This window comes from Zalophus californianus, chromosome 3 (genome assembly GCF_009762305.2).
Source record: "Zalophus californianus isolate mZalCal1 chromosome 3, mZalCal1.pri.v2, whole genome shotgun sequence".
Taxonomy (NCBI): Eukaryota; Metazoa; Chordata; class Mammalia; order Carnivora; family Otariidae; genus Zalophus; species Zalophus californianus.
The window spans coordinates 60,937,598-61,221,243 of NC_045597.1; the positions used below are offsets into that span (position 1 = coordinate 60,937,598).

The following is a 283,646-nucleotide window of genomic DNA, read 5'->3' on the forward strand; positions in this document are numbered from 1 at the left end:
TTCAGCCCCATGTAAATCAGGAGAAATCTATCCTCCTGGGCTTTCTGAAGATGAATGAATTCTCCTATTCATCAGGTAAGAAACACCTAAGTAGACTCAATTTCCTGGAAGAGATTTTTAAGGGCAGATAAAACTGTGGAGAGCTTCTCCCTCCCAAACCCTCAGAATGGTATCAGTGAGCAGTTATGGTCAATGATCTCATGTCTGCATTTCAGGAGAACAGTGGGAATAGCTGAATAGTCCCCTTCTCCCCCCACCCCCCACCCACCACCACATTGCTCCATGTTCCTGGTCTGAAATAAATGTCTCTTAGGATTTATAGAATTCTGTGGCTCTTTAATTCTCTGGAAATACACTTGATCAGATACAGCAGAGGTTTGAGAAAATAACATGAGAAATTGACATTACATTATAAAAATGGATTCGTGAGGGGTAAAGAACCTGAATTTAAAGATTTTTTATATAATCACGCTCTTCCAACTTTTCCTGAAGGCTTTTCTCTAATCTTTGGGAACAGAAGTCTAAACACAAAATGTCTTTAAATCCCATAATTTGAATAACGGAAGCAAACGTTAATGGTAATGTCAGCACACTTGGGTCTTTTTAACAACTTCTATTTTAGAGATGTGATAACTATTATCCAATTATGTGCCCAAAATTAGGATCAATATATCCATTTAAGACAAAAGTCACCAGAGTATTTGGTGAAGCTGAAAAGGCTCCTTCTCTGTGCCCCTATGACATGCTCCCTAAACTCTTCATTTCTCATGAGGGTCCCACCTCCAGTTGCCTACGATAGTATAGAAAAAATGTTTCCACGGATGGGGCATAGTCCCCCACCAGCCTGGTCCAGTTGAGAATCGTTGCAACCACCCCATCTGACACATTTGTCTTGTAAGTGCACGTCTGAAAGAAGCCAACCAAGCTCCCTTGGGTCAGCCCTGCCTAATCTCTAGAACAAAACCCAGAGCCTTTTGGACAGGAGCAACTCCACATGTTTGTGGCACAGTCCAAAAAAGGGCCTAATGAACAGCAATGCTTTCAGGCCAAGTCACCTCACAAGCTGGCTATGGGAAAGCTTTGGTGCCACCTGGTGGCCGCCATATCCAGGAGGGTCAAGCAGCCACCCTTGCTCCACCCAGATGAACAAGAAGGAAAGCATTTCTCTTCCATTTATTACTCTGCATTTCATTATTTTATTTCTACGAGGTATTGGGACAACTGAAGTCACAAAGACAAGACAATGCAGATAGAAGTAGAAAATCAGGGCTAAGGAAAAAAAGAGTCCATAAATGTGCCAACCATAAAGAAAAACGTAACTGCTGTGGATGACTTACCCAGGAGCCAAAGCAAAAAGGGAAACATGAATAGCTTAGTTCTCATGTGGGATTTGAAAATCTAGTGACATTGTCTTATCCTCATTTTAACTTGTTGTCTCAAGGTTATTCCTCAATGAAAAACAAGTTTTTCTTAGCACAGATTTCTAAAATCACTTTCTCAGAAGGGGATTTCCATGAAGGATTTTGTCTCAAAAGTTACTAGGTTTGGTCCAAGTTGGTAGCTTTCTTGATTGAGGGATGGAAGTTACAAGACCTAGAGGAGCAGACATGGCCACAGGCTTTAGCTGAGCCTCCCTAGACCTCTCCGGCCACACCGTGGGGAGAGGGAAACTTGGCCCTCAGCAGAAAGTCTAAAGGCTGGCTTCCTCCAGGCTCTTGAGACCCAATCTGTAGTTTGGCAAGTGGAGGGCAGGGGGTGAGGCCGACATCCTCCTGAGAAACCAGAGGCTCCTACTCACAGTTTCAGCCTGCATGCATAGAGTCTCCCCATCTACTGAGCCCCTCTGCAACCTCACCCTCGCCCTGTGGTTCCAAAGTCAACCCCATTCTCTAACCTCTCCCCGTTAAGAGAGAATTCTGACACTGAGAGGCCCTTCCAGATGAGTTATAAATCCCCTTAGCACCCCTCCCTGAGCTTCCTGAGAATCCACAGGGATTCAGGTTCCCCACACCTCCTTCTTCATTGCTCTGGGTGGAGTTGCTTATCATTCAGCAAGAATCTCCTGAGTCCCACTGTGTGTCAGGCTCGTGCTGGGTACCTAGGACTGAACGGGTTCTGAGCTGACGGCAAGTTGTTTCACTTTCCTGAGCCCCCATTTGATCATCTATAAGAGATGGACAAGAATACCTACCTTGGAGAATCATGAGGAGACATAAATTGCATCCTTTGCATGAAAGCCCCTGTGCTGCCTACCACACAGCTGGTATGGAACGAAGGCTGAGGTTCTCTTCCTTCCCTCGGGCTGCAGAGCGGCACCTGCTCTGCCTGCCAGGCTCCAGGCTCCCCACACTCCTTGGTGCAGGGAGTACAGAGAAGGGCTGGCTTCCAAGTGCTTCTTACAACACAGGTTCTACTTGTGTCTCTAGACACTACTTGTCTCTCTGGACACTACTTGTCTCTCTGGACACAATTCCACCCGACAGGAAGGTGTCTTTCCATCATCCCATGCTCAGCCTCCTGGCTCTTCTCTTTCCTCCATTTCAAGCCACTGCCGCAAAGCCAGACCCTGTGCCCTTACCACCCAACTCCCTTCCCTAACCCCCACCCAAGCCTGTGAAACCTGTTCTGCCTTCCCACCTCCTCTCTCCTTGGGGTTCCAGACTGGCTGGCCCACAGCGGACCACTGTGTGGCATCTACATGCTCCCCGCCCCTCACCGCAGTCCCAGCCACCCGGCAGTTGCTGCCTCCCAGCCCCTTGCTGCCGGACCACTCTGTGGTGGCTCACCCTGTCCACTCCACCTTCCTCGCTGCTTGGACAACCTCCATGCAACTTACAGGCCCCAACGGTCCACACCTGCTCTGACTGTCCAAATGCCCCTCCCTTGCCTGGGTCTGCCCCCCGCCTTCCAGCCAGGACCAGAACTGCCCGCCACCCTCTCAGCCTCCCTCCCTATAAGATGTGTCCAACTCCAAGGAGGGAAGACACAAGACGACACTAACAGGTAGAATAGATCGACTGCCAGGTCCTCTGCCCTTGGACGTTGTCTGCGGACTGGAAACATAACCCGGAATGACAGAGGAAGTTGATCTGTACAGCAGGGAGGGTCCTCATCCTATTTCCACTCCAAGAGTTATGTTCCACTGCCTGCAAAATGAGCCTCCTGTGCCCAATACAAGTAAATCACCCCAGACCGGTGGCTCTGGAATTCTCCTTGGCCATAAAGCTCAGCGGCAGTCTGGGCCCTAGGGTTATCACCTGAGCTGGCCATGCAGGGACCCCTTTGCTCCTCTGGTCAGTGTCCGAGCGCACAGCCCTGCCCTGGATGGCCCAGGAGGGATTCCCTGTCCAGCTGTGCGTTTGTGCCTTTGCTGGATGCAGCGAACTGGCCACGGCTACGGAGGCGGGCACCCGGGGCACCTGGCAGTATGACCCAACCACATGTGATCAGCCCCAGGATCCCTGCCTGGCTACAATCCTCCTCTGCCAAAACTGACTCTCTCACTCATTCCGTCACCAGCTTTCCTGAACCTTCAGCTGCCTGCTGCATATCCCACATGCACGGGGCCGGTTCCCAAATCAGTGTGACCTGCACCAAACAAGCACCACACTGACACACCAGGCAAGACCAGTTCCTTCCTCCCTGGGGTTCTTCAGTTCTGTTAATGGCTTCTTCTCTCTCCTCATCACTCACCCTCAAAAACCCAGATCTGAATGTCATCCCTGAGACTTCCTGGCTGTGTGACCCTCATCAAAATACTTCATTTCCCACCCTTGGTTTCTTCATTGGCAAAGTGGAGTAAATCAGAGCTGGGTGCAGGGCGATGGCCTCAGGGGCAAAATTGAAGAGGATACAGAAACAGTCAGCAAGGTTAATAATATTTTAAGAAAGGGGGCCTCCTTCATAGGGCCATTCTAAGGAACAAATGACATCAAGTGGCAAAGTCTGGCACAGCGAGAGATCATTTCCACCTTTTAAGCTAGCAAAGGTCCTTAAAATAATACTCAGTTTAAGTCATACATGGCTCTTAGCAGTCACTGGCACCACCTTTTTAGAGAGAAGTGTGACGATAGATCAAATACACCTTGTAATTCAACTTCCAGGACTCTATCCCTGGATAGATGAGAAAATTATCCAAAACAGAGGTAAAGCCTTATGTGTCTGTTTGTCGCAGTACAATTTAGAATAGTAAACCACTAGGAAACAACCTGAATACATGTATATATTGCCCTTGACCACATAAAACAGTGCAGAGAAAAACAGACTACAAGGGAGTTGGTCAAAATATAACAGCTTTTGCTTCCAGGTAGTATAATCATGGGTGGTATTTTTTTCTGTTTCATTTTCCTTTTTGCACTTGATATATTTCCTATAATAAGCATTTATTAATTATATAATTTAAAAATAAGGGTAATAAAACCAGAAGAACCCAGCCACCTTTGAATGTTCTCAATGTTCACATCAAATCTGTCCCCATTCCTGCTTCTTCATCCTCTCCAGGTTTGATGGACTTCTGTTCCTTTCCCTCCAGCCCCAGCTACACAGGTGGTGGCGGACTCATGAATAGAGCAAGGGTCTTCTAATCTTGGCTCCTTCCTTACTAGCTGTGAAACCTTGGACAAGTTCTGTGATCTTCTGTGACTCCGTTGCCTCATCTGTAAAGTGAGGGCATTCAAATACTTCACCTCTCAGGAAATTTGTCTGTATAATACAGAAATCAGCTTCATGGACCCCCCACACACCCGGGGGGTCAACAACGGTGGCAAGGTTGGCATGAGGAGCACAAGAGACCAGAGGCCCTTTCCCATTTCACCTACCATATAATCCTCCTGGACTCTGATAGGTCCCCATTCAGGGGAGGGCAGCCCTCAATTATAACTATAATGGAATTTCCCTAGCACATACAGGATGATGGCTTTAAGTCTGAATTAGTTTGATTTAAAGAAAAAGAAGTAATATTTCTGCATCCCCGATTTCGTTGCCTGAGAGCCATGCCCACTATCCAGTGTCTTTATAAACTGTGTTATCACCATCCTAGGCTATGGCCATAGCCTCCCAACTGGTTTCTGTGGTTCCAACATCTGCCCACTCCTGCCAATTTTTTTTTAAAGTGCTTTGCACATTCTCCTCTGCTCAAAACCCTGCCATGGCACCCTCTTGCCAACCAAGCAAAAGTACCCTCTCCCCAGATACACCCTCAAACTTTCACCACTCAGCTCCCATCACCTTTTCCATACTAGTGCTTACTATTCTATGCTCCAACGAAACAGGCTCTTAACTCTCCACTAAATAAATCCTGTGCTTTCCCACCCACATGCCAAAACAGGTTATTCCTCCAACTCCGCCCATCCAAACCCTACCATCCACCAAAGCCCAGCGCAAACGGTGCCTCCTTCAGGAAGCCTGTCTGGATCTCACTGTCAGAGCACAATGCCTGGTGCCATGTTGTACAAGTACTCACTTGTCCCTAACTCTGGACAAATCACAGGGTCCTCAGTCTTGCGGTTGTTTAGGCAGAAAGCTGATTACCCAGGCAAATTATTTACTAGTCTTTGGTTCAAAGCAGTACCTCAGTAAATAAGATTCAAATCAGTGAGCACGTGAGTGACATATTCACGTTTGGCACAGTTCTGCAGCAGGCCCAGCTGGTGCTCCTTTCATGACAAATACCCATGCTCGCATTCCCAAGTCAAGGCCCCTGACCCTGATCATGACTATTCAACCCTAATGTCCTGGAGGGTCGAGAAGGAGAAATTGTATGCAGCGAGGAAAACTCAAGAGGCCATGCTGAACAAATCCAGATCTACCTGAACCTCAGCCATTTACTTTGGTTTTTGTTTTCAATCCCATCTGCCTTTATGCCTCCAGACTAAAAACTCCTGACTTTTCTGTTTGTTGTATGGAATTCTCTGTTTCCCCCCTCACCTCATTTTCAATTTTAATTATTTTTTTCTGGGCCCTTCATTCTCCCCATTACGTATTTCTGAGTCACTCTATCCACACCCACATTCGGATCCAGACACACCCTGGTTTGGACCAAGAGTAAGAGCTGTTATCTGACCTCTAAAATGTTTCTTGTCTTTACAAACATTGAGGGCTAAACACTGAGGGCACTTGCTCAGAGAACCTTTTTCCAACCTAGAATTTACCCACGTTTCCCTACAGACATCCTGTGTGTACACAGTTATTTTTAAACTTTACACCCACAAAACTCTTGGCAAAAACACAAACTGAATGGATTTCAAACCCAACTGGCTTAAGCCCACATGTTTGAAGAAGAACACTGAAATGGCATGAATGCACTTACTTGCTCTCTTTAATGTTTGTCAGGTTAGAATTAGAGCCTTTCAGGGGAAGGTCGGGGGTTTAGGTATTTGACCTGTTTCTTTGCCTGGGACTGAAAATCATTTCCATCGTCACCTTCCAAGATTTCCCTCAGGGTAGACCAGGCCCTTGGAGGCTTTGTACCTTCAAAGCCACATGTATAACATAAAACAGCCCATGGGGTGCCGCTGGATGGAGCTGTGCATTGAGAATCTCATTCAGCACCACTGCTGCTCCCTGGAGCTGCGGGTCCCATTTGCTCTGCGTTGTCACCATGCCATATACTTACTGTGCAATTATTCACTTATTTCTAAACTCCAGCGGACAACTAGCAGACTCTCCAACATGAGGTTACTGGGAAACGTAGTGCAATAACCCAGCAGGGGGAGGCAAACAATGATCATGAAGAAGGGAGCCCCCAATCTCTTTCAAGGGATGTTGCTCAGAATTCTGGTCTTCCACAGAGTGCACGAGCAGCTTCAAGGCCACCTTCCTCAGAGATGGGTCAGACCTCAGAAGGGCTGACATGTCCCAGTCGATCCTGGGAGAAGAGGCAGAAGACTGCCTGCGAGCCTGCAGTCAAGAACCTCCCTGCATAAGACACGGCAGGAGCTGGTGCTGTATTTGCAGCCCCGGAGAACAAGAGAGAGGAGAAAGTGATGGAATCTGTGTGCTGGACCACAACACTGTCCTATTTCAAGTCCTTCAGTGGCTTCTCATTGCCTTTGGACTAAAAATCCACATGTCTGTCCCCGGGCCACAAAGGCCTACATGATCTGGCCCCTCATCTCTCTCAACCTTCCCTCCCATCCCCCTCCCTGCCTGGCTTACTCTCTGCCGACCCGACACACTTCTTGCGGTTCACCCAGCACTCCAAACAATCTGCACATGCAGTCTCCTCTGCCCGGGATGCTCTTTTCCCTCCACGTTGCTCCTAGATTGCCTTATTCTTTTGAGCTCAGTTTAAATGCCATCTCTTCTAAAAGGCCTTCCTTGACCATTTGTCTCTACCTGTCACCTCATTATCTACACACACATGCATTCCCTTCCCTCCATTCCTTTTATTCTCCAATCAGCCTCTGGCCTTTTTTTCTGTTAGGAATCATGGTGTTTAAGTGTCTTTTTCTGTATACTGCATTATTTTTCATTTGGTACCCTGACCAGAATACCCTCTGTGATGGCAAAGGCCACCTCAACTTACATACCATTATTCTTTGAGGACTCACATTTGGCAGGTGCTCAATAAATATTTGTTGAAAGGATAAATGAATGAATGCCTGCATGAATGATGGGCACTTGCCAGGTATTTGCATGATTTTAGTCCATAAGCCTAGAGTACATGATCTATCAGATCCCTCTGTTTCTATAGATCAAATGTTATCTCCTGAAGCACTGATCTGCTGTCCCCATGTCACCATAGGAAATTTGATCCTTGCCTTCAGTGGGGCTCCCACCCCCTGTCCAGGAATGACATAATGATGTGGGCTTATCTGGTGCTGGGAAATCAGGAGAGGGGCTAGGGCTGGTCCATGGCAGTGGCCATCATGACCACTGGAGTATGACAGGCACTTTGCCCCAGGCAGGCTCAAAGAAGACCTCATAACTGTCCATCTCACTGTCCCTAAATCCTCCTGTTACAACGTAGAGACAGAAACAAATCCGTACTTTTTAGGGGTTCATAGTCTACCAGTAGAAACAAGCCTTTAAACATACACTTGCCCTACAATAAGATAATGGCAATGACACAAGTAAGAACCATTGTGTTTCCCAGAAGGAGGACAAATAACCCTTCCCGGGGAACAAGGAAAGCTTCCTGGAGGAGGTGAATGTTTGTGTTTGGTCTGGGAGAATGAGTGAAAGCCCATGTTGCCAGATAAAGGGGTGCAGAGTAGCTTTGATATAACTGGGGAAGTTGGAGAACATGAAGGAAAGAAATGCTGGATCTAGCTCCTTGAAAAAAACAATCTTGTGAAAGGAACTGCCTCAACCTCATTGTCCAGGGATACTGGCCAAACCTACCTTGGCTGTTGATCTGATGGTCATAGACTGCAAAGGTCTCTGCTTGCTCCGGGAAAATGAATGCAGAGAGAAATAAGATGTTAATTTAGCCTTCCTTGGAGAGTCCTGTTAAAAGAGCAGGCTACTCAAAATACCACCAAAGGCACACTGTATCACAGGGAGACCAGCATAATATGCGCTCCCTTGATCATGGACATGATTATCTTGGCTGTAGGTCAAATTTATGGTGAGGGTGAGTTGTATTTTTATGTGCTGAATGTATGCCTGAGAGCAGTACATTGGGCCCTTCTGGAAACCTGCCCATTATTGTATAGGGAACTTAGAGCATCATCTTACCGGATGAAATTACTCTAGCTTTTTTACTGTTACTTTACTTTTATGAGACACTGTTGATCCTATCTATCCTTCATTTACCACTATGCCCCTGGTCAGCAAAGAAACCACCTCATCTCAAGGTACCCACTGAAAAGTACATTCCCTGTTAATAATGATAAAACAAGCAGCTGGCATTTATTGAGAATTCAATGTGCCACGCCTTGTGCTAAGGATTTTATACGCATGATCTCATTTACTCTGAGATGGATGAGGTCGCAGTTTTCACCATTTTACTCATGAGGAAACAAGCGCAGAGATGACAGGAAATTGCCCTTGATCACACAACTAGCAAATAATACATTTTCATCATTCCCTCATTCATTCATTCGGTTAAATAGATATCCTGAGTGTTGTTAAGTTGCATCACCACATGTAAAGCTGTCTGTAACATGATCTCTCCCCTGGGAAGTTTACCATATAGCAGGTAAAGGAAGACAACGCAGACAACCTAGAAGGAAGAGTGAGGTGCCTGGCAAGAGACAGGAGCGTTCTATTCTCATAAAGAAGTGACGAATCCCTCCTGTGAAAGCAAGTAACAACTCTGCTGGGTTTTGAAGGAGGGTAAAATTTTAAGAATAAAATGTGAGAAAGTCCTTCGAAGCAGAAACGTTTAAGTGGAGATTCCCCAAAACAGGAATAATTAAACCAGCATTATCCAGTATAGCATATGTTATCATTATTTTGTTAACAAACTATCAATGCATTTCATTTGCTTATTCGCGTATTTAATTGTAAGCAGAATTCACAGTATGGTTCTTCTCAGACATGACACCTGATGGTGAAAACCTGGTAGGAGGAGCACGTGGTTGTCCAGGCTAAATTCAGGTTTCAAAAGTTCTAAGCAGATTCTATTAAAATTCTAACCCTAGGACTTAATTATGATCATTAACAGACTAACTATAGAGAAAACCATCTCCTTTTAAATGGGAAGGCCCTGCTTGTATCGGGTAGAAGTAGAGTGTGCCTGGTTTAGAGTCTGACCCTGCCTTTGGAAGGTCCTCAGGAATATCCAGGTAGAACACATGAAAGGTCTGGTTCAATGAAAGTCAAATATATAAAATTTCAGGCCCATCCATAGTCAGTCAGTGCACTGAGGACCACATAGTCACTTTTGAGCTGTCTGCCACATTTGTGATTTGACAGGAAGACCAGCTTTTCCCTCTATAACCAGGGCGGGGCCTGGGAAGAGGGATGAGTCTCTGCCTTCCCTCCACCCGCCCCCCCCCCCCCCCGAGCAAAGCCAAATTCTTCCCACCACTTTGATTCTTGGAGTAGAAGAGAAGAAGGGAAGTAACTAGAGGATAAGAAGAGCAAGAAGGATGGAAGAAATGCAAGCTCCCACAGAGCTCCTCACTGCTGCGGTCTTGGGGGTCAAGGGAGGTGGGGAGGCCTCACAGGGTACCTGTGTGTTCCTAGGAGGCCCTGACTCCACCCTGTACGTCAGCACCATTAAAGCGCTCTGCACCCTCTTCCCTTCAAAGGGGAGGAGGGAGAATTTGCACCACTACAGTGCCTGTGGTGGCCATGGGAGGACAATTTCATAATTGTCCTTATTAAAACTCATCACAAATAAGGACAATCGGGCACAGAAAAGCATAATAATGTATGCAAGGTCACGTAAAAGTCAAATCTGTGACATTTTCAATTAGATCAACAGAGGTCACAAAATTTTCAAAACAAAATTCATATTAATTTGCTCTATTTGGGAAGTTGTAATGTTACCTCTGGAATTAGGAGTGGAGTAGAGAGGCCTGAGAGGATGTAGTTGAGCCCAGAGGTCATCAGAACAAATGAAGCAATGAGGATGAGGCGTCTGGAACATACAGGCAAGCAAGTCCCATGGTCCCACACACAGATTTCATTCTTGAATGAGGGCCATTTGCGCCGTCAAAGCCTGTCACAGAGTTCCCTCAAATCATCAGAGTTCATCCAGCTTTTCCCCAGCTAAGTACAATCAATTCAAGAATGTATTTGATTTTCATATAACAAATATAGGGTCTTCAAAACAACCATCCTGCCTGTCTGGATTTTTGTCTGTTCATTTAATTACACTGTCTAAAATTCCTGCAGCAGAAAGATGGCACCGTAGTTAAGACCATTCTGCTGAATTGCAAATGTCTTCCATTGCATTTGGCAGCTTCCTCCCCTACCACATATCTTTAGCAAGGCACCATAAATCAGCATGTTCTAAACAGCTGAACCAGAAATAACCGAAGAGGATGTTTGGACCAAATGGAGAGGGAGGCCAGGATGAAAGATTTAAACGCTAAGGAAAAATGCATGATGAAGGAACAAAGAGATAGGAATTAAGCAGAAGCTGTTTTTATAGTACATGAATAAAATGATATGTTTGCAAAAAGCTTGATGAAGTCATGACTGATACTAATTTGTTTGTTCTCCCCCCTCTGACTCATCCAAATTACTATCCTCAAGGTCACTGTAGCATTAGCCTAATTAGAGCCAGTGACAAAATCGATGTCTAGTGTAGAAAAGACCAGACCACATTCTACAGAGATAATGCCTGATCCCATTGCTGGCTTCCAGAGGACTCCAAATGTCCCATGGAACAGAACAGGTAGGGAAATTGCCTCCACAAGGGACAAAAGGAAGAGCTTTTACTTCCAGCCATTTCCAACCATTTGCTTTTCATTGTTATGACCGAAAAAAATTCTAAAATAGTCTAATAGGCTAAAAGAGAAAATATATGCATAGCTCCCGGAAGAGCTACCCTTTCATTCACTGAGCATCAACTACATGCCAGGCACTGGGCTAAAAGCTTTATAAGCATTCTGTTTTTAATCCTCAGAACAACCAGTATGGTAGTTTTATTTTATCTGTGAGAGGACAGAGATTCAGTGGGATTTAGTAAGCTGTCCAATGGCATACAGCTAGTTAACAGCTGGGTCAAATTTCAGACCCAGGTCTGTCTGATCCCAATGACCAGGCTCTTCATCACTACACTGTACTGCCTCCTCACCACTTGGTTAGAAGTAATTCTTAGCTGTAAACAACAGGATCCAGTCTCCTAGTTGAATCTGGAAAGAAATTTCTTAAAAGATGCCAGGCAGACCTGAGACTTTTTGGAAGGGGCAGAGCCCCAGGCTTGACTACCACACAGCCAGGAATAATGCAGCGAGGAATGATGCCACACTGCTCTGGGGAATTCTTCCCAGCAGAAATGCCACTGCTGTTCTGACCCATGACTGACACAGATCATGCCTGGGACTGGACATCAGAATCTCAGCTAAAACTGCTCCAGAAGAGCCAGAGGCCTCTGCCACCAAGCTTGCCAGGAGATCAGTCTCCCTGTGTTGCCTGCCATTACTCACTTTCCATCCATGTCTTCTGTGAGCACTTCTAACTAGGGGACTTTGAATCACATGGCCACCCCTAGGTGGCAAAAGGGAGTTTGGGAGATGTAGTCTGGAGGTGTTTTTCTTGGGAAGGTGAGACTCACAATATGGAAACTATGAAAATAAGGAGAGGGTAAACAAAAAGATTTAGGCCCACTAAATATAGCATTAAATAAGCAGTTACTGAGGAACTACTATGTGCAGAATAGGACACTAGACTCAAGGCTTTCAAGGATGAAGAAATATGGTCCAAAATCTGGTCCTTGGAAGAATGGAATCTGATAGGTTAACATGAATGACCAACCACCCAAGACAGCCACCCATGGAAGAGCCAAATGGGCAGAGAGATGTGTGCAATTTCTGCGAGCTGGGGCATCAAGATGTAATGGATGAAAAGATAGCTCCAGAGGATTTTAATTTGAAAGGCACAGAAGTCATCCACAAAGAGGAGGAATAGGTAAAGATATTGGCTCTTTCTCCACGCTAGCCTCAGGGTGTGTGGGGCAGGGAAGAATGACCACACCCCCTGTAAGGGCAGGGGATCTAAGATCTCACTTCAGTTAGACAGTGGTGGATCCAAGAGTGCAGGAACTTATTTATCATGGAGTAGTGTTTCTTTAGGGATCACTGAGCAGGGTAGTGAGGGGAGAAGGCGGCCACCAATGGGGACAGAAAACACAGGACACTATGATCATGCAAACATGGAAGAGGACAGAGGTCCAAAGGGTCCTGCATGCTGGACGGTCGCTTAAGGATGGCAAGTTTTAAGATTGCACCAGGCAGCGTTATGAATGACAAACCATAGTGCCCGCTCTGGCTTGTTTAAATAGCCAGGATCTCTGAAAGAAATTAGTTTGCTCACCAAATCGTTGGGAGCATGAAAGGGTCAGGTTTGGGTTATGCAGCCAGGAGCCAAGCCCAGACTCTAACCTGAGACAATTTCAGCAAAGACCCTCTGTTGCTGTTGCTGAGAGACAACCTCACAGCCCCCTCAACGTTTACAGTGCTGCCTCCACGGCCAGACCACTTTTCTTTCCAGAAAATGGATCCCACAAGTGCCATCTTCCTCATGTGGTCTAATATAGGATCATCTCTCTGTTGGTGCCTTTTTCACATGCCTATGTTCTAGTTTCCAGGCTGGGGAAATGAGTTCAGCCTTCCCCCTTGGGAAAGAATATTCTTCAAGGATATAGGAGGCCACATTCATAACAAATGTCCATGACAAAGGCACAGTGTGAGTTGGCCTCTTGTGTCAACTGAGGGCACAGCAACACTGGACTTGGCTTTGCCATCTCCTGACCAGGAGACAGTATCTCCTACAGCCACAGAGAAAGTTCAAGGGTCTTGGGCTCCAAATGGGGTACTTCTGGGCAACCAGACCTTGAGGAAAACTAAAAATCTGTAATACATTTACTCACCCTGAAATATAAACGTCCAAGAATGCTTATATGCTACCTTCCCAAGAATTCTGCTTTTATAATAGAAAAATAATGCTTCAAGTTAAAAAGGACAATATACTAATTGGCCAATTTTTGGTAGCAAGCAGCCAGTGGGGCAAATGTTTTCTAGGTGGCAAGAGGGGAAGCTGTGGCAAACACTTGCACTACGTGATTGGATATTGGATAGGCAATCCAAGGCCTATCTCTCATTTATTCTTATGAACAGTATTGCAGTTTTGGTGGGAGAAGGTGTTCTTTAAAACTAGTCACCACCACCAACAAATTTTCTAAAAAGGAAATCAATAAAACAATCCCATTTACAATAGGATCAAAAATAATAAAATACTTATGGACAAATTTGACCAAGGAGTTAAAAGATTTCTATACTGAAAACTATTAGATATTGATGAAAAAAATTGAAAACACAAATAAATGGAAAGATATCCATGTTCATGAATTGAAAGAAATAATATTGTTAAAATGTCCATATTTCCCAAAGCCATCTATAGATTCAATGCAATCCCTAGCAAGGTTCCAGTAGCATTTTTACAGAAGTAGAATAAACAATCCAAAAAAAAAAAAAAAGGAACCACAAAAGACCTTGAATATCCAAAGAAATCCTGAAAAAGAAGAAATGGAGGCATCACACATCTGATTTCAAATGATAAATCCATAGTAATCAAAACAGTATGTTAATGGCATAAAAAACATACCAATTGAACAGACTCAAGAGCTCAAAAATAAATCCATGCCTATATGGTCATCCAATATTTGACAAGGGAGTCATGCATACACAATGGAGAAAAGATGGTCTCTTCAATAAATGGTGCTGGGAAAAATTGGTTATTCAAGTGTAAAAGAATAAAGGTAGACCCATACCCCTATTTTAAACCACTCACAAAAATTAACTTGAAATGGATTAAAGACTTAAATATAAGGCCTGAAACCACAAAACTCCTAGAAGAAAACACAGGGAAAAGCTTCTTGACATGAGTTTTGGCAGTGATATTTTTGGCTATGACACCTAAATCATGAGCAACAAAATCAAAAATAAGCAAGCAGGACCACATCAAACTATAAAGCTTCTGCACAGCAAAAGAAATGATAACAAAATGAAAAGACAATCTTGAATGAAAGAAAATATTTGCAAATCATATATCTGGTAAGGGGTTAATATCTAAAATACATAAAGAACTTCTACAACTCAACAACAAACAAAAAATGAAACAAATAACTCAATTTAAAAATGGGCAAAAGATCTGAAAAGACATTTTTCAAAAGAAGACATTCAAATGTCCAACAGGTACATGAAAAAGTGCTCAACATTGCTAATCAAGGAAATGCAAATCAAAAATCACAATGAGATCACCTCATACCTATTAGAGTGACTATTATCAAAATGATAAATAAATACTGAACTCTTGTACCCTATTGATGGGAATGCAAATCAGTCCAACCACTATAGAAAACAGTATGGAGGTTCCTCAGAAATTAAAAATGAAACTACCAAAAGATCTAGCAATTCCACTTCTGGGCATATATTCAAAGGAAATAAAATCACTATGCCAAAGAGATATCTGAATCCCCAGGTTTATATAGCCAAGAGAAGGAAACAACCAAAGTGTCCATCAACTGATGAATGGATAAAATTACACACACACACACACACACACACACACACACACACACACACACACACACAATGGAATACTAGTCAGCCAGAAAAAAGGAAGGAAATTCTGCCATCAGCCACAACATTGATGGACCTCAAGGGTATTATGCTAAGTGAAATAAGTGAGAGAAAGAAATACTATAGGATCTCACTTATATGTGAAATCTTTTTTTAATTTTTATTTTTGAAATATTTTTTAACTTATTTTTAAATTCTTTAATTTTTTAATTTTTTTATTATTAACATATAATGTATTATTTGTTTCAGGGATACAGGTCTGTGATTCATCAGTCTTACATAAGACAGCACTCACCACAACACATACCCTCCCCAATACCCATCACCCAGTCTTCCCATCCCCCCACCCCCTCTCCTCCAGCAACCCTCAGTTTGTTTCCTGAGATTAAGTGAAATCTTAAAAACTAAAACAAAATAAACTCAGAAAAAGAGGTCAGATTTGTGGTTACCAGAGGCAGGAGGGTGAGGGGTGGGGGAGTTGGATGAAGGTCATCCAAAGGTACAAACTTCCAGTAAATACGTGCTGGGAATATAATATACATGATGACTCTAATTAAAACTGCTGTATGGCATGTGTGAAAGTTGCTAAGAGTGTAAATACCAAAAGTTCTCATCACTAGGAAAAAAAATTTTTGTAACCACATGAGGAGGTGGGTATTAACTGAACATAATGTGGTAATCATTTATAACATATTTATATTAAGTCATTATGCAGTACACCTTAAACTTATACAGAATTGTATGTCAATTATAACTCAATAAAACTGGAAGGGGGAAAAAGGACATTAATCAATTAATTAATTCTAAAATAGTCATTCCCTTTCAACCTGGGATAGTCACGTGGCCCAGTTTGGTTCAATGAGATACAAACAGAAGTCTACTAGGTGGGGTTTCTAGAGAAGTTATTACTTTGTTGATGAAAAGGGACAGACTCAACAGGCCCATTTTTTTTTAAGATTTTATTTATTCATTTGAGACACAGAGAGAGAGAGAGAGAGAGAGAGCACAAGGAGGGGGAGGGGCAGAGGGAGAGGGAGAAGCAGGCTCCCCACCGAGCCAGGAGCCTGATGTGGGGGCTCAGTCCCAGGACCCCAGGATCATGACCCAAGCCGAAGGCAGACACTTAATCATCTGAGCCACCCAGGCATCCCTTAAGTAGATTTTAGTTTTAGAGCAATTTTAAGTTCACAGCAAATTGAGCAAAAAGTACAGAGTTGCCATATACCCCCTGCCCTCATCATGAACACATGCTCCAGAGTGGTACATGTGTTACGACTGATGAAGGTACATGGATACATTGTTATCATCTGAAGTCTACAGTTTACGTTAGGGTTCATTCTCGGTGATATATACCCTATGGATTTTGGCAAACGTATAATGACATGTATTCACCATTATCGTATCACACAGCATAGTTTCACTGCCCTAAAAACCCTATGCTCTGCCTATTCATCCTTCTCACGCCTCTCTCCCCTGGCAACCACTGACCTTTTTACTCTCTATTTTGTTTCTTCCAAAATATCATAGAGCGGGATCATACAGTATATGTAGCCTTCTCAGACTGGCATCTTTCACTTGGTAATATGCATTTAAAATTCCTCCATGTCTTTTCATGGCTTGACAGCTCACTTCTTTTTAGTACTGAATAATATTCCATCATATCATCTGGATGTACTACAGTCTGTTTACCCATTCACCTGCTGAAGGGCATCCTGGTTGCTTCCAATAGCAACTATGAATAAAGCTGCCATAAAAATCTGGGCAAATAAATTTTTAACTAATTTGAGCAAATAGCAAGAAACACAAAACCTGGATCATGACCCATCACTTTTGGACTTTGCCTGTTGCCCTTCTTCCTGTCCGCAACTCGAGGGCAATGCCCAGAGGAAGGGCAATCATTTTACTACACACACTCCCAGTAGAGGCAGTCCATGCTAAAGAAAGAGCAGGAAGCTAGACAGGACCTGGGTCCACAGCTTTGTTGAGTAGCTGCATCAGCCCTGGAATGTCTATACCATACGGTTTCGCTACATGAGAAAAATAGATCCCATTTCGTTATGCTACTGTGTCAGTCAAGCTCAGTCCTAACTAGTATAGAAGTCTTCCCAATGTTCCTGAAATCACCTGGAATTGGCAGCTTATGGACAACAGGCTTGGTTCTTAAAATATTGTCAGCCGGGAAACAACTATGCAGTTTCCTTCTCCCCACCCCTCGATTTAAATTCTATCTAAATCTTGAATCTTTTACCTTTGTTTAAAATAGATTTTTCTCCTCTCAGTGAAATCTCCAAGAACAGAGGAAGTACATTGTCAGTGTTAGTGGCAGGGAGAGGGGAGGAAAACTAGACCCTTCTCCTTCTTCATTAAATACCCAGTTGGGAATGTAAAAACACCATCTGCAATTCAGTCCCCGCTGGGCAGAAGATGTGCATTCTGAGCAGAGAATCCATTTGCTTTTATGAGAGAGGTTTCTTCTTCTCCTGTGAAAGTCCTATTATAAAAACAATTAGTCTCGTTAAAGGATTCTGTTCTGCAAAAGAACTAATTCTCTGCACAGCTGCTCATCCTTAGAAATGGCCTAGCCTAAGTACTGCAGGGAGGGGGATCCCGACACTCCTGTAGAATCTGCTTCAGGAGCCAGAACCAGCTTAGCCAAGCAGGAGTCGGCCTCCGGCCAGGGTCCAACCAAGGCTCTAACCCCATCAGGGCTGCTTCGTGGTCAAGAGGCCACAGCAGCTAAATCTAAGGGGAGAAAAAGACTTGAGGCCAACTAGATTATGTTGGGGAGCAATTCTTTAAGACCTTAACACTTTAACATGTTCAGCAGCTCTTGATTTAAATGGATCCTATTTAATACCTATCATTGTGTTGAGATCTACAACTTGATTGTGGAGCTTCAATTTATGAAATATAGACATGACACAGATTATTTTTCTAATATACCAGTATTCTTTGCCAAAATCTACTCTTCCACTGGGTAGTAGACTCTCTGGGGACATTTTAGTCCCCTTCACAGCCTTTCAATCACTTTCTATTATTAACACAGTCTCATATGGGTCACTCAGCCTTAGCCTTGTCCATTTTTAAATCAGAACTTCATTTTTGACTTACATTCTTCCCTGCCACCCCATGCAAGGTTCCTGGTCCCAGAGACTTGGAGTCTGTGATGTGCTGCTAGATGTTAGACACCCTAACACCCATCTCAACTTGGAAGAAAGGGGAGAAGCACTGACTTACAGCTTTGGCTGGTCTGGGGGCATAAATAGTCCCACCAGGTAGATTTGAAGCTACCAAGGTGAGGTCACTGAACATGAAGTCATTACAAGCTGAGCAGCCCTGAATGGAATTAACAGAGGGATTTGTGTGGCCTGCATTCCCATCCCCTTTGCTGGGCCTGCTTTCTTGGTGTTGGAGTAGGAAGGAGGGCAAGAAGGCCAAAGGACATTTCTAACCTTAGCAATTGCTGGTGGTAGGACTGAGGTCACTCTCTACTTTTATTGGTCATCATCACGCATCTAATTTGTGGTTGCCAAGTCTTACAGGCAGAGGACATATCCCCAGGCAGCTCCCCACAACTATTCACAGTGGTGACGGGACCCAGTGGCCTGGTTGCCCCTAGTTGGTGACTTCACACGATCCAGTGAGCCCCTTTATCCCACTCTGCAGCTCAGCAAACCTACAGATCCCAATTTTGTCTGGCTTCCTGGGTCAGAGCACCTGGGCAGGTTCTATCTTCCATATGCCCTAGAATGGGGACATCAAGAGGGTATCAGTGGCTCCCCCCAAGCCTCCTCCCTCTGTCACATAGACCAGACCTAGTCAGCAGACACCATGGAAGAGCAGGTATCCAGCCAGAGAACAAAGGGATACCTTCCTCCCATGCACCTTCCCCACCCTCCCCCACCTGCTCCAACCACACTCAGCACCCCCAGAAAAGGTGATCTCTCACTCTCTTCTTCCAACCTTCTTCTATCCTGGGGGTTGTTGGGGGTGGTTCTTAGCAATCCCAGTGGGGAAGCTGGCTTGCCTGATGGTGGGCGGCTTTCAAGACTTAGAACATGAAGTACTTAGAGCTTTTTTCCCTTTGTGGGCTGTAGCCACAATTACAGAATAACAAAGCATGCAACAGGGAATATATTATTATTAATGTCACTTGTAACACTCTTTATAGAACACAAAAGGCTTCCATGTGCATTATCTCACTTGATCTTCACAATCAGTGGTCTTTAAACCAGAGTACACGTAACACTGGGGGGGGGTCTCCAAAGACTTTCCAAGAGGAACACTGAGCACAGATGGTTTTAAGAGAATCAGTTTTTAGCTCTCAACTTTCTCTGCCCTCTTCCAATAACTGATCTGCTGATAACTGATCTCCCTTTGGTGGAGGTGTTAGGAGGATCCCCTTTCCACCTGCCTTTCTCCTGCAAGCCTCGCACCCATCTGGAACCTTGTATTTAAGTTTTATTATAGATCACCAGGTGGATTTTAGCACAGAACTCATAAGGGTCCAAAGAACCACTTGAACTTGCAGTTATAAAATGCTTTACATTTCCATCAACTTATTTAATCAGCAAGGTTATTCAACACCTAAATCCACAAACACGAAAATTAGAATGCAGCTGAATCTAAACTCTAGCCCATTCCAGAAATAAAGGATACTCTTCTGCTATGTGTGTGTTTTAATAGCATTAAGAAATACATTGCCAATAAAATCAAATCTATTTGTTTTATCTCATTATTTATCAAAATTTGTACTATACGTTGCTTTGGTCAGTTGTGTTCTGGCCAGTAAATCTTAACAATTCAAAAGAAATGTTTGTAACCAGGCTTCTGTCACAGGAAATAAATTTTTTATATTTCAACTTACAGTCATATTTTTGCTTCAGGAGAGTACATGAGGCTCTTGGAGCAAACATTCAACTGCCCGCCCTCCAGTCATGCCTGTTCCCCCTTATGTATCATAAATAGAGTTTCTCTTCCACAACAGAGTCTCATGTTCCCAGGAAACTTTCAGCTAAGGTATAGGCATGTAATTTAGTCTGGCCAAAGAGACCTAAGGAAAGTCTGTCAGGGGGTTCTAAGAAAGATCTTCCTTTTTGGTTTAAAAAAATAAAAATAAATAAATAAACCCTTTCCCTTCTTACATTTGGATAGGGTGAGAGGATGTGAAGACTGTCATTACAGCCATCACTGAACTGCTAAACTACCCCAGAAACACCTTCCTCCAGATTTCCTGTTAGGCGAGAAGACCAAAGCCCCATTTTTAAAAATTCTTTTAAATTGTTTTTAGTCAGGAATTCTATTTTCAGCCAAAACAAATACTGATATAGCTTCTATCCTATGCTAAGGGTTTGGGATTTCAGGTATCTGGGAGCCGGCAGAGGATTTTAAGATTTTAAACAGCAGAGTGGCCTTTCGTTGACAGCCTTTTGCAGAATGGATTGGTAAAAGGAGAGAATGAAGGCAAGGGACAAGTTACAATCACTTGTCACTATAATTTCTACCTTCACATAGAGAGCTTTCATGGAAACAACGTATTCTGTCATACGGGTGCTCATTTTTTAACATTTTTATTAAAGAACAGCCCAAGCTGCTATACCAAACAAACACTACAGTCCACTGGGGAATGGTCTGGGGGAAATGGAATGGGGCATATAGGTGGGGTAGCTTCACAGCCCTTGGCATATGGCTTACCGGGTTACTCCTATCTTTGCCTTTTCCCAGGTGGTAGGAAGAGGAAAGAGAAGCCAGAGCAGACATTTTTAAGGAGAAACCCAGAAACTGCATACATTATTCCCACTCATATCCTATTGACCCAAACTCAGTCACATGGTCATGCGTAGCTGCAAAAGAGCCTGACCATTACAACTTTTTTTTTAATTTTACTATGCTAGTCACCATACGATACATCATTAGTTTTTGATGTGGTGATCCACGATCCATTGTTTTCGTTTTCGTATAACACCCAGTGCTCCATGCAGTACATGCCCTCCTTAATACCCATCACTGGGCTAACCCATCCCCCCTCCCCTCTAAAACCCTGTTTCTCAGAGTCCATAGTCTCTCATGGTTCATCTCTCCCTCCAATTCCCCCACCCTCATTTTTCCCTTCCTTCTCCTAATGTCCTCCATGCTATTTCCTTATGTTCCACAAATAAGTGAAACCATATGCTAATTGATTTTCTCTGCTTGACTTATTTCACTTAGCATCATCTCCTCCAGTCCCATCCATGCTGATGTAAAAGTTGGGTCTTCATCCTTTCTGATGGCTGAGTAATATTCCATTGTATATATGGACCACATCTTCTTGATCCATTCATCTGTTGAAGGGCATCTCTCCTCTTTCCACAGTTTGGCTATTGCGGACATTGCTGCTATGAACATTGGGGCGCATATGGCCCTTCTCACTACATCTGTGTCTTTGGGGTAAATACCCAGTAGCGACCATTACAATTTAGAGCTGGAAGCCCTCTAGTGTAGGACTGGAGCCAAAATTCACCTAGCTCAATTACTAAGAGAAGGCAGCAAAATGGATATCAAAAGACATTTTAAGACTATCCACAAGTATAGTTTAAGGTGTTTCTTGGGATTGGGCATCAGATTTCCTTAAAGTTAATCAATCTTTTAAGAAGAACAGACAATGTAAGGCTTTAAGTACTTATTTGAAGTAATTCTCACCGCATTGAATAATTACTATTATCACTAATTCAACAACATGTAGATTGACTTGACCTCTGCATGTAAAGCAGGTGTCACGAATAGAAAACAAATGTGGTTCAGGGTCAGCACCCAAAATAAGAGACAAGAAATGTGAGCAGACCCAGCATCTGATGGTGCTTTCAATCTCTACTAAACCATGACATTAAAAAAAAAAAATGCCAGTAAAAGATATAACTTAACACTAAGGAAAACAGTGTTCCCCAAATACAATGGAATTCAGAAATGGTGCCTGTGGAAGTAAAATATCCTATGGCAGGCACATCCCTCCACCAGGCGTCTGACTCACCATGCACTCACTTGTATCTGAAGTGAAAGGCCATTTACCTAAGGCTTAAAAATGAAAAAAGAATAAGAAATTTAGGCAGAAAATCCCAAAGGCAGAGACAGCTTGTGAAAGAGCTACCTTTAAGCTCTATTCTTCTAGTTGCAAGAAATCATGAGCATATCAAGGGAAAACTTTCAAAGAGCCCATGAGTTGTCTTATGTTAGCAAAATCATGCTGTGCTTCCCAGCACAAATCAGTGGTCCTCGGTGAAGCTAAAAGTCTGCTGTGTCCAGGTTTTAAGTAAAGGATCCAATTTAACAGAGGAAGCAATCCTGGTGCTATTAAATACAATTTAATATTTATTTATACCCCAAGGGAGCAGGAGCACTAAGTAATTTCCTCTCCTTGAGAGGATATATTTGTAAGAGTGTTTTGTAAATTATAAATCATTCAAATGCTATAGAGATGTATGCACACATACTACATACATATTAATGTGCATTAATGGTCCCCAGGAGCACTGAATAGTTTCCTCTACTTGAAGGGTCTCTTGGAGATATTATATATAATGGTGCTTTGTAAATGCTAAAGCCCAACACACATGTAACAAACTGGTAGTATCCTATTTGATTTTTTTTTTAATCAAGAAAGGCAGTATATCCTACATCGGGCCTCTGCACCAAGGCCTGCCCATCAGAGGCACCATGCAAGAAAGGGACAGTGAGATGTACTAATGGAAGCCAATGCCCACACATCAAGGACTCGGAGATCCTGATGAAAACCAGGATCTTTTACTACTTTGATAAATAAGTCTCTTAAATATAGCCTAACAAGCTATGATTTGTTCCTTTTTGTGCTCTGATGGGCACAAAGAAAGGATAGTAAGGCTTTCTTTACTTCTCTGTTTAATGAGGTATTACATTTACCCCCAAATTTAAGTGAACAATAAAGCATTTAGCATCTTACAGACTCCTGGAGATCAGCAGCAAATTAAATAATCCAAGATAATCATGTTTGAGTAAGCTGACTTATTGTTTCTAAGTCCAGGAGCCCCCTACCCTGCTACCAAAGCTGTGAAATGTAAGAGAAGGAAAAAAGTCTAGGAGACACATAATGAAGCGCTTAAAGCGCACTGTCACCAGACTGTCTCAGAAGTGACAGATATTGAGATGAAAAAAGGAGTATAGGTTCAAAGTATCCTTGTAAACAGTCTTTCCCACAAAAATAATTACAATGAAAATTTCCAAGTAGTCAAAAAGATCAACACCAGACAGCAGTCCATTCATGTCAAGCAATATTAAATGCAGTCTGGTTCAGGTTCAACCAAGAGTACAAACCAACCCTTGGAGTTTGCTATGATAGCCCTTGACCCTGAACTCTATCACACTTCACCGTGGCAGGCTTTAGATGTAAGGGCTCCACAAAGGCAGCTCCCTTGGGAGGCTCACTGAAGCCAGCTTGCCCCTTCACACTGCCTGACCACATGGGGCCAAATCACCAAACAAAGGGTCTGGCTCCTCAGCCTTCCTTCTGGGATCACTGAGACCCTGCCAGGCCCTCAACTTCTATATGTTTGGATCTTATCCAACTCAAACTCTTTCACACTATAACCCTGAGACTCCTAAATCCACTTCCCAGCCTGATTCGGCCTTTGAGTCACACTCAGAGCTTGTACCAGCAGTTCTAAGCAGTTCAATCCAGCCAAACGTCACCTTGGCTCGAGTGTATAATTATTGGACATGTTGTTGCATTCTGCCTTTATCTTATATAAGTTACTGGAAAGTAAGAATTTAAATGTTGATATTGGTGCCATAGGAATGATCTTCACCAATATTGATGTTGGGGACTTTTCCTTCAACACCACTGCCTCTGCTCCCCCACACACACCAGTCATTAAGGAACCTAGCTTTCGTTTAGGGGTCCTGACAGTATCCTGGGTCATTAGAAAAGGGGTGGCCACATATGGAAGTCATAATAGAATATGGATCTCAGGGCCAGAGCAGACATCACATGCACCTCACCCCAAATACTAATGGGAGGGACAATCATTACCTCTCCCTCAGCACAGGAGACATGTAAAGCTCCCTCAAAAGTCAGTGGAGACTGTACATGTATGGGGATAAAGGTGAATTCTCTGTACTTTCTGCCCAGTTTTGCTATAAATCTAAGATGCTCCAAGGAAATAAAATCAGTTGATTTTTTTAAAAAGTCACTGGAGGGTCTATAGGCATCAGCTTGGCTCATATGGCTTCCCAGTGTGCACAGTGTACCAGTCCTGGGTCATCCCTCAATGGTAGCCACCTCGTCTCTTCACATGGTTCCCTCAGTTTTGGTTCCCTCCATTTAGACTTCACAGACCCCTAAAAGTATGCCACTGATGATAGGCTGAAAAATGATCCCCAAAGATGTCCTAATCTCTGGACCCACTGAATAGGTTGGGTTACATGCAAAAGGGAATTAAGATAGCAGCTGGAGTTAAGGTTGGAAACCAAATGGACTGAATACTGGGGTGGGCCCAATGTAGTCATAATGGGCCTTAAAAGTGGAAGAAGGAGGCAGAAGAGAATCAGAGGAAAAGTTGATGGCAGAAGCAGGGTCAGAGATGTGCTATGTTACTGGCTCTGAAGATGAAGGAAGGGGACCCATGAGTCAAAAAAGGGACAAAGGAACAGCTGGAAAGAAAAACAGATTCTCTCTTAGAGCCTCCAGAGAGGAATACAGTCCCGACAACACCTTGACTTTAGCCCAGTGAGACCCATTTCAGACTTCTGAATTACAGAACTATAAGAAAACAAGTTTGTTGTTTCAAGCTGCTAAGTCTGTGGTGCTACAGCAGCAATAGGACATTAATACACCATCATTCAATCATTCCTTTGCTCCTTTGCAACCATTTCTTTCCCTTTGATAATAATCCTTCTGAGCAATGTGCATGCTTCTCACCAACTGGTTGGGAGAGGCAAGTGGGTCACAGTGAGTAATACATAAAGAGATTCTCTTGGTTCTCTAGTGATATAAAGTAGAGGCATCATTAAGTTTAATATACCTGGAAGGTTTGCCATGCCAAAACTGGTGAATGAAGATTTAATTCAAATCAGATGTCTCAATAAAATGCTTACTCACTCTAATACACAGCCAGGCTGCATATTTCATCAGGGCTTATTGATATAAAACCTTTATTACTTAAAGAAATAGATGTACACTTCTTTAAGATAACGAAAGAACCCCTCCTTCTCCTTCCCCTTTCTCTTTCCCCCTCCCTCCCTCCCTCCCTCAGTCTAAAAGCCAGCCTAATTAGGAAATACTAGAAGAATGCTCATAAGGTCAGGAACAAGACAACAAGATCATCCACTATAACATTAATTATTTATTTAGCATTGTGCTGGGGTACTAGCTAATACAACTAGTAGAAGAAAAATTGGAGGTATAAAAATTAGAATGGAGAAGATAACTATTGCAGATTATAAGATTGTTCACATGAAAAAACTAAAAGAACCAAAACTGTTATAAACAAAAATTCAGAGGTTCCAGTCCAAGATGGCAACAGAGAAAGTTCCTGAACTCACCTCCTCCCATGGACACATCAAATCTACAGCTACACATTGAACAATTTCAGCTGTAAAAAAATCCAGAAACTAGCTGAGTGACTCCTACACATTCAACGAATGAGAAAAACCCAAACTGACATGAGTAGGGAACACCGAGACACACCCTCACCATAAATCCCACTCATGGCACAACAACCTATAATTAGGAGAGAACCCACAACTCCCAGCTTTTTCCTGAGAGAAGGGTTTGGACTCACATTTAGTTCTCTAGCTTTTAAGACTTTCACCTGAGGGATGGGCCCCCCAAACACCTAACTCTAAAAGCCAACACAATTTGCATCCACAGGACCCATAGGACTGCAGCAAAAAAACAGTTAATATGTTTGAAAGAACTCGCCATGCTTATCTCACACTCCAGGGCTCAGGACAGTGACAATAGACAGAAGTGCCCATCTCTCAGTCTTTCCTGGAAATAAGACTACTTGTTTACTTTAAAAGCTGCTGCCTGAGGGTCAGGCATATATCCAGGGACAATCTGCAGTACTCCCTGGAAATTGAGGAGGCTGGCAGAAACCATCTTCATACACTCTCTCCCCAGTTCTGGACTGCTGTGTCATCGTGAAAGGAACTTGTAAACACACCTGCTGCCCTTTTGTGGCTGCTGCCCAGCAGGTGCACACCTTTATAGCCTGGCTGTGGTGACCAGTGGGACCTGAGTTTCAGATCCAACAAAATAGTAGCAAACAAACAAAGAAATACTTTTTAACCAGCTACACAATGCTCAGTGCAGAGGAAAAAGACAGGTATACCCAACCTGCCTTTCCCTAAAAGAGATCTATTTGCATACTTTAAAAGTTGCTGCCTGAAGGTCTGGCTTCCAATCAGACTGCATCTAAGTGTTAACTGAGATCCTCCTCTTGGAATACTGACAAACCCTGGAATACCCTCAACTATTGGGAGCCACTATTAACAAAGATGCAGCTTGGACAATCACAAAGTTTTGAGGTGGGGGGGAAAGGAGAGAAAAAGCCAGTTCATCTCCTACACAAGACCACTCCATCAAGATTGAGAAAGGTGATTGTTTTACATAATGCACAGAAACCTATAACGAGGGTTAAGAAAAATGAAGAAACAGAAGAATAGGTTACAAACAGAAGAAAAAATAAAACTCAAGAAACAAATCTTAATGAAATGGAGACAAGTGATTTACCTGGTAAAGAGTTCAAAATAATGATAAGAGAATGAGGTCAAGAGAACAATGAATGAACAAAGTGAAAATTTCAAGAAAGAGATAGAAAAGGTAAGCAATATCAACGGAAAATAAAGAGCTGAAGAATACAATAACTGAAGTGAAAAATTCAATGGAGAGGTTCAACAGCAGACTAGATCAAGTAGAAAAAAGAATTGGTGAACTCAAAGATAGGACAGTGGAATCCATCCAATCAGAGGAGCAAAAAGAAAAAAGAATGAAAAAGAATGAAGATATGTTAAGGGATTAGGGACACCATCAAGTGGACTAATATTCTCATTAGAGGGATTCCCAAAAGGAGGGAGTGGAAACAAAAAGGATATTTGAAGAAATAATGGCTAAATCATTCCTGAGCTAGGGAAAGAGACATCCAGATACCAGAAACTCTAAATAAGATGAAACTAAAAAGATCCACACAAGAAACATTATAATTCAATTGTCAAAAGTAAAAGACAAAGAAAGAATCTTAAAAGGTGCAAGAGAAAAAAATTTGTTACATACAACAGAGCCCCCATAAGATTATCAGCAGCAGATCTTTCAGCAGAAATTTTGCATGCCAGAAGAGAGTGGCATGATGTAGTCAAAGTGTTGAAAGAAAAACCCTACCAATCAGTAATACTTCACCCAGCAAAACTGTCCATCAGAACTGAAGGAGAGTTTTCAAGACAAGCAAAAGTTGAAGGAGTTTGTCACCACTATACCGCCTTACTAGAAATGTTAAAGGGACTTCAAGCTAATACAAAAGAATGCTGATTAGTAACAAAAAAATATATGAAAGTATAAATCTCACTGGCAAAAGTAAATATATGTTAAATTCAGAATACCCTAAGGTTGTAATGGTGGTGGGTAAATCACTTATAAATCTAGTATGAAGGATAAAAGACAAGAGTAGTTAAAATAAGTATAATTACAACAATTAGAGAATACACAAGGTAAAACAATGTAAATTGTGACATCAATAACATAAGGCATGGGGGGGAGTAAATATATAGGCTTTAGTATGTATTTGAACTTAAGTATGTATTTGAACTTAACTTAACCTTAATATGTACTATTATATGTTAAATGTAAGCTTTATGACAACCACAAAGCAAAATCCTATGATACACAAAAAAGAGAGAAGTAGTTAAACACACTGCTACAGAAAATAATAAAATCATAAAAGCAGATACAAAAGAACAGACGAAAAATGAAGAAATTATAAAATGGCCAGAAAGCAATTAACAAAATGGCAAAAGTAAGTCCATACCTATCAATTACTTTAATTGTAAAATAGGCTAAATTTTCCAACCAAAAGATACAGAGTGGCTGACTGGATTGAAAAACAAAACAAAACAAAACAAAAACAACCACCTAACCATACGCTGCCTACAAGAGACTCACTTCAGATTTAAGACCACATGTAGACTGAAAGTGAAGGGATAGAAAAAGATATTCCATGCATATAGAAACCAAAAGAAAGGGTTGGAAATACTTATATCAGACAAAATAGACTTTAAGACAGAGTGTAATAAGAGACAAAGGTCATTATACAATGATAAAGGGGTCAAAGCAACATGAGGATAACATAAGTAAATATTTAACACTCAAAAGAAGAGCACCTAAATATATAAAGCCAATAGTAACAGACAGAAGGGAGAAATAAACAGCGTGTAATAGAGGACTTCAATACCCCATTTTCAACAACAGATAAATCATCCAGACAAAGAAATTAATAAGGAAACACTGGATTTAAACTTTACTTGAGACCAGATGGACCTAACAGATGTTTATGAAACATTTCATCCAACAGCAGCAGAATATTCATTCTTCTCAAGCACACATGAAATATTCTCCAGGATAGATCGTATGTTAGGCCACAAAACAAGTCTCAATAAATTTAGGAAGACTGAAATCACATCAAGCATTTTTCCCCAACCACAATGGTATAAAACTAGAAATCAATTACAAGAAGATTGAAAAATTCACAAATTTTGGAGATTAAATAGCATGCTACTGAACAACCAATAAATCAAAGAAGTATTTGAACAGATAATTTAAAAGAATACCTTGAGACAAATGAAAATGGAAATACAACATACCAAAATTATGGAAGACTGCAAAAGCAGTTCTAAGAGGAAAGTTCATAGCAATAAATACCTACCCTAAGTTAAAAAGAAAAAGCTCAGGACACCTGGGTGGCTCAGTCAGCTAAGCATCTGCCTTCGGCTCAGGTCATGATCCCAGGGTCCTGGGATTGAGCCCTGCACTGGGGTTCCTGCTCAGCAGGGAAGCTGCTTTTCCCTCTGCCTGCTGCTCCCCCTGTTTCTGCACACTCTCTCTCTCTCTCTCTCTCTGGCAAATAAATAAAATCCTAAAAAAAAAAAAAAGAAAAAGCTCAAATAAAAAACCTAACTTTACACCTTTACACCTAACTTTACACCTAGTTACGCCTTTACAAGGACAAACTAACACCAAAGTTAGAAGGAAGGAAATGACAAAGGTCAGAACACAAATAAATGAGATACAGACTAAAAGACAAAAGAAAAAAAATTACTGAAACTAAGAGTTTATTTTTTAAAAGATAAAAAAATGAGATAAATCTTTAACTAAATTTAAAAAAAGAGAGAAGTCTCAAACTCAGAAATTATAGAGGAAACATTACAACTGATACACATATACAAAGGATAAAAAGATACATAAGAAACATGGAAAAATTATATGCCAACAATTAGGACAACCTAGAAGAAATGGATAAATTCCATTTATCCATTGTAAAGTTTACCAAGACTGTACCAGAAAGAAACAGAAAATGTAAATAGACTGATTACTAGTAAAGTGATTGAATCAGTAATCAAAAACCTCCCAAAAAATAAAAGTCCAGGACCAGATAGTTTTACTCATGAATTCTACCAAACATTTAAAGCAAAATTTTATACCAATCTTTTCCCAAACTCTTCTAAAAAATAGAAGAGGAGGAAATACTCCCAAACTCATTTTAAGAGGCCAGAGGCCCTGATTCCAAAACCAGAAAAGGACACTACAAAAAAGGAAAATTACAGATTAATATTTCTGATAAACACTGATGCAAACATCTGCAACAAAATATTAGCAAACCAAATAAAAAATACATTAAGATGATCATACATCATTATCAAGTGGGATTTATTCCAGGAATGCAAGTATGGTTCAACATCCACAAAATCAATGTGATACATCCTATTACTAGAACCATCATACGATTTTCCTTCATTTCAATAGATGTTGAAAAGGCATTAGATAAAATTCAACACTTATTCATGATAAAAACTCTGAAACTAAGTATAAAGGAATGCACCTCAATATAATAAAGTCCATAAACGGCAAGCCCACAACTAATAACAGGAAAAAGCTAAAAACATGTCCTCTAAGATCAGGAATAAGACAAGGATGCCTACTCTTACTACTTTTATTTAACATAATACTGGAAGTCTTAGCTGGAGCAATCAGGAAAGAAAAGGAAAAAAAGGCATCAGAATTGGAAGGAAAGAAGTAAAATTGTCACTATTTGCAGATGACATGATTTTATATATAGAAAATCTTAAAGACTACCAAAAAACTATTAGAGCTAATCAATGAATTCAGTAAAGTTGCAGGATAAAAAATTAACATACAAAAATCAGTGGCATTTCTATATGCTAACCACAAAGTATCTGAAAAAGAAAATCATCCCATTTATAATAACATCAAAAAGAATAAAATATTTAGGAATAAATTTAGCCAAGGAGGTGAAAGATAACTATATTTAAAACTATAAAACAATGATGAAAGAAATTTAACAAGACACAAATAAACGGAAAGGTATCCCATATTCATGGACTGGAAGAATTTTGTTAAAATGTCAGTACTACCAAAAGTCATCTATAGATTTCATGCAATATCTGTTAGGTTTCCAAATGCATTTTTTTTACAGAGGTAGAAAAAAATCATAAAATTTGCATGGAACCACAAAATAACCCAAACAGCCAAAACAATCCTGAGAAACAAGGACAAACCTGGAGGCATCACACTTCCTCATTCCGAGCTAAACTATAAAGCTACAGTAATCAAAACAGTATGCTATTGGCATAAAAGACACATACACACACACACACACACACACACACACCAATAGAAAAGAATAGAGAACGAGAAATTAACCCAAGCATATACAGTCAACTAATATTTGCCAAGGAAGCCAAGAATACTTCATGAAGAAAGGACAGTTTCTTCAATAAATGGTGCCGGGAAATTTTGGATATCCACATATAAAAGAATGATACTAGATTCCTATCTTACACCATTCAAAAAAAAAAAGACTCAAATTAGATTAAATTAAATAATTTAAGTGGTAAGATCTAAAATCATAAAACTACCAGAAGAAAACATAAGGAAAAAAAGCCACTTGATATGGCTATTGGCACTGATTTTTGGGGAATCTGAAAATTAAACTACAAGCAACAGAAGCAAAAATTAACAAGTGGGGGGCACCTGGGTGGCTCAGTTGGTTAAAGGTCTTCCTTCAGCTCAGGTCATGATCCCAGCGTTCCTGGACTGAGTCCGACATCGGGCTCCCTGTTCAGCAGGGCGTCTGTTTCTCCCTCTACCTCTCCCCATCAAATAAATAAAATCTTTATAAAAAAATAGACAAGTGGGGCCACATCACACTAAAAAGCTTCTGCATGGTAAAAGAAATGATCAACAAAAATGAAAAGACAACCTATAGAATGGAAAATAATATTTGCAAGCCATTTATCTGATAAGGGGTTAATATCCAAAGTATACAGAAAACTCCTACAACTAAATGGCAAAAAAAAAAAAAAGGACAAAAAAAGGACAACCCCCCCCCCAAATAATGCAATTTAAAAATGGGCAAAGGGCCTAAACAGATATCTGTCCAAAGAGGATATATGAGTAGCCAACAGGTACATGAAAAGATGCTCAAGATCACCAATCACCACACAAATACAAATCAAAACCACCATAAGACACCATCTCACACCTGTTAGTATGGCCATCACCAAAAAAACAAGAGGTAACAAATCCTGGTTGTGGATGTGGAGGAAAGGGAACTCTTGTGCACCATTGGTCGGATTTTAAATTTGTATAGGCACTATGGAAAACCATATTGAGGTTACTCAAAAAATTAAAGAAAACTACCATATGATCCAGCAATCCCACTTATAAGAATATAAGGGACGTAATATACAACATGATGGCTATAGTTAATGCTGCTTATGGTATATATGAATGTTAAGCAAGTAGATTCTAAGAGTTCTCATCACCAGATAATTTTTTTCTTTTTCTTTAAATCATATCTGTATGAGATAGAGGTTAACTAAACTTAACGTGATAATCATTTCATAATATATGTAAGTCAAATCATTATGCTGTATACCTTAAACTTCTGCTATAGGTCAATTATATCTCATTAAAACTGGGGGGAACCACAGTGAGATATCACCTTATTTTTTTTAAAAGATTTTATTTAGTTATTTGACAGAGAGAGACACAGCAAGAGAGGAAAACAAGCGAGAGAGGGAACACAAGCAGGGGGAGTGTCAGAGGGAGAAGCAGGCCTCCCGCCGAGCAAGGAGCCCTATGCGGGGCTGGATCCCAGGACCCTGGGATCATGACCTGCGCCAAAGGCAGACGCTTAACCAACTGAGCCACCCAGGAGTCCCTGAGATATCACCTCATACCTGTTAGAATAACTATTATCAAAAAGACAATAGATAACAAGCACTAGCAAGGATATGGAGAAATGGGAACACTTGTGCACTATTGGTGGGAATATAAACTGATGCAGCTACTATGAAAACAATTTGGTGGTTGCTCAAAAAATTAAAAATAGGTTCTGGGTTAAGATGGGAAGGTAGGAAGATCCTAAATGCACTACCTCCACAGACACACCAAATCTACACCTATTTATAAAGTAATTCCTCCTGAAGAACTAAAGACTGACTGAACAGCTCCTACACACAAAAAGACAGACTACATAGAGAGCAGTAAGAGAGTCAGAGACACAGTAATGAAAGGAACCTCCACCCCAAGGCTGTGTATTGAGGGACCATGAACAGATTAATCTGCCATGCGGCACAGAAAAAAAAACCACAGTATAAAAGAGCAAATATAGGGCGCCTGGGTGGCTCAGTCAGTTAGGCATCCAACCCTTGATTTTGGCTCCGGTCATGAGATCAAGCCCTGGGTTGGACCCCACACTCAGCAGGGAATCTGCTTGAAATTCTCTCTCCCCCTCTGCCCCTCCCTTCTCTCGTGCACTCACGCCCTCTCGTGCTCTCTTTCTCACTCTCTCTTTTTCTCTAATCATTTAATTATATATACTGCATATATACATATATATATGTATATATGCAATTAGACTATAAAAGATCCAGCCCAAGAACCCAGTCAAGTGGTGGGGGAGCTGCTTGTACTCTCCAGATGTGAGGGGTTGGTGAGTGCCATAATTTATGTTTTCCCTTCACCTTGATAACATGCACAGAAGCAGAGTCTGGGTGTCCTAGTGGGCCTACCACCTCAGTGAGACCCAGGCCCATAGCCCACACCAATCCCAGCCATCCCACTGAGGTGGCCCCAGTGTAAGGCACACCAGCACACCCCTGGTCAGCACTAAGTACAGCTCCAGCCATCTTGCCAACATGACACAGGTGCAAAGCAGCTTCCAACAACACTCCAGGCCCATACCACTTCAGCTCCAGATGACTTGTCAGGGCACCCCCAGTGCATACTGCCCCAAGACCTCCTGGCCAGCAGCCATCTTGGCTCCAGTTACCCCACCAAGGTGCCCCCTGCGTGGGGTTCCCTGGGACCTCCTTGCCTGCACCCACTCCTGCTTCAGCTGTCCATCCAGGGTGTCCTCTGTATGGAGAGCCCCAGGACCTCCTCAGTCCATACCCACTTCAGCTTCAGCAGTCCTGCTAGGCCACCCTCTGCATAGAGAGCCCAAGGATTCCCTGCCTTGTACCTACTTCAGTGTCAGCTGTCCTGCCTAGGTGCCCTCTGTGCAGACAGCTCTGGGACCACCCTGGCCCACACCCACTTCAGCTCCAGTCATCCCACCAGAGCAGCCCCAGCACACAATTCCCCAAGTCCCCCAGCCCACACCAGCCACAGCTCCAGCTCCCTAGTCAAAACAACCAGATACACACAGTTTACACAGGGGATGATTATACACAAGACCATTCCTTCCAGTTTAGGAGAAGTAGTTGTTCTGCCTAATTCATAGGAACAAACACAAAGTCAAGCAAAATGAGACAGAGGAATATACTCCAAATGAAAGAATAAGAGAAGAACTTCACAAAAAGAACTAAATGAAACAGAGATAAGCAATATGTCTGATAAAGAATTCAACATAATGTTCATAAAGATGCCTACCAGACTGTAGAGAAGTAGATGAACTCCATGAGAATTTTAACAATGAGGTAGAATATATAAAAAGGAACCAGACAAAGTTGAAGAATATAATGACTGAAATGAAAAATACACTAGAAGGAATCATAGTAGATTAGAAGCCACAGAACAGATTGGCAGTTTATAAGATAGGAAAATGGAAAGCACCCAATCTGAACAGCAAAAATAAAAGACTTTAAAAATTAGGAATAAAGATAAGGGATACCTTGAACAATATCAAATGGACATTCACATTATAGGGGGTCCCAAAAGGAGAAGAGAGAAAGAAGGGGGCAGAAAGCTTATGTGAAGAAATAATAGCTGAAAACATCACTAACTTGAGAAAGGAATCAGACATCGAAGTTCAAATAATAGAGTTCCAAACAAGATAAACCCAAGGAGGTCCACACTACAACATACAATAATTAAAATATCAAAAATTAAAGATAGAGAATTTTAAAAGCAACGAGAGAAGCAACTAGTTACATATAAGGGAAAACCCATAAGTCTATCAGCTGCTTTTAGCAAAAAAAAATGTGTGAGCTAGAAAACATTGACATGATATACTCAAAGTGCTAAAAGGAAAAAACCTACAACCAAGAACACTCTACCCAGCAAGAGCATCATTCAGAATTGAAGATAAAGAACTTCCCAAACAAAAGTTAATGGAGTTCATCACCACTAAACAGGCCTCATGAGAAAGGTTAAAAGGACTGTTTTAAGTGGAAAAGAAAGGGCCATACTTAGAAGAAAATTAAGAAAAAAATTACATGAGTAAAAGCAATATAAAGGTAGTAGAGAAATCACTTATTAAGCTAGTGTGAAAGTTAAAGACCAAAGTAGTAAAATCAATTATATATTAAAAAACGAGTTAAGCAGGGTGCTTGGGTGGCTGAGTTGATTAAGCATCTGCCTTTGACTCAGGTCCTGATCCCAGGGTCCTGGGATCAAGCGCCACATCAGGCTCCCTGCTCAGGAGGAAGCCTGCTTCTTCCTCTCCTGCTCACTCTGTTTGTGCTCTCTCTCTTTCTCTGTAAAATAAATAAATAAAAATCCTTTAAAAAAATTTTTTAAATGAGTTAAGCGACTCATAAAATAAAAGATGTAAAATATGATGGCATATACACAAAATGTGGAGTGGGAAGTAAAATGAAGTGGTTTCAGAATAATAAGTGACCATCAACTTAATATAGACTGCTATATACTTAGGATGTTATATATGAATCTCATAACCACACACATACTACCCCCAAAAAAATGTATAATAGATACACAAAAATAAAGAGAAAGCCAAGCATAACACTATGGAAAGTCAATCACAAGGAAAGAGACTAAGAACTGCTTTTGGGGGCGGAGCAAGATGGCGGAGGAGTAGGAGACCTAGATTTTGTCTGGTCTCAGGAATTCAACTGAATAGGGATCAAACCATTCTGAACACCTACGAACTCAACAGGAGATCGAACAGGAGAGTAGCAACAACTCTCTGAACAGAGAAGCGACCACTTACTGGAAGGTAGGACGTGCGGAGAAGTGAATCCGAGGCGATATTCGGGAGGATAGACGGCGGGGGAGGGGCCTCCGCCGGCCGCTTCTGGCAAGTGCTAGAGCCGCGGAGCACAACATCGGACCTTTTAAAAGTTGGCTCGGCGGAGGGACGTCGCTGCAGTGGCTAAGCGGGGGGTGGAATCCTCCCGGGACAGTGTGGTCTCAGGACCCTTGGGGTCACAGAGAGACCGGGGGTGCCTGAGTGCGGCAGAGCTCCCAGGTGTCGGGGCGGGGAAGCCGGCTGCAGATACGGAGCAGAGTCGCAGGCTCTCAGCTCGGGGTTGCCATAAACTGTGATCTGCGGCCCAGTCGGGGCACGGCTCCCCCAGCAGGGACCCAACAAGCAGCAGATCCGGGGAGACTCCCCTTCCTTCCCGGGGAGGAGCGGTGCGGGAACGCACTGCAGGGATCTGCTGGGTTTGGAGACTCCGAGCGGGGTCGGGTGCCAGAGATAGCAACGCTCGATCACAGGCCGGGTGAGCACGGAGTGCGGCCAGAGACCGGGGACACGGGAGTGACTGCTTTTCTCTGGGGGCGCACTGAGGAGTGGGGCCCCGAGTTCTCGGCTCCTCCGGGCGGAGACTGGGAGGCCGCCATTTTCGCCCTGGTCCTCCAAAGCTGTACCGAGAGCTTGCAGGGAACAAAAGCTCCTGAGAGCAAACTGGAGCAGCTTCCTTAGCCCGGACCGACAAGGGCGGGGCAATTCTGCCTCCGGCAAAGACATTTGGAAACCACAGCAACAGGCCCCTCCCCCAGAAGATCAACACAAACAGCCAGCAAGCCAAGACCAAGTTGATCGATCAAGGAGAATAGGAGAACTCCAGCGCTAGGGGAATACTGCACATAGATTCATGGCTTTTTTTTACCATGATTCATTATTTCATCAAAGTTAATTTTTGTTGACTTTTTTTTATTTTTCTTTTTCCCTTTTTCAACCAACATCTTATAAATCCCTTTTTTAAAAAAAAAAAAACATTTTTTATTTTTTTTCTCATTTTTAGAGTCATATTTTATCCCTTCATAGTAGTTATCCTTGTTTTTGGCATATATATATAAGTTGTTCTCTCTTTAAAATTTTGAGGTACAGTTTCTTCTAACAGATCAAAATATACCCTAAACCACTAGTGTATGGCTTTGTTCTAGTCTCCTGCCTGATCACATTCTCTCCCTTTTTCCTTTTTTTTTTCCTTAAATCTCCTTTCTTTTTTCAAACAACTTATCTTACCAAGTCCTTTTATAAAATCTTTTATAATTTTCATCTTTACAGTCATCTTCCATCCCTTCATTGTATCAACCCTTATTTTGTACATATATGTCTTTCTTCCTTTAAAATTTTAGGAGGCACTTTTTTCTAACAGACCAAAATACGCCCAAAATCTAGTGTGTGGCACTGATCTATGCACTAGCCTGATCATATTTGATCATATTCTGCCTTTTTTGAATTGTTTTGTTTTTGTTTTTATCTTTTTTTCTTTTTCTTTTCTTTTTCTCTTTCTTTTTTCTTTCTTTCCCTTTCTTTTCCCCTGGTTTCAGGTCTTTTCTGATTTGTATACAGTATATTTGCTGGGGACGTTGTAAACCTGTTAGCCTTTTGTTCTCTCATTCATCTATTCTCCTCTGGACAAAATGACAAGACGAAAGAAATCACCTCAGCAAAAAGAACAAGAGGTAGTACCGTCAGCCAGGGACCTACTCAATACGGACATTAGTACGATGTCGGACCTAGAGTTCAGAATCATGACTTTAAAGATACTAGCTGGGCTTGAAAAAAGCGTGGAAGTTATTAGAGAAACCCTTTCTGGAGAAATAAAAGAACTAAAATCTAACCAAATCGAAATCAAAAAGGCTATTGATGAGGTGCAATCAAAAATGGGGGCACTAAATGCTAGGATAAATGAGGCAGAAGAGAGAATCAGCGATATAGAAGACCAAATGATAGAAAATAAAGAGGCTGAGAAAAAGAGAGAGAAACAACTACAGGATCACGAAGGCAGAATTCGAGAGATAAGTGATACGATAAGACGAAAGAGACTAAGAACTAAAAACAAACAAACAAAAAACAGAATAACTATATGAACAATTAGCAAATTAGCAATAAGTACATACCTTCAATAATCACTTCAAATGTAAGTGGTCTAAATGCTCCAATCAAAAAACACAAGGTGACAGAATGGATTAAGATCGAGAGAGAGAGAGAGAGAGAGAGAGAGAGAGAGAACTACAGCAGACTCACTTCAGACTTAAAGACATACATAGAACTGAAAGTGAGAAAATGGAAAAAAATATTCCATGCATTTGGAAGTGGAAAAAAGAAAAGCCAATACTTATATCAGACAAAAAAAAGAGTTTAAAACAAAGACTATAACAAGGACATTACATAATGATAAAGGAATCAATCCAACAAGAGGATATAACAATCATAAATATCTATGCACCCAACATGGGAGCACCTAAATATATAATGCAAATATTAACAGACATAAAGGGAGAAATTGATAGTAACATTAATAGTAAGGGATTTAACACCCCACTTACATCAATGAATAGATTATCCAGACAGAAAATCAATAACAAAACTGTGTTTAAATGACACTTTAGACCAGATGGACTTAACAGATACACATAGAACATTCCAACCCAAAACAACAAAATATACATTCTTCTCAAGTGCACAGGGAACATTCTCCAGGATCTATCACATGTTAGGCTATAAAACAAGTCTCAATAAATTTAAGACAAATTATATCAAGCATATTTTTCAAATACAACAGTATGAAATTAGAAATCAATTACAAGGAAAAAAAAAACAAACTGAGGTGCCTGGCTGGCTCAGTTAAGCTTCTGCCTTTGGCTCAGGTCATGATCCCAGGGTCCTGGGATTGAGCCCCACATTGGCCTCCCTGCTTGGCGGGAAGCCTGCTTCTCCCTCTCCCACTCCCCCTGCTTGTGTTCCCTCTCTCGCTGTCTCTCTCTCTGTCAAATAAATAAATAAAATCTTAAAAAAAAAACTGGAAAACACAAACTGGTGGAGGCTAAACAACTAATAGGGTCAACAAAGAAATCAAAGGGAATTTTTTTAAAAATACATGGAGACAAATGAAAATGAAAACACAATAGTACAAAATAATTGGGACATAGCAAAAGCAGTTCTAAGAGGGAAGCTTATAGCAATACAGGCCTATTTCAAGAAACAAACTCAAACAATCCATTTTATACCTACATGAACTAGAAAAAGAACAAACAAAGCCCAAAATTAGAAAGAAATAAGATCAGAGCAGAAATAAAACAGAGACTTTAAAAAAAATAGAAAAGATCAATAAATGCAAGAGCTTGTTCTTTGAAAAGATAAAAAAAAAATTGTTAAACTTTTACCAGACTCATCATGAAAAACAGAGAAAGGACTCAAATAATATCAGAAATGAAAGAGGAAAAGCAACAAATACCACAGAAATACAAACATATGAAAAAAATGATATGCCAACAAGTTGGACAACCTAGAAGAAATGGATAAATTCCTAGAAATATACACCTTCCAAAACTGAATCAGGAAGAAATAGAAAATCTGAACAGACCAATTAGTAACAAAATGGAATCTGTAACCAAAACTCACAACAAGCAAAATTCCAGGACGGAGTCTACCAAACTTTAAAGGAAAAGTTAATACCTGTCTTCTCAAACTATTCCAAAAAAACAGAAAAGGAAGGAAAACTTCCAAATATATTCTATAAGGCAGTATTACCCTGATACCAACAACAGATAAAAACTACAGAAAAGAAAATAAAAGGCCAGTATCCCTGGTGAACATAATACAAAAATCCTCAAGAAAGTATTAGCAAAATGCATTCTACAATATATTAAAAGGATTATTCACCATGATCAAATGGGATTTATCCCAGGGAGGCAAGGATGGTTCAGTATCCACAACATCAATTGACATGATTTATCACATTAACAAAACTAAGGATAAAAATCATGATCATCTCAATAGATGCAGAAAAAGCATTTGACAAAGTACAATATCCATTCATGACAAAAACTCTCAACACAGTGGGGTTAGAGAGAATATATCTCAACATAATAAAGGCCATAAATGACAAACCCACGGGTAACATCATACTCAATGGTGAAAAACTGAGTTTTACCTTGGAGATCAGGAAAAAGACAATGCAGTCCACTCTCACCAGGTAAGAAAGAAGTAAAACTGTCACTATTTATAGATGACCTGATACTATACATAGAAAACCCTAAAGATTTCACACAAAAAAAATTAGAAATAATAAATGGGGGTGCCTTGGTGGCTCAGTCGGCTAAGTGTCTGACTTCGGCTCAGGTCATGATCTCCGGGTCCTGGGATTGAGCCTGTACAGGCTCCATCATCAGCAGGGAGTCTGTTTCTTCCTCTCCCTCTGCCCCTCCCCCCACTTGTGCACACTCTCTCACTCTAGCTCTCTCAAATAAATAAAATTTTAAAAAAAAGAAATGAATTCAGTAAAGTTGCAGAATACAAAATTAATATACAGAAGTTGGTTGTGTTTCTATACACTAATAACAAAATAGCAGAAAGAGAAATTATGATAAAAACTGCACCAAAAGGAAGAGAATACCTAGGAATAAACTCAACCAAGGAGGTAAAAGACTTTTACTCTGAACACTATAAAACAGTGATGAAAGAAATTGAAAAGGACACAAAACAAATGGGAAGCTATACCATGCTCATGGAATAGAAGAATTAAAATTTCTAAAATGTCCATACTGGGGCATCTGGGTGGCTCAGTCACTTAAGTGTCTACCTTCAGCTCAGGTCATGATCCCAGGGTCCTGGGATCGAGCCCCACATCAGGCTCTCTGCTCAACAGGGGCCTGCCTCTCCCTCTCCCTCAGTTGCTCCCCCTGCTTGTGCTCTCTCGTGCTCTGTCAAATAAATAAAATCTTTAATAAAAAAATAAAATAAAATGTCCATAATACCCACTGCAATCTACAGAGCCAATGCAATCCCTATCAAAATAACAATAGCATTTTTCACAGAACTATAATACTAAAATTTGTATGGAACCACAAAAGACCCTGAATAGTCAAAGCAATCTTGAAAAAGAGCAACAAAGCTGGAGCTAACACAATTCCAGATTTCAAGATATTTGACAAAGCTGTGGTAATCAAAACAGTACGGTTCTGGCACAAAAACATAGACACATAGATTAATGGAACCGAATAGACAGCCCAGAAATAAACCCATGCTTATATGGTGAATTAATCTATGACAAAGGAAACAAGACTATATAATGGGGAAAAGACCATCTTTTCAACAAATAATGCTTGGACAGCTACATGCAAAAGAATGAACCAGGACCACTTCTTACATCATACACAAAAATAAACTTGAAATGGGTTAAGAACCTAAATGTGAGACAAGAAACCATAAAACTCCTAGAAGACAGTCTAGGCAGTAATCTCTTGGACGTTGGCCTCAGCAACATTTTTCTAGATATGTCTTCTCAGGCAAGGGAAACATAAAGCAAAAACAAAAACAAAAAACAAGAAACTATTGGGACTACACCAAAATAAAAAACTTTTGCACAAAGGAAATCATCAATAAAATGAAAAGGCAACACACCGAATGGGAGAAGATATCTGCAAATGATATATCCAATAAGGGGTTAATAACCACCACATACAAAAAGAACTGAACACATACACACACACACACACACACACACACACACACACACACACACACAAATAATCTGTTTAAAATATGGGCAGAGGACCTGAATAGACATTTTACCAAAGGAGACATACAGATGTCCAACAGACCCACGAAAAAATGTTCAGCATCACTAGTCATCAGGTAAATGCAAATCAAAGCTACAGGAGATATCACCTTACACCTCACAGAATGGATACTATCAGAAAGATAAGAAATAAGAAGTGTTAGAAAGAACGTAGAGAAAAATGAACCCTTGTGCACTGTTGATAAGAATGTAAACTTGTGTAGCCACTGTATTGAAGTGCCTCAAAAAATTAAAAATAGAAATACCACATGATCTAGTAATTGTACTACTGGGTATTTATCGAAAGAATAGAAAAACACTAATTCAAAAAGATACATGCACCCCTATGTTTATTGTAGCATTATTTACAATAGCCAGGATGTGGAAGCGACCTGAATGTTCATCAATAGATAAATGGATAAAGAAGAGGTCCCTCTCATGCTCATTCTCCATTCTCTCTCCCCCTGTGTGCACGTGCACACACTCTCTCTCTCACACACATACACATACACACACACACACACACACACAGGAATATTACCCAGCCATAAAAATGAACGCGATCTTGTCATTTACAACATGGATGGACCTAGCATAAGAAGGTATTACGCTAAGTGAAATAAGACAGAGACAAATACTATATAATTTCATTTATATGTGGAATCTACAAAACAAATGAACACACGGGCCCCCCAAAAAAGCAGAAACAGACCCAAAACTACAGGGAACAAACTTGTGGTTGTGGGCGGTGGCGGGGGGGGGAGATGGGCAAAGAGGTGAAGGGAAGTGGGAGATACAGGCTTCCGGTTATGGAATGAGTAAGTCACAGGGATAAGAGGTAGAGCACAGGGAACATAGTCAATAGTACTGTAATTGTGTTGTATGGTGACAGATGGGAGCTACACCTGTGGTGAGCATAATGTATAGAGATGTCAAATGTTGTACATCTGAAACTAATGTAATATTGTGTGTCAACTATACTTCAATAAAAAAAATTAAAAATTGAATTACCATATGAACCAGCAGTACCATTTCTGGATATATATGAAATTACTATCTCAAAGAGGTATCTATACCCCCAAGTTTAGTATAGCATTATTTAAAACAGCCAAGACACTAAAAAAATCCTCAGCTTTCAAACGCATATAAACCAAACTCACAGAAACAAAGACTAGATTAGCGGCTGCCAAAGTGGAAGGGCAGGCAGAGGGTAGGGGGGCGATGGGTAGAGGAATAGGTAAAGGTGGTCAAAAGGTACAAATTTGCGGCACCTGCGTGGCTCAGTTGGTTAAGCATCTGCTTTCAGCTCAGGTCATAATCCCGGAGTCCTGGGATCAAGCCTCATGTCGGGCTCCCCACTCAGCAGGTAGTCTGCTTCTCCCCCCCCCCCCGCCCCCGCCAACGACTTGTGCTCTCTCAAATGAATAGATACTAAAAAAAAAAAAAAAACCTTTTAAAAAAAATAATAAAGGTACAAACTTCTATTTATAAGATAAATAATTTCCGGGGATGTAATGTAAAGCATGGTAATAATACTTAACAATACTGTAGTGTATATTAAAAATTGCTAAGAAGAGTAGATCTTAAAAGTTAATACATGAAAAAATTTTAACTATGTGAGGTGATAGATGTATTAACTGATATTATTCTGGTGATCATTTCACAATATATACATATGTCAAATCATTATGCTGTATACCTTAATGCAATGTTTTATGACAATTATAGCTCAATAAAACCAGAAAAAAAGAATTCAGTAATGTGACTGGCTATAATATTTATATGTAGGAATTTCCATACATAATGTAGATATAGTAATCAGCAATATTTATAGCCTTCATGCATAAACCAATAATTAGAAGGTAAAATGGAAGAAAAATCCTATTTCCAGCAGCAACAATAAAAAATTCCTACAAAAAAAGTTTAACTAAAAGAATTGTAAGATATAAAGAAAACTTTAAGTCATAGAAAAGACTTGAACAGATGGAAAAGCCTAATATGTTCTTGGAGAGGAAATCTCTAAATCATAAAGATACCATAAATTCTCCTGGTGTTAGTCCATAAATTTAACATGATTCCAATTAAATAGCAATAGTACTTTTTAAGTGAACAGCTAATTCTAAAATTTATATGGGAAAACATACCAACAAGAATGACCAGGAAAATAATGAGGGGAGTTCATCCCTATCAGATATTTGAACATAAGCCTACTAAATAATGTGGTATCAGTGCATAAATAACCAACAGATCAGGACACTAACCTGAAATTAACCCAAATACATAGAATTATTATATAACAACAAAAATGAATCTCAAATCGATGTGGAAAAGATAATGGTAAATTAACTGGGTAGTCATCTGGGGAAAAACGTTGGAGCCATTTATTTTATTTTACACCAAAACAAATTCTAGGTAGTTAAAGTACTTAAATGTAAAAAAAATAAAATAAAATATCATAAAAGCAGAAGAAATCACAGGAGAACTCTTTTGTAACCTCAGAACAAGGAAGGCCCAAGTATGGCCAACAACAACAACAACAAATCCAGAGCCAAAAAGAAAAAGCAGATAAATTCTATTATATAAAATTTAAGATTTTTCAAGACAAGAAAGTGAAGTCAAATGACAAGCTGCGGGAAGGGCAAGAACCATCAGCAATTCGTACCTCAAACAAAGGGCCAATTTTCCTAATAAACAAAGAACTCCTACATGTCAATAACAAAAAATCACCAGAGCAGAAGAATACAATGAAACATATGAGAAGCAGTCCAAATCACAATGAAATCAATGTTGCTTATCAGCAGACCTTAAAATTCCGGTGGGCCAACTAATCACAAGGATCTTTAAAGGTGGAAGGAGGAGGCAGAAGAGAAAGTGACAATAGAAACAGGGTCTAAAGGATACATTTGTAATAGGGGCGCCTGGGTGGCTCAGTCGTTAAGCGTCTGCCTTCAGCTCAGGTCATGATCCCAGGGTCCTGGGATCCAGCCCCGCATCGAGCCCCGCATCGAGCCCCGCATCGAGCCCCGCATCGAGCCCCGCATCGAGCCCCGCATCGGGCTCCTGCTCAGCGGGAAGCCTGCTTCTCCCTCTCCACTCCCCCTGCTTGTGTTCCCTCTCTCATTGTCTCTCTCTCTCTCTCTCTCTGTCAAATAAATAAAAAATCTTTAAAAAAAAAAAAAAGGATACATTTGTAATAAAAGAGCTACATTCATAGTAAAAGGAATACACACGAAAAACCACACTTCAAAACTACTTTTTTAAATCAGATCTGTAAAGTTTTAAGACAGACTTTGTTGGCAAGAAAGGGAGCAAAGAGGCATCACCATATCCAGCAGGCAAGGGGGTATTAGTACAACTTCTGGGAATGACAGCCTGTGAATGACATTTCATAAAGGCCACCTGTATTTAATGCTATTAAATAGTAATTCTGATTCAAAGAAGTTATCCTATAGGCATTCTTGCCTATGCATTGAAATAATGTATGCACTAAAACATTGTTTATAACAGAAAAAAAATCACAAATGAATCAAGTGTCCATTAATAGGGTAGGAGTTAAATGAATTCTGTGTGAATGAATTCCACAGTGTAATATTCTGCAGCTGTAAGAAGGAATAAGGAAGATTTTACTGGTATGGAACAATTCGTGAGATACAGTCTTAAATGAAAAAGCATGGAGCAGAATAGTGCCTATGGTAGGCTTGCATTCATTTTTTTTAAAGGGGCAAAGGGGCGCCTGAGTGGCTCAGTTGGTTAAGCATCTGACTTCAGCTCAGGCCATGATCTCAGGGTCCTGGGATAGAGCCCTGCATCGGGCTCCTTGCTCAGTGGGGAGCCTGCTTCTCCCTCTGCCCCTTGTCCCACTCATGCTCACATTCTGTCTCTCAAATAAATAAAGTCTTAAAAACTAAAATAAAAGGGGGGGAGATTATAACATACATACATGTATAGTAAAAAATTTAAAAATACAAGTATGATTTCTTATACCTATAATTGTTGGCTATCTAGAACCGAAACACTAGAGACCAGTACTATCTTCCCTCAGGAAAAATCGCGTCTCAGGAAAGCAGATCTGGGTGTTGGGGACAGGAACGGGACTGTATTTTGCATGTATTCACTTCTGTGCCGATTTTGCAACCTTATAATACCTCTTCTAAAAATACAATATAAAATTAAATACTGTGCCTAAAAAGAGAATATATCACTTGAGATTTTATTATTTTTGAGTCAAAAATCACCTGCTCTGCCTTTAGATCTCCTATGACTACTGTTAATTTTCTCACATTCAATATATTAGCAAGATTAACAAAGGAACACCTTGGATGAATGGGCAACAGCCCACACGTTAGTGTCTCAGATTTTAGTCTCATTTCAAAAAAACAGGCATCTCCCTTTTCACAGAGAAATTTCCCTTCAGCCCTCCCCACAAGTGCGTTGCCTGAAAAGCACTCCTCATTTATACGGGCACTTTGCCAGCAACCTGTGCCCTGGTCAGATACTTGGATACATTTGCAAAAGTAAGAGATCTTAACCACAGGTTGTTAATTGACATGGGTGTCTCTTTCAACAGCAATTTCCCCTCATTCATTCCCCTCACTGGGCAACTGAAGAGGCTCTGAGGGGCGCCTGGGTGGCTCAGTCATTGAGCGTCTGCCTTCGGCTCAGGTCATGATCCCAGGGTCCTGGGATCAAGCCCCGCATTGGGCTCCCTGCTCAGCGGAAAGCCTGCTTCTCCCTCTCCCACTCCCCCTGCTTGTGTTCCCTCTCTCGCTGTGTCTCTCTCTGTCAAATAAATAAAATCTTAAAAAAAAAAGAAAGAAAGAAAAGCTCCAAGCATCCTGGGGATAACGTTACTGGGGAATTAAACTGAGGAGACATTTCGTTTGGGTCTCGTGGGATGGACTTGTGTTGTTTAGCAGTTCGTTCCATGTCTAGTTAAGTCCTGGTTGCTGTTAACACTGGTGACAATGGCTTCCAGGAAGGCCCCATCAGGCACAGGGCCAGGAGTCTTATTGGCATTGGAACAGGTTTTCTTTGACACCCAACACCACAAACACTTGTGGGGTAGGGAGGAAACAAGGTTTGAAAGGGTTCCCAGCCAGAAGCTTGTCTGGGGGAAAATCCTTCCAATCCCCAGACTTGTAAATTCTCTGGAAGCAGAGACTTCCATTCACAGATGCTTTATCAAAAGAGAAGTTCTCTTATAAGGAATATACTCAATAATACAATATATATAATTATAAATATACCACACTTTTCTTTCCTATGGAATTTATATGAAATAGAATTCATTAGAATGCCTGTGTCCATAACACACACACTTACAGCAATAACACAAATACTTTGTACTTCAGCATATGAGGTCACATGTTTTATACATCCCAACCATCAATTAAAATTTAATTTGATAGGTCAACATCAATAAAACTAGAAAAAAAAACTGATCAAGCATGCTAGAGGAAAGTCTAGATTATCTTTGTTATGTATAAAAGATAATGTGATTTAGTAGATCTTACAAAATCACTGTTACAGGAGGTAGACAAAAGTATGCAACAAAAAACATGGGATAAAGTATTACAGAAAAAATGTAGGATAAAATATTATAGAGGGTGTGTCAGGTACTTAGCTCATTAAAACATTGGGTTATTTTTCTGGATTTTGTGATTTGTGTGATTTGTCCGATATTTCCGTTTTGCAATTTGTTGTAATTTCTTTCTTTAGTCTAAGTATTAATTTGCTTAACTCATTTGTTTTCAATATTTTCTATCCTTTTTCTAAAAGGGGTTCCTACAGATTATGTAAGCTTTGGGCCCCAGAAAACGTGGACTCACACCTGGTATTCACAGTCAATCTAAAATTTTAATTTGCCCATCTGCCACAGGACGGTTAGAATTATGGGACAGCTTCCGTTTTTATCCCAAAGACTCTCACAACCAGATCAGCCACGCAACCTGAATCTGCGAAAATGCTGGAAACAAAGCCCAGGTCTTTAAATCCCCCATGAACTCCCTTCTCCACTTTGGTCTCTTTGGGGTATAGGAAACAAAATAGGTTTCCCCCCCAAAATCTGCATCCGCCTCACTCTGCTAATCCTCAAGTGCTATCACTCTCCCAACATGCTCAAGGCCTCGCTGCACTTCTCATTGCAGATCTTAAAAGCGGAGAATTAATTATAAGACTTAATTCTCCCAGTGATAGAACTTCCGCAGCGTGACACACTTTGCAGTCTCTGCTTCTGAGAGGCAGCCTTCAATTCCCAGGCTGCCGTGCTGCTTTAAATTTTTTCACTATGAGAGGCTTTTCCTACCTACTGGCTATTATGCAAAATTGAATCTTTCCTAGCAGGACTTTCCACCAGTTTGTTCTATTCAGCTACTGAAGATTTGGGTTTAGCTATAACCTGAAATCTGTGAGAAGCCCTCAACGAATTTTTGGAGGTTTTTTTTTTCCCCTGTGCATTTGGGGGGGAAAAATTCTCTATACAGCCGACAGTTATGGGAATGCACCATTCAATTCTCCCTTCCAGAAAGCTGTTGTTGCAGGCAACGTAGTTGGCTGTCAGCTGCCACACCTTCAGGATGCAAAGCAGTTCAGAGGAAGCTAGACAAAGCCCTGCTCTCAGGGGCCCCCCTCCCCATCGCAGGATCCTCTACTGGGCAGTCATTGCTCTGGGGCTCCCTGTTTCCTGGCCAAGGCTTTCTCAGAGCTGCAGCAAACCCTGAAGCTCTCTTCCCCTCTCTTCTTCTTCTCCCAGGTGTCAGACCAGAATCCCAGTCCCAGGAGAGCTCCCCAACCTCCACTCCCTCTCTCCTTTATCCTTCATAGGTGCTGCCCCCAAGGAGTCTCCTGCAAATCCAATCTCATCTTAGCATCTGCTTCTCAAGGACTGATACACTACCCTAGAACACTTACATCAGTGAGTAAGAGGGAAAGAAATTAATGCCATTTTGCTTTTGCAAAGAAAGAAGGAAAATAATATTTATGGGGCATCAACTAAATATCAGATATTGTGAGGCATTTTAAAATACATTGTCTCATTTATTTATAAAGGTATCGTTATTCTCAGGTCTTAAAAAAAATCTAAGTGAAATTCTGGTTAGTAAATTCCCTGCTGAAACCCTCCGTATTTACTGTCAGCTCTGCTTAGGTTTCTAGATGAATTCTAGATTTGGAGGGATGGATACAAGTCACATACAGTATTCATTAGCCTAGGGTAAGGGGTAATAAATGCCTTACATCATAGGTTGAATGGAATGATCAATATTACCTGCAGCAGTCTTGCATGTTTCTATCATCTCTGCCCCTATCAAATATCTGCCAGTTGGCCTTTCCCTCATTGATATGCCTATCACTCTTATTCTAAGAATTCTCTGCCAAAGCTCAGACTGAATCTGAATCTGCATGAGGGAGTTTCAATCCTCAAATCAGACAGCAAAAGTCCTACCAAATGGTAAATAAAGAATATCATGAATGATTTTTAAAAATTGCTAAAACTTCCTAGACTTTTCATTTAAAAAGAATATACAGAAAAAGTCAAAAACTCTTAACAAAATCAATTGGAAGGAATGTACCTTGACATAATATAGACCATATATAACAAGCCCACAGTTGACATCACACTCAGGGGTGAAAAGCTGAAAGCATTTCCTCTAAGATCCAAAACAAGACAAGGATTCCCACTATAGCCACTTTTTAAAAACATTTTCTTAATAGTGGGAGAGAGGGGTGGGAGGAACAGAGAGAGAATCTTAAGCAGGCTCCATGACCAGGGTGGAGCCCCATGTGGGGCTGGATCTCACAACCTCAAGATCATGACCTGAGTGGAAATCAAGAGTCAGATGCTCAAATGACTGAGCTGCCCAGGTGACCCAAGATTCCCACTACTGCCACTTTAATTCAAAACAGTATTGGAAGTCCTAGCCAGAGCAATTAAGCAAGAAAAAGAAAAAAGTTAAAAAATTTGAAAGGAAGAAGTAAAATTGTCACTGTTTACAGATGATATATTACATACAGAAAACCTTATTAGGACTAATAAATTCAATAAAGTTGCAGGATTCAAAATATACAAAAAAAACCTGTTGCATTTCTATACATCAATAACGAACTATCAGAAAGAGAAATTAAGAAAATAGTCCATTTTATGATTGCATCAAAAAGAATGAAATACCCTAGGAATAAATTTAACCAAGGAGGTGAAAGACTTGTATATTGAAATCTATAAAACATTAATGAAAAAAATTGAAGAAGACACAAATAAATGGAAGATATTCTGTGTTCATGGATTACAAGAATGGTTGTCCACATGACTTAAAGCAATCTACAGATTCAATATAATCTATCAAAATCCCAATGACATTTTTAACAGAAATATAACTCACAATCTTAAAATTTGTATGGAACCATAAAATACCCTGAATAGCCAAAGCAGTCTTGAAAGAAGAACAAAGCTGATGATGACATGCTCCCTGGTTTCAAACTATATTACAAAGCTATAGAAATTAAAACAGTATGGCACTGGCATAAAAACAAATCCATCAATGGCACAGAAGAGAGAGCCCAGAAATAAACCCATGCATATATGGTCCATTAATTATCAACAGTGAAGCCAAGAATATACAAGGGGGAAAAGACAGTCTCTTTAATAAATTGTATTGGGAGAGACACAAACCAAGAAACAGACTCTTAACACAGAGAACTGATGGTTACCAGAGGGGAGGTGGTTGGAGGGGATGGGTTAAGTAGATGAAGGGGATTAAGAGAACACTTGTCATGATGCACCCAGAGAAATGTACAGAATTGTTGAATCATATTGTACAACTGAAACTAATATAACACTAGGGAATTTAAATAAAATTTAAATAAAAACTGGAATTTAAATAAACTTAAGAATAATAAATTGTGTTCAGAGAATTGGACAGCCACATGAACATAAGACTGAAACCATAAAACTCCTAGAAGAAACCACAGACAGTAAGCTTCTTGACATAGGTCTAGGCAATGATTTTTTGAATCTGACACCAAGAGCAATAAAAGCAAAAATAAGTAAGTGTACTATAAACTAAAAAGCTTCTGCCTGTGCAGAAGAAACCAACAACAAAATGAAAAGGCAACCTAGTGAATGGGAGAAAATATTAGCGAATCATCTGATAAGGGTCTAATATCAAAACATAAAGATCTCATAAAACTCAATAGAAAAAAAATCTGATTAAAAATGGGCAAACGATCTGAGGAGACATTTTCCCAAAGAAGACATCCAGATAACCAACAGGCACATGAAAAGATGCTCAACTTTAATCACCAGGGAAATGCAAATCAAAACTACCATGAGATACCACCTCACACCTGTCAGAATGGCTATTATCAAAAAGACTAGAAATATGTGTTGATGAGGATGTGGAAAAAAGGGAACTCTCATGCACTGTTGGCAGAATGCAAATCGATGCAGCCACTATGCAAAACAGTATGGAGTTTCCTCAAAAAATTAAAAAATGGGGGGAGGAGCAAGATGGCAGAGAAGTAGGAGACCTGGATTTCATCTGGTCCCAGGAATTCAGCTGGATAGGAATCAAACCATTCTGAACACCTACGAACTCAACAGGAGATCAAAGAAAAGAATAGCAACAACTCTCTGAACAGAAAAGCGACCACTTTCTGGAAGGTAGGACCTGCGGAGAAGGGAATCCAAGGTGATATTCGGGAAGATAGACGGCAGGGGAGGGGGCCTCCATCAGCCACTTCTGGCAAGTGATAGAGCAGCGGGGCACAAAATCAGAACTTTTAGAAGTCTGCTCCACAGAGGGACATCGCTCCAGCAGCTAAGCAGCGGGGGGGGGGGGGGGGGCGGCGCGGAACACTTGCGGGGACAGTGTAGTCTCAGGACCCTCGGGGTCACAGAAAGACCAGCGGTGCCTGAGTGCAGCAGAGCTCCCAGGTATCAGAGCGGGGAAGCCAGATGCAGAGACAGAGATGAGGCGCGGGCTCTCAGTTTGGGGTTGCCATAAACCGTGATCCACGGCACAGTCAGGCCACTGCTCCTCCAGCAGGGACCCAACAAGCAGCAGAGCCGGGGAGACTCCCCTTCCTCCCCCGGGAGGAGCGGCGCGGGAGCACACCGCAGGGATCTGCTGGGTTTGGAGACTCCACACCAAGTCGGGTGCCAGAGATAGAAACACTCGGTCACAGGCCGGGTGAGCACAGAGTGCGGCCGGAGACTGGGGAGATGGGAGTGATTGACTGCTTTCCCTGGGGGCACACTGAGGAGTGGGGCCCCAAGTTCTTGGCTCCCATGGGGCAGAGATTGGGAGGCCACCATTTTCACTCTCGTCCTCCAAAGCTGCACAGAAAGCTTGCAGGGAACAAAAGCTCCCAAGAGCAAACCCAAGCAGATTACTTAGCCGGGACCCAGCAAGGGCAGGGCAATTCCACCTCTGGCAAAGACATTTGGGAACCACGGCAACAGGCCCCTCCCCCAGAAGATGAGCAAGAACAGCCAGCCAAGACCAAGTTTACGGATCACTGAGAATGGCAGAACTCCAGTCCTAGGGGAATACAGCACGTAGAATCCATGGCTCTTTTCCCATGATTCTTTAATCTTTCAAAGTTAATTTTTTTTTTAATTTTTCTTTTTCCCTTTTTCAAACAACATCATCAATCCCTTTTTAAAAAAATCTTTTTTATTTTTCATTTTTAGAGTCATATTCAATCACTTCATAGTAGTTAACCTTATTTTTGGTATATATAAGTTGTTCTCTCTTTAAAATTTTGGGATACAGTTTCTTCTAACAGACCAAAATATACCCTAAATCTCTAGTGTATGGCTTTGTTCTAGTCTCCTGCCTGATCACATTCTCTCCCCCCGCCCTTTTCTTTAAATCCTTTTTTTCAACCAACTTTTTATCTTACCAATTCCTTTTATAAAATCTTCTATAATTTTCATCTTTACAGTCATATTCCATCCCTTCATTGTATTAACCCTATTTTTGTACATATATAAGTTTTTCTTTCTTTAAAATTTTGGGAGGCACTTTCTTCTAACAGACCAAAATACCCCCAAAATCTAGTGTGTGGCACTGATTTATGCACCAGCCTGATCATATTTGATCATAATGTTTTTTTGTTTGTTTGTTTTGTTTTTGTTTGTTTTTATCTTTTTCTTTTTCTTTTTTCTTTCTTCTCCTTTCTTTTCCCCCAGCTTCAGGTCTTTTCTGATTTGTTTAGTGTATATTTTCTGGGGATGCTGTTACCCTGTTCACATTTTGTTCTCTCATTCATCTGTTTTCCTCTGGACAAAATGACAAAACAGAAAAAATCACCTCAACAAAAAGAACAAGACATAGTACCATCTGCCAGGGAACTAATCAATACGGACATTAGTAAGATGTCAGAACTAGAGCTCAGAATGATGATTTTAAAGATACTAGCTGGGCTTGAAAAAAGCATGGAAGTTATTAGAGAAACCCTTTCTGGAGAAATAAAAGAACTAAAATCTAACCAAGTCTAAATCAAAAAGGCTATTAATGAGATGCAATAAAAAATGGAGGTTCTAACTGCTAGGATAAATGAGACAGATGAGAGTATTAGTGCTATAGATGACCCAATGATGGAAAATAAAGAAGCTGAGAAAAAGAGAGATAAACAACTACTAGATCACGAGGGCAGAATTTGAGAGATAAGTGATACCATAAGATGAAACAATATTAGAATAATTGGGATCCCAGAAGAAGAAGAAAGAGAGAGAGGGGCAGAAGGTATATTGGGGCAAATTATAGCAGAGAACTTCCCTAATATGGGGAAGAAAACAGTCATCAAAATCCAGGAGGCACAGAGATCCCTTCTCAAAAATCAATAAAAATAGGTCAACATCCCGACATCTAATAGTAAAACTTATGAGTCTCAGAGACAAAAAGAAAATCCTGAAAGCAGCTCAGGAGAAGACATCTGTAACCTACAATGGTAGAAACATTAGATTGACAACAGACCTATCCACAGAGACCTGGCAGGCCAGAAAGGACTGGCATGATATATTCAGAGCACTAAATGAGAAAAATATGCAGCCAAGTATACTATATCCAGCTAGGCTGTCATTGAAAATAGAAGGAGAGATAAAAAGCTTCCAGGACAAACAAAAACTAAAGGAATTTGCAAACACAAAACCAGCTCTACAGGAGATCTTGAAAGGGGTCCTCTAAGCAAAGAGAGAGCCTAAAAGCAACATAGACCAGAAGGGAACACAGAAAACAGACAGTAACAGTCACCTTACAGGCAATACAATGGCACTAAATTCATATCTTTCAATAGTTACCCTGAATGTAAATGGGCTAAATGCCCCAATCAAAAGACACAGGCTATCAGATTGGATAAAAAAACAAGACCCATCGATATGCTGTCTGCAAGAAACTCATTTTAGACCCAAAGACACCCCCAGATTGAAAGGGAGGGGGTGGAAAATAATTTACCATGCTAATGGACACCAAAAGAAAGCTGGGATGACAATCCTTATATCAAATTAGACTTTAAACCAAAGACTATAATAAGAGATGAGGAAGGACACTATATCCTACTTAAAGGGTCTATCCAACAAGAAGACCTAACAATTGTAAATACCTATGCCCCTAACATGGGAGCAACCACTTATATAAGCCAATTAATAACAAAAGCAAAGAAACACATTGACAACAATACAATAGTAGTGGGGGACTTTAACACCCCCCTCGCTAAAATGGACAGATCATCTAAGCAAAAGATCAACAAGGAAATAAAGACTTTAAATGACACACTGGATCAAATGGACTTCACAGATATACTCAGAACATGCCATCCCAAAGCAACAGAATACACATTCTTCCCTAGTGCCCGTGGAACATTCTCCAGAAGAGATCACATCCTAGGTCACAGTTCAGGTCTCAACCTGTACCAAAAGATTGAGATCATTCCCTGCATATTTTCGGGCCACAGTGCTTTGAAACTAGAACTCAATCACAAGAGGAAAGTCAGAAAGAGCTCAAATACATGGAGGCTAAAGAGCATCCTACTAAAGAATGAATGGGTCAACCAGGAAATCAAAGAAGAATTAAAAAAATTCATGGAAACAAATGAAAATGAAAACACAACAGTTCAAAATCTTTGGGATGCAGCAAAGGTGGTCCTAAGAGGAAAGTATATAGCAATACAAGCCTTTCTCAAGAAACAAGAAAGGTCTCAAATACACAACCTAACCCTACATCTAAAGGAACTGGAGAAAGAACAGCAAATTAAGCCTAAACCCAGCAGGAGAAGAGAAATAATAAAGATCAGAGCAGAAATCAATGAAATAGAAACCAAAAGAACAGTAGAACAGATCAACGAAACTAGGAGCTGGTTCTTTGGAAGAATTAACAAGATTGATAAACCCCTGGCCAGACTTATCAAAAAGAGAAAGGACCCAAATAAATAAAATCATAAATGAAAGAGAGATCACAACCAACACCAAAGAAATACAAACAATTATAAGAACATATTATGAGCAACTCTATGCCAGCAAATTAGATAACCTGGAAGAAATGGATGCATTCCTAGAGATGTATCAACTACCAAAACTGAACCAGGAAGAAATAGAAAACATGAACAGACCTATAACCACTAAGGAAATTGAAGCAGTCATCAAAAATCTCCCAACAAAAGCCCAGGGCCAGATGGCTTCCCAGAAAAATTCTACCAAACATTTAAAGAAGAATTAATACCTATTCTTCTGAAACTGTTCCAAAAACTAGAAATGGAAGGAAAACTTCCAAACTCGTTTTAAGAGGCCACCATTACCTTGATCCCCAAACCAGACAAGGACTCCATCAAAAAGGACAATTACAGACCAATATCCTTGATGAACATGGATGCAAAAATTCTCACCAAAACACTAGCCAAGAGAATACAACAGTACATTAAAAGGATTATTCACCACGACCAAGTGGGATTTATCCCTGGGCTGCAAGTTTGTTTCAACATCTGCAAGTCAATCAATGTGATACAATACATTAATAAAAGAAAGAACAAGAACCATATGATCTTCTCAATAGATGCAGAAAAAGCATTTGACAAAGTACAGCATCCTTTCTTGATCAAAACTCTTCAGAGTATAGGAGTAGAGGGTACATACCTCAATATCATAAAAGCCATCTATGAAAAACCCACAGCGAATATCATTCTCAATGGGGAAAAACTGAGAGCTTTCCCCCAGAGGTCAGGAACACGGCAGGGATGTCCACTATCACCGCTGCTATTCAACATAGTACTAGAAGTCCTAGCCACAGCAATCAGACAACAAAAAAAAAATAAAAGGCATCCAAATCGGCAAAGAAGAAGTCAAACTCTCATTCTTTGCAGATGATACGATACTTTATGTGGAAAACCCAAAAGACTCCACCCCAAAACTGCTAGAATTCATACAGAAATTCAGCAAAGTGGCAGGATATAAAATCAATGCACAGAAATCAGTGGCATTCCTATACACCAACAACAAGACAGAAAAAAGAGAAATTAAGGCCTCAATCCCATTTACAATTGCACCCAAAACCATAAGAGGCCTAAGAATAAATCTAACCAAAGAGGCAAAGAATCTGTACTCCGAAAACTGTAAAATACTCATGAAAGAAATTGAGGAAGACACAAAGAAATGGAAAAACATTTCATGCTCATGGATTGGAAAAACAAATATTGTGAAGATGTCAATGCTACCTAGAGCAATCTACACATTCAATGCAGTCCCTATCAAAATACCATCAACTTTTGTCAAAACAATGGAACAAATAATCCTAAAATTTGTATGGAACCAGAAAAGACCCCAAATAGCCAGAGGAATGTTGAAAAAGAAAAGCAAAGCCAGCGGCATCACAATTCCGGACTTCCAGCTCTATTTCAAAGCTGTCATCATCAAGACAGTATGGTACCGGCACAAAAACAGACACATAGATCAATGGAACAGAATAGAGAGCCCAAAAATGGACTCTCAACTCTATGGTCAACTAATCTTCGACAAAACAGGAAAGAATGTCCAGTGGAAAAAAGACAATCTCTTCAACAAATGGTGTTGGGAAAATTGGACAGCCACATGCAGAAGAATGAAACTGGACCATTTCCTTACATCACACACAAAAATAGACTCAAAATGGTTGAAAGACCTCAATGTGAGACAGGAGTCCATCAAAATCCTAAAGGAGAACACAGGCAGCAACCTCTTCGACCCCAGCCGCAGCAACTTCTTCCTAGAAACATCGCCAAAGGCAAGGGAAGCAAGGGCAAAAATGAATATTGGGATGTCATCAAGATAAAAAGCTTTTGCACAGCAAAAGAAACAGTCCACAAAACCAAAAGACAACCGACAGAATGGGAGAAGATATGTGCAAATGACATATCAGATAAAGGGCTAGTATCCAAACTCTGTGAAGAACTTATTAAACTCAACACCCAAAGAACAAATGATCCAATCAAGAAATGGGCAGAAGACATGAACAGACATTTTTCCAAAGACGACATCCAAATGGCCAACAGACACATGAAAAAGTGCTCAACATCACTTGGCATCAGGGAAATCCAAATCAAAACCTCAATGAGATACCACCTCACACCAGTCAGAATGGCTAAAATTAACAAGTCGGGAAATGACAGATGTTGGCGGGGATGAGGAGAAAGGGGAACCCTCCTACACTGTTGGTGGGAATGCAAGCTGATGCAACCACTCTGGAAAACAGTATGGAGGTTCCTCAAACAGTTGAAACTAGAGCTACCATATGATCCAGCAATTGCATTACTGGGTATTTACCCCAAAGATACAAATGTAGGGATCCGAAGGGGTATGTGCACCCCGATGTTTATAGCAGCAATGTCCACAATAGCCAAACTGTGGAAAGAGCCTAGATGTCCATCGACAGATGAATGGATAAAGAAGATTTGGTATTTATATACAATGGAATATTATGCAGCCATCAAAAGGAATGCAATCTTGCCATTTGCAATGATGTGGATGGAACTGGAGGGTATTATGCTGAGCGAAATAAGTCAATCAGAGAAAGACATGTATCATATGATCTCACTGATATGAGGAATTCTTAATCTCAGGAAACAAACGGAGGGTTGCTGGAATGGTGGGGGTGGGAGGGATCGGGTGCCTGGGTGATAGACATTGGGGAGGGTATGTGCTATGGTGGGTGCTGTGAACTGTGTAAGACTATCGAATCACAGACCTGTACCTCTGAAACAAATAATAAGAATGAAATCTTGCTATTTGTGACAACATGTATTGACCTCAAGGGCATTATGCTAAGTGAAGTAAGTCAAACAGGGAAAGACAAAAACTATATGATCTCACTAATATATGGAATTGAAATAAATAAATAGCCAAGCTCACTGATAGAGATAACAGATTGGAGATTGCCAGAGGCAGGGGGTGGGGGATGGGAGAATAGGTAAACTTTTCTTTTTATTGGGGGAGGGGGTTAGTTTAAGTCCTTTCTAAAAAGAATAAGTAAAATGGTAAAAAATATATATATACTTTAAAATGTTGGATAACTATATAAATTATGATAGCACCAATGTTGGAACCATGAAACCTCATTGGCTTAACCCAGTAGAAGCTTGTGATCTGCTTATATAAAGTCCCACAGCAGGGGTGGCAAGGTGGGTGAGAGGTGTGTTAGCCGCATGCAGTCAATCACTAACCCGGGTCAACAGTGGCTCTGCCATCTTGAATACATGGCATTTCCAAGGTTGCCTCAGGTGTCATCATCCAGGTAATATAAGAGGACAACATAGAGAAGCACTTGCTTCTCCATCACTCCTGCTCACGTTATAGCCATTGACGAGCAGCAGTCCTGTGGCTGGCCCTGAATGCCAGGGAGGCTGGGGATGTGTCCCTGGCTGGACAAAAATGGGACACAATGGAAGGAAACTGTGAACGTGTGGGAGCAAGCTGGCCATCTCTGCCCCAGCAAGCATTGCTAGCTAGAGTGACTACCATCTGTTTGTCTGGGACTCTCCTAGTTTTAGCACGAAGAGTCTCATGCCCCAGGAAAATTCTCACTCCCACACAACCTGGGACAGCAATCACCCTATTAAAAATTCATTAACCTTTTAAAATAATATCAATTTAGAAAATGGGGAAAAATTGCTTTTACACCCATTCAGGAGTTTTATAGATGGTACAAAACTCTGAACAGGGGATCAGAAGCAGTTTTTAACTATTTTTTTTTAGATTGAGAATTCACTAACAGCAATAATACAAAATGGTAAGAATTCATGAAAACGCTGACTAGCAATTAAGAGTCACAATTGCCTGAAAGCAATTACACTGGAAATAAAATATTACAAAAACAAAATCTAAAACTATTGAAAAATCTTCAACATCCTATGAGTGGAATGCTTAGTAACACATAAAATACTGCCCCTCTGGTGAAATAAAATTATCAATGTCTAGGGAGGAGAAAAAAAGGGCAATATTTATTCTTACTAATTCACCATTTTGGCCAATGCCTTGTTCTAAACAAGTTTCAGCCACTGTTTCCACATGTATGTCTCACACCATATCGTGATTCTCTGCAGAGAAACCCTCTCAAACTAACCCACCACAGGTGATCCGTGCCTTAGCTCCTTTGTTTTAACATCTCACCAGGTTCTGTTCTGGTCTGCATTACCATTTCCCTCAAGTTCAGAGACAACGGGTTTCCTTCTGCCATACTCACCTCTCCTGTCCTCCATAATCTCTCCATCCAAAGGGCAACTCAAAGCAATGGAAGAAACACAGTCTGAGAAGACCCAGTTCCCCATCCTCCCCAGAAGGGAATGATGCTTCATCTATTGCCCCCACAGACATATCAGAGTTAATCGCTCCCTCCCACACACTTACGTCCTACTTCATTCAGCTGCTCCTGGGAGTGCCTTTCACGGCCACTGGGAACAATGCAACTTCTCTCTTGCTACTCTGACTTCCTTAAGGAATTCCTTAAGAATTCCACATTGCATCTCACTCCTCTTAGGAGCACAAAAAAGTGTATAGCACTGATGTTTGATTTGAAATATTCCACTAAGAGGGGCACCTGGCTGGCTCAGTTGGTGGAACTTGCGACTCTTGATCTCGGGGTCATGAGTTGAAGCCCCACGTTGGGTGTAGAGATTACTTAAAAATAAACTCTTTTAAAAAAAAATTACAGGAAGAATAGATCTGCAAAGTTAGTCTCTTGATAAAGGTGGAATTCTCTAATGAGACCGGAACACGATAGCATTCGGGTTTAAACAATTTTGAATAGCAATTTCTGTGAGAAATTTGAGCTCTGGAGGGCTAGACAGACAAAATCAACAGATTTTGGCTTCCAGCTTTAGCTTTTGGGAACCATCAACTTTTCGATTTTGTCCGATGCCTGTCAGTTTTCAGAGCACCAACTCCAGCTAAATTCCCTGGGTGTCGAGGTTAGTTTGTTTAGGTCATTGCTGATTTAAAGAAAGTGAATGGGGCTGAACCAGCTTGTCACAGCGGTGAATCACAGCTGTGAATCCCCAGGGTGCTGAAATAACAGTACCATGCGCTAATCCAATCTGCACTTTTCCCAGGGTCTGTCATTACTGCAAAATGAGGTGAACTTGGTAGATGAAAGGCTCCAAGGCGGCTCCAAGGCTGTGGAGTTAGCAGTGATGCAAAAATCTCATCCAGGGCATAATGAGGGGTTGTGATCCAAGAAGAGGGCAACCACAGGGACCTGGCGGCCACTGTATAGACTCCTGAATGAGTCATTATATGTGTGTGTGTGTGTGTGTGTGTGTGTGTATACACACTATGGCTGCTATGTATACTACAGCATACATACACCACACATATGGTGTGTACATGTGTGTGTGTACAGACACACAAACCACGGCCACTATAGTGAATCCCTGCTCTCCCGCCCCCTGTCCAGCGTTCAGCCCCCTACTCCCACCACACTGGCCTCTTTCAGCACCTTGGGTGTGTCACGTGTCACCTACTACAAAGCCTTAGGACATGCCCTTCCCACTTCTTAATCGCTCTTCCACAAACATCCCTAACTCCTGCTAATCTTAGGGCCCCAGCTCAAATGTCACTGCCTTGGGGAAGGCCGACCTCTCAAATTAGGTCAAGTCCCCCATCATAACCTATTCTCCCCTTGCACAGCAGGTTTCACTGTTTATTCTGTATTGGGCTATTATTTTGAAGTTATCTATGTCCCCGCCAATAGACGGAGTTCCATAATGAAAGGGACCTTATCTGATTTGCTCACCTTTGCATCTCTGGAGCCTAGAATCATACCTAGCCATAGAAGGGGCTCAATTAATTTTGGTTGCATGGATGGGTCTGGATCTCATCATAAACCCAGTAAGACACGGTGCTGGTGGAAGAAAGGAGCAGACACGTGCCGTGCAGACTTCCTCCAGGTGCCATGGATGTACCTCTTGTCCTCAAGCCTGCAGTAGAATCACCTGGAGAACTTGTTAAAATGCAGATTGCTGGGTGCCAGCCCCAGAGTTTCTGCTTCAGTAGGTCTAGATTGGAAATTTCCATTTCCAACAGGTTTCCAGGTGATGCTGAGGCTCCTGGTCCTGGGACCAAATTTTAGGAACCACTGTTCTAAGACATTGAGCAGTTTCCATATACACAGCCTGCTAGAAGCAACCCGACAACTCCCATGCTCTTCTAAAAGGTGCTTCTGGAGTAACCACCACACCAGCTCTTGTCAATCTCACTCTTATTAGATCAGTGGTTCTCAACCTTTACTGAGTGGCCGAATTACCTGTGGGGATCCCCAAGCTCAAACCTCAGAGATTAAGTGTCCACTGACTTGTGTGGGAACCTGACACCTAGAGTTACACATCTTCTTCGGGTGGTTTTTAAGTATAGCCAAGACTGAGAGCCACTGACTGAGATCATGGCTGGCAAATTCAACCAAAAATTACAACTGTTACAGATGTCTAACCAATAATCACTGAGGTTTTCCCAAGAACTAGATTGTGCCCCCTCACTGGACTAAAGCCCAGTACCAGTCAGCATTACCATGGGTAAAACAGAAGCCTAACTCTTACTCCAAAAACAGTAGAGGAAACTGTGCTTGAAGTCAGACTGGAGACCAGAGGGTAGAAGATCATTCATTCCTTCAGTTCTTTAACAGGGGATGACTATGCCAGGTAATAGATTAGGTGCTGGGAACATAATGATGGATGGAACTTACAGTTTCAGGCTAAGTTGCTGAAAACTTTCCAGGGAAGGATCCTCAAGACAGAGGCTGGGGACTGTGAACATCAGAAGGACACAGAGACAAAGGAGAACAAGAGCCCATTCGGTCCAGAGAAGCAGTAAGAATGGAGAACACCTCCCTGGTGGTCTCCAGGGCTTGGGGTATCCACTATGATCCCAGCAAAGTGGAGATGCTGAGTATAGGAACAGACGCATCGGAGGCCTGAATGCAAACCTCAGAAAGGAAAAACACTTGATTGTGCCTGAGTGACCGGGCTTGGAAGTCTGAGATACTGTGTATCAAGGGTTAGAAATGAAGTTTTGATATATTACTATAATACCACTGGATTGCATCTTGGTGGAGAATCAGCCATGCCCTGGGATCCCACCTCGACTAGGGGATTCCGCCCATTAGAGAAAATGGGCCTACGTGCACAACCATCATGCTAGCAAAATTGGAACAAAAATGTCACTAGTGTGTGGACAAGCCCCCATACCTTTGACGTGCAGGGCCCCCCAGAAGCAGCTGGTTGAGGTACTTAAGGCCAAATTGAAGCCTCCTGTTCCCCTGTCAAGTTATACCTTTGGGCAGCTCTAGATCCTGGACCCTCGGAGGTCAGAGAACTGGCCATAGTCCCTGGGAATTCGGTACAATGCTGCTGAGTGGGAATCTGGTGGCCAAGAAGCACCCCAGGGGATTAGCAAACTGTTGAAGTTTGAGGAGCCTGATCTCTCCCACTGCTTCTCAAGCCTAGCCTCATCTGACAATCACCGGAGGAATGGTTTTCACCACTAGGGAAGCCCAGGCCCCACCTGAGACTGCTTAACCCAAAGCTGTCAGGGTGGGACCAGACAGTGGTATTCTGAGCCTGCAGAATGTTCCCAGGCTGGTGCATCACTCCTTGGGGGAGAGGGCCCAGGAGGGCCAGCCCTTTCTATTGTCCCAGGAGGCAGGCAGTCATCCTTCCCTCCAGGAGAAAGTGTACGTCTTGGCTCTTAAAATCAACTTTTTCATTCCTACTGCTGCAGAGCGGAGAAAGACAGCAGTGTTCGATCCCCCACCTTTGCCTTGGGACAAAGCCCCCTCCCCTCCCCTCGGGCAAATGCTGCCCCTTCATATATTTACCCAGCAAACATTTGTGGAAGAAGAACAACTCTAACATTTACTGAGCCCCTACCTGGGTCAGGCAGTGTTCTGGGGCTGAGACAGCGGGGAACAAGTGGATGTGCTCATAGAAAACTTATTCTAGAGCTGAGAAACAGCTTCTTCTTGCCCTCACCCTCGCCCTCTTTGCGCTCCATGGATACAAGCTATTTCCACCTGGGTGTCCTCCCTCGGCTTGCTATTCTCCCTGCCTGGGACTCTCAGCTCCAGGGTAGCCAGTGTCTTATGATTCAGGTTTCTTTTCCAATGTCATGTTGTCAGAAAAAAGGCCTCTACTGGCCACCCAACTCACAGAAACCCTCCCCTTCAAATGACGCGGGGTGTCACTGTGGCACTCTCTGAAATGTGCGTTTATTCGTTGATCCCGTTTCTCAGCTCTAGATATATGAAGGGGCAGCATTTGCCCGAGGTAGGGGCCCGATCAGCCACCTGTATGTAGTAGGAAGCCACAGGAGAATGGAGGGCATAGGATTTGTGCCTTTTAACCATCACCCTGACTGCTATGCCAAGAATGGAATGCAAAGGAGCAAGGGAGGAAGCAGAGGACTTGCACAACTGTCCAGTCCAGGGGTAGTGGGCAGAGGGCCGCGTGCATGGTATCAGCAGCCTGCTGCCGTGTGCACCCAGTGAGGCCTCATGGGACGCCTCCTTGCAGAGATTTGGGGCCTTGCTCCCAGCTCCGTACCACAGCCTGGTTCTCTGGCCCTCCCGGAGATTTTGCGAGCTACCAAGATCCTTTATATAAAATTCTAGTTCTGCTCAAAGCAGCCAGAATTGGTTTCCGTTGCTTGCAACAAAGGACTCCAAGGTGGCTAAGCATATCTTGAGGTCAGTAACAAATCAGAAGTTCTTGTGTGTTAAATGCAAGTGATACACGGACATAACTCAATATAGGATTTTGGAGGGCAGAAAAGTATGGTAACAGGATTTTTAATAAGTTTGCCAGACAATACTGGCTTATGTCTGTTGATACCATAAAATTATTAAGCTCTCTCTTTCAGTCTCAAAAGCGGTCTGATTTGGAAGATAAGAATCCTTTTACTTATTAAGTCCTGGGGCATAACTTTGATTCTAGGCCCCCAAGTCAAAGTTTGAGAGGCCTCTATCTTAGATCCCACCCATGGAAACAAGCTCCTTTTACAAGGAAATGTCAGGGCGACATCTAGGATAAGCCCTTTTTGGTAACCATTCCAATGATTTCACTATTGTGGGCTGAATTATGTCCCTCCAAAATGCATATGCCAAAGCCCTAACCCCAGCACCTTAGAATGTGACTATAGTTGGAGGTAATGAAGTTAAAATGAGGTCATTAGGGTAGACCCTAATCCAACCTGACTGGTGCCCTCACTAGAAGAGGAGATAGGACACACTCACAGACACATACAGAGGAGACTATTTGAAGACAGCCATCTGCAAGCCAAAGAGAAAGGCCTCAGGAGAAATCAACCACCATCTTGATCTTAGACTTCCGGCCTCCACAACTGTGGAAAAAATAAACGTCTGTGGTTTATGTAGTACTTTGGTTATGGCAGTCGGAACAGACAAACACACTCATGTAACGCAACACAGAATAGAATCCTCTCCAGCCCTCTACCTCGCACAGGACTTCCCATTGCCCTGACCTACAGTTAGCTCCACCCAGCAGAGGGACCCTCAGCTGCTCCAACTTGGGCCAGCTAATCCGCCCAGGCAGATAATCCAGACGAGTTAATCTTCAGTACCTGGCAGCCCACTTCTGTGCAATGACCAAGTAGGAAGAGTGAGGGGTTAATTGGGCTCCTTTAATCCAGGCTGACTGGCTGGCTGTGTGTACAGGGCATGGAAGGTTAAAAAGTATTAAGAACCTTAACCATGAACTTGACTCATGCTGTTATTGGAAAAGCAGGTTTCCAGGGCTACAGACTTGATGCCCAATCCTGTCCTCAAACATAATACTTGCTTTCATCTCTGTGTCCTGGAGCCAACTCGTGGATATGAAGTTTCTCAAAGAGAAAGGCTTGTCATAAGACCGGTCAGCTGTCTGATATCAAGGCCTTTTATGAGGATCAATCAACGGTTATTTATCAGTGACTCCTGGCACTGTGGGAATTTCAAAGAAATATTACATTTGGTTCCTGCCCTCAAAACAGGGACTGTATCGTTGGGATTGATGTGGCTTTAAGAACTTCAAAAGTTAAGTAAAAAAGAAAGAACCGAGGAAGCAGAGACCAGAACAGATTCCTGAGTCTGCCCCCAGTTAGCTGCAGGACTGAGACAAATTCTTCAACCAGAGTCTCAGGAACCTTCTTTGCCAAATGGGAGGAGGAGTCCATTCCTCACAGGGTTCTTGGAGACGGACACCAAGCAGTGTATGTGGAAAGCGTCCAACCAAGTACTCAGCACACAGTAGGTGCTCCTTTTTAAATAGAGGAAATCAACAAGTATTGGCCACACTTGCTATGACAGCGAGTAAGGGGATGCTCGTGGAAGCTAACATGAGAAGACTATGTTCTTACATTTGCCCAGTATTTACTGAGCACCTACAACGTGCCCGAAACCCCACTACACATTGGGAATACAAGACCAGGTCACAGGACGTTCCCAGCCGGCTGAACAAGCTGTAAGCAGACCTGTGTGGGATAGGGTGTGGGAGGGTGCACTCACCTGAGCTTCCGTGAGGCTGACTCGTCAGACCATGCACTGAAGAGATCCATCAGGCCACGTGTCCTTTCAACACACGCACACACAGAGAGGTTTTTTTTTGAAGTCCTCGCTTCGTTTTGAAATTCCATGTTTTGCCTGTAATGGCGCCAAGAGACCCACGTAGATTTATATCCATTTTTCAGTTTCTGTAATGAGATGGGTTTTTGCTATTTCCTCCTCTCCCAAAAATGAAAAGATGGAGGTCTAGGAGGATTCAACACATGAAAACAGTCACAGAGGGGTAGTCTATTGTTTGCTGAAGTCCTGAGGCTTAATATACCAATGTCCCGAAGCAGTGAGTAAGGGCTCACATGGTCTGTCAAGGCCCCAGCGGCTGAGCTGGGCGATGAGGACGGTAGGTTTGAACTAGACCCAGCTGGAGTCCGGGTGGATGTCTGCCACACTAACCAAAGTGGGGAGAGAGTTGGGGTCCATCACTACTGTCCTGCTTCTGAGCAGCCCAATCTAGACAGAGGAAATACCTAAAGTCACATGGTGGTGACACCACAGCTCTCTGTGGCCGGCCTGAGTTCAGGGAGGGCCCCAGGCAGAGACGGGGTGAAGGCTCCTCACTCAGGCCAGGCAGAGGCAAGATCCAGACGTGGCTCTCGTTTCAGGGGTCCTGGACGAGAAGTTGTAAGCACAGGGGTCACATCACAGGAAGAGGGGAACTGCTAACAGTAACAGTGGCCACTGTTAGTCCGGGACTTACTCTGTGCCAAGTGCTTCCTGAAAAGCATCTCATGTGAGCCTCATGGCGACCTCGAGGGGTAGTCCTTTCTTAACCTTTGTTTTGTAGGTGAGGCATTGCAGGCTTGCAGACGTTAAGAAGCAGCCCGAGATCTCAGTCAGGAGTCAGAAACCAGCAAGCCAGCCCAGGTCTGACTCCCAGGGTCCTGTCTGTAACTCCACAGCACACTTACTAGAGGAAAAGCCCCTGGGCTTTCAGGAAATGAGGGGTCATACCAGCAACACCGTGGAGCTCCCAGGAGCAAGATGAACTCCAGGCCACACCCACTTGGGGAAAGGGGGAGGAGAGAGAGAGAGAGAGAGAGAGAGAGAGAGAGATTCATCCTATTTGAATCGGATATTGGCTCGGCCAACACTGGCTTAAGAACCAGTTGGGGCCACGTTCACCGGTGCCTCACCTTAGTTACTCCAGCTGATGAGGGTTGGGGGAGGCAGGGGTGAAGCCCTAACAGCAAAATCAGATAAGAAGCGAAAAATTCAGGGCCTACATTTCTTCTACCCCAAATATATAAAATAAACATTAGGATGGCAAGACAAGTTTGCTACTGTCTCCCTGGATGTTCTGGCAAACAGATTACAGATGATCTCGTTTTTTCGGGGATGGTGTCTGTGAGGGATGCCACCTGGTTCAGGCACATCCGAATGTGATTCCAAAGCTCTCCAGCATTGGGCACTTCCAAATATAGGGTGATGCTCCTGTGTCTTAGATCCCTGGGACCACAGTAACAAAGTACCACAACTGAGTGGATCAGAACAACAGAAATGCATTGTCTCACGGTTCTGGAGGCCAGGAGTCTGAGATCAAGCTGTAGGCAGGGTGGGTTCCTTCGGAGAGCTGAGAAGGAGAATCTGCTCCATGCCTCTCTCCCAGCTTCTGATGGTTTGCCTGCAATACTCGGCATTCTGTGGCTTATAGAAGCCTCAGCCTGATCTCTGCCTTTATCTTCACGACTTCTGCCAAGACTTTATCTCCAAACGCGTTCACATTCTGAGACACTAGGGGTTAGGACTTCAACATGCCTTTTTGGGAGGGACACAGTTCAACCTCTGACACCACTTTTTACCAGAATTTTGAGAAGCCGATGCTTCTTGGACTCAGCTGTCCACTAGGTATTTAAAAATACCAACTACATACCTTGGCTAATTGAATTTAAATTTAAAAAAATTTTTTTATTTATTTTTATTTTTTTTAATTTTATTTATTCATTTGACAGAGACACAGCCAGAGAGGGAACACAAGCAGGGGGAGTGGGAGAGGGAGAAGCAGGCTTCCCACGGAGCAGGGAGCCCGATGCGGGGCTCAATCCCAGGACCCTGGGATCATGACCTGAGCCGAAGGCAGACGCTCAACGACTGAGCCACCCTGGTGCCCCTTAAAAATTTTTTTTAAATACCAACATCTGGGGGTGCCCGGGTGGCTCAGTCAGTTGAGCGTCCGACTCTTGGTTTCAGCTCAGGTCATGATCTCAGGGTCCTGGGATCAAGTCCCCATGTGGGGCTCCCTGCTCAGCGGGGAGTCTGCTTGATTCTCTTTCCCTCTCCCTCTGCCCCTCCCCCTGCTCACGCGCTGGCACCTCCTCTCTCTCACTCTAAAATAAAGAAATAAAATCTTTTTAAAAAAAACCCACATCTGGGCCCCACCCACAGAGATTCTGATTCACGTGGGCTGGCATGGAGCCCAGGCATCTACTTTCTACAAGTATTTCCAAGTGATCCAAAAGCATGGCCAGGTTAGAGCACTTCTGTCCTGGGGGTAAAACCAGGCAAGGAGCCCCAGACACGAGGGCCCTCCTGCGCCTGGGTGAGCCCCACAGCCGTCTCTCTAGTGAGAGCATCGTGCCCCCAGCTGTCATGCTGGAGAGTAGCTGATTTGCCCGAGAAGAACACAGAATTGAAAATATCAGCATGCTTTTCAACAACCAAATAAAAAAGACGTAACATAATCTTTCTCTTCGTGAGGACATATTTGCCTCAGCCTACCCTAAGGAGAATCCACTACTAGGTATTTACCCAAAGGATACAAAAATAATGATGACTTTTAGAGCAAGAAGACTGCCTGGCTGGCCAAAGAGCCAGGGGTTTTCAGTGAAGCTGAATATGATAGAGAAAATTAAGGCTGACTCACCTTGCTGCAAGGTAAAACGGGAGATCATAGCCACATTTCCAGGACAGAGAAAAGCAATGAAATCTAGATTACTGTGACAAGCTCCTGAAACACCTACAGGCCTGATCTTATGCTAGTCAAAATAATTTTGTTCTATTTTTAAACACTGGTGAAATCAAAGCTAAATTAATATGGACTCAGATTTGAAGGGGGGGGAAGCACCAACATCCATAATGAACTGACAAGCTAATTAATGTATCTGAATAGAGTAAGGAAACCATAGAAACAGACTGGAAATCATGTGGCTTTCATTCATATGAGGGAGAAGGCAATGAAATATTCTCGGGCAAATTAATTAAATGTATAATGCGCCCAGAATGCACATTGTTCCAGCTTCCTACTGAGTTCTATGGTAGAGACTTATATTGCCTTCTGACCAATAAGAATTTCTAAAATGCATTCTGCAAATGTGTTTTAGAAGCAAGGCAAGAAAGACAAGCCTGCAACTGGATCTTTGTTACTGGGCCTGAGTATATACAAGACCTTCAAATGCAGGTCCTGGCAGGGTCTAGGTCACACTCACTGAGAGATGGTCACCCTGATGAGGAGCAGGCTTACCCTGACTGCTTCTTTCTCCTGTATGCTCTTCACCCAACCACTAGCTGTGCAGGCTCATACCAGAGCCTAGCAGTAACCAGGCGCCATTGATGCTGACGCCAGGACGCCTGGCCCCTGGCCGGGCAGGGGGTGGGCAGAGGCTTCTTTGCTCCCATTCCATCATGTCTCTGCGGCACCTGCCAGCCTGGCCCAGTCCATTCTGAAAGCTCGCCCATGTCCAAGCTGAGGTTAGCAGATGATCTTGGAAGAACTGCAGATTTTATAAGACCAGGAATCTAGACAGAATTTGGCTAACCCAACTTTTAGACAAAGGTGTCTGAAACTGACTTCGAAAAGTATGCTATTTTTGCTTTTCAAATTCACCTTGGCCAGTGAGTACTGACTAGTTAATGTTATTTTGGTTATAAATAACAAAAACCCACTTTGGGGGGGGGGGGAAGGAATTTTTTGGAAGAATAATGTCAGAGAATTCTAAGGAGAGTTGAATAACTGGGGTTCAGAAAAGAGAACCATGACAGCTCCGGGCCCATAGCAGGAGATTCACAACCTTCACTTTGATGTTTTGCCCCATATGGGGCTCAGCTCCCACCCCCGGCCTTTGAGTCTCTCCGTCCTAATCACAGACAAATGGACAGGTCAGTGTGGGTCAGGTGTGCGCCCTTGGCTGTCACGTGATCCAAACCTGGCTCCCAGGGTCCCGTCTCCAGGGAGCTACCAGGCTGCGGAGGGGGCTCGGCAGCTACCCCAGGAGCTGTCTGCTGGTGGGCAGGGCTGCCGGAAGTCAAAGCAGAGTGCACCATAGGTGTTCACGCGGGGGGTCATACGTGACCCGCCCCCCTGCCTGGTGTGTGCAGCCCACTCCCCCCAACCCCGGCCTTCGCAGCAGCTCCCGCGGGAAGCATGGGCCCATGCCTCCCAGGCAGAACCAAGCGCTCCTCCCGCTGGCTCCCCTCGGGCCCTCGCTCCTGCCCCAGTTATCGCCGTATACAGCCCCCGAACGAGCCTCCTAGGGAGTCACCTGCCGACTGTCTTGGCTTCCCCCGCCCCCCGCCAGGCCGTCCTCTACCCAGCTTCCACAGCACGCAGCTCGCACTAAGGTCTGACCAAGCTACCCCGCCCCGCAGAGGCTCGGGGGATTGACAGTGCTTTTGCCGGAAGGAAACAGGACCTCTGCCCAAACCGCACCGCGCCTTGTCTAACACCACTTCTCCTCCCAGACCCGGTCCTGCCCGATGCTCTGCAACCGGGCGCTGCGTTGCTACCCAGGCCTTGCTCTGTCCCTGCACCGGCCGCAGGTCGGAAACGGGCCGCGGGCACTGCGTCCCTCACCCTCGGACGCCATCGGACGCGTACCACATCTGGATTTCCCTGTTCCTCTCCAGCACCTAACCTGGTGCCTTAGCCTCAAATTGATGCTCAAAAGATAAGATATGGGGATTAATTAATTGGTAAAGGAGTGGATTTTTGTTACAGTTAACAAATTTCAGGTCTTTCTCTTCCACAAAATGCTAGGTTTTTGAAATAGGAGAGGGTGTCCTGGTCAGCTCATTTTCAGCGGATGGGTGCCGAGGAGTGTGGTGTGGAGCCCTGGCGCTCTGGGGACACACTCTGACCTGGTGCAGACGGGACTGCGTCCTTGAGGATGCGTCTTTGGAGCCCCTCGGCTAAGGCCAGCTAGAAGTGACCTACACTCTACTGTTAAAATTCTATCTACTGCTGTTCAGCTGGGGATTTTCCTGCAGTCACAGTCCTGGCTCCAGGAAACCGTGGCCTCTGCAAGTACCTGGTCACAACTCACCTAAGGGGGTGTTTCAATGTCCCCTTTCTCCCTGCCTAGCTGGCAAGACCCAAGACTGGAGAGTCAGGCAACAGGGGCCTTGATCCTCACCAGCTGGGTGACCTTGGTCAACACCCCATACTGGGCGAGAGCCCCCAGTTAATGCTCTGATTGTACCCTTTACTTTTCCTACCATCATAGTAATTATATTGCTTTTGATGCTCTTTGTGTTCTGACTACTCCCCCCCCCCCCCCGCCCCCACACCGGACTGTAAATCCCTCTGCAGACAAGGGCTGTGTATTTCATTGCTAACTCCTGGCACCCAGCACAGTGCCTGGCCTGTGGGAGGTGTTCAGTAAATATTTGTTTACTGTAAGAAATAAAAAGAGGAAGGAAAGAAAAGGTGTGGGGGGAGGGGGGGGCGGTCGGACAGAGACAGAGAGAAAGCAGGTTAGAAGGGAGGAAGGTGGAAAGGAAGGAAATTTCTCTAACCTCAGTCTCATTATCTGTAAAAATGGGCCAATAATTCCTATCTCCCAAGGTTGTTGTGAGGATTAGTAACTCTTTGTTCTCTCATGTGTCTTCCACTGGTTTTTGTACACAGTCCTATTATAGAACTTAACATGGGTATTTATTTGCAAGTCTGTCTCCCCTTAAACCATGTGCTTCTCTGGGGCACGGGCTGTTCGTGTGATTCCCGCGCCAGGCCTGCTGGCGTTTCTCACCTGCCCACGTGCATCCCACCCCTCGCAGGCAGGCAGAGGCCCGTTGCGTACTTACCGGAAGGGGACCCTGGCAGAGATGGCAGGCCACATGTCCACCCCCATCATCACCCAGTTCTGCAGCCACTCCTGGGCAGCCCCAGCTGCCTCCCTTAACAAGACTGAATGAATGCTCTGCTCAGGCCCACAGAGGGGAGCACACGGGGAGAAACAGAACCAGAGAGGCCAGTGAGGAACAGAACACTGTTGCTCTTGTGGTAGGAAGAAAAGGCCAGGACTCGAGGGCCCACCTGCTAGTTTGCATAAATTTGCATCCCAGACTGAGCTGGTCCTCCCCCTCAAGTGCATTGCAGGGTCCAAGCTCTCCTATTCAGGGAGCTTGGCTGGCCTTACTCTCCCACAGGCATTTCAGGAGATAAGGTCCTGGCCGCCGCCTCTGGAGCTCAGCCCGCTCAGCCCAACAGCTGTGGATATGACTGTCCCTAACGAGTGGAGGGATTACCTGTACTGGATAGATTGACTTCCCTATCGATGGCAGGTTTTGCCCTTGTCCAAACTAGTTTACTTTCCCAGCTTTTACAGTAACTAACAGAGGGTCAGTTGGTCCCCTCACAGACATGGGGAAAGATTTGGATTGGACATTTCAGAAATTGAGATTTGTTGCCTGTTGCATTTCCTGCAAGCATGTTAATTTTGTGTATCAACCTGACTGGGCCATGGGGTATCCAGATATTTGGTCAGACTTCCCAGGTGTGTCTGTTTTGGATGAGATTAGCATGTGAATGGGTAGACTGAGTAAGGCCATTTGCCCTCCCCAACGTGGGTGGGCCTCATCCAATCAGTTGAAGGCCTGAATAGAAGAAAAAGGCTGAGGAAGAGGGACCTCCTCCTGCCTGGCTGCTTGAGGTGGTCCTTCCTAGCCTTCGGACAAAAATTGAAACATCAGCAGTTTGGGGGTCTCAGGCCTGCCAGCCTTCAGCCTGGAATCTACACTATCAGCTCTCCTTGTTCTCAGGCCCTTGGACTCAAACTGGAACCACACATTGGCTCTCCTGGGTCTCCTGCCTGCCAGCTGCAGATCTGGGGACTTGTCAGCCTCTGTAAGTGCGTGAGCCAATTTCTTATAATGAATTTGTATATAAACACACACATCCTATTGGTTCCGTTTCTCTGGGAACCCTGGCTAATGCACCTGCCTAGGACAACATAGTGGAGATTGCGGACAACCGACTCAAGCCCCCCATCCTGCCTTTCTGCAGGAGAGCCTCCCCTCCTGGAGGCTGCTTGCACCCTCCTGAATCCCAGTGTCCACATCCGCATGCTTTTCCCCTCCTCTCTCACACCTGCTCTCTGCAAACAGCCTCGCACTCTCTACTTTTGCAGATTTTGTCCTGCCTCTTCTCACTCTAGACGTGCACATCTTACTATCCTCTGCCATGCTGGGCACCCTGCCAGGAATGCCCTTTCCTCTTCCTCTGAGCCCTGCAGGAGTGGCCTTTTTCAGGCCACCCTTCACTCCCCCAGCAGGGTATGTTCCTCCCATGGGGACCTTTGGCCTCTCTGGTCTCCCAGCTCCCTGAACAGGCCATGCGGTATCACAGTATTCAAAATCTGGTTCTTCAGGGGCGCCTGGGTGGCTCAGTTGGTTAAGCATCTGCCTTCAGCTCAGGTCATGATCTCAGCGTCCTGGGATTGAGCCCCGCATCGGGCTCCCTGCTCGGTGGGAAGCCTGCTTCTCCCTCTACCTCTCCCTCTGTGCTCTCTCTCTCTCTGTCAAATAAATAAAATCTTTTAAAAAATAAATAAAATAAAGTCAAGTTCTTCACTGGCTCTCTGCCCCCAGGCCCAGCTGCACGAGGGCAGGGATGATGCCTTATTTAACTCTGTAATCCAGGACCTACCACAGTGTGTCGCACAGAGTAGGACCTCAGAATTCACTTGTCAAATCAACGACTGAACTCTTGAATACTGAAGTGAGAACCACGGATAAGACAGTGTACCCCTTCTACCTGGAACACTTCTATCTTGCCTGAAGATATGGCAGTTCAGCCAAAGAAATTAACTCACCTGAGCTTTTGGGGGATTCCATAACTCTTAGAAAATAACGGCAAAAAGAATAAACTGAAAAATGCAGATGCTCTAGCACAAGTGAGGTACATGGGTATTGTGGGTTAAACTGCAGATCCCAAAAAGATATGTTGAAGCTCCAATCCCCAGTACCTGTGAGTGTGACCTTACTTGGAAGTAGGGTCTTTGCAGATGTAATCAAGTTAAAGCGAGATTATATTTGATCAGGGTGGGCCCTAAATCTACTATGACTGATGACGACGCAAAAATCAGAGTGATGTGTCTATAAGCAAAGGAATGCCAAGGAAGGCTGCCGACCCCCAGAATCGAGGAGAGAGGGTATGGAGCAGATTCTCCCTCAGAGCCTTTACAAGGAACCAAACCTGCCAACTGCTTGCTCTCCAACTTCCGGCCTCTAAAACTGTGAGACAATGAATTCCTGTTATTCTAAGCCACTGAATGTGTGGCATTTTGTTACACCAGCCCTAGGAAATGAATACAGTGTGGGTGGTAATTTTTTGAGTGTGTACACGGAGGGAGGGTGGGTTAATGATTTGTCCACATCTCAAAATAATAGTAATTATTATTATAACTAACCCTTATTTAGCACATTCTGTGTACTAAGCACTAGATGTACATGACCTCATATAATCCTTCATTTATTCTTTCTACCCATCTGGGAGGTAGACACCATTATTATCTCCATCTTACACATTGAGGAAACTAAGGCTTAGCAAGGTGAGTAATTTGCCCAAGACGGGAGATCAGGTGACTCCAGCACCTATATCCCACACCCCTTCCTCCCAATTTTCCAAAATATCCATGCAGTGGTTGACGGCCTTCCCCAGCAGCCAGCCCTGGAAGGCATCCTGTGGGACTGTCTATGTTTTGTCTGGCATGAAATGGAAGAAAGCCAGAGAGGTCACTGGCCGCCACTGGCCACATCGCCCAGGGTCCTGAGCTTGCCTTGGAGGTCTGTCCAGTCGGCGCTCAAAGAAGCCGACTTCTAAAATTCACCCTCTTTGGACAAAAGTACCTGAAACCACACAACCCAACAAATGGCATTGCTGGCAAGTGAGCAAAGGTACATTATTTACCATTTGTGTGTTCAAGGGCCTCTACCTGGCTGCCCAGGAAACAGCGATCTACCGGTGGCTTTAGCTCTTTCCGTTTGCCTGCAGACAATCCCCTCCAGACAGAGACCCTTCTTGAAGAGAAGAAATCCCAGCAGACTGGTGGCAAAAGCAGATTTCAATGGGCCCCACTCTTCTTGGGAGACAGAAGGGCTTCTTGGGAGACAGAAGGGCTTTCAGAGCCAGGAAGCTATTCCAGTCAGGTTTAAACCTGGGTACTGATACTTCCTAGAAGTCTCTGAGGGCAAATAACCTCTCTATGCCTCCATCTCTGGTCTGCAAAATGGGAACCAGAGCTGACATCTGCCTTCTAGGTATTGTGAGGATTCATGAGATACAGGCAAGGCTCTTACCCAGGGCCCGGAACATGGTAGGAGCTAAATAAACGGAAACCACTTTTCTTTGTTTTAATACTCCCACTCTCCTGGGCTTGGAGGATGCCAAGTCTGTCTTGACCTTCTTCCTGTTTTGATTGCCGGAGCCTGGCAAACCATGGAGTAGAGGGCATGAGAGCTCCTAGCCCCTGCCACCCCACCTCATCTGCCACTGAGTCAGGGGCCAGCATGCAGGGGCCAGCGTGCAGACCTGGGCACACCCCTTGCGCACACATGTCTTCCCTGGGCCCTTCTTCCCAACCCCACCAGCATCAGCATTCCAGAGGAAGGAAGGAAAATTGAAATAACCAACTAACAACACCAGGGGAATCGCAGGTATTTTTAGTTCCCTTCCTTACATTTTTCTATTTTATTAAAACATTTCCACCATGACCAAGTGACTGACAAGATGGTTATAAGGATTAAATGGGCTAATGCTTGTAAAAGGCTCAGCAGAGCCCCTGTCAATAAAAGTTTGTTCTCATAAAAAAGTCTAACTAAAAGCAATAGTGTATTTGTATAGGACTTCATGATTTACAGATGCCTTTCATATACTTTATTTCATTTAGATACTCACACCTCACTTGAGGTAGATTAATTACTCCTGCCTTACAGATTGGGAAACTGAGGCGCAACCACATTAGAAAGACTGGCCCCGAGTGATCTACTGAGTAGCAGCATGGCAGAGCCAGCATTAAGCTGTGGGACCATGGTAATTACCCAGCTCATGGACTCGGTATGGCGGGCCGTAGTGCAAAACTCCTGCTCATGGGGTCGTGGCTCCCATCCCTTTGGCTCACAGATAGCTCCCCGTGTCTCTCGGAGAAAGAAGTCCAGCATTGCCCGGCCCTTATTCCTGACGCTGGGCTCCCTGCTTATTGCCGAGTCTATAAACCAGACATCAGCCCCTGACCCCAGCAAGCCACCACCCCCCGCCCCCGCCCAGCGGAATCAGGATAAGCCACAGGCCTGACAGGAACAAGAGGGAACCCGGTTCCCCCAACGTGATTGGCAGAACGCAGAATCCTAGGGCTGGCCTGCGACAAGAGGCTTCCCCTGGCAGGCAGGCTGAAGCTCATAGCTTCCCTCCCTGGCCGTGTGTGCCGGCCCCTGGAGCCCGGGATGAGGAGCCAGGAGATCCCACATGACCATGGATCCGCCTGGGAAACCAGGGGCAAAGTTTTTGAAGTATTTCTTTTTTCTTATTTGTATAATGGCTAAAACACTTGTTCTTCCTAGCTCATAAGAAAGAAGTTTTTGAGTAAAAGGTAAGATTTATGTAGTATTTGGAACTACTGAACAGTGGGGGGTGGGCAAGGTGTCTGTTAAAAGAGTCATTCTCTCATTCATTCATTCATTCATTCACTCAACAAATATGTATTGAGCACCCTCCACATGCTGGAGGCTATTCTCCAAATCAGGAATATAGTCATGAATAAAGAAGAACTTCTCCCATCCCCACAGAGTACAGTGTACAGAAAACCCAAACCCAAACCACTAGTACCTAAAACAATCAGATCATCATTATTCTCCTAAGTATTTTGGGGACCATTTTTTTCACTGACATGTTCCCCAATGAAAGTGGCACCATGCTGCTTCTAGGATGAGAAGCTGGGTGTACTGGAAAATGCAAATGAATGTGTATTAAGGCCAATAATAGGTGGTGAGGGTAATCCATTGTCTAGTCTGAGATATGTGAAATGAATTTTGGTAAAGGATGTCTCATCCTATATTTTAGCGGGCATAGACAGAAACCTGTTTGCTGTGCTTAAAACTGATAAACAAGCTTTTCCACCAAAACATTATTCATTTGCTTGTAAACACATTTTTCTCAAAAGTAGTTAGAGTTGTAAACATCCTTACTCCATTACAAATAAGCATATGGCTACCTCCTTCAAGGGAGATAAACATCTGTTGTACCCCAAAGTCATAAACATGTGTCAGATAGTACAGAAAAATTATGGAATATACTAGGAAGTTGAACCAACTTGCAAAGAATGTATACAGCCAATTACCCATTATGTAATTTGGGGTATGACCAATACAGCTGATATAACTGCAAACAAACAGACTGCAAAGCGAGCCCAGTGTCCCCAGTGTCCCCAGCTGGCTTATAGTCCTGGCTGCCCTGCATCTCCTTGGCATGATCTGAGATGGTGGACCAGAGGGGACCATAAGGGACTCATGGGGACCATTAAGGGACTCATGCCTCAGGGGAAGACGGAGAACAAAACCTCTGATGGAGACCCCTGGATGTGCCGGCTGAGATTGAGTGGTGGCCAAAGCAGAGAGTAAGATGGGCCAATCCAGGACATGCCCTCCACCCCCACCTCAGGGGCCTGCAGCGGCCCCTGAGCTTAGGGAAGAAAATAAATGCACGAACCCTATTGAAGTGGTGTATGTTCAGGATGGCTCTACTCCTTGACATCCTGAACCTAGGTTCTTGTTTCGACTTGAGGTGTAATTCCTCGGAATAAATCACCAGCCACATTATTATATGTATTGTCAAACCCAACAAAGAGGTTGTAGGGAACCCACCGTGTGTGAACTCCCCCCACTTCTTCATCAACAACCAGGTTTGAACGCTGTTGGAGTGAGGATATTCCCAGGGACGAGGCACTGGGCCTTTAAGGAGCTATATTGTTCCCAAGGTGTGTGACCTTGTGATAGACCTGACTTGTCCACCGACACCCCAACCCCTCACACCCTCGGCTAAGGGGCCAGCAGGACTGATAGGCCCTCATCATCCTAAAGATTAGGCCACCAGCCTCCCTCAAAGGGTCCACCTTGTGCCTGCAGCCCAGCACCCCCAGCCCCACATGCTGACCATAAGGCATTCCTGCCAGTGGCTTGCTGGGATCAGAGCTGGGGGCGGAATCTGTGCTTTTTTTGTCATTGCTATTCATACGAACATTATGTCTCTGGCTTGTGTGTCCAGAAACATTCCAGAACTGTGCCAGCATTTGAAGTTTCTTTGCTCTGCCCCCCTCCCCAGCACTCACAGGCTCTCCGGTCCTCTGCTCTGCTGCCAACCAAACCGTATCCCTCTACCACCGTTATCACTGTTGTGTTGGAAATAGAAATAATGCTTTCAAACCTCACTCCCACACCCCACCTCCTCTCACCTCCTGATCTCCTGAAGGGGCGCATTAACTGAATGTGTGTGCTGGGAATTTTGCCTCTGCTTTTAAAATCCCCTCCTGGCATTGTCACTTCAGGGCCCCCGCAGCATCTCCGCAGCAGGCTGGAAGAAGGAGGGTGGCCTCCCCGGTCCCCACGGTGGGGGCTGCTCTGAGAGCCGAGCCCCCGAGTGTAGGACGCACACCCCACACCCCGCCGTGCCAAGGGCTGCTTTTGATGATAAAGCTTTCACAAAATGCTTGAAAACTTTCACTGTTGCTCTCTCCACCCCTCACCCCTACTTCTTCCTTCTCTCCCCACCCCTCCCCCAAAAAGGTGATAATTTGCTTTAATGTGCAATTTGAACATAAAATGATAATTGATTGTGTTGATGGATCCCTGCGGCATCCTGCTCCCGGGCTCTTCCCTGGAGTCCTCGGGGTCTGCCTAGGGACCCCACAGCCCTCTCCTCCAATCCCAATGGCCCCCACCCCCTCTCAGGCAGAATTTGTCTAATGCCACAACTTTAAAGACTTACCAAACTCGCCCAGCCCGCTGTTCTCACTCCCGCTCACATACCCTCGCACAGCTTCTTGGTGGCTCCTGATTTTTTTCTCAGATGGCGGCTTCCATGTGAGCAGCAGTGGACATTTCTGGACGTGCTGGACGATGTGCCGGGAATGAAGAGATCACAGCTGTGCAGCCTCCACAGGAAGCACAGCCCCAGCAGCGGCCGGCCAGGGCCCGGTGTCGTCACCCGGGAGCTCCCTCTCCAGGCTCAGTTTTCAGGGCCACCTAAGTGTGCCTGAGACCTGCCGGAGTGTCATGGGTATATAGTAATTGTCCGTAGGCAGCTTGCCCACTCGACTGTCCGGCTGTGCCATCCAGTGGCCAGTGGAGTCCCGAGCTTGGTGGGTAGATTGATGGGAGGTCATCAGAGTTTTCAGAGCCAAGCCAGAGGGTCCTTTTGAGACACTTCAGAGGTGACAAATACTTTTTCTCTACCATGGATTGAATGTTTATCCCGCTCAAATGCATACACTGCAGCCTCCATTCCCACTGTGATGGTATTTGGAGGTGGGGCTTTGGGGAGGTAATTAGGGCCACGAGCGTGGTGCCTTCATGAACGGGCTGTACAAAGAGACACTACCGAGATAATCTCTCTCCGCCATGTGAGGGTACAAGGAGAAGGCAAACTAGAATATAACCTCTCACCAGACACCAGATCTGCTGGTACCTTGATCTTGAACTCTGCAGCCTCCAGAACTGTGAGAAATAAATGTCTGTTGTTGAAGCCACTCAGTGTGTGGTATGCTGTCATAGCAGCCCACACTAAGACATGGACCAACCACGATACATTAGAAGTGACTCCATCGAGTCCTACTCTGAGAAGACTTGTAGATCAAGGCCAAGGGCATGGAAGTCTGTTGTAATAAGTCAGTGACACACATGGCTCCCTGGGTGAAGGAGGAGAGGCATCCGCCATGGGCTTGCAGCCTTTGAGTTGGTTTTTCCCACTGCCTACCCCTACCAGTTCCCAAACCATCAGTCACGCTGGCCCTGTGAGGAACAGCCTCACCTGTCCAGTGACCCTAGCCTGAGTGCTAGTGAGGAAGGCACGGACTGAGCCCAGCTGCCCCTTCATTCCCCTATTCTCTCCTCTATTTTCTAAATCCAACTATACAAAAATTGCCAAAATTCTAATTATACTGAAATGTACGAGAAAGTAACACTAAAAGCAAGATATAAAGAACCAGAACATCCAAACATAGTTTGATGTGTTTTTTTTTTTCTATTTTCAACCTTAGTTACTCTCTGCTTAATTTGCTCTGTTTTTAGGATTTTTTCTCCAAGCTAAGTAATAATTGCTTTTAGCTTATCCCAAAACCTCATTGGGAACCAGTTTTTGAAGCACAATTGATATTCACTCTGGTTCTGCTATCAAACTGAACTACATAGCAGCTGGGCTGGGCATTTGAGCTCATCAGTATGAACAAACCTACACATATAGCCCCAGCATTCCTCATGTCCCCAAACCCTTGCCATGCCTTTTTCTTTTTTTTTTTTTAAGAGTTTTTTTATTTATTTGACAGAGAAAGACACAGCGAGAGAGAGGGAACACAAACAGGGGGAGTGGGAGAGGGAGAAGCAGGTCTCCCGCGGAGCAGGGAGCCCGATGCGGGGCTCCATCCCAGGACCCTGGGATCATGACCTGAGCCGAAGGCAGACGCTTAACAACTGAGCCACCCAGGCGCCCCATGCCATCCCTTTTTCTTATCACTTAGTCTCTTACTTCTAGTACACAGCACGTGGCTTCTTGTACCATATCTACACTTTGAACTTCTTATAACCACAAATGTCATTCTTTCCAATCAGAACCAAAGTATGGTAAGAAAAAACTCACCATGAACCCCTCTAACACATGCCCCATACTACCTCTAATTCAGTGACATCCATCCTCTGTTACATCCTGTGAAACCATGCCAACTACACATTGATCACATCATCTGCTTATTTTTGACCCTCGAACACATTTACCATTTTGCATTCTATAGATTTTTCAAAGAGAAAAAGTTGAAAACCAAGCCACACACTGGGAGAAAATATTTGAAGAACATATCCAAGTAAAGGACTTGTACCTAAGAGGTACAAAGAAAGTGTAACCCTCAACAATAAGAAAACAAACAGACACACTGACAACAGCAAATGCTGGCAAGGAGGTGAAGCAACCGGAACTCTCATGCATTGCTATTGGGAGTCCATAATGGTGCAGCCACTTTGGAAGACAGATTGGTGGTTTCTCACAAAACTAAAAAGACTCTTACCATACAATCCAGCGTTCATGCTCTCAAGCATTTACTCAGCTGAGTTGAAAACCTATGTCCACACCAATAACTGCACACAAATGTTTATAGCAACATTTACACAACTGCCAAAAATTGGGAGCAATCAGGACATAAGTGAATGGATACATAAACTGTGGTACATTCATATGGTGGGAGATTATTCATCGATAAAAAGAAAAAAGTCATGAAGCCTCAAAAAGACATGGAGGAAGCTTCAATGCCTATTGCTAAGTGAAAGAAGCCAATCTGAAAAGAGTACTGATTCCACTGTCTGATTCCATGTCCGTGTCCTTCTGGAAAAGGTGAAACAATAAAGACGGTGAAAAGATCAGTGGCTGTCAAGGGTTGGAGGTGGACGATGCAGAGGGAGGGACACATAGGCAGAGCATGGGGGATTTTTAGGGCAATGAAACTATTCTGGGGTCGGGTGTCTGGCTCAGTCAGTACAGCATTCAATTCTTGGCCTCCGGGTCATGAAGTGGAGCCCCACGCTGAGCGTAGAGTTTAGTTTAAAAAGAAAAGAAAAACCATTCTGCATATTACTACAATAGTGGACACACAACATTATACATTTGACAAAAGTCCTAGAACTATACAACACAAAGAGCAAATCTTGAAGTAAACCAAAGTTAATAACAATACATCAATCATCACAAATAGATCACACCTACATATTAGTAAGTAGAGAAGCTAGGGCAGGGGGCAGGAAGTCAGTGGTGGTGGGGTGGGGAGAGGGGAGGAGTGGTGTGTGTTGAGGGAAGGGTGTGGAGAAGGGGAGCTGTTTGGTGAAGGGCTTTATGGGAACTCTTTTTACTTTCCGCTCAATTTTTCTGGAAACCTAAACCTGCTTTTAAAAATAGCCTATTAATTTTTTTTAATGGCAAAGTATAAAACCTGGGAATTTAATCAAGAATACATACAAGATCTCTATTTTTAAAACTTTAAAGTTTTATTAAAATAGTCTATTATAGAAGACAATTTTAATAAATGGAAAAACATTCCATAGTCTTGGATGGGATGATTTAACATTATTAAGACATTAATTCTTTCCAGATTAATCTATAGATTCAGTGTCATCGTGATTAAATTTTAGTTGGATTTTTTTGAGGTACTTAATAAACTTACTTTAACATTTATTTGGAGGAATAAGTCTATGGAAAGCTGAACCAAACTTTAAAAAGAATAGTGAAAAGAAGGACCTTTCCTTATGACATAATAAGATGTATTTTAAAGCCATAGCATTGAAAACAATTTGATAAAGACAAATAGACCAAACAGAATGGAGTAGGGAGCTCAGAGATACACCCATATGTATCTGGGGATCTAATATATGAGAAAAGGAGCACAACAAACCAATGGGGGAAAATGATTTGAACACATCACAATTAAGGATTTTGTTTCAACAAAAGACATCCTGGAGATAGTTAATAGACGCTGGGCAGAAAGGGAGAAGGTATTTACAATACTAATATTGACAAGGGATTTATACTATATATGTAAACGCAAATCAACAAGAAAAAAACCAACCACAATATGGAAAAATGGATAAAGGTTACGAGTAGATAATTTCAGAAGAGAAAACAGATGAAAGGAACAAGCATACAAGGAAGTACTCAGATCACTGGAGATCGCCCTAATGCAAATTAACAAAATGAGATACAATTTTGCACCTGTTACACTGGGAAACAAGGAGAGCTGGGAAGTATCAAGTATTGGCAGGGATATGGAGGGTGGAGGGGATGGAGGGGTGTTACCTTCCAGCGCTTGGCCTGGAACTATGAGGCCAAATGAGAGACATGCATATTCTAAGACACGGAAATTCCCTTCCTGGGCATGCTTCCCCAGGAACTTACCACGAAGTCCACAACAAGAGCCCATGTGCAGGCCGTCCACGGGCTGTCAGTGCCAGCGAGGACTGGAGACAGCCAGGGTGCTCACCTCCAAGAGATGGATAAAGCAAATGCGGTAGTTACACATGGGCTATTACCAGCAGTTGGAAGCAAGGAGCAGATATATGCATAGAACCACGTGGACAGATCTTAAAAACATAGTGTCTATTGAAATACATCAAGGAACATGAAATATGGAACATATAACCATGTGCATAAATCTAAAATGTATGTACACAAAACAACAATACATATTTCTCAAGAGCACATTCCTAAAAAGAAACAAAAAAAGGAGGGGGCGTGGAGAGCTTGCGTGAACCAGTGTGATGGTGTGGCAGGAAATAAGGAGGACTAGCTCAACCCTCGGCTTCTGAGGTCACAACACTGAATGACTTACTTTTTACAAGTTAGATAAAAATGAGCTTGGAATTTAAGTCCATTGTCCCTTGTTAAAATCTCCAACCTTTTTCTTACAAGACATCAAAAAAGATATTTTGGGATAAAACAGCATAGATTCACATCCTAGCCAATTATATGGTGATTCTCAAAGCCCCTTCCTGTGCGAGCAAGAATGTCACGTCAACGGTCTTTCTTTAGATGAGATGGGGGTTGGGCACATAATCCAAAGAACCTGATTTTTTCTGCTTATCAGGGACCATGCTGGGTGCTTTAGACACTGTCTCGTTTAATGTTCACAGTGAGAGGTAGGTATTATAATGCCATTTGGCAGAATCAGTAACTAAAGTTCAGGGCAGTTCAGTACCATGCTGAAGGTCTATAGTTAGTAAGAAGCAATTCTTTTTTTTTTTTTTAAGTAGGTTCTACACCCAGCATGGGGCTTGAACTCACACCCCCGAAATCAAGAGTTGCAGGCTCTGCTGGCTGAGCCAACCAGACGTCCCAAGAAGCAATTACTTGCAGCCAGGCCTTTGTGCTGTCCACACCGCACCATACTGAAAGGCACTGGAAGGTGGGAAGGTCCAGGGGCTCATTTTGAGTCCATGGACTGGGTACCTGTGAAGAACTTGCAGGCTGCGTGTCAGCTGTCACCTGTGACTGGGGGGAGCCCAGGCATCCACCTGCCCTGTCTCCTTCCTGGAGGGACAGGCAGGGACACCTGCCTGGTTTTCCTAGAAAGACTTGCAGGTTTTGTCCAAGTCTGCAGCGGCGGGGGCAGGGTTCCCTCACATTGCCCCGGCTGACTCTAGCAATGCCCGGGATTTCGTTATTGTGCCCCCGTGTCTCAATTTGGTCAGAGGGCTCTCTTGCTGTGGCAACTCCTCAAGGACAGAGACAAATGGGGACTGTCTCTGTACAACCCCAGACAAGCAGCCCACACCACAAAGAGGAGATGTCCTTGTATTAATTATGTTCTCACAGGATTAAAATGCAATGCTTCTCTCCATCACGTTAGTTTGGTAGACCTCTGGGTTTGAAAGCAATTTGTTTGTGCCTGTAAGAAATCAGGTTGGGAAAAATTAAAAATTATAATTAAAGACACTACACCTCATGCAGTCGCGCTACAGGCGATTCACCATAGCATTCCTGGTGAACGTGGGCAGAGTGCACACACGTTATGAGCCAACAGAGTCTGGGCTGGCCACCCAATGGCCTGCAACCCCCTCGCCAAGAGGGATTTCAAGAGCCCTGACAGACACCAACAAGACTGTGGCAAAGAGTGTGAACCTTGGAGTCAAGGATCTCTGGTTCAAATCCAGCTTGGCCTCTAACTGTGGGAACTTGGGCAAGCGTCTTAAGCTCTTTAAGCCTTACTTTTGTTATCTGCAAAATGGGTATAATAATACACTCCTCATAGGATTGTTATAAGGACTCACTGCAACTGTAAATGCAAAGTATGTAACAGAATATCTGAAGTGCAGCCAATGCTCAGCAATGTTCACTATTTTTGTTGTTATAATGAATAAATATCTCCAAGGATGGAGGGTCCCTTAGCAGTGTCACCAACATGCTACAAGGTAGAAATGAGCATGATTACCTCTGCTAAAATGGGCGGGAAACAGAGTGGCTTACCCAGGTTCACAACTGAGCACACAAAAGAAAAATCCGTTGCAGTTCATCTTTCATTCATTCACACTTTGAAATGTTTAACCCATATAGGAAATATTTCTTGTATGCTAAGTTTCCCTAGCATTTTTCCTTGAGAATATTTTTTTAAAAGCAATTTAGAATGATACAGTCTTAGAGTTAGGAGGGGAATGTTCACGGAAGTCACACAGCCCGACCTTTTTCCAATTGGGGAAATCGTATAAGCATCCCCCTAAGCCCACCACTGGTGAATATTGAATCAGCTTACACTCAGGTAACTCAGCTAGGGGGAACTCACGGCATTGGGAGACAGCCCTTGCAAGTGACCCCCATCCTCCTTATGATCAGCCCTTTCTTCTTAACTCTTCTTAACTCTTAACTTCTTCTTAACTTACCTAGGGACAAGCCTCTAGGTCCCATGAAAGCTGGTTCACTGCTTTGTCCACAGGACCTAACACAGTGCCTTAGAACCTAGCAGGCAAGCAAGAGATATTTGTTGGATGTAAAAGGAAGGAAGGAAGAAGGAAGGAAGGAAGGAAGGAAGGAAGGAAGGAAGGAAGGAAGGAAGGAAGGAAGGAAGGAGAGAAGGAAGGAAGGACTATTGTGCTATGGTTTAGAGTCCAAAACATGCACAATACACTTCATCTAAATTAAACATTTGGGGAGATTTCAAGTAAAACAATTATAGAACTGTAACTATCCTAAGACATAAAACTATCCCAGGCTTGAGTGGCAGCAATAAAACTCTGCTTTAAAGTGAATTTCCCACTGGGGCACCGGGGTGGTTGAGTCGGTTTAAGCATCTGTCTCTAGGTCCTGATCTCAGGGTTGTGAGATCGATCCCCACATTGGCCTCCACACTGGGCTTGGAGTCTGCTTGGAATTCTCTCTCTTCCTCTTCCTCTGTCCCTACCCACCCTAAAAAAAAAGAAGAAGAAGAAGAAGAAGAAGAAGAAGAAGAAGAAGAAGAAGAAGTAGAAGTAGAAGTAAGAAGGAAAAGAAAAAATCGCTTAAAAAATTAAAGTGAATTGCCCACTAAAATAGATAAAAATAAATAAATAAATTGGCCACTGATTATGATGGTATGAGTAGTGGTCAGGTGATAAACAGCCTCACATGCATTTTCAAATAGTAACACTTAATATATGTCTGAGAGATAATTACTAAGAATTTCATTCATTTCCAAATGTCCTTTTCTTTTCTTTAACTTGTAACAATTTATAGCCTATCATCTATTTTGAACTTAATACAATGCCTAAGACCCTAATAGAAATGTATGGAATTCTGAATTGGTCACAAGGACAGACTTTCGACAGAATCTGCTTATGCTTTCCCCCAATGAGCATTTACTCATGGACAATATAGTCTCTTTCTCAAATTAAGTCATAGGATTTATTAACTATTGTATCAAAGAAGAACAAGACGGTTAATCGTGCCTATATTACGGATAAACAGGTGCCTTCACTTGTGTTAGTAATAAATAAGGCACGTCACCCTGTTTCAATCTTATTATGCCATATCTTGGATTGTTTCCTTTTTCTCTTTTGCAGAATGTCCTTTGCTACAAGTTTCAAGTGCCCAATGACTGATGTATTGTTCTCTTCGTAGGAGGAGGGGAGAAGCGTTAGGTACCTGGTACCCAGCAAAAGCCGGGCCGGCAGAGTTATCAGCGGAATTCCTCAAAGTGACAGAGGGCTGAATGAGGGGTCCCTTGCTGGTACAACCAGGTCACAAGCCTAAGAAGGCTTGACGGGTGTGGCTGGCTCCCTCCCCAGGGCCTGCTCTGTTTCCGATCTGGGCTTTGCTGCCCCCGGGCAGTGCTCCTTCCCCTGGCTCTCTGCAGGACCTCAGGCTCCAGGAATTTGGACCGAGTGGTAGAGACATCGCCGGCAGAGACGGCCACTTCCAGCTTCCTCCCTGCGCTGTCTTGTGATTCAAAGCAGACTCTGCTCCACTTTTTAAAAAGGGCAGCCCATTAATGCTGGAGATCCACAAGAACAGAAGCAAACAAGGAGACCCAACAGTCTGAGGCAAGAGTCCGTGAGTAAGCACCTCATCCGTGGTGGACCATGGCAGGGATGTGGTCACGGGGAGCCCAGGGGCACAGGAGCCCAATTGCTGAGTGTCCTTGTGGGAGGTCAGAGGAGCTGCATGATCACTGGGACTTGGTCATTTCACAAATGACCCGGGCTGGGACCTGCTCCCTCCAAACACACGGAAAGATACCCACACACACACACAAACACACACAATCTACCCCTACTCTACCAAGGCATCCAAACCCTGCATTTGTGCCTGGCTGCAGGAAAGATGCTTTTCCATCTTGCACTTTTATCCAAAGTACACATCGTTGAGCCCAGTGGCCTTATTTGCCAACTCCTCATAGGAAGGGACTTTGGACTGGGCTTCTCTCACACCAATCCTGTCTGACACCAGAGTTAGATAACTTAGCAGAAATTGCTGAGGGCTGTATGTGTGCCATAGTCCTTGAAAACCCCTTGGCCTTTCTCTTCTTTGCATTAATTTCCAGCTAGTGCCCTCTCTTCCTTGGAGGGGTACCATTCTTCGGGAGGAGCGATACTGCTGTAATTCTCCTGTCTGTGAAAGCACTTTTTTTTTTTATGACAATAGTTCACATCACAGGAATTCTGCTATTCTAGGTACAGTTAGCTCATGTATCACTATTTTCATGTGCATTTATATCTTTAGTGTTTTATGTACCACTCCTGGGAGACCAGGGCTTGAGTCATGTGTTTTCTTTTTTCTATATATGTATATAGTGATTCAACACTTCCACACATCACCCGGTGCTCATCACAAGTGCCCTCCTTGACCCCCATCACCTAGTTCCCCCTCCCCCGGTCTCCTCCCCTCTGGGAACCATCAGTTCTCTATAATTAAGGGTCTGTTTCTTGGTTTGTCTTCCTCTCTCTTTTTTTCTTTTTGTTTTGTTTTGTTTCTTAAATTCCACATATGAGTGAAATCATACAGTACTTGTCTTTCTCTGACTAACTTATTTCGCTGAGCATTATACCCTCTAGCTCCATCCATGTTGTTGCAAATGTCAAAATCTCATTCTTTTTATTGCTGAATAATATTCCATTGTATATATACACCACCTCTTCTTTATCCATTCATCTGTTGATGAACACTGACCCACGTATTTTCTTTCTTTTTCTTTTTTTAAGATTTATTTATTTATTTATTTATTTATTTGAAAGAGAGAGAGTGAACACAAGCTGGGGGAGTGGCCGAGGGAGAGGGAGGAGCAGGCTTCCCGCTGAGCAGGGAGGCTGACTGTGGGGCTCGATCCCAGGACCCTGGGATCATGACCTGAGTCTAAGGCAGATGCTTAACCCACTGAGCCACCCAGGCCTCCCTAGCCCATGTATTTTCTTAAATGATTCACCAAGTGCTCTAAATCTCATCCCCCTGTATTGGAAATACAGCTACCTTGTAGGACTATTGCAATGATTAACTGAGAAAATACAAAGTCTTTTGTAAAATACTATGAAATTTATTATCATTATTATTATTATTATTATTATTATTATTATTATTATTATTCATGATAGACATGGCACAGCTATAAGCTGGCTAAGTACCAAGAAATAGGAGTAGAATGTACTTCTTACATTTCTTTTCCAACCCAATGGTTTACTTCTGACCAGAAGAGGGCCTTGGCCAAAGTCATACATTTAGTAAGTGACAAAGCGCCTAAAATCCTTCCAGCTCACAGTGTGGCTTCACGGCACATGTTTCTAACGCAGACACAACAGGATGCAGCGAAGCAGCAGGTGAGGGATGAGGCTGGGGGCAGGTGAGCAGCACTGCCCCGGAACGCCTCCCTTGGCCATTGTGAGCCCTGAACCCAGACCAGTTCTCTGCAGAAGGGGACCATCTGCCTCACCCCTGCGTCTCCTCCCTCTGAGCTGCAGGAAGCCTCCCCTGCCTCCATGTGGCCAGGCCTGTTCACGCTCTTCCTGCTTCACTCCTGCCTCCATGGAGGACAGGGCGACCTCCGTGAGGACCTGACCTTGCTGAAGACCGAGCTCGCGCTTCGCCTCTACAAGGACACGGCAGCCCCTAGAAATGGAACCAACGTCGTCATCTCTCCTGCTGGCGTGTCGCTCCCTCTGGAGATCCTGCAGTTTGGAGCCCAAGGGGACACTGGCCGGCAGCTGTCACGGGCGCTGGGTTATGCTGTCCACGGTAAGAGGACTGCTCGCACTCCTGTTCACTCTGCTGCTCCCGCTCCCGCTCAGGCTACCTTGGGAGGTGGGGGATCTCTGAATCCAGCGTCTGGCACCGGCCGACCGCCAGGAGAGAAGGGTGACCACAGGCAGCCTTCAAACTTCGGATCATGGTCCCCTTGATGATCGTTCGGTTTCCCTTCTAACCTCAGGTTTCACGGCAATTTTTCAGTTTCATTTCACTAGCCCTTCTGCAGAGCCTACCAGGTGCCAGGAAGTGTCCAAGGCACTTTGTAATTGAAAGTAATTTAATTAATTGTCACAACAACATAATTGCCATTCTGTCTTCTGATGCTTGGAGAAACCAGACCCAATAGATAAGCCTCAATAAATGATGAAATTATACCTCATCCCTATTTTAGAGATGAGCAAATAGACACCGAGAGTTTAAGCAACTTGCCCAATGTCACACAGCTAGTAAGTGGCAGACTTGAGACTCAAGCCCAGGTTGTCTAGTTCCAGATCCCATGGCCTTGAGCCACCTGCTTTCATAAATCTGTGTTTTCTAGCCAGTGCCATCGCTACCAACGTAACTCCGTGATTATGTAGTTTCGAGCAGCTCTGTCAGCAGCGGCCCGAGTCTTGTGAACTCTGGGTCAGCCATACCTAGCCTATACTCGGGGCCTCTGGCTCCATGCCTGGCCCCAGGGCCCACCTAGCAGCTCCATGCTACCCCAGACACTCATGCACATAGCTGTGGCTTCTCAATCTTGGAATAAGATATCAATAAAAAAGGATGGGAGTTGCAATTGTATAAGTTAATATGTTCTAGAAAGTATAAGAACTGATACCCACACAGCCTGGGTGAGAGCTTCCTTTGAGCTAGAATCTTGAGGTGGCAAGTAAGATGTCGGGGCACTAGGCAACAGCTCTACATCCCATCCCCCACCATCCATGCCCTGGCCCCTGCCAAAACAACTCTCATGATCCTGCTGGCCAGCTTCATTTTCTCAGCAAGAATATCACAGAAACGCACACATCCACGGACGCATTCTTCAGCCACATTAGATTCAGTACAATGCAATCCATCAAGTACTCCTGAGCTCCTGTTGCATGAGCTGGTGCTGCGCCAGGAACTCAGCATCCAGAGAGACAAGGAAAACTCTGAACACAGCAGCTCAGTCTCATAGGAATGATGCACATAGAAATACTGCCCTAATGCGGTGCAGTAAGTGTATTTATTTGGAATAAGTTAGCACGGGGAGGGAAAGATTTATCCCACTGGCAGCTCAGGAAGGCTCCCCAGAAGACATGGGATCTGAGCTGAGTTATGAAGAATAAATAGGTGTGTGAAAGAGAGACAGGCATTTCAGCCCTAAAACAGAGTCTCACAAAAGTCAGGATGAGGGGACAGAGAGAAATGCACGAGTAGCTATACTGCAGAGAAAGGGAACTGATTACAGTCCTTTCTCTGTTGTCAGGTATAGTCGCAGTACCTGGCTAACCAAATATGATGATTAACAGGGTGCCAGAGACCCCATTCGAGGATTGTCAAATGTCAAGAATGCTTAATAGTCAAACCCTGTGGAACATAATCCCACCCTTTTTCTTACTCACAGGCTGCTTTATTATCTTACAGAGCCATGGTTACTTTTTATGAACAGGGATGTGCCACTTCTAGAGTTCCAGTTAATAGAATTACCCCTGTACTTTGGTTTGCCCCAACCTAGCTCAGAGAATCATGTGCACTGTTTAAAATAAAATGTCAGCACCCACTACCTGCCCAGATCCAGGCTTCCTTTTAAAAGTCAATGCAGACCAATAAAATGTATAAAAAGCAGCCTCAAGCACATTCCAGGGTCTTGGGGCATAGTTCCGGTTTAATCAACAGAAAGACCTATTCATGTTTGCAGTGGGGCACATCAGCATTGTCTTGTTCTCACTGCGTTTGCAGCCAATACGTGACCACCAGGAGCTTTGTTAGAATTCCCACCTGCTGGTCATACAAGCACAGCATGAGACTCAGAACGGACCCCAGCGGTATCCCTAAAGAGCACCTTTGTCTTCACCACACAAAACACCCAATTTCCTGATGTTCCAAGTTCGAGGGAGTTCTGGTGCTTTTCTAGGTAAATTGATAAAGAACATTTTATAGCTTTCTGTTAAGCACAAGAATAATGCCAGGAACAGAAGCCTCAGAAATGAAGGTGGCCTGGCTCTTGGGAAAAAACTCTGTTTGATGATGGTATGGATTTCACTTTTCCAGTCATTATATCATTTGATCCTCATAGAAACCACATACATTAATAATCCCCACTTTATAAATAAAACTAGATGTTAACGATTTGGCAAGACTCGGCAGGTGGCAGAGCCAGAATTCAAGTCCCAGAGTCTCTGACCCCAAATCCTATGTTCTTTCCACAATTCCTTCGCCCCTCTCTAAGCCCCTGAGCAGATGCATAAAGATATAATAAGTACCTTTGCCTTTTTTTATTTTTAAAAGAGCTATCTGCATTATTCCCTCAGCCCAACCAAACCCTTTGACATCATCCTCCACTTAGCCCTCTTGTAATTTCCTGGCAAGTAAAACATTAGCATCACTAATTTATAGTTTGAGAATTTTATATTCATTAACCTTACGAAGTCAGGTCCCACCAGATTCTGCGTCACATTCGGGAAGTTCAGTTCAGCAAACTGACTCAAAAGGAAGGCACTCTCCACACTAGTCTCACAAATGAGTTAAAAGGCTCATCTGTAGCAAGGGAAATTCATGAGAAAATACCACTTCTTCTTCTAGCACTTTCCTCCCTCTCCATGGCCATCCAAGAGACCCTCTCTTCAATCACACCGCGTTCACTACATTCCTGATCTAGGGCAGTGCCCAGAACTTTCCTTCCTTCCGCCTTCCTCCCTCCCTCATCCTTCTGTGAGATCTACCTAGCCTGCCCTCCAGCAAGAAAGATGCTCTCTGGAGGGGGAGGGAGAGGAGTTAAGCCAGCAGTGACGCGATTCTCTTTCAAAGGACTGTAAGGGAGGTGCCGTTGTCAGGGCTCACATCACCAGTCCTTGTCTCATCACGGCCACGGGCCTGGGAAACTCACAGTCATACAGCAAAATAGGCGGCTTTGTGCTCCAGAGCCTCACAAGAGGAAGCGGCTCTCCAGAGCAGAGCAGGGTGTCCTGTCCTTCCCCGACGGGCAGGAGGGCGGTGAAGTGCCACGTCCAACCACCAGGTGACACTGAGCAAGCTTATGAATTTGTCCGAGCCCAGCTCCTTCACTCAGAAATGGGAGTCCCAATAGCAGTGAATTCACAGGCTCGTTGAGAGAATTGAATGTGACCGTGAATGTAGCACAGAGTCTGTGAACACCGTATTGCTTATACTGACATGTATATTCCACAGCATCTAGGAAAGCTGTTCTCCTGTGCAAATGGGCAGGGACACCCTAGGCTCAGGTGGTGAAAAGCTTTCTCCAGCCAATTTACTCTGCTACTTTAACATTTCCAGACAGCTGGTCCCCTGGCTCAGATTGGGGGACAGGACAGAGAGGAGGTCACCCTACGCTATGGACCAGTGACATGTCTCACTTTGTCCCAGCAGATGGTCAATATTTTACAGGGACATGATTTTATAAATGCATATGACCTTCCTCAGTGAGGAAAATCTGGCAATAAGTATTTTTTTTCATTCATTTATTTTCTCCTTAAAAGAAAAGCACTGGAGTTAGGCTGCAATTCACGAGGTATACAACCCGAGTCTGTTTTTTACAGTTGTGGATTCTAAGAAATAGCTTTGGTCATGAAAGTTTTCCGGGCAAGTGAAATCTGTCTACAGTTGTGATCCGTAGCCTGGTGGCAGGGGCCCTGGCCAGGGTATATTCTGGGGGCCTGTGCCCCTCCAGAGAACTTTGGCCAAGCAGCTTGGGGGTCTGCTGCCTTCCCCTGGCCTGGCCACAACACACGATGGGTGTTGGAGTGGAGGGACCCCAAGCCACGTCAGACACTCCTTCCAACAGGTGCCCTGGGAGAGCCAGAGCAGGGCACTGTAGGAACAAGGGGCAAAGCATGTGTCTCCCAGGGCCAGTTTGTGGCTAGCCACAGGGCTGTGCCTAGGAGGAAGGAGAGGCAAGGAGGACAAGCAAAGGGCCTTGTTCCAGAGGAAGCCTGCATAGGAAAGGGAGCTGACTGCTGGAAGCCCAGCTTCCATGTGTCAGGGGCAGCCTGGCATACTCAGCTGAGCCCTGACTCACCAGTGGGCAAGAGGCCCTGCTCCAGCTCCAGAGTCTCCCCTAGGGGAGACTAAAGGTCACAGCTTGTAAATAATATCGTGAAAAAGAAATCCACGATTGACTGTGGAGAGAAGGAAGCAATCTCCTGTGTAAATAGTAAATAAATAGAAGTCCAGCCACCATCCAAGAAGGTGGAAACTATGGACTCTCTCAAATGCTTATTATTTCCTCAACATTCTTGCAGGTTCTTGCTGACATTAATAGCATCAGCTGTCCACTGGGTCTTAGGGAGATGGGAGATGGGAGGCGTTCTTACCTTTCCTCTGTGTTTCTCAAATCGAAAGCATAGTGCTGAAAGAAGCCCCATCTAAACGTCCCTTGGGCTTGCGAACTGCAGTTGTGGGAATGGATCTAAAGCCCTGTACAAGATATATTGACAATTCGACACCGTGGCCACCGTCTGTCCTTGTTATTTATGATGCTCTCCATAAATCGACTTACTACTTAAATATTTGCAGCTCCATCACCCTGCACACCAGACCTGCAGTTTTCCCAGCCCTCTGTACTCTCAACATGTCTGCTCCACATGTCTGACTCAAGAAGTTAAGGAGGAATAGCTTCTGGGATGTTGGTAGTGATTTTCTATTTATCTTAATCACAGCTTGATTTCTCTCAGATCTTGCATGGCTTTCCTCCCAGCATTTAATCTGTGGATCCAGGCCAATTCCTGAGCAATTTAGTTATGACTTCCCCAAATCGACTGTAATTGGTAGATGAACCTATGAGACAAGAGGGGTGTTGCTGAGGCCCCATTTCAGTGCACTGCACAAGGAGAGATGGTGCTAACTCCTTACCTACACTCACCACTGTCAATTTATCCCAACACCTTTTTCACAGACCAAAGGGTGAAAGAGTTCTTGCGCACTGTTTATGCCACACTACCCAACTCCGGTCAAGGCACCAAGATGGAGCTGGCCTGCACCCTTTTTGTGCAAGCAGGGACATCACTCTCCCCCTGCTTTGTGGACCACATCTCCCGGTGGGCCAACAGCAGCGTAGAGCCAGCCCACCTCAATGAACCGAACGGCACCGGCAGCCAGGCCAATGAATGGACCTCCAGGAAGATCAAAGGTAAAAGAAACCATTCACCTTGGTGAGGCTAATGTCAGAGGGCTATAAACACAGGTACCAGACCTTGCTGGTCAGAAGCCATGTGGATGGATACTCAGGTCACCCTCAATTGCAGCAGAAGTTTGTTCTCTTGGGAGACACTACCCTTAAATGATGTGCTCTAGAAGGCCTCCTTCTGCCCATCCCCCTACACACACACACACACAGAAGGGGGCTCTTCAGAGCCTCCTGCCTCCAGGGGAGCCCTGCAGGCTTTGTTCTGTGCACCTGTTCCCTTAAGGTGAATCTCTGACACCTCCCCCCCCAACCCCGCAGCTCTGCTGTCATCTACGATTAACATCCTGTGACAGCAAAATACAGTAGGAGCCGAAGAAGTTCTTGGAATTTAGCTTAAGGAAATAATTCAAGAGAAGAGAAAGTTATGTGTAATAAGGCATTTAACCCAGTGTTATTGAAGAGAAAGACTTAGAAATAACCTAACTGCCCAGCAGTTAGGGATGATTCCATGAGTTATAGGACCTGTGTATCATGCAAGTGGAATTACTAAAGATGGTGAAAATTTATTACATTTACTGAGTTTCCATTTACTCATTTAGTACTTTTCTAAGTACTCCATATTCATTATGTCTGTTCACCTTCACAGCAATCCCAGGAGATAGGTGCTGCTATTGTCCCCAGTTTACAGAGAGAGGAACTGAGGCACAGAGCCAGGATCCCAACCCAGGTAGTCTGCCTCTAGCATTCCATATAATTACAAAGGTTACACAGAAATAGGGAGAATGTTCAGGATATATCAATTTATCAATAACTCCCTCTCTGTCAGTTTTCTCCAGTGTTTCACAATGTCTTTTCAGTGTACTTAAAAGTGTTTAATTCATTGTGCTGTGGGGCGGGGATGGGGCCAGGCCACACAGCTGCGGTCAACCCCCTCCCACCCCGCGATTGTCCTCTGTGGAAGAGGGGCAGCCAGGGAAGAGCCTGGAGTCTGGGGCCGGGCTGCTTGGGTTCAGATCCAAGGTCTCTGTCTTGAGCAGCTGGGTTGTGGTGACTTTGCCACTCACAAGTATGCGACCTGGGACAGCTTCTCCAAGCTTTGGTGCCCCCTCTGAAAAACTGTGAATAACAATTGAACTGGTGGGAGGCGTCAGGGAGGGTTAGTTAAAGGATTTCAAACAGAGCACACCGTGTGTTTTTATTAATAAAGGGCTGGGGCAACAACCATCCCCGAACCTGCTGTCTTCTCTCTGGTAATGCATGGAATTTAAAGACCGTGCCCTGGATGTGACCGTCTGAGCAAAGACTCTGCCAGGGATGAGGCCCAGTGGCTGGGGGGGGGGGGGGGGACGGGAAGGGGAGGGGGGAAACCATGCAGCAGCCTGATCACAACACCCAGTGCCTCCCAGGCCCGAGCAGTGCGCGCCGAAGGCCCCTCGGGAAACGCCCCGCTGGGACCTACCAGAGCCTCCCAACCCATTCTGCAAAGGATAAAAGCATGGTCTTCAGCAATGGCTAGTTACAAACACCACAGTTCCCCAACTAATAACACCAACAAGCAGGCTACAAGCCCAACCTCGGGAATGCCCCGGAACCCACCTGGACAGGTGCTGAGAGACAGGTGCACCAGTCTCAGCAACACAGTTGCTCTCCGGCTTGCAGGTGACGACACAGGTGGCCCTACGTGGGAGCACGGCAGCAGCGGCGGCAGGGCATTTGCTCAGTTGGCACTAGTGAGCACCATGTCCTTCCAAAGCACTTGGCGGCAGAGGTTCTCCTCCACGGACACTCAGCTCCTGCCTTTCACCGGCACCCAGGGCCTCGTCCTCCAGGTCCCCATGATGTACCAAATGGCTGAGGTCAACTACGGTGAGCTCCTTTCCCACTGGCGGGGCCGTCTTAAGTGAGAGGAACATGGGAGCAATGTGGGCCATGTCTGCTCTAGAAGGACCCACACTGTTTCTCCGCCTTCCCTCTGCTGTGAGGTGGGTGCGGGGCAAGGAGAGCCCAGGGGGCAGGAAGACCCAGAGAGGACAGTGAGGAAGCAAGGTGGGGGGGCGGAGAGAAACCGAATCTCACGCTTGACAATTCCCTCTGCACCTAGTAAGTAAGAGGCGTTAGTGTAAAACTAAAAATGTTTGGACCATACCACCCTCGCCCCCACAGGCACCCCCATAAAATGAACAGCCACTTCACGGTTTGGCGCTGAGAAAGGGCAGAAGATTGAGAGTCCAGTCTAGAAAGCTTTTGAGAGCGCGCGCCCGTGGACCTGACATCTGTCATTGCTCCTGCCCACCCTGCCGGGTTGGTCACTCATCCCAGCCCACTGGGGTGCAGGTGCACAGAGTGCCAAGCCAGAGCCAGCGCCAGGAGCCCCCACCCTACAGGCTGGCCCGCAGCATGGATGCCTCCATGGAGCCCCAGCAAGGCAAGAGGAGAAGAGGAGAAGGGACCCAGCCACCTGTCCCCACACACCTCTCTCGAAGCCCTCGTTTGCTGGCTCAGCCCTTCCAGCTGGGGGACTAATTCCAGTGAGACAGTGTTTTAGGAACTCCAGCATTTAGAAAACGTGCTATGATCCTGCTTTGATTCCATGCAGGACGCATTGTGAGTGCTCATCACAATTTAATCATTTGTTTATTCAACCAGTAATTATTAGCTGAGGTCAAGTAAGATGAGAGTGGAAGAACGTCAATTGGATAAGTAAATATGTATTTATGACTATTATAGTTCTTGTTCCCAATGTTTTCCCCATTGCTGCTGTGACCCATGCTGGTTGATCTGTCAGCTGTGTAACATTTCCCAATTTTATATGATATCTGGGTTTAAAGCTTTTGTTGAAAGAAAGATCTGGCACAAAGAGCCTGGGTCCCCACATGGCCACAAAAGGCCAGGATTGGAATGGCTTCCCCTTTATGACAGGCCACCTGGGTGGCTCAGTTGGTTAAGCGTCTGCCTTCAGCTCAGGTCATGATGTCAGGGTCCTGGGATCGAGCCCCACGTCGGGCTGAGTCGGGCTCCCTCAGCCAGGGAGTCTGTTTCTCCCTCTCCCTTCCCCCACTCATGCTCTCTCTTGCTTGTTCTTTCTCTTAAATAAAATATTTTTTTAAAAAAAAACGAATTTAAAAACAAACAACAAAGACAATAGATGGCTTTCCCATGTGACATCATCCCCACTGTACCTGGCCACTGCAGGCCCTGTGACTCAAGACCTATAAGGGTATCTTAGAAATTCTAGGTCTTAAGATCAGAAAAGGTGACAGTCTTTGGCCTCAACTGCTTCCTGAGGGTGAGGTAGACACCTGTTAATAAAAGGTATTGTTTCCAGTTCTGTGAGATGGCCCTTCCTCAGCTCCTGGGACAGAACTAATACCCCCCCTCCTCTCCTGAACCCCCAGGCCAGTTCCAGGACCGTGCAGGCCATCAGGTGAGGGTGCTAGAGTTGCCTTACCTGGGAAGTTCAGTGAGTCTGCTCCTGGTTCTGCCACATGACAAAGACACCCCACTGAGCCTCATTGAGCCACACCTCACAGCCAGCATTCTCCACATCTGGACCTCCAGCCTCAGGAGAGCCAGAATGGACGTGTTCCTGCCCAGGTGAGTGGCTGCATCGTCCTTATGGGGTGCTCAGCAGCCTAATCCAGTTGGCCAGGCCTGGATTAGAGAACCCAGGTGGTCTGACTCTGAAGTCTGTCCTTAACCACTGGGCCCACCTGTCTAATGGACCCCTAGAGTTTAGGCCAAGGAGGAGTGACCCTAGAGTTGGGGTCCAGGTTAGAGTCTCTACAGACTAGCTCATGGTGCAGACGGAACAGAATTAATTTCCTGGGGTCTTCTCAAGAGAAGATACTCTGCCTTAACTGGGCGAGACTGGAACCCCCAGGCTTCATGCTACAACCAGTTCTCTGAGCAGGGAAAGAACAGTGCAGTTACCTGGGAGGAATGTGCCCCAAATCGGATCACATCCTAAGAGTATACAACATTTTTCTAAAACGGAAAAGGCAAGATAGTTTATGTAATTGAGCAAATACCAATGTAATTCTGATCAGAAGGCAAATTAAGGTATAAAAAATTCAAGACTTTTAGTCTCTGTGCTGAAGGTTCTCATTCTTTCTCAATAGAGTTTAGCTTTTCTTTAAGAAAACCCAATAGGTACAAATACAAATTGTCAAAAAGTTAAATGATGGTTCTAGATTTTGCTTTTCCAAAGCAAAACTTATTTGCAAAGCTCATTACTTGACAAAGAATTCCTTATTGAACTTCTTTAAATGATAAGCTTCTCTGGTACATTTGAAATCAGAGTAAACTTGTAATTAATTTGTAGACCAGCATTAAGTGAGGAATGTTGTCTGAAGGCTCGGGATGTGGATTCTTCACGCTCCTTCCTGCTGGCTGCTTTGGCCTCCTCTGCTGACCAGGCACTCAGCAGCACGGAGCCAGTGGTCTTGGCAGTGCTCCTTCGAGGAATTAAAAATAAGCCCAGACACTGAAACAAAAACACACAAAGAGAGACCCCAGTGAGTTAAGGGCCAAGGTCTAAAGTGGGATCTAGCATAACCAGGGCAGAAGGTGAATGTAACTCTAAGATAAAGCCTGTGTCTCTCCAAACCAAATATCTGGACCCCAGATGAAAGCACAAAGATGGGATACTTCAACAGATCTTCTCTAGCATGGAACAGAAGCAACACTAATCTTTCTGTTGTGTTTGAGAGAAGCTCATGGAGGGAAGAGGAGCTTTCAATGTGAAAAGTAGAGAGAAAGTGCAACCCGGTGCAGGAATGTGCAATCTTTTCAGAATGAGGAGACAGATGGCCGGCCTCATCCTGGAGTGGCTGCTGTGAGCAAGAGACCCCAGCAAGATGCCCAGCTCGTCTGAGAGCCCTCCACTGTCTCTGAGTCCACCTTCAGAGGAATGATCCGAAAAACCCCGCAGACGGGGACAGGATGGGAAGGCAGAGATTTTAACAACACAGTATTAGTCAACACTTGACCTTATCCTAATAGATTTCTTTTTTAACCCCCCAAGACTATCGAGGCTGCTGTCCAAGAAGGATAGAAGGTTTTAGGAAAATGAGGCTGTTTCACAAGCAAAACTCACCAAGTAATGAAACAGCTTCAAACCCTTGAAGGAATAAATAGAGAAAGAATTAAAACTAGGTTTTAGGTCTAAATTTGGGTACAGAACTTTGGACCATGGTAGACACAAGTCAAGTTTTGGGCAAGAACTTACCTCTAGTTCTGCAAATCATTCATTCATCATTTAATATGATCTGCTTTACAGCCAGCCTGCATTTTTCATTTAGCAAGAGCAAAAACTTTTGCACACTGTGAGTAGCAGTGCAAAAATCATGTGGCAGTGAGGTGTGCCTTTGGGTTAAGCATCACCAAAGAGTGTATTAGTAGATTCTGGATGGAATGATGATGTCTAGCTTCCAAAGTAATATTTTATTTATGAAGAAATGAAATAAAATGTATAGGGACAATTAGTCTTGGTATGATATTAGCATACCAAAAGAATAATCAAGAAAGCCAATGAGTGCTAACAAGGGTCGTTTATATCCATAATAATGTAATGCCCCACAAGAAAGACTAATAACGTCAAATATATATTTGTTTAATGACTAAGACACTTGGTTATTAGATTGACATAGTAGGAAGCTAACCATGAGCATTTTTCTGATAATAGAAGTGACATAGTGTTTTTTTATTGAAGTATAATTAACGTACAGTGTTATAGAGTATCAGGTGTACAGTATAATGAGTCAGCAATTCTATGTATTACTCAGTTCTCATCATGATAAATGTACTTTTAATCCCCATCGCAGATTTCACCCATTCACCCATCCTCCACCCACCTCCCCTCTGGCAACCACTAGTTTGTTCTCTGTGTTTAAGAGCCTGTTTTTTGTATGTGTCTCTTTTTCTCTTTGTTTGTCTAAGTATTTTAAAAATCCATCAGATCTCATATATTCAGAAGTTTTGGCCTTCCTTTCAAAGAGCTACTAATCATCATCTGTGTGGATTGTGTTTTTCTATGGATGTTTTCTTTCTTTTTTAAAAAACTGAGATATAATTCACATAACCACAAAATTCATTCTTTTAAAACGTACAAGTCAGAGGTTTTTAATATATCGGCAAAGTTGTGCAACCATCACCACTATTTAGTTCCAGAACATTTTCATCACCTCAAAAGGAAACCCCATGCCCATTAGCAGTCCCTCCACACCCCTCCCCCTCACTAGTGTGCTAGGCAACCACTAATCTACTTTCACTCTCAATGGACTTATCTGTCCTGTACATTTCATATAAATGAAATCGTACAACATGTAGCCTTCTGAGTCTGGCGGCTCTCAGTTAGCATGTTTTTAAGGTTCATCCTTGTCGTAGTATGCGTCAGTATTTCATTCTTTTTTGTGGCGGAATAATTTTCCATTGTATGGATATACTACATTTTGCTTTATCCATTCACTAGTCTATAGACATGTAAGTGCCTGGAAACTTTCTGGCTTGTTTTCACTCTTAGGCTTCTGAAACACATTCATGTGTACATTTTTGTGTGGGTATAGGTTTTCAGGTTTCTTGGTTATATACCCAGAAATGGAAATACTGAGTCATGTGTTAACTCTACTTTTTACATCTTGAGGACCTACCAGACAGTTTTCCAAGGGGCTATAGCATTTTACATTCCCACCAGCAATCTACGAGGTTCCAGTTTCTCCACACCCTTGTCAACACTTGTTATTGTCCATCTTTTTTGATAAGTCCCTCTTCATGTGGGATGTGTGGCAGTGCAGAGTTTCAGTTTGGTATGATGAAAATTTCCAGAGTGGATAGTGGTGGTTGGACAGCAATGTGAATATACTTAATGTTACCGAATAATGCCCTTAAAATTGTAAAATTTTACATGGTGTATATTTTACTACAGTTCTTTTTAAAGTCCCTCTGAGTGGAGGGAAGGGTTAAAAAGTGGGGATGGTATAGAGTTTACATTCAGGAACTATATAGTTATTCTTAGTTACATTAGTTAGGATGCATTCACCTCCTCTGCCCTCCAGCACTGCCCTCCTCTGTGTTTTGCCTTCTCCCTCAGGCTGGAGGCAAGATGGCTGAAACCTGTCTGACCTCACAACAGTGTGTAACAACAGCTATAGGAGAAGAAAACCCCCATCTTTTTATTGTAACCATCCTAGTGGTGTGAGGTGTTTTCTCATGGTGACTTTCATTTGCATTTCCCTAATAACCGATGACGTCAAGCATATTTTCATGTGCTTTCTAGCCATTTACACATCTTTTCTGAAGAAATATCTATTTGAATCATTTCTCCACTTTTAAATTGGTTGTCTTTTTATTGCTGAGTTGTAATAGTGCTTTATATATTCCAGATACTAGTCCGTTATCAGATTTATAATTTGCAAATAATTTTCTCCCATTTTGTGGGTTATCTTTTCACTTTCTTGATGGTGTCCTTTGAAGCACAAAAGTTTTTAATTTTAACAAAGTTCAGTTAATGTATTTTTTCTTTTATTTCTTGTGCTTCTTTTGATGTCATTTCTAAGAAACCGTTGCCTAACCAAGGTCACAAAGATCTATGTCTGTGCTTTTTCTAGGAATTTCATAGTTTTAACTCTTATATTTTGAGTTAATTTTTGTATGTATTATGAGGTAGAGGTCCAATTTCATTCTTTGCACATGGTCATTCAGTTGTCCCAGCACCATTAATTGAAAAGACTATTCTTTCTCCCATTGAATTTTCTGGGTACCATTGTTGAAATTAATTGACTATAAATGAATGGGTTTATTTCAATGGGTTTACTTTCAATTCTATTCTATAGGCACAAATGTCTATACCTTAACCAGTATGACACAATCTCGTGATTACTATAATGTTTAGAAATCAGGCAGTGTTGGCCCTTCAACTTTGTTCTTTTTTCAAGATTGTTTTGGCTATTCTGAGTCCCATATATTTTCATATGAATTTTAGGATCAGCTTATCAGTTTCTGCAAAAAAGGCAGCTGAGATTTTGATGATGGTGTTTAATCTGTACATCAATTTGAGAATATTGCTAACAATATTAACTGTTCCAATCTGTGAACACAGGACTTTTTTCATTTTATTTATGTCTTCCTTAGTTTCTTTTGATTATATTTCTTAGTTTTCAGTGTACAAGTTTTGCATTTCTTTTGTTAAAATTATTTCTAAGTATTTTATTCCTTTTGATGCTATTATAAATGGGATTTTATTTGCAGATTATTCATTGCTAATATAAAAAAAACACAGTTGACTTTTGTACCTTGATCTCATATCCTCCCACCCTGATGAACTCATTTATTAGTTCTAAGAATTTTTTCATTCTGTGTGTGTATTCCTTAAGATTTTCTGTATACAAGACCAAGTCATCTGTGAATAGAGATAGGTTTATTTCTTTCTTTCTAATCCAGATGCATTTTCTTTTTCTTGCATAATTGCCCTCCACACCCTTCAGGACAATGTTAAATAGAAATGGTGGACATCCTTCTCTTATTTCTGATCTTAGGAGGAAAGCATTCAGTCTTCACCATTAAGTATGATGCTAGCTGGGAGTTTTCTATAGAGGCTCTTTTTCAGACTGAAAAATTTTCCTTCTATCCCAAGTTTATTAAGTGATTTTTGTTTTCATGAAAGGGTGTTGGATTTTTTTCACATGCTCTTCTGCATTTATTGAGATGATCATGTGGCCTTTGTCCTTTATTCTGTTAACCTGGTGTTTTACACTGATTGATTTTCATATGTTGAACCCACCTTGCATTCCTGGGATAAATCCCACTTGGTAATGGTGGGATTTATATGTTGCTGGATTCAATTTGCTAGTATTTTGTTGAGGATTTTGCATCTATATTCATAAAGGATATTAGTCTGTAGTTTTCTTTACTCATGATATCATTGTCTGGTTTTGGTAAAGGGCAATTTTTTTACTCAAGATATTTTTGTAGCATTTCTTCTGGGCTGGCCTTCATAGCCATACAAGAAAAAAAAATCACTCTCACCTTTTATGGTCATACCTCACTTTTACTATTATCTTTAGTTACTAAAAATGATATTACCCAGTTTTATCACCTACCATAATCACTATATTTGGCTTCAAACATCCCTGAGCTTTTTCTCAATATCTCTGAGAAACAATAAAACCACAGTGGTAACAATAAGTGCATGAGTTGTGCTGGGCATTGTTGAGCACTTTACAAGAATTATTTCACTTAATCTTCACAAAGCTAATAACTAAGCACTACTATTATGCTCATTTCATAAATAAGGAAATGGAGGCAAAGAGAGGTAAAGTAACTTGCCCCACTTCCCTCAGTTAGTAAGAGGCTGCGCCAGGATTCAAATCCTGGCACTGCAGTCCCAAGTTCATGCTCTTAACCAATATGTTTCAGCAGTAAGAGTTTTCAAAGTGGATGTGTTTTAAGTATTTAAGAAAATTTCAGAAGAGGTGGTGCAAAATATTTTTTTGAGAATGTCAGCATAGAGAAGGCGTAAAACCTTTTTGGGAAACTATTCTAAAACATATATTTATGAGAAAATATGATACTTCTGTTTAAAATATTAGTCACATTGTCTTGTATGGCAATGAAGATCTTTGATATTAAATGGTCTTTTCTGGTATTTTTACTTTCCTACAAGTTCTGCATAGTTTATAGAAAAAGATCATCTAAATTCCATTTCAAACTTCTTTATTTTCAAAGAAAAATAATGTGAGCAATCCTTTAAAAGGATCCTTCAACAGTAAAATTTTAAATGCCTTGTCCTTGGAGAAATATTACAAAGTCGATGTGTTGATTCTTCCTGCTCACAGGACTTACTAGAAAAACCAAAGCTTTAACTTTCATTCCTTCCCTCCTGTGCATCAAAGACACACACTGCACACAGCAAACACAAAAATATGTCTTATCAAATATGAACATATTAAATGAGACACTCTATTAATTGTCAATTAATCAACAGCTTCTTTTCTGCACCTACTATGTGCGATGCTTCACGAGATGGGAGGTAGCAAAGCGTAGACGCCAGCAGCACAGGCTCTGCACTCAGACAGCTTTGCTTTGTGTTGAGTTCCACCACATATTCATTACGTCATCTTGGGCAAGTGTCTTAATCTCTTTAGGCTTCAGTTTTCTCATCTGTAAAATGAGGATAATAATAGCATAGTTATGTGAAGATGAAATTAGATAATCCACGTAAAACACTTGTCATAGTGTCTGGCACATGGTAAGCACTCATTCATTAGTTACTATTAGGAAATAAAACATTGACTGGGATAGCCTCTCTTCTCAAGTAGTTTATAATGTCATAAATAACAGTAATAGGAAGCAGAATATTCCATACACCAAAAGAGCAGGACAAACAAAGTGTTAATGGGGCCTTAGCAACCAAAGGACACAAAACAGCTGGAGAGGAAAGGAGAGGATAACAATTGAATTGAGCTTAGAGGAAATGGTAGTCATGGTAGTAACTCAAAGGCAATCAAAGGAGATGGGGTGGAAAGAACAGCAAAAGCAAAGGTTTAGAGGTGGAAGCGAGCCCTGTGTGGTCAGACTAGTCAGGCGGTAGGGTTTATGAGAAGGAGCAATGAAAAATAAAGCTGGAAATGAGGCTGGAGATCCCTGACTTCCAAGTTAGGAAGTTTGGCAGTCATGTGTTGTATATGAAAATATTTTGAATGAGATTTTTAAATGAAAGTTGATGGTCTGTTTTTGTTTTTTAGATTCAGGATCCAAAATCATTTCAATTTAAAAAGCATTTTAAATTCTTGGGGAGTCACCGATCTTTTTGATCCACTCAAAGCTAACTTGAAAGGAATTTCAGGTAACACTTCTTCTTTCAAGCTTTTTGGCATTGTGCTTGGGGGCAGCTTTGTCATACTTTGATTAAGGGATTTTCATCTACAGAGGCTTCAATGGTACGGTCAGAGTTAATATTATTTAAAAGAATAAGGAAAGCTTTGCTTTATATAAGAATATGTTGCTTCAGATAACAGCCAAATTTGAGTTGGACTTTGTGGGGGAGGAATGTTTCTTGAGACCTCTAAGCACTGTTTTTGGGGACCACCTTCAGGGTGAGGTCAATGGCCACAGAACACAATACAACTCACTCTCCTTCTGCCTATCATGGCTGGCAGCATGCCAGAGACAGTGGTGCAATAACAGAGCTCTTCATTCTGACCTCCCACGTCATGCCAGCCTCACAGTCACTCTTTGTTCCTACTTCTTCCCTCTCCCTCCCTCCTTGTACCATTTCTGTCCTCTTCTCATAAACTAACCTTGAAACTTTCCCTCATCCATCCAACTTCCTTCCTTCAAATTACTCATGTACCTGCAATCTTGCCCTAAAGTGTTCTCCTTTCCTGAGTCCATATTAAATTTCTTTGCCCCTACTAGACACTAATCAACAGGAGCTGTATTTGCTTATGATCTGAGAGGGAACTTACATCAAATATTAAAAAAGAATGGAATGCCAAAACCTTTTGTTCCAGAATCTTCTCAGAAGCCATTAGTTAAACTATTGCTAACCCCAAAGGCTCAGGTTTGTTTCTGCTCTGGATAGCAATAAATTATCTGTATGAAGATGATACTGTAGCAGGTATTTTCATTGGCCTTGATGCTTTCTTTGCCTGATGAGCTTCAGAATCTCCATTTTAAATGCTAGAACCTCATCACACAGAGTTTTCTAAAGCTTTGCTCAAAATCTTATTAAACAATCACACACACACACACACACACACACACTCTCACACACACACAGAGGAATTTGGTCCATAAAATCAGTCTTGGCTTGTGCTTTAGATGTAACCAAACTAAATGGCAGTTACTTATCAAATAAAGCACAGGAGAAAGGATCTATTCTAGAGTGTTTAAAACACACCAGCGCTGTACTCATTACCTAAACATGCAAAGAGATAAGCAAAGCAATAGTCACATTTGGGTACAGCGCACCCAACAATGCTTGGTGCACAATGGATAGCCAATAAATATTGTTGACTTGGTTGAATGACTCAACCAGAAATTTTCTCTGGTGACACAGGCAAAATCTGACACTGTAGGGAAAAGAGGAAGACTAGAATGAAAGGATCAGGTCAAGGAAAGAGGAAGGGATGAAGAACTTGAGGGAGCTCTATCTTTAATAATGTGCAAAAATCCAATCACAGTGTCTTCTTGTGACTCCAGAGCTCGGCTAGAGCATTCCTGTTGTTGATGATGATACTATTCATCCTTTGATCATTCTAGTTCAAAACTTTGGCACCATTCTTGACCTTTTCTTCCACACCACTACATTCAGTTAATCACTGTGACTCACTGATTGTGCCTTCGTAGTTCTTAATCTCTCTGCCTTTATGTCCTAGAAGTACATCTCAAAATGCCATTAATCCTATGTCCTCAAATAGGACTGAGTTTGACCCACCCACATCATGCGGCTCCCCTACTGATAAAGACTTCCAAGACCCGTAAGCTCTCTTGACAAGCTATAACAAGCAATCTAGTTTTGAAAGAACATTTTTTCATACTTTTTTTATAATGCAGTTAAAGTCTATGTAGATTTGTTCAAACCAGCAGAAATATAGGCTCATGGATCTAACTTGTTAAATAATTATCGAGCAGTTAGCATGTGCCAAGTATGAAGCTTGAATTCATGTCTCTTACTGATAAAAATCATCAGCCTTATCTCCCATAAAGTTCTGTTCCTCTAACACAGGGCTCACCATACAATGACCCAATCCTTGTTTTTGTAAATAAAATTTTAATGAAACAGCCACTCCCATGTATTTACAGATCATCTATGGCTGCTTTCTTGCTACAATGGCAGAATTAGGCAGTTGCAACAGACACCATATGGCCTGCAATTGCTAAAATATTTAATATCTTGCCCTTTACAGATAAAGTTCGCCAACTACAGTATTGCTTTCCAATGCCCTTCTTTAAACATCATCAAGAGACTAGTCCTTCTGTGCCTAAGTGGGCTGTTGACTTAATTATGGAGACATGGTGACTGAATCTGTCTAACAAATAGTTTCATCATTCCTAAAATGAGGTAGCTACCACCCACCTCACATCTTACTTATGGAAATAAAATTCTTTAACATATAGCAAAGCATCAACAGAGAGCTTGCCAGAAAATAAGTCATCAGAAAATGCTGGTCTCCCTTCTTACAATTAATAAGAGGTTACCAAGCAGTTTTGTACTATTGATAGAAGCTCAAACCACAGGGAACATTTGGCCTTTTCTTTGAATTTGGTTCCAATGCCCAGAATCATTTTACTCAAGTTCTTCCCCATTTAAAAGTGACTCGTCTCTTCCTTCATGGCATCAAATCCTTTCCTGCTGCCTGAAAAAAACTTGTTCAGTATCATCTCAAGGCCCAATTGAGCCCAGGTTATAGTTTTTCTCCCCAGACATCCCTTGACACTACATGTTATAAAGCTTTTAAGAGTAATTCCAGTTTCACTTACACAAAAGTTACCAGCTGGAGATATACTCCTTGAGCAATCAGAAGGATCAGCAGGCTTTGATACAAACTCATGCTTCCTAATCCAAGAAATACTTCTTTTGCATAAAGTTAAAACTTCAAAGAAACCATCTTATTCTGGACTTTTATAAATGAATAATTAGTTTCCAATCTCTGCTCAGTGAGAACTACAAGCTCCAAGTTTCTACAACTTAAATGAGCAAACCACACATAGTTGTTTGGTTACATACTGAAGTTACTTATGCCACACCAGATGACTGGTCAGACCTGCAATAGATCATCAAGATGGTGAGATAAGTCATCCCCAACTTCAGTCCCCCTCCTAAGAAGACGAACTAGCCACTGTCCATAGACAAGTCACCACTGTGGAAATCCCAGCACCCAGATGTGAAGCTGAAGCACCCCTCTGAACCACAGAGACTGAGAAGGACCACATTAGAATGGTAAGAGGAGCAGCTACGCTTGGACTGCATCACCCCTCCTCCAGGCTGACACAGCACTGCACGAAGAGTACCCTCTCAGGCTTACTATAATTTCTTCAGTGAGAAAAGAAAATCAGGATGGATATCCATCTCTCCCAGAGTCACAGGACACTTTCTGGAAGACCCATTCAGGTCTTGCCTCCTGGGGACAACTTAGGAATCAGATAGCGATGGAGAAGTGGGAGGCAAGGCTTACATTAACCAGCACTCAAACCTTGGCAGACCAAGTTCATGCCTATAGCAGTACCCAAGCAAAGACTCCAGCCAGCAGGAATGCCCATCTGCAAGGCAAGGCTGGTGGCCCCATCTAGCTAGAGAGCTTGGTTGACAGTTCTGCCCAATTTGGGTCCCTAGTCAGTGGACCATACTACCACTCTACATTTCAGGAAAGAAAATTCACAGCCTTACCCAACTGCTAGGCATAGTCTCAAGTCCCATCCATTGAGGAAGCCTGACAAGAGAACCCAGCTAGCTGAGAAGCCCATCCTACAGCTCTGCTTGGGCAGAGAGCCTGGTCAGCAGCCCTGCCCAACTGTTGAGCATATTCCTTTCCTCCACATAACCAGTGAGTCTGAAGAATGACCTTGGGCAGCCTTGTAGCCCAGCCCACAGTGCTACCAAGTCACACAGCCCAGCCTGTAGCCCCACCCAACTTCACAGCACAGCTGGCAGCCCCACCTGAACATGGAGCCCAGCCAGCAGCACCATCGAGTTGGGAAGCACAGCATAAGACTACCTGGCCAGGAGAGATTGTAGAATCCCTCTCATAGTTACCCAATCATGGTGTCCAACCAGTGGCACCACCCTGTCAGGGAACACAGCCTACAACCTCATCAACCAAGAGTTGATTGCAGACTTAGGGGCTCAACCTGACAGTGAAAAGGCTGAGCCACTAGCTCTGACATAGCCAGAAGCTCCACCTGAACAGCGAGCCCGCCCGAGCAGCCCTGCTTGAATACAGAACCCAACCAGCAGTCCCATCCAGCCATAGAACCCAGACAGCAGCACCCCACTGCAAACTCAGAGAAAATAGAGAGGCTGGCCCACACAGAGATGATGATAGTAAGCCCAACCTGCCCACAAATTCTACCAGCTGACTGGTAAAGATCTTTCCTTACCAAAGCAAACCTGTAAAGCCTGGAAAAGGAGACCGCTTACTGAAATGCACAGATACCAATACAAAGAAGCAAGGACCATGAAAAATTAGAAAAATATACCATCCAAAGAAATGAATAAAGCTCCAATAGCTACCCTAAAAATATGGAGATGTATGAACTGCCTGACAGAGAATTCAGAACAATCCTCTCAAAGAAGTTCAGCAGACTACAAGAGCACAGAGACAACTAAACAATATTATTAAAAAATGCATGAACAAAATAAAAAGTTCAAGAAAGAAATAGAAACTATCAAAACAAAACCAAGAAACCCAAACAGAGATCCTAAAGCTAAAGAATAAAATGACTGCATTGAAGAATTCAACAGAGAGCTTTAACAAGACTCAGGCAAACAGAGGAAACAATCAACTAGAAGATAAATCATTTCAAATTATCTAGTCAGAGGAACAAAAAGAAAAAAAGAGTGAAAGAGTGAAGAAAGCCTGTGGGAATTGGGGACTTCACAAAAGAAAAAATATACTCATTATGGGAATCCCAAAAGATTAAAGAAAAAAAAAAAAGGAAAGTCTACTTAAAGTAATAATGGCCAAAAACATCCCCAAAATGGGGAGAGAAATGGGCTCCCAGATTCATGAGGCCCAAGGAATCCCAAAAGGTTGAACCCAAAAAGGGCTACACCAACACACATTATAATTAAATTGTCAAAAGTTAAAGACAAAGAAAGAATTTTAAAAGCAGCAAGAGAGAAGAAACAAGCTACCTACAAGGGAACCCACATAAGATGATCAATGGATTTCTCAACAGAAACTACAGGCCAGGACAGAGTGGAATGACATATACAAAATTTTGAAAGAAAAAACCTGCCAATCAAGAATACTATACCTGGCAAAGTTGTCCTTCATAAGTGAAGCAGAGATAAAATTTTCCAAACCAACAAAAGCTAAGGGAATTTATTACCACTAGACCTGCCTTACAAGATATGCTAAAGGACATTCTTCAAGCTGAAATAAGGATGCTAATTAACATTGAAAAAATGTATGAATATGTAAAAATCACTAGTAATGGTAAATACATAGTCAAAATCAGATTCCCTAATATTGTAATAGTGGTACATAATTACAACCAATCAATAAATTCAGTAAAGTTGTAGGATAAAAAAATGAACATACAAATATGAGTTGTGTTTCTTTACACTAACAACAAACTATCTGAAAAAGAAATAAAGAAAACAATCCACTTACAATTGCATCAGAAACAATAAAATACTTAGGAATAAATTTAACCAAGTGAAGTGAAATATCTCTACATTGAAAACAACAACACACTGATGAAAGAAATTGAAAAAGACACACATAAATGGGAAAACATCCTCTGTTTATGGATTGGAAGAATTAATATTGTTAAAGGGTCTATACTACTGAAATCAACCCCCAGATTCAATGCACTCCCTATCAAAATTCCAATGGCATTCTCCACAGAAATAGAAAAAAACAACTCTAAAATTTGTATGGAACCACAAAAGACCCCAGATAGCCAAAACAATCCTGAGAAAGAACAAAGCTAGAGGCATCACACTTCCTGAGTTCAAACTCTATTACAAAGCTATAGTAAGCAAAACAGTATGGTACAGGCATAAAAACAGACATGTAGGCAAATGGGATAGAATCAAGACCCCAGAACTAAATCCATGCATATACAGTCAACTAATATTTGACAAAGAAGCCAATAATACTCCATGGGGAAAAGATAGTCTTTTCAATGAATGGTGTTGGGGAAACTGGATAGTCACATGCAAAAGAATGAAACTGGACCCATATCTTACTCACAAAAATTAACTCAAAATGGATTAAAGACTTACAATGTCTGAAGCCATAAAACTCTTAGAAGAAACCTTGGAGAAAAGCTCCTTGAAATTGGTCTTGGCAATGATTTTTTGGATCTGACACCAAAAGTATTAGCAACAAAAGCAAAAATAAACAAGTGGGACTATATCAAACTAAAAGTGTCTTCATAGCAAAAGAAATAACAAAATGAAAAGGAAACCTACAGAATGGGAGAAAATATTTGTAAACCACATATCTAAGGGATGAATATCCAAAATGTATAAGGAACTCATACAACCTAATTGCAAATAATAACGATCTGATTTTTAAATGGACAGAGGATCTGAATAAACGTTTTTCCAAATATGATATTCAAATAACCAACAGGTACATGAAAAGGTGCTGATCATCACTAATCATCAGAGAAAAGCAAATCAAAAGCACAGCGAGATATCACATCATACCTGTTAGAATGGCTATTATCAAAAAGACAAGAGATAACAAACGTTGACAAGGATGTGGAGAAAAGGAACATAGTACTCTGTTCACGGGAATGTATATTGGTCCAATGATTATGGAAAGCCCTATGGAGGTTTCTTAAAAAATAAAAGTAGAACTACCACATTATCCAACAATTCTACTTCTGAGTATGTGCCCAAAGGAAATTAAATCACTATCAAAGAAATAACTGCACCCCATGTTGATGGTAGCATTATGTACAATAGCCTAAGATATGAAAAAAAACTAAGTGTCCGTCAGCGGTTGAATAGATAGAGAAGCTGTGGTATGTATATTTTGATAGAATATTATTTAGCTATAAAAAAGAAGGAAATCCTGCTATTTGCAACAACATAGAAAAACCTTGAGGGCATTATGCTAAGTGAAATAAACCAGAGAGAAAGACACTGTATGATCTCACTTCATGTGGAATCTAAAAAAATCAAACTCACAGAAACACAGAGTAGACTGATAGTTGCCAGGGGCAGGGAGGGGGCGGAGTTGGGGGGTTGGGTGAAGGTGGTCAAAGGGTACAAACTTCCAATTACAAGTCCTAGGGATGTAATGTACAGAATGGTGACTCTAGTTAACAATGCTGTATTATATATATGAAAGTTGCAAAGACAATAAATACAATACACACAAAAATTGTAACTATGTGAGGTGATGGACGTGTTAACTCATCTTACTGTGGTGATCATTTTGTAATATATACATATATCAAATCATCACATTATACACCTTAAACTTACACAGTGTTATATCAACTATATCTCAAAAAGCTGGGGTGGCAGGGAGAAGTGGGTTTGAGGAGAATAGAGAAAGCAACTGACCACAGCCTGGCTTCAGAGGCCATTTCAAATTCTTTTTAGCATTCTCTCTATATATCTGGGGCTGGGTGCTATGTGACACACTCCATCTGTTACAACTAAGTGATAAGAAGATGAGAAAGATAAACTAGAAGCAGATTCTGGCAATAAAGCCACTAAATTTGCCAATAGTAAGTAATAATAATTGGAAAGATAAATGACACAGCAAATAATGTTTATCCTGCATTTTGAGAAGCTGAGGATCAGATGTTGGGACATTGATCTATGTTTTGCAAATCTTGTGTTTACACACTGTCATTATGAAGACTCTTAAACCTTTTGAGAGTATAATCTACCACACACAAAAAATGATGGTCTCCACTAACAAAGGGGAAAGAGGCAGTGAAACAATCATTTGGATAAAACTTGCCAAAGACCCATTCTGTGTTGTACCCCTATGATTCTATAGATACCAACCAACATTTCCTTACAAGTGAAATCAGATTAAAGAACATTAAGGCAGCTCTTTTTAAGGGGAAATGAAACAAATGTACAATGTGAGGAGTGTCTATTATTCATTCATCCAACATTTACGGAACACAATTATGTACCAAGCATTATTATGCTAGTTAGGCGAAGTAAAAAATATTTGAAATTAATAAAACAGCTTCTGCCTTCTAGGAGCTAACAATCCAGAAAGAAAGGTTGACATGAATACTTGTAGATATTATGGAAGAGTGGAGAGTATGCCAGGAAGGAGGGTAAGAAGAATCTTAACACTTTGCTTTGGATATTGAAATGTAAGATAGGAGCAAATGGGTTTATGATGGGCTACAGTTTTCCAGAATGCTAATCTGGTAAATCTAGAGACAGGAGATGTTGCAGGTCGTTCCATGGTTAAACATTACATATTATAGTCCTCCTGCAGAGATTCACTACAAACATTAGCATATAAGCAGCTCTAAGAAGTCCACTACTAAAAACAAAAACACAAAACTATGCAACCTGCATTTCCCATTTTAATCATGGATCCCTTTTTATAGCATAGCACCTATAAACAATCTTGGGATTGTTGTTGTATGACCCTCAATGGCACTAAGTAGCTGCCAGCACAGCAGAAAATGAACCCAAAGCCGGAGAATCCCTTTATGCTTGGATTCTTCTACCTCGCTTTCATTAGTTGCATAACATTTCAATATCTACTTGACGAAAGTAAGCAAATAGATCTGTAATACAAGATCAAGCAAGAAGAGAAACACAAACCTACAATGACTCCTGAATTCTTATTTTGATCACAAATGTTGGTCTTCTGAAATGTTTAACTCTCCCCAGAGATAAAATTTAAGAGAGGTGTGGATGCTGCGGCAAGACAGGCCGTGGGTCTTGGCTCAATGGCCGTGCATGTAACTGTCAATTATTGGACCACTCCTGTAGTGTGATGGAGAAAAGCTATTTAAATGAAACTCCTCAAGAAATTTTAATAGCCAAGCCTATCTAACTGAAGACTCATTCATACCATTTGGTCTTATTTTTCACATTGTGTCAAAGTGCCTGGACTCTAACACAACCACGTATACTGTATCTGGTAGAGAGTTTCATAGTGAACCTCTGCTGACTTCACTGACACATTTGAAATGTTCAGATACCACACCACAGTAATGAGGTCACAGATAAGTAAAACCTAATGACCATCAGAGAACCATTATTTATCCACAAATTCTAATTTGAGCACTGCATTTCTTTCAGTTTGCTCAATAAGCTAGTGAGAGAAACTATGAACTAGAGAGAAATTTCTTTTCTAAAAGATCCTACAGAAAAAGACCAACTGCTAAAACCAGATCCTTCAGTGGTTTTAGGACAAATGATACCAGATGAAATTTCCCATTGATTTTTCCCATCCTATGGCCCTTGTCTGGTCCCCTTCAATGAAGCTGGAAAATAACTGTTTCTTACAACAAATATAGCCAACTCACAATTTCCTGTGTACCTTATTGCTGCATATCCTATACTTGGCTGGTTTTAAGTCTCTCACGACATTCATTTGCATCTCCTTGTATGTGCACGAAAAATGCAAAACAATTTAGTCTAAGATGAAACAAAAAAGCTCTCTCAAAATACATGTATACTGAAATAATTATTTTAAGACTTATGCCACAGATCCCTTTCCAATGGCATGCTAGAGTTGACTAGAGTTGACTAAAATACAAAGTGGTGTTTTTTTGTGGCGGGGTGGGGTGGAAATGGATGCTGCACTGTCAGAAAACCTCCAAATGCCCAATCTACTTCTTATCAAGTGTGTGACCTCAGGTAACAGCTCATTCTCAAATGAAAGGGTAGCTATAACTAGCTAAGCTTTCTGCTAGTTCTAAAGATTATTTTCCTTCGTTATTAGGTCACGTACCATGTCACTGTGGAGAGTAATTCAAAAATGATTAATGGTTAAATTACAAAAAGCTATCAATTCCTCTAACTTAATCATTCATATTCCCGTTTGCTAAGCTTCTTTGAAACTGTTAGCACACAACTATTATAGTTCTAACCTCTTATCATCTTTGCAGATTTGTCCCCATGGGGCAAATTAATTGCATGACTGAATGCAGTCATGCAGTATTGGACACATTTTTAGTACATTGAGTTACGCCTTTTAAGGTCCATAGTACAAACCTGTGACTGTCATTTAAAAGTGGCTCTCAAAATGCAGTCCAAGAAGGAATTCAAGGGACATCATCTCAGAAGCTGGCTGAAAAATGCATATTCTTGGACTCCAGAATCCACTTTGACATATACTCTGGCAATTCTTATACCACCAAAGTTTAAAAAATACTGGCTGAAGGAAAAATTTTGATATTAACTAGAAATTATTTTTGAAAACTACTGAAAAAACAGGGCACAGCTCTATTAATTTGGGAGGGATTATTTATTAAATTCACCAAATCTGAGGTTTTAAAAGTTACATAAAATATTGCAGCTTAAGAATTTTCCAGATATCTCCCTGGCTATAGTAAAGCAGCATGAGACTGTAATTAAGTGCATTCTTTAAAACTACACTCAAATCCTTAAGCTAAATGCATTAAAAATGGAAATAAGCAATTCACATTTTTATTTCCTGGGATTAGGCCAAGATGGCTTTTATGTTTCTGAAGCAATCCACAAAGCCAAGATTGAGGTTTCAGAGGAAGGCACCAAGGCATCTACAGCCACAGGTATGTTCACAAAGGGGTCAGCAGCACTCAGTCACGCTGCTTGCCCCTATCTGCCTTCGTCAGATTTATCCAGTTCAATCCTCACATTTCTAAACCTTCCCACTAAAAAATCCTAAGTCCAGATGTGGTATAGCATTTTTTTAAAAAGAAATGTTAACACAGAGCAAAGTTTGAAAACTGATGGGAGCAGAGAAATCCATTTTGAAAAGGATTTGTCCCACCATTCCCATAAACAAGGAATGGAGTCTTTCTGAAAATTACCTTTAGTAAGGAATTTATTCCATGGAGTATTTTGAAAATGGGACACAAGTTTGGCTAAATGACATCTTCTTAATTTTCCCATTTGTACCCCCATCATAACACTAAACAATGAAATATCATTAGGATGCTTTTATTTCTTCAAAAATCAAGGGATATAACTGACTTCATATCCAATTTTAATAGTGACTTTCCTCAAATGAATAGAAAATGCAATGGGATTCTTCTATTCTCTCTCCTGCAGCTCTGTTGTTACTGAAAAGGTCTCGGATTCCTTTTTTTAAAGCAGATCGGCCATTCTTCTTTTTCCTGAGAGAACCTGACACAGGTAGGACAGTATTTTTTTGATAGAATTCAGATAAATATGTATCAGCATCTCTCTAGCAACAAGCATCCACTGCGGCCTAGAACAAGCATTCCTTCTAGCCTAGTTTCTATGGCTTCAGAAGCTTCCCAGTTTCTTGTCGCGTATCCTGAGAAAGGGGAGTATTCCATAACTACAAAGGAAACTAATATCCTCCATGTTGTTTTTGACTTCTCCTTCAGCTCATTTTTAGTTGATGTGGATTTTTAAAAATTCAGGCTTCTACTTCTGGGGAGACTTAGAAAGATCATGAAAGTAAAATAAATGATACATCTTGATTTTCCCCCAGTTGTTGCCTTGCTTTCTCATCACTGTAGGACAAAATATAGTTCCCTCAGGGCGCTAGCATATCCAAGTAGTCTTCTGACTCAGCAAACCCCGTATTCTAGTGAATGCACCTGGATTTCTAGTTTTTCTCTTGATCTTTCTCACGCTTGCTGAAATGCCACAAAAATCAAGTGTTTGCCCTAGTACTTCTGAGACCCACTATACAATCTCATCAGAATCCAAAGATTAGGTATGGTACAGGCAAAGCCTGAGCACATCAGGACAAGCAGGGGTCCTTTCAGCTTCAACAATGAACAAAGTACTCAAATTATTCCTCTCAATGTTCCCCCTCCCCCCTGACAATTATTTATCAGCCTGGGAAGGAAAAGAGATTCTCAGTAAAGAGTTGTTGGCAAGTCGAAACAATGTGTTAAAAAGAAATAGGATGGAACAAGACTAACAAAATCAAGCAAAAGTGGATCTACTTTAACTAAACATCAGGCATTATTTTTATTTATGGAGAGAAAAAAAGTCAAAAGTTAGAATAATGAGAATTACGCATAGGTTTTACACAAATTGTTAAGGAAATACTGTCAACATCATTTTATCTGAGAATCATTTGCATACTGCTGTAACTTGTGCTAGAAATCAAAGGAACACTTTTGTGACAAAAAGAATGAAGATAATCATTCACTAGGAAATAATCTATTTTGGGATTATTTGGGGAGAAAAAGTCCATCAACAGAATATATCCTCCTAGGATTTCACCGTGATCATTCCAACCCCATGTTTATTAGATGAAATTGTCACTTATCACTCAGAACAGGCAACAGAGAGCCCTCTCTTGGAAAGGATACATTTAAAAAAAATGAAAGATGAAAAAACGACAGGTTCTACTTCCTCAAGAAACAGAGACAGGACTAAACGTGAACAGAAAGGTCATTGTCAAAAGCTGATAGCCAATAAAAGTTGATGACAGTTAAAAGAGAACGATTTCTCTTTTGGAATTCAACTGCATAAAAATGATGTAAAACCTTTGAACTAGTAAAGGACACACCACTATTTCAATGATCGGAGTTTTCACAACTGCCTCAATAAACAATGAAAATAAAAGGCTAATCCAAAACCAGTTCCATAATCCGCCAGCACATCTAAATACAGTCCTTGTGAGTTTACTCTTTCTGGGAGGTATTTGCCCACATGATTCAAGGCGGCTACTCTTCTGGTGAGAGTGGTATTAAAGAGATAGAAATCAGTCTCAGCCTTCATTACACCAAACTGACAAATCTTACTGTTTAGGGCAAATAATGAATTCATTGACAAATGGGGCACATATGGAAACATTAAGAAAAACGATCTTAAATCTCAAGATTACACTGTTGGAGAATATCACTTGTCCAGCCTAAAGCCACCCAGTGATCTAAAGGGCCTAAGAGGCATGATATTCCCCTGAAATATACTCCCTCCCTCCCCTTTGCTTACAAGAATTCTATAGTATTTTACTAATTTAACTAATATGCCCAGTTTCTTAAAATGTAAAAAACCTGCAAGATGGGATATTAAGCTTGAGTTTCGACTGGTTTCAAACCTCGTGACTAGGTTTTGGATGAGGCAGGCCACAGAGTATGATGGCAGAGAGATTACGGCCAGAAAGAGGAGACTGAACAAACGGTTTCTCTTCCCAACTCCTTCTAGGGTTCATCCCAAAAAATGTAATAAAGGTAAAGGGTTTAAAGGATCATTACCTCATCAGCAATCTGTAAAGGGGAAATAAGAACTTCCTGATAAGGAAAGCTGCTAAACATTGGAAAAGACTGAATCCCTTTCTTAAATATTCTTGTTAAGTATGAACTTTTATCTGAATGACTTGTAATCCCTTCTATTAATCACAGAATCAAAATATACATAAAGACAATTTAAGACCAGACAGTATATTCTGGATTTTGTGTAGCTCTTGAATTTAGCAGTGACTGCAGGTAATTACTTAACAATTCCATCTATTAAATGATATCCTGCTTTAAAGGTATTTGTGGAGGTAAAAAAGGTTTAAAGAATTGCATATGAAAATACTATGTAACGTTACATTAAATGCCTCTTTTTCTCAACAGGATTTGTCTTCAGCATTGGGAGAGTTTCAAATCCCCTAGACTAAATTAAGAGATCTCAAGCATGTTCTCCACTTTCATCTATGCTTTTCTTCATAAAAAGTTACAATTGCATTCTGCTATACCCTTTAAATTTTAAAAAGGTTCTGCTAAAGTGTAAAAAGATAAGGGTATGTGATTTTCAAATATTACGAAACTAAAAGTTCATCAATTTTACTACAATTTTATAAATTTATTTTGCCCTCTTTTAATCTAAATGTATTTTAACCTTCCTTTCTACCCAAAAGCACTACAAGGCACAGCAGTGATCTATGAAAGGTGAGTGAGTGAGTCTGGTCATAGGGTCATGTCCTCAGTGAAGACACGTGAGGTCATGTTGGACTGAGAGTGGACAGTGAACAGTGTTGGTTTTTCCTTATCCTGGGTAACTCAGGGGTAATGCACAATGAGCAAAGTCATCTTAAATGTTTGCTTTCCATTTAGCCTCTAAACAAAATGGAGTTTATATGTATAAGGATAGCAGAGGAGAACAAAGAGATCCCCTTTGAACCCCCAATTTGTTGTGGGACTTTTGTAAGCATGGCATCAAGCTGCTAAAGACTAGACATTTCAGAGTATGTGATGCCCCCCAAACTTACAACTCCCTAACTAACAGCTTCAACTTAGTGCCATCCACAATCCTAGTGAGAAAGGAAAAAAGTGTTGGGAGTAAAGAAACCAGTATTAAAGATGGCTGCTTTTAAACAGCTTCTAAAGTGTCTGCCTATTTGCCCCAGATACCGTCATTTCTATTATCTAGGCAGAAATGGGAATATGTTGGTGTGGCCAACAAAATCTAAGAACATAGAGTAAAAAGACAATGCAGGTTATGTAACAGGTAATTACAGTTAGCTTTAACAAATATGAACTTCAAGTGGTGTATTTTTCCAATGCTTAAAAAGCAAGGCCTTTAAAATTCCATTACCTTAAGATGGTTTTAAATGATTACTTTAAATGTGATTATTTCCTAAACCACACAAGAGTAAAATAGAGCATTTATTGATGGAATAACAAAAGTGCTTTTCTTAAATATTCTTCAAAATACATTTGTACAACTTACAATAATATATCCAAAATAACTGTATATACAAAACATTACCTAGTTTTAATGTATGTGCTTTTTTTCCCCAAAAATTACAAAGTAACTTTTTTATTTTTTTTTTGGCAAAGTTCAACCTTAACAGAGGTGACAATTTTAAAGGTTGGTTTAAGAAAATAGAACCTGAGGGAAATTGACACGCAAGAGTCAATGACAAGCAAGAGATCTGGAGGAATATTTTTAGTTTGTTAAATAAAAATGTGTTTTAGAGTGATATTTTTCACATTACAAAAATAAACCAAAATGAAGAAAAGGTCACTGTAAAATGATGGAAAAAGGATCTGTAGACTTGCTCTTAGTATTTCAAATAGCCAACAATGCATGTCAAAAAATGAATGCAAGATCACAACAGTCTTGTATTTACTTTGTATTTGGAGAAGATAGTGAAATAAGTGGCCACATTCTGTTTTCTTTTAATTGCTATTAATATGGTTGATCTGATTGGCTCTTCGATGAATTTCATCCAAGAAGTTCTCCAGTTGTTCTATTAGCATTCGTTTTTTAAACCTGTATAAAAAAAATAAGTAATAGCACTCTCAATTTCTTTTAAATGGATATAGATCAGTATAATTTTGTTTTGTTTTGTTTTTCAAAGACAGAAACTGCCTTGGGAAGATTTTTCAAAGGAAAATGAAAATGAAAAAACAACTTTATGATATATAAAATTCACTGGAAAATAAGCAAATTATTTTATCAATGCAGAATTACAGTTTGTTCCTAAAACAAATAATCCAGGCCCGGTACAAAAGAAGCAAGTTATCTGTTCTACATCCAAAAAGAAAAACAAAAAACCCCTAACATTTACAATGGTTACAAATATTCCAACAAAATTTGGACTCCCAAAGCAATGACTCCAATAGCTTCTGATGCTTTTTAAAAGTTGAATGTTGAAAGGAATGTGAAAAAAGTATGAATATAATCCCCACAAAACAGAAGAAGAAATGAATAGTTGCATGGTAGCATTAAAAAACCCTTGGGTTCTACTATTATAATTTGAAAGCTAGCAAATCAAGGATAATTAGGTATCTGTGGTATAGGTTATACCAAACATTTAAAGTGGTGACTTGAAATTTTTTTCACTAATACAGTAGAATAAAATTGCATTCATCTACATAAGTACTCATACTGCTGATGCTTTTTAGAATATCCAAAAACGCTGTCCAATCTATACCCACTCCCTCTCTACTTGTAAATTCATATGAATAACCACCATAATATTACAGATCTCTCTAAAAGGTGGCAGAAGTAGAGGGCAGGCACCAGGAATATAGCTAAATCCATGATGAAGTTTGAGTTGACAGAATGTTACATAAAGAAAAGAATAGGTTAAATACTCAAAATAAATAACATGAAAAGTTATGGCCTTATCTTGAACCTTCAAAGTGGACTATGCTCTAGCCACTCCAAAAAAAAAGGAAAAAAATTAACTGCTCTATCTAAAAATACCTTTATGCGTAGCATGGAAGAAACTGGGGGACTATTAGAGGGTGGGTATATTTAGAAGGTCAGATAGCACTAAGTTTTCTTAGAATACTAAAGAAGTCTTAAAAGAAAAATAAATGTTTCTGTGCTCCCTAAACTCATACAAGTATGCTTTCCAGTTAATTGCACTTCATAGTTACCCTTCATAATCTTGATCCACATTCTTTGTATTAAAGTACATAATCCTGGGCTACTGAAGCAATCAGAATAAGGCCCATTTGTCCAACTCTGCTCCCCTTAATTACATGTTTTCCTACGTACAAATGAACTGCATCCAAATATTGTCTTTCAAGGTTATTTCTAATCACTGATTAATATTAACTATAGTCCAAATATACAAAGGAGAAAAATTAAAGGCTATAAAATATAAAGACCCCCAAAAAGCCATAGAGTAGGATAAATGAGAATTATGCAAGTATCTGTAATCTGTAGGGAGAAAAGGTCCATAATTGGTGAAGAATTTGTGTGGCTGTTTTTTAAGTGAATTCTTTCAAAAAACTAAAAAAAAAGAAGAACTTATATACACATGGGTGTGTCATATATATGCATGATACCACAAGTACAAAATAGAGATTATTAAAATACTGACTGTAATCTGGGGACTCATTTCATAATCATTTCAAAATGTGCAATAGATTATTTACCTTGATGCTTCTTTAATGACATTTTGTAAAAATATTAGTCTTGTTTGTAAACTGCCTTGCACATGCTTCAGTAATGTGAAGATTCTTTCATATTCTTAAAACAAGAGAAGCAAAAAGAAAAAATTAAGTGGCTTTTCTACACACTCTTATTCAATATTTTTCTACTGCAGTTTACTATATCAAGATATACTACAGAAACCAAGATATTCTATGTAAAATTTTCACCACTAAGAATTTTATAATACATACATTTCATCATATATCAGCAAAGATAAAATAACTTGTTAAACTGCATTCTTGGTAAAAGTTCCCATGAAGGTATCAAACATAAAGCTTAGAAAAATAAGAGCTCTCTGATAGTGCCACTGACAAAGAAGCAAGGCTCCTCCATTCTTATAATTCAAATTCTAAACTACAGTTCCCATGGTAGGGAGGGGCAGATGGGGGATGGGGGGAGATGGGTACGAGTGCTATTTCAGTTTTAAGTTTTCACCTAAAACCCTACCAAGGACTATAAGCTCCTAAATGGCAAGGGCTGTCTTACCCACTTCTGAACTGTATCATCACAGCAGGTGATTTGTCAACATCTTTTGAATGAATGCCAATAATATTGAAATTTTATCCCACAAAGTTCTTTAGTATTCATGAAATAGACAGCTTCTATAACTTCTGTTTTTTGGCCTAAACATATCCCTGGTCACTATCATAGTTTAAACCTTAAAGGCAGTGGTAGACACTATGCCAGGAACTTCACAGATATGAAGTCATCTAATATTCACTCCATCTTTTTGGGTTTGCTGCTACATTCAATTGCAGTTGCTATGTAGAAAAATACTCAGGACTCCAGGTTCCTGTCATGGTAGGAACTATGTGCAATTTATCTGTGTGTTCTTTAAGCTCTGCTCTCAGCACCCCCTGCTTACCATAACTACACTATAATACTTTGGATGTAGCAGATATTTAGTGTTTGTAGGCTGAATAAACAACCAAATCTTATATAGCTCATACGTTGTTCAGCACTGATCTAGAAGCAGATCTATGTTTTTAGTTAATTTGACTCTTCTTTGAGCACACACAGAAGTCAAATATGAGGTGTGCCTCTAATTATACTTACTTCTTCCTGGCTTTCGGATTTCTTTCATTATTTGTGCTTTTAGTTCAGTGTTGACCTCTTCATGGCTTCTGCAATGCATCAATTTCTTTCCTTTGTTGAGTGAAGATGCTGGTATATTCTCTTCAGGACACTGTTCTTTATCTCTTGGTTCCTCATGATTTTCTAAAAATCCACCAACAGTGAGGTCATTAGTTCCTAAATGGTCATGACCAAGAGCCTCTGTATGATTGGTTGGTCGTTCCAGTAGATTGGCTGGGGAAGAAGGTGAAAATTCAGTATCCATAGCATTTGGTGTAATATCTGATGAAAGTTGGTCTGCAACGTGATTTTCAACCACATCATCTATTGTCGAGTCATTAGTGGCTTCTGAAACTAAAAACAAAGATAAGAAAAAAAATGATGTGAGCCAGTTTCAAAGAACACAGTAAAAAAAAAAAGCTACAAATAATATTACAGCAAATCACAACTAATCTTGACAGATGCAAATTAACAAATAATATGATATGATCTTAAGCTTTGCTAAAGAGATGGTGGATTTCAATGTGAAACATTTATAGTATTTACAAAATCTGTACAACTTTTGCCCTTGAGAAAAAAAATAAAAGATAATTTCAAGCAACTTTTAGTTCTCTGCTTTATTTTATGGTGATTTTACTGAACAAGTAGATTTCTAATACTTTAGGGAAATATAGAGAGAGCCTTAGCTCATTCCAACCAACCTCTGCCTTATACACGTACTATCATTTAGAGGCAAAAGTAAACACAGGAAGTCCAAACTGCTCAATACTTTTCAGGGAACACACCGTCAAACTGGTCACTTTATAGCACACTCTTTTCTTATAACCACCCAGCCAGTCTTTGTTACTTGAGCAACACAGAACAGCCTGGTGCCCACAGCAGCGCATCAGATTACTAGACTTAAAAAAAAAAAAAAAAAAAGCTTGCAAACTCTGGCCCCCCACAGAAAGCAGCTAAATTAGAAGTTCCCAGACTGCTCACCAAACCTCCACGACACCAGCTAAAGTCACCTCTACTTCCCTCATTTACTGTCCAAAAGGTAAACTCATTCCCACAAAAATCCCTTAGACTTTTGACTCCCTCCCTAAATCCCCTTCCATGATTCGCAAATTTTCCTGAATATTCTCTACAACAACTCCTGCTTTAACTGAATCCCAGCTCTCTGGCCAAGAAACTGCTCCTCTTTTCAGACTTGAAGTAGAAATTACTTTCTCTCAAACACTCTCCACAGACTTAAAATAAGGATGTGGAGTCACTGACTCCTTCACCTTCTAGTGCCACTTTTAAGATCCTTTCTCCATGCACTCCTGTAACACTCTTGCTCTTCTGAGGCTCAACTATGCCACTCTGCTCATTCTCTCTCTCTTATCACTAGCTTTATTGATCTCCAAGGTACACCTCTATGGTCACACCTGGTTCACAGATTTCATTCTACCCCCATGTCCCTTGGGCATTGTCCTAGTCATTACTACTTAAATACAAGCAGTATTAGCACCATCAGAGAGTTTGCTAGAAATGATGATCTTGTGCCCTCCTCCAAAAATGAATTACAATCTGCAGTTTAACTAGATTCCCTGGTGATTCAATTACACACTAAAGTTTGAGAAGTACCGTAATATGTGACTTCAATGTCTATGCAGATCACCTGCCAAAAACATGGCCTCTCAATTCTTTAATTTCTCATCTCGTTTGTCTCGCAAACCAAGCACAAACCCATGGATAGAGGAGTATAAGCCTTATCTTTGCAGGACTCCCGCTGTTTTTTTGTAACTCAGCCAAACTCTTATTCCAGCAACTCCTCCATTTTCTCCCTCCTATTCATCAGATCCTACTACCTTCTAGATGCCTCTTTTTTATCTATCCAACTTACATCCCATAATGTATTACTTTTTACCAGTGTCCTAAATTCTCTTTATATTGTCCTCCCATGGGCAAAACTCCAAATGTGACGACTCTATCTGCTTGCTCTAGACCTGCATTTGGAATGATGAGCACTACTGGAGAAATATGATCCAGCTCTGCAGAGTTATCACCATCACCAGCCAAGTATTCCTGGATCTTAGCACTACCTAGCAATCTTATTACAACCTTCTCTCCCTCTGCCACAAAAGACCATTCTAACCTTCTCCACTCTCTTAACATCTCTGACTTTCCCAAATCTCTCCTTCCCTCTCGGTAGTGTATGTCGCCTCCTACTTCACAGTGGAAAGAAAAGCAGAGCCGTGAAACAGGAGCTTCTCTACTTCCCACTGTTAAACTTGTGCCCACATCCATTCTGCTTCAGTGGAAGCCGCATTCTTTCATCTGGGCTCTGGACCATTCCCTTCTGCCTTCCCAGTGATTTCGTGCTGATTATGCTTTCTCCCATCTTCATTTTCAACCTCTATCTATTGGTTCCATCACACCAGCATTTAAACATGCTCAACTCTGTCATCTTAAAGACAAAGCAAAGTCACTATTTTTAACCCCATGACTTCTTCCAGCTATCATTCTCTTTTCCCATCTCTCCAAGGCAGCTAAACTTCTTTGTTTTTTACAATTATATATACATACACAAAAATTTTATCTTATGTTGTCAGTCACCATACAGTACATCATTAGTTTTTGATGCAGTGTTTCACGATTCACTATTTGCGTGACACCCAGTGCTCATTACAACTCCTGCTCTCCTTAATATCCATCACCAGGCTAACCCATCCCCCCAACCCCTCCCCTCTGAAACCCTCAGATTGTTTCCCGGAATCCATAGTCTCTCATGGTTCGTCTCCCTCGCTGAATCCCCCCCTTCAGTTTTACCCTTCCTTCCCCTAATGTCCTCCATGCTATTCCTTATGTTTCATATGTAAGTGAAACCATATAACTGACTTTCCCTGCTTGACTTATTTCACTTAGCATAATCCCCTCTAGTTCCATCCATGTCAATGCAAATGATGGGTGAGTAATATTCCATTGTATATATGGACCACATCTTCTTGATCCATTCATCTGCTGAAGGGCATCTCGGCTCTTTCCACAGTCTGGCTATTGTGGACATTGCTGCTCTGAACATTGGGTGCATATGGCCCTTCTTTTCACTACATCTGTATCTTTGGGGTAAATATCTAGCAGTGCAATTGCTGGGTCATAGGGTAGCTCTATTTTTAACTTTTTGAGGAACCTCCACACTGTTTTACAAAGTGGCTGTACCAACTTGCGTTCCCACCAACAGTGTAAGAGGGTTCCCCTTTCTCCACAACCTCTCCAACATTTGTTGTTTCCTGCCTTGTTAATTTTTGCCATTCTAACTGGTGTGAGGTGGTATCTCAATGTGGTTTTGATTTGAACTTCCCTAATAGTTAATGATGTTGAACATTTTTTAATGTGTCTGTTAGCCATTTGTATGTCTTTGGAGAAGTGCCTGTTCCCATCTTCTGCCCATTTTTTGACGGGTTATTTGTGTTCTGGGTGTTGAGTTTGAGAAGTTCTTTATAGATCTTAGATACCAACCCTTTATCTGTAGTGTCATTTGCAAATATCTTCTCCCATTCCATGGGCTGCTTCTTAGTTTTGCTGACTGTTTCCTTTGCAGTGCAGAAGATTTTTATCTTGATGAAGTCCCAATAGTTCATTTCGCTTTTGTTTCCCTTGCCTTTGGAGACATGTCATGTCCTGTCTCACATTGAGGTCTTTCATCCATTTAGAGTTTATCTTTGTGTATGGTGTAAGAGAATGGTCGAGTTTCATTCTTCTGTATATAGCTGTCCAATTTTCCCCACAGCTGAACTTCTTAAACTGGTTATTTACATTCATTGTCTCCACGTTCTCATCTCTCACTCCTCAACCCACTTCTTGATAGTGTTCTCTCCCCTCTACTCCACCAGGACTGGCTCTTGCTAAGGTAGCCAGAGACCAAGAGAACTTTTCCAAGCCCCCTGACCGATCTAAGTATCTGAGACTGCCAACCACTCAATTCTCTTTCCTTTAGCTCTCATGATGCCAAATTTTTCTCATCTCTTATTTCTTGGATTCTTCTTTCTCAGTCTCCTTTTTTGAACCTTATTTCTCTCCTTAACTTTGCACTTTCAAAGTTCTGTTCTAGGCTGCTGCTTCTCATTGTTCCCCTTGGTGTGATTTAATTCACTCCAATGGAGGTTAAGACTGCCTCCTGCATCTCCCTCTTTTTCCCCCATCTCTTCTTCGGAGGTCTAAACTAAAATACCCATCTTCTACCCCAGGATCTCCCTGTGGCTATTTAATGGGCGCCTCTAAACTCACTCATCCTTTCTTCTTCCACTCCACGCTGTCACCCTTGTCTACCCAGCATCTCTCAGCTCCTCTCTTGCCCTGGCTCCAATATCCAGTCCGTCATCACCATGTCTTTGCTGGTATTTCCAAGAATTTCTCAAATACATGTCCTCGAAACTCCACTGCCAGGTGATTAGCTCTTCCCTGGGTTTCCTAACTAGTTTCTGTGCATCCATAATAATTATTTAACAACATCAAATATCCTATCAATGTCCACAATCTAATTAATCTTATGCATTTTCTATTTGTAGGGAAAGTTCGATTTTATTTGTTTCGGGGTCCAAATCAGGCCCCGTACATTGTAATTGGTTTATATGTCTTTTAACTTCCTTTTTAACCTATAAAATCCTTCTGTAACCTCTCTTTTTTTCTATGCATTTTTTTCTGGAAACATACAGACCCCATATTCTTTGTCCTACAGTCCCCCACAATCGAAGATTGTGCCAATTGTATCTCTGTTTTGTCATTTAATATGTTTCTCTATCCTTTGTATTTCCTATAAATTGGTAGTTAGATCTAGAGGCTTGATCAGATTAAGGTTCAATTTCTTTTTTTCTTTTTTTTTTTGGCAAGACACTATATAATTCTATCAGGAAGTATAGAATATTTGGTTTCTCTCCAGTTAAGATGTCATAAACTACAAATGATCACTGCCTATAATTAATGCAATCATTAATTCACTAAGGTTCCCCTAAATCCATTCTTGTTCTTCCCTAACAATATTCCACACAATAGAGTTGGCCTGGTCTTTATAAAATGCTAATCAGATCAGGTCACTCGCTCTTCAAAACCTTTCAAAGATTCTCATTGTCCTTAAGGCCTAGAATCTTTACAACGGCCTCCAGGGCCCTCCATTATCTGGCCTCAGCCTATCTTTCATTTCTTACCTTATCTCATTCCCAACACCTTTGCTATACTAGGCTTCTTTCAGTTCCCTTAATCCCTTCTCTTTAGCATGTATGTTTGCACATATTCTTCTTATACCACCACTGTAGCATACAGTAGCATGTAGCAAACCGCTTAGCACTACTACTAAATGCACAGCTTTAGTGAAACAACCCCCATTCACCCCTCAAATGTTGGTTTAAACATAACTTCCTCAGTAAAGGGTCTTGACCCCACAAACTAAGTTAAATCCTCTTACCACATGCTTCCAAAACATACTTGACTTCCCTTTTATAACATTCATCACACTTCTAATGAAACATTCAATGACTGTCTTTCCTTACTCATTATAAATGAAGGCAAAGATCACTATTGTCTCATTCACTGCTATACCTCAATGCCTAGCACTGTTTACAATAGCATATATATTTAACAATTAGTTGTTGAATTAACCTGAAATTGAAAACCATCTTTCTGGGCGCCTGGGTGGCTCAGTTGGTTAAGCGACTGCCTTTGACTCAGGTCATGATCCTGGAGTCCCGGGATCGAGTCCCGCATCGGGCTCCCCGCTCGGCGGGGAGTCTGCTTCTCCCTCTGCCCCTCCCCCTCTCATGTGCGCTCTCTCTCTCTCTCTCTCTCTCATTCTCGCTCTCTCAAAATAAATAATAAATAAATCTTTAAAAAAAAGAAAACCATCTTTCTGTGGGTACTGATAAAGCCCCTTTAATAACTGTTATTTTGAAATACTGAAGACTTGTAAATGATATTTAGATCATGCTAGTTCTAATAAAGCATAATAAATATATGAAATGTCCAACAAATGTTCATTAAAGACATATAAAATATCACATGCTAATTAGCAGAAACGAGTATCTTCTCTAGACACTCTTGGGCTTTATCAATCAGTATTTTCTATAATCTATTAAAAAATCTCTTCCCCATAAAGAAACGAAAAGCAGCAAATAATGTGTTTTTTTTTTTTTTAAAAACTCTTACTTTTATGAAGAGGAAGGGGTTTAATAAGATCTGGCTGTGCTTGAGTCATAGGTACAGGTGGTCCTTTTCCTCCAATATGATTGTTCACAACTGGATTCTGTTGTCTGCCTCTTAGTAGTGGAGACATACAGCGACGTCTTTTAGGGATCCCTTGCATATTTGGTTCTCCAGGTCGTTTATGTTTATTTTGAGGTCCAGCCACAAATTCATCTGCTTCATCTATCATCATACCCTATAACAAAAAAGAATATAATTTCCCTGGATTTACATACAGTCTTTAAATGGCACAACTAATTCCAATCCCCATTAGAGCAACTATTTTATAAGTACGTTGACATTTATTAGTCTACCAAGAAAAGTAGCTTACTTTAGTTAAATTAAGAACTGTTAAATCCACAAATGAATTATACAATGGAACATTTCAAGTTTACCTTTTTATCTAACTTAAAAGGGTTGCCAAATGTATGCAACCTTCGAGGCTGATCAGGATCAAGTTCTCTTAGTGGAGAAGGTACTTGCTTGAGGTATTCCTGGTAATTCCCCATTTGTGCTATAGGAACACTGTGCACTTGATCTTTTCAAATAGAAGAGAGTAACAACAAAAGTTAGCCTCACTAAAACAACACTGTTTAATTATCAAGTAATGTCTTCTTACATATGAATGCTACCTGGTGTTATTCTAGGAAGTCTTCCCTTACGATATGTACTAAATTAGTGTTTTGTCACTATAAATATTATGACAAAAATGAAGTCTTTTTGAGATTTTTAAAATAAAATTTAAGGCTGCCTGGGTGGCTCAGATGGTTAAGCGTCTGCCTTTGGCTAAGGTCATGATCCCAGGGTCCTGGGATTGAGTCCTGCATCGGGCTCCCTGCTCCTTGGGAGCCTGCTTCTCCCTCTGCCTCTCTCTCTCTCTCTCTCTGTCTCTCATGAATAAATAAATAAATAAATAATCTTAAAAAAAAAAAAGAAGTAAAATAAAATTTGAAAGAATTGATTTTATCTCTAAACAAAGCAAAAATATTGCAGTTTATTTGAGTGTGCAAAATAAGCAATATGTGTTAACATTACCATGAAAAGGAATGTCTCTTCTACTCTATTCCAATTAAGCAGAATTCAATTATAGCAAAATTTACAGAAAAGATGTATCACACAGATAATCCTTTTTATATAAAGCTATGGTTGGAATGCTTACATCAGAGATGGCCAAGAGTTAAATTCTCATCTGACCTGATATGTAGTACATGCCACGGATACAGCTGAAGGAACAGGACATGTACTGACCAACGAAGTTAAAACACCAGATACCAGGTTATCACAAGAAAATGATTTTGTGTGTGTGTGAATGCATGACTAAAGCCTTTAAAAAAGAATCTAAGCTGCTAACAAAGATTGTCACCTCTGGGGAATAGAATCTGGGACAACAGTGATGATAGAAAAAAATGTCGAGAATGGGGGATGACTCACTTCTTACTTGTTTGAATTTACAAAGAAAATATAATACTACTATAGTAATTCTTTAAATGCCACATTACCATACCATGCTTTTTTAATATAAAGAAAGAAATTCACCAAAGAAATACCATTATTTAAAATCATGATCTAACCTTCATCCTGTCCTTTAAGAAATCTGCGGGTGCTCTTCAAAAGATTAGATCTCATTCGTGTTAAGTGATCCAAAAGATTCCGCCTTGGTATGTCATATGCATTTCTAAATGTTTGTGGCTTCAAATCCTGTTGAAAAACATTCAAAGACAAAATTTATTTTTATTTTTTTAAGTTTTTTTTATTTAAAAAAAATTTTTTTTTTAATTTATTTATTTGACAGAGAGAGACACAGCGAGAGAGGGAACACAAGCAGGGGGAGTGGGAGAGGGAGAAGCAGGCTTCCCGCTGAGCAGGGAGCCCGATGCAGGGCTCGATTCCAGGACCCTGGGATCAGGACCTGAGCCGAAGGCAGACGCTTAACGACTGAGCCACCCAGGCGCCCCCAAAATTTATTTTTAAATACAGAATTAAAAGACTAAAATCTCTAGCGTGAAGTACAGGTTTGGAAATAAGATATACACGTCTCATTAGCTTTAAAAATAGAATAAAGAATTATGATTCAGTCTTAATGTACTGTTTTGGAAACCCGAAGATTAAAACTAGTAGTGAGTTCAACCAAATAAATTCACATCTTTCAAGATGTTATTATATATTCTGGACAAGGGAAGTAAATATCTTATAAAACGAATTTCCAAATTTTAAAGACTCTGAAGGTTTAAAGAAACATAGCTTTGATGTATAATTCACATACAATAAATTAACCCATTTAAGGTATAGTTTGATGAGTGTCAGTAAATTTACAGTTATGAAACCATCACAATCCAGTTTAAAAACACTTCGATCATCCCAGAGAAGTTCTTTGTGCCCATTTGTAGTCAATCCATTTTCCTATCCCCAGGCATCCACCGATCTGCTTCCTGTCGCCCTACATTCCATTTTATAAATGGAATTTTGCTATATCAAATCTTTTCTACCTGACTTTTTTCACTAAGGATGATGTTTTGAGATTCATCCATGTTTTTAATGTATCAGTAGTCTGTTCCTTTTTTACTGCAGAGTAGTATTCCATTCTATGGATATAGCCTATTTATCCATTTTCCAGTTGATGATTAGTTTTCAGCTTTTGGCGATTATGAATAATGCTGCTATGAACATTTGCATACAAAGCCATTATATGGACATATATCTTCATTTCTCTCATGTAGATAAATACATGGTTATATAGTAAGTAGAGCCATTCTAGTGGGTGGGAAGTGGGATCACATTATAGTTTTAATTTGCATTTCCCTAATGGCCATTAAGGTACAGCATCTTTTTACATGTGTTTGAATTTGTGTATCTTATTTGGTGAAGTATCTGTTCAAAGATTTTGCCCATTTTTTATTAGATGTTTATTTTTTTATCACTGAGCTGTAGTGCTTTATAAATTTTGATACAAATGCTCTGTTCTATATATACTCTTCTCTCAGGCTATAGCTTGCCTGTTCATTTTACAAAGTTTCTTTTGTAGACAAAAATTTAAATTTGAATGAAATTTTTAATTTATCAAGTTTTGTGTGTGTGTGCTTTTTGTGTTATATTTGAAAAATCTCCAATGACCCCTGACCCAATGTCATAAAGACTTTCTCCTGTTTTCTTCTGGTAGTTTATAGTTTCAGGTTTTACATTTAAGACCATGAGTGCTTCAAGTAATGTGAGATAATGGTTAAGTTTATTACTTTGAATATGAGTGTCCAACTGTTCCAGCACTATTTCTAAAGAGATGTCTTCTTACCCACGGAATTATTTTGGCACCTCTGTTAAAAATTACTCAGAGAAAGACATATATCATGATCTCACTGATATGAGGAATTCTTAATCTCAGGAAACAAACTTAGGGTTGCTGAAGTGGTGGGGGGTGGGAGGGAAGGGGTGGCTGGGTGATAGACACTGGGGAGGGTATGTGCTATGGTGAGTGCTGTGAATTGTGTAAGACTGTTGAATCACAGACCTGTACCTCTGAAACAAATAATACATTATATGTTAAAAAAGAAGAAGAAGAAAAGATAGCAGGAAGGGAAAAATGAAGGGGGGAACTCGGAGGGGGAGACGAACCATGAGAGACTAGGGACTCTGAGAAACAAACTGAGGGTTCTAGAGGGGAGGGGGGAGGGGGGATGGGTTAGCCTGGTGATGGGTATTAAAGAGGGCACGTACTGAATGGAGCACTGGGTGTTATATGCAAACAAGGAATCATGGAACACTACATCAAAAACTAACGATGTAATGTATGGTGATTAACATAATAAAAAAAATTAACTGACTACATGTGTGAGGGCCTACTTCTAGACTCTCTTCTGTTCTACTGATCTATATGCTTACCCATACACCAACAACACAACATGCTGATGATCACTACAACTTTACAGTAACTTTAACTTTATAGTAACTTTCAAAATTAGATAGTACAAGTATTCTTTCTTATTTTGTAAAATTGTTTTATCTATTCTAGGACATTGAAATTTCCATATAAATTTTAGATCAGCTTGTCTGTTTCTACAAAAAAGGCTACCAGGATGAAGATCTTTTTAATAATGAATATTCATAAAGCATTTTAGGATCATGCTATGTACGCAAGGTCATCAGCATAAGTACCAAACTGCAGTGAACTCTAAGACTAGCTATGTAACTTCAGGCAATCTTTAAGCCTCTGTTTTCTTTCTTGCCTTTCATTTTTTTTTTAAAGTAATCTCTACACCCAAAATGGGGCTCAAACTCATGACCCCAAGATCCAGAGTCACATGCTCTACCAACTGAGTGAGCCAGGCACCCCATCTGTTTTCTCATCTATAAAATGAATGGGTTGGTTTACTCATCAGTCCACCTATTCATCCATTCAGCATGTATAATGTTTGTTTTAATTCTAAAATTCAATGATTCAATAACAGTATTAATGATCATTATTTTTTTTTTAAGATTTTATTTACTTATTCATGAGAGACAGAGAGAGAGAGAGAGGCAGAGGGAGAAGCAGGCTCCCAAGGAGCAGGGAGCCCGATATGGGACTCGATCCCAGGACTCTGGGATCATGACCTGAGCTGAAGGCAGACGCTTAACCATCTGAGCCACCCAGGCGCCCAATGATCATTATTCTTCAGAGGCATACAAATACTTCTGAAGTTTGGACAAACTAAGTAACAGTTAATGGAAAATCTGATTTATTTAACAATACAATAGAATATAACTAGAACAGCACTAAATTCATGTAACTATTACCTTATTGAGCAAAGCAACTTGGAACCCAGTGTATTCTTTCATATTAAGGTCTAGCAGTCTGTGAGGAACATCCTCTGAAATTCCCTGGAGCAATTGTTGAAAATCTTTCCTATAAGCCATTGATAAACCATGTGATCGGCTTCGGACTTTAATTCCAGTTTCCTGGACTACTTTTTTGCCTACAGATCCGATGACTCGATCAGATTCTATTTTAGCCTAAAGTAAAAATAAATAAGATTTAGTCTTGAAATAATCTAAATTAGTAAATTAAATACTAATTGTTTTGGTCTTCTATAAATTAAATATTTATTTATTATAAAAAGTATATATGCAATTATAAACCCAAGTAGCATATAGGTTATGTCAAGTTCTTGGTAAACTAAAGAGAGTTTAAATAAAAAAGTCTTACAGTTTTAAATCATTACAATTATAACCTTTCAGAGCAGGGCAAACAAAAACAACTTCAATTTATTTTTATGTACTAATACCCACTACACTTAAACCATGAAATGTAAGTACATCCTAAATAAAAATATGGATTTCCAATTCAGAGGTCATATAAAATTAGGGGAAAAAAATCTCATCAGTATTTATCTAAAGACACTATTATTACCACATAACTAAATGTTCATAGGTATAACAAATAATGATGTAGTTTTTCACTGGAAAACAAGTAGCAATATTTTGACTCTATCCAACCTACATCTCAATGAGCAGTTAAAGTACAGATGGCAGAAGCACTGGAAAAATAATGTATTTTATATGGTACTAATATCTTGGCAGTCTAACTGTATACTGCTTGACTACCAGAGTATCTATTAATGTGATTTATGCTCAAAATGACAAAATTCAGTGTTTTTTACAAATATTTCAAAAGAAACTCCCATTTTTGAAAGAGAAAAACTACAGGTTTTAAAACACAAAGCAAAAGAAACTGATTTTTGTCTAAGAAAAACAACTTTCTAACATAAATTTCTCAAAAGAAAACATGAATGTTCACAGGTAGAAAGTCTAGGACCACAATAATGAAGTCATTTCCATAAACTAGGAATTATTATTTCAAATTAACCTTCCGAAACCCCGCATACCATGTACTTGAGACTGAATTATGTTAATATATATGTGGCTTTAAAACATAATGTATTAAGACAACATAATTCCATTAGGACCATCAGAACTAACATCTGGCCTGTTAAGCATCTTAGCCAAAACCATTCAAAATACTTAATGGCTCTATTTCTTAACATTACCTGTTGACTCAATTTTTTGAGGTATGAAATGACACTGTAACTAAGTCCATATTCCATACTGTCTGCTATTAGGTTAGGTGCTCCCATCATTCTAACAGCTTTCTTCAAAGGCTATAGGAAAAGAGAAAACATCACTCAATCCTAAGCTTGTCAAAAATGTAAGACTACATGTATTGTCAGTTTTGAAGATTTCTTCAAAAAAATTTTTTTTTCAGTAAGAGAGTAACATAATCATATTTGTATTTCAGTAAAATGCTTGCCAATGGTACGAAAGGTAGCTTGAAATACTTAAAAAGGATTAGAGGCTATACTTTAACAGTACCTGGGTACTTGTTAGTACTGGTATCTTTCACTCTTGTAAGAGTGAGAAGGAAGAAATACTGAATATGTACTGTTACACATGTTGACAAGAAAGGGTAAAGTCCTAGACTCCTTAGTACCATTGGGGATACTAAGTTTGGAAGAAATGGGCAGGAGACATATCACAGAGGTAGATTTGATAGAAATTAAGAAGTGAAAAGGAGGTAAGAAAAATGGAAGATTTCTACCTCGGGTAACTGTGTGGATTATGGCTCAACCATTCACTAGCTTTGTGACCCTGGACCAGGTTATATAGCCTCTCTAGGTCTAAAGTTTCTCATTTGAAAAGGACAACAGTATCTGCTTCATAGGGTTGTCATGGGATTAAATGAATTAATACATGTAAAGCACATATAAAAGCACTGGGTACACAGTAGGCATTCAGTAAGTGTTAATCATTACTACTGTTATTATTAGCTGAACTGAAAAAATAGAAATAAGCTCTGAAGGAAAAACCAGTCTAATATTTAGTGTGGATGTGGTATAGTGAAATAATTTTCAACTGTAAGGAAAGTCCACCATTTGTGCAACGAAAAATGTCACTAGCAGGACAGTCTAGTATGTGTGAGTGGGATGCAGTCAGAAAAGGATGACAGACATTCATTGACGTCAGAAGGTGTATAAGCACCAGTGTCAAACTGGAATCAAATCCCAGTTCTGATATTCAAAATCCACGTGGCTTTGCCTAAATCCTGCAGGTAGGTATGAAACGTAAATGAGTCAACATGTGTAAAAGTACATATTCAGTATCCTTTTCACTCTTACGTGGCAGGCACTATGTGCTAAACACACAACTTATCTCTTACAACTCAAAAATATGATTTTCAAAGCTCAATAAATTAATGCTCTTAGTAGAGACCATTTAGAAAGGTTAGATAAAGTCAAATGCTATAATATTCCTGCATTAAAAATAAAAGTAATGTTTAAAAGTGCTTTTAACATTGGTCTCCTTAAGAAATTACTTTTCATACAATAAATAATGTATTTAATAATATATACATTATTGGTCTTATCTACTATGATACACAAGGTTTTAAGTACAGGTGACCTCTGAAAAACATGAGGGTTAGTTAGAAGTGCCGACCCCACACAATCGAAAATCCACGTGTAACTTTTGACTCCCCCAAACTTAACTACTAACAGCCTGCTACTGACTGGAAGCCTAATAACATAATCAATTTTTGTATGTAATATGTATTATATATATATATATTCTCACAATAACATCTAGGTTTTTGATTTTTTTTTGACATTTCTAGGCTATATGGTTCATCTGCAAGTTTTTCAAATTGCCACAAATCTCAAAAAAAAAATCCTCCTTTGTATTTATTGGAAAAAATCCACATATAAGTGGACCCATGCACTTCAAACCTGTGTTGTTCAAGAGTCAACTATAATCACAAACTCATGGTTCTAAAAATATATGATTCTCTGAGAATATATACTTATCTACCTAAAAACATGTTTCTGGAGACCTAGGGAATAGTGCAACAAAAACCGTTCTGTACCCTTAAAGAAAAATAGTTATAAAACTGCAATTTAAGACAAACCATAAGAGACTCTTAATCTCAGGAAACAAACTAAGGGTTGCTGGAGTGGAGGGGGGTGGGAGAGATGGGGTAGCTGGGTGATGGACACTGGGAAGGGTATGTGCTATGGTGAGCGCTGTGTAAGACTGATGAATCACAGACCTGTACCCCTGAAACAAATAGTACATTGTATGTTAATAAAAAAAAAAAAAAAAAAACCCTGCAATTTAACAAGGGAGTACAATTGGAGCTACTCTAAAAGCCAGGCTGCCTGGGATTAAGTTCCAGTGTCCCACACCTTAGCTATGTAGCCTTGGACAAACTATTTAATCAGTGCCTTAGTTTTCTTATCTGTGAAACAGGAATGATGATTTCTATTTCACAGGGTTACTATATAAATTAAATGAGGTTAATAGAACATTATATCAAAAACTAATGACCACTATATGTTGGCTAATTGAATTTAAATTAAAAAAGAAAAGAAAAAAGAAGAAAAGAAAAATAAATGAGGCTAATACATGTAAAATGCTTAGCATAATATCAGGCCTAATGTATGCATCATATATACATTATCATGATCATTATCACTGTTATCATCATTACGATGCAAATCACTCAAATCTTTCTTTCCCATTACATCTATATTGGTCATTTGAACACTCAATTTTCATGACATTTGTATATTCTGTACATTCTATAATAGCAACAAATAAAAGTTTTAATACCTACAGTAAACTATAAGCATAAAGTAAAATTTTAGAACAAGTTCTGTTTTTAACAATAACATTCTTACCCCAAGATAGTAGGGAGGCATTGTCTTCAAATAACTTTCAAATGACTGTCTCCATTTCAATGTTGGTTTTGCTTTATGTACTTTAAACAAGTCATCTATAAATGTATAATGTGAACAAACTATCATCATCCATTGTTTCCATACATGAAAATCAAGTCAAATACATTTCATTTTTAAAGTCGGCTTTCTTATTTTGTAAGAGAGTAACATCAGACATTAAAAAACAAAATTAAAAGGGGCAGAATTTTTGGTTCTGCCCAAATTTTGAATAGTAATACCATCTTAAACATAAAAAGATGCCAATCATGTATTTCATGTAATAATATTTCATGTAACAATAAAGGTAGAATCAGAAAATACACTAGAAAATCTATACACTATCTAGACTTAAACATAAAACAGATTTGAGGACAGAAGCAAAGTATGCACAATGTTTTCTATAAAATATACCTAATACTTTGACTATAACTTTAAATCTGATGTGGTTCCATGGAGGGAAAGAGGTCTTCTCCAACAGTTAAAATTATAACTCAAAATTATAGCCAGAGGGTCCCCAGAAACTAACTTTAGGCTTTTATTATATTGTTTTGGAATAAATTCATTCATTTAGAAAAATACCTGCCAAATGAAAATTAAAGTACAGGTAAATTCTTAGAAAATATACTCAGATTTATAAATATGTGCTTCTACAAAATGTCTAGTTTACCAAATACAAAGCCTATATTACCAATTCTAACCGTGTAAGAAATCTAACTTGTAGAAAACTTAGAATATTTAAAATTTAAAACACAGTATCTTCAGTAGTTTATACAATCAAAGGTGGTTTGACAATGACTTTTAATTTACCACAGACATACACAGGTTGCTACAAAACCACCTGAGATAGGCTCAATGTTTCAGAGTATTAAAAACAGTTCCATTAATTTCCACAAGACATGAGAACTTACAAAGAGATGTTTCCAAACTTTGTTTTTAGGAAAATTTGTATGTAAGCTGAGCCACAGAGAATGGAACAAGAATGACTTACCTAAAAGGGGAAGAAGGACTGGGTAATTGTAAGGCATCACAAATAAGTTGACACAGTTCAGTGCTGTACTGGCTTTCAAGTAACCAAAGGGATGACCAAGTTCACTATATTTTGCACTATTGCTCACATAGACCTGTTAAAAGGGAGTGGTTAAGGCTTCATATTTAATGACCTTTACAAAACGTTTTATAAATCACTGATTTAACTTTTTTAAAAGAATATCCAACTTTTAAGTCACTACAGTTTTTCAGCTCACCTGCCAACATGTTTGAGGAGATTTCCTTTCCAGGATAAACTGAGTCAATGGTGAAGGTTCCAACTCATATTTGTCAAATGGCAATTTGTCAATAACCATCGGTTCACAGTCCGTACAGGAAAACTTCACTACAGGATGAGACGTACGAGGTGGCTAGAGGGGAAAGTCTTATTATTACTACTTACACAAAATACCAGAAATAAACTCATTGTCAGTATCCCTCACTTCACTATCAAAATTTACTTGGTTCCTCAATTTTGCTAGTAAAGAGTTTAATTTACTACTGAAAGCGCTATTAAAGCTGAAAGAAAATACTTAAAAATATAATGCTTAAATTTTACATTCACAAGAAAAAGACAAAACATTTTAAAATGTATACAGAATAAAAATCTTTTTAGGTCTTAAAATCAAATTTATCAGGAAAGTGCAAAATTTTGGAATTAAGTAAGTACTCATTAATTGTTACATCTAAGAAACAACAAAAGTATAGAAACCTTTCTAAGTTCTCAATTATAGCAATTTAATTTCTTGTATGGAGCAGTAGCTTCCAAACTGATTATACACATTGTTCAGTATAGGTTTCTGAATATATACATTTACTTATAAATTATTTATAAATTAATTTATAAGTATATAATAAAATATATACCAAAATGATATTTAAAAATAGGACAATAAGGGGTGCCTGGGTGGCTCAGTCATTAAACGTCTGTCTTCAGCTCAGGTCATGATCCCAGGGTCCTGGGATCGAGCCCCTCATTGGGCTCCCTGCTCAGCAGAAAGCCTGCTTCTCCCTCTCCCACTCCCCCTGCTTGTGTTCCTGCTCTCACTATCTGTCAAATAAATAAATAAAATCTTAAAAAAAAAATAGAAAAAGATAAACATAAATAGAAGTTCTGTTTTCCTTTGGTTATCTCTGTGGTATACACATACTACCTTGGACAAATGATCTAAAGATACAAAAAACACACTACTTTAAGGGGGGAAAAAAGGCATGTTATTCTATTCCCTGCCCGCCCCCCCGAATAGTCTCCTTCCAAAAAATCTCACTGATTGAAGGCTGATGAAGGAAATATGAGCTATGAGGAAATAATTTGAAATTTTACTGCCATAAAAGATTTTTATTACTCCATTACTACCTATACCCTGGTGGCTCCCAAATCCAGTGTCGGGACCAAATCTCCCTCACTTCTCTTATGTTCCAACTGTCTACTACACAGAACCAGAACCTTCTATAAGTCCCTCAAACACATTATTATGCCATTCATTATTTCTTCCCCAAACTACAAAACCTGTTTTAAAAACCTAGGTGTTCGGGCGCCTGGGTGGCTCAGTCTGCTAAGCATCTGCCTTCGGCTCAGGTCATGATCCGAGAGTCCTGGGATGGAGCCCCACATCAGGGTCCCTGCTCAGCGGGGAGTCTGCTTCTCCCTCTGCCCCTCACCCCGCTCGTGCTCTCTCTCTTGCACTCTCTCCTAAATAAATAAATTCTTTAAAACAAACAAAAGCAACCTAGGTGTTATCCTTAATATCTCCTCCTTAACCTCATTATTTAACCGTCACAAAGACCTAGATAAAATCCCACAAATTCTTAAGCCACTAGGCAGAACACATAAACTTGGCAGGTGCTTAGTATTTACTTACTGCCTTCTGTCAATAATAAATTCTCATCTCTCTAAAAATTTCTATCTTCTATTTCTTAGTACTCTAATTGATGCCTTCATCATTTCTCAGACTAGACTAGTACAACTGCTTATTTTTAATTAACCTCTCTAATTAGCTCCCTCCAATCAATCCCATAGCCATGAGATATAAATATGATCATGTAATTTCCCTCTCTAAAATTATTTGGTAAAAGTAGCAACCAATCACCTAAAAATAGGACCCAGACTCTTTTCTTTAAATATCATATACAAAGATCCTTGATGATCTGGTCCCTATCTGCCTTTCAACTACCACACCATGATACACCCTGTGCTCCAGCCATGCCAAACCACTTGCAGTTACCCAAGTAGATCAGCTTCTTTTTATGCCCCTGGTTTCGTGTTATCCCTGGCTGCTCTATTGTTTTCTCCCTTGCATATTACAAAGTTTTGAAGTCTGAACTGGCAAGTAAGACATCTAAGAGATTTCCTTCCTGACACCCTTTCTTGCCCTGTACCCCAAATACATACCAGGCAGTTAGGCACCACCTCCTCTGGGCTCTGCTCCATGCAGCTAGTTACCACACTGTTTTGTATTATGTTTACAAGTCTGATCCTCCTATGGAATGGTAAGATTCCAGAAGTAAGCACTGTTTTACTCATCTTGTGCTCCTGTATCTCACATGAACCTGACACATACCTTATTGAATCAGTCCATGAAACTCACTTACATTTTTGAATGAAAATATTGAGATCCAAGAGGAAAAACACGTGCTAGTGAGGAGGATGTCTTCTAGAACTTGGCAAAGAAAATTCTGCATTTATCACTTCATTTAATCCCCCAAACAATCCCATGAGATAGCTGTTATCTCCATTTAACTGTTGGGAAATTGAGGTTTGGAGAAGATAACTGACCAAAACACAGCTAATAACTGGTGGGACCATGATTTAAATTCAGAACCAGTCTCTAACAAATCACATTTCAGTATCACTACATCGTATTTGAATACCATTATTATTAAAAATCCATTTCCCCTCTAATATCCTTCAGTTAATTTTGCCAGTTCTTTCCAATATTGTCTCTTTCTTTATGATTCTCTCTTCCATCATCTTAATTCATTCTCTTAAAATCTCTTACATGAATCCTAGCAATAGCCCTCTAGATAACCTGCTTACCATCCAACTCATCTCCTAATTTGGTGCAGATGAAAACCACTAGATTAAATTTCCTAAAGCAGCACTCTGTTAAAAACATCTTCACTTATTCTGTGAACCCCATCGCAGTGAGAAAAGATCAAATTCCTTCACCTTGCATTTAAAGTCATGAGCAATTGTCCCACACACATATTATGATCCACCTATACTCAGCTGTTTCTCATTCCTCTAAATACACCTTCTTTTTTACTTCCATACTTTTTTCTCATACTGTTCCCTCCCACAACTGAAATCCTACCCACACTTCAAAACCTAACAATTTGCAATAGACCACTAGAGCAATATTAACAGATAATGCTTGTGACATTGGTTTTGGATTTCTTTCTATTAGGACTCAACAAGTACTATACATACTACTATAGGTGTTAAATACAACAGAATGAATAACCAACAAGACAATATTTTGTACAAATATGATATCTATTCTGTGAAAGTCTCTACTTTCTCAGAAGAGAAAGTAAAATGACGAAAGAAATGAAGCACTTCTCTACAAAGGCCAGATTTTAAAACTATGATGATTCAATCAGAAAAAAAGAAAAGGAATAAAAAAGATACTTCTTATAAAGCCTCAATTTCATGTACTACTTCACTAAATCCCTAACAAATAGAGGAAATACTGTTTTATAGACCTTGTATAGAGCAAAAGTAAATATTGCCCTGAAAAGTCGATATAGGTTTAAAGTTTAAAGGTTTCAACTCATGCACTGCAGGTGGGAGTGCAAACTGGTGCAACCACTGTGGAAAACAGTATGGAGGTTCCTCAAAAGGTTAAAAATAGAACTCCTCTACCATCCAGTAATTGCATGGGTATCTACCCAAAGAATACAAAAACACTAATTCAAAGGGATACACGTACCCCCCCCAATGTTTATAGCAGGGAGCCCTATGGTGGGGGGCTCAATCTCAGGACCCTGGGATCATGACCTGAGCCGAAGGCAGATGCTTAACGACTGAGCCACCCAGGTGCCCCAAACTCACTATTTCTAAAAATAATTCATTTAAACAAGACCATAAAGTCATTTCTACTTAAAACTTCCAGAATGAAAACACTGGACATAACATAAAACCATGAAAGTCAACATGAATTCTAAGACTATGTCCTAAAAGATTACAAACAAATGGAATTATTTTCTAAACTTTCATTTAAATTCTAAATTGCATCCTAGAGACAAATCCTCATGTTACATTAATATTTAGAGACTGAAGAGAAACTCTTGTTACATTATGATTCTGTACCCAGATGCCAATAATAAAAACATAAGCACAGTATTAGATTCTAAAGGAAACTGACACCTTTTTTCTGTTACTTCATAATGAACGATACTAAATCACATAACTTCCCATAGCTCTTTGAGCATCTAATTCCTGTAAAATTAGCCACACCTTTGATAGTAGTACTTAAAACTACTATGAAAAGCAGTTAAATGGTTACTATTACAAAGTCACAGTCATTTTGGTACTTACTAGTGTTGGAGAATTCTGATCTGGCCAAAAAGACTCTGGAACAGGCCAATGACCTATAGGAACCCCAGTTTTAGGATTTGGTCTGACATATATGAGTTTGTGACAGCTATGCCAAGGCTGTGACCCAAAGGGTCTTGATATATCTGGCTGCCCATCTGTAGCAAAGAAATTAAGACAAAGAAAGTAAGTATCATTAAGGAAAAAAAACATAAAAAGTTAAATTATATCCATTGTTACTTAACCTAATAAAAATGTCTGAATAATTGTTCAATTCTGAATTTTCCGGTTTCTTTTGAATGGTTCTACTATCATGACTACTTAACATTTAGATTAAAATTCACGAACTAGTAAAGTCTGTAAATTCCAACTATGAATTCAACAGTTGAAAGGAAGTCCCACAGTATCCTTTGCTTGCCCATTCAGAAAAGGTAAAACCTACTTTATGGTAGATACTTGTTTACTGAATGATATGTTTTCCCTATCAGATGATAAGAGCAAACACCCAATCTCTTCATCATCATACTTGGCTTACTAAATACTAGGTAAGTATTGCTAAATGAAGATTTCTTTAAAATCATTTTTAACTAAAGCCTAATTAACTAAAGTAATTTTAATATGCAAATCCAGATTTGAGGCATCTACCTTCAATCTAAAATAATTCTAGCAAAATAGCAACTGTCTTCCAACAGTTCAGTAAACATTTACTTGGTACCTAACTCTAAGCCAAATATTAAAATAATTTAAGAATATACTTTCCATGTCTAAGATTCAATTAAAGAAAAAGCTTATTTTTTAAAACAGACACAGTGACACAACTTATATAACTTTACCATTTTCTGCTCCTTCCCTATTATCCCCCTCTGAGAGTACCCAGTTTTTTTTATCCTTATGACCTTTCAATTCTCTCAATTACCCACTCTAGTGGATCACCTCTGCCAACTGTCATTAATGACTTTGTAATTCTTGTTATAAGCTATGTCATACTATGCAGAGGATCTCAGATGTAAGCTGTCCATTGGTTCTAGGGCAACCCCTTATACCCTCTAGCTAATATAAATAGTTCAGGATCACAGAATATTAAAATAAAGTCAGGTGGGACTTAACTAGAGTTAACAGAATCCAACTTAATGGCAAAGGCTGGTTCCTCATTTTTGTAACCACACAAACCATTTGTTTCTGACCAGTTTGATACTCAGAAAAAATGTAGCTAAGGGATTAAACACCTAGGATTGAACACTCTTGTGAATTAAGGGACACAGGATAGGCACATATGCTGGAGAGAGGCAAAGTGGCCTTACTAAAAAGGAAATACGAGGCTGCTAATCTGTAAATGCCTAATAAAGCTTTTGGCTCCTATAAAATTTCAGGCTATGACAATCAATATAAAAAAGTGATGCTAGTGAACCACTATCAGTTTATCTCCACTTTTCTGTTTAATCTTCCCTCTTAATCAATAGCCATTTTGTCATCTTAATAATCTGGCCCTGTCGATCTTAAAGCCAAATCATAGTAATTTTTCAGTTCTAGTTCAATGATATAGTTTAGAATGTCTGTAAGAAAAGTATAATAATACCTTCTACAGGTGAAGGATCTGGTCCTGCTTTTTCAAAGTTTATTACCACCCCACTTTGCACTTTCTGCACCAAGGACTCCAGACACTGATTAAGCATTCTTGGAGAACATACAGAGTATGAGCGGCCTGAGACAAAAAGAATAAAGTTAGTTGCAGAAATTTCTACCTTTAGCAAGACAGAACCGAACCATAGTTGGGTTTCTGACACTATCAACAAAAATTCAATGGCAGTTTGGCCTTATTTCATTATCTTATGGAAAAATGAATAAAAATAGTTATTTTCAATCAACCAACAATTCCATTTTATGACAGTATGTACATTTTTTCTTCTAAATGTAGATATACAGGAAAGAGAATTTGGTCTGAACAATGAAAAACACTCACATTACATATATATTTATATATGTATATTATATATATTATGTAAAATATAACTTAAAATATATATATAAAATTATCTCCAACTATTACCCAATATAGTTTATCTTTAATATACATATATATTGTATCTATATACATCTAATAACTAACCTTCAAAATCTTACTCCTGCTTAACAAAAGTATTATCACTAAGAGTAATGCTAAAGCACATGGCAGATACTCAATTATTTAATTGCCCTACTGGAAATTACTGAGTATTTGACATATTTGCACTTAAACAAAGATGGTAGCGTGTGCCTTTCCTGAATTTCCTTTGGCTTGCATACTTGGGAATTAACCTATCTTAAATAAATTTTCCTTTTGTATATTTTAACCTATAGGATTTTTAGTACAGAACATTAACATGGTAGTGGTTAAAAAAACATACTAGTGAAAAGATCTCTTTAACAGGGATTTTCCATAAGTGTATCTAGATCTGCACTGTCCCATACTGTAATCACTGGCCACATATGGCTATTGAGAACTTGAAATATGGCTAGCCCAAATTGAGATGTGTAACTACAAAATATATAACGGATTTTCTAATGTTAATACAAAAAAATGTAAACTATTTCAATAATTTTTTAAATATGTTTCATGTTGAAATATTTTGTACTTATTGACTTAAAAGATATTGAAGTTAATTTCACCTTTTTAATGTGATTACTATGATATTTACAATTACATATGTAACTTGTATCATATTTCTATCATAGGCACTGATCCAAACCAACGCTGAGACCTTCACAACTAAAACAGTCTGCTCAAACACCTTACAATGTTATTTGCAATAAGCTCGATAAGGAAAAGTCCTACACTTTTTTTTCTAATTCCACCAGTTATTTCCAAACACAGCTATATCATTATATTTGACATACCAAATTACTCATCAGTTTATACCTGACATGTGATTTGTTAAAGGCTACTCAGAAAAGAAAACATTAGGCAGCAGTGTGATTCAAATCGTCAGCATCAGCTATACCTAGAAAAACAAGTATCAAATAACAAACAACTTACCTGTATACAATAATAGTAGTCATAATCATAAAAATACCTACCAATTACTAAGTGTCTACGTGCCTGGCACTATTCTAATTACTTTATCATATTAATTTATTTAATTTATTTAATCCTAGCAACAATTGTATGGGTTACTTTCTCCATGTTATAAATGAGAAACCTAAAGCATGGATAGGTTAATCTATCCAAGTTAATACAGTAGTACACCCAAGATTCAAACCTTTACTGGGTATTAGAAACTTTAATCTGGGTATACTTTGTTCTCTGGAAATCATGATGTTAATCTGAAATCAAAATGTTAACCTGATGTTAATTTAAAACAGAATGCCTATATGGAATCACACTTATTTGAACGAATTGGTAAACTATTTTTTTCTAAGTCAAAACATATACATAAAGCAATACAAATAAAGATTGATCATCTCAATACACAAAGTTTAGAAGATTATATAAAGGTTGAATTATCTTATTTCTTGAAATCTAAGCATATTCCTAAGAAGTCATTAAAAACAAAAATTTAGAAGTGTAAAATTGTAGCAATTCTCTCTGCTCCTCTAACCTGTGTCATCATCAATTAATTGATTAGGAAAATATGAGCATAGGAGTTACAATCTTAGTATAAAAAAGAATTACAAAGATGCTTTATGAAAATTAAAGAAAAAATAAACTTGAGTCACTTGGCAAATAAAAATTAATTCTTTTGAAAATTAAAGAGGAAATAGCAAATTTTGCCATCTTTACAAAGTGAGTCTATATCCTATGTAATATTTCTTTTATCCTCTAGATCAAAACTCATTCCTTGTAATGTCCAACTCTTTGTATTGAAGCAGTTTCTACGATCACTGCTTACTAGCACACACCTTCAAGTCAAGAAGCTGGCTCACTTACTGTTATGTAGAGTCCACAAAAAAATCAAACTAAATATAGTGAGTCTAAAGGCAGAAGTGAGAAAAAAAAAAAAATTCCCACAGAAGTCTACTACAACACCAGGATTTTAGTAGAACGGCGAAGAGGCAAAAAGACCATTTCTAATAAGTTGGGCAACAATCCTTATAAAGGCTAAGAAAGTTAAATTTATTTACTCTAGATGTCTTACAATTCGTATAAAATGCTTTTTATCTTCAAGACTTCCACCATCATATCCATTAGACATTTTTTGCTTTGCTATCCCTGCACCTCCTCCAAACCTGCTTCTCCCCAGTGTCCCCATCTCAGTCCATGTCACAGCTATTCACCTTCAGTTATTCAGGCCAAGTGAGTCATCTAAAAATCATCCTTGATTCATTCAGCTCTCACTGCCCTCATCCTTAGTTCTCCCTTGCATCAGACCACCTCTCACCACCCCCAAATCCAACATTTTAAACCAAAGTGCTATCATCACTTACTAGCCTTTTGGCCTCTATTCTTGCTACTTTACAGTATATTCTCATCTAGCACCTGAAGTGATCTTTCAGAAAAAGAAATTAGATGTCATCTCCTATAAAAAGCCCTCCAATGGCTTCTCATCACACTTGTAAAGTAAAAAATATTTATTATAGCCTAAAAGGCTATTCAGTATTTGACCTTTGCCTACCACTCTAAACCCGCCTATTACCCTCTACTCCTCCCTTATGTAAGCTCCAGCCATATCAGCATTCCTGTCGCTCACAAAAATACAGAATGTGTTCCTTCCCTTATTATTTTCTTTGCATAGATCTTTGTATGGTTTACTCCATTATTCAGATCTCTGCTTGTATGTTAAGTAGACTTACTGTCGTGATCATTTCACAGTATATACAAATGTCAAATCATTATGCTACACACCTGCAAGTAATATTATTTATTCATTTTATGATTTTATCTGTCACAAAGTCCAAAAAGTAACCTTTGTTTATTGTTCCTGCTATATTCCCAGCATCAAAAACAGTTACATAGAGTGGATACTCATTAATTACCTGATGATGAAAGAAAAATGCTTACAATTATACAACTTTTTTAGAGTGTATATATAGAAAACATATTAATGATTTTGGCAACATAGGCACAATTTTTTCCAACTTTTCCTTAGTGAACATGAATTATTCTAATGGGAAAAATAAATGTACACACACTACTCTTACCATTAAGTTAAAAAATGCACATGAATTGTTAGTAGTGATTACATATTTGGATAGTGCAATACCAATGGATATTAGCTTTTCTGTTCTATTTTTGTAGTGTTTTATCCTCAAAACTTTCTTCAGTAAACATTCTTTTAAAATAATAAAAAAGAACACATATTATTCAGATCTATGAAAAGGTGAGTGGCATTTGAATAGCTTCTCATTATTCCTATAGCAAGAGCAAGAAAAGAGGCAAATAAGCCACTACATCAGGAGAGATTCAGGATGTGTATTGAGGGAGCTTCCTAATTTCTTGACCAAAGTTTCTGGGTCATTGAAAGATATTACCAAGGGTGACTTCAGAATCTTCTCCTCTGGAGATGTTCCTTTCCAAGAATAAACAAAATAGCTTTAGTACATTACTGCCCAAAGGCAAGGATATTAACCACTACATGATGTCTCAGGTTCACTGCCAACCCTCTCTGATTCTATCACTCACTTCATTTCACACTCTGAATATTCTTGATCCTAGAAGACAAAAGTTATAGTACATATAGTCCCATAACTTTATCAATTCTGAGTTCAAAATAATGTATAATAAAATTCTGAGTTCAAACTAAGTAGTGTATAATAAAAAATTTCCAAGGCAAGAGTGTAAATAAATTACAACTTCAAGGTCTTCAATCTGTTAATTAAAAACCGTAGAGCTAACAAAAAAAAAAAAAATCAGAATTTTAGCAAGTGGGTCAGTCCAAGGCTGAAAACTAAAATTTTCTGAATACAAATGTGAATCTACCCACAGAAACAATGAGGGACTGTCACTGAAAAATACCATCCATGCACAAGGAATTGTTAACGGTGAATTTTCAAATTTAGATAGCTTTTCCCTTTAAAAATGTATGTATATACCTTTTTTTTAATAAATCAAACTGTGAAGGAATTACAAGAGTTCACCAGAAAGTACTTCTATAAATAGGAACATTTAATAATGTAAAAAATAACTTCCTAACTTAGCTACTTCACATACCTGTGTAGGGTACCCTTTCTGTCTGAGAATTAAACCTTAGATTTTCCTTTAAGTTACACGCTGGCTATCATGGAGTCTCAACAGAGACTGTGTCTAGAGACTAAGGCCATGGGCCCCTGACACAAGTGAAATAGTGGTATGCCAGATTTGGACATTTTAGTAGAGTGAGTACTAAAGTAAATTCCTTAGGTGAAAACTAAAATGCTCCATGAAAGCAAGAATACCATTGCCTGTCATATTCACTACTGCAGTCTTAAAGAATGGAACAGTGCTTGGTACACAGTAGACACTCAATACATGTCCGTATGAATTTAACCCATCTGCTGACCAATTCTACATTACAGAAGTTCTGAGTCTATTTATATATTCTCTTTCAAGAGTATCCTTATTGTTCACTTAACATAGTGACTACCTGAACTAGCTGGATAACACCTCACTACCTATTCCTCTAACCTACTATTCTAGCTTCCTCTTTGCCTCTAGGGAAAATTGTATTTAACCAAGGAATTAATCATTACATGGTTAATGGGATGATTTTCAAAATCCTGTTCATTTTTCAGAGAAAATAATTTTACTGCATACATGAACCATTGGTAATCTCTATAGATAAGGCAGAAGTTAAACAATTTCAAATACCAGCACTTTCTATATGGGTAGAAAGAAATACCATTCATTTCAGATCCAATAGTATTAAATCCACTCAAATCAGATCATAGATGTTCATCGATGTAGTTTTAAAACCATATACGTCTACTAATTCCTAACATTAACTTGTTGAACAAAAACAAACATGGAGTGTTTGAAATGTACATTTTAGAACATTCGGATAAACTCTGCCTTAAGTCGCTGAATTACTGCCAGCAAAGAAACTTACCGCCTGTCACTTCACACATTGGTGTGATCGCAGAGTCATCTAAAGGCACACCTGTCAACTGTTCTGATTCTACTGACATGGTGCCAGGCAACCGCAACACTAGTGCAAAGAGTCTCTGATCCCAACGAAAAGGTTCCTTGGTCAATTCACTTCCAGGCAAAGGAGAATTAAGAGGTAAATGGAGCTGAAAATAAGGGGGGAAAAAATAAGATTCCACATGCTGTTTTTCCCAAAAGGCCACATTAATTACACATATATTAAAAACTATATATCATCAGTCTCCTATCACTCAAAAAACAAGCTCAAAAACAAACGCTTATAAAGATATGGCTAAAATAAGCACCTGAGAGGTTATTACTTCAATTTTCTTAAGCTTTTACTCTAAAGACCTCGATTGAAAAACATCTATTATTGTAATGCTTTTTAGGTTTCCATTCAACTAAGCACCAGGTGCTGGACTGCTTCCAAATAATCATTTCATTTAATCATTAAAACAAGCCTATAATAAATATCTTATTCTTATTTTCTACATTAAAAAAATGTCTCAGAGAGAATAAGTGATTTGGCCTCCTGGGTCCAAGTCAGTACTTTTTCTGTTACATCACAGCAGCCTCAAAAACATCTCCAGTTAATAATTTTAATTAGGCTCCATTTTTTGACAAAACATATATTCTCAAAGCATCTGCATAAAAGTAAATTTTGTCACTCTAATTATATATTAAATATATTAAAGATAATGATTCTTACCACATCTGAGTAAAGGTAAAGGGCTTTTTATTTTTCCATGTGTTTTTTAATAGATGTTATTCCCAAACCCATCAGACCTGCTAAATTAGAATCTTGGATTCTTAAGAATCTTAGAAGACATTGAAGTGATTCTAATGGGCACCTCTGCACCAAGCAAGTAACAGAGGACCAAGAGAATCCACACACGAATCTTAGCATAACTGGTGACAACCAGAAAGAATGTGTATGAAGAAGCAGGTATATAGCACTGAAAGGAAAGAAAAGGGGAAAGGGAAGGAAAAGTTGAACGGAACCTCATCAAGCCTTTTGTTCTAGCTGCCTAGACACAGGGAACACAGGATCAAGTTAAATACCACCACAAGAAGCAGTAAGTCAAATCCAGCAAATGGGACATCCTACAGGGCAGATGACCTGGCTTCTCCAATAAATCAATGGCATGAAAAAGCAAAGAGTGGGGAGTGGGGAGGGTTGGCGGAACATTACAGAATAAGAGACAAAGAAATCAAAAGCAAAGATTTTTTGAGAAAATTGAGAAAATATGGAATATACGTTACTGGAATTATTAATATTTTAAGTGTGATAATGACATGGTGCCCAAGAAAACAAAAATCTTCATCACTTGTATAATTCTTAAAAATAAGAATAAAGCCCAGGATTACCATATTCGGGGATTTATTTAGAATTTTCTCTAAAGCACAGAAAATATTTTAAAATCATCACTTCCAAATTAATTGCCAAAATTTATACTGCTATGGTCATACAGCAAACATAACTGTATTGCTTATGACCTTTCTATTTCTCACCTCAAAGATTTCTGCACTTGATAAATTAGGCATAAGTCACTCCACACTGCCTTAAGACTCAAGTTTCTTTATGAGTTACATTAAACCATTTAAAAAAAAAATCAGATTCTATTCTCGGAAGAGAATTCCTAGTGAAGCTCTGCTAAAACTGGCACCTCTCTGAAAGATTCATGCCAAGAGAATATGCTGCAAGATCAAAATCAGCCAAGGTTTTGTGACCATGGCCAGGGGTCATGAGCTTTTCCTCTGGCACTGATCCTGCTTAAGGCAGAAGTCAGAGGCAGTAAGGATGGAATGTTGAAGAAATCTGGGCCAGATGTTCTGTGAGGAAGGTTCTCTAACCTCAAAGGTGCCGTGACACTTGGAAAACAGTTCAGGAACTCCAAGCCCTTGCTAATATTACCACACCCTGCCAGAAGATAAAAAGGAAAACACTGTCTCCATCATCTCCTTTACTCCAGCCCCACCACCTCTGTACCTGGGAAACATAACTACCAAGTGTTTGGTCATTTTCTAAGATCACAAAAAAAATCAAAGCACAAGTAAGCACTGGAAGAAGAGGGTTTTGAACTGTTAAAATAGTTACTTTGGGATATAATCAATACATGGAACGGTCTCAAGAACCCACTGGATAACAGCACTGCACAGACCTCATATATAAGCAGTGGATAGGACAAAGACCGACCCCAAACTGTATACACACACACACACACACACACACACACACACACACACACAACTAATCAGATAATTTCTCTCTCTCTCTTCTCCACTTACAGACAGACAGACAGACAGACACACACACACACACAAATCAGATAATGATAATCATCTACAAGGGAGACAATATACAACAAAATAGCTGGCCTTTGTGGAATGCCAGATCTGAAAAGTATTTCAAGTAAAATAAAACAACCAAGAATGGTCACAAGCATATTTTATACATAGTCATATCATTTTTATAAATTTGTCAAATTTTTATTTATTTTTCTATTTATCATTTCCCCCTCCCCATATCACTACTACCCCCTCTCATCAACAGAAGAGGAAAAAAAATCCCCTATAGCTGAAATGTGCTAGTAATATTGGAAGGAGCAATGGTAGGCAAACAGGGACAGGAAAAAGATAAAGAGCCTGAAGGAAAAATATCCTTAAGAAGGTTCAACTACTCCAAATCTAAAGTCTACAACTGAAATTCTAGCAGCATGTTAAAATCACAAACGGAAGTTTTTCCGAATATGGACTTTGAGAATCAAGACAAACTGCACATAAATCAAGAAATAAATATAAAATTAACCATAGGAAAAATGTGCAAAAATACAAATAGGTAATTCCCAAAAGAGAAAAATGGAGGAAAAAATACCTAAGGAAATCCATATGGCCAGACAATACAAATTAAAGTATCAGAGATGTATCATTTTGCACCCAGCACATTAGCAAAATTTTAAGGGTTGACAAAAGTGGTGACGTGTGTGTGTGTGTGTGTGTGTGTGTATAGCAATGGAAACTTTCCATCATTCTTACATAAAATCATTTTAGAAAACAATTTGATAATATCTGATAAGCTGAAGATTAGCATACACTAGGACCCAGTAATGCCATCTCTAGTTATACATCTTAAAGAAACTGTCATATATGTTTACAAGAAACCATGTAAAAGAATACTGTCTACAGCATTATTTGAAACAGGAAACAACCTACAAGTCCAATAAGGGAACCAATAAATAAACTGTGGTCTCTTTATACATCAGAGTTGAAATGATAAACTCAACCTCTAAGATCCAACACGGATAGATTTCAAAACAGTATTTTTTGAATTTAACATACAATTCATGCACGCATGCATAAAAGAACATAAATCATGAATGTACAGCTTGATGAATTTTCGCAAGATGAATGTCCTTGGGTAATTAGCATTTTTATCAAGAAACAGAAACTTACTATTTATGCCCCTCCAGTCATTATCCCTCTCCAACTGATCAGTTTTTCCTCATTTTGAACTTTACATAAATGGAATTATAGAATATGTTCTCTTTGGCTTATGGCTTCTTCCATTCAATATTACAGGGTTGAGATTCATACTGTTGCATATTTAAGTGTAGATCATTCATTCCCATTGCCATATAGCATGTTGAGTGTAAAAAACAGAAAGAGAGGGAGAGAGAGAGATGGACAAAGGAATAGAGACAGAACATATACTGGAATTTATTTTTTTGTTGATAAGCATTTGGGTTGCTTCTAGTTTCTTTCTAGATGAATACTACAACTAGGAAATTACGGCATGTCTTTATGAAAAACCTAAATACGCCTTTCTGTTGGTATACACTGAGGAGCAAAAGTGCTCTTGTGTGAAGTGCCTGTTAAAGTCATCTGCCTACTTTTAAAAACTTGAGTTACCTTTTTTATTGATTTGAAAAATTAATAATATATTCTGGATGAGTCCCTTGTTAGATATATGTACTGCAAATGTCTTTTCCCACTGTCACCTCTTTTACTATTTTAGTGGTATCTTTTGATAAAGTGAATTTGTTATCTTAATACATTTTTTCTTCCATGGTTAGTACTTTTTGTGCCCTCAAAGATCATGAAAATTTCTTCTAAAAGTTTTATTATTTTACCACTTATATTTAAACCTGAAATTGAGTCTATTCTATGAGCTAGAAGTGGAGGTAGATTTTTTTCTCAAATGGATACCCAACTGACATACTATTGAAAAAAAACATTCTTTCTCCACTCTTCTAGAATATATCACCTTTTTTCTTATATTGGGGGACACTACAAGTGTGAGTCTATTTGTGTGAATCAAAACAATTATCAGATGAAAAGAAAGCCAAGATACAAAATGACATAGAAAAAAGCATCTGTATACACTGTTAAACAATTACTTAATCTAGTTTTATGTATGTATAACATGTACATGCAGTAAAAGTGAGAAAAATGAACTAAAAAGCTATAGACCAAATTCATGATGGGGGTGGGATGGGTAAGAGGGAAGAAAGTTAACATTGAGTAGAGGAACACAGGAAACTACAGCTTAATGATCTGCAGGGTTCTGTTTCATTTACTAAATTTTAAAAATCTACAACAAAAAAGAACAAAACTCGGCAAATATGTAGAAATTTTGTATCATTTATTCTTATCCAGAATATCTGAATATGTTAATATGAAGATAACTGTCAAAAGCAAATAAAGTGTTCATTCAAGTGGTTAACTATTATGTTTTATACAAAATCAAAGACAAGAAAACTTCATACATGCCTTAATTAAAGTAGATTAGATTATAATCACAAACCCCAAAGGTCCCACATTTTTAAGGACTCCAAACGAGAGTTCTCCTTGATCAGCTATTAAAATATACTGCAAGGGGGCAGAATACTCCCTGAAAATTATGCATGCTCCTTTCAGTCATCATTTTTTATTCACCTACCAAATATTAGGCATGTTTAGGTCCTGGGTATTTAAAGATGCATAATAAAATGCGGTCCCACCACTCAAAGGGCTCAGAGGAAAGGGATCATGTTCCTAAAGGAATTTTTTTAGAGGTGTGTTGGAGGATAAGCTAACCAGAAAACAACAATACTGGCTATGAAGATATTTACTGGCTTATTTCTGAACACTTGGCAGGAAAATAGTTTTTTAAACTTAACTGCAAGAAACTTTAGTACAAGAGTATTCAAAAAGTATCTAAACTGATGATGCTAAAAAAAAAGTTAGTCATTAATAACAACACTTACATAGTAGTTACTACTACACGGCAGACATTGTTCTAAACCCTATATATAGTTCATATATATAACATATATATTAATTCATTATATTATATATTATGTAATTAATTCATTTAACCCACAAAAAGAAACAAATGAGACAAGCATCATACAATCCCATTTACAAATGATAACAGAGGCACAAAGAATTCCAATAACTTTCTGAGAAGTACAAAGTAAATAGTAAGGAGACAGAATTCAAACCCAGCTCGTCTGGCCGTTGATTCTGTGCTCTTAACCACTTCATTATACTGCCTAACCACTATTGAAACCATCATCTACATTTTTAAAAGTCTAGTATTGAGATAACCATATAAAAAAACTAATTTATTAAATGGAAGAAAAACTTCAATAATGAAAATAACGACTTTTATAAAAAATTTTAAAATCATCCCTTTAAAAACCTAGTGATTTTAAGCCAGTAATTAGTATATTTTATAAATAATTTAGATTGTTTTATAAAACATCCTATGCTTTCCCCCAGTTACTTCTTTATCCAATGTAAAGAGGTAGTGATACATCTTCTCCCTCCTGCTGTTCTCTCCTAATTCCCAAGTACATAAAAATAAGCAAGAATAATAGGTAGGATATTGAGCACTTGCTATGTGCCAAGCACAATTCTATGAGCTTTTCATATATTTAATAACAAACCAACAGGATAGGTACTATTATTATCCCCCATTTTAGAGATAAGTTGTTAATATAAGATCCATGTCAGAAGATATAGGTTTGGAGGATATATACTCAAATAATCCCTGCTATATAATCAAGTTTAGACCATGTAAGGACTGCAAATTTTAAGAACTGGCTAAATCATATGCAATTCAATAATACAATAATTTTCCCATAATCATGACATTATTGGTCTTTATTAGGGTCTTCATAAGATGATACTTGGCAAAACTTCAGTCTAATGGACTTATTAATAAGCAAAGAAAATTACTGTTTATACTAACAGTTTTCTTTTTACTTGTATACAATTGAAGTTTTCTATATTATTTAATTTTATTGTATTTTTTTTAAGATTTTATTTATTTTAGAGAGAAGAGTGTGAACGGGGAGGAGCAGAGCGACAGGGTGAGGGAGATAATCTCCAGCCGACTCCAACTGAGCGCAGCGTCTAACTCGGGGCTTGATCCCAGCACCCCAAGATTCACGACCTAAGCCGAAACCAAGAGCCGGCGCTCAACCAACGGAGCCACCAGGCGCCCCTCCAAATTATTTTAAATGATTCATTTCGTTGATATCACCGTTCCAGACATTCTTTGTAATTATCTTGGTAGTTGACAGAAAAGGAAATGTAACTCCAATTTAAATTCAGGAAAACTGTCCTATTTTTCCTTCTCTTTTGGAGATCTATCTTACTGCCTTTTCACCTTTGAGTCTTTCCTGAACTTCTTATTAAAAAAGAATAAAATTTATTTCTCCATAGGTATAAAAAGTAAATGGCAAATTAGGTATGTGATAGTCTATCATTAGGCTTGCTCAAACTTTATATTATAAAAGTGCAATTTCTCCTTCATTCAACTGCTTTGTTTTTGATTATGGTTCAAATCCTAATTAGTTGCAACTGTGCTAGAATGGACTAAGACTCAACTTAAATTTTAATTATTCTGTTATTCACTGAGCACCTACTAAAGCCATGGCATTCTGTCAAGATTTAATAAGGACTATACCAAGCCAAATATTTGAGATGTTCTAGCTAGCTCACTTTAAGAGAAACTATTATAAAACCTTAGATGACCAAAATTCTTACACATTACTACTTATTTTTTAGACCTGCAGAATGCAAAAAATAAAAGTCAGCAAATAGTAAAAAAAAAAAAAAAAAAAAAAAAAGACAAAAATTTATTTTTAAAACATCTTTAATTCAGGAACTAAGCAGATTTCTCCTGTACACCACCTAACTGGCTCCTTTCTAAATGATGGCCACACCAGAGCCGACCATGACAGTCAAGACTGACTGATCTGTACCAACACTTACGAGGTTTACCTTGCACTTGGATGTTCTGCCAACTGGTTCTATTACAGAAGTAATTCAAATAGTAAGTCCTTTAATAATCATACTTCCCACCTTTTGTTTTCATGACCTATTTACACCTGGCACCTATTTACCTATCCCACCAGTATGAGAGAGGGCAGGAAGAAGGACCTTATTCTTTTCTGTGCCCCACCTCCCACCATAGTATTTGTCAAATGAAATAAATGAGGTCCTTCCCCCATTCCCACAGCCGAAGAAAAGTACAAGAGTAAGAGCGGCAGAGTAAGAGCTGCAGTCAGAGCACAAGCACCTCTCAGTCCTGCCAATAAGACCTGCACTCCCCGCAAACACACATACAGATGTGGATGCAAACACACAAACACAGATTCTATGGTAATGTTTGTGGGTGGGTCACAAAACCAGGTAGTCTTATCTTCAAGAGCTGGGAGGATTACTCTCTTACCATGTATGTACTTAATCTCTATGACCCTTGTATGCACCTACACAGAGGACACAAAGACATGAGCTGCAAACCTGACACCCAGAGGAGGGGGTGGCGAGACAACTATTCCATATGTTGAAGCCATAGCAAGTACTCGGCCTAGTTCAGTGTACAATATCATAATGAGAATTTACATATGGACATACTTCCACTGAGGCCTACACAGAATATAACCCCCAAATTCTTGCCTTATTTATACAAAGAACAACCATATATTATTTCTTGCAAAATTTTTTATCTCATACACCTAACCATCACTTTTCTTTACAGTTAATACACTGGCCTAGTACCAATGGACTTGGCACAGTATCAAAGAAGTACTTAGGTCATTATTAGTCTCTAATTTTTAATTGTTATCAGGTGAGGCCTTTTTAAAAAAATAAGATGGAAATCACAAATCAAGCTACAACTCAGAAACCACTTAATGAAAGGCAACACATAAGACACTGTAATGTCCTATCTTCAAGAAAATGTAAATAAATCACCTGTAATATCTTACGATATGTACAAAGTAACAGTATGTATGACTAGAGAAGGAATAAGTGATTATCTGGGGGATGAACCAGGGAAGGCTCACCGAAAAGCAGCATCTGAGTAAGCTAGGAAAATGAAAAGTTTACTAAGAATCTAGAACCTTTTGCAGATTGGGGGGTGGCATGTGCAGAGTGAAGATCATAATCAAAAACATAGGAGGCAAGAAATAAAAAAACAAATACTAAGATGAAAAACTAAATTAAAATTCAAAGCTGTTGGAGAGTAAAGTACAAAGGAGGAGACAAAACTGTAGATTTTAAGAAAGGCTTAAGAATGGGTAAAAGTTTTAGGGGCGCCTGGGTGGCTCAGTTGTTTATAAGCATCAGACTCTTCGTTTTGGCTCAGGGTCATGAGAGAGACTGAGAGAGACATGATCTCAGGGTCATGAGAGAAATTGAGCTCCATTTTGGACTCTGCTCAGTGGGGAGTCTGCCTCCCCTCTCCTTTTCCCTCTGCCCCCTCCCTGCTTGTACACTCTGTTCTCTCTCTCAAAATAAATAAATCTTAAAAAAAAAAAAATAGGTAAGGTTTTAATAAGGGGGAGATAGAGGAACAACATTCAGGAAAAAGGGAGTATGTGAGGGAAAAAACCAGAAGTGTTCAGGAAATTAGTAGCCTATTTTGGGTCAAGTTTAGAGAAAATATAAAAGAATGACAAGGAATTTTTTCTTCATCTACTAGTCATTCCCTAGTCTTTTCAGTCCATTAAACAATTCCCACATGAAGTCACCCATGATCTTTTTTGGTCACTGTGGTAAATGACAAGTAAGGGAAGTGTTCCAGGCCTAAGTCTTAACAGGCCTCACAGCTTCACCACCGCCCCCTTGGGAGCCAGCCGCCTCATGAAGAAGCTTGAACCTTGACCACTGACTGATGAGACATCATATGGAGATAGAAGTCACAGGGACAAGCACCAAAGTGCCCAGGCAACAGTGAGCACCCAAAGCCCCAGACTTATAAAAAAAGGCCATCTTCAATGTTCCAGCCCCAGTTAAGCACTCAGCTGAATGTAGTCAACCCACAGAATCTTGAGATATAATAAAATGGTTTTAAGCCTCTAAGATTTATGATGATGTGTTACACAGAAACAGATAATGGTGCCATTAAATCTAGTGGAGATTTTTCAGTTAGCTTCCCAGCAGCATTCAAAACTATTTACCACTCTTTAGACAAGACACTCCTCCTTTGGCTTTCACACTGGAATATTCTCATGGTTTTCCTTCTCTTCTCTGGCTGTTCAGTCTTCTACCCTCACTCACAACCAGACTCAACCTTCAATACCATTAACTGCTACAGATCCTCAAGGCTTAGTTTTAAGCCTTGGCCAATCTATATTTTAAACCCTCAACCCCTGCCCACAGTTTCATTTACTATCTATACTCAGATAATATTAAACATTTTATATGTCCAGCCTAGATCTTTCTTCTGAGCACCAATATTCTTCTGCCTACTTGACATTTCCCTTGAATGGCTCAAAGGTACCTTAAACTCAACATTCAAAACTGAAGTCATGATTTTCCTCCACCTAAATTGATACTCTTTCAACATTTCCTAGCTCAGGGAATGGTACCATCATCTCTCCAGTACTGCAAGAAGCCATTCTCCCTCTTCCTTATTATACCCCCAAATGTCATATAATGTATGTAACAAATTTGGTTGATTTAACCTTACAAATATCTCTTAAAATGACTACTTCTATCTCTTCTACCATCACCAAGCTCCTTGGCCAAGCTATTGGCAGAACTAATGCAACAATGCCTAACTGGTCTTCCAACATCCATTTGTCTTCCCCTCCTCCACCCAAAAACCTCCAAATAAAACCCTTGGATGACCTCCTATTGCTTTTATATTAATAACAACATTACTTGGCATTGCTTCAAGACCTTTATGTGGTCAAGCCAACCTTCTTTTCCATTTTATACAATGATCCCTTTTCTTTTATGCACTAAGTCACATTAGCTTTTTTCTAGTCTTGTTCTCAAAACATACTCCCTTTGGGGGGCACCTGGGTGGCTCAGTCTGTGAAAATGTCTGCTTTTGCCAAGGTCATGATCTCGGGGTCCTGGGATCGAGCCCCAGCGGGGAGGCCTGCTTCTCTTCTCCCTCTGCCCCTCCCCCTGCTTTTGTACTTTCTCTCTGTCAAATAAATAAATAAATCTTAAAAAGAAAAAAAATACTTCCTTTGGGAAAAGAGTCTTTGCACAGTCCCTCTGCCTGATATGATCATCTTTCCCACTCTTTTTGTGTCGTAAATCTTACTCATTTCTTCAGATCTTAGCCTTTCCCTGACCTCCTTGACTAGATCTAGTGTGCCCTTATTATAAGCTCTTATAGCAGATATTCCTCTCCTTCTGCAGGATATATGATAATTGCAATTTATTTTTATCTATGTGATATTTTTATTGACGTTTGTTTCTCAACTAGACTAATGGCGGCAGAGCTCCTGTTTGTTTTTACTAACCATTTGATCCTTAGAGCCTAGCACAGTGTCTGGTTCACAGAAGAAAACTCAATAAATATGGCTAAATGAATAAATGATGTATGGATAAATAAGGTGAATGGCTAAGTTGTAAAGGGTGCTAAGGAATCTAGTGAATGATGGAAAGCAATGAACATTTAACAGTAGAATAAACACGCTCAAGTGGTGTGCTTTAGAATCATTACTGCCATGGTATGACAGGCTGAAAAAAAACCAAGACGACTTAAGGAACTAACAGTTTAAGAAAAGCACCAGGGTGACTGATGGCAAAAGGAATAGAAATGAGAGGGAAGAAACAGGTTAATGAAAGCAAAAAAGCAAGGGACTGATAACGAAAACAATTATAGACAATAATATAGAATATGCTATGTCCTAGGCCCTGACACTTTCTCTACCTCTACTATTAACGTGATGATATAACATGCTTAAAATGGTAACAGAGTACTAATATATGAAGCATAATTTTTTGTAAAAACTAAGTTTCAAATACACACAACCAGAAGAGTATTTTCTCAAAAGATGTACAATAACGTATAACTACTCACAATTGTTAATATCCCAAATTATAAACTGTTAATATCTCAAAGTATAAAGGAATCCAACATTAAAAACTGTAATAAATTGTAAAAGTATTAGATCAGATGTTTAATTTAAAGCATGTTGCTAAAGAAACTTTAAAAATAAAAAATAGTGGGACGCCTGGGTGGCTCAATCAGTTAAGCATCTGCCTTGTTCAGGTCATGATCTCAGGGTCCTGGGATCAAGTCCCGCATGGGGCTCCATGCTCAGCAGGGAGCTTGCTTCTCCCTCTGCCTGCAGCTTCCCCTGCTTGTGCTCTCTCTCTCTGACAAATAAATAAAAAAATAAAAAAAAATAAAATAGTAAGAGCTTTCTGAATCATTCTGAGAGCTATTATTTCTCTAGGTAACTGAGAACACTTAACACTTCAAGTATGAAAACTTATCAAAAAACTTCCCACAGCATGTTATATATGTCCCTATCTTCTGGCAACAGACTGTACCCCTAAAAATAACAATAAGCTTTTCTTGATAATTCCAAGAAGCAGAGAAAGACAAAGCTTAAAGACTTCTTGTTCATACCAAATATTGCCTCAAATCAATAGCAAGTTAACAAGCTGACAATTCATCATTTGCTGAACTCTGAACTAGGGTTTCAATAAACATCCTGCTTGAATCATCTCATTTAATCTTCCAATACACCCTATTACTTATAACTTATGACTCTAAAGCATATTATCAATTTAAAATAATTTTGGTTCCCCAAAATTTAACATTAAATGTATATAAAAATTTTTCAACAACAGCACACAATTATCCAAGTAGCTTCATATCCCTTTTTTCTTCCATATCCCAGAGTTTGAGTTTGAGTATCACAGAGTTTTAAGTCTTCTCCACACTAGGGTCTAGAGGGTCTTCTGACTTCCCTTTTATAAGAACAACATCAGAGTCATATTTTATAGCTTGTGCTTATGAACTTGACCGCACCAGCACCTTCAGTTTGGAAAGTATATTTTCAAGGTATATTAAGGACTAACAGTGTTTCACTTTGCATTTCCATTTGATTAACCTCAGAATATTTTTGTACTTCTTTTTATTTCAGTTATAAATTACTAGATGATATAATGCTTTGCTTTGAAAGGTTGACTTTGGCCAGATGTTTTGATTCCTCAGTAAACAATTCTTCATAATCAGGGAAAGTTTGACTTCTCAGAAACTTGGCAATTTCAACTGCCTTTATTCGCACTGCCTATTATACAGTAGGTAATCTATTGTATATAACATATTTTTAAAATTTCATTGTTAATTCACTATACAGCAATAAATTCTTTAAAAATTTTCAAGCAAGAATTAGGAATCCAAATTTTTGCTAAATTTCTATGAAACCTCTAGTTAAAATATGTAGCAATCAGATGTAATATATGAACCATGTTTGGATTCTGGTTCAAATAAATGTCGACATTTGTGAGACAATTAGAGAAACTGGAATACAATTAGGTATCAGACTATTATTTATTGGACCCCTTAAAATTTCTGTGAAGCTACAGAGATAAATTAAAAATAAAATAATTTAATTATTTAAAAATTATTTTTATTTTTTTTAAGATTTTATTTATCTATTTGACAGAGAGAGACACAGCGAGAGAAGAGAGCACAAGAAGGGGGAGTGGGAGAGGGGAGACGCAGGCTTCCCGCTGAGCAGGGAGGCCGATGTGGGGCTCGGTCCCCGGACCCCGGGATCATGACCTGAGCGGAAGGCAGACGCTTAACGACTGAGCCACCCAGGCGCCCCCAAAATTAAACTATTTTTTAAAATTAAATTTAGCAGCACCTGGCTGACCCAGTGTCAGGGCTGTGAGTTCAAGCCCCACATTGGGCATAGAGTTTCCTTTAAAAAAATTAAATTTAAATTTAACAAAATGTTGAGATACATTAAAGTTTCATTAGGCTATAAGAACATTGATGATGTAAACAGATACATATGGCTGTCCTTAGATGTCACAGAGGCATACAGAAATACTTATGAGTGAAATGATACAGTGTTTGTAATTTGCTTTAGAATATTCCCGGGGCACCTGGGTGGCTCAGTCAGTTAAGTGTCCAACTCTTGGTTTCGGCTCAGGTCATGAACTCAGGGTTGTGAGATCAAGCCCCCATGTGCAACTCTGCACTCCATGAGGAGTCTACTTGAGATATCTTTTCCCATCCCCTCCCGCCATCTGTTCCTTCCCCTGCTCACAAATGTGAGGTCTCTCTCTCTCTCTGTAGGATAATATATTCTCCCTAAAAATGGCAGCAGGGGCAGAACAGATAAAAACAAGACACAACAAAATCTGTGTAACAACTGAAGCTGGATAAGGGTTCTTGAGGTTTATTATTTTATCTCCCCTATTTTTGTATATATTTGAAAATTCCACAAGAAGAGTTTTTTAAAAATTGGACATATGTGAGTAAACACAAAAATGCAAGTAATTAAAAGCCTTTGTGAAAAGAAATGAGAATGGGAATTCTTGCCTTTATTACTAGCCCTTCTGTAAATGTAATTATTAGCCAATAGTTTCACATTAAACTGAAACATATTAATTCTTTAAAATAGAATATAAAAATTTCACCTGACATGAGGTGCTAGCAAAGTAAACAGTTCGGCCAGAGTGATAGCTAAATGGCCCACACCTATGCCTAAAATCTGCACTGACAGACATTACCAGACACAAGTCCATCACAGGTTACCTCCCTGCTGAGAACTAACACATTTCTCCTGACTTCAGAAAAGCTGAAGAGGGTAGAGAATGGGTAGATAATGTTTCTTAGAATCAAATAAACAGAATAATCATTTGGGAGTAGGAGGAGGGTAAAGAAACCCTGGATATAAAGAGATTGATACATTTTTCCAAATTATTGAGGGCTTTGGGAAAAACCAAGATTTAAATCCATGTTCTCCCATTTTGCCTACATCCTGTTACTTATCTGGATTCCCATTTAATGTTTACACTGTGCCATATTCAGTCACCTTACTGACATCTGTTTTTCTGCTTGACTTTATAACAAATAGTTCAGATTACTGCTTCCTGGGTTCCTATTGCTTGCTTACTTACACCACAACTTTTGTGTATCAGCTTCCCTCATTTACAGACTATATACAAGGATACACACACAAATATATATACATACACATAAACAATGTAACATACATTGTATATATGTGTATGTATATATACATGTGTATACATATGTATATATGTACATATAACAATGTAACAATGTAAAATAAATTTTACATCAAAAAATTAATCAATGTATTTCACTATATTAACAAGATTAAAAAGAAAAATCATACGATGATCTGAACATATGCATTAAAAATATCTGACATTTCAATACCCCATTCATGATTTAAAAAAAAAAAACAACACCTCAACAAACTGGGAACAAAGAAAATTTCCACAATCCGATGAAAAGAGTACACAAAAAACCTACAGTTAACATCACACTTACGTGGTAAAAGTTTTCACTTCCCACCCCATCCCCCAAGATTAGGAACAAGGCAAAGATGTCCATTCTCACCACTTTTACCAGCACATTAAGGTAAGAAAGGAAATAAAAAGCAGACAGATACTGAAAACGTATAAGTAAAACATTCTATATTTACAAATATGATTCTGTATGCAAAAAATTCCCAAAAATCTAGAAAAAGCTATTACAGGTAAGTGAATTTAGGAAAATCAGAGATTACGAGGTCAAAATACAGAAATCAACTCTATTTCTATGTGCAAGCAAAAATCAGAAATTGAAAATAAAAAAGACTAATTTACAATAGCATCAAAATATATGTGCAAAACATACAGCAAAATCTACAAACATCACTGAGAAAAGTTAAGACTTAAAAAATCTGAGATTACTGTCTCCATGGATTAGAATAACTAATAATGTAAGGTGTTGACTTTTCCCAAATTAATTTATAGATTCAGTGTAATTCCAATCAAAATTGCAGTAGGTGGGGCACCTGGCTAGCTCAGTCAGTAGAGCATGTGACTCTTGATCATGGGGTCATAAATTCAAGCCCCTTGCTGGGCTTAGAGCTTGCTTGAACAAAATTGCAGCAGGCTCTCTTGTAAAAAATTATCAAGCTAATTCTAAATTGCTATGGCTAAACGAACTCAAAAGACCTAGGATGGACAACACAATTTTGGAAAAGAACAAGTTGGAGACTTAAACTAACTGAGACTTCAAGACTTATAAAACTTACAGACAGTGCTGTACTGGCAAAAGACAGACATAGAAATCAACAAAACAGGATAGAAAACCCAGAAGTGGCCAACTGACTTTCAACAAAGATGCCACAGCAATGCAATGGGGAAAGGATTATCTTTTTAACAAACAGTATTGATACAATTCATGATGTTATCAAAAAATGAATCTCAATACTTTCCTCCCATGAGACATAAAAATTCTAATGAATCATGACCCTAAAAGGAAGAGCTCACCCTATAAAATTCCTTCTAGAAAATATAGGAGAAAAATCTTAATAACATTGGGTTAGGCAAAAATTTCTGGAACAAGGTACAGAAAGCACAAACTATAAAAGAAAAAAATTAATTTAAAACATTTGCTCTTCAAAAGATATTGTAAAGAAGGAAAAGGCAAACCACAGATTGAGAGAAAATATTTGAAAAACATATATCCAATAAAGGACTTGTATCCAGAATATGTAAAAGATTCTTAAAACTCAGAAATAACAAGACAATCCAATAAAAAATGGGCAACAGATGATAACATTCACTTCACCAAAGAAGACATACAGATGGCATATAAATACATGAAAAATGTTCAACACCATTAGTCATTAGGGAATGCAAACTAAAACCAAAAGGAGGTAACACCACACACCCACTATGTTGTCTAAAATTTAAAAGACTGAAAAGATTCAAGTGTTGGAAGGATGTAGAGCAACTAGAACTCTCATATATTCCTGGTGGGAATGCAAAACTAGTACAGCCACCCTAGTAAACAGTTTGGCAGTTTCTTATAAAGTCAGATATACACTTATCATATCACCCACCAACTGCACTCCTATGTATATGCCCAAGAGAAATGAAAACTTATGTCCACAAAAGGTCCTGTCTGCCAATGTACATAGTGACTTTATTCATAATGGTAAAGAAAAAAAAAAGGAAAAAACCTAAATGTTCTATCTGGTGACAGGATAAGCAAACTGTAGTATAGCCGTACACTGGAATATTACCCAACAATTAAAAGAACAAACCACTGATATATGCAACAGAGTGGATGAATCTCAAAAGCGTTAAGCTAAGTGAAAAAAGCCAGACACAACAGACTATACACTATGATTCCAACATTCTAGAAAAGCAAAACTAGATAGATATAGACAGAGAGATAGACACAGTGACAGAAAGCAGACCAGCTGTTCCCAGATGATGACAGAAATTAACCACAAGGGGCAAAGCACAAGAAAATTTTTTTGGAGTGATAAATGTAGTCTGTATCATGATTGTGCTTTTGACATGATGTTTATTTACTTTTGTCAAAACTCATCAAGTTTTATACTTGAAAGTACTATATTTTATTGTATATACATTATGGTTAAACAAAAAGGACAATAAAAACAACAAAGGAAATATAAGCCAATACAAATTGAATACCATATATTCAGTGGCGAAAAAAAAAAGGGAAAGAAAGAAAAGGTTCTAGAATACATATGCAATTTAGTTTGCAGTCTGGTGCCTTATACTATACCATTCTGCCTCCTTTCTAAGAGTGCCTCTCTAAATATCCAGGTGAGAATACTCATTCTCCGTCTTTTCCATAGAACAGAAAAGATGTGTGCACATGTGCATTCACGTGCATGTAGACACACACACAACTCCTACAGGAGTACTAGACTTATCTCTCAGGTCAATAATCTAACTATGTATCATCCTGTTCTCTGCCACTTAAGACAACATAACAAAATGAAAGCATCAGAGTGTCTTCACTGCAAGGAATACTTGAGGTACTTTAAACTCTTATTAACAATAAGATACTGGGTACACATTTCATAAGATGGCTGAGAAATGGATCCAAGCAAACTATAGTACAAGCAAATTCATTCTTTAATTCACTCTTCCAATAAAAATTTATGAAGAATTAATGCTGTCAGTGAATGAATAAGTGGCAAAAATCTGCAGAGAATTGTTATTGATTTTAAAGAAATTAGGTCAATTAGTAGTTCCTAAACTATAGTAGAGCTAGGGATAACATAACACTTATGAAGTAACTGCAGAAAAATAATATATGTATATAATCAAATGCTAAATTTTGTGGTATTTATAAATGCTATAAAAATTCACTCATGGTATGGGTATCAACTGAGTGACTATTCTCTGCCAGGCGCTCGGGTTACAGTAGGAAGAACATAGGATAGTCCTTGCCCTGGTGGCGCAAGAAGGCTGGTCGACATTAACCAGATAGGCACACAGATTACTACGTAATAGACATTATGCTAAATGCTATGAAGGAAAAAGGGCTTTCTTTCTATTCTTTCTTTTTTTAAAGGTCGAAACAAAATCCTATGCTCCAGTCTTAACTAATGGAGATCACACTCCCCAGCTAGTCTCTTGTCCTGATACTTCTGCAAAAACTTCTATATCCCATTAAAATCCCCCCTTTCCAGAAAGCACCAGTGTTGCCTTCATGAGCAGTCTTCTCCGATCCCTATAAGAATTAGTAGTTTCTCCTTTCTGTAATGTGACAGAGAATAATAAAAACAGCAAAATTTCTTAAGCACTTACTATCTCATGTAATCATTAAAACAACCATGAGATATAGTTACTATTATCCCCATTTTAAAGTTGAGGCTTCAAACAAGAGAGAATTAGGTTACACCTGTAATTAGCTACAAAGCCAGAAATCCAACTTAGGTCTTTATAACATAAACACATTCTTTAACCAGTACATTTTAAATACCTACTTTAAATTTTAATTGGAAATACTAGTGTGAATTCATGACCTATTTTCTCTTTTGGGAGGAAAAAATGTATTTCCTAACTCTGTCCACTTTTAAAAGGCCTCAAAATAATGACGAATTCAATAGCCCACCTCTAAAACCCAGGTTATGATCTCCATATACATATACCATTTCCTAATACACAGAACATGGTATGATTCCAGGTCTGGGGCAGAAACGCACAAAATAAACTTAGAACAAGTAGCATATTAGAAAGTTTCCAAAGCTTTTAAAATAAAATTAATTTCTTCACATTTTATTTCAGAAACTGCTCACTACTTCTTAAAATCTAATCTCTCTTCTTACCAATCAAAACCCCCAAATTTTAGCTAGACACATGGCCACCCAAGAAGAGGTTACATTTCCCCCTCTGCTTCACAGTAAGTGTGGACAAGTTCTGGTTGATGGACTCCGACTGGAGCTGCCATATACAAATTTTAGGTCATGCTCATAATAGGTGGCTGCCACCTGCCTTCTACATTCTTTACTCCTTCCCACAGGCTGAAATTCAGTTGTAGTGTTGAACTAGGTAGAGTATGTTGTAAAACCAGTATCAACCATTCGGATAAAAGTAAAGCCAAAGCGACAAAGTAGAAGGAACCTGGGGCCCAGGCAACAGTTTGGAGCAGGACCAAGCTACCTCCCAGACCACTAACCAATTCTGTCTCTGATGTGAGAGAAAAGGCTTTCCATCTTTTTAAGCCACTATTACTTTTGTCCAATTGCAACAGCCAAACCAATACCCTAAAAAATAAACTTGCCAGAAGATTTTCAGAATCCTTGAAGGTTCAACTAGATGCTCGTCAATTTGTTTTGCTCTGTGGCAGAAAATATGCATTCAAAGAGGCACTATATATGCATTAAAGAAAGGCAGGGAAGCACACATTCTAAATCACACTAATTCTAAATGCCTTTGTAATTTAAGAAATAGAAAGTTGGCACCTCCAGGATCAAGTCCCCACTCTAGTGCCAATTACTCAGATTTGCTTAGATAATGTAGATGGGCAAAAGCTTCAAATAAAATGTTAACATTTCTGGTGAAACTGAGTATTTCTTATATCTCCTTTCTGAAATGTAACACAGCCTTAACTCTTCCTCAGAACAAACAACAACAAACCTACATAACTAGGATCAGGCCCTTAGATTCATTTTGGTTTCCTCCTTCCTCATAAATTAAGAATAGTTCTAAGACTCAAGATTTAGTCCTTCAACTTCCTTTCTCTCCCTAAGGTTTTACCCTTCAAGAATCATAATACTCAATTATTTTTCTGATTATTTCCAAGAACAGTTTAGAATCCCAAAATACCGAAACTGAAATTATCTGGTTGAGAAAAGGTATATGAAAGAAAGCTACCTATCCTAGCATTTGCTGCTTGGGATTAAAGAACCAATGCACTCTGTTACAGCATCTTTATATTTCTTCCTAATATGAGAGGTTTGGTTTTTTTTTTTTTTTTTTTTGAAGATTTTATTTATTTGACAGAGAGAGACATAGCGAGAGAGGGAACACAAGCAGGGGGAGTGGGAGAGGGAGAAGCAGGCTCCTGGCTGTGCAGGGAGCCCGATGTGGGGCTTGATCTCAGGACCCTGGGATCATGACCTGAGCCGAAGGCAGACACTTAATGACTGAGCCACCCAGGCACCCCTATGAGAGTTTTGTTAAAAAGGAAAGGTTTACTAAATGCCACTAAATTGGTCATTTCAAAATGATTAATTTATGTTATGTGAATTTCACCTCAATAAAACAATATACAAACCTTAGCAAAAGCCAAGCCCTTTACCAATCCAGTTAAAAGAAAACTCCAAGAAAAAACAACAAAGATGGAAGTAGGACAGAAAAGATAAATAATTAAGAATGATGATGATGATGGTGATTATAATGGATACAATTCAGAAGTCAGAACAGAGACACAGATTGGGGGGGAAATTGTTAAAGAAATAACTTAAAGGGTAGGAGTTTCCAAATTGAAGGGCCTGCCAGGAGGCCACCACAACATCTAGTGGAAGTGAGAGAAGTTAACAGGTAGGAGAATGAATATAAACTGGGTAAGAGTGATAAGAATTAAGCCCTAGAAATAGAAAGAAGAAAATGCAACTAAATGCCTAAAAGCTTTACAGAAGGTAGCATTTGACCAGTGTCTTAACAAATACTGAGTAGGTTCTAGGAAGAGAAAGGTGGGAAGAGGTAGTAGGAAGCATCCCAGAATTATGGAACAGGCACCAGTAAGTAAGAGTGTGACGGAGTCAATGAACAACGGGGACACTTTGTCGTTGGTGGAGCACTCAGTTGCAGTGTAAACCAAATAAACCATGGGAAAAGTTGGGATGATATCATAAAGGGCCTTTTATATGCCCAGAAAGGGGAGTATAGATATCCCAAGGTAGGAAATAAAAGCAAAAGGGAGAATGCCTAAGTAGCAACAAAACTCAGTAAAATAGAGGCAGGTGGGAGTGGGCAAAATGGGTGAAGGGGGTCAACAGGTACAAACTTCCAGTTATAAAATAAAGAAGTCATGGGGATGTCATGGACAGCATGGTGACTGCTGTTAATACTGAATTGCATATTTGAAAGTTGCTAACAGAGTAGATCTTAAAAGTTCTCATCACAGGAAGAAAAATTTTCTGTGTAGTAATCAATGTTAACTAGACTTTATTGCAGGGATTTCATAATATATACAAAATATCAAATCATTATGTTGTACATCCAAAACTAATGTTATATGTCAATTATATCTCAATAAAATATATACACGTCCCCCAGCAGCAGTGCTCTAACAGTGTAACACCATTTGCATGCCTAACAATTACTCAGGACCCTAAAGAGCTTTTGTTTATGTCGGTTATATCTATCTACTGATGCTTACCATATCAAAAATTAAAAGAAAGTTAAAAGATAATGGCTAACAAAACAAATTTTGGAAATCTGTATATACTGATGGAAGGAGTTGTGGGAATAAATGAAATTGCCCAAAAGGAACATGGCAAATATAAAAGCCAAAAAACAAAAAACAAACAAACCAAAAAAACCCCCTAAGATTAAACTAATCACAGGGTTAAGGGGACAGTCATAAAGCAAGATCAAGGATTAAATGGAACCAAAAGCCAAATGAAAGCCAGGAGAGTGTAAACCCAGAAGCCACTTTTAAGAAAGAGTGTTCAATAATGCTGGCAAAAGCTCACAAAAGAGAAAAATTAAAAATCAATGACTGAATCTGGAAGATGATGAAGTCATTAGTGACCTTATTAAGAATGGCACAATCAGAAGCTAGATTGTAATAGATTAAGGAATAAAAAAGGAAGTAGGAAAGTCAAGGAGAATCAGAAATAATTTCTAAATTTGCTATGAAAGGAATAAGGAAGTTTAAGAAAGTCAGCAGAAAGGGAAATAGAAAAAGGATATGTGAGGGTAAAATATGAGTTTTTCATTTTTTTTTGGAATGGCTGAACCAGGGAGGCAGAGTTACACAACCATCACCGCTAATTTCAGAACATTTCCATCACCCAAAAGAGAAACCCCATTCACATTGGCATCAACTCTCACCCTTAACCCCTAGCAACCACTGTATGTTTCTGTTTCCATGGATTTGCCTATTTGGAGATTTCATATGAATGGAATTATGCAGTGACTGGCCTTTTGTATCTGGCTTATTTCACTTAGCATGTTTTTCAAGCTTTGGACATATTGTAGTGTGTGTCAGAATTTCATTCCCTTTGAAGGCTAAGTAACATTCCATTGCGTGATACACCACATTTTGTTCATCCGTTCATCAGTTTCTACTTTTTAGTTATTATAAATAATGCTGATAAGACATTTTATGTGGATATATTATCGTTTCTGTTGGGTATATACCAAGAAGTGGAATTTGGGTGCCATTGGTCAACTCTATGTTCAACTTCTTGAGGAAGTGCCAAACTTTTTCCATAGTAGCTGCATCACTTTACATTCCCACTAGTAATGTATGAGGGGTTCTAGTTTCTCTACATTCTCACCAACATTTGTTATTATCCATCTTTTTTTTATTATAACCATTATAGTAGGTATAAAGTGGTATCCCATTATAAAGTGGTTTTGATTTGCATTTCCCTAATGACTCATGATGGTAAACATCTTTTCATGTGCTTAAAGGTCATTTGCATATCTTTAGAAAAATATCATTTCTAATCCATTGCCTATATTTTAATTGGGTTGTCTTTTTATTTTTGTGTTTTAACAGTTCTTTTTATATTCTGGATACTAGGCCCTTATGAGATATACGATTTACAAATATTTTCTCCTATTCCGTGTACAGTCTTTTCTTGATAGTATCCTTTAAATCACAAATATTTTTAATTTTGATGAAGTCAAATTTTTTCTAATTTTTCTTCAGATGTATTTCTACTGTCATATCTAAGAAACCACTTCCTAATCCAAAACCATGAGGTTTTAGTCTGTATGTTTCCTTCCAAGAGTTTCAACTCACAATTACACTGCCCATCCATTTTTATTTCATTTTTGTATATGGTATCAGGTAAGAGTCCAACTTCACTCTCTTGCATATAAGGATATTTAGTTGTCCACTACCACTTGTTGAAAACATTATTTTTTTCCCCATTAAATTCTTGGCTTCCCTGTTGAAAATCAAATGACCATAAATGTATGGGTTATTTCTGAACTCTCAATTTATCCACTGATCTAGATGTTTATCCTTATACAGTACTGTACGGTTTTTTGTTTTGTTTTTAAATCCCACACTAGAGTGTGAGGAGCAATAAACTTGAAGTAAAAATAAAAAACCAACAGACTAGTCCCAGCCATGCCTCTCAATTGAGAATCAGCTAGATTCATTTCTTCACTCTCACAGAATTGGGAATTAAGTGAGATGTGAAATTACCCTGAAACAATAAAAAGTAACAAAATTAAGTCTTATTACTTATCTTCTCAATGCTTACATTCAAACTCATAAATTATTTTGGCAACCAAGAATAAAAGAAACAGTAAGAATCTGCCTCTAAGAAACAGCGGCTAGCGTATACTAAAGCCCTCTATAAATTATTGTAATTAACCATTTTCCAATTGCTTTGTATTCTTTTATTCTCAATGACTATTAAGATTATGGAAAACCAATTAATAAATTAAAATCATCATACTTCAAGTTCTTTCTTTAGCAATTGTTTCCTTGAAAAAAAAAAATCAAATACATGTCTCTTAGGCTATTTCTAGTTTTTTTATATTATCCAATACAAGCATTTAAGACAGTTCTCCTCAAGATATTGAATAAGGAAAATTAAGAAATTATTAAACTCAGAGAGGATTCTATAAAATTTAATAATAATCTCATTTAGTTGGTAGTTCTTACAGTTCCTTAGTTATATGTATATCCTTTAAATTAAAAAAAAAGGTTTTTTGGTTCTAGTAGTTTAACAGCAAAATTGGTTGAGAAAAGAGCAACTAAATTACTTAGCAGTCAATGATATGAAAATAATTTCTTTCACAAAGTTTTACTCCAATAAATTTCAATGGTGAAGTCTATGTATTGAAAACTAATTATCCACCATAAAATTCACCCATTTTAAAAGTGCCCAATTATTTTTAGTAAATTTACAGAGTTGCACAACCATCACCACCATTTAGTTGTAGAACATTTCCAAACCTCAGAAAGATCCCTCATGCCCATTTGTAGTCAGTCCCCAGTCCACCCCAGGCAACCACTAATCTACTTTATGGACGATCCATAAAAATGGAATCATATAATACATGGTCTTTTGCATCTAGCATAATGTTTTGGAGGTTCATTCATATTAAAGCATGTCAGTAGTCCATTTCCTTTTATTGCTAAATAGTATTCCAAGTTTCTTTATTTTATATCAGGTATTAAACGACCCACAAACAATTTATCCTCTTTTACGAGGTTAAAAAAAAAAAAAGTTGCCAAAATTACCTACTCCTTGTATATTCCACACTGTCGCTATCATCTTTCTAAAATCCAAATCTGATCACTTTCTCCTATACTAAAATCTCTTCAGTGGTTATTACCATCAACCTCTAATACAGTCTATATCCCCTGGCAAGGCATACACAAGGGGCCATGCCATCCATCCAGTCTCATTTCCTCCTTCTTTACTGAACATTCTGCAACTATCAGTACGGAGGTGTAGATGGTTCCCCATCTCTTCTTTCACTTTTATGCCTTTGCACTCATCTACTTCCCAACCTGAATTAATCTTTCGAAGTCCAACTTGAGACATTTCCTAGCACCAGCCGCACTTTCTCAGCAGCTTCTGCTGTGATCAGTTTACTTCTTATACCACGCCACAACTGTTTACCTCTCTCTTAGCAAACTCATGCTCCTAGTACCCAACCTTCTGCCTGAACATCACTGGTGTTCAGTATTTGTTCAATTAAACTGAATATATTCTGATCACTACCATTCTTCTGCTCACTTCATTAAGGAAGATCAACTGCACTCTAATAAAACTCATGGTGAAAAGGGCCTGAAAGTAGTCTAACACAATTCAAGGTCTAGGGCACTGATCTACAAAACAGGGTATACTTCAGGGCTCAGCAAACTATGGCCCAGCAGGCAACAGCCCTTGGCTTGTTTTGGTAAATAAAATTTTATTGACAACAGCCACACTCATTCATTTAACACACTGTCCATGGCTGCTTCTGCCCTACAGCAGTGGAACGGAGTAGTTCTAACTAACCAGGTGAGCTGGAAAACCTACAATATTTACTGCCTGGCCTTTTAAGTCTGCAGACTCCTGGTATATACATCAGGATGTGAGGGAAGAAAGTTATCCGAACTTCCTTTAATTTTTTCATCTCATCTTTTAAAATTTCTGTTTTTGTAGATGTTTTCTAATATTAATATACAGGTATGTGTGGGTATATAATTCTAAACATAAAAATGGGACAAAAATTGCGGATACTGCATGCCCATATTATATTTTTTTCTAATACAGGAAGCTCAACAACAACAAGAAAAACAAAAATGAAACCTATTAAGTCTTAGGACAAATTTTAGAATTTACTTAAAAATTTGGCAACCAAGGTTATTACATGAACAACTGGGTTCTATAAGTGCTTCAAAGCACAGAGAAAGAAGCCTAGAATTAAGCTTTTTCCAAAACAAAACATGATGCTCAAAACATCTCTAAAAACTCTTTTTATTGAGCTAAAAATGTTATTCAAATAATGCCTAATATTCAAGTTGAATGCAGTAAATAAACTGCTTCATCAAAGGTGGTTATGTTTTTTAAAAAATTATTATAACAGACAAATCAAATGCAAATTTGTCCTTCAGAATCCTAAAGTCCCAATTGCCTGATAAACAATCAATACATGATAAATATATAAACTAAGAGAATACCTCACTAGTTAATTTTTTTTAATCCATCTGTAGTTAATAATGCAATTCTGTAACCAAAATGTTCCTTAGCTATGAAAGTAAGCTGTTTCCCTTTAAGACAACCGATCCTAATCTAAGGTTCTGAAGGGCCCAGGAAATACCAAATTCCTCCCCTTACAGATCTTAATGTTAAGAGGTTATTAAGTTTCTAATAACTCAAAAGTTGGGGTCTGATCATCATCATCAACAAATTTATAAACTAATTTACCAAATGAACCTGGATTTGTCAGGTTAGGGTTATCATTCTATGTTGAATTATATTCTCCAACAAATAGTCACAGCCCCCAGAGAGAACTACACTCTACTCTGCTCACCTTTAAGGCTTTTTCTGAGGCCTTCCGAGATGACTAGCATCAGACTTTTGAGGAAGGCTAGCCATTAGACAAGGCTTTTCCCCACGATCTGACTGCTTGAAGTGACATCCAGGATCAGGTCGATCCTGTATCCAGGAATCATGACCCTCCCTGAGGCACCAGTCATCATGAGACAGTCAGTGCACTTTGGCACTTCTTGAAAACCACTGGGCTGCTCCTTTAGCTGAAAGGAAAAAAAACATCAAAACCACAACAAACAAAACAAAGGGGGAAAAATCAGTAATTCAACCTGAAAAGACAGAGCGTGGGGAAAAAAAACCAAAACAGCCTTGTCTAGATCAAAATGTAGCCTTGCCTTGATGTAAAGATCATACTTCCAGTCACTGCACAAAGTTTATTCCTATTACACAAATCTAAAAATTTTTAAATCTATTTTATTACATCTGAAAAGAATTGAAAATGGAAGTTTACATTAAAAAAACTATTTATGGAATACAGCTAAATAACTATAATGAAGGTATTTATAAAAGACTAGCAGCCTATGGCTTATGTAAGTGTGCCTCACCAGGAGACCAAGTACTCAACTTTTTCATGCTCTCAAATTGTAATCTGACTTAGAGAGGCATAAAATATATCTAACAGGCTGACTTTAACTGAGTTTAACTGGCAGAAAACTGCTAATGCAGTTAAAGCTGATCTACAACTATTCTTAAATGACATACTAATGAACAGAAAAGAAATTGGGCTTGCATCCTCCTTAACTGACTTGTCGCTAGTATAATGTGTCCCCACACACACAACGCTCTTGTCCCAGCATTCTGAATTTCAATGTTCATGCTAACTTGAACAATTTTAAATGTTCACATCACTATGGCCTTAAATTTAAAAACTTAAAAACCTGGTAAGTAATAAGATGACTTAAAGCCTATTTGTTTAATCTGCTTCAAAATAAAACTATCAACATCCAGAGATAAAATTCTGCTTATTTCTGTTTTTAAGTACAAAATACTTTTCCTAGGACATAATGTTAAAAGACAAAAAGTCTTTGAGCTATTGTTTTAAAAGTTGACTCATAATTCCTTTAAAACACTGGTACCCTAAAGATGATACTTTATCAAACAATTATTTTATATTCCTTTCTACTATGTATCTAATATCCCCATTTCAGTTAAAACTACCAACATCTACACAGATCTCAGATTGGAAACTTCAAAATACTACTAAACCGTCTTTCTCTTTTTTTACTTGTTTGAGAATATGATTAAAGCTACAAACCTCCGTCCCCCAGAAGATGTGCATAATTGCACAAACAGGCAATGTCTAGATTAAGTTTTCAGGGAATTCACAGAACCCTCTGAAGCTCAAGCCTGGACCCTGGTTCAGAACCCCTGTCAAACACTGCTTTTTCTTTTCTCCCACCTTACCATCTCTAAAGACCTGCCTAGTTAGCATACCTATCAAATCTCTCACATTTCTGCCTTTCTGTCCAGCACTGGCTTAGTTTTAGACATCCCGGGTTTTTCCTGGATTATTCCACGTAGTTTGTGAATTCTTCCCAGTTTACCATCCTTCAACCTATTTTCTTTCACCTTGCTTGCAGAGTTAAGCTTACTAATGCAAATCTGATCACGTAACTCGCCTGATTACCAAGCACCTTCACTACCTCCTCTGCAAATGTTAACAGAATGATGTCCATTCTCCTTAGGGTGGTTATCTTCCGGCCTCTACCTACATTTCAAGCAATCACTCCCCCCGCTTATGCTTTCCATACTCCACTCACATAATTTATAGTCTCCCCATATACTGCTTTTATGACTTCATACTTTTGCACACTATTCCCTCTCCTCCTGAAATGTCATGGCTCAATTTCTTATTCATCTCTCAAAACTTATCTCCCCTGGTTATGCTCTCTCAAAAGCTTCTCTTTATTTCTGCCATGAGATTTATCTCATGAATACAAATGCTTATTTACTTGCCTATCTTCAAATATGTTTTCTAGGGGCAAGACCCTTGCTTAATTTCACCTTTGGTGTCCGCAGTACCTAGAACATAGTAGTACTAAATATAAATGTATTGTGTGCCATTATTCTTGTACACAACCAAAGTTACTATGCCTCACAAAAAAAAAAAAAGATTGATGAATTAATCTACAACATACTTTAAGAATTCAAAATCAAAACAATACATTACAGAAGGGTATTTCAGCGGGAACTCTCTAGAAAACAAGAATTAAGTGTAATGATCACCAATTCTTTTATAAATTGCCCTCATCTGGGTCAAGTATGTTCTGCGTGTGTATGTATGTGTGTGTGTAAATACATATAAAAATGTTTTTAAAAAAGAATACTAGTTATGGACATCCAAACCAGGAATTAATAAGCACAATAAGGGGGCACCTGGGTGGCTCAGTCAGTTAAGCATCGACTTTTGATTTCGGCTCAGGTCATGATCTCAGGGTTGTGAGATTCACCCCGCCTCGGGCTCCGCGCTGGGCATGGAGCCTACTTAGACTTTCTCTCCCTCTCTCCCCCCACCCCCACCACTCACTCTCTTTCAATCCCTTTCTCTTCAAAACAAAAAAAACACAATAAGGATAACAGAAAACTATGCCGTCCTTTGGATAAAAACTTCTTACGCCAAGGATAGCAAGCACATGACACATAGTATGAATTAATTACTTCCCTTTTCTTACCCTCTCCTGCCCTGCCTCATCTCGTACTCAGGGCCAAAGAGTCCTCCTCAACTCAGCATACCATAAAAGCAATAAATACAGACTAACTGCAGTTGGCAAGAAGTTAGTATTTCAGGGCTATCCAATAACTGATTCTAAGTCATATCAAACACAGTATTCACAGAAGACCTATCGCATATTCCTTAGAAACCCATCCCCAAGTTTAATAATTCCAAAGGTTGTTTTATCGTACACAAAATATTTTGCTGGCATTGCAAGTAAAAAATGGTTGTTTTGCTACAGTTGTTCATTTTCAAATATATATTTTATAATTTAAAATATATATATTTAGAGTAACACTGTGTTCTAAAACTATGGTTTTCAAATCTGTGTATCAAAATCAACTGGAACATTTTCAAAAATACAGATTCCCAGGTCCCTGTCCAGATCAACTGAATTCCAGAATTAGAACTGAGCCATATATATTTTATAAAACACCCAAGATGATTTTGATGCAACCATCTAAAAACTAATGTTCTAAACATCATAGTAGTCTATATATGGAAGAGCTACAATCAGAAGAATAGAAACATCTCCAACTTACTGGTTCTGACAGGCTAATAAAGGAAGGGTGAAATTGCTTCAGTCTCTGAATAAAAACTACTTCAATATATCTTACCACAGAATTCTAGATAATAGATTAGTTATTGTAGCCATACAGCTTCATTAAAGAGTGGTCAGCTAGCATTTTTTTAAAAAATTATTCTATTGCAGTGCTTGGATAGGGGCAATCCTTAAAGAGTTTTTCTTTCCACATGACCTTAAAAAAAGATATATCCAATAACAGTATTGCAAATGTGTTGCTGAAATTCACTACAGGTTATTAAATTGAAATATTTCATCAACTTCATTATAATTTACATATTTTCAATATACTAATAATTGCAGATGTATACATTTCTATAGCACACCAGGAATTATAAATCCAGATGTTGAGAGAACAGGGCCCCATGAATGGGTATAAAATAGTAAATGCAAATGATCTGCAACCAACAAATTTCTTATTAAATGTTTTGGAAAGTTGAATTGACAGAAACTAACATATACAGTAATGTGGTACATATGTACAGAACATTTAACCACAAATTAGTAAGATAGGAGTTGATCTTGACATTGCTACTGAGCCCCTGGTAATATCAATATGAAAAGGCCCCACTGCTAAGGGATAAACATGACAACTCAAAAATGCATTTACACACAGATCTGTTTGATACTCTATCATACTATGATGACATTCCTCAAGATTCCTTAGAGGTCTTTTTAAAAAAAGAAAAAAGAAAGAAAAAGTTACTCCAAAATTCTAAGTGTACTGGGAAAAAAACTTTTAAATATGCATTTAAAAGTCTTGAGTGACACAATTAAAATAGTTTTGACAGCTTTTGACACATATTTTTAGTGACTTTACTAAAACAAAAACATTTTATGGAGGGAGAGATGAGGTTCTGAATTATTTCAGGTACTAGAAACAGAACTCAAAAAAAATTTGGATTGCCTTGATCATACAGATCGCAAAGAGTTAAATATAAACTATAATTATAGGTCCTACAGATTATCCTTATAAAAGGTAAAACCATTTACACTGCAAAGAATGATCCAGAAAAATCACTAGTACCAATCCACATCTCAAAGACTGAAGAGACTTCTGCATCAATTTTAAGAACTGAAAAGTTGAAAGCTAAGACCCTAATCTGTAGCCACTTGAACACATAGCTGAGATTACTCCCACACTTTCTTTCTACAAACGCATGCCCTTTCTGAATATTTGCCAAGAGAATCGCTTCTCAGCCTTTTGGCTAAGATCAAGTGTGAATATTTGCCAAGAAGTTATAAAAGTAGTTGTCCTAATTTGTCTTAAAAGGCTGGGAAAGCTCATAAGAAGGCAAAACTTTCATTGTCAAAAGCCAACATTTTATTTTTTACTGCAAATATCTTCTCCAAAATGTTAACCTCCAGGGCAATCATATCACTGATAAAGAGATGCAGAAACATTCTTCAGCATATAGAAATCTCAATATTTGAAAGATAATACTACAACTAGCACTTTCAAGGAAGAGAAAAATAACTGCTACACTACCCTGGAATGTCATTCATCGCCAAGAAGGTACTGGCAGGATCTCTTCTGGCTACTTTATTGAGCAATATAGTTAGCCATGTGTTCCTGGAATCACAGTAAGAATAGTTTTCCATTGCAAAACAGTGCTAGAGAGGATCTTTGCAGAGAATTAAAACAAGAAAAATTTTTTTCAGTAACTCTAATTACAATTTTTTGATTCTACCAAAACATTTGATACATCAGTAAGACATGATGAATGGTACTGTGAGTAATTGGCCACAGTGCACTATCAACATCAAGGACTACTACTATGAGGGTAAGCAATATAATTTTCTTGTGTATCAGAATTCAAAGTCCCATCCAACTCACACCTCAAATGTGAAAATATTGCAAACCACCAGTTTTATCAAATAACTACATGTAAAAAGAAAAAAAAAGAGGCAAAAATACACACATACTCTTCCAACACAGCACACCAAAAGTCCTACAGTTATCCAAAAATACAACACTAGAAACAAATTCATGACAACTCAAGACAATTGCCTGGACTTTCATTAAATGAAGCCAAAAAAGATAATTAAAGTCATGAAATAAGGTACAAAAATGATAATACAGCTCAAGATTTTTGCCTCCAATACAAGGCTATTATTCTCCTACCTCCTAACACACTGCTAAGTGATGAGCTGTCACAGAGGAAATGGTATCCCTATCTTATTTTGACAAATAAGTTATAAGAAATTGGGTCATTCTGTCCTGAACAGACTTAGCCAGGTCAAGAGACAATATGGCACCAAGTTTTTCCATGAACTATTTTCTAGGCTCAAAACAATTTTATACCAAGCTTCTTTATAAATTTCACAGATACAGGCTAAGAGCCACATCCTAATACTAAGTCATCCACAAGTCCTTGAATTTAATCAAAATTAAAATGACCATAAAAATTCACATTACACAGGATTTGACACATACACAAAACAGGTAATATTAACCCTCCCCTCCCTCTTCAGTGCTCCCATACACTTAGTATATATCTCTATATTATCATTTATAAAACCATTTAATAGTCAATCTCCCTGTTAAGACTATGAACTTAAGAACCAGAAATCTACCCTATTCATCTTTGTTATCCTCACTGACTAGAAATAAATGCCCTGGTCATAACAGTCATTCAGTGAATACTGAGTGAACAAGAACATAACACTTACATAACAACTGTATAGAAAGTGGAAGTAGACAAACAGGAAATCAGGTAAATAGAAGATAAATTTTAAGACAACAAAAAAACAGAATCAAATATAGAGGCCATGAGATACAACGAGGAAAAAAGCACTGGTCTGGAGGTGGTGGGATCTCTTTGGAATTCACATCAATTCTAATCAAGATTTTGGCAATAAAAAACGCTATAACCTTAAGCAAATCACTTTCCTCCCTGGATCTCAATATCCTCATTTGTAAAATAAAAAGTAAGACTACCCGAGTTCTATGTTGCCTTATGTGCCATAAGGATGATTATAAAGCAGCAGAAACATGTATTCCTGAAAAACATCACCAACAGATCAGATATAATACCCCATGTGAGTTAGTATAACTCTTAAGCAAAGGATATCATTCAGGTAGGATGCACAATTCCATAAATATTAGTAACAGATCACATCAATAGCAGCCAGGGCCAATCAAAAATTATATACATACAAACCTAATGTGGAAATCACTGATACATTCACTCATTCAATAAATCTAAAAAAGAATCAAGTTTTGCCAAAGGCAAAGGTTAAGAGATCTGAAGAGAAAGAGACAAAATGCAAAATTCTGTTTGTTATTCCCTAGAAATAATGACAACATAGAGCATATGTAGCATGCATGTGCATGCATACATACATACAAAAGAGCAAAACAAAAAGCATCTTTACGCTTTTTATGATTTGAAAGGCTCCTTATAATGAATCACATAATTTAATTATTTGGGCTAGAACAGACCAACAGTTCCCAATATTTTAGCAAAAAGTAAGCTTCAATTATATGCACATCTGGGGTACATTCTATCTGCCCCACAAGAGAAGTCCTGTTGGGATATTAAGAACCAAATATGCAAAGGATCAAAGACATTCTTAACCTTGAAAACCAAAACAACTCACAGACCTTTCAACTACATTACCATAATAAACTTTTAACCTTAAAACAAATGAATCTTCCTCCTCAGATAATAGTAATAAATTTTCATCTTGAAATCTATCAGACTCAATATAGTAATATCTATAATCAATATTTTTTAATATAAGCTCTGTTCCTAGGCTATCACAGAAGACTAAGAGAACTAAAAGGTTAAGATGCTTTCCCCAAGAAAATCCCAATCTTTCTTACTTACTTGCAATCTTACTTAGTTACAGATCACTGTAAGCACATAGTCCCACTTCTCCAATATCCCTCCCAAAAACCCGGGAAGAAAGGTGAACAATTCCAATATCCATTTACATTTCGAAATATGTTTAAAAGTTAAAGGAGTTCCTACAAGACAAATATTACAAACAAAACAGATCCAGATATATGGGAAGAAAATATACTGTACCCAAAAGAGCATTTCTACAAAGGCAGCAAGACAAAGCACCCTGAATGAATAATCTCACATGTAGGAATATCTTACAACAAAAAATAGAATATTTTTTCAGTCGTCATAACTACAAATTAGAATCATTAAGGGTAAAAAAATAAAACAAACCATAAAAAGACTTCATTTATACAAAATAAAGTTGAAGAAATTAATTATTATGTGTTCTAGCAATAATACTTTATCAATACCTCAATCTTCCTGTCAAATTTTTCAAAAGGAAGGTAAAGTGGGAAAAATCAACTTCAAAGTTTCAAATTTAAACTTAAGCAACATTTCTACTGCTGGTTCATATATATAATTAATGTCTATCTGTTCCTGATAGTGGCAAGACATAATTAGCTATACATGTCAACCTAGTTCAAGAAAGTCCAGAAACCCCTTAGGTTCAGCTATGTAGCATTCCAATGCTATTAATTATGTATAGATTATTAATTAAATTATGAATTTTAATCTACATAAATTTTTCAGCTCTATCTCCTTGAATTAAACCCTAAATTCCCTTTAGAATCAATTGCTCAAACAAAACAATTCTGGTTCTCTTCCAACAAATCAAGCTCAGGTAATTAACAACTCTACTGGTTCCACTGCTTCACGAAAGAACAATATTATGCTCATTTCTTTACAGCCTAGCAAGCACTTTGACACACATTATTTCATTTCAGTCTTCCAACAATCCTATGAGGTAAGGCAAGAATTACCATTTTATTTCATGGATAAGGAAAGAGACTTGGATAAGTTAGGTAACTGGTACAAAGTTCACTGCTAGAAAGGAGGTGAACAAAGACCAGAACGCACATGTCCTGACTCCATGTCCAAGTAACATTCCACCACACCACACAAATGAAAGCCTTTCTAAAAATCACTGAACTTAAAAACTATACTTTTCCTACTTAATCAAACCCTTTGTAAATGTAAGAATTAAGATTCTAAAGCAAATGCAAACAGTAAAAAGGGTAGTCTAAACCCCCTCCTATCTATATAAACATATTATGAAAAACAAATACAGTTGATCCTTCAACAACTTGGGTTTGAACTGCACAGGTCCACTTATATGCAGATTTTTTTTCAATAGAGTACTATAAATGTATTCTCTTTTCCTTATGATTTTCCTAACAACTTTTCTCTAACTTACTTTATTGTAAGAATACAGTATATAAAGCATATAACATACAAAATATGTATTGACTGTTTATGCTGTTGGTAAAGCTTCCCATCAAGAGCAGCCTAGTTGTAGTTAAGTCTTGGGACAGTCAAAAGCTATACACAAATTTTCAACTGCAATGGCACCCCTTACCCCCACAGAGTTCAAGGGTCAACTGTATAAGGCTCAAGAGCAGTTCAAATACTACAGTAAAAAGAGCCTGAAGTTAAAATAAATCTATTATATTCACCCTACCACACCACACACAACCAACTCTGCATAATGCATACTAGCAAAGAATAGGTGAGGTTAGCTAGATATTACTTACTATAATGACTTGAAAAAAATTGTCTAAAAACCTTCACTTTTCCTAGTCTTAACCTTCTCTGGTTAAGGTTAACCTTAACCTTAAACATCCTCTGGTCAAATTAAAATATGTTGGATGTAACCTCTAGATTTCAAATGCATAGTAGCATCCAAATGTTACAGAAGACTTTGCTCCAGTCTAGTCTAGGAGTCTCCACAGTAGAGTGACAATCCACTGAAATATGGGAATTATTAGAGCACTGTGCCCATTTTTTTCAACCTAAAAATAAGATTTCCTTTTCACTAAATAATGTACTATATGAACTGACACTACCACCCTGACATAAACTCAAAAATACACATATAATTGGAAATTGGGGGTAGGCTCAAAAGTTTTTCACAGAAGGGATTCCTATTCAAGAAAATCTGGAGATCACTGCTACAAACAGAGAAGTAGGTAAGTCGTAGAAGACAAGTTGACTCTCGACTGCATCAAATAATCGATTCTATTTAAGGTGTTCAATATCCTACAGTACATACATACACAAAAATAACAATTTTTCATCTGCAACTGCATAATCTATGCTGATAGAAATATAACTTACCTCATCCTGGACTCCACTGGTAGTAGTCAGCTTGCTCCCATCAGTAATTGTAATAATTATTGCTGGCTCCAAGAAAAAAGGGTTTCGTCCCTAAAGTCAAAAAACACATCAATCATATTAAGGGCTAGACATCAGCTCAATTTTTGAGTAAAAAGTCAATTCTTAGAACACTGTATATAAATCCACCTTTCTTGTCAAGTTCTATGCATTGTATATACTTTTGTACATTAAAAAAAGGCTCCGAAAGAAACATATACTAAACAGAAGTCAACGTTAAAGGAATGGGGTTAGGTAGAGGAAAAGATTTTTTACTTCTTTCTACATTTTTGTATTGTTTTAATTTTTATGGTGAGCATTTATATTTATGTAACTAGCTAAAAGTACTCAATTTTTTATAGGGAACCTACAGTTCAATTCATATTGAGATATTAAAAATTAAAATAGACAATATTTTTCTGAGAAGCTTCTTAGAGAGAAAGGCAAAATAGTAGGAGAACATTACAAGGAAATATAATTTATGCTTGTAATCAAAGTGTCTAACCAAGTGACTGGATATATGGATGGAAGAGCTCTAAAATCCAATCCATGGGAACACTAGGGCTACTCTAAGCTTAGCAAAAATTAATGAGAGTCCAATTTGAAAAATTAAAAAGGATGGTTACTTAAACTGCTTGGCAAGAGAAGGTACAAAAACAACAGAAGGAAAAGGCAATGGAAGACAGTGGCACAAAACTCACTGCTCAATACACAGGGTGAAATAACTTCAATAACTTCCATTCAAATCTCTGGCTAAGTTACTCTGAGTACTACAGTCAATTCTAGGGGATGCATTTTGTGAGAGTATTAGATAAACATAAGCTTATCTTTTACGTATAAATGGCTCTCACTTAAGATATTAAGCGCATTCTTTAAGCACATTTAAGACAAAATTATGACCAAAGGATAAAAGTTCAAGAGGGCAAACCTTGTGTTTGAAATCAAAGGTATCAAACTCTCTGCTACTAACACTGTTCAAGAAAGGACAGAATGAAGTTTTGCTGAATATGTCGCAGAACAGCATATGACAAATTTTAATGTGCATATGGATCACTTGGAAATCTTGTTAAAATGCAGGTTCTAATTCAGCGAGTCTGGGATGAAGACTAAGGTTCCACATTTCTAACAAGGTTGTAGTCTAGGAGATGCTAACGTCTATAGACCCTATCTGAAATAGCAAGGATGTGGAAGGGTTATATACATGTAATACTCTATGGTTCAGTAAACTTCCCTTACATTTATATAACTCTCCATCACTAGCATATTACAGCACATACTTTGTTAAATGCATTTACAAACAGTTTTCACATATACAAACTGTGATTACAACTAATTTTCATAAAGTGGGAGCGGAGATTTGGTAGTTGAAAACTTCTTGATCAAGTTACACAACTTGTAGGTAGCATATACATTTTTCAAACTGGTGTCCAGGAGATAACCATCCCAGATGGAGAAAACATCCTCTGGTCAAATTAAAGTATGTTGGATGTAACCTCTAGATTTCAAATGCATAGTAGCATCCAAATGTTACAGAAGACTTGCAGGGGGAAAAAAAACCATGAATTTACTTTTCCTCCTTCTCTACAACATTCACGGTAAATGGAACATATTTTTGAAACATTATACTGTCATATCATGCATCTCCAACATAGTAATAAATTCTATGCAGGTCTTCTCATGGACCTAGAGATATGCAATGTTCATTCTAACCTCTGAGTTTCGAGCGGCTCCCTCAAATAAAATGTCTTTTCTTTTCGCTGCCCACAGCCCATCCAATTCCTAATCATTCTTCAAGACCAAATTAAAGTCCTCATCTTTTTCCATGAAGCCTTCCCTGATTAGCCTGCCCTTAAAAAATTAGTTCTTCCTCATCAAATTCTAATAGTGGCAACTTTCAGACTCAATAAAAATACAGATACAGTAGAATATTTCTTCAAATAAAGTTGGATTTGGAGTGGTTTCATGGAGTGCATTTTGAATACTACTCCCAAAGCATTTATCCTCTCCAAATTATTTTTAACTTAATACATAACACCTTGCACAACAATGTGAATATACTCAACACTACTGAATACACTCAAAAATGGTTAAGATGGTAAACTGTCATGTGTTTTTACTACGGTTCTTTAAAAATACACCATCTTGTATTGTTTGCTATGGTTTCAGGTGTTTGAATCAACTGAAGGCAAGGATCATGTTATGTTTCTTCCTCAGCACTGAGCACAAAATACCTGAGCATTGGGCACTTAAATACTCCCTGATTCACCAACTGTAGTTTAATACAAAACTACCCAAGTTCATGGAACCATTTAGAATTACTCAAACTTCAACAAGCTTTGAAAGAAATATAGATGTGTTACCTTTACCTCAATACAAATACCTTCTCTAACTTATGAATTTGCTAGGATACAAGGATACACTACCTGCCTTCTATATCTGTCTTGCCATCTGCTAATCATTTATTCATGTTTGTCATTCAAATATTTACTGAGTGGCTACCATATATCAGGCACTGGGTTAGGTGCTTGATACATAATCACCAACCTCACAAATAATAAATACATTTAACAAAAACTTTCTTCTGGTCTCTACAAATTCCACTGCAGATCAAAAATTGGCAAAGGGAGATAAAAAAGACCAAGATGTTCTCATATCTTCAGTATTACTGTATCTTGCTTCCACCCTTAAGCTAAAACTACTCTGTATAACTTGCTGCCTTTCAAAAAACAAATCAGTAAATCTCTTAAAGCCACCACAACATGAACCAAATACTTGCAACAGTGTTTCTGTATCACCTGTACATTTTTTTTTAAAGGTTTTATTTATCCGACAGTGAGAGACACAGCAAGAGAGGGAACACAAGTAGGAGGAGTGGGAGAGGGAGAAGCAGGCTTCCCGCGGAGCAGGGAGCCCGATGCGGGGCTTGATCCCAGGACCCTGGGATCATGACCTGAGGCGAAGGCAGACATTTAACGACTGAGCCACCCAGGCGCCCCTCACCTGTACATTTTAACCTAACTAAAATTTTCTTCCATATTTCCTGAATGAAAGTGTGACATCCATCAATTCTTATTCCTATGTAAGCACATTGAGAATTATCCTCCAGAGGCCAGAAAGTTAGTCATATCTATAATCAAAGAACAATGATCTATGATGTATTAGGAACTTTATGGATGGGTGGCTTAGTAGGTTAAGAGTCTGCCTTCAGCTCAGGTCATGATCCCACGGTCCTGGGATGGAGTCCAACATCAGGGCCCCTGGTCAGCGGGGAGTCTGCTTCTCCCTCTCCCCCCACCTGCCACTTTCCCTGCTTACACGCACACACACTCTCCCTCTGTCAAATAATTTAATTTTAAAAGAAAAAAGAACTTTATGATGATGTCCATCCAAAAACTATTACTTTCTTAAGGACCGTAATATCTAAAAATCAAGTTAAAATGAATTAAAATTTAGCCAAGTCTTTGAGGTATTAAAAATAAGCTAAATTCGAACATCAAAATAAAAGTTACTTTTTCCTTGACAACAAGCTTTTAGTTGAAACTTCACTAGAGTCATACATATAATACTTTCCACAAAGGCTAGGCCTGAAATTACTAGAATAATCAGGTACTTGATAATAACAATAAAGCAGTTGTATTATCTCATTTAACTCTAAAAACTTGGTGAGGTAAAATATTCACTGACATTAAATAGTATAATCCAAAGTCACCCAGCTGGTAACTGGCACAGCCAAAACCTTATTCCAACTCTAAATATCATCATCTGAAAGTCCTGTTGGTAGCAACTAAATTCTCTTGGATACAGTTCTACACCAACCTGGACTGTGCCATATTCACACAACAATGAATGGTGTTACAATGAGTTTGGTTTTATTTAATATATTCTATCTACAACAAAATTAACTAGAGGAGAACTACTCCTTTCCTTAGTTTCCTGTTGTTTTGTAATGTCTTACCCACCAACTTTTCTATATATAAATCAATACAACTCCCCCCAACAAAAACACTGAAGCAAAATGCAATATATATCGACATCTACTTTTGAAAACTAAATTAATTTCAGCCAACTTTCAATAAGCATATATACGAAACCAAGATAAAACAACATTAAGTTCTTTAATGGCTTTAAATTTTGGAAAAATCAGAGAGATCAAAGGTAGAGAAAAGTAAAGAAAAATATGACCATCCTCATTCCACCTATTTATTTAACCCTAACATGCCTAAGATCCCTTCCTCTCTGACATGAGTTTAGTCAAGAATCACACTAAGAAAAGCAATAGGAGTATGTTAATTAAAAAAAAAAATCACACTAAGAAAAGCAATAGGATTAGTCATGATAAAAATTAGAATAATGACTTAATGAGTGTATATACAAAAGGGCATTTTTTATTTCTTCAGGAACAAATTATTCCTACCTCTATATATAAATGTTAGAATTAATAATTTAAGCGTAAATTTTTAAATCACCTGCAGAAAATGATCCGATGATGTTGCTCCAACAAAGTTTTCTCCTCCCCTGCCTTTGGTACAAGTGCACTTATTCTTGGCAGAAGCACAAGAAATAATTGACATCTTTCTCTCACAACAATTTTACCCAAGAAATTAAAACACATTTCTGGTTGTCTACCAGTATCACAAAATTTTTTCATGTTTTATAAAGAATAATTAACATTTCAAAGGTCTAAAAGTTGTGATTTAATCATTGCAATATAATGCCCCTAGCCATTTGGTGCCAAGTCAACATAGTTTAATAATTCCCAAATCTTTATATTTTAAGAATAAATACGGTACATTTTTATTCTTAGCAAGGATGTTTATAAAGTCGTTCAATTTGGGGATGACTGTCCATATTAGAATATCCCTCAAAATTCACCTTGATCATAAAGTTATAAACAGCCTCTATCTTAGTTATAAAATCTCTCCACAAAATAATATTAAGCTCTGCTATGACAAAGGCAACCAGTAGAGGGACTAAAAGTTTACTTTTGTCATTAGCAGAATTAAAATCACATGGTTCTCTCAGAGCTGTGGCTCTTTGGCAAAAAGAAATCTAAACATGTCCCTTGAGAATATAGCACAAGGTATAATATTCTACCTCTAGAGCTATTTATTAATGGAAATCTTGTCATTTAGAAAACTGATTTATAAAAAAAGAAAGAAAAGAAAATTGACTTTAATGCTGGCCAAAAATTTTTTCTCAAGTAAAATTTTTGCTAAAGATAAAATAAAGCAAAAATGTTGTTCTCTCAATAATTTAATATTATCATGGTATTAAACAAAACAATTAAGGTATAAAAATCTCAATAGGGAAATTTAAAGAATTAAAGTAAGTAGATCTTATCTGCTAGCATCTATTTCATTTTTGCAAAAAAAAAGTTTTTGAAAATTTTTAAATTTTCCAAAAAGTTTTGAAAATATAAAAGGCTAATTTTCCCCCAAATACAAACTAACCTGGTTCTCAGAATCAGTATTTTTACTTTTACCCAATTAATTTAAAATGTAGTAGGGGGAGAGGTACAGGAATTTTACTGTACCCTTAAACGGGTCTTAACTATTATCTTCTGAAGCAAAAGCAAGGCATCCCTGAGCATTCAGTAATACCTTCTGTGGCTACCTCTGCTGTAGTACCAACAGGCTCATTTTCTTTCAGTGCCATCATGTTACCCGTCCTTAGAACACCCTCATAAGGATAGCCAAGCGCCTGTCAAAGCTACTTTTCCCATGGGCTAAAGGGAAAATGTGCACCCACGGTCAGCCCTCCAGCTCTCCTGTGTTGGGATCTTCAGCTAACCGACAGCTACTCTTGCCTAGTTATTTTGCCATATTCCAGGAAATGTACAGCCAAAAGAAATCAACAAAAGTGATGTTAAGATGTATAACATCTTAAACAACTAGGCTAAAAGTTATCACCTAACAAGAAAATAAAAAACTTCCAGAAATAGCCTGTGCTTTTTTACAACCTAAAACTTCCTTTCAAGTTAAGTAACATCAAAAACAAGCAAATATGTTAAAAGAAGGAAAGAGTTCCCTGGAGAAATAAGTACTACATTAGTAAAGGTTCTCATGCATACACTGGACAAGGACTAACTAGGGCTGCTTTTAAAAATTTTTGTAATGATGCTTAAGTTGCTAAACTAGATCTTTAGGTCTCCTATTTACATCTTTGCAAAATCTACATAAAAAAAAACATGAAGCTGGAATCATCTATCCTATTTTCCTCTATTACCATATTTAATAAAGAGGTAACAATGCATGTACCTCTAAAATACGACAAACCACTTCATTTTCATTTAGAAATTTTGACACTCTCTATATAATGTCAAAATTCAGATTCTATAGAGAAAACAGAAAATATAGAAACATTAAGGATAATATTTACCTACTTTAAGCTTCTTTCTAAAAGAAAAGTAGCTTAGGATGCAATTCACATCCAAAAACTTCTTAGTCATAATACTGATAATAAACACAATTACAACTATATACAACTGAGAAGCTTTTAATACATACTTCATAACACAAGTCAACTGGTCTAAATTACATTTAGTTCAGTACTGCTCAACTTCAGACAACTGCATACCACAACCAGAATTTTTTCAATATCTGCTTATTACCTGTACTAATATTTATATACTTATTATTTTTCCTTAAGTCAGTTCCATTTTTTATTTTTGCCTCAAACTATAGCAATAAGATTTATGAAATCATAGTTTTGATGTGCTAATTATATCTTCTATTCAATAATTCATTAATATGATATAGCTTTTTTTAAAAGGTTCATTACAGGGATGAATACACAACTGGTTAAACATTCCAAACAAAATATAATAATTATTTAAGTCAATAAAGGCCTGACAGGCTTACATTTAAATCAATATTCCAAGACCAGAATTGTAATTTTATGTTTGTTTTAGAATTCATTAAGATTATTACATAAAATGGCATGAGTCTTTTGATGAAAAAAGTCTAAAATATTCATCTTAGGAAATTAGTGCTTGTAAAATACTATTTTTGGATACATAGGAAAGATCTCTGAAAGATACATAACAAACTGATTAACCATGGCTGCCTCTGAAGAATGGAAGTAAGCAACTGTATAACTAACTTTCTTTAATACTTGAACTTTTTAACCATGTGCATTTATTACATACTCAAAACAAGTACTCTTCAAAATTAAAATGTGCTTAGTATCCAAAAATAAAACTTTAAAAATCTGCTAGTATATAAAAACCTACAATTTTAGAATATATTAAGGTCTAGAACTATAGAAAAACATGTTAAAATTCCACATTAAAAGATATATATTTTTTAGTTTCAAGTAATTCCATTATACAATTGTCTACCAATACAGTTCCTTTACCTAACCATGTAATTCCTTATGTTAAAAATATTAACAGCATTAAAAACAGATGAAATAAGACTTAAGCAAAAGTGGCGGGGGGGGGGGGCCTGGGTGGCTCAGTCGTTAAGCGTCTGCCTTCAGCTCAGGTCATGATCCCAGGGTCCTTGGATCAAGCCCACATCAGGCCTCCTGCATCAGGCTCCCTGATCCAGGGGAAGTCTGCTTCTCCCTCCCCCACTCCCCCTGCTTGTGTTCCCTCTCTCGCTGTGTCTCTCTGTCAAATAAATAAAATCTTAAAAAAAAAAGTAGAGGGGAATTCCATATATTTATTTTAATAAAATGACTAAGGAGCAATATCCTGGAATTTGATTTAATTAATAAACCAAACAGTAACCATATAAGAAATACTGTAAGAACTGAAGAATAGCATGACTTTATGAATATAATTAATGTTAAGGAAACTCAATAACATAAAGGGCTAAGAATTACTGCATCAAAAGTAATATAAATTCAATATATTTGAAGTATTAAATATTTAATAATTTCACAGAATTTGAGTTTTACATTTGAACAGGAGTCTAAAGTTTGAATAAGAGTATCCTAACAAATAAATAATTGGTTTTGGCAATATTTTAAAAAGTAATAGAGGTAGTGTTTATACTGGCATAAACAAAGTAATGAGAATATATCAGAAATATAATTTACTTAAGAAATACTAACATTCAGGATAAAGAACCTAACATACCCATAGGAAATAGACTGGGTAATGACAATTTGGGGAAAAATTATTCCAGCAAAGCATGTAATAGCAAACATGTTGCAAACAAGGCAGAAAAAGTAAAAAAAAAAAAAAAAAGCCAGGATTCAAAGACAGATGAAGTTATACAACAATAATACTGAAAATTAATTTGACCTCATTAAACACACAGATCTACCTATACCATTTAGACTAATCATCTCCTTGGGGTGTTGATTACCACCAAATCTATAGATATTACCTTTGGTCTGGTTAAATCATATCTTTAACCATTAGGGCTACTTCCTTCTAAACATCTACATATATGGTCTCAAAAGAATCATTCACACACACAATAGCCCTTCTACAAACAGGATGGACTTCAACCATAGTGTTCTACATTAGTATCTTCACAACTACAATTGAAAATGAAGAGGAACAGCCTAATAAATGTTTCATGTCAGCAAAGTTAGCAATAAAGCATTAAATTTAATAAAGGGAAAAAAATCGTGATAAGCACTTGGAAAAACTGACAGTCTATTTTTTCCCATGTGCTATAGCTGAAGGCCAACTTGAAAATAATTTAATTGGATAAATCATAATTCAAGATTAGTTTTAAGGGGTCCTGCTTTGTAAAATATATGATTTTTCATTTTCTAGGAAAGGTAACCCAATTTCAAAAGGTTTTTTAGAAGGAAACATTAAAATTTCTCCAAATCCATTACATAGGTATTTGTACTTGAGTAAAACAGTTTCTAGAAATCCATTCTTCCTAGACTGTGACAAATATTTATTGATGCTTGTGCTGAGTCCCTTCCTAAGTGTTTAAACAGGTTTTAAATTTTCAAAATAAATGACATTTTTAGGAAACAAAAAACTAACCCATAATATTTGGGCTTCCTGCCAAAAAGTTTTTTATAAGCCCTTCTACTATACATACAAAACCACCAAGGTTTTATCTGAATAATGAATCTCATAAAAAAGCAGATGTCATATATGGATGACCGGACAGTTGTTACATATTTTTGATAACTGCTATAAGCTCACTAAAATGGAAGCTCTAAGAATAACTCTTTTTTTATTACATTAAAGATTTACATTGAGTATAATGTTATTTGGGATTAGACATCGTCCATTCTGGATTAACAATAAAATTTATATACAAAGACCTTTTACTCTTTCTATTACCTGACTTAGGCCCAATTTTCTGGATGCAATCTCGATTTTTCTTTCTAACTTACTGCTTTGAGAAATGGACTGACAATTAAAACTGTACAACAAAAATTCAAAATTTTACATTAGTTGTTACCTGCTGAAGTATATAAATGACCAGGAACTATCACAACTCAGGCATTATCAGAGGCCACAAAGACATCATTTTGGATAATCCAAAAGTACTGTATAGCCTATCATCGGCTTGCAGATGGAGCCTTTGTAACAACACTCACTGAGGTTTGCAGTCTAACCTCTCACAGAACACTGCATACTCAAACATCTTCAATTCCTGTGATTAAAAATAATCTGTTTTTTTATAATAATATAATAATTTATTTCAGAGTAATTTGTTGGGATACTTCTGGCGTTCAAACTCCAAAATAACCAGAAGACTTTGTTGATGTTTCCTAATATCTAATTAGGTTCACTAGCTTTAAGACAAAGGGAAAGTTTTCCTTTAACATGCCAGCATCAACGTTGCCATTTACTAGTTACAAAGTGCATTACTAATAGCTAACGCTACAATTTCTTTTTCTCACATATTCAAAACTATTTTCATTTCTGTAGTAGTTTTTTAGATGATATATTCCTTCCAAGAACCTTTACCATGAGTCCGTCAGCTTATCTAGGCAAAACTAATGGGTGGAAAATGTTAAAATGTCATACACTTTTAAGGCACAGATTAATAAAGCAAGAGTGTGTAGGAACTAGAATAAATCTTGGTAAGATATCACTAGGCTGATATAAATTTGTCCTACAGTTACAACTACTCCTTTTTTTTTTTTAGATTTTTTATTTATTCATTTGCGAGAGAGACGGAGAGAGAACAAGCAGGGGGAGAGGCAGAGGGAGAGGAGAAGCAGACTCCCCGCCAAGCAAGGAGCCTGATGAGGGACTCAATCCCAGGACCCTGGGATCATGACCCGAGCCGAAGGCAGACGCCCAACCATCCGAGCCACCCAGGCGCTCACAACTAATCCTCTTAATTATAAGATTCTTAAGTTAAAATATTTTTTTATGTGCAACTATCTCTCACTATACCAATAATCAAATTTCAAATTGCATATGCTCTAAAAAAGAACTATTATCACATAAAAATAATCCTTTCTAGGCTTTTCCTGTTTCTCCCACATAAACCTACATTATAAATAATAAATTCAATCATAAATTTCACATTTGACCTTTCTTCTGCACAAGAACATCCTCCTCCAACCTCTATCCCAACTATCACCAACTTAAACTCTAAAATATACAAAGCCCTAGAAATGGACTCATCTAAATTTCCTCAAAGATTAAAACCTTCTTGCTTTGAAAATTAAAACATGTCTGGTTTATTAAATTATTCATGTTACCAAACTGGTTTTGAACAAGAAACAAGAGATTTTGGGGGACCCTGGGTGGTGCAGTTGGTTAAGCGTCCAACTCTTGGTTTCAGCTCAGGTCCTGATCTCAGGGTCATGAGATTGAGCCCCACATCAGCTTGGAGTCTGCTGGAGAGTCTCTCCCTCTCTCTGCCCCTCCCACTCATGCTCTCCCTCCAAATAAATAAGTCTTTAAAAAGAAAGAAAGAAAAAGAGATTTTGGAGAAAAGACTTTAAAACCAAGGGAAAATATTTTTGGAGCCATCTATGGAGCTCAATTCAAAGTCAAAACCATTATGTTTCTTAAGGCACAAAATTTTACTTTCGTTAGAACTACTCGATAGCTAATTCTAACTTATGTTGGATATATGTCGGGTTGCAGAACTTTCCTCAAAGGTTTCAAATTAGAAAGTTTTTATCCTGTTAAGTGTTTAACATAACATTGGGATGACAATAATCATCATCATCTGAGTTTCTACCATGAGCCAAACACATTTTGCTAGATGATTAACAAATATTTCTGGTTCTTATAAAAATTCTCAAGATTGATGTTATCACCATTTTGTGGATAAGAAATCTGAAGCTCAGTGAGGTTAAGGGGACTTGTCAATACAACCTAAGCTAGGGCGCCTGGGTGGCTCAGTTGGTTAAGCGACCGCCTCCAGCTCAGGTCATGATCCTGGAGTCCTAGGACTGAGTCCTGCATCAGGCTCCCTGCTCAGGAGGGAGTCTGCTTCTCTCTCTGACCCTCCCCCCCCAATCATGCTCTCATTCTCTCTCAAAAAAATAAATAAAATCCTAAAAAAAAAAAAAAATATATATATATATATATATAAAACCTAAGCTAGTAAGTAGCAGAGCCAGGCACAGCCAGTTCTAATGAAGTGGTTCTTTCCGTTATCACCACACTGCTTGTCCTGAAAATAGCTAGATAAAATACTCTTATGTGGCCACAATTCCAATTTTTAAAATTCAAAAAAAAGGAATTTCACAAAAATGGTAATAGGTGTTATAATAAACTACGTTGTGTATCACTTAATCTTCACCATAATCCCGCAGCATAGATCCTTTCATCTCATTTTCCTCATGGCAAAACTGAGGCAGAGAGGTTACATGGAAATCATGGGTAGAGAGGGAACTGATAGAACCAAACCATTTTCTGAATCTTGAAACACAAGGCTTAGAGGTTTTCAAAATTATGTTACATCAAAGGAAACATGATGGTTAACTAATTACAAATCTTACAAACCAGATAAAAAATTATATTGTAAGGCTCATACTAGCTGGCATACTACACTAGAAAAGCCAACTAATCAACTGACTAGGTTAATAACTCTGTATGAACCCACTGTATCAGAAACTTAATAAACTATGAAATACAAAATCAAGAAGTACCATTAAATATATACATATATTAGTATTTAGGCCTTAAAATAACAGTGGTGTAAAATCTTGTCAACTATCCCCCACATTCATATTCTTACTTTTTTCCAAACAAGAGTGGGAAGAAAATCCAACTGCATGTAACAGTATTTCCATACAGTGTTACAAGGCTAAACGTAACACATTGACAAAATGAATCGCCTGGTTTTCACAGAGGAATTGAAAGAAAGCATATTCCATAAGAGAAATAACAGACATACCCCACAAAAGGGATTCAGATCTACTGGTTATACTTTTAAATAAAATTTGTTCTCAAATAACATACAAGTTACTAATAAAATCTGCATAATTGTTCCATAATCAATTTCAATCTTTTAAAATACTTCATAAGTGTGAAGAAATAAAGCCTTTACTTTCTGGCCTTTACTCTCTTTATGTATAAAATGAGCCTTTACTTTCTTTATGTGTAAAATGAGGAAGATGGAGCAAGTTTCTAGCATGACTTTCAATTCTAAAGTCCCATAAAGGGTGCCTGGGTGGCTCAGTTGGTTAAGCGACTGCCTTCGGCTCAGGTCATAATCCTAGAGTCCTGGGATCGAGTCCTACATCAGGCTCCCTGCTGCTCAGCAGGGAGTCTGCTTCTCCCTCTGACCCTCTTCCCTCTCGTGCTCTCTCTCTCTACCATTCTCTCTCTCAAATAAATAAATAAAATCTTTAAGAAAAAAAATAAAGTCCCATAAAATAATAGTCACAATAAAATACATATAGAGGTCCAATGAAAACTTCTGTCAGTAGATGCAAAAGTTCAATTTTGTTCTCAAGAGTGTATATAAAAATTCACTAAGCTTCACATTTAGATTTGTGTATCTAAGTTATACCTCAATAAAGAGGCTGGGGGAAGAAGAATCAGGGAATAAAGACAAACTAAAACAGAAACAAAAAAAACTTCAGTATTTTGTTTATGGTCTGGGGACCATGCTGAAATTAAGAAAAGTAATAATAAGGCTAAACAAAACATGTAAGGACAATACTTTTTTAAAATAAAAGAAAACAGGATTGGTATATGTGGGCACTGATGAACCAAACAAAAAAAAGCCCACCAAGATGATTTTACATAGATTAAAAACTTGAGTGAAGGATTATTATTAGTTAAAAATAATTTTAAAATATTTAAGAAAATTTCAGGTTATAAAATATTGCACAATCTCTTTGGAGAAATCCATGACATAAACATGGCTAAATAATCCTTTCACTAATTCTAACCACAAATGACCTTAAATCAACTTAAAATACTTGAATAAATGTAATTCTTTCATTCAAATATTACATTTGTTCCTGGCCTTTTAATTTCCAGCTGTACATAATTTAATATATAATTATTAACATTCTCTTGCATGAAGGAAAAATAAAATTCTCTTTGAAGAAGTAAAACCTATTATTTTTTGCCTTTCATACTTATGACTTCTTTTCAATAATTTTTAATTAAGAATGCAATAATGTCCTTTGGATATTTTCTCATTTTCTTTTCAAAGATCATGACAGAGTAGTTTTTTGATACTTTAGAAAACAGAGACTTAGGTTATAAAATTATGAAGAAAAATGATAGCAAGTGTTTTAAAAGAAAATAAAATCTGGGTCTTAAAATTTTTCATTTAAACTACCACCTTTAAAGCTAATCTCAATAGGAAATAATCATATCCACTTTTACGCTACTTTGAGCTCAGTCAAATCTTATTAAAATATCCCTTGATACACCCAACAGATGTGCCCCTCAAAGGTCTCTTGCAAACAAACTTGTGTTAATCTCATCTTAAACACACTAGGGGGAGCTGCCCATTTGAAAGAATCCTAAAACGTGCTTTTTGTCCTGTGTGAAGGTTCCTTCTCTAACTTGTATTTCTGCAAAAAAATGACTTTGACTTATCTGAACCTTACATCTAGTTTTCATTTAATGCATTTTTAAAAAACACCATCCCTATACTTCGTCGTATTTACTGATTGCCATTAAGACAACTCTGGCCAAGTTACAGCATTTACTTTTCACACTGCTTCCTCAGGAAGCAATACAAAGCCCAAGGAAAAAATATATACACTTAATATGCTGTAAGATTTCAAAGCATGTAATAAAAATCCACTTTAAAAATCTCTTAATTCTTACAATTTCACATTTAAAGCTGAAAAATAATGAACTAGAGGTAAATAATCTATTGAGGGGGAAAAAGTATGCTTTGTGTCTCCTGGGCACATCACAATTTTGAAATTATATTTTAATATTCCATCCCATTTAAACCTCCAATCAATTCTAGAATAAGAGGACAATGGCTTCATTATTAGCAATCTAGAATATGAAGAAGCAGAGGCACAGAGTGGTCAAGTGACTGTCCAATGTTATATAGTAACTTAATATCAAGGTCAGGACTGGGATTTCAATTTTCACATTTCTGGCTATTGCACTTCTTTTACACAGTTAAATATAGATGGAGAAAAAACTTTTAAGCAAGTTTGTAGAGTCCTCTATCTGCCAATAAGAATTATTGGCCAATAAAAATTATTGAACATAATTTTAAGAGGTTTATAAGTTCAAGGGACTAGCCAAGGCCTTTCAATGGGGAAAGGACAGTCTCTTCAACAAATAGTGTTAGGAATACTAGATGTTCACAGACAAAAGAATGAAGTTGGACCCTTACCATACACCACATACAAAAATTAATTCAAAATGGATTAAAGACTTAAATGCAAGACCTAAACCAAAACTCCTAAAAGAAAATAGAGAGGGAAGAAAGCTTCAGAGACACTGGGTTTGGCAATTTCTTGCATATGACACCAAAAGCACATGCAACAAAAGAAAAAATAAAACTGGACTACGTCAATAATTAAAACTCCTGTCATCAAAGGACACAATCAAGAGTGAAAAGGCAACCCATGAAATGGGAGAAAAATTTGCAAATCACGTATCTGGTAAGGGTTAATATCCAAAATACTTAAAAGAACTCCTACAATTCAATAACAAAACCAAATAACTCAATCAAAAAATGAGCAAAAGACTTAAACAGACATTTCTCCAAAGCCAATATACAAATGGCCAACCAGCATATGAATGAACGCTGAATAATTAAGCAAATGCAAATAAACCAGTGAGCTATCACCTCACACCTATTATGACGGCCAAAATCAGAAAAACAGAAAAAAGCACTGACAAGGATCTAGAGAAATTGGAATTCTTGTTCACCGTTAGTGGGAATATAAAATACCTCAACCACTATGGAAAATAAGAATTCTTCAAAAATTTAAAAATAAAATTACATGATCCAGCAATTCCACTTCAGGGTATATATTCAAAAGATCAAAGAGTCATTTGCACACCATGTTCACAAAAGCATTATTCATTCACAATAACCAAGAGGTGGAAGCAACCCAAGTGTCCATTATGGATGAATGGATATGCAAAATGTGGTATACACATAGAATATTATTCAACCTTAAAAAGGAATGAAATCCTGGCACAAGCTAACACAGGAATGAATGGTGAGGACATTTATGTTAAATGAAATAAGCCAATCACAAAAACAAACACTGTATGATTCCACTTATGTGAGGTATCTCTAAAGTACTCAGATTCGTAGAGAGAAAAAATAGAATGGTGGTTGTCAGGGGCTGGGGAGAGGGAAAAAAAGGAGTTATGCTTAACAGGTTAAAGTTGCAGATAAGAAAAAGTTCTGGAGATTGGTTGCAAAACAATGTGAATATACTTACTACTACCAAATCGTACGCTTAAAAATGGCTAAGATGGGGGTCACCTGGCTGGCTCAGTTGGAAGACCATGCAACTCTTAATCTCTCTGGGTTGTGAGTTCAAGCGCCACCTTGGGTGTAGAGATTACTTAAATAAATTAATTAAAAAAAAAAAAAACCAAAGGGTTACGGCGGTCAATTTGATATTATGTATTCTTTAGCACAATTTAAAAATTAGAAAAAGTTCAGGGACTTAAAAAATGTACAAAATACCATTTACCATTGTTTCCAGTTAATACTCAGCACAGTAGTATGTCCAAGTATTATAATCTACTTTCTTCTGACAAAGATGTCTGTAGGTCAATAAATATAAAACTACTATTAATACCTTTGTTGATAGCCTAAAGGAGAACAAAAAAACCCAAACAGGAATCAAGTTTTCAGTACTTTACCTACCAACATTAAAAGAAAGCCTGGGGGCGCCTGGGTGGCTCAGTTGGTTAAGCGACTGCCTTTGGCTCAGGTCATGATCCTGGAATCCCAGGCTCCCTGCTCAGTGGGGAGTCTGCTTCTCCCTGACCCTCCCCCTTCTCATGTGCTCTCTCTCTCATTCTCTCTCTCTCAAATAAAAATCTTTAAGAAATAAAAGAAAAAAAATAAAAGCCTGTATTTTGTACTACCTGAGTACTAAATAAATACTGCTTGCATAAGAGGAACAAAGTAGCATTATTAAAGCTCTACCTGAATTTGCTAAATTCACAAATACTTCTTTATACTGAAGAATAAAGTTGGTTAAAATTATTCTCCCTAAGATTCATTCAACTTGATCTTGTCTTAAAAGCCACTATTTTTTAATGAGGTAAAACTTGGCACTGAAAATCCTTAAAAAATTAAACACATATTGTATCTCCTTTTAGGTACTGCTCAAGGATGGTCTTCATCAAGAGCTCAGGGTAGTAGGTTAGAACCTGTTCTAAGTCCTTTCAGTTCTTTTGAATATATACCCTGGAGTGGCTGCTCAAAAGATCAGCATTATTTGAAACCCTGATGAACACATGTGAAAAATACATGTGTCACATTCTGCTGCAATGATACGCAATTTAATGAGGTACTGCTATAATTTCTAAGGAAAAGATTGACTAGAAGCTACACAATTGTTCCATAATTGTAGAAATACCAGCAAATGGTACTGATTATCAAAATTAAATATTTAGAAGGATTTCCATACACAAGGGCAAGGAAGTTTTTACTGGGATGTCCAAAGTGCTTGAAGAAAACGTTCACCAAGAGTCATTTTTTTCTCAGCTGCTTTTACCTTATGGACGCCCTGCAAATTCTGTTAGTAACCTAATTACTAATACCTCAAAGATGTTTTATTTTTAGGTATACTAACTAAATCAACATATGCAATATAGACATTAAAATACTCTTGGGATTAGTTATGGAAAATCAAATATGTTTATGTACATATGGGAGTAGGTATGGGGGTATCTAAATAAATATATATGTACCCACATTTAAATATTTAAGAAAACTATTTGGAAACTTACATAAATGTTTTTAGATGCTCTATAAAAACAATATCCTCTGTCCCTTTCATCTAGCTCACCTTATCTCATTTCCTTCAGTAATAAAATTATAATACAAGTATTTAGTACTGTGGGCTCTACAGATTCTTGCATAGTGTGTGAAAAGGAAGTTATTATGTAAAAACACTGAGGTTACAGAATAAAGGTATTGCACAGAAAAGAAGCAAACACAAAGTACTCTTAGAAAATACATGAGCTATATTTAGTATTAACTATTTCAGACATCCAAAATTCTTGATAATCTATCCTTTTTTTGAATAGGAAACGTTTAATATTTAAGTCAGCAAGATAAAGTCTTAAGAAAAATACCTGTGGGAAGATGTTTTCTTCTAATTAAACACTTTACTCAATCATTTTCATTTGAAAATTTTGGCTGCCTCAGTTATTTCAATGCTAGTGTCATTTTTATGTGCCAATTCAGGAAGCACTAGTATTACTCCATGCATCCTTAGTTATTCATCAAATAAACTGGGAAGAATTATCCCTCCCCTTCTTGAATTAATAAAACCTAACATTCAAAAACAGCCTAATCCCCAGGCTCTTCTCTTGGTCCAAGTGGTAACAGCACAGCAGGACCACCTTCAACATCAAATATTTTGTAAGCTTTACAGACAAAAACTGTAACTGGGAAAAGGAAAATACAGGTTTAAATTACAAATGTCCTCAGCCTCTCCATGAAAATCAGCTTTTCTAAGGAAGCATCCTAAGAAATATTTTTAATAGGTGGTAAGAGGTAAATGCCTTGCCCACTCATAAAATGTGATGCAGGGAAACAAGAAATTAATGGTTCTTCTATACACTGACAACCAAGTAAGAATAACCAAATAATGGAAAGTTTCAAATTTGTCTTTGAGCTCAAAAATATTTAGATCAAAACGTTAACCAATAAGCCTGTATAGCACTACATATAACAAAGGAATATAAAAGGAAAAGAAATCCATTTTATAGGAACAAACTGAAAAGTTCATGGCAAACCTACCTAAATTACAAATGTTGCAAAATAAAACAGAAGAAAAACAAAGGTTTATGTGGTAAGAAAATATATATTTACTGAATTAAGCAATGGAGGTACAATTCAGTAAAAATAGAACAAAGTGAATCTGAATTGACCATACTTTAAATGCCATGGGATTTATATTCAATAACCTCCAAAAATGTTTAGGTGCTGAAGAGTTAGCACTAAGTAAAGCATAAACATTTCTAAAACAAGTGAACAATTCTGCTTCTTTCTATATAATACAACCAAAAGTTGTAGTCACAGGAAGAATTTCCCTGAAATTTGTCAAATTCATGAAAATTGCGGCTCATGGAGCTTGGGAAAAGCACAAAATGTATTCCTAAATGTATCCTTGTGGCAATAATGTTTCTGCACTCACTACAACCTAAACACTGAACTTGGGTTTAATATTCCTTTGTTATGTATAACATTACACATTTATCAGTATCTTTTACTTTCCTGGCCAGCAATCTCAAAAGTTGTAATGGACTACCATGCATTATTTCACAGTGAACCATAATGGAGTGGGGGGCCGTGGGGGGACAGAGAGGATAAAGAAAATTCTTTCCCAAAAGTCTGGAGTCCAAAAATAGTAACCACCTCTGGACCTGCAATTTAATTCAGAAATGAATTCAGAATTCTTTCTGCATAGATGCTTACTGTAGATGCTTCAACTGCTGAGAAATCTTAATGTACTCAGTTATTTGCACTCCAGTGAAAATCTTACCTTTCAGAATAGCTATAAAACATGGTTAAAATAAACCCTGATAAAACAGAAAAATTTCTCCTCACGTTTTTAGTAACACAGAAATGAAGACCACACTAATCAACTAGTGTCTGTAAGTCACTGCAGTAGTTGCACAATTGCCTGTGGGCAGAGTATCACAGAAACTGAGTGTGGTGAAGCAGGATGTTTTCCCCTTTTAGAACCTGAGTGAACTTCAAGGGATTAACACCAAATTCACGTCAGTTCTATAGCACAAAATTCAGACCCTTAATTCTGAATACAAATACATTTTAAGGAGAAAAAAAATGAGGGCTTTAAAACCATGTACCGTAAGGTCAGTTTCACTTCTGTATTATGTGCATATACTGTACTTTCATCTGAAATGTTTCATACTTGTATTTCATGTTATATAGGTTTTGGACTTGACTGTGTTTTTCCACAGAAAGAAAAATCAACTGTTTTTCCACCTTAATATTCAACCTACCTGCCCATAGTTGTCTATGCCAGTTACTAATCTATTTAAATTTAATAAATCAAAAGCTGTCCTTAAGGATTGGCCAAGAGTCGTAAGTCCTTCAGCCTGAAGGTTTTTCAGTTCATTCATAAACGTTGCATGGTTTTCTTTCCACCCGGCCTGAAAAGAAAAATGTAAGAGTTTTTTTTCATCCTTTAAAGCCATGTACACATGGACAGCCGTTACAATCTGCCGTTCACCAAGGAGCTGCTTCACTTTACAGTATGGTTTGGTTAACGTGTTAATACCATAGTATCACTGCCGAGGAAAACTCTTCTTCAAAGGTGGCCAAGAAAAAAACCTGCTTGCTTACAGCTATTGGTGGCTAACAGCCTTAATACTTTCTAACTTCCCTGGGAAATTTACTCCCTAACCTACTACCCAAAATTTGGGCATGCAAAGGTACTAGTGGAAAGCAGAAGTGAGCAGGACTTCTGAAGTTAACCTAGAGCTGGTCCGCTGGCCCGCGGCCCTGGGAGGAAAAATCCGAGCACCTAGCCCCGCAAACCCCCCAGCCGGCTCGCTCGCCACCCCGGGCAAGAGCGGCCGAGCCCCGGGCCGAGTCCCCTTTAATGCAAACCCGGGCTCGGCGCGGCCGGGCCCGGCTGTCACTCGGGCTAACTTGAATAAATATCCCCCACAGTTCATTGCTGCCGCTCACGCCGCGGAGGGGAAATGTCGGCCATGTTGATCGCAGCGCCGCTGCCGCCGCCGCCGCCGCCGCCGCCGGGCCGGGCTGGGGAGGGGACGGCGGTGGCCCAGCGACTCCGCGCCGCGCCAGGACGCTCCGGAGCGGGGGAGGGGGTGGGAGCCCGCAGGGGAAAAGACCTCAGCGCCCGGAGCACAGCTGGTGGGGAGGGGAGCATAATGAAGGGTGAATGGGGGGCGGGGAGGGCGAGCAAGGAAGGAACAGGGAAGGGAAGGGGGAGGGCGAGAGCTGTTACCTTGATAGCATAGGGCGGCTCTTCGAAAGTGACCAGCATATACCTGTCTCCTCTGCTGGCAGGGTCCCGGGCACGGAGCTGCGGGAGAGCGGGTGGGGGACGGGAGGAGGAACAGGGCGGACGAGAGGGAAGCACAGAGGCGAGGTTACGAGACGAAGGGGCGCCCAGCGGCCCCGCCGTCCCCCTCCCCCCCACAGTACCGCACACGCAGCGGCCACCCCTCCACACCGCCCCCCACACACAGATCGGCCCCCACACACCGCCCGGGCCCGGGCCGAGCCCGGCTTGCAGCGCCCGCCCGCCCGCCCGCGCGGTGGGGGAGGGGGTCCCCGAGCCCGGCAGCTCCCGCAGTCAGGTCCCCGACACCTCCGCCTCGCCGCCCCCGGCCGCCCTCCTCCCCCCCCCACCCCTGCCGCCCGCGGGCCGCCGGGCCCCGGTCTCCGCCCGGGCTCGGTCAGTCGGTACCTTCATGAAGGTCTCTACCGCGCCTTTGGCCGTGTCCAGGTAGGTGGTGCCCAGATGGCTGCGCTGGTTCATAGAGGCAGACGTGTCTATCAGGAACAGTAAGATGGGCATAGTGCTGGCCGGGGACACCGGGGCCCGAGGTGGTGGAGAAAGAGGAGATGGTAGAGGTGGAGGCGCCGGTGGCGGCGGCGGCGGTGACCGCCGCTACGCGGGGCGGGGGAGCGCGGCCCCCGGGAGGAAAACACCGTCTGGGTCTTTCCTCCGGCTGCGGGGAGTTTCTCCCCCGATAGTTGAGAGGAAACTCCCCAGACCCAGTCCTCCCCGTCGTACCCCCGCCTCCGCCTCCTTCTGCCTGCCTGCCCGCTGGGGCGGGCGCCCGGCCGTCTGTCTGTCGGTCCGTCCCCCCCTCCTCGGGGGTCCCGTCCCCACTCCCGGCCCCTGTGTGTGTCCCAGCGGGAGACGGGCCTGGCTCCCCACCCCACCCCCGGTGCAGGGAGTGGGGACCTGGGAGCTGGCGAAGAGGGGAGTGGGCTGAGGGGAGATTGGCCCTGGGGCTGTTGGGAGAAGTTTCAGGGACTCCCTCCGCACCCCGGCGGTGTCACCACTTTCTCAGCCCCTCTCGCTACTGAAGCGCTTTTCTCTCTCACACTCCGGTTTTAACTCGGGCAGGGTCTGCAGAGGCTCCGCCCCCTGACACGTCCTCGAGCCACGTGATGCACCGCCCCGCTGTTCTATTGGCTAAGCCCAAGCTTCTTATTAGCATATTCAAACAGCTCAGGGGCGGGGGAAGCTTGTAGGCCGGCTCCGGGAACAGTTATTGAGCACGCGCGGAGGCGGGGGGTCGGGTGCGCGCGCGAGCGAGCGCCAGGGATGAGCAGGCGGGCCAGCAGACGCGGAGGCGGGCTCCGGGAAGGGGCGGGGACGGACCGCGGAAAGACCGCGGGGTGGGGGGGGGGGACGCGGCGGCGCGCGCAGAGCGGCCGCGGCTGTGAGGCTGCGCGTCAGTGCCGCTGGCCTCTCCTTGGCTGTTGGAGGTGATAGGGGTCGGGGGGAAGGGAAATGGAGCTTGGCGTTAGCTCCCCTTGCGAGGTTGCTTTATCGAACCCCCTCCCGGGTGGGCGAAAGAGAAGGGGATGAGTGAAGTAATCAGATACCCGATCAGAAGGGGTCAGGCCCCGCGGTCTTGCTTCCGCGGAGAGCTCCGACCCTGCGGTCGCGGGAGGAGGTTCCTTGGGCCTGGGAGGGCCGGCCCCACCGCGGGCGGGCCCGGGGCTGGGGGGAGGGGAAGTGCGAGGTTGTTTGTGACCAGGGACTAATCTCCGCCAGTCCCACCGCTCTGGGTGAGGAGTGGGGACGAGGGGTCAGTTTCGCCCGCAGTCTCGCTCGGCCTTGGGGAGCGACCTAGGGTGAGGGCTGGACCCGGAGAAGACCGGAAGTTCTCCTGGTGGAGGACCCAACAAAAAGAGAACTAACCCTCTGTTTTCCTAACTTAGCCCTAAAAGGGCATGAGGGAAGACTCAAATATCGATAAACAGTCTGTTGCCCTTTTTATTCTCGGAAAAATAACCGATCCTAGCCAAAGAAATACCTCTCTCAAGCCATGCTTTTTCCTTAGGGCCAAAGAATGTCAATTTCAGAGCTAAAAGTGACCTTAGAAAACTGTAGAACACTTAGGTCGTTTTTATATGGAAAAACTGATTTCACCTTGCCCAGGTGACACATACAGTGGGTTCCCCATAAACCCTTCCAGTGCTCTTTCCTTTCACTGTATCCTGTCTCTAAGACTGGTTCCAAATACAGTGTGAGGTAGGACGTTCTTGGTTAAAAGAACCCCTGTTCACCATGCCCGAAGTAATGAATCCTCTCCTAAATGTCCGAGGAAAACTGTTCACTCAAATATACCAGTTGAAAAACTGAAGACAGTACCTGAACTACAAATTGTGTTCGAGACATACAACCCTTATAAAGACCATGGAGATCTGTATAGGGCATCTCCTGGTAGCATTGCATTTCGATTTTATTTTTTTATACTGAAATCCTTAATTATTTGCTGCCTGATCATTTAATGAAATTGTTCCTACTAAGCTTAACACAAAAGAGACATGTTTTATGGCACTTTTTAAAAAATCTTGAGTTTATATTGCATAACTTGGACTTTTCCTAATACTTAGGACTACCGCTGAACTTTTTGTCAATTTATAGTGGGGCTATTTCAGTAATAATTGTTTTACCAGTTATAAAGACAAAATTTTTCTTCCAAAGTTATAACTTGCCACTGAAAGATTTTCTTGGAACTGGTCTTCAGTTTTCTGTATCCGTGCTTTTCAAACTGGTCCACAGACCCCTGCCTATCCAAACATGTATTCTCTAGAATGACAAGAATTTCCTTTGCATTACTCAGGTTTGAGAAACACTGCTTCAAAGGATTGGTAGGATTTGGATATGTGAGTAAAGGAAGAGGAAGCTGCTGGTGAAGAAGTCCTTTTAAGACATTGAAAATATAGTGAAGAAAGGAGGTTAGCACAACATTGCCAATGGCTTCCTGGCGAACAGTGAAGTTCAGCTAGGCTGGAGCACTAGGAATGTGAAGAACAGAGTAAGATCCAGAAAGGTAGGTCAGATCTAGAAAGGAGGGGGCCTCTATTCCAGACTACGGATTTTTTTCCCATATAAATTACTAAGTACAAAGCAGTGTTTGAAGGGAATGAAACTCAACTACTGAAGTAGAGGAGCATGCATTAATAATGACCTTCCCTGTTACAGTTATTTGAAATTTCCAATAGAGACATCATGGCTCTTCCCTGACTCAATGGAGTTGGCAGATTGTCATAAGTGGAGGTGCATGGTAGAGACAGGGTTAGATGCAAAAATCAGGGGAGCCAAGTCCAGTGAGCCAACCTGGAGCGTATAACCAGAACCTGTGCTTATTACGACACCTGAGATTGAAGGCCAGGTTTCCAGTTCAGAAGCCCAGAAGTGCTCCAAGGCATGGCCCTGAGGCAGAACAGGAAAGAAATCAGGACATAAAAAGGCAGCAAATCAAGAGGCAATCGGAAACCAGGAAGCATTGACGAGTGGTCCCTAGACAAAATTGTGAAATAGGCCAAGTTTATTCTTAGTGACTCTGGTTGACAATGAAGCTCTTGGTTGATGATGGCTTAAAGCAGTAGTTCTGGACTAGGAGATGCACATCAGCATTGCCCACAGAGTTGAAAAATAATAATAAGTGTACCAAATCCTCATACCCAGAGGAAAGGGATTCAGTAGAATTGGGATAGGCCTTGGTCATCTCATTTTTTAAAAAGCTCTTCAGGTGAATCTTATAAATAAGAGTGATTAAGAACTATATGCTTCAAGTATAAAAATAATGTATATGTCTACATCTAGTAATAATAACTTTAAGAATTCACATACTCTTAGAGATATTACATTTCTTAAAAGAACTTCTAAAATCTGCAAACTAAAGCGGAAAAAAACTATAAATGTGACACCATATAGGTAACAGTGGATTTGTATCATATGCTTATTTAAATTGCTTGAATTCAAACATTTTTGACAAAAATTAAAAAGAGAAAGCTAAATAGTGTCAGAGATTTCCACTGTTCCCTTCAATGAGTTTAGGCCTCAAAATAAGCATGAAATGGGAAATATGAATCTCTTCTTCACTCAATCTCTGTGATTCTAGAAAGATTCTGGTTATAGGCAGGCTTATTTTTTCTGAAACATGGCCCCTAAATGCAAGCCAACTATTTCATCAGACTCAACTGAAAAAACAGTGAGCTCTTGCAATGCTAGAGGGAAAATGAGTTGAAGTAGTGTGTGCTAAACCCTGTGCTGTTGCAGTCTAGGGGATTAGGGAAGATTTCCCTGGGAGGACATTGGTCAGAAGAGGTATGTGGGAGAAAATTTGCTCTTTGTTGCTGTTTTTAAAGGAGCTCTGCCTAAATGCTATGGCTCCCATCTAAAAGGGAATGCATAAATTATATGAAAGCCTCTGAAGGAGTGGTGACTCTGGCTTAAACAATAGCCTAAATTGTGGAAATGGGACTATTTTAACAATTAAGAACTGATGAATTAGATTCATTTGTAGGAGCCAACCAGAGCCCTTTTAAATTATTTTAAACCAATTAAGCAGGATAACACGGTTTAAAAATAATAATGTGCCAAGGACTTGGCTTATGGTATCTGGATGTGCCATCTGAACAGAGTAATCAGATAAACCCAATGTTCCTCATATGTAACCTAACAAAAGTTTTTTTGGCTGTCTTACTATTATCTCAGCTCTCTGCTTTACGGTAGCCCATGATGTTGACAGGTTGAGAACATTAAAAAAAAAAAAGCATAAAAATTTAGAGGTGAAATTATGCAGCAGAATGTATTTGGGTATAACAATATAAAGAGATTGAATTTTGGTCATCCTATTATATGATACCAGTCTTCAGAAAAAAATGCTACTATTAAAAGGATATTAGACCTCTCTCCAACAAGCATTATTTCACAGTAATAGTTGAAGTCTCAGATGATTCAAGAGCAGTCTTGAAAATGGACACTTCAAATTGAGAATTAGAATCACAGTGGAACAGTTTCTCCAGCTAAAGAACATGAACATTGCAGTAATTCGGTAAATGTTAATTGCATACCTAATACGTGACAGGCGCTATGGTAGGTCATGGAGAGTTGGTAGTCTAATGGAAAGACAGAAGACAGATAAACATGATGAGACTACATAATTATGATAAGTCAGCAAACACCAGGCTTGATAAGACCAGTCTTAGAGGATGGGTTTGAAAATGCAAGGTTATATACATAATTTCATCAATTCTGAGACACCACGGGTTCTAAGAAATGCCATTATTTTTGTACCACTGGAAGGAAAAAAGTGCTAATTAAACTATGACAATGATTTTTTATCAATTAGAATTTTTCCACAATGTATTGAATTCTACCAACCAGGAGGTTTAATAATGGAACATGTTTTAAAAGAATACTCCACTATTGTCTTCAGTATTTTCTTCCAAACCATTGGCTTTTAATCTACAAGTGGTTTTTTTTTTAAGGGGGGGCGGGGCTAAGAGAGAGGGAGTGAGAGAATTCCAAGCAGGCTCCATGCCCAGCCCATGCTCAGTCTCACAACCCTGAGATCATGACCTGAGCCAAACATTTAACCAACTGAGCCACGCAGGCGCCCTAATATACAAGTTTCGATGCTCATGCGTTCTTGATCCATCTAGAAGATGTCAGGGAAAAAGTTTTTAGACCACAACCAGGATTTATATCCTCTCTTTAAATGGTTGGTTGCCTGAGATGTCTAGGGTTTGCAATTTGCTAGGCATGCTCCTGGGAATAACCATGCAGTTTGCACAAATACAGCTACACCACACCGCCTTCTGGTGACAGCACTGTAGCACGCTGTTATTGCAAGTTGAATTCCAATTTTAGAGATGTTAAAGTAGAAAGAAATGTACATTTTAGAATCGGGAAGATACTGTTTAGTGCTGGTAGCTCTTAAAATAAGTGTCATGAGAATATACAAAGAGTTTTGCGAGCACTGAAGATAGAGCAGCTAATCTCACAAAGTAGGTGATACTGGAGCAGAGAGAACTCATGGGGCTGGGACGTGTGTGTGGAAGAGTGCTGGGACTGGGGTTGGGCCACATCACAGAGGGTTTCACATGTCTAACTAAGAAATTTGGAATTTTATTTTTGGGTGATAGGGAAACAGTTTTGGGGTAAGGGAGTGATATAATCAGATTCTCATTTTAGAGAATTTCAGTAACAATTGGAAAGCATGATTATAATGGGAAGACAGGGGGAAGGAGACCAATTAGGCAATTTCTGCATTAACTGAGGGAAGAAACAGGAAGTGCTATGGAAGCAGCACCAGGAAAGTAAGGAGAGGATCCAAAAGACATTGAGGTGCTACTACTAGGTATTTATCCCAAAGATACAAATATAGTGATCCGAAGGGGCACCTGCACCCCAATGTTTATAGCAGCAATGTCCACAACAGCCAAACTATGGAAAGAGCCTAGATGTCCATCGACAAATAAATGGATAAAGAAGATGTGGTGTATATAGATACACACACACACACACACACACTGAAATATTACTCAGCCATCAAAAAAAATGAAATCTTGCCATTTGCAATGACATGGATGGAACTAGAGGGTGTTATGCTAAGCGAAATAATCAGAGAAAGAATTATCACATGATCTCACCCATATGTGGAATTTAAGAAAACAGGATCATAGGGAAGGAAGGGAAAAATAAACAAGATGAAATCAGGGAGACAAACCATAAGAGGCTCTTAACCATAGGAAACAAACTCAGGGTTGCTGGAGGGGAGGGAGGTGGGAGGATGGTGTAACTAGGTGATGGACATTAAGGAAGGCTCGTGATGTAATGATCACTGGGTGTTATATAAGCCTGATGAATCACTGAACTCTACCTCTGAAACTAATAATACACTATATGTTAATTAATTGAATTTAAATCATAAAAGACATTGAGGTGCTAGAATTGACAGCACTTGGTGAACTGAGTAGATATAGGCAGAAGCATCTCTTGTGAAATTAAATCCATCTTGTGTCATGGAAACTGAATATCCTCAAACTACTGGTAACTAGATTCCAATAAGAACGAATAGTGTTTTTTCAATCATTTGTCCAACAAATATTTCTTGAATCTCTAGTATGTGTAGGAGCTGGGAATTTAGCAGTGAATAAAGCAGAGGAAAATGCCTGTCCTTATGAAGTTTACATTCTAGTGGGAGAGGTAGACAATAAACAAGGTAAATAATCATATGCTATGTTCACTGCAAGTGCTAAGGAAGAAGAAGAAAGCAGAGAAAGGAACAAAGTGTTGCAGAGGGAGGAAGGTTGCAGTTTTAGATATGGAGAGCAGGAAAGACCTCACTGAGAAAATAACATTTGAGTAGAAACCTGAAAGGAATGAGAGACAGAACTGAAGACAGATTCTAGGGGAAGACAGATTTTCCCATTTACTGAAGTTTAGGAAAACATTTGTGGTTTGAAATGCTGATACATACGAAAGTCTTATCTGTTCATAAGTATTCTTTGCTGATGCTTAGTATTGTTATTCATAATTATAATAATTTGCTGATACTTAATATATATCCTTATTAATAGCAGTGTTCTAATAAGTATTCTTTGCCAATATAGGTTCAATATTCACGAAATATTATGGAGAGACTTATCTTAAAGTCAATAGGTACTGTTTTAGATTCTGGGGATTCAGTGTTAAATGAGACAGACCTAATCCCTACCCCCATAGAGTTGCCAGATAATATACAGGACTCACGATTAATTCAGAATGTCAGATAATACATAATTGTTTAATAATATTACAAATATTATTACAAATTACATGGAACATGTAATTTACAAATATTACAGGGAACATATACTAAAACATTACGTGTTGTCTATCTGAAGTTCAAATTTAACTGGTATCCTGTATTTTTATTTGCTGAATCTGGCAATTCTGTGACTTCACTGAACTTACAACCAAAGTACCAGAGGCAGAGATAGTAAATACGATTAGCATCCAGTGGACATGTGTAACCTAGGAAGCCATAAAATGGAAGGCATGTGACTCTAAATGTGTGGAGAAAACCTGCCTGTGAACCAAGAATGCCCACCCTTAAGAGCAAGAAATAAACTTGTGTTTGAGCCATGTGTTTGGATCCATTCGTATCATTCTTTGTTATACCAGCCTAGCCTAACTAACTTAATGTGTGGGTCCCTGAAATCTATGATCATGCCCAAATATACTCCAGAATCAAAAGTTTTCATGTAATGTACCAACAACTTAAAAAAAATATGTAAATAAAAGCAACAGAGAGGTAGGCCAAACCCTAAAATGCTTGTACTATATATAATCCTCATTCTAACATAACTTTAAACCTGAGTGTTTTGAAGGCAGGCAATTTTTTAAAATTACATAATTTGACGGTTTCCCTAAGCAACTAACACTATTATTCCTAGCTATTAAAACATTTTCAATTATTTTCTTCGTTCAGTTACTGAATGTAGAAAGGTGTTGTAGGCATTGAAAATTATAAACAAGACATGCTTTCTGACTTTAGAAAGTGTAGGGCCTAGTAGAGGACATAAAGATATATAATAGTAGGCAAAATATAATCAGTGCCAAAAGATACGTGCAAATTGTATCTCTAATTGAAGTGAAAAGTTCAGACTAGAGAAGAATAGAATATAGCAACTGAATGAGGAAGCTTTTTTTTCTTCAAACCTTTACTGTTTTCTATCTTCAAATTTTATTTAAAAGAATGTGTCAAAATGTACAAAATACAAAAATAACAGAGAAAAATAAAAATCACTTTAATCTCACTACCCAGACATAACCACCGATAACATGTTAGTATATATCTCCTCCTTTATATTTTAAATAAAATTGGGGTCTTTTTATATATGCTTTTCTGTACTTTTTTTCTACTTAATATAATGTGAGCATTTTTCATTAAATGAATTTTAAATATGGCTTTTAACAAATGTACAATATTCCATGCCATGGATGGACTTGTTGTCTTGACTTATTTTCCTCTTATTAGTAGATATTTTATTTCCAGGTGTTTTCCTTTTATCAATAATGATGCATTGACCAGCCCTGTCTCTGAATCTTTGTAATAATTCAACAACTATTATTTGAACACCACCTACTGCTCTGGATGTTGGAGATACATTAGTGAACAAATAGTCCCAAATCCCTGCCCTCATGGTGGGGAAGGAGAGAGAGATGATAAATGTGTAAACTCTAAGTTATATCAGATAGTGATAAATGCTCTGGAGAAAAATAAAGCAGGGAAGAGGAGTAAGTGGGAAGACTATATGTTTCCCTTTTAAACCCGTGCTATAGAAATAATTAAAACAGGGAGTGGAATTTGATAAATGCCCAAAAAAAGAAGTTCAAAAGGCAATGAGGTAGCACCTGGGTGGCTCAGTCGGTTGAGTCCCAAGATGGAGTCCTGCGTCCAGCTCCCCGCTGAGCGGGGAGTCTGTTTCTCCCTCTGACCCTACCCCCTGTCATGCTTTCTTTCTCTCACGTGCTCTCTCTCAAATAAATAAAATCTTAAAAAAAAAAAAGTGCCATGAGAATCATTTACCTAAGAGGACAGGTCAAGAAGGAGAAACAAACACTTAGCAGGCAACTCGACTTGGCCAAAATAAAGAGAAAAGAGAATTTCGGAAAGGAGACTACGCTTCTACAAAAGTTACTGAAACATCAAATAAAGTGGAGACTGAACAAAAACCATTAGATCTGAGAAAGCCATTGTTGACTTTTATAAGGTTCTTGTTAAAGGAATATGGAGACAGAAGAAATAAGGTAAATAAGATCACCAGGGATTTTAGTCAATTGAAGGCAGAAAATATAAACTTCTCTTTTTGCACTGAAAAGGAGGATGGGATGGTAGCTCAAAGGACCAAAGAGAACCTTTATTTTAAGGTAAAGGAAAAACCCAATATGTTTTTAAGTAAAGAGCAGAGGAGAACTGACGGTGTGAAAGACATATGGTGGGTCTCAGGATCAGGACAGACAGGGTCAGGAACATAGCTGGGACATTAGGATGTGCAAGAAGGGGCACTGACTTCTCTGAGACCAGAAATAATGACAAGAATATAAACAATGCCTAGCACAGTGCCCAGTGCAATGGTTAATTTTATGTGTCAACTTGACTGGGTCATGGGGTGCCCAGATATTTGGTCAAAGGTTATTCTCAGTATGTCAGTGAGGGTGTTTTTGGATGAAATTAACATGCAAATGGGGAGACCAAGTAAAGCAGATGGCCCTCCCTAAAGTATAGGTGGGCCTCATCCAATGGAAGACGTGACTAGAACAGAGACTTACCCTCCCACAAGTTAGAGGGAGCTCCTTCTGCCTGACCGTCCAGCTGTGACTTTGTCCTTTCCTGCCTTCAGTCAGATCAGCATTGAAACATTGGCTCTACTTGGATCTTGAGCTTGCAATCTCGTGGACTAGAACTACACCAGCAGCTCTCTTGGGTCTCCAGTTTGCTGGCTGCAGATCTTAGGACTTCTCAGCCTCCATAATTATGTGAGCTAATTTTTTATTTTCTCTCTCTCTCCTTCTCTTTCTCTGTCTCTCCATCTCTCTCCCTCTCTCTCCTGTTTCTGTTGGTCCTGTTTCTCTGGAGAACCCTGATTAACACGCCAGTACGTAGTACTAAATGTTTAATGTGTATATGTCGAAGGACAGAAGCCATTATAGAGAAATTCAGAGGTGAAGAGGATGGATGCTGAGTTATGGGAAATGGATGGCCACCAAAGCTGACCAGGGAGACCCAGAGCTAAGCTGAATGCTCCAGGGAAATCCCTTTAGTGCTAATAGGGAACAGTATGGACAAGCAAGCAGGTCATCTGGACTCTTAACAGGCCAAAGATCCTGGCTGGCAGGTGATCGACCTCTTACAGATTCAGCAAGCATTCCTGTAAGTGGTCAGACCTCGGAGTCAGGAAGGTGATACAAATAGGCAAGGACCAAATGTTCTTGGCATCAAGGGAATGGGAAGAAGACAAACATTTCATTGCCTACTTGTACCAGGCACTCTGCTAGAGCTTCCCATGATCATTTAATCTCCAAACCAACCTGCCAGCTAAGTGTTCTTACTTTTTCAGAGAAGGCATTGGGAGACCAAGAAATATTAATGAACAAAGTTCAAAGTCACAAAGCAGAAGAAAACTAGAACCTGGATCTGAATTCAGAGGCATAATTCTGGGCAAGTCTGGCAGGAGTTATCATTGACCCATCCGTGGGAATTGGTGCTTAAGGACAGAGCTTCAATCCCTGTGAAGACCAGAGGAACTGGGATACCCAGCAGGAAACACAGGGTGGAGACTCAGGCGCGGGAAAACGACAAGGACAAATCTCTTATGAGGTAGGAATTTGCTCGTAAGAACAAGATGGAGGGGCACCTGGGTGGCTCAGTCGGTTAAGTATCTGCCTTCAACTCAGGTCATGATCCCAGAGTCCTGGATCGAGCCCCGAGTCGGGCTCCCTGTTCAGCGGGGAATCTGCTTCTCCCTCTCCCTCTGCCCCTCCTACCGCTCATGCTCTCTATCTCTTTCAAATAATAAAATCTTAAAAAAAAAAAAAAAGAACAAGATGGAAAGGATAAAGGGGTGAGAGCTTCTAGGATATTAGTGAGAATGTCATTTTAACATTCAGTTCACTTGTCTCCGAAGACCCATATTCTAAAACAGTGAATAAAATATCTTAACATCTTATTATGCGATATCTATCATTGATGATGGGCACATAGGAGCTCTCATGACATCCACCTAATTTGCAGATTAAATGATGCTCATTGTTCCCTCTTTAAAACATGCCCACAGCATGGTATACGCTCAAAAGTAGTAGAATTCCCTTTAATATAATTGTGAACTTCTGCCCTCCCTGCAAGTTCCATGCTTGTGTAGTTGCCTTCTTCCCTCAAGTCCCTCTATACCACTTGAACTTGTCATTGTAATCGTGTTAATTATTATGTAAACCAACAGAATGTAAAGTCACTGCCGAAATTGCTGTCACCAAATTAGATGTAAGCAAGAAAATTTGCAAAAGCCCAGAAAAAGTAAAAATTTACAAGTATTTTGCACTTCAAAAGATCGGCAAAGGAAATGTAGTTCAAGTTAAAATAAAAAGCTTAAGGTATGTAGCATTGTTTTCTCTTTTCTGTGCTTTAACGGACTTTTGCGATTCACCAACACTACCAGTGTTGGATGAGAACGCTTTTACTCTACTCTGTATTGTACTTGGAGAGCACTTTTGTTCATTCTTTCTCAGATAAAAGCACAATCTGTCTAGTAAAGCAAAATTCAAGACCGGAGTCCATGTTCTTTCATTGACGCCATTCAGCACTTTTACGTGAAACCTCAGTACAGAGTATAATACTACCTGTCTGATGAGGCCAGTCCTCTAAATCTCAGGGATAGTGTGACTCCTACGTACTCAATTTTGCATTGTGAACGCTTATGGCTTACTACTATTCAGAAGATTACTGGGAATTATGCATTTGGAGGCCAGATTGTTGCTGTTGTTTTATTATAGGCCAACATGTACACCATTTTAATAGTTCTGTCCATAAGGAATCTTAGAAATAATCTAGTGCAATTCTCTTGTATTAAAGATAAGGAAACTAAGGACTAAGGTTAAAGACACTTGCCCAAGGTAAAAAAATTATTAAAATAAAATTAAGGGACATGTTTAAACAGCCCCTTACTTTGTATCTTCCCCATGATATACAGCACTTTTAAAAAGAAGTTCTCAAAACACTTTTTTAAAGCAGATCGTTAATGATTCTGATACCTGTGCATCCAATTATTATCCTATTTTCCACCAGCTGGGTTACCTCCTCTCAGACACTGAAAAGTCAACATTTTCTTTGCAGATGAATCAGTTGAATGGTTGCATTCATCCATAAATAAGAAACCTGAAAAACAAAGGTTATTTTTATCACATACACCACTGGTAGGCAGTCCAGGCAGGCCTCATTTGTCCACTCTAAGTTTTATAATGTCATTAAGAACATGAGACTTTCTCCATTTTCTTGTTCAGCCAATCTTAATGTGTGCTTGTCAACTGGTAATTAGCTATTTCACCTCAAGTATTGTAGGTTTGCACTGGCAGAAGTAATGGGAAGAAGAAAAGAAAGCATGTCAGCTGAGCTGGACTTGCTTTAAAAAGAGATTTTCTGGCACCACTCCTAATAATTTCCTCTTAGATCTGATTGGCCAACTGTGTTACTTGGCCCCTCTTATCTGCATAGTGGCTGCACTCTGTGTTGGGAGCAACCAGCAGTTTCTATCACTGCAGGACTGTTGCCAAGATTAAGAAGAAGGTATGTGTGGTACTTAGTATGTGCCTGGCATCTAGTAGATGCTGAAAAACTGGTAGCTCTTATTTTGTTAGAAAAAAATGAAACTAGTGGTGACGTCTCCAAACTTCCTCCATAGTAATTACGAAGTGCGTTAGACTTGCGAAGAATCTAGTGTGGTAATAAAATAATTTTTAGTAGAAAAACAAGTTTTTTACTAAACTTCTGTTTGACACTAAAATATTGGCATAGTAAATAAATAAATAAATACATACATACATACATACATACATACATAAAAATAGGTAACTTTTAAAAACTCATTTGATTAACCAGATCATCATCTTGGAAAATGGTCAATAGTTTTTAATGTTCAGCATAGTCTCAAAAATTTTAAATATAAATGACACTATTTATATTTGTGTTTTATGAGTTAGAAAATATTATGTTTAATTATCATTAAAAGTAGTTTTTATCATAACTGAAACATGCTCAAATTAGTGACATGTTGAGAAAATCTCTGTCAAACCGTTAAAACTTGACCACAAATACCCATTCGTATTATTCATATATTGTTAAGTAAAGACCTTGACCTTCAAAAGATGTATCTGTGGGGATCACTGGGTCTGTGATTTCAGTTGCAAAATTTCTAGCTTGCAATAAACACTGCCATTAGAATGGTAATACCAGAAGTTTTATGTGAGGTACTTGATTTTGTGAAGCAACAATAAGAAAAAAAAAAGACAAATATGTATTTTATAAGAAAATTAATCATTTTAGCATAAAAAATAAAAAATATTAGCAGAATTTCATAGATATAAAAATACCTACAACTAACATCTGCCTCACACATATGCTATACCAGGGAGGCACCCAGTCAATCCCATAATAAAACAAAAACCTCAAGCACAATCCATTATTGTGTTATACTACACTATTACTATTACTATGTAAAATGTTTTGAAATGAGTAGGCAAAAAAAAAAATAGTTCACATAAACTTCTACCTAAATGCTTTTCTTAAAAATGAACTAAATATGAGAAGGGTGTGTGTGGGGGGTGTATAATAAAAGGAAGGCAATCTATCCTTTTTAAAAGTCTATATGCTTAGGGCTTTACAAATACTTCTATTTCACAATCTTTATGACAACTTTGAGTGGTCAATACTCCAGGAAGGGGAATCATGTGGAAAGGAGGCATCAGAGAGACACTCTAAGTGTCCCAAACAGGGACTCAAGAGCTGCAGTTCAAAGGTGAGTCAGACTCCACAGCGATTGATTCCTCTACTCTGTGCCCTAAGCACCTAATTGTCCCATGAATAGGACTTAGCCTCTTTGTTGTTCATGTAGCAATTCTGTGACTTTTGATGTCAATAGATGTATTGTGGTTTTAATTATCAAATCTGTGAAATGTAATTTCAGTTCAGGGTTCTTCTTCACAATACAACCAAGACAATACAAAAATGTAGTATAAAGAAATGAATAATTAAACGAATTTAGCCAATTTATGCAGTTTAAGCCCAAACTGTTTGGTTACAAGGTCTGTGTTTTTTTCCTCTATTATTACTGAAATACTTGACTCAGTTATCCAGTTAAGTTTATATACATGTTCATGTACATATATCTGCAAATTGCAGTTTTTAACTACCGTAGTTCTACCAATTAGCAATAATCGCGCCTCGGATAAACCTCATTGGCTACGATACTGCCACTGCGCAAAGTGGCAGTATTATTTTTTTTAAATGTTTCTTTTCTTTTTTTATTTTTTTAAAGATTTTATTTATTTATTTGAGAGAGAGAGAATGAGAGATAGAGAGCACGAGAGGGAAGAGGGTCAGAGGGAGAAGCAGACCTCCCTGCCGAGCAGGGAGCCCGATGCGGGACTCGATCCCGGGACTCCAGGATCATGACCTGAGCCGAAGGCAGTCGCTTAACCAACTGAGCCATGCAGGCGCCCCCTTTTTTTTTTTTTAAGATTTTATTCATTTATTTGACAGATAGAGACAGCGAGGGAGGGAACACAAGCAGGGGGAGTGGGAGAGGGAGAAGCAGGCTTCCCGGTGAGCAGGCAGCCCAATGCAGGGCTTTTTTTTTTTTTTTTTTTCTCCACCCCTCCAGTCTTGTTTTCCTGTTGACAAAATGAAGGCAGAAACTTGCCCTTGGGTATGGAGTGGGGGCAGGGTACAGAGCTGAGAGCCTCCTGCCCCCAGGGGAAATTTTCTAAAGGTTCTTGTGCGCAAAGCTTACCATAGTTCTACCAGGGAGCACGCACCTGTTTCTTTTCTTTTGACCTTTTCCTTGCGTATTTTTCTCTTCGCTTGGATCTATCCCATTATCTGTGGTTAAGCCTGTAGTATACAAGTCTTTCTCTTTCTTTACGTCTAGCCTTATTCCCCGTGTCCCAGCTCCATGCCAGAACCCTCACCCCCAGTCCAAGGTAGCACATATCCTACTCTTACCTATAGCACTTGCTGCAGCATCATCATTTCATTAGCAATATTCTCACTGCCAGAAGTCAGGCTCAGCTGTGAAGGAGGATTTGTTTAGGCATAATGGCATCAATATTGAAAAGGTATTTTTGATATCTTTTAAAAAGAACCAAAATCAAATGCAAGTCTCTCTTTAATCCATTGGATCTTTACAGATTAAAAAATGAAGTTCAAGTGCACTTCTTTTCTCTCACTAATGCATCCAACAAGATCCTTTTATGCTTTAAGGAGTACCATTTTCACTTTCATAGAGAATTCTCAAATCTATTAGCTGCTCAGATCTGATAGTTTGCTCCTTTCTGCAGATCAGGCTAAGCAAACTCCCAGGGCAGCAAGCCACCAGGAATTCCAGTTACAGAAGATTGCCATATTCCTTCACAAAAAGGGCCTGGAAAGTGCTAGCACACCCTATTCCTCTTAACCATCCCTAGCCCTCACTCAAAGAAAGGACAAAGGTTAAATAAAAATGTGTCTGGCATGGTAGATTTTTTTAGTGAAATAAAAAATGTATACTCATATTATGGATAAGCTACAGTTTAAAAAGTATGTCCTGCCTTCTTTTCTCAGGTATAAAAATATTTCAAGGCAATTTCAGTAAACTGGATTTCAAGAAACTCCTAAAACATTTTTTTGTGAGTTGCTTTCATTTTGTCTGAATTTTAATGTGTATTTCAAACACATTTGCTATACCAGAGTATATAGGTTTGGTTGTCATTTCATAGTTGTCAAAGGGAAATTCTTATTTTAAATCTCTACCTCATTGTTAAAAAGTTCTAATAATAAAAGGCCTAAATTTTAAGTCCTCGGGGACATCAAAGTATCTCCTTTACTATGTTGTTGAAGCTCTGGCAGCATGTTGCAAAACTGATATGTAATAGACAAAGAGGGGAAGAACAAAACTGGACACAGTTACCTGGTTGTTGAGAGTACAAGATTATAAAATATTTTGTTTAAAACTAGTGGGCTATTTTAATAAGTGAACCAAGAAAGGGTAGGGGAGCTCCTAGATGTATCTATTTTAGGACACATCTTATCATTGACCCCTTTTCCTCCTTAAGTAAATGTATTCCTCATACATAGCTCAGAGCATTGTTACAACATCCTTGGGAAAGCAGTCATTTTAAAATGGAGTTAAAAGTCCACATTGCAGCCTTGAAATGTGGTTGAGTCGTGTGATGACCTTGGAGACTTAGCTCCAGTTGTGCAAAGTCTCACAAAGTGGACCTAGCATAGATTAGAAAAGACAAAACTCCTGAATTCTTTTTTATTCTACTAAATATGTTTACTTGTTATGGTCTCCTTGAGCAAGTGTTGGCATTGGTAGAAGGGCAACGGGCATTTGCCTAATGGTCTGAAGTTTGATAGCCAAAAATAAACATAAGGGGAAAAAAATCATGACTTTCAGATACATGACTTTGAGACTTGGCCCAGGCTGAATTCAAGTTTACCTTTGCACTAAAAAAAAAAAAAAGTTTGTTAGGCAAATGGGTAAATGGTAGTTTATCATACTTAATAATGAATGTCAAAATATCCAAGATCACTGCGCTCAAAATCATTTATTCACGAATAATGAAAGCATGGCAAACACATATAAAAATTACCTAATTTTCATAACCTGACCCTTTTCTTTTACCTATGAGTTGTGTTGGTGTATTTTTAAAGTTACAAAAGTTTTTAAAAGTTACAAACTTATAAAAACTTACAAAACTGTTAGAAAAGTTGTGATTAAATAGAGAGAGGAGTATGTGTCTATTTATTTTGATAATTAAATTCAGTTGACAATTCTCAACTGGAGATCATTAACTGGGAAACATTTGGAAATGTATGAGGGCACTTTTGGTTTCTCAATGACAGAAGGCAGACGCCCAGCAGAGAGCTACCGACATTCAGTGCCAGGAGCTAAGAATACGAAACATCCCGCTAAGTAGGGGACTCCCTGAACAACCATGAAATGCCAGTGGTGCTGTCACCCTTGAGAAACACAAGGGACCGAGCCATTACAAGTAAATGAAGCGTTTGTTGTGAAGAAGTACAGAGGCAGAGTGGACTGTGGAACTGCACAGCTAGAGCTCAAATCCAATATCTGGCTGTATGACCAAGGCCACGTTAATTAAGTGGTCTAAGACTCAGTTGCCCCACCTGTAAAATGGGCATACTAGTCTAGTATAACTGCCTCACAGAATTTTGTTGTAAGGAATAAACAAGTTAAAATACATAAAGTGCTTAGCATATGGTAAGCTCTCAATGTCGGCTACTGCTATTACGAAGTCACTCAAGTCCTTCATTTTATGTTAATTGGAGTGGGTGAGAGGAGGTAGAAATATATTTTTTAAAACCTGAGGCTTCTAAATTTAAAAATCTTCAGTCTGGAATCCATTATGTGTCCAAAGGTATTTCTTGATGATGACAACCATCATGTAAGCATGCTCTCCGTCATTAAATGTATTCAGCTGAAGCAGGAAGAGAAGGTTGAGTGGGAGCAGGAAGCACTCCCAGGTTAAAGAAAATTGGTGTGGGCTGAAAAAAAGGAAAGTGTAAGGTGGACACTTTATAGGGTGAAGGGATGCACAGGAGATCTCAGCAAATTATAATGGTGAGATTACACAGTGGTGAGTACAGCTGATGAGATGCAACCAAAGAGAGATTAGTAGTAACCTAAGACCGTAAGGAAAAACCAAGTCCAGATGACAATCAAGTTGGAGAAGATTTGTGGAACATTGTGCACTTCCATGGGGTCTGTAAGCCTTGAGCCTATCAGTGCCGACTGGGAACATTCTGAATAGTTAAATGCTTCTTTCTGTAAGAGAGGAGGCTTCCCGCTCTGCAGTGAAATCGTGGATTTGTTGTTTGCACACAGAAGGCCTTGTTTGTGTAACACTCATTTTTAACTATGATTCAGTCTTTTGAAACCCGTAAAGGAAAAGCCAATGAGAACCAGTTTTACTTCTACTAAGAATTTAAAAGCCCAAAAGTGAATACTGAATTAATCTTAGTGTTTTATATATTTAAAAAACAACAACTCAATCCAAACAAGAATGAGGTTAGTGTCTGTGGGAAGAATAGAATAGTTCATCACAGGTGGATGGGACGCATTTTTCATAAGTACAAATTAAGCAGCCTGAAACAAAAGGAACTAAAGAGAAAAAAGAATACCAGTCGCCCTTCTAATTTTTTAAAGTTCTGTCAACTGTCAGATGTTTTATGTGATGATTCAAATGATCAAATATTTTCATCACAAATAGATTGTAGTAATATCACCATTAGTAGACATCCAAAAATAGCAGTGATAGTACTATGTTGATTCATTCTCTTTCAAAGACTGAGTCACAAAGGACAAAATCTAGTGAATTGGATATGATGACAGCCATCCTACTGCCCCATCTGTCTCTTTTGGCCCTCTCACCCCCCAAACCTTTGCATCACTCAAGATTCAATATCTTCTATTATATTCTTTAGCTATACACTTGCATCGGGCACACACACTTTCTGGACACTTTCTCAAAGTCATCTTACTGGCTTTGTGGTGAATGTTTCTCAAAACTTTGTCTCCAGCATTGGCCCCTTGCTCACACTCCAGTCATCATGGTTCCAAGAACTCTTAGAAATACCACTTAAGTACAAAAACTCTAGCCTAACACGTACACATTTCCTTCTTACACCTTGCATCCAGTCAACAAATCTGGTCTATTTTCAGAATATATCCAGAGTCTGATTCCTTCTCTTTGCGTCCGACCTGGCCCACACCGCCATCAACTCTTCCCGGATTATTGTAGCCTCCTCCCTGGTGTACGGGCTTCCACCCGTACCCCTGACCCACCTCACCCTTCTGAACACAACAGCCACAGCGGTACTTTTTAAAATGAAAGCCACCTCCTAACTCAACTCTGCACAAAATCCTCCAGGGGCATCCCATTTCCTGCAGAATAGAGAGAAAAATTTCTTAAGCTCTGTAAGGTCCTACCCGATGAGACCCTGACCTTGTCTCTTCCTCTGCGTTTCTTTGTTCACTCTCCCCGTCCTTCCCTCTGGCTGGAATGCACACCCCCAGACACCTGCATGACACAACCACCTCTCCTGGAGGCTTTTACCTAAACGAGTTCTCAGTGAGGACTTTTGTGACTCCTTGAGTGCCCTTCCCCACTTTACTGTTCTCCTCAATACTTATCATTGGCGTGAACTGCAGTTTACTTATTTATTGTTTATTTTGTGTCTCTCCACACTGGAAATGTGGGGGCAAGGATCTTTGTTTTGTTCACGGATAGATTCCCAGTGTCTAGAACAAGGCCTAGCACACAAACATCATTAAATGAATATTTCTTGAATGAATCCAAAAATCTCCGACTCTTCTAAAACCAGCTTCTAATAAAGACTACCCTATTTTTCCTAAAAGTCCACAGTTTTCTCCTGCTAAAAATCCATCTAGACTCAGAATTCTGCAGTTGTCTTTGTCATCTGACTAGTTGCTAAATCCTTTCAATTCCACAATGTTACTGGACTCTGTCCCCCTCCTTTTTATTTCTGCTGCTACCACCCTCATTAATGACAGCAGAGGTTGGAATCAGAAGACTTGGGTTTGAATTCCATCTCCACCATTCCCCAGTTATAAGATTTGGGCAAGTTCATTTGGGGTGGGGTGGGGAGAACGTCTCAGTTCTTCATTGGTCAAGTCATACCTATTTTATAGGGTGGTTATGAGTATTAAATAAGATAATGTATCTAAAGCATGTAGTTGTACCATATGATCTCTATGGAATTTGGGAAACAAAACAGATGAACACATGGGAAGCGGGGGGAAGAACGAGAAGGAAGCAAACCATAAGAGACTCTTAACTATAACAAACTGAGGGGTGATGGAGGGAGGTGGGCAGGGGATGGGCTATGTGGGGGATGGGCATTAAAGAAGGCACTTGTTATGATGAGCCCTGGGTGATGTATGTAAGTGATAAATCACTGACTTCTACTCCTGAAACCAATATTATACTACATGTTAACTGACTAGAATTTAAATAAAAATTTGGCAGATTAAAAATAAATAGAGCATTTATTTGTGCCTGACCCATAGTAAGTGATTAATCTATTCCCTCGTGCCTGATCGATGGCAATAGATTTCTAACTCATATCCCTTCTCCTTGTCTGATTCCTTTTTAATACTTCATATCATTACTACCAAAAAGGTTTTCCATAAGTATTGCTTTGATCATGCTACTCAACATGTTACTCGACAACTTTCAAAATCTTCTTACAGAGAAAGGAAATTATAATTTGAGCGCCTGAGATACTATTATACATGTTTCAGATACTATTATACATGTTTCATAATTTGATAATTTAATAAACCCAAACCAATTCGTCTAGCACTCAAAGCTTACCCAAATCTGCCTCTCTTCTTCTTAGCCACTGTGGTTAATTTTGTATGTCAGCTTGGCTAGTACAGTACCCAGATATCTGATAAGTACCAGTCTAGATGTCTCTCACTCTTCCTCTTCCTTCCTCCCTCCCTCCAAACACACATCCTATTGGTTCTGTTCTCTGGAAAATCTCAATATACTAGCCGTATGAAGACCTATCAGGACTTGTCCTATATGGTCCATCTCCTCCCTAATTTGTAACCACTCTAGCCAGAAGTGTTTAACTTTTTACTATAGAGTTCTTGAATTTTTCAAAAATCCTTCTTATTGCAGCACTTTGTATTTGTAATAATTTCCTTACAAAGAAGCATGCTATCCCACTTCTGCTGCTGAGTTACCTAGTGAAAGTTACTTAACATTTCTGAGCCTCTATTACATCATGGTAAAATAAGGATAGTAATTTTCTTACTGAATTGCTATATAGGACATGTGTATGCTCATTGTGAAATACATAGCATAGAGTGAAAATTGCATTTAATTCCACTAATCTCCAGGAAGCTTGTGTGGAAATGAGCTATACTATGTCCTGGTAGGCTCAGGAACAGATCTTCAGGGTTAGGTGGTAACTGATAATCTCGGAGCATAACTGATCTGTGGTTCTAAGATTGAGCACACAAGGTGGTAAGTGTGTAAGGCAGACCTACAACCAAAAGATCAGCAACCCAAAAGGCAAAGACCTGACCGATGAGGCTAAATACTCAAGGTTTAGGGCACCCACCCACTTTGGAGAGTGTAAGCAATCACCAATATTTCAAGTAGGAGAAATGCTCAGCTCGGGGAGTTCCGACTATTTTCCTTCAATAAGTAAACCCCAGAATTTTAGCAGGTCTTTACACAGACACTCAGAATTAATTCCATCATGTAGATTCTCTTGCATCTGAGTGTTCCGGGTCTTAGGGTGGGGGCAGAGCAATGTATGCAACCCCAGGGTTGTAGCTTTAAAGGGAAAGAACATGTTTTTCTCCTCCCCCCCCCATTTTTTTATGTTGCTGCTGAATATAATTAGACATTTTGGATTGTGATGACAAGGACCACACCCTAGGATAGCAGAGCAGTAAGAGTAAAAGTCTCAGGGGTTCTTGAGTGGCTCAGTTGGTTAAGCATCTGCCTTCAGCTTAGGTCATGATCCCAGGGTCCTGGGATCAAGCCCCATGTCAGGCTCCCTGCTTAGCAGGGTGTCTGCTTTCTCCATCTCTCTCTGCCTACCACCCTCCACCCCCAGCTTATGCTCTTGCTCAATCTCTCTCTCAAATAAATAAATAAAATCTTAAAAAAAAAAAAAGGATAAAAGCCTGGGTCTTGATCATTGTAAAGTTACCATATTGGCCTTGAACTGCCTAAACTTATACTTTAATATTGTTTGGTGTTAAGACAGCCAAACTAATATATAGCAGATTATAGAAAAATCTGTTAATCAAACAGACAGATTTTTCAGATACAGCTTAGGTACAAAGGACATACTAAACCTATACACCCAATCTGTGCTTTCCCTGGGAGGTGCCAGTCTTGCCTCCAAGTTGTGGCCTGAACATGACTCCCTTACCTGATGACCACAATTGCTGAGCACTGCCGCAGTCAGAGCTCCCGGGACTGAACTCCCTTCTGTGGCTTGCTCTGGGGCTGTGAGAGCCACTTCCGCACTCCTTGACCCTCTCCTAGGCAAACTTGATTATGTGTTGGCATGAAGTCCCAGTCATTAGCTTCGTTCCTGGAATTCTCTCCTGGCTTCCGATGGAAAATAAGAACTGGAGACTTAGACTTCAGAGACCAGTGTAAGGAACAAGGAACAGCCTGTCTAGCCCTAGAAGCCATTGAGATCATCACTGAAAACTTTGCAGGTCTTTGTCCAGTGAATATGATCTTTAGCCTGAGACCAGCATTGAAGAAATTCGCTATCCAAAATTGGAGAACTTCAAAATCATTAGATATCTTGAAACTCATTCTGGGTTCTATATACGCTTTGCAGATTTTCTCCATACTGCAATAACTCTAAAACTGATAAATATATTCTATTTCTGCCTCTCATTTTTTGAGTTTTTTCCTGTGATAAAATATCCATACCATAAATATACTATTTTGACCATTTTTTTAAAGATTTTTTATTTATTTATTTGAGAGAGAGAGAATGAGAGATAGCACGAGAGGGAGGAGGGTCAGAGGGAGAAGCAGACTCCCCACCGAGCAGGGAGCCCGATGTGGGACTCGATCCCGGGACTCCAGGATCATGACCTGAGCCGAAGGCAGTCGCTTAACCAACTGAGCCACCCAGGCGCCCCCTATTTTGACCCTTTTTAAGTGTACAATTCAGTGGCATTAACTACATTCTCACCGCTATGCCACTGTCATTACTGTCCTTCATCCCAAACTCAAGTGCTCAAATTTCCACATTGAGTACTAATTCCCCATTACTCCCTCCTCCCAGCCCTCGATAACCACTCTTCTACTTTCTGTCTCTATGAATTTGCCTATTCCAGGTACTACATACAAGTATGAGGCACAGAATCATACAATATTTGTCCTTTAGTGACTGGCTTTCACTTAGCATAATGTCTTCTAGGTTTATCCACACTGTAGCATGTGTCAGAATTTCATTCCCTTGTAATGCTGAATAATAGTCCATTGCATGTATATACATTTTGTTCATCCATTCATCCATTGATGGATACTTGGATTCCCTCCATATTTTGGCTGCAGAGAAACCTTGCAGCTATGAACATGGGTGTATGAACATCTATTCAAGTCTCTACTTTCAATTTTTTCGGGTATAATATACCTAAAACTAGAATTTCTGGATTATATAGTAATTCTGTGTTCAATTTCTTTTTGAAGGACACCATACTGTTTTCCACAGCAGCTGCACCATGTACCTTCCCATCAGCAATAAATAAGGATTCCAATATCTCTACATCCATGCCAATATTTGCTATTTTCTGCTTTTTTTCCCTTTATGATAGCTCTCCTATTGGGTGTGAAGTGGTATCTGTCTCTCATTTTTAATGTCCTCAATTAATTAAAATTTTAGAAGCTCCTACCAGTCAGTGCTAGTGTGAATCTCCTAGCATTGACTGTATTCTTTGATAAAGTGCTTAAAGGAAGAGTTAGATATGGAATGGACTTGTCTGCTAGTTGTCACGCCTCATTCCTCAAAAGCTCCTTCCCCAGTTTTCAGCCAAACTACTTCTGCCTCTGATTTCATCAGGTTTCCATAGTGCATGTCTGAGTAAGATTTTGTTTGATAAGAGTTCTTCGGCTTAAAAGAAAAGTTTGAAGACTTTCAGCCTACTCCATACTTTCTAAGGTTCAAAGAGCTTAAGTGACTTTTCCAAGGTCTTTCAGCCAGGTATTGGCAAAGGTAAGATTTGAACAGAAAGGTATCCAATGAGACAGAGTATGGCTAGTAGCCATCAGGGCAGGCAAGCATCCTTTCGATTATGCATTCACTTCTTCAACATACATTACACACACAATTTAACTGCAAAATAGAATTCACTTACAAAATAAACCTGCCTTTGTCTTTCTCTCCTATCAGTTTGACAAGGAGAGTGGTAAGGCAGCAGAGAAATGAAACATGCTCTGGTGAATACCATCATCTTAGTAGACAAGAAACCAGTGATAGCAACAAAATTTCATCCCTTCCAAGAGGATTACACGTGAGACACAGTTATGTTGGAGGAGTAGGGGCAGAGTCAGTTGTTTCTGCAGAAGAAATATATCACAGTCAAAATTTAAAAATAGTTACAGAATTAAAAATATTTCTGTGAAATATATTGCATTAACACCATAGGCGATACAAAGTAAAAGAGGGTGGCATCGGCCATGCTTAGAAGAAGCTTATGATATAATAAAGGGCTAAGAGAAGTGTCCACATACCACGAGCAGGGTAATAAAAATACTTGAAAGACCTGGGTAAGATAGCAGAGCTGAAAATTTTTTGGGAGATTTACAAAAGAGAAAGATCACATTTGGCTGGGGAAAATCCAGAACTGCTTTGTAAAGAACTTTGTAAAAGAGGATGGAAAGGAAGAATGCCATGGCATATGGTCTGAAAGGTGGGAGATGTTCAGCAGGTAGAAGGGGACTCGAGGGAGAGAAAGCCAATTCAAGCAGGAGAAGGGATGTGCAAAGACATTAATGAGGACAATCGCAAGTCGTATTCCAAAATTTTGACTTTAGGTAGAGTATAGGCTATCTGTAGGGTAGCTGCAGATAGCTGCATCTAAAAAGACGAGTTGGGAACATGTTGAAGGAATTGCCTGGTATAGCAGGCTACGAAACTTATGCTCTACTAACTGGAAAGGTAAGGAGGAGTCATCAAAGACTTATCAGAACACTGGGATTGAGGGACAAGTTATATGGACTAGCAGCTTCTCTGTGCCTCAGGTTGTCACAGGCAAAATGAATGGGATATGCTACAGGCACTGCTTTTGGAAGATTTCCCTTCCTTCAAATGTCCTATTTCAGGGAGGACAAGGGCAAAAATTATGGCTGAATCAATGAGGCAACTTGGTGCAAGAAACTTAAATATTTGTGCATTGGAATAGGTACAGAATGGATTGGCACTAGGGTTATATTCAGGACTTTATTACACAGCCTAGGTAAAAAGTAAAGACCCATAACTGGGACAATCATGAGCTAGCACACACACTAGAAAAGCACACTGAAAGAAGGTAAGGACTTTGCAACAAATGGAAGGGAAGAAGGAGGAGGAGGAGGAGGAGGAGGAGAAAGAGGAGGGCGGGGAGGAGGGGGGGGAGGGGGAGGAGGAGGAGGAGGAGGAAAAGAGAGGGGAAGGGAGAGGGGAGGAGGAGAAAAACACAGCACAGAAAAGCATGAAACTGAGGATAGCATAGCTAAGCACGACAGAACTTGGAGTAATTGCTAATTGGGAGAACGACGGTCCTATTAACAGAAGTAGTATAAGTTCCGAGGAGGAGCCAGTTTGGAGCTGTGTAGTGGAAGGTTATGGATTTGGTTCGGGGCCTATTGATTTTATGGTATCAGCAGCCATCTGGGTCAAGTTATCCAGCAGGCAGTTGAATTAGCTTGAAGCTGGGGCTACATTCCTAGGAACCACGTGCAGTGGTGAGAATTAAATTCATAGATAAAAGATGGGGGCAGCAGGAACTCCAGAGGGTGTTCTTAGAGGTGAAGCCTTGGGAGATCATCATGTTTAAGAAAAACCTAGAGAAGATGAGGCATGATTAGGTTGATTAGAAGGGTAAGTGGAAAAAAAAAAAAGAAGGGTAAGTGGAAGGAGATCCTATTGTGCTTTAGAAATCCAGGGGTGCCAGGGCGCCTGGGTGGCTCAGATGGTTAGGCGTCTGCCTTCGGCTCAGGTCATGATCCCAGGGTCCTGGGATTGAGTCCCGCATCGGGCTCCCTGCTCCTTGGGAGCCTGCTTCTCCCTGCTTCTCTCTCTCTCTCTCTCTCTCCCCCCACCTCTGTCGCTCATGAATAAATAAATAAAATCATTAAAAAAAAAAAGACTGCAACATCCTTAAAAAAAAAAAAAAGAAATCCAGGGGTGCCAGATAATATATATTGGCTCCTCCAGATTCACTCCCCCATCCTTCTCCATTCTGCTTTCAGCCCCAGAGGCTGCCCCTGTATGGCTCCATGTCTTTGGCTTCAGGATGGGTTTAGTCAAAGGGGAGTCTGGCAGGAGATCCAAAGGAGGGCGGAGAGGGAGAGGTTTCGTTGGGGTGGCTCTGACCCTTATCCAAAGGTTGCTCATGGCTCCTCTCAAGCCCTGCTATGCATGATTCTTACAGGTTCCATAACTTTCCCTTGCCTTGTCCTTTAGGGCCAAAAATGGTAACTGCCCAGCTTCTGCCATATCTGAATTAATCTATCCATATCATTCCCTTAACCTCTGCCTGTACTTTTATAATTAGTCCCTTATAAACTTTCCTAAGTTATCCTAAATTGAGTGTTTTGTTTTTTCTCTTGTTGGGATCCTGATTGATATATCTGCTGAGACCCTAACATGAACAGTAAGTATTGACTACAGTCTGACTGGGAACATCAAGGTTGTCCTAGCCCCAATCAATATCTCTTTTTATTTACTGGAATCAACAGCAAAATTTAATTTCAGCCATAATTCTATACCTAGTTCTTGGACTCCTACCCAGATCCAGCTTGCAACTGATTAAAAGGAACCTTTGGTAATCAAACTAAGATAGGCCTAAAACCAACACCACACTTTTTGACAAAGAGCTGATCTATGCATAAAGAGTTGAGCACACCCCCCCCCCAATAGATAAGAGGGTAGCTTCCCTGATTCTCGATCCTCTCGAGATGGGCACAACTGGCAGTCTTGGCCAAATGCTGCAAGCTACAAAAGAATCCCTTCTCCTTAGCCACATGAAAGAAATCCTTAGCGCTGTCCACAGGTCAGTGGCCATCCATGGTTGGTGGTCCAGCTTCTCAGGTGCCTCTCGACTTTCAGAGCCATACCTTACACTGGATTTCTAGTTTAAAGAAGACTTCGAGGACAAAAATATCCAACTCCAGAAATCTAACCAAATCAATCCTGGGAGCCCGTGGAGACAAACGCAAGATTACTTGTCTTTTTCAGTGAAAATATTTTAGTGATGGAATTATAGAGGGAAACTCCTGTAGTCCTGGGACAAGGAGGGCATCGTGAGATTGCTTTTGTTTCGGATCCTTGGCCTGTCCCCGCAGAATCTCTAAGGACAGGGTTTTGTGGCCTTGGCAGGGATAAACTTTTAGGTTTGGGGAGAGAAAGAGGTAGTCTTTGATAGTCAAGGAAGCAGTCTAAGTGGTGAATAAGCACAGGGCTGAGGTTTCAAGAGCAGCTGGGCGGGAATATGGAGCTGTTCCTCATCTTATTATCACAAAGAGACAGACTTCTGAGGCCTCTGAGTATTTCTTTAGTCACTGGTCGACCTGTAGTACACTTCCCCGATGGCGAAAGAACATTGAGAATGAGCCGTCTCGAAGACCGCCAAGCTCTTCAGCATCGAAGGGCCAGGTGGGGGAGGGGGAGCAGATTTCTGATGAGTGACAGGTCCCTGCTGTCAGGATTCTGCAGCAAGGAGTCATAAGGCTGGCAGATGCTGCTAAAAAAGCAAGTCCCTTCCATTCAAGGCAGTGCATTTCACAGCTGAAGTAGGGGGTATACTCTGGGGGAGAGCCGTGGCTCAGTGGTGGAGATGAGAGCGGCTTGGTGCGTAAAACCTTGACCCCTCAGCTTAAAGTGGAAGCTACGGGGAAGGGATTCTGAACTGTGAAATTGGTTTCTGGGGTGTTTATATTATCTTTAGGCTTGTGGTTCCCATAATTATTGACATTCCAAGTCTCACCTTGAGGCTCTAGAGTGAGAATGTTATCCTAGCCATTGGCAGTTTGATGGCGATGTTTTAAGTTATTTCTTCTATGCATTTAGTACCTTCAGCAGAATTGCAGGCCAAGATTTGCTATAAATAATCCTCATCAGGATAATCAAAAGCTGTAACCATGTGACTTCTTATTTCCCTTTCGCTTTGATTTATATCTACTATGTTGTTTGAGATACAGCTAACTCTTATTTATTACTACTAATTCCATGACAACCGAATCCTCCTGAACAGTATGTATCATTTTCCTCTTTTCCTGAATGTACATGCATGTTAAAAATCTTTCTTGTAAGTGGAGAAATTTATAGCAAACAGAAAATGCCTGCATCAGTCCAAGTTATCAGAGAAATCCTGAAGGAATTGAAGCAAGTACATTTAGCTAAACTGAGCAGCAACAACACAATGACAATTCTGGGAAGAAGAGGGAAAAGCATGACTGGGAAAATAGAGACTGCAATAACAGGACAGTCTCAAAATGAGAGCTCTGTGATATGAATGTGATATAAAATTCATTTTTAATAATCAAAGGTCTCATTTGCATAAGTACTTATTAAGTATCAGACACAGTTCTGAGCGCATTGCATACACCATGTGATTTAGATCCTCACACCAACACTCTGAGATAGGTTCTGTCATTATTCATGTTTGCTGCACGGTGACACTGTGCCCAAGTCACACCGTTTATAAGTAGATCAAGTATTCAAATTTAGGAGCCACCTTGGAGGCTGGTTACTCCAATGCCCACATGAAAAAGATGGCACTTTCAAATTAGAGAAGGGGGGTGTGTGTGTGTATGTGTGTGTGGTGTGTTGGTTTACCTTAGAAATGGACAATTTACAAAGATGTGTGTAGAGATTAGGGAAAGTGCCCAGAGCTAGAGGCAGTAAAGTGATCACCTCTCCACCCAAAATGACAGGAGGAGAAGTTGGTGGAACTCTGAAGGAGAAAGAATCATGTTATTCTGTAGGGAGACGTCGCCAGCCACGTGCTAGGACATGCAGAAGCTAATTGCTAGCATCTTTTCCCAACTCTTTATCAAATGACGTCATACTGGCAGCCATATAGTTTGTAGTGATAATCCTATACTGCAGAAATCAGCAAATACTACGAACAAGAACTCTCCCTCCTCCTCCTTCTTTTCAGAGAGCCAGTTGTTAAACATTTAAAAGCATACCGTTGGATACAGCGAACCTGAGGCAATCTCTTAATGTGGGAGCTGAGAAAACTCACACCCAGACCTTGTTTTCAAGATGGAAAGAAGACCCCGCTCAATAGGGAGCCAGAGAACACTGGTGCCTCTTGATCCGTCCTGTTCAAACCATCCTCTGGGGGAGACAGCAGATGGAGGAGGGTGGAGAGTGAATACCTTCCTATCCATTCTTATCACCCCTGATTTCCCACAGCAATGGAGGTAACTTTGGCTGACAACTGGAAACAGTGGATTTTCTAGTAGGGTCAGTGAATTAGTTCATTTTTTGGTTTGTTTTTATTTCATATTTTTTAAACAATAGAAATTGACTCTGTTATTTTTTATGTATCTTTATTTTTGTTTACTTTTCATATATATTATATGATATATAATATATAGTGATAAATATTATCTTTATTATTATATTATTTAATTATAGAAAGTTATCAGATTGCTCAGAAAATCAAGAAAGAACCTAAAGAATGAGGCTCACAAAGGGTAGAACCAGGCAGCTCTGGATTATCTAAGTGGTAGGAAGTAATCAATGATCCCTTCAAAGCATCTCTGTTGAAATAAATCCCATTCCATTTTTTTCTTTTAACAGACCTTAAGTGACCCTGCTCAAGATGAACTGTCCTAGAATAAAATTTGATTGGCCAACTTCAGTCAGTGATTACTCTTGGCAACAAGACAGGGTTCCTTGACTGACAGTCCCATGGAGACTCTCATAATAAGGAGCCAGTAATCTCCAACAAGGAATTCAGAGTGCTCTTAAGAACAGGAGGGCGAATGGGTGCTGGGAAGCCAAGGAAGAGCAAATGTCCACTTCCATCTGGGACATGACCTTGCTACAGGGCCCCTCCTGAGTTGGGGGGGTGGGCAGGGAGCATTAACGTGGAAGTAATTGAGAATTAATTTTTCTTTAAAAATCTCCAGGCATAATGTCAATAGTTCAGAATGTAACACTATTTGACATTAACAGAGCTCACACTGAAAAATCGCAGGTATGTAAATAAATGTGGAATGAAAATAAATAAGAAACTGAAAGAAAAGCTGAGATATGCTGATGTTTAAGGAAGATCATATGTCACTGTTTTGCCAAACCTGATGAAAAGATAAGTATGTTCCAACAGCATTCAGAGTAAGTGGAAAATTTACTGTTAAACATAGAGCCAGGGGGGTGAGAAGAATGGGTTTGTAGGGGACTTTGTGGTCCATTTCAGTTGTAAATGAGTGAAGAGAAAGTGCTTGACCTTCCCGGCTGTGGCCCCCTCGACCTACATGGTCCTCTCGCTCTTCTCTCTACTTCTCCAAGCTCTGCTGCCTTCAGGACCCAACACACATGTCTTTTCTCTCAGAGCCTTCCAGGACCAGCTCAATCCAGCCCAATCCATGATGAAATACCGCTTCTTGTCCCATGCACGTGGCACTTCCTAAACGTCCCCTTAGGTTGTCACACAGCTCCTGACATGTGCATCCTGACCTTCACCTAGGGTCCGGGAATAACGAAAGCAGGATCTGTCTGATGATGAGAAGTTGGCTGTTGGAGGCTTAATGTGACATTTACAAAACTTGGTCTTTCTGCCCTTTTCTAGTTCCTCATTCACCTAAACCTTGAAAATAGGAAATGTAACCAGGATTTGTCCCTTCTCTCTCTCTCTCTCTCTCTCTCTTTTTACACCACACTGTTCTGGAGAGAATTAATGAGAGGATACATGTAAAAGCCAACACAAGACTTACACTCGGATGTTTTCATTTTGTCAGATGCTCGTTGCCCTATAGGTAAAGATCTCCCAAGCACATAGGCAGATTCTTTTAATGGTTACGAATAATGGTAGTATTGTCTCATGCTGCCTATTCTTTCTCAATGATCTCATCTATTTGGGCAGTTTCAGTTGTGGTCTTTAAGAGGATGACTCTCCATCTGCCTCCAGCCAACTCATCTCCCAAGCCCAGGCCCGTATTTCCAACCTGATGTTCTGTAGACCTCAGACTCAACAGGTCCTGAATTGAACCCATCCTTCCATACAAACCTAGTCCCTCTTGTTACTGAAGCCATTGACCACAATCAGAACTGGCCTAGATGCCACTTATGCCTGAAATCCCAGAAATGTTTCAGTTCCAGCATCTCCTTCTCACCGTCTCCCACCCAGTATCCTGCTGGAGTCTCCCAATGTGTTCCTAAGGTTCCATTTTTTCTGCAGCCCCATGTCTGACCTTCATTAAGTCTCAACTCAAATCTTGCAAGAACATCCTGACTAGTCCCTCTATCTCCACCCACCACCTCAGCCCATGCTCTATGCTGTCACTAGGAGTTCTGTCCTTAAAGACACTGGTAAGATTGTATCAGACCCCAGCACCCTCTCCACACACCAAAGCTTCTAGTCTTCCTGTTCTGACATAACAGTTCGAGCTGTCCACAATATGTAGCCTCATCTCCTCTACAGTCCCCGAACCTCAAGCCTACTCCCTCCGCATTTCACGTTCCCAGAATATGCCCTCCACTGTCACACAATTAACCTTGTTAAGCTGTTTCCTTGTCTCAAATACTCTTGCCACCTGGCCCAGGATCCTCTTAATCTGGCATCTTCCAAGACACTTCACCAATTTTAACAGTTAACATTAATTGTTCCTTCAAGTAATAGCTACCATTATAGAGAACTGAGTATGTGCCAGGGATTTACATACATTATCACGGTTAATCCTCACCACCCTCCAGCAAGTTAGGTATTACAGGCCCATGATCCCTTATCCAAAGCCTTGAGGCCAGCTGTGCTTCCAAATTGAGAATGTCTTGTTTTTTGGAAAGGTAATATAGTGGGATGTGTCTCAGTTTCCCCATCTGTAAAATGGAGAGGATAAGTACTAGCAGAGTACCTCTCTCATGGGATTGTTGTGAAACAGGCAATGTGTTCCTTCAGAGAAGGGCTTAGGGAAGTGCCCTTATGAAATGCACTGTGAGGTCTATTTACTTGACTGTTATAAACAATACATAATAGCTTGTGAAAAGACCTTACTAGGAAAATAAGTGGCTCAACAAATTTGTATCAGGAAAGTAATTTGGATGATGATAAGAGCCCTCATTTTGCTGGATGTTGTGCTTTCTTTTTCTTTCTTTACTTTCACTTCCTTCTGCTACTTACCACACCCTTTATTCAGCATTTCCTATCAAAATCACAGGCCTCCTGCTACTGCAATGAAAAGTCTTTCTTCATTTTTCCAGCCTATTTTACAATTAATTCATAAGTTTCTCCAGAAAAAGAAATATATATATATATATATATATGCTAGATAATTATTCCCTTCTTCTCTGACAAGAATAATTTATGACAATTAATGCTAGTTTTTAGAAATTCAGTGTAAACATCACCAACAAATTCATTTGCTTTACTCTTTTATGGGCCCAGATGCAGAAGAGTCCAAGAATGTAGGGCCTGGAAGGGACCCTAAAGACCAGCCAGTATGCGTGACCCGACTCTATCCAACTATCTTTTATACTTGAAGAAACTAGGAGTAGGGAGCTCCTGCTCAAGTTCACACAGCTAGTTAATGACACAACACTAGCTAAATCCCAACTGTCCCCATTCCCACCTCCCCCCCCATCCCCAAGCAACCACTGATCCACTTTCTGTCACTATAGATCATTTTCCTAGAATTTCATAAAAATGGAATCATACAATATTTGTTGAATCTGGCTTCTTTCACTCAACATACTGTTTTTGAGATTCATCTACATTGTTGCATTTATTGGAGGAGTGTTCTTTCTTATTGTTGAGTAGTATTTTATTTTAAAGATATATTGCAATGTATTTATCCATTCTTCTGCTGATGGATGTTTGGGTTATTTCCAGGTTTTGACTATTATGAATAAAACTGCTATGAACATCCTTGTATATGGCTGTTTGTGAATATATATTTTCATTCCCCTTGGGTAGATACTTATGAGTAGGTTTGATGGGTCATAGGATAGGTATATATTTCATTTTGTGAGAAATTACATTTGCCTAACATCTCCACCTAAAATTGGGGTTGTCAGCTGTATTAGCCAGGGTTCTTCAGAGAAACAGAGCCAATAGGCTATAAAAAGAGATTTATTATGAGGAATTGGCTTATGTGATTATGGAAGCTGAGAAGTCCCATGATCTGCCATCTGCAAGCAGGAGACCCAGGAAAGCCGATGGTATAATTCAATCTGAGTCTGAAGGCCTGAGAATCAAGAGAGCCAATGACGTAAATACTAGTCCGGGGGCTGGAGAAGATGAGATGAGATGTCCCCGCTGAAGCAACGAGGCAGAAAAACGGGGGAGGGGGAGGGAATTCCTCCTTTCCCCACCTTTTGTTTTACTTAAGCCTTTAACAGATTAGACGATGCCCACCCACACTGAGGAGAGCCATGCACTTCACAGAATCCATCAGTTCAAATACTAATCTCATCTGGAAACACCCTTACAGTCATACTCAGAAATAATGGTTAGCCAAATACCTGTTGAATCCCCTGATCCATTCAAATTGCTATATAAAATTAACTCTCACATTAGTCTTTTAAATCTTAGTCTTTCTAGTAAGTGTGAAGTTGTATTTATTGTGATTTGAATTTGCATTTTCCTGATGACTAATTTGTGTTTCCCTGTTGAATTTTTATGTAATTATTGGCCATTCCTTATACCTTCTTTGTGAGGTGTCTATTCAAATCTTTTGCCCATTTTTAATCTATTATGTTTGTCCTTTTAATATTGAGTTATAAAAGTTCTTTTTTTTTCAAAGGTTTATTTATTTATTTGAGAGAGCGAGAAGGAGAGAGAGAGAGTACATGAGAGGGGGGAAGGTTAGAGGGAGAAGCAGACTCCCCACTGAGCAGAGAGCCCAATGCTGGACTTGATCTCGGGACTCCAGGATCATGACCTGAGCCAAAGGCAGTTGCTTAACCAACTGAGCCACCCAGGTGCCCCGAAAAGTTCTTTTTTTTAAAAAGATTTTATTTATTTATTCATGAGAGAGAGAGAGAGAGAGAGAGAGAGGCAGAAGCAGAGGGAGAAACCAGCTCCCTGCAGAGCAGGAAGCCCAATGCGGGACTCAATGCCAAGACCCTGAGATCATGACCTGATCTGAAGGCAGATGCTTAACCAACTGAGCCACCCAGGCACCCCGAGTTATAAAAGTTCTTTATGTATTCTGAATACAAGTCCTTTGTCAGATATGTGTGTTACAAATACATTTTTCCAATAGGTGACTTCCATTTTCATATTATCAAAGACGTCATTAGGAGAGCTCATTTCAAAAATTGTAATGAGCTCTAATTCATCATTTCTTTCTTTCACGGTTGTGGTTTTTTTGTATCCTATCAAAAACACCCTTTTTTAACGTACTCCAGTGTCACAGAGATTTTTCTCCTATTTTTTTCCAGAATCTTTATGTTTTAATTTTTGTATTTATGTCTATGACCCATTTTGATTTATTTTTGTGGATGGTGTGAGGTGAGTTGAGGTTCGTTTTTTTCTGTATAGATTTCTAGTTGCTTCAGCACTGTTTGTTGAAAAGATTATACTTTCCCACTGAATTATCTTCCTACCATTGTTGAAAATCAAGGGACCACGAATGTCTACCTCTATTTCTGTACCCTGTTCTACTTTGTTGGTCTATATATCTATTGTTAGGACAAATCACAGTGTCTTGATTACTGTAGCTTTTATAGTAAGGCTTTAAATAGGGTAATTTCTCCAAACTTTTTTCAAAATTATTTTGGTCATTCTTGGTCATTTTCCAATAAGCTTGCCAATTTTTATAAAAAAGACTGTTAGAATTTTTATTAGAATTGCATTGAATCTACAGATCAATTTTGGGAGAATTGACAGTCATTCATATTGATAATATGAAATCTTGTAATCCATGAATATGGCATATTTCACCATTTATTTGAATCTTTAAATTCTCTTGGTAGTATTTTGTATTTTTCTGTGTTTAGGCTTTGCACATATTTAATTTTCCATAAGATTACATTTTTATGTTATAAACAGAATTTTAATTTAATTTAATTTTTTCTAACTTTATTTTTTGTTTGTTCCATTGTATAGAAATACAATTGATTTATATATATTAACCTTATATCTTGAGCACTTATGAGTGCTAGTAGCTTTTTTCTTGGTTCTTCAAAACTTTCTATGAATAAAATAAGTTCATTTGTGAATAAAACCAACTTTACTGCTCAATTTTCAGTTTGTATGCCTTCTGTTTCTCCCTTTCTTTCCTTTTGTTGTTTTTTTGTTTGTTTGCTTGTTTTATTGTCTTGCCAGAATCTCTAGCACAATGTTGAACAGAAATGGTGAGAATGGACAAGTTCGCCATATTGTCAATTCTAAGAAGAAAACATCCAGTCTTTGAACACAAAAGATGATCTTAGCCTTAAGCTATTTTTGGTTTTGTTTTGTTTCATAGATGTTCTTTATCAGGTTGAGAAAGTTACTTCCTATTCCAAGTTTATGAGAAACTTTATCAAAATTCACTCTCAATGTGGTGAGTTATATTGATCGATGTTCAAGGGCCAACCAACTTTGCATTCCTGGAATAAATGTGTTATCATTTTTATATCTTGTTCAAGACGTATTATCCTTGTTATATCTTGCTGAATTTGATCTGCCAAACTTCTGTTAAAGATTTTCGCATCCATGCTCATGAAGAACATTGGTCTATAGTTTTCTTCTCTTGTAACATTTATGCCTATTTGGTGTCAGGTTAATATTGGCCTCATACAATGATTTGGAAGTTATTGCTTTCTTCTGTGCTTTCTGAGATGGTTTTTGAAGGATATGTATTATTTCTTCCTTAAGTGTCTGGTAGAATTTACCGGGAAGCTATCTGGGTAAGGTTTTAAATTACTAATTCAATTTCTTTAGTAGGTATGAGATTATTTGAATTTTCTATTTCTTCTTATGTCAGTCTGATAAATTCTGTCTTCCAAGGAAGTTGTCTATTTCATCTAAGTTGTCAAATTTATTTACATAAGTTGTTGATAATATCTCCTTATTATCCTTTAATGCCAGTGGGCTCTATATGTTCTTTTATTCTTGATATTGTTAATTTGTACCTTCTCTGTTTTTTCATTGATCTTTTCAAAGTACCAGCTTTTGGTTCCATTAATCTTCTTTGTTTTTATTTGCTTTTTGTTTCATTGACTCCTGCTATTTCTTTCTAGCTGGTTACTTTGAGTGTAATTGGCTCTTCTTTTTCTAATTTCTTAAGGTCAAAGCTTATATCATTGACATTAGACCTTTTCTCCTTTTCTAATATAAACATTTAAAAGTGTAAGTTTCCCTCTAAGCACTGCTTCAGCAAAACAAATTTTGAAATACTGTGTTTTCATTATCATTCATTTCAAAATGTTTTATTTCCCTTGCAATTTCTTTGACTCATGGGTTATTCAGATATGTGCTATTTAATTTCAAAGTATTTGGCACTTTCATTTATTTCATTGTTATTATTTCTCCTTTAATTCTATTGTGGTCAGAAAATACGCTATGTAAGATTTCAGTCTTTTGGAAGGGACTTACTTAATGGCCAAGGATATGGTCTGTTTTGATGAACATTACATATGTGCTTGAAAAGTATGTGTAGTCTGAATTTGTTGAGGGTATTGTTCTATAAATGTCAATTAGGTTTTAGCAGTTGATAATGTTGCTCAGATCTTTTATATTCTTACTAATTTTTTGGCTATTTGTTCTATTAATTACTGAGAGAAGCATATTAAAATCTCTAACTATGTTATTCATTTGTCTATTTTTCTTTAGTTCTACCAGTTTTTGCTTCATGTATTTTGAAGCTCTACATTTATTTTGTGTTACAACAATAGATATAATTGTTATGTATTGTAACAATTGATAATATAGCCTCATAAAATATCCCTCTCTGCCTCTTATTAAACTTTCTTATTTTATCTATTTATCTTTTTATTTGTTATGTATCTATTTATCTTTTATTAATATAGACACTCTAGCTTTTTTATGCTTACGGTTTGCCATCTATATCTTTTTTGATACTTTTACTCTATTTATGTCTCTGCAGTTAAAGTGAGGCTCTTGTAGACAGCAAATGTTTGGGTCTTGCTTTTTTATCCAATCTGACACAGTCTCACAATCTCTGCTTTTTGATTGGAGTGCTTAGTCAGGGGGCACCTGGGTGGCTCAGTCGGTTAAGGGCTGCCTTCAGCTCTGGTCATGATCTCAGGGTCCTGGGATCCACTCCTGCATAGGACTCTCTGCTCAGCAGGGAGTCTGCTTTTCCCTCCCACTCTCCCTCTGTACTCTCCCTCGCTCTCTTTCTCTCTCAAATAAATAAATAAAATCTTTTTTTAAAAAATGGAGTGCTTAGTCAATTTAACATAATTTTTTATCTGATTGGATTTTGGTCTACCATTTTGCTATTTGTTTTCTATTTGTCTTATCTGTTTTTGTTCCTCTGTTCCTCTTTTCTTACCTGCTTTGTGTTAATCAATTATTTGTAGCATTGCATTTTAATTCCTGTATTTATTTTTAGTTGTATCTCTTGGTATTATTTCTTTAGTGATTGCCCTAGGGATTACAATCTCTACTTTATCACAATTTACTTAGAGTTAATGTTGAATTAATGGTAAATTTGAAATACAGGAATCCTGTGACAATATGGTTCCACTTCACATTCACTCCTTGTGCTAGTGTTATATATATATATATGTTACATCTGTATGTTTTATAAACCAAATAATACCAGATTCCAAGTTTCTGGTCTTTTATGCCTGATTCATGATGAGATTTTGAATTTCAAACAACACTCTCGACAGTTATAACTTGACCCAACAAGGTCAAAACCAATTTCTCATTGCACTAAAAAAATTCTGAAAAACATTTCTTGTCTTAATGCCATTATAAAAGTTAGTGATGGGGAAACCTGAGCAGCTTACTGAGGTTTATTCCTTGCCTCTGAAACAAACATTTGGAATATTTAAATTTCAAAGTAGAAAGAGTATTTAAAATCTTCTTGGCAGCACTCTCATTTTGTACCCAAAGAAGTGGCATCCAGATATGTAAAGGACTGATCTGAGATCACATGCATTCATTCATTTAGTAATTCACTGAAAAACTCACCATTCATTGTAAAAATGTTTATGAAGTGCTTACCATACACCTGTTAATGAAGATACAAAAATGAGTAAGAACTAAAAGGCATTGAATTGTACACTTAAAACTGGTGAGTGTTAAGGTGGGTAAATTATTCCTCAGATAAAGCTGTTAACAAATGAGTAAGATTCAGTCCTTTCCATCAAGGAGATCAGAGTGTAATGGAAGTGTAAGACACACATAGACAATTGTACAATACATATTGTAATTACAATACCACACATATTGTAATTACAATAACATGTGAACATGCTATAACAGACCTGTATGCTTAGCCACTTAACACTGGCACACCCTGGGGCTCAGGCTTGGACCTCTTCTATTTTCTTTCCACAACCACTCCCTTTATGATCTCATTCAGTGTCATGGCTTTAAATATCAGTTGTATGCTGATGACTCCAAAATTTCTATCTCCAGCAGATGTCTCTCCCAAATTCCAGACTCATACATCCGACTGACAAACTGCTATCTCTCCTTTAAAGGCTAATTAGCATCTCAAACTCAACATCCAAAACCAAATTCCTTATCTTCCCCCTCTAAATCTGCTCCTTCCACAACCTTCATCATCCCAATTCATTAACAGCTCCATCTTTCTAGTTGGCTCAGGCCAAAAAAACCTTGAAGTCATCTTTGACTTGTTTCTTTCTGTCATTTAATCCATCATGAAGTCCTGTTGGCTCTACAATCGACATAAATCCAGAATCTGACCACTTCCCACCACCTCCCATGCTGCAATCCTGCTCCAAACCACCATTTTCTCTTGTCTGGAGTATTGTCTTGTCCCCTAACAGTCCATATTCTATAAAACAGAAGAACCCTTAAAAATGTAACTCAAGTCAGTTCTCTGATCAAGTCCTCCAATGGTTTCCCATCTCCCTACTAGTTAAAGCCAAAGTCCTCACAGGGGCCTCAAAGACCCTATAACAATCTGGGCTCCCATCTCCACTCTCTTATCTTTCTTTCTAGTCTCCACTACTGTTCTTTCTGCTCACTTTGTTCCATGCACATGAGCTTCCTTGCTGTTCCTCAAATATTACTGGCAAGCTCTTCCTTCAGAGCCTCTGAACTTGCCATTCCCTCTACCTGGAGCTCTCTTCATCAGATATCCCCATTGCTCACTCCCTCCCCTGCTTCAAGTCTTTGCTCAGATGTCACCTCCTCCCTGAAGTCTCTCCTGATTACCCAATTTCAATTTGTAAACTTCTCACTGGTACCCTGGCACTTCCTACTGTTCTCTGGCTTTATTTTCTCCATAAACACTTATCTCCTTAAATATACCTCATAAACAATTTACTTATTTGGTTCATTTTCTGTTTATCCTCAATAGGCCAAAAGCCCTATGAAGGCTTGTCTGTGTTCATCACTGTTTTGCAGCATCTAGAACAGTGAGGTATTCAAGAAAACGTTTGCATGAGTGTATCAATGTGGCTAGTGCTGTGAGAGAAGGAGATGGATGAGTTTTCTTCTGTGACCAGGCCAGGTTTGTTTGCTTGTTTGTTGGTTGGTTGGTTTGTGGGAGGGCTATGATGGAGGAGAGGTTGCTAAATGTCAGCAGAAAGTTAACTGTGCAAGTGACAGTTGAACTTAGCTGTGAAGGATGATCAGGAATTTTCCAGACAGAGAAGATAGTGAAGGGCATTCCAGGTAGAAGGAGCAGCATGTGCAAGAGCAATATTTTACAAAAACATGGCATGAGCGTAAAATGCCAATGAGTATGACATGAAGGCAGAGTGGAGCATGGAAAATGAATTGATGGGTCCAGAGAGGAGGCCTGGAGGGCTGATCAGAGCCAGTCATGAAAGAAGGAGCCAGATTAGACCTGGCTCTTTTAACTCCCTCTCCAGTGCCTTGTTCACTGCTTCGGAAAGACTCTTCAGCCTTTATTTTTCCTTTGGGGATTATAATTTGATACCTTTACCACCCATGTTCACTTTTGTAAATAAATTGTATTCATAACCCCAGAGTGTGAGATTTAAGACAGGTGATTCTAAGAGTATGTACATTTTAAAAAACAAAAAGCTGAAAGTGTTTGTATTTTGAGATAGATTATAGATTTTTTATTATATTCAAATCCAAAAGACTGAAATAATCAAAATTTCCAAAGAAGTGACAGCTGGTACCTGGTGCAAGTCTATTTTCGCCCTCAATTTAGAGTTCAAACTCTGTAGGAAAAAAATGCCAATGATCTAACACACAGAGGACTATGAAAATGGATGTAAAATTGCAGGGGGGAGTGAAAAACGTCCTCCACATTTTTTTGGCAGTTGACAACTGACACTGGTATTATATTAGCTATTATATATTTGAATTATTAAATTAAGCAATGAGGAGTAGGAAATTGTAGGTAGTGAACTGATCCTGGACTATAATATTGTTTTATTTTCAAAAGTGATATTTCTTATACTTCATGTTTTCTTAATTCCACTTGTAAGGCTGAAGATCTTGCACCTTTTTGTTAACTTTGTCAGGGTTAAATATTAAACATTAAAAATAAGCAATCAGCAGAACAATTATATTATTCATTCAACAACTATTTGACAGCCTATATAAAAAAGGAATGTAATTTGGTTTTGGATTCCACGCAATACAAAAGTAAGTTGTTATTTCTCTTTTCTTAGAATAACCATGAGGAATAACATTGATCTATAGTGTAGAGATTAACCGTTCAAATTAACTTGTAAACTTAGACTCTTATGTGGTTTAGATGAAACAGTTGTTGAGAATCCCCTAGAAGTCCTATGGAAAGCATATCATTTTCACTGACTTGTATGCACAACAACTGCCTAAAATTTTGTTAGAAGTCGTATCAGCCTATACTTAGCTCCAAACAGAGATATTTCTAAGATTCCTTACATCCGAGGGAACTCAGCCTGCATCCAGCACTTGAGAGCCTGATACTACCACAAGACCCATTTTCTCTGTATAAACGTATATATTCATAGCATTTTTAAATTGCATTCCTTGCAATATGTAGCAAGAGCCACACAGATGTTGTCACTCTGACCTAGCAATTCTACTCCTGGGAATTTATCCAAAGGAACTAATTCCACAGAAGCAAAAATCTAGATGCACAAAGATTTTTTTATTACAGGGCCATCTATAACAGCCAAAATCGGGAAGCAATCCAAGTTTCTACAAGCAGAAAGTGATGTTAAAAAAGTGTAGTGCATCAACAAGATGTCATATTACCTGATCATTAAAAGTCAGAACCATGAAGAGACTGCAGAAATGACAAAAATATTTTTGATAAACCTTGAATTAAAAGGTAGTATTTTAAAAATGGCATTTGCATTGTGATGATAAAGTGTAAAAAGAGATGAACATGCAGAGGACCAGAAGATAAAATGGACAAAGGAAAATAAGTCTCTCAAGATAGAAGAATTTGGAGTTTGTTTTACTTCTTATAAACATTTTTCAAGTTTTGTTTTACATCAACTTTTCTTTTTTTTTTTTTAAGATTTTCTTTTTAAGTCATCTCTACACCCAAGGTGGGGCTTGAACTCACCACCCCGAGATCCTCTGTCGAGTGCTGTACCGATGACTAAGCCAGCCAGGCGTCCCTGCATCAACTTTTCAACTGGAGATTATGTCATGCAGAATCAACTCACACCATAAGGATATGTCCACATAGAGCATAAATAAAAGCGGGGTGTTTACAGAATTTCTGGACCCACTTGTGCTCTCTGTGAGCCTCCAACTATCGTCATCTCTGTAACTATAGTAATCTCCACCCCCAATGTGACTGTATTGGAGATAAGGCCTTTGAGGAGGTGATTAAGGTGAAATGAGGTCATGAGGGTGGAGCCCTGATCCCATAGAACTGGGTTCTAAGAAGAGGAAGAGGCACCAGAGGTCTCTCTCCCGCCTCCCCCCCCCCACCACCATGTGAAGACATGGTAGGAAGGCAGCCATTTGCAGGCCAGGAAGAGGGCTCTCACTGGAACTGGCTGCGTTGGCACCCTGATCTCAGACTCACAGCCTCCAGGACTGTGAGAAATAAATGTCTGTGCCTGAAGCCACCCGGTCTATGGTATCTTGTTATGGCAGCCCAAGTAGACCAAGACACTAACCTCCAAGAACCATGTGGGTTCTGTGGGCACAGCATTCCAGGCAGACAACGTGGGCCCCAGGAACACAAGGTGCCCCTGCCCTGACTGCCAAATGTCCAGCTTTGGGGACAGGTCCAGAATCGGTAATAGTAATATAAGTTCTGTCAGCTGTGGCAGCTCTTCATACGCAAAGTATACTCAGAAATCAGGTGCTTTCATATGTAAACCTGACAGCACACCCGCATACCAATGGATGCATGCACTCATCCAAGAAATAGTTCTTGAACACCAGCTGTGTGTCTGTTGAGCACATCAGTGCGGGGGCTATAGCAATAATCAGAACAGGCAAAGTCCCTGTCCTCAGAGAGCTGATCTTCTACTGGGGAACACAGGCGAGCAACAAAATGGGTAAGCAAAATGTATGATACACTAGATGATAAGCTAAGGAGGAAAATAAGGCAGCCAAGAAGGCAACCTTCAATAGAGAGGCTAGGGGAAGTCTCGCAAAGAAGGTGCCAGTGGAATAAAGACCTGGAGGAGGTGAGGGAGGGAGCCATGTGTATATCAGCAAAAGAACCTTCCAGAATGACAGAAAGGCAAAGGGCCTGAGATGTGCTGGAAAATCACCAAGAAGGGCGGTAGGGCAAAGAAGAGAAGACATGAGGGGAGAGAGATGAGGGGTGATAGAGGTCACCATCACGCAGAGCTCCTGGAACATTCTATTGACTTCACCTTCTCCACTTAGCAGAGTCAGGGGCTCTTTACATTGTTACCAAGTCTCTCTGGCTGCTGGGTGGGCAGCATTGCTATGGAGTAACACACTGGATACAGGCTGCAGGGGCTTTCCAGGGCTGCCCTCACCAATCACCACAAACTGGTGGCTTAAAACAAGACAAATGTATTCTTCCATGTTTCTGGAAGCTGGAAGTCTGAAATCAAGGCATCTGCAGGGTTGGTTTCTTCTGGAGCCTCTGAGGGAGAATCTGTCCCATGCTTCTGTCAGCTTCTGGTGGCTGCAGCAATCCTTGGCATTCCTTGACTTGGAGCTACATCATTCTAATCTGCTTCTGGCTTCACGTGGTCTTTTTCCGTGTGTGTGTGTGTGTGTGTGTGTGTGTGTGTGTGTGTGTGTGTGTCTGCCTGTCTGAACCTCTCTCTCCTTTTTCTTATGAAGATGCCAGTTGTTGGATTTAGGGCCCACTTTAATGCAGTATGACCTCATCTTAACTAATTACATCTACAAAGACCCTATTTCCATTGGCAGATGAACATGAATTTGGGGGATAGTATACAACTCACTATGCATACCTATCACTAGAATACCACGTTTAGGCTTATGATCTGAAGAAATGAGGCTTGTTTTTTTAGGTACGTTCCTGCAGTTTATAGGAAGGAAAACACCATGTGAAATGAGAGTTGATCCCTTGGCAAGATGGAATTGGCTGAAAACAAAGTATACATAAGAAGGCTAAAGTTTGGGGTGCCTGGGTGGCTCAGTTGGTTAAGCGTGTGCCTTCAGCTCAGGTCATGATCCTGGGGTCCTGGGATCGAGTCCCGCATTGGGCTCCCTGCCAAGCAGTCTGTTTCTCCCTCTACCTCTGCCCCTCCACTGCTCACTCACTCTCTTTGTCTCTCAAATAAATAAATAAAATTAAAAAAAAAAAGAAGAAGAAGGCCAAAGTCCAGGTCTGAGGGATTAATCTGCCGGGTTGTTTTTTCCCCCCAAAAGTAACAGCAAACTTATCTGAACACATACGTTTGAAAAGAAAACAAAAAGGCCTTTCCACAAAACTGCCTTCGGTAATGATGGTTTTAGCCCTGGCTCTGGGAAGTGAATGGCGAGGTAGTCTGGCAGGTCTGGGCTCGGGATCTCCAGTAGAAAGGCAGGGTAAAGGCTGCCAAGCTTTGCCTGGTGACTTTTTTTTAAAAGATTTTAATTAATTAATTTATTTGTCAGAGACAGACGGAGAGAGAGCACAAGCAGGGGGAGCGGCAGGCAGAGGGAGAAGTAGGCTCCCCACTGAGCAGGGAGCCCGACACGGGGCTGGATCGCAAGACCCTGGGATCATGACCTGAGCCGAAGGCAGACGCTTAACCGACTGAGCCACCCAGGCACCCCTGCCTGGTGACTTCTTAAAAGAACTTGTTTGTGCTCTATGAAACAAAACTGTGGACTAATTCAACATCTACAAACAATAATCAAATTCTGAAACCGCCACATCGCTTCTCTAGACTCACCCATTGGCCACTCCTCTCCATGGAGCCCTCTGAGCCTGATTCACCAAAGTCCAGGAAGAAATCCCAGGAGAGAAGGTCAACAAGGACAGCAAGGTGCCCTGGCTTGTTTACCAGCCTGGTTGGCTGCCGCCAGCCACACTCCTCAGGTAGCACTGTCTTTTTTATATGGCTGTGTCCATCTCAGAATAAAGTCATGGACCCATTCTGGAGAAGATATTGAGCATGTGAGGCCACTTCACAACCATGAGCTAGTGATGTTTGGTGATCATAGGGATGCTCTCCACCCTTCTCTGTCTGTCTCCCTTTCTCTGCTCTCTCTCCGTCTCTTACACACACACTCTTTACTGCCTTGCCTCTTCAAAATGCCACCCCTCTACTTCTGGTCTAGCTGTTCTTGTTCTCCAGACCCTCTCCCCACACATACACATTTTACACTCAGGGCCTAGCCTTATGGAGGGCCTGCACCTCCATCCCTTCTACCCAAATGCTGCCCACCTGATATCCAACCATATTCCTGCCCCCTTCCTGTTCACTGTGGCATATAGAGCATTAGCTGGGTCACACAGGAGATCAAATTGTCCACCTACAACATAGCTCTGTGCTCAATCTGAGACATGTTGAGAGAGTGACCCCAGCAAGCCTCCATGAGCAACATCTGTAGAGAACAGTAGTACAGAAATCTTTGCTTCTTCTTTCCATAGACGAACCCTGTTCCCATGTCCATAGTTTTGGCATTCCAACACTAAGGCTAGACTGAGTGCAGAATAAGTGTGAAAGCCCAAATCTAAAGAAAAAAAATTTTGTGTGTAGCATTTCATTATGGTTCAGCCTCTTTTGCCTTTCTTTCTGGTTCCCTGCTTTTTCATTTAAATGATAGCACTTAAAAACACTGTTGTATCCAAAAGAAAACAAAAACATTAATTTGAAAGAATACATGCACCCTTATGTTTGTTGCAACATAATTTACAATAGCCAAGGTACGAATGCAACCTAAGTGTCCATCGATAAATAAAAGGATATGGAAGATGTGGTGTATGCATACAATGGAATATTATACAGCCACAAGAAAGGATGAGATCTTGCCTTTTGCAACAACGTGGGTGGACCTACAAGGCATTATACTAAGTGAAATAAGTCAGACTGAGAAAGACAAATATATGATTTCACTTGTATGTGGAATCTAAAAAACCAAAACAAATGAATAAGCAAACAAAATGCAGAATCAGACCTATAAATACAGAGAACAAACTGATGGTTGCAGAAGGGGAGGCGGGTGGGCATAGACAAAACAGGTGAAGGGGAGTGGGAGATCCAGGCTTCTAGCTATGGAATGAACACGTCATGGGGATAAAAGGTACAGCACACTAAGCACAGAGTCAATGGTATTATAATAGCATTGCATGGTGACAGATGGTAGCCACATTTGCGGCGAGCACAGCATGACAAATACAGAAGTGGAATCCCTCTGTTGTACACCAGAAACTAATGTAACATTGTGTGTCAGTTATACTCAAATAAGAAAAATTTTTTAAGAAGGCCATAAAAAAGAAACACTGTTGTACACCTTGCTCTTTAATCTCTCTTTACTGATGTGTATTTTACGTATCATATAATTCATCCATTTCTCGTGTACAATTCAATAATTTTTTTGGCAAGTTACCAAGTCGTGCAGCCATAACCTTGAATCAGTTTTTGAATGTCTCTATCACCCCAATAAGATCCCTCCTGCCCATTTGCAGTTAACCCTTTCCATCTCCACCCCCAACCCCTGGCAACTAATGATAAAAGAAATCTTGGTATTGTCATCATAGGCTAAATAGACTTGGGCAGTTTTCTTCCCAAGTGAGGAAGCGGGCATTTTCACAGTGACTGCCTTTGTGGTCTAAGCCCAGGGGCAGGTGTAATGGTGAAACTGAAGGTTAGGGGAGGAGAGAAGGAGGCTGTAGTGGCACATTGACCTTGCTGGGATATGTCAGCCTCCTGCCCCCAAACCACAGCATGCTAATAGCCTCCTAAACCAGCTCCGCTGAGAACAACTTTTTTTAAAAACCTAAAAACGAAATTCACAGTAAAAATGACTATGTGCCTCAGTCTTAAATTTACCGTAACTTTTAAAAAGTAAATTATATTTGTAAATCCTGGGTTCTTCTGACCCAAAAAGTTTTTGTAACTAAAAAACGTAAGTTGAGATAAAATAAGACATCACCATGCTCAGGTACACAGGGAGATGCCTGTCACTGACAATTTGGAGGTTTTGTTTTAAAGAAAGAAATATCAGAGTAATCCCAAGAAGCAAAAACCACAGGGGCATCTGGCAGGCTCAGTCACTAGAGCACTCGTCTCTTGATCTCGGGGTCTTGAGTTCGAGCCCCATGTCAGGGGGAAGGGTAGCGTTTACTTTAAAAAAAATTTTTTTTAAAAACACAAAGAGGCATTTCTGCCTCCACTGTCCTCTGTGTTCCATTAGAGGAAGAACATAATAGATCCTCAATTAATATTTGCTTAAAGAATGAATCAGCAAATGAGGGCTATTATGTTCTAAGCACTATGCTAGGAACTGGGGATCAAAAATGACAAAGGCCTTGATGTCAAGAAATCTAAGTACACTGGAGAGGCAGGTATATAAACAAATAATTTCTCTGTAGTATGATAACCAATACAAGTAATTTCAAAGTATAGGGAGGGATAGCTCAGAATGGGCAGTAAATAGGGGGAAATGATTAGGGAAACTTCGCATATGCTCATATTCTTCAGGGAAGCAATAACAAAGGAGGGTATTCTAGGCAGAGGAAATACGGTATACAAAGGAAAGAAGTAGTTCAGTCCGACTAGAGCATAAAATCTATCAAGATATGTTTTCCCCTGCAGCCATGGGACACAGTGCAAAGATTAACGAAGTCTTGAGTGAGGTTAGATGTGGGAAGCGAGAAAAAGTTTGATGGTCAAGTTCAAGAGGGTTGGTGGGAAGCAAGCACTGAGCACAACGCAAATGGGCACAGTGCAAATGTCTAGAGGACAGACTAGAAGGTGTTAACTGCAGTATGCAGAACAATGGAGCAAATTTCTTGTACCAGTGTACAGTAGGATCTCAATGCTGAGAAGGTAGGAAAGTGGGAATGGTAGAAGTCATAGTTTGTTGTTTGCTTTTAAAGATTTATTTACTTATTTTAGAGAGCGAGTGGGGAGAGAGAGGCAGAGGGGAGAGAGAGACTCCCAAGCAGACTCCCTGCCCAGCACAGAGCCCGAGGTGGGGCTGGATCTCACCACCCTGAGATCATGACCAGAGTCGAAATCAAGAGTCAGATGCTTCACTGACTGAGCCACCCAGGCGCCCCTAGAAGTCATAGTTTTGATGGAATAAGATGGCACATGAAATTGTATGTGAATTCTGCAGTAGGTAGGTAGATGCCCCAGAAAGACGTAAAAGACTGTAAATGCTCTTCAAATAGTCAATATTCTGTGGAGAGGAGAAAGTAGATGGGTAAATGTGGACTTGGATGAATTTAAACAGAGTCCCCCAAACCAGAAGAAAAAAAAATACTTGAATTATAAGTCAGGTGTCTGGACTATTAGGGTGGGCTGGGTCAGGATAAATTAGCATCCTGTCAGATGAACACAGAGTGACCTTCGTGAATAAAGCACACTCCTCTCCCTCTTGAAGAAGTCAACTATAAGGGTAAGAAGAGTAGGAAGCACTGCCTCCTGCCACACCCTGGAAAATCTTTAGCTGACTCTGAATAGGGAGAGAGCGGCTTCTACTCCTAAACTGCTGCACGTTGTTCAGCACTATACAGCAGTCCTTTGGTTAGAAGGGATGTGGTCCGTACACTCCTATACATTTCTCAGTATTGGCCAGGATTCGGTACTATATACAGTGGTTGAGAACTGCCCAGACCACAGCACCATGAATATGTGAATCATCGCTTTCCACTATCACAAGTCATGCAAAATGCTGGTCATTAAGCCATAACAGAAGGAAATACCTTTCTTGCAAGTGGAGACCAAGTCAGTATGACTTGGGTTAGGGTGCAGAGATTCAGAACTGGATGTGGGAGCATGACCCTTAGCGGTGGGTACCAGAAAAAGGGAAACAAAAATCTCGGACTCTGGCAATAGTGAACTTGGGGAGAAAGGGATCAGGTTCAAAGTGGTAGATGGAGAGCCAGAACCAGATTAGAATGGAAGTGGAGACCAGGATGAGTCCCTGAGACTATAGAATGCAAAGAAAGGAGCCTGTTATTCAGACCTGTGGGCTGGTCCAAGCACAACTTTGAGACCTATTTAGAATGCCACTGATTGAAGTCCTCACCCCGACTCCTCCAGCAACAATAAAAGCTGGGAGTTTCTCACCACATATTTGAGGCTTGGAAAGCAAACTTTGTATATATATATATATATATATATATATATATATATATATAGAGAGAGAGAGAGAGAGAGAGAGAGAGAGATTTTATTTATTTATTTGAGAGAGAGCACAAGCAGGGGGAGGGGCAGAGGAACAAGCAGACTCCCCACTGAGCAGGAAGCCTGATGAGATGCGGGGCTCCATCCCAGGACCCTGAGATCATGACCTGAGCTGAAGGCAGATGCTAAACCAACTGAGCCACTCAGATGCCCTCAAAACATTTTTCAAAAACCAGTCTAAGAGATCTCACTAGAAAGATATGGAGAATGATATCAGAAACCTTTTAATTTATTTTGGGAAAAAACAGTACAAAACAAATTGTATATTTCTATACAATGTAGTTCTAATTCCAGAGAGTAACTTCATTGTCAACAAATCTTTGTGTGGTCTTTATAAGGTTCCAAGTTAATAAATCCCTCTGGCATGATCATTATCATACAGACCTGGCCAAGATATGTTTGAGTCAAGATCTAAGGTTTCCAGAGTAGTCAAATCAAATAAACAGTCCCCTTGCAAATTCTTTCATAAAGATTTTTTAAATTTATTTTGAAAAGGGTTTTGTTTCGTTTTGCTTTGCTTTTGGAGAGGGCAGATCTGGGTATGCCCCTCTCCATCTACGTAACACCAAAAGAACTTGCAGACAAGATAATTGCTTGGTTCCTTTGACTGTTGAGAGAACTAATCATGAACGGTTCTGCTTTTGTGTGGACATACACCCAAGAAAGGAAACACATCGAGGACCAGGGGGGAAGGCAACTCAATGGGTATATCAATGTCTCACTGAAGAAAAGAGAAGCAGGACTTCACTAGGAGGGTGAGGTACAGTGGTTCCGAGAGATGAAGGTATTTGCCTTATTTCAGCATTGCTAGAGCACACACCAGCAACGGTATTTCATTTCTGAAATTCCACCCGTTCTGGAATTCCAGCAAAGGTTCCCTCTGGATCATTGTGTGCTCCCAGACCCCACAGTGCTGACTGGGGAAGCATGCTGGACCCCAGATACCACCTTTTCTTTGCCTCATAGATTGTTTAGCAAACTATTCACAAAAGTAAAAAATTATAGGGTGCCTGGGTGGCTCAGATGGTTAAGCGTCTGCCTTCGGCTCAGGTCATGATCCCAGGGTCCTGGGATCGAGTCCCGCATCGGGCTCCCTGCTCCTTGGGAGCCTGCTTCTCCCTCTGCTTCTCTCTCTTTCTCTGTCTCTCATGAATAAATAAATAAAATCTTAAAAAAAAGTAAAAAATTATAAAATTCTATGAAAATTATTTTGAGCTCTGACTTAATGTATTCAAATATATACTTTTTTTTTTGCCATATATAGTATTCTTAAAAATGAAAACTCAAGGGGAAGCTTCAACTAGTTGATTCTTCGGCATTTTGAGAAGTCATGATTCAGGGGCCCCTAGGTGGCTCGGTTGGTTGAGTGTGTCTGCCTTTGGCTCAGGTCATGATCCCAGGGTCCTGGGATGGAGCCCCGAATTGAGCTCCCTGCTCAGTGGGAAACATGCTTCTCCCTTTCCCTCTGCCCTCCGCCCCCCTTCCTCCCACCCTGGCTCGTGGTCTCCCTCTCTCTCTCTCTCTCTCAAGTAGAGAAATAAAATCTTAAAAAAAGAAAAAAAGAAGTCATGATGCAGACAGAAGAGAAAGGCCCTTGCTCCACACCACTCACCCCAACACAGCCAAGGGCTGATCCTTGGCTGAGGGTTCCTGTGGTCACTCTTTTAGGCTCTAACTGAAGACAAGATGTGCTGCCCCGTGGAAAAGGGGCAACGCCATACTTTGGCACATCTGCCCTTTTAGAATGTTCCCCAAACATTAACAGCTGCAGCTGGGCCTGCCAAGGGAATGCTGTAGAGACACAAAAAGCCTTTCATTACAGTCCTCAATGCTATTCGTGATGTTCAGATTCTTCTGTTGTTACTGTTACTCTTGAAGGTTGCTTTTTGTTTGGAACACTGGTGAAAACTTGGGGCTATCTTTTCCTTAGATCAAAGTTATTCTGTGCACATGGACAGTGGTATATATGTACACTAAACATAGCTTTGGCACATACCGTCTTCCAGATGGATTGAGAATGCCTGAGATATTCAATAGAAACCCACATTTTTAATAAGTGACATACAGTGTCTTATATTTTAGTGTTATATCCTTCTGACTTCAAATCTTCCTCCTACTTTAAATGTGAAGATTTTCCTTAATCCTATTTCTTAATGAAAAAAAGAAACTATTAGGGAGATTAAAAGTTTAGGGTTTTTGAGTGTATGCTTCAGGGATATTGATTTATTCACTTTGGACCCTTTGGTGATATAAATGAAAAGGATATGAAGCCAACTTAGAAGTTAGCAGGGTTTTTTCCGTCTTAGGCTTCTGTGCAATTAATTAGGACAACAGGGAAGCCTTTCATGAAAGTAGTATCTTCAGGCTTACCTTCATGTTCTTTTATCTTAACATAACACGTTGGTTTGTAATTTCTTTTTTCCCCTTCAATCATGTAGGTTAGCAGCCAATCAAAAGGCAAAGAGAATTTCTAATATTAAGATTATAATGATTTTCACATGATAAATCACATTCCTAATTTTAAAATATAGCTTTAATTCGGGGGGAAAAATGTCACTATATAAGCTTCCCTCTTCAAACCACAGTTATTATTACAATCAATTTCTCTGAGTTTAATCTATCAATAAATATTATTGAGTCCCTGATGGGGTCTTAGCAGTATGCTACGTGTGATACTTCTTTTGCGCCTGATAGAAATCAGGGATCTGTCAACAAGGGTCTTGTTAACTAGTAGGAGAAATCAAGTGGACATGTGTGAAAGCATCCTTTCCCAAGCTAGCATTCAGGACTGCAGCAGATGCTGTGCTCTGCCCTTCTTCAGCCTTGTGACTCTCATTTCTCCCAAGGCTGGGAGCAATAGTGACCCACAGCCTTCAGCAAAGTCTTTCTCACAGAATTGCCCTCAGCCAAAGAACGCCATCACCGCAAGGTCATGTTCCCTCCCTGAAAGCAGCCTTCAGGGCACCTGGGTGGGTCAGTGTTAAGCGTCTGCCTTCAGCTCAGGTCATGATCCCAGGGTCCTGGGATCGAGCCCCACATCAGACTCCCTGCTCCGCGGGAGGCCTGCTTCTCCCTCTCCCATTCCCCCTGCTTGTGTTCCCTCTCTCTCTGTGTCTCTCTCTGTCAAATAAATAAAATCTTAAAAAAAAAAAAAAGAAAGAAAGCAGCCTTCATCCAAAGACTGGTTGATTAGAGAGAGGGTACTAAAGGCCCCAGGCCCTTGCCTTGAGTGAGGATCACTCAGAAGGACCATCACTACTCCACAACACCCTGTAGGATCACCTGAACGTGTTGCCGTTACATCAGTCCTTTCTCTGGCCAACGCTATGTCCCTCACTCCCCCGTAGGTAGTGGCTCCTGGGGAACTTGCCAGTACATTTCCCAATAGCTTTCCTGCATGCAAATCTGTCTCAGTCTGATTTCTGGGGGGACCAGCCACAAGCAGCATCAAACGCTGATATAACGAAATCAGGAGGCTCGGGTTTTGGTCTTGCTCCCACCACCATGAGGAGTCACCTCTCTGAGCATCCTTTGAAAGGAAGAGTTGCACTAGGTCTCCAAATTAACATATCTCTAAAAGTTTGAGATTACTGTCACAGTAAGCACTCAATCTTGACTGTTCTAAAAATTATAATATCAATTGAAAATACAGAACCAAAAATCAATAGCTAAGAATCACTTTCCTAATTCACTTGCTAATTTGTTTGGCAGTACAAAATAGATTCCCCCACAAGTATCCCCAAGTATCCCCAAGTATCCAGCAGATGATACTCCTACAAATCATTTTTTTAAAGATTTATTTGTTTATCTGAGAGAGAGCATGAGCAGGAGGAGGGGCAGAGGGAGAGGGAGGATCTCAAGCAGACCACACACTGAGCACAGAGCCCGTCACAGGGCTCCATCTCGGGACCTTGAGATCATCACCCAAGCTGAAACCAAGAGTCGGACGTTCAACTGGCTGGGCCACCCAGGCGCCCCTCTTGTCAACCATTTCTATGCTGAGTTTCATTCCACAGTTTTCACCCCTTCTCTTCTCTCTGTCCAGGTTTGCAGGAGCAGAGATAAGTCCACTCAAATATCTCATCTCCTTCTGGAACCAGATCAGTCATTGCAGAGAAGCTTGGTAGAACCCATCTACATCCATCACGTATTTCAGAAGCAAGCAATATTGTGTTAGTATTCTTAAATGGTGAGTTTAAGGAATTTTAAGGAAACGGGGACTCCTTTAAAACAATTTAATAAAGATAATATGGAAAGAATTATAGCCAATTTATTAAATTAAATATACCTACCTAATTAAGATATATGACTTCACTACTTAAAGTCCCAAGTCCTTTGTGTCTTGTTTAATCCTCTCAGATTGCTGTTTTGATGTAGATATTATTCAAGTCATTGCAGTACATGTGCTTCCATTAACTGTCCTTCCTGGTCAGTGCCTTAAGGAGAACTTAAACTCTCTCAAAAAGAGGCACAGCATCAGTTGCTGCCACGAGCTCCAGGACATTCTTGACCTTAGGACAAAGGTTTTTTTTATGAATTCACTTTGGCTCTCTATTTCCCCCTTCCTTTCCTGGCCCTTCCCTCCTGTGTACACTTTGCCCTGCATCTCCTATGATCATGACGGTCTTTGTGCCTGCATTTGACTTCTGTTCCTGTTAATGGCTCCAACTCTCTTCCTGTCTGCTGGCTTCACAGCTTGCCCGACGGCTGCCCCACTCACTCTTTCCTGTGCCCGTCTAGGCATTCAGGCTGCCTCCTCCTGGCGGCGGTGGGGGGGGGGCGGTATGGGGAGGTGTTCTGAGATAAGGCATGGTCTGGTGACTGTGGTGCGTGGGGAGTGGAGGTAAGATGTGGGATGGGGAAGGGTGGGGGGTGTGGGGAGATGTTATGAGATGAGGTGTGGTGGGGAGGTGAGGTAAGACGTGGGATGGGGAGGGATGGGGAGGTGTGAGGAGGTATGCTGAGATGTGGGGACGTGTCATGAGTTGAGGTGTGCTATGGTGAGATATGGGGAGGTATGCTGAGGTGTGGTAGGGTGTAGTGAGCTGTTTCTGTTTTTTTCTAAACTGACTCCATGCACAGTCAGAGGAACGATAACCTGCATGGGAAAATTTATCACTGGTCAAAAAGGCCTAGCTTTCTGGCAATACTGTCTGGTTACGGGTTGACCTTGGAAACCAAACACATTCTGTATGTAATTTGTCTCCCTAACATAGGAAAGTGGCCTGGATCACCTACCACCTGATGTGCGGACCGTCAGTAGCACTTTGCTCTTCTTCACTACTACCCAGGAGGTGTGTGCAGACTTTTCTTAAAAGCTTTTGGAGGGGATCTTTGGAAAAGGTTTTCTACCTCATGATCCCTTGAATAAAACTGCTACATGAAAAGAAAGTAAAGAACCACTTAAAAACTGACATCAAGCTCTACCTATCTCCCCAAGCTTATTTCCACCTCAGGTCTCCTCATTCACAATCACTACCTGCCTTACTCATTTTCTACTGCCCGATCCCCAATCCTACACACCCATATGATTTGTATGTCAAGGGGACAAAATTAGTTTTCAAGATGGTTTTTAATTTTTAAAAATTTTAAAAAGACTTAGTTTTTTTAGAGCAGTTTTAGGTTCACAGGAAAATGGGAGGGGTACAGAGATTTCCCTTATATCCCCTGTCCCCACACACACCTAGGCTCTCCCATTATCAACATCCCTCACCAGAGTGGTACATTTGCTACAACTGATGAACCTATATTAACACATTATCACCCAAAGTCCATAGTTTACCTGAGGGTTCACTCTCGGTGTTGTATGTTATATATTCTATGGGTTTGGACAAATGTAGCCAACATAATAGTATCATTCAGAGTCTTTTCGCTGGCCTAAAAATCCTCTGTACTCTGCCTACTCATCCTTCCCCTCCCTCCTTCCCCCAGGCCCCAGCAACCACTGATCTCCATAGTTTGGCCTTTTCCACAATGTCAAGTACTTGGAATCATACAGAACGTAACCTTCTCAGATTGGCTTCTTGCACTTAGTGATGCGCACTTAAGATCTCTCCATGTCTTTTCATGACTTCACAGCTCATTTCTTTTTAGTACTGAATAACAGTCATTGTCTAGATGTAACACAGTTTATTTATTCACTCACCTACTGAAGGCCATCTTGGTTGCTTCCAAGCTTGGGCAATTATAAACAAAGCCACTGTAAATAGCCATGTTCAGGTTTTTGCATGGACATAAATCTGCAACTCCTTTTTTTTTTTTTAAAGATTTTATTTATTTATTAGAGAGAGAGAAACAGCATGAGAGGGGAGAAGGCCAGAGGGAGAAACAGGCTCCCTGCCGAGCCGGGAGCCCGATGTGGGACTCAATCCCAGGACTCTGGGATCATGACCTGAGCCGAAGGCAGTCGCCTAACCAACTGAGCCACCCAGGCGCCCATCTGCAACTCCTTTGAGTAAGATACCAATAAGGCAGATTGCTGGATTGTATGGTAAGAGTATGTTATTTTTGTAAGAAACTGCCAAACTGTCTTCCAAAGTAATTGTACCTTTTTGTATTCCTGCCTGCGATGAATAAAAGCCCCTATTTCTCCACATCTTTGTCCACATTTGGTGTTAGTATTTTGGACTGTGGCCATTCTAATAGGTGTGTAGTGGTGTCTCACTATTTTACTTTGCATTATATTTAATTTTTAAATTATGTCTTCTTCCAGTTTCTCTATAGATATGTTTTATTTTGCAAAACAAAAATACTTTAAAGAATCTCTAACATGATTGAATAAAAGGTGGTGTTTGATGGTTGAAAGCCTGACTCAACACTGGAACAATAGATATTTATTAACTGTTGAACCATGAAACATCCATCCAGTACTTTGGCATCTGGACCTTAGGCTTTGTCTTCATTCCAGGGCCTGTATTGACCTAGGTAGCCTCCCTCTCAATATAGTTGACCTACAAGCACCTTAGCCTCACAGCTCAGATAAGGTTATCAAGCTAGTCAACTTTATGCTCAAATCTAGCTCTGTTCCTGCTGGGTGTATGACCTTAGGCAATTATCTCCCCTAGAGCCTTTAAAGTCTTATGGCTCCATAAAAAATTAAAATAAAGGAAAAAGCCTTATGGCTCCATTGCCTGAACCAATCCAGTCATAACTCCAGTCTGATCTTTGCCCCCGTGACCAGTCGATTGGCATATACAGTGCAAATTAGCACAACTATAAATTTACGACCTCCAACCACAGACAGATCCTCCACAATGCTGTGCAGTCATCCTACGGGTCTTTAAATCACCCCCTCCACCCTAAATTTCTAAATGATGCTTCCAAACCTTTACCACTCTCCTCATGACCCCTTTCCACAAACCATCATTAGATGGGAACTCCCTCAATCTTTTACCCTCCCTCCACCCAACTAGAGACTTATTTTCATTTACACTGATCATTTCCTCCTTCCACCTCACTTGAGAGGGTATTCCAATACCTGATCAAGGCTACCCTGGATGCCATCCGTTTTTATTTTCTGGGATGCTTTCGTCTTCTCACTTACGCATTCTATTTTATAACCTCAATCCTCTCTCTACTGCTCTCTTCCCTTAGTCTATAAAGCTTTTTTATCTTTAAAGAGAAAAAAAGGCCTCTATCTTCTACACCAACACTTTCTTTTTCATTCACAACCTTCTTCAAAGATTACTCTATGAAGCCATCACTGTTTCTTTACTACCCTCTGCATTCACTACTTTATCCACTTGCAGCTGGCTTCCATTCCCACCCGAATAGTGAAGCTACCTCAGCAGAAGGCCAGGGTGACATCCATATCACCCAACCCCTTATGGAATTCTTAGACTTTGATATACATGCCGTCTGTGTGTCGTTGACCATTGGCCACACCTCTTTCTTAAGTTCCTTCTTCTTTGGCACCTGTGACATCACACTCTGCTGGTTCCCCACCTACCTTTGATGATTTTTTTCTCAGTCTTCCGTCTCTAACTATTATATGCTTATATTCTCTTGGGGTCTGCCCTCACCTTTTCTCTTCATTTCATTCTCACTTTTATTTGGTGATCCCATCTAACTCATAGCTGCAAATTCACCCATAATCCGATGACTTCCTAAAATATTTGCCTAGATATCCCAGACATCCCAGAGCTCTTCTGAGCCCTAGGACAACAGCTCCCTTTTGCACATTTCCACTTGGTGGCCACACAGATGTATCAAATTCAACATGTCCTAATTTAAAGTCTTCATCTTCCCCCCTTCTCCCCCGACCCCATACTTGCCCCTTCTGGGTTCTTGTCTTATTGGGCGATACCACAGAAGCCAGAAATCCGAGTGTTGTTCTTAGCTCCTCATTCAAATCCTCTCTTTTCTTCTATTCTCAATTACTAAAATCCTATTCCAGTTGTTTCCTAAATCTCTTGAGCTTGTCTCTTTCTCTCCAGTCCCTCAACTACTGCTCCATCATCTCTAATCTGGACCCACGTACTTGATTCCTGCCTTATCCTTTCCAATCTATCCTTTGTGAAGCTTCTAGCAACTCCCTTTCCTTGATTTTTTTTTTTAATTAGCATAGTTCCCTTTCCTTGTTAAGGTAACTTTCTAAATAGCATATCAGTCCTCAGTGTAGAGGCTTTAAGTGAGAGGAATATGGCCAGAGGAGAGTAAAGTTATATAAATTAATTTTAATAACTATTTTAATTTATAATTTCTATGTTAAATTTGTAATTTTTAAAAAATATTTTATTTATCTGACAGAGAGAGACACAGCGAGAGAGGGAACACAAGCAGGGGGAGTGGGAGAGGGAGAAGCAGGCTTCCTGCGGAGCAGGGAGCCCCATGTGGGACTCGATCCCAGGACCCTGGGATCATGACCTGAGCCGAAGGCAGACACTTAACCAATGAGCCACACAAGCACCCCTAAATTTATAATTTTTAAAAATTTTAACATTTTATTTATTTATTTTTTAAGATTTTATTTATTTATTTGACAGAGAGAGAGCACAAGTAGGGAGAGTGGCAGAAGAAGATGACCCTGGGATCATGACCTGAGCCGAAGGCAGATGCTTAACCGACTAAGCCACCCAGGCGCCCCTATTGAAGTATAGTTGATACAATGCTACATTACTTTCAGGTGTATTAAGTTTATAATTGTGAAGTATCAGGACATTTACTAGAGGAATGTGCAGAACTTCCATTCTAGATCCTCTTTCTCAGAATCAGGCAAGGTAACATGGCATTCAAGAACCTGGTTTTTGTGGCTAAAATCAAAACCACAAGAAAGAACATGTGTTGGCAAAGTTGTGGAGAAAAAGGAACCCTTTTGCACTGTTGGTGGAAATGCAAACTGGTGTAGCCACTGTAGAAAACAGTATGGAGTTTCCTCAAAAAGTTAAAAATAGAGCTACCCTATGATCCAGTAATTGCATGACTGGGTATTTACCCAAAAAATACAAAAACACTAATTCAAAAGGATATATGCACCCCTCTGTTTATTGCAGCATTATTTATAATAGTCAAATTATGGAAGCAGCCCAAGTAACCATGGATAGATAAATGGATAAAGAAGATGGGATACACACACACACACACACACACACACACACACACACACAATGAAATATGTGTGTGTATAAAAAAAGAATGAAATCTTGTCCTTTGCAATAGCATGGATGGAGCTAGAGAGTCTAATGCTAAGCAAAATAAGTCAGAGGCAGACAAATATTATACGATTTAACTCATATGTAGAATTTAAGAAACAAAACAAACTAGGGGCGCCTGGGTGGCTCAGTTGGTTAAGCGTCTGCCTCCGGCTCAGGTCATGATCCCAGGGTCCTGGGATTGAGTCCTGCATCGGGCTCCCTGCTTGCGGGAAGCCTGCTTCTCCCTCTCCCACTCCCCCTGCTTGTGTTCCCTCTCTCTCTGTGTCTCTCTCTGTCAATCTTTAAAAAAAAAAAGAAACAAAACAAACAAAGGACAAAAGAGAGAGAGAGGGAAACAAACCAAGGAACAGACTCTTAACTCTAGAGAACATATTGATGGTTACCAGAGGGGAGGTGGGTCGGGGGACAGGTGAAATAAGAAATGGGGATTAAGTAGTGTGCTTGGGATGAGCACTGGGTGATGTACGGAATTTACTTTATTGTACACCTGAAACTAATATAACACTATATATTAGCTATACTAGAATTAAAATTAAAAACTTAAAAAGAAAGAACTTGGTTTTTAATAGTTTCCAGTTGCCAGTTTGGTAAAATACACACTATATGAAATTTAGTGCTCAAATCAAATAATAAAAATATGTTTATTTCATTTATACAAAATTTTAAAGTTCTCCCCATATTATGGGGGGAAAAAAGGAATCAGTTTGTCAGTACTTTTCTTAAGATAATATCCAGTTCCCTCTCACTTCTAGATCTGATGTGAGAGAGCTGGCTTTATACTTGGAATGCTAGGAAATAGAGTGGAGGGCAGAGCAGCAGGTTTTATATTTATTTGATTCCTTCTCCCTGTTCCTCCCAATTCTTAGGTCTAGGGAGAGAAGGAAACTGGCAGCAGAAGTACCTATATACATATATATATATATCTGCGACATTTTTTTTCTAGGTCCAATAACAATTTTATTCCTTAGGAACAAAGACATGCAGGAAAGAAACTGCAAAAGGACATGAGCACGAACAACAAAATGGCACAGGGGCGGGGCGGGGGGTGCCAGATGGATGGTATGTTCCACGGTGGAGCCTGTCAGGCCCTGGTTTCTCGGATTAACGTCTGCCCCATCCCCAAGCGCCCATTACACAGGTAGAGGGTGGAGGCAAGCTTCCTTACCCTGTTCAAAGGAGATAAACGTAACTGTTTATTCCCAGGGGCCTCTCAGGGCCACCAAAACCTCCCCATCAAGAGTGGAGGTAGTCGGGGCGCCTGGGTGGCTCAGTCGGTTAAGCATCTGCCTTGGGCTCAGGTCATGATCTCGGGGTCCTGGGATGGAGACCCGCATCGGGCTCCCTGCTCCGTGGGGAGCCTGCTTCTCCCTTTCTCTCTGCCACTCCCCCTGCTTGCTCTCTCGCTCTCTCTCTCTCTCTCTCTGTCTGCCAAATATATAAATAAAATCTTAAAAAAAAAAAGAATGGAGGTAGATAAGAGTGAGAGGGGCCTGGGGGTCACAGACATACACACACACACACACACATAAACATATTTAATATAGAACGCTTCACGAATTTGTCACCCTTGCACAGGGGCCACGCTGATCTTCTCTGTATCACTCCAATCTTAGTATATGTGCTGCCAAAGCGAGCGCTATATATATTTCTCTTTTTTTTGATTGAGATATAACTGACATACATTATAGTATTTGTTTCAGATGTACAACATAATGACTCAATATTTGTATATATTAGGAGATGATCACCACAATAAGTCTAGTAAATATCCATCACCACACATAGTTACAAGTATTTTTTCTTGCATAGAGCTTTTAAGATCTACTCTCTTAGCAACTTTCACATATATGATAGAGTACCATTAACTATAGTCACCATGCCTCTATTTTTATTCAGTATATTTTTAATACTTTTTGATATCTGATATGACGATTATCTCCTCTTTCCTTTTTTAAAGGCCATATTATCTTTAATTTTAACCCTACTCTTTTAAATTAATTTATTTATTTAGAGACAGTACACGAGCAGGGGAGGGGCAGAGGGAGAAGGAGAAAGAAAGAGTCTCCAGTAGACTCCGTGCTGAGCTCAGAGCCTGAAACAGGGCTTGATCCCACAATCTCAAGATCATGACCTGAGCCAAAATCAAGAGTCAGACTCAACTGACTGAGCCACCCAGGCGCCCCAATCCCACTCCTGCTTTTCAAAATGTCTATTATTCTCACAAGCTTATGCCAAATAAAATTAAATCTTAGGTCGCTAAAGAGAAAAAGGATCAAGGAGGAGTGGATATTTAGAGTTTCTTTTTATTTCATTTTCCAAAAATAAGACTGAAAGGCATCTTGAAATTTTTGAATGGCTCACTGTAGAGATTAGGACGGACTCTGGAAGCCACGATTTCCTGACTTTGAATTCCAGCTCCACTGCTCACAAGCTGGGTAGGCTTGGATAAGTCTCTTAACCTCTCTGTGTCCTCAGCAGTAACACACTGGGATAATACTGTAATACCTACTACAGGCTTGTTGTGAAGATTGAACAAGTGAATACATAAATCTCTTGGACAGTGCCTGGCAGGTAGGAAGTTCTTAGTAAATGCTGACTCACAGTAATGCCTCCCCTAGCACCACGAGAACAGAAACTTCTGTTTCAGCCACTACCCCATCACCAACATCTAGAAAACAGCAATAAATGTTTGCAATTCAATTCACTGAAGTTCAACAAATATTCATGAATACTTATGACAGGCCTGACAGGTACCAGAGATCCAGGGATGAGTAAGAATTGGGCCCTGGCCTAGAGAAGTGAAGACAGACAGGATAGTGTTCTCTCTCCACTATTTCTTTGCATATGCTATTCCTCTGCCTGGAACAGCACTCCCCCCCCCCCCCCCGCCTCCCTCCCCCGCCCCCACACATACCTCTTCCTCTGGGTAATTCTTACATTATTCACATCCTTAAAACTCTCAGCTCAGATACTACATTTCCACAGAAAAGCTTTCTGGACGTCCCAGTATGGGTGGGGCACCTTCCGCCTCCCTCCTCGTCTTAGCAGGTGATAATTTGTCTGTCTCCTCCCATTGACAAGACTGAGCAATCCGAGGTCGGGACAGTGCATCACAGCTCTGGGGCCTTAGCGCCCAGCCCAGTCTCTGCTACGTAGTCTGTGCATAATATGTGGTAAAGAAATGAAAGATGGTGAAAAAACTTGGTAATCTTTACAGGACAAGAGGAGTTTTGGGGTTTTTTTTTGAACAGCTGTGTCGGAGCTTTAAGAAGAAAGACATATACTATACTGCAAATTATTTTTAAGTGGCATAATAAGCCAAGCTTCATAAAAATCTCCTTTTCACCCTTCTTAGGTACTAAATTGTTTTTTTTCTAATTTTAACTTTTAAAAAATATTTTATTTATTTATTTGACAGAGAGAGACATAGTGAGAGCAGGAACACAAGCAGGGGAAGTGGGAGAGGGAGAAGCAGGGAGCCCGATGCGGGGCTCGATCCCAGGACCCTGGGATCATGACCTGAGCCGAAGGCAGACGCTTAACCAGCTGAGCCACCCAGGTGCCCTGGTCCTAAATTGTTTTGAAAGTTACATGAAAGGAAATATCTAAGTTAAGTGGTGAGAAGTGAAAATAAAATGTCATGGCTATGTCAGTGAGGTAACCATGCAACCAGTAACACTAGTCCAAGGAGCTGACAGACCACTGCAGGACTCGAGTCATTTGCACACAGCCGCAGTGATTTCCCTCCTTTATAACACTGTGCGGGAGAAAGATTCATCCCCCCAACCCCCTGAAGGGTGTCAGAAGTCTTTTATACAATACCTTTTAAATGGTACATTAGAATGGCTCTGGTCGTTATGGAAAAACATTGGTCAAAGTAAGCAAGCGGTTTGGCTAACGTTGAGGGATTAAGTGCTAGGATAATCCCAACTGGGGTTTAGGGTTGCCTGAGACTCGGGTGGGCGGGCTTTCTCTGGACCATGTTACCATATCAACCTTATATTCCTCCAGTATGCAGGGCAGGGAGGCTATGGTACGAATGGGTAAAAATGGTTTTACAGACAGAAAAACTTTCCCATTGTCTTGCTGTGCTTCCTCGCCATCTGATGATCTTTGGTGGGCTCCTCTGGGGGTGTCTCCCCCTGCAACCCCCTCTCACCCTATAGCCTCATCTCTGAAGGGCCAGGATCTGCTGGCTCTCTCCCCACCCAGTTGGGAAAACCTGTTAGATCTGGAGCCAGGGAGGCCATTACCATCAGAGTGAAAATGGCTCAGGGAGTTTCACATAGGATCCTGAGGAGGGCTGTTAGTATTTTAATAGATGAAATCTTAATCCAAGAAAATGAATTCCTGATTTTCAAAGTCTCAGGCATCCACAAGCAAGCTGTGGGAGGGGTTTTTGGGTCTTGCCCTCGGCAGCTGTCTACTCCACCTACTTAGATGGCTGATGTGTCTTAAATCTTAGTTTCTGTTAAAAAAAAAAAAAAAGAAAAAGAAAAAAGTTCTCTTCCTTCTTCCATAAAAATTTCCCTAGGGTTGTGGCCCCTAAAAAAAAATTACAATCACATGTGATGTCTTAAGGAAAACCACAAGTATGGAAACCTCGGGGGTAATCTTTCATCCAAATACTTCATACTATCTGGAACTATCAACAAATCAATCCAGTTCTAACCTCCCACTCCCCAAATCAGAGCAGAGGGAGAGGGCTTTTGAATCGCACAGTCTTCCCCCAGCTAAAATCATTCGGGGAGAAAACCAGCATGCAATCGCGTTCAGACAAGACTTCTCGGTGGTTGTTTAAGATTTCTGCATTAGCATCACGTTAGGCTTTCTCACCCCTTTCCAAATGGTTTACAATCACCCCTCCCTCCCCAGGGGTTTAGGAATGAATCATCAACTCTGCTTTTTTCAAGCACACTATTAAATTAGGCTACAGCCTGGAACCAAACATTTGTTCTTACAAACATTTCTTTCATGTCATCACTGTAACGGATACCAGCAGTCCAGTAGGGCCAGTCTTATCTCCCACAAGACAGCAGCAGGGACAGCCGGGCCCACACTTCTGCTGTCACGCACCATTTGGACAAACTTAAAAATCATTTTTTTTGGGGGGGGGGGGACGGGGAATTCAGGCTAAAATTAGAAAAGGTCAACTTAAATTTACAGGAAAATTCCTAATTTCTTGTCATTCATACCGAGAAGTTAAAAACAACTTCTTCCTCTGAATCTCCATCTTATGTAAGATGCCTTTAAAGGACAGCCACACGTTAAAATAAACAGTGTTTTTCAGATTCCATCTTCAAGAACTTCAAAATGCTTTCAGTCCATTTTTAATTTCCAGAAACACCCATTGTTGAATAGAAAAATATGTGATTATAATAATGGCTACTATTTAGTGATGTCTTATTATGAAAATCAGATCTTTACCGAAATCTGTAGGTGAGATGACATATATAAAAGCACCTAGCACAGTTCACGAATTCATTCCTTCATCCCACGGAGAGTGCCATCACTATGCTAGGGATTCGGATGCAGCAATAAACAAAACACACAGAAACCCCTGAGGTGGCTCTTATATCGCAGGGAGGGTGGGGTAAGACAGATTACAAACAAAATAAATCAGTAAATATAGAGAGAAATGCTAGAGAGAAATGAGGGCAGGAAAGGAAACTAGACAGCGGTGGGGATGGGGAAGACATTACAGTTTTAAGCAGGAGAGTCAGGGAAGGTGGCATTTGAGGAAGGTCTTAAAGGAGATGTGACTTTGAAGAAGAGGACTCCATGAGGAGGAAACCACAAGTGCAAAGGCCCTGAGGCAGGTGTTCCTGGCATGACTAAGGAACAGCACAGGGTCCTGTGAGGTCTGTGCTGAGTAAGTAAGGGAGAGGAGGTTACATCATAGAGATAGGGTGGGGAAGGGAGTGAGCGGATTATGCAAGGCCTTGTAGGGCATTGCAAAGACTTTGGCTTTTACTTCAAATGAACTGGGAAGCCATGTGAAGATGTTGAACAGAGAAATGACATGATCTAACTTAGTCTTTGAAAAAATGATTTTGGGGGTGCCTGGGTGGCTCAGTCTGTTAAGCACCTGCTCAGGTCATGATTCCAGGGCTCCCTGCTCAGCGGGGAGTCTGCTTCTCCTTCTCCTTCTGCCCCCCCGACTTGTGTGTGTGCTCTCTCAAATAAATAAAATCTTTAAAAACAATTAAAATTTAAAAAAGAAAAAAGAAAAATGATTTTGGTTGCTGTGTTGCAAATAGATTTAAGAAAGGCAAGACTAGAAGCAAGCAGAATAACTGGATACGTACTGGCTACTTCAGAAATATTTCTTTATTACAAATTGCCTTTTTACATGAAGTTCCCTCTTTTTTTACTTATTCTCCTTTAAAAAATTTTACTTATTTATTCCCTTCTTCTCCATGTTATTTGAGGTTGTACTGTATTCAAATTGGGAAGCAATACAAAGAGATTGCATTTCTTTGAAACATTGAAGGCATTTCAGACTTTTCACGGAATCAAATTGGTCTCATTTGATTTCTTTTCTTTTCCTTCATTCGGGCAAAGAGTTAAAGATGGCTTATTCTCTGTGAGCAGAAACAACTACAAATCAACAGAGGTAGAGGACAGTAGCCTTAATACTAATGGCTAACATTTTTTTGAGTGCTCTGCCTATGCTAGGCATCATGTTCAGGGTCCAACATGAATTAGCTCATATAGTCTTCTCGATGACTTGCTGAACCAAGTACTGTTATTTCCATTTTCCCAGGAGGAAAGAAGTTAAATAACCACGGGAGGTTACACAGCTGGCAAATGGCCAGGCCTGGACTGGAACCGAGGCCATGTGGCCCAGAACCTGTGCAGGTGACCGCCACATTATGTTACTATTATCTCTCAGCCATCCAGAGAAATGCCCACTCTAAGGATTGAGGAGGGAGGGGAGACCACAGGAGACTTTGTCCAGTAACAAACGCTGTGGAGTAACTCTGGTTTTACTGTGATTGATCTGAAGGAATGATGTGTTAAAAGAAGAAACTGGAACGAAAAGACCAAAAAAAAAAAAAAAAAGTAGAAACCAAAGGATATTATATATCAGGGTTCACCCAACACTGTGTCAGGGATAGTATTTACTGTATTTACTGGCCAGAGTATCCTGATCCCCAGCAGTAAATACACTCTATTGCAGAATGAACAGCATGTTAGGTTTCTCTGCAGAATGAATAAAACACTCCTCTAATTCCTTTGTGCTGGTTAATGAACAAATGGCATTTCTGTTGATAAATCATCCTTTTGTGAGTTTGGTTTGCTTGAATCAGCTCCTCCCCCTCCCTCATTGCCTCCCATCCTCCTCCCCTTCCCCATTGCCTCCCATCCCCCCACCTCCTCCCCCATTGCCTCCCATCCCCCTACTCCTGGGGTCCACTATTCCTCCTACAACCCCTCCCCTACCCACAGCTTTATCAATCCTGGGGCTGCATTAGGGCCACTCTACTCAAGGTGCCCGCCTGCACCAAAGAGCCAGCTCGCCCTCTTTACACACCCCGGTTCCAATGACTGTTCAGTTGTTTACAACACAATACAGATTTATTTGGGGAAAGCCTTTTAAGTTATTTTTGTACCATGATTTTGATTTATTTAAGCTTCTCTCATCTAATTGAAGAAGCTTGGTACATTTTGTGTTTGTCATTTGGTTTGTCATTTTGTACTCTGGATTGGTTGCACCTCAGGAATGCATGGTTTCTATCCTGTTTGCCATCTGAGGTCTGGGAAGCTGAGGTGGTAGACATTTATATCTAATGCCGTTAATGTGGCATGGATTCCAGATTTATCTCTTGCTGTAACTTCATGAGAAAATGAACTCAGAGTTTAAATAAACTAGTAACTGACAATATTGGAAAAACACCAAAAAGTTTTCTCCGTTTCTTCTTTTTGTGACCAGACTCTTTATCAAGTCTTTGCCTTCTGTCTGACTCCTTAGGATGGCTCAGCTCATTGTTTTCCTCAGGTAAACATTTGATATATTTTGTATATATTACAGATATTTTGTGTGTGTGTGTGTGTGTGTGTGTGTGTGTATTTTTATTTAAAAAATCCTGCTTCCTCCTCTTTAATAGAATATAGTAATTGCTTTCAGGGGGAAGGACATGCTGGCTAGAGAAGAGGGGTAAAAAAGAGATTTTGTTCTTTTGTTCTATGGTATGTAGCATATTCTACCTTTTGAAAACTGAACAGTGTTTGTGAATTATCTATTCAAGTACATGAATCGACTTACTTTTAAAATAAAACTACAGTATTTAAAAGAAATTCATTCTCTTCTATATAGAGTCAAAAACACTTTCATGTATGAAGAAGGCCTTATTTATTTATTTAAATTTTTTCTTTAAATTCAATTTTGTTAACATACAGTATATTTTTAGTTTCAGGGATAGAGTTCAGTGATTCATCAGTTGAATATAATACTCAGTGCTCATTCCTTCAAGTGCCCTCCTTACTGCCCATCACCCACCCCTCCCCTCCTCCCCTCCAGCAACCCTCAGTTTCTTTCCTAGAGTTAAGAGTCTCTTATGGTTTGCTAGGTCTTATATTTTTTTAAATAGAAAAATGAACTCCTCTGGATAAATATTGTTGTAGAAAAATATTCCTCAAAAATGACTGTTAAAGGCACTCCTCTCCAATAATTATAAAGTCATATGCAAGTAGAAATTATAATAATATATTCTTAAGCATAATTTTAAAGAAATCTTATAGCAATGCCATGTTTCCTCAGTTTATACCAGTACAGCAAAATACAGATACAATGGTAGGTACCAAAAGGCATTTATTACTGAATAAGGACAAAGTACCATAATTAGTGGTGGCAAAATTCTAAAAACACTCCCATTAATGTGAAGAATAATACAAAGATGATGTGATCACCACCATTTTCTAATATCTGAGAAGACAAAATAATAAGTTACATATATTGTCAAAGAGAAGCCAAATTTATCATTCATACATGATATTATCTACTTGAAAAAAATAGAAGAATCCATTAAATTTATTAGAACTAACGTCAGATGGATAGTTACAAAACATTTAAAAATCAGTAGGCTAGGTACTGGGACAACTGGATATCCACATACAAAAGAATGAAGTTGGACCCCTACCTCACACCATACACAAAACTTAACTGAAAATGGCTCATAGATCTAAAAATAGCAGCTAAAAGTACAAAACTCTTAGAAGAAAATGTAGAAGTAAATCTTCGTGTTCTTGGGTCAGGCAATGGTTTCTTAGATATAATACCCAAAGCACAAATAACAAAATAAAAAAATAGATAAATGAGACGTTGTCAAACTTTAAAACTTCTGTGCTTCAAAGGACACCACCAAGAAAGTGAAAAAAAAAAAACAAAACAGAATGGAAGAAAATATCACAAATTATATATCTGATCTATCTGATATATCTGATATTCAGAATATATAAAGAACTCTTGCAAACTCAATGATAAAAAGATAAATAATCCCATTTAAAAATGGGCAAAAGAGTTAAGTAGACTTTTCTCCAAAGACAACATACAATTGGTCGAAAACCACATGAAAAGAAGCTTGTTGTGCTTCAACTACAATTGGATGTACTGCAATTGAATGTGGGCACTAACCACCTGAAGTTAGTGGACACCCCATAAGGTAAAGGGTACAATCCTAGCAAGACTGCCTGTACGACTTTACCTGCACTTTGGAGGTCCCAGGCCTTCCACACTTCTGATCAAGTAGCTATTACTCAGGTGTTTCCATGACTCCCTTAGACTGGATAATTCACTAGAATGACACACAGAACTCAGGAAGTTATACTCATGATACAATTTTATTATAAAAATTAGATTAGAATCAGCTAATGAAGAGACACATAGAGCTGGGAGGAGGGGAAATGGGGAGTGACTGCTGATGGGCATGGGGTTTCTATTCAGGATGACAAACATGTTCTAAAGTAGATAGCAGTGATAGTTGCAAAACCCTGTGAAAATACTAAAACCCACTGAAATGTACACAATAGAAGTATGAATTTTATCATATGTGAATAATGTGTCAGTGAAGCTGTAATTTAAAATAAGTCAATAGCTGTGGGAGGGATGGGGTGGCTGGGTGAGGGACACTGGGGAGGGTATGTGCTATGGTGAGCACTGTGAATTGTGTAAGACTGATGAATCACAGACCTGTACCCGTGAAACAAATAATACATTATATGTTAATTTAAAAAAAGGGAAAAAATAAGTCAATAGTCTGGGTAAAAATTAAAAAGTACAATGAAAAAAATATCCTATTTAACAATAACAACATTAAGAATGAACTTAACATGAAATATGCTAGGCTAAGAGAATCTACAAATCCTGACTGAGGGTCGCAATCAAAGACCTACATAAATGTAAGGATAAACTCTGTTTCTTGATGTTTTAATACTGTAAAGAGTAATGTCTTCCTGAATTCACATATAAATTTAGTAGTATCTCAATGAAAGCCCCAAAGGATTTGTTGGGGGGGCAGAAAGAGGAAAGGTGCCAAAATTAGTATAAAGAACATATGAAAGAATATACTATATGTAACACAGTATAAAAATATATGAAAGAAATATGTCAATGTAGGTTCATCATTTGCAATAAATGTACCACTGGTGGCGGATGCTGATAACGGGGAGGCTATGCATGGGGGGATGTGGGCAGGACCATATGGGAAATCTCTGTACTTTCCCCTTAATTTTGCTGTGAACCTAAAGCTGCCCTAGAAACTAAAGTTGAAAAAATATATAGAAGAATAAATATGTGAGAATAATGGACATTTTGAAAAAGAAGAGCAGTTAAACATTAAAGATAATATGGTCTTTAAAAAACATAAGGAGATAAGGGTCATATCAGATGTCAAAATACATTATAAAATGATACTGATTGAAAGTATAGTATTGGTATGGGACTCAGAGACAGAAGAACCAATCAGAATAAAAAGTCCGGAAGCAGATTTAAATTTAAGAATTTGTTATATATTAATAACAGCACTTCAATTGAAGAAAGGATGGATTATTTCATAAATGTTAGTATAATTGCCTAAACAATAGGAAAAAATAGTTAGATTCTTACCTCATAGTTGTAATCAAAAGTTTGGTAGGCTAAAGAGTTAAATGTAAACAAGTTTTTAATGAATCTATAAACTGGGAGAAAATAAAGTTTCTCTTGGATTATTTATATAATCTTGGGTACAGAATATTTCTCTTTAGTATTGTAACATAGGCAGAATTATAAATTAAAAAATTGATACATTTGACTACTTTTTAAAAAAAGGTTTTATTTACTTATTTGAGAGTGAGTGAGAGAGAGAGAGAGCACAAGTGGGGGGAGAGAGAGGGAGAAGAAGCAGACTCCCCATTGAGCAGGGAGCCTGAAGACTGGCTCCATCCCAAGACCCTGAGATCGCAATCGGAGCCGAAGGCAGACACTTAACTGAGTGAGCCACCCAGGTGCGCCAGTCTGTTTAACTACTCAAGGAAACCTTTATGCCCAGAAAATTAAATTTAAAATTAGGACAAACTTCAGAAAAACAAGTTGGAATATATGTAATTCTGTATATAGAATAGATGTGTATGTATGATAAATATACGGACAAGGCTCTTTTTAAGCATTTTTTACCTAATTTTATTACAAATTTTTAAAATTCTAGTATAATTAACATAGAATGTTACATTAGTTTCGGGTGTACAATATAATGATTCAACAATTGTACATATTCCTCAGTGTGCATTGTGATAAATGTACTCTAAATCCTCTTCACCTATTTCACCCATTGGCCCCCACCTCCCCTCTGGTAAACCATCAGTTTGTTCTTTACATTTAAGAGTCTGTTTTCTGGTCTGCCTCTTTTTTCCTTTGTTTATTTTATTTGTTTCTTAAATTTCACATATGTGTGAAATCATATGATATTTGTCTTTCTCTGATTGACTTATTTCATTTAGCATAATACACTCTAGATCCACCCATGTTGTTGCAAATGGAAAGATTTCATTCTTTTTTATGGCTGAGTAATATTCCATCGTGTGTGTGTGTGTGTGTGTGTGTGTGTGTGTGCGCGCGCGCGCACGTGCACGTGTGTAAAGAAGATGTGTTATATATGTATATAAACACACATCCACATATATATAACACATCTTTATACATTCATCTATCAGTGGACACTTGGATTGCTTCCATATCTTGGCTATTGTAAATAATGTTGCAATAAACATAGGGGTGCACATATCTTTTAGCATTAGTGTTTTTGTATTCTTTAGGCAAATACCTAGTAGTCGCACTGGATCACATGGTAGTTCTATTTTTAATTTTTTGAGGAACCTCCTTATTGTTCTCCACAGTGGCTGTACCAGTTTGCATTCCCACCAACAGGGCAAGAGGGTTCCTTTTTCTCCACATCCTCACCAACACTCATTCTTTCTTGTGTTTTTGATTTTAGCCATTCTGATGGCTGTGAGGTGATACCCCTTTGTAGTTTTGACTTTCATTTACCTGATGATGAGTGATGTTGAGCATCTTTTCATGTGTCTGTTGGCCATCTGTATGTCTTCTTTGGAGAAATGTCTGCTCATGTATAGATAGGCTCTTAAAATTCAGTAAGAGAAGTAATAGAACTCAATATTTTACATTCAGAGGCAGTTCACAAAAGAATCAATTATATGTCCAATAAGTACTTTCAAAACTCAGGCTCACTAGAAATCAAAGAAATGCAACTAAAAACAAGATAGATCCTACTTTTCATCTATCAGATGAAGAAAGATGAAAAAGAATGATATACTCAAGGTGACAAAAGTATAGGGAAAGGATATTTTCAACCACTCTTTGTGGGAAATCGATACATTTTAGCACTAAGTGTTTTCAAAAATTTTTAAAAATAAGCCCACTTCTTGATCCAGAAACCCCACCTCTAAGTATTTGTCCTGAGGAAATAACCAGTTATTTATACAAATATTTATTTACAAGAACGTCCATTGAGTCATTGTTTAAAAAAGTTAAAAAATAAGGAAACAATATAAGTGTTTACTAGCAGGGTATAGATTTAAAAACTTACAGTATGCCCAAACTGTAAAATATTATGCATCTATTAAATAACATTTTAATGGGGTATCTATTGACATGGACAGTATTTATTACATATTGGTAAGCGAAAGTATAAAATGGCATGAATGTATCTTGTAAAAATTGTAAATGCTACATACACTATTTTGGCAAAGGTCTGGATGTAAATAAACCACCATGGTTTATCCTGTTGGCAGGAATATGGATAATTTTTCTTTTTCATGTACCCCATTTTCATTTTTCTATAATTACATAATAAAAAGATTTTCAACAGGGAATAACAAAATTCAAACATTGAAAGGGGAATAAATGTAGAAATTATCTTTAAGAAATACAAGTTTGTGGTGCCTGTGTGGCTCAGTCATTAAGCGTCTGCCTTTGGCTCCGGTCATGATCCCAGGGTCCTCAGATCAAGTCCCACATCAGGCTCCCTGCTCAGCGGGGAGTCTGCTGCTTCTTCTCCCTCTGCCTCTCCTTCCCCCACTTCGTGCTCTCTCTCTCTCTCAAATAAATAAATAAAATCTTTAAAAAAGTAAAATAAAACAAAAGAGAATCCTGGGGTGCCTGGGTGGCTCAGTGAATTAAGCATCCCACTCCTGATCTCAGCTCAGGTCTTTTTTTTTTTTAAGATTTTTATTTATTTATTTGACAGAGAGAGACACAGCGAGAGAGGGAAAACAAGCAGGGGGAGCGGGAGAGGGAGAAGCAGGCTTCCCGCTGAGCAGGGAGCCCCATGCGGGGCTCAATCCCAGGACCCTGGGATCATGACCTGAGCCGAAGGCAGACGCTTAATGACTGAGCCACCCAGGTGCCCCTCAGCTCAGGTCTTGATCTCAGGGTTGTGAGTTCAAGCCCTGTGTTGGGCTCCACACTGGGCATGAGGCCTACTTAAAAAGAAAATTAATAATAAATAAATAAAAGAGAATCCTGAAGACAAATTTTCTTTGTGACTAAATCCCTGACTATAGATTAGACTACTTTGGTGCCATGTAAAATATCCTCTGAACTTCTCCAAACACTGAGCTATGGTTAACTAAGTGACAAGAGGAGAAAGGAGAGCCTGAATATTCTTTGTGAAATCCTGCCTGCACAGTGCTATTTTAAAAATCTTACTAATGGTCAAAAAGGATCTTGAAAACTGAAGGCTAAATAAATGATGATGACGGAAAATGAATGAGCAGAAAATCTATGGTCTGGGAATTTTTTATGTATGATAAATCAACTCAGCATCTAAGTCCTGTTTTCTAGATGGAGCCACATAACCCCTGCTGGGGAATTCTTAAGGAGTGCTGCCGGACAGACTATTTCGTTTTAATATTTACTCTTCATTTTTTTCCAAGAATACTCGGACTGAAATTTGGCTTCCTGTTGTTCTACTTCTTTAAGAAACAAAAGTAAATTCTAGCATAATGGGATCAAAACTTGGTTCTCTCTTATTGTAATGCATTCCAGAGATCAGTTATAATGAGCAAAGAGACTACTCCCTGTGATAGACAAAACATGTGGTGCCAAACAGACCTAAGGGAGGCTTTTCTCTTCCACAAATGTGGGTATGATATATGCAAAGTGCATAAAGCCAGCCCCAGGCGTGCCCCATAGTGTATTCTGTACCCCACTATGTTTGCCTTTTATGTTGTGCCTTAACCGACACAAAACGTAAGAAATTTGCATGATTTGGTTATTTATTATTATTTGACTATGCTATTAATGAAGCCTATCAGTGTTTTTGATTGGGTCCCCCAGGAAATAGATGCTGAGACTGAGATTATGTGCAGGAGGTATATTGGAGAATAATTCCTGTCAGAGAGTGAGGGAAGCAAGACAGAGGCTCACTGGCCCTTATGGGAAGCTCATGAAGTGGGCATATTGAGGCCAGGGGGCTGGATCTTTGTATTGTGCCATCCCTCACCTCCCAAGGAGAGGGGACCTAAACTTGAGGGAGGCAGCTTCCTTCAGGCAAGTCCTCGGAAGGACTCAGTGGTAAGCCATCAGCAGCCAATACTTCAGGCACCTAGAGGTATGAGGGTTTCCAAACTGAAAGGGATTCTGGGCTGAGAGCTAGATTGAATATTTGTATGCCCCCCTCACCCCCAAATTCATATGTTAAACCCCTAATCCTGAATATGGAGGTGGGACATTAAGACGTTTGGGAGATAATCAGGGTTAGATTAGGTCATGAGGGTGGAGCCCCCGTGATGGTATTAGTGCCCTTATAAAAGGAGAAAGAGATACACAAGAACCCTCTCCCTCTCCCTCCCTCTCCCTCTCCTCTCCCTCTCCCTCTCCCCTCTCCCCTCTCCCTTCTCCCCTCTCCCCTCTCCCCTCTCCCCCTCTCCCCTCTCCCCTCTCCCCTCTCCCCTCTCCCCTCTCCCCTCTCCCCTCTCCCCTCTCCCCTCTCCCTCCCCCCCTCTCCCCCTCTCCCTTCTCCCCTCTCACCAGAACCTGGCCATGCTGGCAACCCTGATCTCAGACTTTTAACCTCCAGAACCATGAGAAAGAAATGCTTGTGTAAACCACATGGTAATTTACTTTGGCATACATACTGAACTTTCTGAGACATTGGGAGCTACAACAAACAGCTAGTAACTTCTATTAACATTGGGACATAGAGTAGTGTCCTACTCAGGGTAAATGCACAAAAGACAAATTAATAGTTGAAGGTAGAATTCTTAAGAAAGCAGTTCTTTATTTTTACCAAAAAATATTTATTAACTTCTTGAGTGGTAAAGTAGAAAAAATTGTTACTCTCTACCTCCTGCCCCATTATCAGTCCAAGTTATATTGTAAGTTATTCTGTTAATGAAGATGTGAATTTAGTGTCCAAGAGAAAAAGTTTAAATTATATTTGTTTCCCAAATTATATTTGTTTGCACTTTGTTCAGGACACTGAAAAGGCCACTTAGAGTCAGCCACTTATATTTCATCATAAATAGGGAAAATCTTTGATTCAAACTTCATCTTGAAAAATGAAATGAAAATTGTGAAACAGCATTTATTTTTACTTTATATTTAACAAAATGTAGGCTATCATGATAACTACAGGCTGACTTTGAGCACTAAGAACAAATCCAGCATTGATTCAGAGTTTTTTTAAAGATTTTATTTATTTATATGAGACAGAGAGAATGAGAGAGAGAGAGCACATGAGAGGGGGGAGGGTCAGAGGGAGAAGCAGACTCCCTGCCGAGCAGGGAGCCCGATGCGGGACTCAATCCAGGGACTCCAGGATCATGACCTGAGCCGAAGGCGGTTGCTTAACCAACTGAGCCACCCAGGCGCCCTGATTCAGAATTTTTAACCTAGTTTTTTTCCAACAAAATTCTGTACTAGCACAAATGACATTCCTTCCTGTATATTTCATTTGTGCAGCACAAAAACAAAGAGCGACATTTGTTTGAGAGTTTCATTGATTTTACCAGGGTCTCTCAGTCCTTTAATTTGAACTCAAGGGAGTTGAACTCATCTTTGGAAAAATCTCTGCCGTCTTCATCCTTCGAGATATTTCTCTTTAGTTGTGGACCTCCGCCTTCAAACATGGTCTCACCAAGTCCAAAATAGAACTCTTGATTTTTTTTTTTTAAAGATTTTATTTATTTATTTGAGAAAGCGAGACAGAGAGAGAGCACATGAGAGGGGGGAGGGTCAGAGGGAGAAGCAGACTCCCTGCTGAGCAGGGAGCCCGATGCGGGACTCGATCCCGGGACTCCAGGATCATGACCTGAGCCGAAGGCAGTCGCTTAACCAACTGAGCCACCCAGGCGCCCAGAACTCTTGATTCTTGATCTTCCTTGGCGCCCCTCCCCCAACGCCATCTTCTCTCCTCTAGCCACTCAAGACAGCTATCCAGGAATTATCTTTGACTTCTCTTTTCTTCTTTCACATGCTACACCCGATCCCGATCCATTGGCAAGTCCATTAGCTCTATGCCCCCAAACGGACTACTTCTCACCACCTCCTCTGCTACCTTCCAGTGCCCGCTGCCACCAGCCCTTGCCTGGACTACCTCTGTAGCTTGCTAAATGGACCCCAGCTTCCATTCTTCAGTCCCTACAACCACTCTCCACAAAGCAGCCACAGTGATTCTTAAATGCGTATTTCTTTTTATGAGGTAT

The 283,646-nt window shown here is 39.7% G+C and overlaps 2 protein-coding genes, 1 long non-coding RNA gene, 1 other non-coding gene and 1 pseudogene across 9 annotated transcripts; 2 read left to right on the forward strand and 3 right to left on the reverse strand.

Annotated features, from left to right (window-relative positions):
- The first annotated feature begins 89,152 nt into the window (after positions 1 to 89,152).
- SERPINE3 (serpin family E member 3) lies at positions 89,153 to 120,283 on the forward strand. The gene is made up of 7 exons (XM_027588778.2): positions 89,153 to 89,408; positions 94,516 to 94,749; positions 96,406 to 96,612; positions 98,142 to 98,340; positions 105,486 to 105,586; positions 116,086 to 116,172; positions 116,675 to 120,283. Exons 1-7 carry the CDS (start codon positions 89,153 to 89,155, stop codon positions 116,776 to 116,778), a joined length of 1,188 nt encoding a protein of 395 aa, XP_027444579.2. The 3' UTR covers positions 116,779 to 120,283.
- A 375-nt stretch (positions 120,284 to 120,658) lies between these two features.
- INTS6 (integrator complex subunit 6) lies at positions 120,659 to 208,208 on the reverse strand. Of its 2 annotated transcripts, XM_027588776.2 has the most exons (18): positions 207,579 to 208,208; positions 207,114 to 207,191; positions 206,140 to 206,289; positions 186,543 to 186,632; positions 151,063 to 151,246; positions 145,641 to 145,766; positions 144,068 to 144,222; positions 139,746 to 139,898; positions 139,490 to 139,622; positions 138,463 to 138,557; positions 135,781 to 135,891; positions 134,531 to 134,746; positions 131,335 to 131,461; positions 130,159 to 130,301; positions 129,728 to 129,959; positions 123,545 to 123,916; positions 122,431 to 122,524; positions 120,659 to 120,811 (listed from the first exon to the last, which is right to left on the reverse strand). In XM_027588776.2, exons 1-18 carry the CDS (start codon positions 207,687 to 207,689, stop codon positions 120,718 to 120,720), a joined length of 2,664 nt encoding a protein of 887 aa, XP_027444577.2. In that variant the 5' UTR covers positions 207,690 to 208,208; the 3' UTR covers positions 120,659 to 120,717. The 2 variants fall into 2 exon arrangements, with proteins under 2 accessions (XP_027444577.2, XP_027444578.2); XM_027588777.2 differs by lacking the exons at positions 186,543 to 186,632; positions 206,140 to 206,289; positions 207,114 to 207,191; positions 207,579 to 208,208 and adding an exon at positions 177,099 to 177,231.
- On the forward strand, positions 207,520 to 240,769 carry LOC113919506. 5 transcript variants are annotated; one of them, XR_003519037.2, is made up of 8 exons: positions 207,520 to 207,617; positions 209,980 to 210,189; positions 217,538 to 217,673; positions 218,255 to 218,514; positions 219,134 to 219,284; positions 223,504 to 223,568; positions 236,846 to 237,113; positions 237,496 to 240,769. It is a non-coding gene; the product is annotated as an uncharacterized LOC113919506 (long non-coding RNA). The 5 variants fall into 5 exon arrangements; XR_003519038.2 differs by lacking the exon at positions 207,520 to 207,617 and adding an exon at positions 208,482 to 208,612 and having other exon boundaries at positions 236,846 to 237,156; XR_003519036.2 differs by lacking the exon at positions 207,520 to 207,617 and adding an exon at positions 208,482 to 208,612.
- LOC113921058 lies at positions 222,021 to 222,170 on the reverse strand (annotated as a pseudogene).
- Positions 240,770 to 267,978: 27,209 nt separating the features above from the next.
- Positions 267,979 to 268,081, reverse strand: LOC113921140. The gene has a single exon (XR_003519542.1). It is a non-coding gene; the product is annotated as a U6 spliceosomal RNA (small nuclear RNA).
- Positions 268,082 to 283,646: the final 15,565 nt, after the last annotated feature.

Coding starts and splice junctions, on each gene's coding strand:
- SERPINE3 (XM_027588778.2), top strand. CDS start 89,153: ATGTGGCCAGGCCTGTTCACGCTCTTCCTGCTTCACTCCTGCCTCCAT. Junction 105,587..116,085: donor TAACTTGAAAGGAATTTCAG/GTAACACTTCTT, acceptor TCCTGGGATTAG/GCCAAGATGGCTTTTATGTT. Junction 116,173..116,674: donor CAAGGCATCTACAGCCACAG/GTATGTTCACAA, acceptor TCTCTCCTGCAG/CTCTGTTGTTACTGAAAAGG.
- INTS6 (XM_027588776.2), bottom strand. CDS start 207,689: ATGCCCATCTTACTGTTCCTGATAGACACGTCTGCCTCTATGAACCAG. Junction 206,290..207,113: donor AGCCGCCCTATGCTATCAAG/GTAACAGCTCTC, acceptor TTTTCTTTTCAG/GCCGGGTGGAAAGAAAACCA. Junction 122,525..123,544: donor AATCCGAAAGCCAGGAAGAA/GTAAGTATAATT, acceptor TCTTGTTTTAAG/AATATGAAAGAATCTTCACA.